At 38.7% G+C, this 288,358-nt stretch overlaps 1 pseudogene; it reads right to left on the reverse strand.

Annotated features, from left to right (window-relative positions):
* Window positions 1-64,468: 64,468 nt before the first annotated feature.
* Window positions 64,469-165,057, reverse strand: LOC137756308 (centromere protein V-like protein 3; annotated as a pseudogene).
* Window positions 165,058-288,358: the final 123,301 nt, after the last annotated feature.

Here is a 288,358-nt window from a genome sequence, read left to right on the forward strand (position 1 = left end):
TTCAGTGTCGAGTGTCATGTGTTTGGCCATCCCCATAACCAAAGCACAGGAATATCTCCCTCAGCAAAGTAGCGAATAGGAGGCAATCTTACTGCTAATTATCACAAAACCCCTGTGACATAGGTGTTTTTATTACAATTTTACTAATGTCAAGAAATTAAGATTCAAAAAAAGATATAACTTTCTCCCAGTCACACAGCTAGGAAGGTGCCACACTAGGGTTTAACTCAGTCCTTTCACACTTCAAAACCTGTGCTTGTTTTAGCTAACTTATCTCAAATGTCCAAAAAATTGAGAAAAAATCTGCTTATTTTAAATATCCAATGTACTAAACATTTTAAAGAGTTCATATTAAAACAAGGAAACAAATAAGCTAGGTACTAGGTGCATGCACTGTAAGGTAAGCTCTTGTCAAAATGAACCCATATTTGCATGTGACTATATTTCCCAAAATGCTTTGAAAGAGGTATTGTGTTTTCCTTGCAATGAACATTCATTCCCAGTCATTTCTATTTTTCTCCCCTGAATCTCAGTGGCTGGAGACCTGGAAAATATATATTTTTCCTAGACCTCGACCTCCTTGTCAGCAGGAATGTCAATGTTTTTATGTGTTCAGCTAAAAAGATGACCTCTTATGAGATTTGGAAGGTGCAGGGGAAGCAGAAGCCATTTTTTCCCCAGCTACAGTGGCTTATACATTGGTTTTGGTGAACATGGGTTTTGCAGGGGCTTCTGTTTTCCCTTATCAGTCATCTGCCTCAGAAATGCAGAGGATTCATGGAGTTTGCTACAGTTTTCTGATCTCTGGGTGATAGCAGAAACTTCTGTTTTTTCAATTCTGTGGCAAAGAACCTAAAAACTAGAGATGAACCCTGTATCAATTTCACTCACCTAATTCCACATATTAAATATCATCCACTGATAGCTTCATTCTTTTCCCTATATCCACTGCATCTTCAGGACTTTTCACTCATCTCTGTTAATAGATGACCAATTTATATCTCTGTCTAAGCCCCATATTGCATGATCACTTCCCAAACTAGGTCTTCGACAAGGGATCCTTCTCAGAATCTTTACTTCTTATAGGAGGCACCTGGAAACATAATTCTTTCTCACTCTCACAAAAGTTGAAAACAAATTTCCCTGACACAATATAACTAAAACACTGATATGGTTCAGGTTGAAAACTAGTTTGAATTAACCAGACAGTTGCTGGAGGTTCTGAGAAGTCTCTGGAATAAAGAGCTGGTAGAAACTCTTAAGAGGAAATTAGATTACAAACTTTGGGGAATTTCTTAGTGAGAAAAGAGAAGGGAATCAAGGCTAACTGTTGGGACGATAATCAAGATGGGGGCTGGCTATGCAAGTCTTGAGTACACAAGCAAAAAATGGGATTGAATACTACTTCTGAGCCTCGAGTTGATTATAATATTTACTTATTATCCCATAAACCCTGTAGAGTCTGTAGCAATAGCCCCTCTTTTATTCCTGATATTGGTATTTCGTGTGTTCTCTCTTTTGTTCTTGATCAGTCTGGCCAGAGGTTTATCAATTTTATTGACCTTATCAAAGAACCAGCTTTTAGTTTTATTGATTTTTTTAGTATTATGTTATCAATGATAATGATTTCTACTCTTTTTCCTTCCTTTTGCCTTCTTTGAGTTTCATGTTGTTCTTGCTTTAATACTTTTGAGGTATCGTTTACTTACCAGGAAATTCACTGATTTTAAGTGTCCAATCAGTGGTTTTTAATAAAACCAGGGCAGATATGTAACAGAATGAGCGTGAATACAGGCAATCTCCAGGTGTGTATGGATGATCTAAAAAATCTCTTTGGAGAAAGGGCTACCAATATACAGTTCGCCACAATGTTACAGCAGTAAAGTGGTTTTAGGTTCAGGCTGAAGAGCCTCTTGGCCTCATTTCCAATAAAGTGGTCAATCCTGGTAGTGCAGACAAAGGGGCGACCCGGTAAGTTCTTAGAACCTGAGCACACACCCCATACCCCCACCCCCCCACCCTGTACTGCAGGGTGACAACCTGGCCAGATTTGCTTTTATGGCTGAGGATGCCATAGGCAAGGTAAGGAAGAGAACTGCGGCTCAATCGCACAGCCAAGAGCAGCCAGGGATCCCTGATCCCCTTGCTCCCCGCCCCCCAACCCCACCCTCACCCTCACTGCCCCCACCAGCGCAGCCACTTTGGTCTTGGTGCCGGGCGCGTGCAGCCACCGGCTTGTCCAAGGTCAGGAGCCCGGCGGTGGCAAAGAACACTACTGAAAAAAGTCGGCAGGCTAGTGAAGCGGACTCCAAAAGATCCATAGCCACATGCGCCGCCCTGGCACTCGCCGTGTCCTCAAAGGAGATAAACCTGAGCGCGCAGCCAGGGCGCTGGGAGACCTTGGGGAAGCTGTGAGGTTTCGGCTGCATGCATACGGCCGAGTTTGCTCGACACTTCAAGTCCCCAGGCCTGGTGAACTACACTGGGGGCTGCCACTGCTGCACGGTTAAATTTGAGCCTCGCCCCTGCAAACCTGTGAGTTCTGGTTTGCAGCTGCAGGCTGTGCAGGAAGAAGCAGCACAGATACTCCCTCCTCCCAGTCTCACGCTTCATGCTCCTCCTGGGCGCTGAGAACATCATTATTTACCTATCCCGCACCCACCCGGCGCTGCACAGCTTCTGCAGCAGGTGCAGGGTGCAGAGTTTCCACGCGTCCATCTCTGACCCGGGGATTTACAGCGTCGCCTCACACTGCCTGGACGAGGGGAAACTTTCCTGAAGGTAAAGCTCACGGACACGTGGAGGCCCCCTTGCTCTCGTACTATTCCATGCTCAGCTTTAAGCAATTCAGCAAATTTACCATTTAAGTGTTGTATGTTTATGGCTCTAGAGACATCTCCAGGTAAGCAGATCTCCATCGTGACTCTGAATCTGTCTTTCGCGGTGGTGGTTTGCTCTGCAACCTCGGCTCACCAATGGTTTTTTTTTAAGTTGATTCAGTTTGTCCAGCTTCTTCTTCTTATAAGAAAGGGGGTGAGGATTTCCAACCTCTTTACACGAAGGAGCTAGAACCAGAAGTCCTCACTTGTGGTCATTTTTGCAATATGCTACAATCATTATAAGGCTATAATTTAGAAACATCATGGTAAATTTCAGAGAAACAGAAAAGATGAAAGTTGTCTCAGGGAGCCTGAGCAGCAGGAGTGGGGAGGGTATGTGTGTGTAAGAGAATTTAGAATCAAATGATTTCTGATTTCATTAAAGGCTAGTGTTACTATTTAACTTTTAAGAGCATGCATGTGCGCTATTTTCAGAAAATTAAAGAATAGGTGATGCATTTTATGTAGAAATAATCTGTATGTGGAAAATACATAGAAATAATAAGCATAGCTTCAAGAAGATTAATAAAATCTCAGAAATACATACACTTTCCTAAAACAGTTATTACCTCCTACTTGTTGATGTTAATTGTTACTTTGTAAATTACCACATGTTTTACTCTTGATCCCAGCAGGCTTGCACATTAATTGACTTGAGTAATAACGTGAAAATTGCCCTTTGCTAAATTTGGGGTAAACAATGCAAGAGAGGGGACTGTATTCCCATTTCCCAGATGAAGAAACTCAGGGTTGAAAGATTAAGATTAATTTGGGGAAAGTCATACACTAAGTGGTGGAACTAGGACAGTCACCCAAGTCCCTCTGTAATCAGCATCTATGTTACTTACGGTGTATCTCTCTCCCTTTCCTAGAATGCACTTTTGAATAGCCACACCTTTATCAGAAAATGGTGTTATTCTTCCACTAGGCTTGGGAACCAAAATTACTGTTGAACGCACAAGGAAAATTGAATACAATCATCCCATTCTTTTAAAGAATCACAAATTCCTAAAACAATAAAAAAAAAAAAAAAGTGATCTAGAAGCTAGAAGAAAAGATAGAAATCTTCCAAAATTATGAAGGGAGTCTAAACCCTGATTCTAAAACCTGGAAGAGATGGTATACCACCCACCATCTCACAGAGAAAAATATGGCTCTATCTCACTTACGAACATAAATTACAGTTTTTTATCAATAAAGCTTGAGTGAATAAAATTCGACAGTTTATAGAAATCTACCACAATCTGGTAGTTTCCTAGTCATAAAAGCGTGGTGTAGTATTAGGAAATATTTGAAAATTTTATTAATCAGTAAGTCAAAGGAGAAAGATCATATGTTCATCTGAAGCACTGAACAAAGAATTCAATAAAATCAATCAAATGATAAATTTTGCGGTTTTTCTTAGTTCTTGTTTACTCTGCTGACAGAATTATGTTAAAATCCTAAACTCTTGGGACCAGGGCTCCTTAGTTGTGGCTGTCAGGCTCCTTAGTTGTGGCAGGCGGGCTCCTTAGTTGTGTCATGCAAACTCTTAGTAGTGGCATGCATGTGGGATCTAGTTCCCTGACCAGGGATTGAACCCGGGCCCCCTGTATTCAGAGCGTGGAGTATTATCCACTGTGCCACCAGGGAAGTCCCAGTAGTTTGTATCTGTTAATTCCATACTCCTAATTTATCCCTTCCCCCATCCTTTTTTCCCTTTGGTAACCGTAATTTTCTATGTCTGTGAGTCTGCTTCTGTTTTGTATATAGATTCATTTGTATTATTTTTTTAGATTCCACATATGAGTCATATCATATATTATTTGTCATTCTCTGTTTGGCTTACTCCACTAAGTATAATATTCTCTAGGTCTATCTGTGTTGCTACAAATGGCAATATTTCATTTTTTATGGCTGGAGTAATAGTCCATTGTATGTATATATACATATATATATACACATATATATATATACATACATATATATATATATATATATATATATATATATATATATATATATATATATATATATATATATATATATACCACATCTTCCTAAGCCAGTAGTCTGTTGATGGATACTTGGGTTGTTTCTCTGTCTTGGCTATTGTAAATAGTGCTGCTGTGAACATTGAGGTGCACGTATCTTTTCAATTAGAGTTTTCTGGGTTTTTTTTTTTTTTTTCCAGATATTTACCCAGGAATGGGATTGCTGGATCACATGGTAGCTCTATTTTTAGCTTTTCAAGGAATCTCCATACTATTTTCCATAGTGACTGCAATAATTTACATTCCCACCAACAGTGTATAAGGGTTCCCTTTTCTCCACACCCTCTCCAGCATTTATTATTTGTAGACTTTTTGATGATAGCCATTCTGAATGGTGTGTAGGTGATACCTCATTGTGGTTTTGATTTGCATTTCTCTGATAATTAGTTATGTTGAGCATCTTTTCATGTACTTGTTAGCTATCCATATGTCTTCTTTGGAGAAATGTCTGTTTAGGTCTTCTGCTCATTTTTTGATTGATTGGGTTGCTTGCTTTTTCAGTATTGAGTTGTATGAGCTGTCCGTATATTTTGGATATTAACCTCTTGTTGGTCACATCACTTGCAAATATTTTCTCCCATTCCATAGGTTATCATTTTGTTCTGTTGATGGTTTCCATTGCTGTGCAAAAGCTTTGAAATTTGATTAGGTCTCATTTGTTTATTTTCTGCTCTTATTTCTTTTGCCTTGGGAGACTGACATAAGAAAATATTGCTATGATTTATGGCTGAGAATGTTTGGCCTGTGTTCTGTTCTAGGAGTTTTATGGTGTCATGTCTTATATTTAGGCTTTTAAACCATTTTGAGTTCATTTTTGTATATGGTATGAGTATTTCAATTTCATTGATTTATATGTAGCTGTCCAGCTTTTCCATCACCACTTGTTGAAGAGACTGTCTTTTCTCCATTGTATATTCTTGCCTCCTTTGTCATAGATTAATTTACTGTAGGGTGTGTGGGTTTATTTCTGGGTCCTCTATTCTGTTACATTGATCTATATGTCTGTTTTTGTGCCAATACCACGCTATTTTGATTACTCTAGCTTTATAATACAGTCTGAAGTCTGGAAGGGTTAAAAGCATTTCCATTTTAAAATTGCCTATAAGGGGTGTGATTCTGAAGTATATTTCCGTCAACTCTTCTTGCCTTTTATAAGGTTTTTTCTTATATGTTAGCTTTTTTTTTTTTTTCCATTGAAGTAGAACATACAAAGAGAACAGTTCATAAATCATAAGGGGCAACAACTTGATGACATTTTACAAAGCGAACACATGCATGTAAAACCACCAAGACTAAGATATAGAACATTACTGGTGCCCAGAAACCTATAGTATGTAGTCATTACACCTGAAAGTTAACCACTCTTCTGACCTATGTCACTATATATTCATTTTGCCTGTTTTTTAAACTTTATACAAACAGAATTATCAATCATGTACATTTTCATGCTGGTTTCCTTTGTTCAATACACTGATTTTTGGATCTGTCCATATTTGTTGCATGTAGGGATATTTGATTATTTCATGGCTGTGTAGTATTCCATTATATGGATACCACACTTGTATTTATTCACTCAACTGTTGATAAACATTCACACTGTTTCCAGTTTGTGACTGTTTCTAATAATGCTACTAAGAACATCTTGTTCATGCCTTTTGGAGAACATATTTATGCATTTCTGTTTGATATATACTTTGTGCAGTAGGCAGAATTCTATGATGATACCCAGTGATGCTTAACTTTGTATGATCTCCTCCCATTGAATGTGGATGGAACCTGTGGATATAATAATAGTCAATAAGATATCACTCCCATGATTGTGTTAAATTGTATGGCGGGGGGAGGATTTTGCAGGTGTAATTCAGGTCACAGATAGTCGATCTTAGGACAGGGAGATTATTTGGGGTGGGCCAGACCTAATTGAGTGAGCACTTACAAGGGCCTTGGTCCTTGCTGAAAGATCTGAAGCATGAGAGAATATTTGGAGGGGGCCACAGGGTGAGGAGGTACAGGCAGCCTCTAGGAGATGAGTGCTGCTCCAGGCTGACAGCCAGCAATGAAATGGGGGCCTCATTCCTCCAGCAGCTGGGAACTGAATTCAACTAACAAGATGGGAGAGTTTGGAAGGGACTCTTCCCCAGAGCCTCCAGAAAGGAACACAGCAAGTCCACCATCATCTCATCCTGTTAGACCCTAGCAGGGAAGCTGGTCACACTGGGCACAGACTTCTGACCTGCACAACTGTGAGCTAATAAATGAGGGCTGTTTTAAGTTGCTGAGTGTGGTCATTTGTTCCATATCAATAGGAAACTAATATAGGTTTTGATACCTGGATGCGCGGTGCCGCCATTGCAAACCCCTAAAAATGTGGGTGTGGCTTTGGAACTGAGTATTGGCTGAAGACTGGAAGAATTTTGATGTCAAAATACTAGAGAAAGACTAAGTTGTCTTCCTGAATTGCCTTGGACAGACTGTTAGTAGAAATCAGCTGAATTTCCAGACTGCTTTGGAATTCGGACTCCTTTCTGCCTTCTATGTCCCCCCATATTAAACCATAATGTTTATAGCTGTTATCCTATGCCAGTCCCACTATTGTGTGTAGGGGAAGATAGTTTGTCACTTTAGTATCACCAGTACACAGCTGGAGAGGGATTGTGTCCCAGGAGTTGTACTGCATGGATTATACCAAGGAACCTCATGCATGCTTGATTTAGATGATTGAGATGATAAGATTTTGGACTTTGAGCTGATGAGATTTAGATGAGCTTTTGGAATTGAGCTGATGCTATAATACCTTGAGAAATTTGGAAACTGTGAGATGAGGTGAATGACTATTCTATGTGGGACTGGATTGCCTGGGGCCAGAGGGAAGAATTCTAAGATGACTCCTAATGACCCTTGACCTAGTATAATCTCCTCTCCTTAAGTGTGAGAAGAGCCTGGTATTATGATGCCATATTGCTCCTGTGATTATGTTACATTATATGGGAAAAGATTTTGCAGATATATCGAGGTCCCAAATCAGGACTTTCAAATAAGGAGGTACCCTGAGTGAGTCAGACCCAACCAGGTGAGACTTTAAACTGGCCTGTGCGCTTTCTAAGAGATTCAAGTGAGAGAGAGTATATGGAGAGATTGATGCTACAAGAAACTGTTAGAAATCTCTAGGAGCTAAAAGTGGAACTAAATTCTGCCAATAACTTGAATGAGCTTGGAAGTGGATTCTTCTGAAGAGCACTCAGAAAGAAACAGAGCCTGGCTGTCTTAATTAGTTTGGGCTGCTGTAACAAATGACTATAGACTGAGTAGCTTAAACAACAAAAACTTATTTCTCACAGTTCTAGAGGCTGGGAAGTCCCATATCAAGGAGCCAAAGGTTTGGTGTCTGGTGAAGGCCTGCTTCCTGGTGTGCAGATGGCCACCTTACTGTATCTTCACACACAGAGAGAGCTCTGTTCTTTTCATCCCCTTATAAGGGCACCAGTCCCATCATGGGGCTCCACTGCCATGACCCATCCAAACCTAATTACCTTCCAAAGGCTCCACCTCCAAATTCTACCACATTGGGGATTAGGGTCTTAACATGTGGATTTTAGGAGAGACACAAACATTCAGTCCATAGCACTGGCGGACTGATTTCTCAGGCTGACTTCACCCTGTGTGACAACTGAGCAGACAACCCAGCCATGCCATGCATGGACTTCTGAACCTACAAAACTGGGAGCTAATAAATGGACATTGTTTTAAGCCATTAAGTTTGTGGTAATTTGCTATGCAGGAATAGAAAGCTAATACAGATGGAGTTGCTGGGTTATAGAAAAGGCATAAATTCAGCTTTGATACTGCCAAACGGTTTTCCAAGTGGTAGTACCAATTTATACTCCCGCCAGCACTTAGAGTTCCACTTCTTTGTTTTCTCCACCTCTTGATACTTTGGCTATTCTGGCTACATTTTGGCTATTCCGGTAGATATTTTCTGATATCTCATTGTAATTTAAATTTGCATATCCCTCATGACTGAGTTTGGGCAATCTTTTGTTTATTGGTCAGTTGGATGTCCCACATTGTGACGTGCCTATTGAAATATTGCACCAATGTTCAATTGCATTGGCTTTTTTTCTTCTTGATTTTATTCTGTACGTAAGATATTTTTTGGATGTGTGTGTGGATATATATTTTTTCAATGTTTTCCTTTATTGTCAGTGCTTTTTCTGTCCTGTTTCAGATATCATCATCTACTCCAAGGTCATGAAGATATGTTTATACATTATACATGTATACATTTCTTTCTTTCTTTTATTGAAGCACAGTTGATAAAATGCTTATACATTATTTTCCAGCTTTATTTTCTGGAATTAATTTTTGTGTATGATGTAAGTTAGGAGCCAAAGTTATTTTTTCCGTAAGGATGGATATACAATTAGTCTAGTTCTACTTATTTAAAGGACTGTCCTTCCTCCCAAGCACTGCATTGGTACCTTTGTTGTAAATCAGGTGAAAATATATGTGTGTGTGTGTGTGTGTGTGTGTGTGTGTGTGTGTAGCCATATTTGTGTGCATCTCTTTGTGGACTCTTTTCTTTGTTCCATTGGTCTATTCTTTTACACAAATCACACTATCTTTTGTTTTGTTTTGTTTTGTTTAACATCTTTATTGGAGTATAATTGCTTTACAATGGTGTGTTAGTTTCTGCTTTATAACAAAGTGAATCAGTTATACACATACATATATCCCCATATCTCTTCCCTCTTGCATCTCCCTCCCTCCCACCCTCCTTATCCCACCCCTCTAGGTGGTCACAAAGGGCCGAGCTGATCTCCCTGTGCTGTGCGGCTGCTTCCCACTAGCTATCTATTTTACATTTGGTAGTGTATATATGTCCATGCCACTCTCTTACTTTGTCCCAGCTTACCCTTCCCCCTCCCCGTGTCCTCAAGTCCATTCTCTAGTAGGTCTGCGTCTTTATTCCCATCGTGCCCCTAGGTTCTTCATGACCATTTTTTTTTTTTTTTAATCACACTATCTTAATGATTATGGCTTTATAGGTGCCCTTGCAATGTAGCTTTGAAAGTCCTTCAAATTTCTTCTTCTGGATGGCTTTGGCTGTTCTTGGATCTTTGATATTCACATATATTTTAGAATCAGTTGGCTAATTTCCATTTACAAAAAATCAGCTGGGATTTCAACTGAAGTTAGATTGAATCCATAAATCATTTTGATGAGAAATCTCTCTTTGATTTAATTTTCATAATGTTGTCTTCTAATCAATGAACATGATGTATCTCCAATTTATCTAGGTCTTCTTTAATATCTCTCAGAAATGTTATATAGATTTCTGGGCAGAGGTCTTGTGAATATCTTTTATTAGATTTGTTCCTAGGTATTTGATGTTTCTGATTTATAGTGAATGGCATTAAAATTTTTTTCTTTATAAATAAAGAATATAGAAATGCAACTCAATTTTGTAATATTGACCTTATATCCAGCAATCGTGCTAAACTCATTTATTAATTCTAATATTTGATATATACATTCTTTAAGTTATTTTATGTAAACAATCTGTTATGTCTCTTCTATTTTTTAAAAGCTGAGAAACCATTCCCCAAAGACCCCAAAGCTACTTACATTTATATCTCGTTAACCACAACTGGGAAATATACATTCACAAACCAGTCACTGGAGTAGTAATGAGGTTATTATGACCTGGTTAGTCAAACACACTGCCCTTTATATATCAAATACATTGCATTATGATTATGATGCCACAACTTTTCCTTATTTTAACCAAATATATAAATATTTACATATTAATACTTAGATTAGAAGGTTGAGAATCAGTAAATATATGATGATGGATTTTTTGTGGAATATTCCTCCATGTAAATGAGTTGAAATTATAATTCTTAAGTTATATAATTTCTTAAGCAATGACTAGTATGTTTCATATGTGAAAAACATTTGTAGCTTGTTGAAGAAGAATAAATTTTTAAAATGAAAAAAAAATTAGTTCATTTCAAAAAAATACCCTTTTGCTATTTATTAAAGCACAAAATTATCACAGAAAATTTAATACATACACATATCAAACTTGTAGCAATAGTGATCAGTCACTGGTAGGATTGATCATGATGTAAATTTTGTCTTAAACTTTTTTGAATAATTTAAATGCTCTACTGCAGGGTTTGTCAAACTGGACACTGTTGGCATTTTGGGTCAGATAATTCTATGTTGTCAGAGGCTCTCCTGTACATTGAAGGGACTGAGGGCATCCCTAGCCTCTGCATACTAAATGCCAGTAGCACCTCTCCCTCCCCAATTGTGATGGTCTCCAGACATTTCCAAATCCCCACACCTGGGGGGCAAAATGCCCCCCCTCCCTGTTGCATTATAGTGAATGAAATTCTAATATATGTAGAAAGCTAGGTAGATGTAAAAATAAATATACAGATGTAAACATAGATCAGTAGATAGAATACATCATGTGTTTTTTGTGTAAATATCATAGCCCACAGCATTAAAATTTTTTTTAAAAATCCTATAAATGCTGCATAGGTTTATTTTATGGACATCCAGTATCCTATTGGAAATAGGATTTCAGGTTATTTAAAATAAATGACACTATAATAATCACCTTTGAGCACATAACATTGTGAGTATATATGAGTATTTCTTTAGAGTTAATGCCTAGAAGAGAAATTGTAGTGTCAAATGGACATTTCATCGGCAAGATGCTATGAATTTATAACCCCATCCAGTAGTATATAAGATAGCCTGTTTTTTTTTTTGTTTTGTTTTTACAACAGCTTAAAATCTAAACAAACATTATAAATTGTTTTAAAAATGCAAATAGCTCTATTTTTTCTGAGTACAAGAGGAATGTATGCTCATTGAAAACATTCAGAAGATAAAGTATGAGAGAACAAAACTCACCCTTCCAGATTCTTTTTCTATGAGCACAAACATACATAAACACTATCTCTTAAACAGGCGCACTGGGAAAGAAAAAGGAGAGGGCACTGAAGACACACCAATAGAGTTAAACAGAGGGACTTCCTTAGCATAAAGTTTGAGATCTTAGAGAAGAGCAAATCAGTAAGTGGGGAAAAACTATATACATCTCTATATCTATATAGATAGCTCCTTTAAAGAAAGCAGGGATGGGGGCATTTTAGTTATTACTGAGTCAAGGATCATGACTAAGACCCAGAGATTCTAGAAAGGAGGAGGAGGAAAAGAAAGATCTCAGAGAGTAAACTGAAATGACTCTTAAGAGGAAAACTGGTGAAAGTTGACGTATAGAATTAAGAGAATGGCCATGAGATAAGTTGGGGTTCATAACCCTAAATCACTAGGACAACTACAGAGCGCATAGTGGCTAATATGGTCAGAACGGATCACTGATTCCCACTGTGACCCCAATATTCAAGCCTTCCCTATTCCAGGAAGTGACACCATCTACCCAGATACTCTGGCCAAATGATTGTTGTCCTTCCCTTATGACCTCACAGCCATTCCAGTTTTCACACCTGAGGCTCCAGACATTGTGGAGCAGAGATAAGCCATTCCTGCTCTAACCTATCTGAATTCTAGCTCTGCAAAATCCATGAGCATAATGAAATGGACATTATTCCACAACACTATATTATGGAATGGTAGATGACCAGAACACAGTCTATTCATTTATTCTTCATTTAAGTCCATCCTGCATTTCGTCAGTATTTGATTTTACATATTCCATTAGCATTCAATTCCTATTCCATCCTTCATAATCTTGGATTCTGTTTTTCATTCCCAATTTCATTCCATTCTTTTATGGTACATTTAAATCTATAGTGCATATTTCATGGTCCATTTATTTCAGGCCATTGCATATTGTATTCCATACTATGGTCGTTCCTATTTTGATTTCCTTCTGTTTTCTTTAATATTTTATTTCACACTATACTACACACTATACACCATTTCATTCCTTTTCTCATATAACATTTTTCTTTTATTCTGTAGGCCATTAGATATTGCCATTTTGCATTCCATTCCATTTTCCCATTATATTCCATTCAATTTTCCAGTCCATATCCTGTTCAAGTCCATATTCCTTTTCCATTTTGTTCTAATTTCCACTACAGTCAGTGTCAATTTCATCACATTCTGCATTCCATTTCAAATCCATTTTCTACTCTCTATTATTTAACACTCCAAACACCATTCTATTCTATTTTTGTGTTGTTTCAGTCCATTTGTTCATCCATTCCACTAAATATCCCATTCCATTCCACCAAAATCGCTGTAACAGCAACTTTCAGGAGAACCACTTTCCTAAATTCTTCTCAAAGAATTACAAATGTGTATGGTCCGTATTCAGAATGTCCTTTTCTGGGAATTTACCCACAACAAGTTCACATTCGAGGATATGAACAATTTTTTTTTTTTTTTTTTTTAATGAAAGCTTCTTTCTTTCTGGCTGCATTGGGTCTTCGTTTCTGTGTGAGGGCTTTCTCCAGTTGCGGCGAGCGGGGGCCACTCTTCATCGCGGTGTACGGGCCTCTCACCGTCGCGGCCTCTCTTGTTGCGGAGCACGGGCTCCAGACGCGCAGGCTCAGCAGTTGTGGCTCACGGGCCCAGCTGCTCCACGGCATGTGGGATCCTTCCAGACCAGGGCTCGAACCCGTGACCCCTGCATTGGCAGGCGGATTCTCAACCACTGCACCACCAGGGAAGCCCCTGAACAATTTTTAGTAAAAAGGATATGTCTTACACTGATGTGTTATAGAGAGTGAAAAGTTGGAAACAACATAAATGTTGATCAATATAGCAGTTTGAAAATGTAAGCTTCCTGGACTTCCCTGGTAGCGCAGCGGTTAAGAATCCGCCTGCCAACGCAGGGGACACGGGTTCGAGCCCTGGTCCAGGAAGATCCCACATGCCGCGGAGCAACTAAGTCCGTGCGCCACAACTACTGAGCCTGTGCTCTAGAGCCCGCGAGCCACAACTACTGAGCCCATGTGCCACAACTACTGAAGCCCGCACGCCTAGAGCCTGTGCTCCGCAATGAAGAGTAGCCACCACTCACGGCAACTAGAGAAAGCCCACGCACAGCAGCGAAGACCCAACTCAGCCAAAAATAAATAAATTTATTAAAAAAAAAGAAAATGTAAGCTTCCTCCATAAAAGGAATATTTTGTAGTTACACAATGGCCTTGTGGAAATGTATTTATTGACATGGAAAGTGTGTTTTCTGGACACAATAAGCAGGTTACAAAACAATATGTATGCATGAATAATTCCATTTTTATAAAACAAAAGGACTATGAATTATTTATGAATGGCCATTCTACCAAAAAAATAATTAAACATTCCCAGTACTTGCCTGCTGGTCTGTGGGAATCTAGGTTCTAGTTTTCCTACATTTACTTTTGTTTTGGGTACTGAACATGCAGTAATAATGACTTTTATAATAATGACTAAAAATGTGTCCAAATATTGCACTTCAAGCCTGTGCACCACACCATATTTATATGAACAGAAACTAGAGAGTAGGTCAAATAAATTAATGTACGTTCATCAGTGGATTACTATGCAGCCCATACAAATGATGATGCATCTTTAAGGACAGCATCACCCTTAATCCCAGGCAACCTGTCTGTGTTCAGGGAGCAGGGCAGGGGGAAGCATCTTGCTGAAGAATTAACTGCCCCCCCCGTCCCGCATATGTGGCAGCATACTGAACATCCTGAGCCAAGACCCCCGTGTAGGACCCATCCGTTTGCTCGCTTTCAGGCCGCTCTCCAAGCAAACCTTCCTGTGGGGTCATCCAGATGCCCGGAGCAGTTCCGGGACCGTCCCCTCCAGGGCCACAGTTACGGGTCCAGTGTCCTGACTATATTCCAGGAGGGACACCTGGCTAAGGGTTGAGCCACCAGAGTGGTGCTATAAGCTAAGCTGATTCAGCGTGACTCGAATCATTTATATAGACAGCCTTGTGGCCCTCAACCCCTCTTTCGAGACGCATACACTCCTAGGGTAAGGATGGGGAATTCCCAGCATTGACCCGGCGGCGTGCTGAGCAGGGCAGGGTGGAGCAAACTCCTGACGTGTGGAGCACACCCTCCTGTTTGGCGCTAGGTGGAGCCAAGTTGGCCCCCTCCCCGGGTGACGAAGGTCACGTGACATCCAGCCCACCAATCAGAAGCGAAGACTCCACAGGGCCCGCCCATCCTCCCTCTTGGCGCCCGGGGCTCCACTGAGGTAGCGTCGGCAGCCGCGTTCTCCTGTCTCTGAGGGAGAACCTGGCCTTGTGGCCGCGCAGTCGTGCTGTGGGAAGGAGCAGAAGCCACAGCAAGGTGAGATGCCTGCAGGGCCGAAGAACGAGGTCGCCTCTGCCCCTGGCGACACCCGTGGGACTGAAAACCCCAATCCCGGTGCCTTGGTCCCCACAGTCTCGAGCAACCCATCTCCGTCAGGTGGCGGCGCCCCACGCGGTGGCACAGCAGGTTCCTCATCCTGCAAGATGGCTGCTGCCGGCGCCATTTCGCTCACCGGGGAGGACCCGGGGCCTCCCTCCGTGGACGGTGTGCAGGAAGGGGGGCGCCCCGACCTCCATGGCGGCGGGAGTCCCCACGCAGAGCTGAGCTGTGTGGTGCCCAGGATGGGCCAAGGCGTCCAGACGGTGCCTGTGCTCAGTGGGGCCGCCGTCTGGCAAGCCGCCAGGGGCGCTGGCCAGCGTCCGACCCAGACCACGGGCCCAGGGAATGGACGTGGGAGGAAGCGGCCCAGCCGCGAGGAGGCTTCCCGGTCTCTGAAGCTTCCACGGCGCTGTCTGTTTTCCGGAGCTGCAGTGTCCCCGTGGTCAGCGTCTTCGCCGCCATCTTCTCCAAGGTCTGAGCCCAGCAGCTGCGGCCATTTTCAGGTTTCTCTGTGGAACCGCGCATCACAGCCGGGTCCTGTCCTCCAAAGCCAGGCTAAAGCACCAGGCCCTGCTCTCCGCAGTCAAGCAGTCAGAGCAGGCCCAGCCCTCTGCCGCCGCGCCACCCAGTCTGGCCCTGCTGTCCGCAGCCGTGTATCGGTGCAACGCCCTGCTCGCCGCGGGCGCACCACCCCGTCGGCTCCCGTTCTCCGCAGTCAGACAGCCAGGCTAGCTCTCCGTAGCCAGGCATCCGGGTCCAGCGCTGCTAATCGTAGCCGTGCAGCTGAGCAGAGCCCTGCTCGCCACCACCACCGTGCACCCGAACCAGGCGCAGCTCGTTGCCATCTATCCGGGCCGGGCGCTGCTCTCCAGCGCCAAGCATCAGCGCCAGGCCCTGTTCAACGCCGCTGCTGTACACCCGAGCCAGGCCCCGCTTTTCGCCGCCGCCGTGCTTCTGCTCCAGGTCCTGCTCATCGCCGCCGCCGTGCTTCCGCGCCTGGCGCTGCCATCACCAACCACTCCAGCCCGCCAGGCCGGGCTCATCGCCGCCGCTGTGCTTCCGCACCAGGCCCCGCTTCCCGCCGCCGTGCATCTGGGCCAGGCCCTGCCATCGACAGCCACTCCAGCCCGCCAGGTCCTGCTCATCGCCGCCGCCATGCTTCCGCGCCAGGCCCCGCTTCCCGCCGCCGTGCATCTGGGCCAGGCCCTGCCATCGACAGCCACTCCAGCCCGCCAGGCCCTGCTCTTCGCCGCCGCCGTCCTTCTGCTCCAGGCCCTGCTCATCGCCGCCGCCGTGCTTCCGCGCCAGGCCTCGCTTCCCGCCGCCGTGCATCTGAGCCAGGTGCTGCCGTCGACAACCACTCCAGCCCGCCAGGTCCTGCTCATCGCCGCCGCCATGCTTCCGCGCCAGGCCCCGCTTCCCGCCGCCGTGCATCTGGGCCAGGCCCTGCCATCGACAGCCACTCCAGCCCGCCAGGCCCTGCTCTTCGCCGCCGCCGTGCTTCTGCTCCAGGCCCTGCTCATCGCCGCCGCCGTGCTTCCGCGCCAGGCCTCGCTTCCCGCCGCCGTGCATCTGAGCCAGGTGCTGCCGTCGACAACCACTCCAGCCCGCCAGGCCCTGCTCATCGCCGCCGCCGTGCTTCCCGCCGCTGTGCATCTGGTCCAGGCCCTGCCGTTGACAATCACTCCAGCCCGCCAGGCCCTGTTCTCCGCGGTCGCGCATCCGGGCCAAGCCCTACCCTCGGAAGCCGTGCCGCCCGGCTAGGCCCTACCCTCCAAAGCAGCAGCACGACTCCAGGCTTTGTCCTCTGGAGCCCCGCCACCCAGGGAAGATCAGCCCCTAGCAGCCACCCTTCTCCACCTGGGCTTAATGGCCAGAGTCCTCCTTCATCCCCTGGGTTCACCTTAAGAAGGCTAGTCTTCCAGAGCAGCTCAAGCTCTTCTGATTCTGAGGTCCCAAATCTTGCTTCCCAGCAGGTTTGGCGTGCAGTTCGTATGTGTGCCTCCTCATCCTCACCTCCTGGGCCATATGGTGAGAGTTCCTCCTCCTCCTCCTCTGCCGCTGCTCTTTGGTTTCCGGACCAGAGCCCCTCCTCCTCCCCCACTGCTTTTTCTGGCAGGAGTTCTCCTAGGTTTTCTGGCCTGAGCTCCATCTCTATTCCTAGCCCTGCTAGCCTTAGGCACATGTTGCTGCCCGATTTTGAGGTCCTGAGCCTTCTCTCTTCAGGAGAGCCGGCTGAAATAGGGAGCATGCCTCCCTCTCCTACATCTCCTATGCTGTGATCCTCCATGAGCATAATCATAAGGCCTACAAAAGAAATCAACATCCACCCACTGTCCTGAATGGGCTGCCTACTCCGCTGGTTAACTGTGAGGTTTCCAAGTGCTCTAGCTATTAAGCAACATCATGAGCAGTTTTGAAGTTGTTGTTTGAAGAGGCAGTTTTGAAGCCTCCCCTCCCCATAATGGCACTACCTAGCACTTAATCTGCTGTTGGCACTTGATTCCAGCCCCCGCTTATCCCCCAAAAAGGCCTGCCTTGGCCTCTGAGATTTCCCTTTTCCAAGTTGCCTTTCCATAATGAAATTTTTGAGTTAACAAATTAAAATGTTGGTTTCACTTAAAAATTGTAGCTTTTTTTATTGTCCAAAAAACGGTTAATCCTGTGTCTTATTTCGAGGACTTAAGAAAGTTGTTGGCATACTAGCTTACTCATTGCAAGGGAGGGGGAATAAAATATTATCCTAGCAATCATTTATTTCCACTGTCTAACATGGAGTTCTGTCCAGGAAAATTCCATTTATATGTTATATATGCTCTTCGCATAGGTGTTTTGCAACTATGGACAAGAAAAGGGGGCAGGGTTTAACTCAGGGTGGCTAGAGAAAAGGAGGGGTGATGGAGATATCCAGGTTGAAGAAAGAGGCAGGGCATGAGCCTGTATGGATAGGGAGAATATTTCCTCCTCAGATGGGAGTAGGGGGTGCTAGAAGGAAGACTCAGGATCAGGAAGGGGGAGAACAGCAGGAGTTAGGAGCAGAAGGGGGAAGGTCTCAGTTTCTAGGGGAGAAAAAAATTTGTGTGTTGGGAACAGGGGCTCCTGAGGTCTGTGGGGAGAGGGGGAGGGGAAGGTATGGGAGAGTGATTCAAGGTTAATGAGTATGTAAAAATGGTCGTATATTTAGTGAAAATTGTGTTAATGGATAATCCCATTTAAAAAATTATTGTGACTAAGTGTGAGCAGATATGCGAGGGTGAGTGTGTATGTGTGTGTTTGTGTGTGCACATATAGACATATTTGGAGACAACTGGATGGACATACACCATGCTGTGATCAGGGCATATATCTCATCTTTGGAATAACTGGTGGTATGGTCTTCTACATTTTCCACCATGACCACATTGCTGGTTCTATGATGAAACTCAACTCAGCTGTTTTTTTAAGAAGTTTAGTTGTAGAAACATGGTAGGAGACCACATTAAAAGAATAGAGTGAAAAAAATTTAAACCAAACCAGTAAAAGGAAACTCCTCCCTACTTTCCCATATTTTTTTTCTCCTTGCTTTTCTGGTATGTGGCCAGTACTGGCATAGTACTGACCAAGAAGAACCCTATTCCTGGGCCCCACATTATAAAGGTTCCCACTCAGGCCCTCTTCGTGCTGTATCCAGACCACAAAGCTAGGGACATTGACCACAAGGACTATGGGATGTTCTCACCAGGTCCCAACACCCTGCAACATTTGTGTAAAACGTTTAGGTTTCCTTATTCCCCGAGGCTGCTTCCAGGTCCTGTAAGGCCTTACTTTCAGGGTCCTTCCTAAGGAAGGGAGGTCTGGGCCTATAGTATGCAAACTCAGGCCCAAAAGGTGGCCAAGTGGCCACTGTAGAAGCAAAGGGTAGACAAAGCTTGGAGATGTAGGCTGAAGTGTTCTCTGGGTTAGGTGTGAGCGATCTCTTGGTGTAGGACATAGCTGGCAATGGGAAGAGATCAAGGACATGGACCAAGGGCCTTCATTTGTACTTTTGTGCCAGACATACTGCAAATGTCAGCGACTGCCCTGTATGTGTAGTTAGCTCTGTAGCCCAGCCCCAGAGAATTAGAGACACTAAGGGATATATCAATATATTTAGGAAGCCACATCTTGTCCCTGGAAGTGGCTCTGACCATACAACGCCCCCTCAATATCTCAGATGTTGAGGGAAGCAATATTTCAGGTCCTAGGTTTGGTCCTTCCTGCAGTGAGCTAGCATTCAGTGGGCTGAATCAGAGATGCCAGCACTCTACTGCATGTTAATGTTTTAGTGCGTCTCCTGGGCATTTGATCTGTTTGGGAGTGGACCTCAATCCAATGTCCTTAACTCAAGCCCACCATACTAAAATTTACATAGCTGCTATTGACCATAAGCATTTCTTCCTTCTCTGGACCCTCCCTATGAAGGTATCAAATGTCATCACATAGCAGACCTTCATTCTGCAAAATCCAGTGGACACTTCCTAGATTTCATCTTTTTTTTTTTTTTTTTTTTTTTTTTTTTGGCTGTGCAATATGTGGGATCTTAGTTCCCCGACCAGGGATAGCACCTGGGCCCCTGGCAGTCCTAACCACTGGCCCACAAGGGAATTCCCAGTACACTTTAAATTTTTTTTCGTTAATTGTGGTAAGATACATATAACAAAATTTACCATTTGTAAGTGTACGGTTCTATGGCATTCACTGTTAGGCAACCATCACCACATTCCATCTCCAGAATTTTTTCATCTTCTCCAACTGAAACTCTGTCCCATCAAACCATAACTCCCCATTCCTCTCTTCCTGAAGTCCCTGGCAATCAACATTCCACTTTCTCTTTCTATGGGTTTGACTACTCTTTTTTTTTTTTTTTTTTTAATATTTATTTATTTATTTATTTATTTGGCTTTGTCGGGTCTTAGTTGCAGCGCACAGGCTTCTCTCCAGTTGTGGTGCTTCGGCTTAGTTGCCCTGTGGCCTGTGGGATCTTAGTTCCCCGACCAGGGATTGAACCCACTTCCCCTGCGTTGGGAGGCAGATTCTTAACCACTGGACCACTAAAGAAGTCCCTGTTTTGTTTTTTGATAGCAGCCATCCTAATAAATGTGGGGTGATATCTCACTGTGGTTTTGATTTGCATTTCCTTAATGATTAGTGGTGTTGAGCATCTTTTCGTATGCTTGTTGGCCATTTGTATATCTTCTTTGGAGAAATGTCTCTTCAAGTCCTTTGCCCATTTTTAAAATCAGTTTTCTTGTTATTGAGTTGTAGGGGTTCTTTATATGTTCTGGAAGTTAGCCTCTTTTCAGATATATGATTGGCAAATATTTTCTCCCATAGGTTGCCTTTTCACTCTATTTAAACTGTGTCCTTTGATGCAGAAAGTTTTCATTTTGATGTAATCCAATTTATCTATTTTCACTTTTGTTGCTTGTGTTTTTAGTGTCAAATCCTAGAAATCATTGCCAAACCCAACATCGTGAAGCTTTTTTTTTTTAATTTTATTTATTTATTTTTGGCTGTGTTGGGTCTTCGTTGCTGCACACGGGCTCCCTCCAGTTGCGGCGAGCAGGGGCTAGTCTTCGTTGCAGTGCGCGGGCTTCTCATTGCAGTGGCCTCTCTTGTTGCAGAGCACGGGCTCTAGGCGCGCGGGACTTCAGTAGTTGTGGCTCGCTGGCTCTAGAGTGCGGGCTCAGTAGTTGTGGCACACGGGCTTTGTTGCTCCTCGGCATGTGGGATCTTCCTGGACCAGGGCTCGAACCTGTGTCCCCTGCATTGGCAGGTGGATTCTTAACCACTGCGCCACCAGGGAAGCCCTAGATTTCATCTTAATTCACCTTTTGGCAGCATTTGACACAGTTAATCATTCCCTTTTCCTTTATATATGTTCTTCCTTAATCTTTGAAGACTGTTCTCTTTATGTCCACCCCACATTCTCCTAGACCTTTCTCATTTTCCACACCTCTAAGTGTTGGATTGCCCAAGGCCTCCGTTTTTTTTTTTGCCTTTTTTGCCCTTTTTCCCTATACACATTTACTTCCTAGGTGATTCCATCTAGTCTCACATCTTTGAGTATTGTTTTAGGCTGGTGAATCAAAATATTGTATATCCACTCCCATCTATTCCCTTGTACTCCGGTCACGTATATCCAGCTACCTAATTGACTTTTCCACTTGAGATGTCGAAAAGGCATCTCAAACTTCAGTAATATGGAGTTCTGTCCAGTAGAAATATAATGCTAGCCACACATGTAGTACCATTTTCTAGTAGTCACATTTAAAAGTGCCTAAAGAAACACATTTAATTATTTATTTAATTTCATCTATCCAAAATATTATTTCAACATGTAATCAATATAAAAATTATTGAGATATTTATTTTTTAGATAAAAAAATATTTTTAAGTGAAGTATAGTTGATATACAATGCTGTGTTAGCTTCTGGTGTACAGCAAAGCGATTCAGCCATGCATATATATACACACTCTTTTTCATAGTCTTTCCCATTATGGTTTATTACAGTATATTGAATATAGTTCCCTGTGCTGTACAGTAGGACCTTGTCTATGTATTTTATACATAGTAGTTTGAATCGGCTAATCCCAAACTCCCAGTTTATCACTTCTCTACCCCCTTTCCCCTTTGGTAACCATAAGTTTGTTTTCCATGTCTGTGAGTATGTTTCTGTTTCATAAATAAATTCATTTGTGTCATATTTTAGATTCCACGTATAAGTGATATCACATGGTATTTGTCTTTCTCTTTCTGACTTACTTCACTTAATAATTTATGAGATATTTAAAATTTTTCCTACTAAGTTTTCAAAAGCTGGTGTGTAATTTACACCTGCAGCATATCTCAGCCACATTTCAAGTACTCAGTGGCCACAAGTGTGGACGTGTGTATACAGCACAGTTTTAGACCTTCTCATTTCCTTAGTCTCTCTTATTCATTTCCTACTGAATCATGATTCCAGTTCCAGAGGTTTCTCATATGGTGGGCTCCTGTCCTAGAAGGGAGCCCTGAAGTGTCAGTTTTGAGAGTTCTCAGGGGCTATGATGCTTCCAGCCCCTTTAGTGCCTTTTCAGCTGGGCTCCCTGCACTTACCTGGTATTGAAAAGGGCAGAAACCCTGCCAGTTTCAGTTTCTCTTTCCAGTGAGCTGGCTAGTTTGTGGTTCTCCTATTATCAAGTTAGTAAAATGCTGTGATGTTACTTCTTTTTCTTCCTGCACAGACACGGGTACCATGTAAGTAATGCAACTTTTAGTGGTTTGTCCTCATCCACTTGAATTTTGGAGGCTGAGGGGATATCTTATAACCTAGATTTGTTGAAAATATTATTCATGCATTTTGCTTTTGCTCTCTCGTTGCTCTGTTTTTATGTGAGTGTTTGGAGAGATCAGAAACCTATATAGCTACTGACGCCACCATCTTCCCAGAATCTCTACCACCAAGTGTCCTTACTCCTTGAAAAATGTTCCACCCAGTCAACCCTTTGGTAGCTCTGAAGGAACACAGTGGGATCCATCATCTGTACTAAAATGGAAAAAAATTAAATTCAGGAATTGGAACAAAAACCTATGGGGCATACTACTAAAAATCTTTAGAACTAAAGGAATTATTTTTGAGAACACATTTTAAAAACTTTGTCATGTTACTCTGTTGGCTCACAAACTGGCCCCTGTACATGAAGGGCAAGGAGAGATGGAAGAAAGAGGCAGACCACTCCAGATAGGTAGGTGGCAGTTTAATAAGCAAAGAACTTAACATTATTTTCAGAAAATATTGGCCTTTAACATTTAAGTCTTTTTTTATTTATTTGGCCGCACCATGTGGCTTGTGGGATCTCAGTTCCCCAACCAGGGATTGAACCCAGACCCTTGGCAGTGAAAGCACAGAATTCTAATTACTGGACTGCCAGGGAATTCCCCACAAGGGACTTACTTACATTTCAGGCTTGTCTTGAGCAGCTGCAAGACAGTAGATCTCCATACCTGCTTGCCAGAATCTTGAAAGTTTACATAGAGGCCTTAATGGGGTTCGGTCACATATACCAACCAGATGGTCTCAACATCACATTACTGTCTCAAGGCTGTGTCCTTGAAAACGGCTCCAGCTTTGAGAATGGTGGACTGAAGGTACATTCCAAGGATTGGAGAGGGGATGAGGAGCCTCTGATTGCCCAGGTCCGGCTTGAGAGTCAGCAGTTGGTCACGTCCTCTTGATGACCTCCACCAACATACTAATTCTTTTTTCTTTTTTAACATCTTTATTGGAGTATAATTGCTTTACATGGTGTGTTAGTTTCTGCTTTATAACAAAGTGAAAGAGTTATACATATACATATGTCCCCATATCTCTTCCCTCTTGCGGCTCCCTCCCTCCCACCCTCCCTATCCCCCCACTAGGTGGTCACAAAGCACCGAGCTGATCTCCCTGTGCTATGCGGCTGCTTCCCACTAGCTATCTATTTTACGTTTAGTAGTGTATATATGTCCATGCCACTCTCTCACTTTGTCCCAGCTTACCCTTCCCCCTCCCCATATCCTCAAGTCCATTCTCTAGTAGGTCTGCGTCTTTATTCTCGTCTTGCCCCAAGGTTCTTCATGACCTTCTTTTTTAAGATTCCATATATATATGTGTTAGCGTACGGTATTTGTTTTTTCTTTCTGACTTACTTCACTCTATATGACAGACTCTAGGTCCATCCACCTCACTAAAAGTAACTCAATTTCGTTTCTTTTTATGGCTGAGTAATATTCCATAGTATATATGTGCCACAACTTCTTTACCCATTCATCTGCTGATGGACACTTAGGTTGCTTCTATGTCCTGGCTATTGTAAATAGAGCTACAATGAACATGTTGGTACATGACTCTTTTTGAATTATGGTTTTCTCAGGGTATATGCCCAGTAGTGGGATTGCTGTGTCGTATGGCAGTTCTATTTTTAGTTTTTGAAGGAACCTCCATACTGTTCTCCATAGTGGCTGTATCAATTTACATTCCCACCAACAGTGCAAGAGGGTTCCCTTTTCTCCACACCCTCTCCAGCATTTGTTGTTTGTAGATTTTTTGATGATAGCCATTCTGACCGGTGTGAGATGATATCTCATTGTAGTTTTGATTTGCATTTCTCTAATGATTAATGATGTCGAGCACTCTTTCTTGTGTTTGTTGGCAATCTGTGTATCTTCTTTGGAGAAATGTCTATTTAGGTCTTCTGCCCATTTTGGGATTGGGTTGTTCGTTTTTTTGATATTAAGCTGCATGAGCTGCTTGTAAATTTTGGAGATTAATCCTTTGGCAATTGCTTCATTTGCAAATATTTTCTCCCATTCTGAGGGTTGTCTTTGTGTCTTGTTTATGGTTTCCTTTGCTGTGCAAAAGCTTTTAAGTTTCATTAGGTCCCATTTGTTTATTTGTGTTCTTATTTCCATTTCCCTAGGGGGTGGGTCAAAAAGGATCTTGCTGTGATTTATATCATAGAGTGTTCTGCCTATGTTTTCCTCTAAGAGTTTTATAGTGTCTGGCCTTACATTTAGGTCTTTAATCCATTTGAGTTTATTTTTGTGTATGGTGTTAGGGAGTGTTCTAAATTCATTCTTTTACATGTAGCTGTCCAGTTTTCCCAGCACCACTTATTGAAGAGGCTGTCTTTTCTCCACTGTATATGCTTGCCACCTTTAGCAAAGATAAGGTGAACATAGGTGCGTGGGTTTATCTCTGGGCTTTCTATCCTGTTCCATTGATCTATCTTGCTGTTTTTGTGCTAGTACCATACTGTCTTGATTACTGTGGCTTTGTAGTATAGTCTGAAGTGCGGGAGCCTGATTCCTCCAGCTCCGTTTTTCTTTCTCAAGATTGCTTTGGCTATTCGGGGTCTTTTCTGTTTCCATACAAATTGTGAAATTTTTTGTTCTAGTTCTGTGAAAAATGTCAGTGTTAATTTGATAGGGATTGCATTGAATCTGTAGATTGCTTTGGGTAACAGAGTCATTTTCACAATGTTGGTTCTTCCAGTCCAAGAGCATTGTATATCTCTGCATCTATTTGTATCATCTTTCATTTCTTTCATCAGTGTCTTATAATTTTCTGCATACAGGTCTTTGTCTCCTTAGGTAGGTTTATTCCTAGATATTTTATGCTTTTTTGTTGCAATGGTAAATGAGAGTGTTTTCTTAATTTCACTTTCAGATATTTCATCATTAGTGTATAGGAATGCAAGAGATATCTGTGCATTAATTTTGTATCCTGCTACCTTACCAAATTCATTGATTAGCTCTAGTAGTTTTCTGGTAACATCTTTAGGATTCTCTATGAATAGTATCATGTCATCTGCAAACAGTGACAGCTTTACTTCTTCTTTTCCAATTAGGTTTCCTTTTATTTCTTTTTCTTCTCTGATTGCTGTGGCTAAAACTTCCAAAATTATGTTGAATAATAGTGGTGAGAGTGTGCAACCTTGTCTTGTTCCTGATCTTAGTGGAAATGGTTTCAGTTTTCACCATTGAGGATGATGTTGGCTGTGTGTTTGTCATATATGGCCTTTATTATGTTGAGGAAAGTTCCCTCTATGCCTACTTTTTGGAGGGTTTTTATCATAAATGGGTGTTGAAATTTGTCAGAAGCTTTCTCTGCATCTATTGAGACGATCATATGGTTTTTCTCCTTCAATTTGTTAATATGGTGTATCACATTGATTGATTTGCGTATATTGAAGAAGCCTTGTATTCCTGGGATAAACCCCACTTGATCATAGTGTATGATCCTTTTAATGTGCTGTTGGATTCTGTTTGCTAGTATTTTGTTGAGGATTTTTGCATCTATGTTCATCAGTGATATTGGCCTGTAGTTTTCTTTCTTTGTGACATCTTTGTCTGGTTTTGGTATCAGGTTGATGGTGGCCTCGTAGAATGAGTTTGGGAGCTTTTCTCCCTCTGCTATATTTTGGAAGAGTTTGAGAAGGATAGGTGTTAGCTCTTCTCTAAATGTTTGATAGAATTCGCCTGTGAAGCCATCTGGTCCTGGGCTTTTGTTTGTTGGAAGATTTTTAATCATGATCTCAATTTCAGTGCTTGTGATTGGTCTGTTTATATTTTCTATTTCTTCCTGGTTCAGTCTCGGAAGGTTGTGCTTTTCGAAGAATGTGTCCATTTCTTCCAGGTTTTCCGTTTTATTGGCATATAGTTGCTTGTAGTAATCTCTCATGATCCTTTATATTTCTGTAGTGTCAGTTGTTACTTCCCCTTTTTCATTTCTAATTCTATTGATTTGAGTGTTCTCCCTTTTTTTCTTGATGAGTCTGGCTAATGGTTTAGCATTTTGTTTATATTCTGAAAGAACCAGCTTTTGGTTTTATTGATCTTTGCTATTGTTTCCTTCATTTCTTTTTCATTTATTTCTGATCTGATCTTCATGATTTCTTTCCTGCTGCCAACTTTAGGGTTTTTTTTGTTCTTCTTTCTCTATTTGCTTTAGGTGCAAGGTTATATTGTTTATTCGAGATGTTTCCTGTTTCTTGAGGTAGGCTTGTATTGCTATAAACTTCCCTCTTAGCACTGCTTTTGCTGCGTCCCATAGGTTTTGGATCGTCGTGTCTCCATTGTCATTTGTTTCTAGGTATTTTTTGATTTCCCCTTTGATTTCTTCAGTGATCACTTCGTTATTAAGTAGTGTATTGTGTAGCCTCCATGTGTTTGTAATTTTTACAGATCTTTTCCTGTAATTGATATCTAGTCTCATAGCGTTGTGGTCGGAAAAGACACTTGATACGATTTCAATTTTCTTAAATTTACCAAGGCTTGATTTCTGACCCAAGATATGATCTATCCTGGAGAATGTTCCATGAGCACTTGAGAAAAATGTGTATTCTGTTGTTTTTGGGTGGAATGTCCTATAAATATCAATTAAGTCCATCTTGTTTAATGTATCATTTAAAGCTTGTGTTTCCTTATTTATTTTCATTTTGGATGATCTGTCCATTGGTGAAAGTGGGGTGTTAAAGTCCCCTACTATGATTCTGTTACTGTCGATTTCCTCTTGTATGGCTGTTAATATTTGCCTTATGTATTGAGGTGCTCCTATGTTGGGTGCATAAATATTTACAATTGTTATATCTTCTTCTTGCATCGATCCCTTGATCATTATATAGTGTCCTTCTTTGTCTCTTGTAATAGTCTTTATTTTAAAGTCTATTTTGTCTGATATGAGAATTGCTACTCCAGCTTTCTTTTGATTTCCATTTGCATGGAATATCTTTTTCCATCCCCTCACTTTCAGTCTGTATGTGTCCCTAGGTCTGAAGGGGGTTTCTTGTAGACAGCATATATATGGGCCTTGTTTTTGTATCCATTCAGCCAGTCTGTGTCTTTTGGTGGGAGCATTTAATCCATTTACATTGAAGGTAATTATCGATATGTATGTTCCTATTCCCATTTTCTTAAATGTTTTGGGTTTGTTATTGTAGGTGTTTTCCTTCTCTTGTGTTTCTTGCCTAGAGAAGTTCCTTTAGCATTTGTTGTAAAGCTGGTTTGGTGGTGCTGAACTCTCTCAGCTTTTGCTTGTCTGTAAAGGTTTTAATTTCTCCATCACATCTGAATGAGATCCTTGCTGGGTAGAGTAATCTTGGTTGTAGGTTTTTCTCCTTCATCACTTTAAATATGTTCTGCCATTCCCTTCTGGCTTGCAGAGTTTCTGCTGAAAGATCAGCTGTTAACCTTATGGGGATTCTCTTGTGTGTTATTTGTTGTTTTTCCCTTGCTGCTTTTAATATGTGTGTATTTGCACATTAAAAAATATAAAGGTCTGTAATTCGTAGGCAGTAAGTTGTTTTTGTTTTCAGTTTTTATAGTTATGATGAATGCTGCAATAAATTCATTCATTACAAAGGTTTTAATAAAACTCCTTTGCCAGCCAAACATCTAGTAGAGTTCAGTTTATGTGTCAGTTTATATGTGTGTATGTGTCGTATATACATCCTAGTTATTCTATTTGAACATATCTAGATACATCAGAGATGCTTACTGAATACTTATACATTTATTTATTTAAAAAATAAAATTTATTTCCAAATCCTTAAACGAATATATAAGACTTACGGAAAATAAGAAAAATTTCAAAAAAATTCTTAATTTTTTGCTACTTTAAGCAACGTTCAGTGTATAACGTAATTAAGGCTTAGGCCACAGAGTTACATTTCTGGAATTATGGCAGGGACCAAGTCCTACTGAAAACAAACACAAAATGCTATGGTAAATAACACTGTGATCTATCCTTTTGGGAGTATTTTATCTGAAATTATTAATTGTTCCTGTAAGAAAATATGAATTGATTTTTGTTTTGTTCTATCTCAACAGTCATCATTCAGACAGCCCCAAGTCATTCTAATATTTTGTGGAAAAGGGCACTTCCTTGGCTCAGGAAGGAGGAGATTAGCAGGTAGCATACCATTAATATCCATTTTAAAGAAAGTGGTTCTGACAGATACTTGGCAAATGAGTGCTTCAGGTGCTCCTCCTCTGTAATACAGTCTCTTCCTCATGGCTTTAGCATGCCATATCCACTAAATGCACAAAGTCTTTTCTCAGACTCTTTTTGATGATAGATTTTTCTAGAGAAAGTTGAAAAATCACTATTATTTATAGGATGTTAACTATATTCCAGGAACTGACTTAATTTACCCCCAAATCCAAGGGAATACAAACTATTAAATCCACAAAACAACATAGACAATACAGACAATTAATTACTGATTTTAGATATAAGGAAAGTGAAGCTCAGGATAAGCAACTTATCCAAGGTCAAATAGTTAGTAGCTGAAAAAAGTAGAGTTGGTGTTAGGGGAAACACTGACTGAAACTGCCTGCCCTGGCCAGGCAAAGACAGTAACAATTTGCATGAGTAATTTTATGACAGGAGATCCTGGTAAGGGACACGGAACTAACAAGCCACCACCAACCAGAAGAATACGGGAAAGGTGAAAAGGAGAGGAGACGCCAGTCAGTCTGTCCTACCGTCCTCCCAGAATCCTCCTCGCTGGAATCCATCTTGGCTGGGCGGTTGCGCTCACCACCAGGAAGGACCCTGAGTCAGAATGATTGGCCAGAGACAACCCGGAAACTAACCCCATTATCATGAAACCCAAGACTGTGTGCCACGTGGCAGAGAAGTTCTCCTGGGTTCCCTTACCCTGCTGCCCTCCGCCCGGGTGCCCCTTCCAATAAAGTCTCTTGCTTTGTCAGCACATGTGTCTCCTCATACAATTCATTTCCGAGTGTTAGACAAGAGGCCACTCTCAGGCCCTGGAAGGGGTACCCCTTCCTGCAACATTGGAGCTTAACGTGGTCAGTGGTATGCTGGTAAATGTTTAAAAACCATCAAGGGAAGAAGGAGAGGCCTGGGAGTACATATTTTGTAGAGTTTTCTGATTTCTGTGGTGGAAATAATCCACCATAACCAATTTCAAGGGAGGGATGCATACAATCAGTTCTCAAGAGCCAGTGTGAGGCAGCTCCGGCATACCACTACAATGGGGCAGGCAGTTAAACAGTCAGCATCATAATTTCCTCACCGTAAACTGAGAATGAGAATAACTGCACTGAAGGAATGCTCTGAAGGCTTACTGGGATAACAGTGGGAGAGTGCCTAACACTGGGCTTGGCCCACAGGTGCTATAATAGTGACAAAAATAACTGCTTTCTGTGTAACAATAAAACAAGATCATTACCACCTTCCTTAACTAACTCCTGAATTGAATTTACTCCTTATCAGCAATAACTAACATATTTACCAGAATATTCCTGTATGGGCCTTTCCCTAGAGACAAATTTAAAAATTAACATATGAACAATAATTTATAACATGTAGGTCAGAAAACTATAGGCTGACCGGGTTCTGTGTGGCACACCTTAACTCTTAGTTATCTGACCTTTCTGAGTTATAGCTCCTAATTAAACAGGCATCATATGAGTTACACTTCAAGTCTGGTAGGATAGTGACAGAATTTTGTGGCACATCTGGCACGGAGTCTGGTACATAGTGCAAGCACTTATATATGGTACCTTTAGACTCATATAGTCATTCACACCCTGACGCTTTCCCTGATATAGTAATTTTCACCCTGAAGTTAGGGAGGATGTTCTTCTTTCCCCCAGGGACACTGAGAAATGGAATATTTCCTGCCATATCAACAAACAAAGGATGTCACAGTCAACAACGATTGCAGCCCTCCAACGTGAGCCAATGAGCCAAGGAAATTCGGGCTGAAAAGAATACCTGCCATCTAGCAGCCATCAGACTGCAGCCATTCCCTGTGGTGAGCCCTGAGGAAACTCAAGATGTGTCCAGATACTGGCCCCAGATAGCTGAGGTGCATATCAAAGGAATGATTTCAGTGAGCCCAGACTCTTACATCTTCCCATACATAGAAAAGCGCTGAATTCCTTAATTTGAGGTGTCTGGTTTTCTTTAATTAACAATAATCTTTTGACATTCCCGACTACCTGTCCTTTGTTGCAAAACTCCTATACATCCTGGGTCCTCCCCTCGCCTCCTTGGAGCAGTTTCTCAGAGCTATTGGAAATGCTATCTCCTGGGATGCAGTCCTCATTTTGCCCCAAATAAAACTTAACTTGCAACTCTCACGTTGTGGATATAGTTTTTTAAGTCAACACACCAAACAAGACTAGGAGAAAAGATTGTTTCCTTACCAGTAGCATAGTGTGTGCTATCAGGCAGAGGCTCCGTGGGACCGGTCCCCACATAGGGTGCACATACTTCCCAGAGTCACCAAGCAGCTTCAGAAATCTCACAGGTTCCTGAGATTGAAAAAAAAAAAAAAAAAAACAAAAAAAAAAAAACTCACACAACTATCCTTTTGGTCTCAGAATGTACGGTCAGTAAGTAAAATGGCTTGCATTTCCTGTTCATTTGTAGAAGCTTTTAAGTGCCTTTCTGTACAATCAACCTATTCTGGAGTGATGCCTCATTAGCAGGCACCAATGGTAGAGAGGTTATGACCACAGGCTCTGATTCAGGCATTATTTTTTGGAATCTGTCTGGAAGGAAAACAACTTTTTCCTTTCATTTTATTTTATTTCAGGTTGTGTATTTCAGGACCATTTTTTCCAATAAGTAGCTGTATTTTAGTTTTCCCAAATTACGGTAATGTCCTGTAGGAGATGATATCAATTAGATGTTTGGTTTATGAGCTTCCCTTTTGCTTTAATCTGATAGCTTTCAATATCAACGTACATCTTAGAGGGAATCATCCTCAACTTAAAAAAAATTTGTCTGTTTTTGCAATTACCAAGATGCCTATTTAAAAATTCCAACCATATGACAGACACTTTATGGGTATGTGGTGTTAAGACCAAAAATTTAGGCTCAGTATTATGTATTGCCTTGACATGTGGTGAAATTAGGAGGGTGTTGAATGACCTAACCACGAGTTCCCCTCCCCAGTTGTACCATGGATAAGGTCCTTTAATCAAACAGCCTCCCTTATCAGGATGAGCAGGCACAGTTCCTGCTTATCCCTGAGTAGCAGGTTTCACTTCCCTGAATGCCTAAGGAATTATTCAAACAAGCCAATCAAATCCTCCCATGGGAAACAGGGGCACCTCAGCCTCTTAATACTACAAAACCTGCTTTACACGACACTAGTTGTCTACTCTGTTCCCAAGTGCGACCCCTGTGTGGCCCTGCATGGCATGAGGTGTCCTTCTCCCCCAGGTTGTGAATATAGGTGACTGATAAACTACTGTTGATTTCATCTGTTCAGTGTCGAGTGTCATGTGTTTGGCCATCCCCATAACCAAAGCACAGGAATATCTCCCTCAGCAAAGTAGCGAATAGGAGGCAATCTTACTGCTAATTATCACAAAACCCCTGTGACATAGGTGTTTTTATTACAATTTTACTAATGTCAAGAAATTAAGATTCAAAAAAAGATATAACTTTCTCCCAGTCACACAGCTAGGAAGGTGCCACACTAGGGTTTAACTCAGTCCTTTCACACTTCAAAACCTGTGCTTGTTTTAGCTAACTTATCTCAAATGTCCAAAAAATTGAGAAAAAATCTGCTTATTTTAAATATCCAATGTACTAAACATTTTAAAGAGTTCATATTAAAACAAGGAAACAAATAAGCTAGGTACTAGGTGCATGCACTGTAAGGTAAGCTCTTGTCAAAATGAACCCATATTTGCATGTGACTATATTTCCCAAAATGCTTTGAAAGAGGTATTGTGTTTTCCTTGCAATGAACATTCATTCCCAGTCATTTCTATTTTTCTCCCCTGAATCTCAGTGGCTGGAGACCTGGAAAATATATATTTTTCCTAGACCTCGACCTCCTTGTCAGCAGGAATGTCAATGTTTTTATGTGTTCAGCTAAAAAGATGACCTCTTATGAGATTTGGAAGGTGCAGGGGAAGCAGAAGCCATTTTTTCCCCAGCTACAGTGGCTTATACATTGGTTTTGGTGAACATGGGTTTTGCAGGGGCTTCTGTTTTCCCTTATCAGTCATCTGCCTCAGAAATGCAGAGGATTCATGGAGTTTGCTACAGTTTTCTGATCTCTGGGTGATAGCAGAAACTTCTGTTTTTTCAATTCTGTGGCAAAGAACCTAAAAACTAGAGATGAACCCTGTATCAATTTCACTCACCTAATTCCACATATTAAATATCATCCACTGATAGCTTCATTCTTTTCCCTATATCCACTGCATCTTCAGGACTTTTCACTCATCTCTGTTAATAGATGACCAATTTATATCTCTGTCTAAGCCCCATATTGCATGATCACTTCCCAAACTAGGTCTTCGACAAGGGATCCTTCTCAGAATCTTTACTTCTTATAGGAGGCACCTGGAAACATAATTCTTTCTCACTCTCACAAAAGTTGAAAACAAATTTCCCTGACACAATATAACTAAAACACTGATATGGTTCAGGTTGAAAACTAGTTTGAATTAACCAGACAGTTGCTGGAGGTTCTGAGAAGTCTCTGGAATAAAGAGCTGGTAGAAACTCTTAAGAGGAAATTAGATTACAAACTTTGGGGAATTTCTTAGTGAGAAAAGAGAAGGGAATCAAGGCTAACTGTTGGGACGATAATCAAGATGGGGGCTGGCTATGCAAGTCTTGAGTACACAAGCAAAAAATGGGATTGAATACTACTTCTGAGCCTCGAGTTGATTATAATATTTACTTATTATCCCATAAACCCTGTAGAGTCTGTAGCAATAGCCCCTCTTTTATTCCTGATATTGGTATTTCGTGTGTTCTCTCTTTTGTTCTTGATCAGTCTGGCCAGAGGTTTATCAATTTTATTGACCTTATCAAAGAACCAGCTTTTAGTTTTATTGATTTTTTTAGTATTATGTTATCAATGATAATGATTTCTACTCTTTTTCCTTCCTTTTGCCTTCTTTGAGTTTCATGTTGTTCTTGCTTTAATACTTTTGAGGTATCGTTTACTTACCAGGAAATTCACTGATTTTAAGTGTCCAATCAGTGGTTTTTAATAAATTTACAGTTATGCAACCATCACCAAAATAAAATTTTAGAACATTTCTTCACACACACCCCCCAAATCCCATGTGCCCATTTGCACTCAATCTCCATTCTCATCCCAGCCCCAGACAACCATTAATCTACTTTCAATCTCTGTAGTCTTGCCTTTTAGCCTTTTAAGGTCCTTTCTATAAATTGTATAATACAGTATGTATTCTTCTGTGTCTGTTTTTTTTTTTTTACTAGCATAATGTTTATGAGATTTATCTATGTTGTAACATTTAACAATCCTGAGATCTTTTTATTGCTGAACAGCATTTTGCGTGGATATAATTCAGTTTGCAAACATTCACAGATTGATAGGCATTTGGGCTGTTTTCAGCTTTTGGCTATTAAGAATAATGCTGTTGTAGACATTCGTCAAGTCTTTGTAAGGACGTATGTTTTCATTTATCTTGAGTAAATTCCTAGGGGTACAGTCATATGGTAAATTTATGTTTAGCCATTTAATAAACTGCTAAACTCTTTTCCAAAATGGCTGCTTCATTTTACATTTCCACCTACAATGTAAAAGAGTTTCAATTTCTCCACATCCTCATAAACACTTCTTGTTGTTTGTCATTTTGATTATAATCATATTCTAGTGGGTATTAAGTGGTGTAGATTTGTATTTCCTTAATGAGTAAAGATAAGTTTCTTTTTATGTGCTTATTGGATATTCATATATTGTCATCAGTGAAAAACTATTAAAATGTTTGATCAGTTTTGGTTGGCTTATTTGTCCTTTTGCTATTTAGTCATATAAATTCTTTTTATATTTAAGATACAAACCCTTATCAGATATATGATTTGCAAATATTTTACCAGTGTGTGGCTTGTTTCTTCTTACTCTTCTGAAGTGCAGCTCTACTGAGGTTGACAAAGTACAATTTATCATTTTTTTCTTTTTGTGGATTGGGTTTTTAGTGTTGTATCCAAGAGCTCATTGCCTAACCCTAGGATATGAAGATATGAATCTGTTTTTTTTTCAAAAAACATTATATATAGTTTTAGCTATTACATGTAGCGTTAAGATCTGTTATGAGTTAACTTTTTGTATAGTATGAAGTAAGGGTCTGAATTTGTCTTTTTGCATGTGGATTTCCAGTTGTCCCAGCACCATTTTTTCCAGCTCTATTGAGGTAGTATTGACATATAACGGTGTGTACGTTTAAGGTGTACAATGTGATGATTTGATACACTTACATATTGAAAATAATTACCACAGTAGGATTAGTGAACACATCCATCACCTTGCATAATTACCATTTCTTATTTATGGTGAGAACATTTAAGATCTACTCTCTTAGCAACTTTCTAGTATATAAGATAGTATCATGAACTATAGTCACCCTGCTGTAGTTAGCTCTCCAGAATTTATTCATCTTACAACTGGAACCTTATATTCTTTGACCAACATTTCCCTATTTCCCCCTGCCCCCAACCTCTGGCAAGCACCATTCTATTCTTTGTTTCTGAGTTCAGCTTTTTTAGATTTCACATATAAGTGATAGCATACAGTATTTGTCTTTCTCTGTCTGACTTATTTCATTTAGCATAATGCCCTCAAGGTTCATCCATGTTGTCACAAATGGCATGATTTCCTTCTTTCCCATGGTCTAATAATATTCCATTGTGTATGTATATATATACACACACACCACATCTTCTTTATCCATTCATCTATAGACAAGACACCTAGGTTGCTTCCATATCTTGGCTGTTGTGGATAATGCTACAATGAACATAGGAGTGCAGGTATCTCTTCAAGATCCTAATTTAGTTTTCTTTGGATGTAGACTCAGAAGTGGGTTGATGGATCATATGGTAGTTCTATTTTTACTTTTTTTGAGGAACCTCCTGCTGTTTTCCATGGTGCTGTACCAATTTATATTCCCACCAACAGTGCACAAGGGTTCCTTTTTCTCCAAATCCTTGCTAACACTTGTAATCTCTTGTCTTTTTGATAATAGCCATTGTGAGGTGTGAGGTGATATCTCATTGTGGTTTTGATTTGCATTTCCCTGACAATTGGCGATGTTGAGCATCTTTTCATGTACCTGTTGGCCATATGCATGTCTTCTGTGGAAAAAATGTCTACTCAGTTCCTCTGCTCATTTTAAAATCACATTATTTGTTTGTTTTTGTTTTTGTTTTGCCGTTGAGTTATATGAGTTCCTTATATATTTTGGATATTAATCCCAAATCAGATATAAGGTTTGCAAAGACATTCTCCCATTCCATAAGTTGCCTTTTCATTTGGTTGATTGTTTCTTTTGCTGTGCAGAAGCTTTTAAGCTTGGTGTAGTACCACTTAATTATTTTTGTTTTTGTTGCTTGTGCTTTTGGTATCGTATCCAAAAATTCTTTGCCAAGATCAGTATCAAGTAGCTTTATCCCTATGTTTTTTTCTAGCAGGTTTATGGTTTCAGGTCTTATGTTTAAGTGTTTAATCCATTTTGAGTTAATTTTTGTGAGTGGTATAAGATAAGGTTCCAACTTCATTCTTCTGCTTATGGTTATCCAGTTTTCCTAACACCATTTATTGAAGAAACTGCCCTTTTCCCATTGAGTATTCTTGGCTCCCTTGTCAAATATTTGTTGAACATATTTCTGGGCTCTCAGTTCTGTTCCATTGGTCTATTTGTCTGTTTTCATGCTAGTACTATACTGTTTTGATTAATATGACTTTGGTCAGGTTTGTTAATATTTTGTTGATAATTTTTACAAATATATTCATCCAGGAATATGGATGAAATATTAAATGTTTGGTGAAATTCACCATGAAATCATCTTGTTCTGAGCTTTTCTTTTTGGGAGGTTTTTGAATACCAATTCAATGTCCTTATTTGTAATTGGTCTGCTCATAGTTTATATTTCTTCATGATTCATTCGTGGTATGTTGTATGTTTCTGAGAATTTATCCATTTCTTCTAGGCTATCCAATTTGTTGGCATACAGTTATTCATAGTTTTCTATTACGATCCTTTGTATCTCTGTGGTATCAGTTGTAAGGTCTCCTCTTTCATTTCTCATTTTACTTATTTGCATCTTCTCTTTTTCTTAGTCTAGCTAAAATTTTGTAAATTTTGCTATCTTTTCAAAAAACCAACTCTTAGGTATGTTGATCTTTTCTGGTCTCTATTTCATTCGTTTCTTTCCTGATGTTTGTTATCTCTTTTCTTTTGCTAACTTTCGGTTTAGTTTGTTTTTCTTTTTCTAGTTCCTTGAGGTGAAAAGTTAGGATGTTTGTTTGACATCTTTCTTTCTTCTTAATGTATGTGTTTATTGCTATAAACTTCCTTCTTAGAAATGCTCTTGCTGCATTCCACAAGTTTTGGTATGCTGTGTTTTCATTTTCATTTTCTTCAAGATTTCAAGTTTCTCTTTTGTTTTCTTTGACCAATTGGTTGTTCAGGAGTGTGTTGTTTAATTTCCACTTATTTGTGAATTTTCCAGTTTTCCTTCTTGATTTCTAGTTTCATACCATTGTGGTTGGAAAAGATATTTGGTATGGTTTCAGTCTTCTCAAATTTGCTAATACTTGTTTTATGACCTATCATATGATCTATCCTCAAGTGTGTACTTGAGAAGAATATTTATTCTGCTGCTCTTGGATGGAATATTCTGTATATGTCTGTAAGGTTCATTTGGTCAAGTTCAATGTTTCCTTATTGATTTTCATCTGTATGATCTATCCATTGTTGAAAGTGGGGTATGGAAGTCCCCTACTATTATTGTATTTTTGTCTATTTCTCCTTTTAGATCTGTTAGCATTTGCTTAATATATTTAGGTGCTCCAATGTTGTGTGCATATATATTTATGCTTATTATATACCCTTGATGAATTGATCCCTTTATCATTATATAATGACCTTCTTCATGTCTTGTCACAGCTTTTGAGTTAAAGTATATTTCGCCTGGTATAAGTATTCTATTCCTGTGCTCTTTCGGTTTCCACTTGCATGGAATATCTTTTTGCATCCCTTCACTTTGAGCCTATGCGTGTCCTTAAAGCTAAACTGAGTCTCTTGTAGGTAGCATGTAGTTGGGTCTTGTTTTTTTGTCCAGCCAGTCACTCTCTGCCTTTTGATTGAAGAATTTAATCAATTTACATTTAATGCAATTATTGATAGGTAAGGACTTACTATTGCTGTCCTATTAATTGTTTTCTAGCTGTTTTGTAGTTCCCTTATTCCTTTTTTCCTCTCTTGCCACCTTCCTTTGTGAACTGATAATTTTATGTAGTGGTATGCTTTGATTCCTTCTCATTATCTTTTGTGAATCTGCTTTAGGTTTTTACTTTGTTGTTACCATGAGGCTTACATAAAACATCTTATAATAGTTATTTTACACTGATAAAAATTTAACTTTAATTGCATACAAAAACTCTATCGTTTTACTCCCCACCTTTTTTATGTTACTGCTTTCACAATTTACCTCTTTTTTATTATGTAGTCATTAACCAGTTATTGTAGCTATGGTTTATTTTAAATATTTTGTCCTTTAACCTTTATACTAGAGTTAAGTGGTTAACACACTGTCATATTAAAACATTAAAGTATCTGAATTTGAGCATATACTTACCTTTACCAGTGTGTTGTGTATTTGCTATGTTTTCATGTTACTGATTATTGTCCTTTAATTTCAGTTTGAAGAACTCCTTTCACCACTTTTTGTAAGGCAGGTCTAGTGGTGATGAATTCCCTCAGCTTTTGTTTGGGAAAATTTTTTTTTTTTTTTTTTAATTTTTATTTATTTATTTATTTATTTATTTATTTTTGGCTGTGTTGGGTCTCCGTTTCTGTGCGAGGGCCTTCTCTTGTTGCGGCAAGTGGGGGCCACTCTTCATCGCTGTGCGTGGGCCTCTCTCTATCGCAGCCTCTCTTGTTGCGGAGCACAGGCTCCAGACGCGCAGGCTCAGTGATTGTGGCTCATGGGCCTAGTTGCTTCGCGGCATGTGGGATCTTCCCAGACCAGGGCTCGAACCTGTGTCCCCCGCATTGGCAGGCAGACTCTCAACCACTGCGCCACCAGGGAAGCCCTGGGAAAATTTTTTAACTCTCCTTCATTTCGGAAGGACAACTTTGCCAGATAGAGTATTCGTGGTTGGCAGTTTTTGTTTTTTTTTTCCTTTGAGCACTTTGAGTATATCATTCCACTCTCTCCCGGCCTGTATGGTTCTACTGAGAAATCCTCTGATAGGCTTATGACGGTTTTCTTGTAAGTTACAAGCTTCTTTTCTCTTGCTGCTTTTAAGATTCTCTCTTTGTCTTTGAGTTTTGACTGTTTTATTACAATATGTCTTGGAGAAGATCTCTTTCAGTTGAGTTTATTTGGGGACAGTTGAACTTCATGAAGTTGGATGTTCAAATCTCTCCCCAGATTTGGGAAGTTTTCAGCTGTTATTTCTTTAAATAAGCTTTCTACTCCCTTCTCCCTCTTTTCTCCCATGACTCCAATAATATGCAGATTTTTAAAAATGATTTTGTATCAATCACATAGTGTTTCTTTACTCTTTCCATTGTTTTTTCTTTATTCTCTGACTGGATAATTTCAAAGGTCCTGTCTTCCAACTTACAGATTCTTTCTTCTTTGATCCATTCTGCTGTTGATTCTCTTTATTGCGTTTTTCATTTCATTCACTGTACTATTCAGCTCGAGAATTTCTGTTTGGTTCTTTTTTATTATTTCTGTCTCTGTTAAACTTCTCATTTTGTTCATTTTGTTTTCCTGATTTCATTGAATTGTCTCTCTGTGTTTTCTTGTAGCTCATAAAGCAGCTATTTTGAATTCTTTATCAAATAAATCACAAATCTCCATGTCTTTTATGTCAGTTACTGGAAGATAATTGTGATCCTTTGGTGGTGTCATGTTACCTTTATTTTTCATGCTCCTTGAAGTCTTGCATTTCTGTCTTCACATAGGAAGTAGCTGTCACCTCCTCCAGTCTTTCTGACTGTCTTTGGGAGAGAAATACCTTCCGTCTGCTCTGCTAGTGATTGTGAATTTTTCTCAGACCTTCTATGGATATGCCTGCTCCACACTTCTTGCTCCCTCTGTCACAGAATATTGAGCATATATGCTTTCTTTTAATTCCGCAACATACCAGGCTGAGTGCTGACATCCTCCCTTTGCTTTCTCAAGGGCGGTGCTAAATCTGAAGTTTGTGGTCTCTCCCTGGCTCACACATTTGGGCCATCTTTCTTTATGTGCTCACTAGCCATCTGCCAGGCTTGCTCTTGCCACATTCAGGCGTACACACAGGGAGCTGGCCACAGGGTGGGGGATTGTGTACATGAGGCGTGTGGAGTGCTGGAGGTGCCTGTGTTTCATTGGGGGAGATCAGCAAGTCAGGTTTCACCAGTGTTTCATAGTCAGACTTCTTAATGGAGTCTGCAATGTAGTTAGTAGAATCTGTTCCCGTTTAATGCCCTCTGAGAGTCCTATCTGCTGCTCTCCCAGCTTCCTCCTTCCCCCTCCCCTGCAGTCATCAAATTAACATCTCAGTGCTCTGGATGCAGCAAGAGAGAAATGGGCCTCTTTGGCAGCATCCGACACAGCTGGAGAAGCTGGACAGTTACTCACATGGTCTCACATTCCCCCATGGGAGAAATCACAAGCTGAGAAAGTCTCTCTTGGCACTAAATTGTGCTGCCTTAGGAGAGAGGGGACACAGGTAAAGTCAAACTGTTCCTCTTAACCTCTCCAGTGCATCCAAACTCATTTTTTTTTCTCTAACAGTGTGTTGGAACTTCTCTGCTGGACTCCTGCACTCATGGACTTCCATGAAGGCTCCCTTTCTATGCATGATTGTCTAACACAGTGTATTCCAAGAGCCTATAAACTATGGCTGAGAGGGACTGGTGCCAGTTCATGGGCCACTGTAGGGTCCGCAATCAGGACCAAGGTCTATATGCCTATTACCCAATGCACAAATGGGCAAATACACTCTCAGGTCCCTTGGTGTATGGTGTTGGATTCTACAGCTCCCACAGAAGCACTCTTGTCTGTGGGTGGATGCCAAATTGTTGTTGTTGAGGGGGGGATATGAGCAAGGGACATCTTATTTGGGCATTTTGCTGATGTCACTCTTCCCAGCACCATTTGTTGAGAAAACTATCCTTTCCCCATTGAATTGCTTTAGCATCTTTGTAAAAAATTAATCATAAATGTAAGAGATTATTTCTGAACTTTCAAAATTATTCCATTGAACTATATGTCTTTATGCCAATAAAAGTGTTTTATTACTGTAGATTTATAAAAACCTTTTAAACTGAGTAATATAAATCCTCCCACTTTTTTCTTTTTTTTCAATATCATTTTGCCAATTTTAGATCTCTTGTTTTCTGTATTTTGGATCAGATTGCCATTTTCTGTAAAAAAGACTACTTGAATTTTGGTGTCAGGGTAATGGTGCCCTAGTAGAATGAAGTTGGGAGTGTTCCCTCCTCTTCAATTTTTTGGAATAGTTTGAGAAGGATAGATATTAGTGCTTCTTTATAAGTTTGGTAAAATTCCCCTGTGAAGCCACCTGGTCCTGGACTTTTGTTTGCTGTGCATTTTAAAATTACAAATTCAATTTCAATTCTAGTAATTGGTATGTTCAAATTGTCTGTTTCTTCTTGATTCAGTCTTGTCAGATAGTATGTTTCTAGAAATTTGTTCATTTCTTCTAAGTTGTGAAGTTTGTTGGCATATAACTATTCATAGTATTCTCTTATGATTTTTTTGTATCTCTGTGGTATCGGTTGTTATTTCTCCTTTTTCATTTCTTATTTTGTTTATTTGGGTCTTCTCTCTTGATAAGCCTGACTAAAGGTTTATCAATTTTGTTTATCTTTTCAAAAAACCACTTCTTGGTTTTATTGATCTTTTCTATTGTTTTTTAGCTTTATTTTATTTATTTCCTTTCTGATCTTTATTATTTCCTTTCTTCTGCTGACTTTGGGCTTTGCTTGTTCTTCTTTTAGGTGATAGGGTAGGTTGTTTATTTGAGATTTTTCTTGTTTCTTGAGGAAGGCCTGTGTCACTCTAAACTTCACCCTTAGAACTGCTTTTGCTGCATCCCATAGATTTTGGAAAGTTGTATTTCCATTTTCATTTGTCTCAAGGTGTTTTCTGATTTCCCCTTTGATTTCATCATTGACCCATTGGTTTTTTAGTAACATGTTGTTTAGTCTCAATGTGTTTGCTCATTTCCCATTTTTCTTTATGTAGTTGATTTCTAGCTTCATATCTAGTCTTTCTTTTTTATCTTAGTCAATGTAAGTTTTTCAAAGTTGTTTATCTTTTCAAAGAACCGGTTTTGATTTCATTGATTCTCCTTTGTTTTCCTGTTTTCTCTTTTGTTTATGTCTAGTCAATCTTTATCATTTCCTAACTTCTGCTAGCTTTGGGTTTAGTTTTCTCTTCTTTTTCTAATTACTTAAGGTGGAAAGTTATGCTATTGACTTGAGATCTTTATTATTTTCTAGTATAGGTATTTACAGCAATAAGTTTCCTCTCCGAGCACTGCTTCCACTGCATCACTATAATTTTTGGTATGTTGTGTTTTCATTTTCATACATTTCAAAGTATTTTAAAATTTCACTTGTGATTTTTTCCTTTGACTCACTGGCTATTTAAAGTGTGTTGTTTCATTTTCAGATATTTGTATATTTTCCAGTTTTTCTTGTATTAGTTTCTCCTTTCATTCCATTATGGTCAGAGAGAGTACTTTGTATGATTTCAACCTTTTAAAATGAATTCAGACTTGTTTTGTGATCTAACGTATTGTATATTCTGGAGAATGTTTCATATGCACTTAGGTTTATCCTATTCTGGGTTCACTAAGCTTATTGAATCTCTATGTTTATATCTTTTGCCAAATTTGGGGAGTTTTCAGCCATTATTTCTTTGAATACTTTCCAGTCCCTCTCTCTCTCTCCTCTCCTTTTGGGACTCTGATGATACAAATGCTAGCTCTTGTTTTATTGTCTCACAGGCCACTGAAACTCTCCATTTTTTCAGCACAATGTCTCTCTGTTGTTCAGTTTGGGTAAATTCTATTGATCTGTTTTCAATTTCACTAATTCTATCTTCCGTCATCTCCACTCTAATTTTGAGCCCTGGAGAGACTCACTGAATGTGAGAGGTTTTTAAAAAATTTGTTTATTGTGTTTTTCATTTCTATAATTTCTATTTATTTCCTTTTCATAAATTCTATTTTTTTTTTTGCTGAGATTTTCTATTTTTTCATTTGTTTTAAGAGAATTTATTATTTTTTTGTTGAAGCATCTTTGTGATGGCTGATTTAAAATTCTTATTAGAAAATTACAATATCTGGTTCATCTCAGTCTTGTTGTCTATTGATTGTCTTTTCTTATTTGTGTTGTGATTTTTCTGGCTCTTGGTATGACATTTGATTTTCTATTGTATATGGGACATATTAGATATTATATTGTGAGGCACTAGATCTTATTTATTTAATCCTCCTCCTTTTAAACCTAGTGTAGCTTCTGTCGAGGTATAGCACAAGGGCCACGTGAGTGTGTATGTTCAGCAATTGCTGGTCCCTACCTATAGTATCCTGGCAAAAGTAAGTACTCACTAACACTGCCTCATTGCAAACTGCTGGAGTGGAAATTCAGCTTCCTCCTTTGATCCCACTAACTTCTTCATGATGGTAATAGGGTACCAACTTTCACTGTATCTGTTTCCTCTGAGTGCTGGTGTAAACCCAGATCCCAATTTGGCCTTTTTGACACAATGTCATGGGTAGCAGGAAAGTGAAGTGCCAACTACCTTCACCTCACAATATCATTCTGTCTCATTGATGCTGGGTGGGGAGGTGGAGGCTTCAGCTCCTCAGCCAGCCCTGCTGACACTGGCAGGAATGGCAGGTGAAGCATAGTGGTGACTAGCTCTACCTTGAACTCCCTTGTTAAGTCTCTTTGCTTCTGTATGTGGTTGGACATCCAGCTCACTACTGGACCCCACTGACAACATCCTGGCAGGAGAGTCTGCATTGCCTGCTTCCACCAAGTGAGAGGTGGGAGATCAGCTCCCCTTCACACCATCCAGAAGTACAAGCCCTGCATGGGAATCATTAGAACATCACAGCCTGCTCCCTTCAAATAGAAGTGGAGGATCATTTTACTTCTTGGCACACTGAAACTATTCAGTGGGGCAATAAGAGCACTACCTGCTTCTTCCAGGTGGGAAATTTAACATTAGCTCTCTGCTCAGCTTCACCAATACCACTGGGTTAGAGAATTACAGGACTGTCACTGTAGGGGGAGGAGGGTGTAGTTTTTTCTTTGATGTTTGGCTGGAGTAGTGCCGATATTGCTAAAAAGATTTTCTATTGTTAGGGCACACTTTTCTGGTCCTTTGGCTAAGAGGAACAGCTTTTTTCTTGAAGCTTTTTGTCTATGCCTGTTAGCAGTTCTGGGTTGGAGGCTTCTGCAGAGCTCTGTCTGTCTGGAATATAATGGAGGCAATAAGGAAACTCGGGAAATCACTACCCGTGTCGTTCCTTGAGTCTCAAGGTCCCTAGGCAGCCTGATTTATTTCCACCTTTCAGGTGTTTTCATATTTACAGTGTTATGTCTAGATATTTTTAGTTATAAGAAGGAGAACCTTAAAGCAGTGGGGCTGCTCCATCTTGCATATATCACAAATTTTGAAAACATTATATTTTCATTTTTATTCAGTTCCAAATATTTTTAAATTTGTCTTGAAACTTCCTCTTTGACTCATGGGTCATTTATAAATGTGTGCTTTTGTTTGAATATAGTTAGAAATTTTCCCAGATACCTTTCTGTTATTAATTTCTGGTTTAATTGTGCTATGGTTGAGGAATATATCTTATATTCTTTCTATTCTTTTAAATTTGTTAAGCTTTTCTCTTTTATGGCTCAGATGAAGGCCTGTCTTCTTTAGATGTTCAACGTGTACCTAAAAAGACTGTTTATTATACTGTTATTAGGTGGGGCATTCTACAAATATCAATTAGGCCAAGTTGGTCAGTGATATTGTTTGGGTCTTTTACAGCCTTGCTGATTTTCAAACCACTTGTTTTATTGATTGCTGAGAGAAGAGTGCCAATTCTGAAAGTTTAATTATGAATTTCTGTAGTTCTGCTTCATGTTCTATCAGATTTTGCTTCATGCACTTTGAAATTTTGTTCTTAGTGAACACATATTTAAGATTGTCATTCCTTCTTTGTGAATTAACCCTTTTATCATTAGCTACTGTTCCTCATTATGTCTGATACATTTTCTTGTTCTGAAATTTGCTTTGACTGATACTATTTTAACTATTCCAGCTCTCTTTTGATTAGACTTTGCATGGCATCCTTTTTCTATCTTTTACTTTTAGCCACCCGTGTCATTTTATTTAAGGAGTGTCTCTTATAAAAGGCATATAGTTTAATCCTTTTTCCTTTACCTAATCTGACATCTATTTATAATTAATTTGTTTTGAACATTTATATTTAATATAATTATTGTTATATTGGATTTAGCTCTACTATTTTATTGTATTTTTGTTGTTTTTGTTGTTGTTTTTCCCATGTGTTTTAAATTTTTCTGTTCATTTCCTCCCTTATTTTATGTTATTTGAATAGTTTTCATATGCCATTTTATTTATCTTTTGTTTTTTTTAACTGTCTCCTTATATTAAAATTTTTAGTGGTTGTTCTAGGGATTAAAATGTATATACCTTACTTTAAAAAATCTACTTCAGTTAATGTTTTACCATTTCAAGTAAAATCACCTCCCCTTTATAGTTGTTGTAGGTCTTACATCTACATACTGTGGTAACCCCACCAGTTAATGTTACAAGTTTTTGCTTTTTATAGCCATACATATTTTGAAAAATTTAAGAAGAGAAAAATAGTCTACTATATTCATCTAGAAATTTACCATTTCTATTTTTATTCATTCTGAAGTTCAAAGTTTTCTACTCCTACCATTTTCTTTCAGTCTAAAAACTTTCTTAGCATTTACTTTAGACTTGATTTTCTAGCAGCAAACTCTATTAGTGTTCTCTTTATCTGAGAAGGTCATTATTTAAATGTCGTTCCTTTAAGGGTATTTTTTGCTGAATGTAGAATTCCAGGTTGACAATTATTTTCTTACAGCATTTTCAAGGTATTGCTACACTGTATTCTGGCCCTGATGGTTTCCTAGGAGCAGTGCACTGTTATTTGAATCATTATCCCCTTATATGTGTTGCATTATTTTTTATTGGCCATTTTCAAGGTTTTTTTTTTTAATCTTTGGTTTTTAGAAGTTTGATTTTGATTTTTCTGGGCATGATTTTCTTTGAGTTTATAATCTTTGTGGTTCACTGAGCTTCCTGAATCTGTATATTTATGTCTTTCACTTATTTGGGGAATTTTCAGAAATTATTTCTTGAAATGTATGTTCTGCACTAGTATCTTTTCCCTCTCCTTTTTAGAGTCCAATGAATACCACAATTTATGAGTCTCTGCTCATTTTATTTCCATCTTTTTTTCCTCTTTGCTTATGTGATTGGATGTTACTCAGTCTGTCTTTATCATTTCTATTCTTCTATTGAGCCCATCTAGTGAACTTTTAAATATCTGATATTGTATTTTTGATTTATGAAATTTCCATTTGACTTTTAAAATAATTTATATTTCTCTGCTTAGAACATCTGTCTTTCCTTTCATTTCAACAGCATCTACCTTCACTCCACCTTCACCCATGGAGGATGGTTGTAATACCTTCTTTAAAATCTTTATCTGACAACTCCAATATCTGGGTCACCTTGAGGTTGGCACATGTTGAATTTTCCCTTACGCTTCTTTTCAAACTTTCCTTGTTCTTGATATGTAGTATATTTTTGGATTGTATTCTTGACTATATAGTTGTATTGTATTCTGAATATTATATTGTTTGACTTTGGGTCCTATTAATATCCTCTGGAGAATACTTTTTTGTTTGGTTGGTTGGCTTAGCTAGAAATCAACCTGGTTAGGTTTAAAGTAAAAATCCTGTCTCACCTTTGGATGATTATTCCATTTTAAGTTCAATTTGCAAAGAAATTGCTATGCTGTTTTGACTGTCTCACACATGCACCTCTCAGGATTTAGTCTGAGACTTGAGTGGTGGTTTATGGCATAGTTAAGTTCAAAGTATCTTACTATGCTGCTTTGGGTCTATGCTGTGCATGTGCAACTTAACAATAAGCCTGAAATGTATAGAAATTTCATTAACAGAATTAGGATATTCCCTTCTTGCACACTCTCCTCTCCAGGATTCCCCTCTCCATATTTTCTGGCTTCCAAAGGCCCCTGTAACTAATCTTCTGTCCAGAGAGATAGAGGTTCTCTTGGGTTTTTAATTACCCATACCACCACAGGGGAATTCTGTGGATGACAATTCTCTAGCTGTGAGTGGCACAGGGCTTTCAGGGAAGACATGACCTCTTCTTTCCCAGATAACAGCTGTTATTGAGAAGCTGCTCTCTTTGAAGAATGGACCCTATTTGAAGGGCAGAACAGAAGAAGCGGCTCTGTTTCCCAAGTCCTTTAAACTCTGTGAGGTACCCATCCATCTTGTACTGTCTTTTACTTTTGTTGTTTAGGTCACATGCTCCATCTTCACCAATGGAAATTTGGAAAGATAGAACCCAATCTTGTTGGTTTCAAAGAAGAGCCTTTTAGTTTTGGTCAAGAATACTTTATAGGGATGCTATGCCCTGTGAGGTGCCTATATTTTTCAGGAAAAATAGTATTGGAAATGGATGACTATCTTAGGAACAAAGACATTTGTATCTCAGCAATTCTAACATAACTGAATTGCTTTTATCATCCAAAACTGAATATTTATCTACATGCTGTGAAATAGAAAATGATCCATTGCACTCAAGTTCTTAACTGCATGACAAAAAATTGTATCTAGCAGTATAATAAAATCTGTTTCCATTTTCAAATAATTAAATATATATTTTTAATTTCCTCAATATTAAAAGCTAATTTGGAAAAATATCCCCTTACATGAGTCTACAGCAGTTATCTCCTCCTCATGCCTAAGTCCTTGAGCTAGAATTTAAACTCTGTAACCTCTCCCCCACCCCCACTCTCTACAATAGCCTCTCTGAGAATAATCCTGATGGTCACTACTTTTTGATATACTGCAATTTAAAATCTTTATCTTTTTCTCTCTTTCTGGAACACGCTATCTACAGTTAGTCATGAAAACTTTCTTTTTAAACAAAATAATTTCTTGTATCCAAGGGCAAGATGCAAATGGAAATCAGTGGCTAAGCATAAAGTATACTTTTAAAGAACAATATAGTTCTGTTTGCCAGTATCCATTTCACTTCACCAAACTTGGAATCCAAGGTTCCACTATTATTCCTAAATATTATACTGGAGCATAGAAATTTTACTGACAAAATGTGTAGCTCCAGGACAGACTTGGGCCGGAGGCACAGAAATAATTTTTAAAAATTTAACATTGTCTATTCATTCATTCCAGACAGCCTGGATGGACACACACACACACGCATGTGCATTACAGCAAAAGAATCTCATATAAATTCTACGTTGGGAATGTTTGTTTATGGAAGATGCTGTGTTAAGCAAACAGGGATGTTGGAAACATCTGACCACTGATTTTAAACCAATTACCTCTGAACTGATTTTCACAGAAATATTGATACTAATACTTATTGACTACTTAGGATATGCCAGCACTGCTTTAAGTACTTCATGTTCAGGGACTGACTTAATCCTTACTGCAATGTGGGCACTATTACTTTTTAAATATCACACATGGGTACCTGGGTAACCTTAGTTGATTTACACAGCTAGCAAATGGTGGTGCTGAGATATGAATCCAAGCATTAGTCTGGTCCCCATATCCACAATCTTAGCCCACTACAGTACACTATTTCTTTCTTATTTGTGAAAAGAAGAAACAGAAAGACATTTTAATACAGAAATACAGACATGGTAAGAACATAACACTTTCTCTTATTAAGCCATTCTCTTTCCCTCCCCTTTGCTGCCACAGTCCATCAAATCCATGCTATGTGATATTGCACACTTCTAAATTCAAGTGCTCCTTTGACATTCTTTGACTACAACCTCAAAATAAGTGGATACTCTGGGAGAGACACGGTTAATACCAGAGACAAAGAGCCCTTTTGGCATGTTAAAGGAGCTGTAGCCCTTGGAGGCTCTCCAGAAAGTGGAAGTGATTGACTATAGCAGTTTCTCCTGAAAACAAAATGTCTTGGTTGTCAGATTACCTGCAAGGGGTGTATTAGGGAAAATGGATCCTAAATTCATTCTTAAGTCAGGGGTGGATAAAGGAGCAGGGATGGAGGGTAGAGGGTGGGGGGCAGATATAAAGGGAAGGTGGGCATCTCTGTGTGATGGGTGTGAGGGCTTAATTGTTTCTACCCCACACAAAATACATCACTACTTCTTTGGATTCCAAAAATACTAGGTCCCTTGGCACTGGACAGTGTCTGCACAGTAGAGGGCTGCCACTCCTGGGGTGGTGATTTGTGATGACAGGTGATTCATGAAGAAAAAGTACAGGAGGTTACAGGGTACTGCACATGGAGTTACAGCAAAGGGACAGGTTGGAGAACCTGTTTTTTTTTTTTTAATTCTGTGGGTGGCAGGCAGGGACTTTGGGAGGCAGAGGAGGGTGGGAGGGTTGAAGGGGGTGGGCTTCTCTGTGTAACTGGCATTATAGGTTATTTCTATTTTACTATGCTCATGTGGGAATAAATGACTCTTCATTTGAATTTTTATGGATTTTTACAAATAGTTTATAATATTCACTTGGTAAAGAATTTAGTAATTTTCCAAGGGAATTAAGTGTATTGATCAATAGATTCTCCATCCATTTTTACCTAAGTGTAGCACATTGTACACACTGTTCTGTACCTTGCTCTTTGGAATTAGCACTGTAACCATAGACAACCAGAAAAAAACCCTAAATGTTTACCAATGTGGGCAGTGATTAAATGAATTATATTATAACCATGAAATTGGATATCATGGAAACATTAAAAATGATGATGCAGGCATATATTACTTGACGTAAAAGTATATTCACCTTCTAAAGCCAAATGAAAAAAGTGGCTTTTGAAATAGAGAAATGTGTTTGTGTGTGTGTGTGTGTCTGTGTCTGTGTCTGTGTGAGTGTGCATGCATGTGCATAGCCAGAAGTTTGGAAAGATACACAAACACAATCATGGCTGACTGTGGACATCTCTGAGTGAAGGCGTTATAGATGCTATATTTTGCCATTTTTATGTGCATTTTGTTATGTTTATGTTTGCTACCATGTGAACAAATTGCATATTTGATTGTTTTATTTCTGATTATAAGTCTTTCACAGAATTAAAAAATGAGCAAATAAGACCAAGATCTTATTCGGGCTCAGAAGAATTAAATTGAAAATAGAATTTGGGATTTCTGTGAAGGGTTTTCTTGCTCCTCAGAAAGGACACACAGGAGAGAGCAGCCTTCTTTTTCTGCTGAATGTAGTTGTGCCTAGACTTGATGCCTGGAACTCTTATGGCAGAGGAAAGTGTCATAACTGAAGTATCTTTTGATGTCAGAAGGCTCAGTTCTTTGACCCTCTGGAGACAGAAACCATCTATCTGCCAGCTTCAGGGAATCTTTCCAGACTTGCTGAAAAGGAGCCAGCCAAAACTTTGGCTTCACAAGGAACCTATCCAGGATTGTACAATTCCCCCCAATATCCACTGGAGGTCGCTACTCCATTGCTGCTATCATTTGCCATTTTCCAGTGAGAGTAAATGTGAATCATTTACAGCCTATTATTTATTATAAATCCTCATAGCACAGAGCACATAAATGTAAAATAAAATAGGTCCAGGATTTAGTTGTATGGTCAAAAAGATAAAATAGAAATTGTAATGTTCCTGCCACTGGCCTTATTTCCCCCATCACTGGCCTGAAGACTCCTGGGGTCCTGGCATGCTTCCCTCCACACTCATGCATGGCTGACAGAGGCACAGTGTGAATGCTCTTCCTGGAATGGCGTGTACTATTCAGCAACTCTACGTAAAGGATGCCATAATCCAGGACTGAGGGATTATCTCCAGCTGTGAAGTGCAAAATGGCTTATTCTAGACAAGATTATTAACTGTTTGCTCACCTATTCCACCACCTTCATGTGTAACTTTTCAATCCAGGCCTAACTGCAAATCCCTTTCTCTTTCCTGAAAGTAAGAGCTCTCAGAAGTGTGGAACACAGAAAACTGGTGACACCCAGAATAATTTTAGTGCTACTTGGACACTAAAAATTTAATAGTAGGGCTTCCCTGGTGGTCCAGTGGTTAAGACTCTATGCTTCCACTGCAGGGGGCACGTGTGTGGCATGGCCACAAAAAAAAAATTAATAGTAATATATGTGTTTTATTTGGCAGTAAACATATAGCTAATCACAGCCACTTCAAGGCCTTGGTGGGATGATGGGGAGTGCGTTGACATTACACACTCCATGGAATATCACCATAAATTTTCCTGTAAATATCGTTGCTCTTTCTCCCAGATTTCTTCCTTTATTGGCAATTGCCCAGTTTCTCTCTCCCCACCCTCACTCCCTCTCCCTGTCTTCCTCTCAATCCTCCATCCCTTATCATACTTCTTGATTCTCCAGGAATAGAAGCTGCCTCTCCTTCCTTCCCCTCTATCATCTGTTTTTCCAGAAGCCAACTCTAAGCTTCTCATTTGCATACTTTCTACCAGAAACCATTTCTGCAATAAAGGACTCTCCTCAGGATACAGTTTTTTGTATGACAGCAGGACAACTGTAAACAGCAATGAATTTTCCCTATTAGAAAGTATTCAAATAAATTACTCTGTCCCCAAAAGACAGAAAACATAACTACATTTCAGGAAGAAGAATGCCATACTTAATCTCATTGGGGTGTCGTGAACATCTTGCCACAGGATCTGGGGAGATGTCTCAGGGGTGATAAATTGGCTGATAGTATTGAGAGGAAATGGGATGTAAACTCCATAAAACTGTGTCAGAGAGAAAAGGAAAGGGACGATTGTTGGTAGATAATTAAGCTGAGGAACACCTGCACGGCCTGCTCAGCAGTCTTTGTGGGCCTTGGCATCGTATGACTGTGGGTTTCCATCCTAAGTCTGTGACATAGCACTTCTCTTACTTTGTGCGTGTCTCCAAACTTCTCAGATCTCAGTTTACTCATCTTGAAAAATGGAAATGGTATTATGCATTCTGGATTGTCTTATGAGAATTAGATGAGAGAATACGTATGAAATGTTAAGTAGTACGGACATCAATTCATTTCACTCTTTTTATTTCAGTTTAAAATTTAAAATGAAAATGTAAAAAAAAAACTTTTAAACATCTTATTGTATTTATTTTTATAGTTATCTTTCAATTACCATGATTTTTCATTTAAATCTTAAAAGTCATTCAATTTTCCTGAAAATATTAGAAAAAATCAGCACAGTGGCATCCGGATATGTCAGAGTCTTAAAAGTGGGGAATGAGTGACTGAGTTGTGAGAAATGCTAACCCAGCTTATGCCCTGTGGTGTGGACTGCTGGCTACAATGAAGGATGACACTGAAAATGGGTCAGAATTCCCCTCTCTATTGTACCTCATAGCGCAATAGAGAACTTTACTTGGCACCTAATACACAGCAGCCAAAAGCACTGGAGACAGAGTAAGGCTTCTAAACACCAGGCTGAGGGGTGGGCAAATGTGATCAGGCTGTAAAAAGGCTTAACTTGGTCAGGGACATAGTGGTGTAGTCAGTTCTCATCACTAGTGGTCCATGCAATTTACATTACCCCAAGCTCCCACCTATAACAGTGTCATCACTTTTAATTCAGGACTTAAATGTACACTGCCCCCTCGCTCTGCTGTCACTTCCATGGTGCCTTCTCTTTCCTGACTCACTATAGAGAAAAGTTGTTGGTTTCAGGCCTATTGGTTTCAGAGCAGCAATTTTGAGATCTAACTTAGCACTTTACAGGGATACTCTTCCCTGATGGGTTCCTAGATTTTGCACGTGTGAACCCTATCAGAAAACATAATGCATGTCTCATCAGGAAGGACAGGTATAACTCAGTAAGTATAATGTAAGTGAAATGTCATAGTGAGTGGATGAAGGTCTGGCTTTGGAAACAGACAAACCTGGATGTGGGTCCCAACTCCATCACTTACCACCCAAGTTACCTAACATCTTTCAGCCTGTTTCTTCATCTGTAGAAGGCAGGGGGTGGGTATTGAAAAATACCTCTCAGAGTAGTTGGGAAAGAAAAAAATCCACATATTAAGATGATCTGTTTATGTTTCTGTATTGTTAGACTGTAAGTTCTCAGTGGGTAGGGACCTTTTCTGAGTCATCTCTGTGACCTGAAAATTCCCAGAAATATGTCCAGCCCAGTACAGCCACTCTGTCTAATTTCTCGTGCCATTTTTCTGAACCAGGTTTCAGCTGCTTCTGCTCCGAAGTGACAATGCTTATCTTGAAGATTCCTTCTTGCATATCTTGGAGTTTCTTTCTTGTGTCCTAGAGGTCTATGGAAACTTTTCATGTGCCAACATTGATGGTCATCTCCACAGACGAAAGTATATTTTACTCCATTGTGACTTTTGCTGTCATTTGAGTTATTGAGCTACACTTGGATGGAGCTGAGCCAGAAACAATTTGTCACTCTCTCTGCCATGTTAAATTTTATACACAGATGATTCAAGAGGCAGGCTGGAGGCCTTTTAGAGGTGTATGACTTTATTACCAGAAAGGTTGGAAGGATGTGAACAGCAGCAGCTTCTTTTACTCCATCTGCCAGGGGCACTCTTATAATATCCCTGTCAGAGCCCTAATCCCATTGCACTGTAAACAGTGGTAACTTGTCTATCTCACCATTGTGACCTTCCAGAGGCAACAAAATGTATTTATTCCTCTTTTTATTCCCAGCACCCATGACAGGTTCCTGGTACATAGAGGACATTTGATAAATGCTTCTTGAATAAATGAATGAGAGCTTTTGTGAATTTTATACAACTATGCGGAAGAGGTAACAGGCTAAGAGTATTCCTAAAACAATCTTAATGTCACACAGCTTGCAAGTGAGAGAGGCAGAATTCCATCCCAGTTCTGCCTAAAGCAGGAAGCGTGCACTCTTTGTTGTGTTGGTTTTACTAGACTCTGGGACTCCCTACAGCTTAACTTGGCCACTTTCCATGCTACTCAGAATTCAGAATTCATCCTTGTTTAGGATGGACCTTGTATCCAAAGCTGGTTCATCGATCAGATTATTCCTGTAACAAGTGTTTATTATTCATTTAAAATGACTAGGCACCCCTGTAGGTGATGGTATTCAGCAGTGAAGAAAACTGACAATGCCCTTCCTCTATTGAAGCTTTATTCTAGTTCAAGGAGGCAGAAAATAAACACAAAATACATAGCAATGCTCACTTAACAGTGCTCCTTGAGGATTAATTACTATAACAAAGTAGGTGCTTAGCACATTGCAAAGGAATTAAATAAATAATAGTAAATAGCATAATATTCTATGTTATTTATTTTTATACCTGCAATTAAAGGCAAGTGATATTTTTGAATTAAAAGCAAGACTGTGCAAGTAAAATCGTATAAAGAGCCTTGATTTTTTGGAACAAATATCTGATTAAATAGCCAGTGCCTCAAGTCTCCTTTACCAACTCGCACAGCTTCTGAGAGCAGAAAAACTCTTTAGTGGAGAGTACTTTTGACTGACACATTCTTTCTCTAGCTGTGATATCATTATGGATTCAGTCTTGTCAAATTATGTCAAATTTTAAATACAAACTGAGTCACTAGTTTACTCAACAGGTATTTCATGTATACCTACGGTGGGCTTAACATCAAATTGGGTACCAGGGGCACAAAAGAAAGCTAAATCATGTTCTCTGCCTGTAATGATCCTATAGCCCAGCTGGGAAGACAGTGCATCTTGACCTCCTACCCTGGTAAACTGAAGGCAGTTTGGATTCAGGTGAAGGATATGGGATCCAGATTCATAATGTACCCTTGATTACCAGTTCTTGGTTTGGGGACTCTGGACATGACCCTGAACTTTTCTGAGCTTGTTTACTCATGTGTAAATTAGAGAAAATAAAACTTTAGAGAAAATAAAACTATCTCCCAAAGTTACCAGGAAGAACAGAAATTACTGCTGTATATTGTAGAATCAGGTATTATTGGTCTCGTACATTGTGAGCATCAGGGATTAGCACAGAGCTATCCATATATATTAGGCATTGTTACTGATCTGCATTTTTATGGTCAGAAAATGGGAGTGGGAAATAATTAAATGCTATGTGATCCATACACAGAGGACAAGCAGAAATCCTTAGAACAGATTAAATATTGATCTAACACTGTGATGGTCTTATTAGCCCCAGGAAACTCAAGGTCTAGCAACACAATAATTTGGTAAGGGGTTTGCCACTGGGGTCAGAACTAATCATAATAAGGATGAGAGGTATATTTTTGAGGACTAACTATGTTCCGACATCCATTTTAATCCTTAGAACAACATTATGTGGTAGGTACTGTTATTTTGCCCCATTTACAGGAAGAACAAAAACCCTAAAACTCAGAGGCTACTGAACTTGCCCAGAAATACACAGTCAGTGAAGGAATGGGTCAAGATTCAAACCCGGGCACTCTGATTTCAGCACTTAACACCTACTAGGGACTACTTTTCTAAGTGTTTCACATCTACTATCTGACCTAGTCCTCACAGTTACACAGTTCTTTATTAAAAAGTACAGAATGGCTATCATTATTTATTTTACAAATAATAAATGCTGGAGATGGTGTGGAGAAAAGGGAACCCTCCTACACTGTTGGTGGGAATGTAAATTGGTACAACCACTATGGAGAACAGTATGGAGGTTCTAAAAAACTAAAAATAGAACTACCATATGATCCAGCAATCCCACTCCTGGCCATATATCCAGAAAAGACTAAAACACTTAACTCAAAAAGATACATGCACCCCAATGTTCACAGCAGCACTATTTACAATAGCCAAGACATGGAAACAACCTAAATGTCCATCAACAGATGAATCGATAAAGAAGATGTGGTATATATATATATATATATATATATATATATATATATATATATACACAATGGAATATTACTCAGCCATCAAAAAGAATGAAATAATGCCATTTGCAGCAACATGGATGGACCTAGAGATTATCATACTAAGTGAAGTAAATCAGAGAAAGACAAATATCATATGATATTGCTTATATGCAGAATCTAAAAAATAATACAAATCAATCTATTTACAAAACAGAAACAGACTCACAGACATAGAAAACAATCTTATGGTTATCACAGGGGAAAGGGATTGGGGGAGGGATAAATTAGGATTATGGGATTAACAGATAAAAACTACTGTACATAAAATAGATAAGCAACAAAGATTTACTGTATAACATGCAGAAAAATATTCAGTATTTTCTAATAACCTATAATGGAAAATAACCTGAATATATATATTTATATTCGTATAAAACTGAATATATATATAAAACTGAATCACTTTGCTGTACACCTGAAACTAACACAGTATTGTAAATCAACTATACTTCAATTTAAAAAAAGTACAGTTCTCACTGAGAAAGATTTGCATACAGAAGTTTTTTCAAATCCAGAAACACTGACATTGCTGAAATAATAACAAACATCCAACCTACTTTTAGCTTCTCTCTCTCTCTATCTCTTTATCTCTATCTCTGTCTCTATCTCTATTTCTAACTCTATGTGTATCTGTATCTGTATCTGTATCTCCTCTTCCTCTCTCATATCATATGCAAATTCTCAGAATGTTACTGAGAGCTCCTTTGCCATTCTTTTGCCATGAGGTAAAGGACTGCCCCTGCAAAGACAAGGGTTAAAACCATAGAGAACAGAGCACCAAGCATAGTAGAGTCTTTGCATTGGTCCAATACACCCAAAGATGATGGTGACTGCCTGGAGTAAGGGGGTCAAGACCAGTGGTGTGCTGTAGGCAGCTCATACCAACTCAGAGCAGATGATTAAAAATAAATTATTTGAACTTAACAATAAATTAATTATATAAAAAGGTAAAAATACTCAAAACTTATTGCTTCCTAAGTATTTTATTACATTTTACTATTATCTATGTTCTTGAAGTTATTTATATCTTTTGTATCTGTATTGTGGAAGTGTTATATAATGGTATGCAACTGCATATCTCTACTTAGATATGTATCCAGTGCCTTTACATTGGTAGCTGGAAACAGGCCACGGTGAAGGTATTTACAGCACACCACAGAGATCAGGAAATCAGGGTTTGATCGATTGTTATGTTGATTGTCTAGAATTAAGAAAGTGATGTAAAATATGTTTTTGTTTTTGTGGGGGGGGGGTCTTTGTTTTCTTTGTCTGTGAGACTTGGGGGATGTTAGTTCCCCAACTAGGCATTGAACCCGGGCCCACAGCAGTGCAAGCGCCAAGTCCTAACCACTGGACCACCAGGGAATTCCTTAAAATATGTTAATGCAGATTAAATTTAAATGTGTTTTGTTTCTGTAGCCATTACATTGTGAATAGAATAGCACACAGAATTGAGAAACTAGTCTTTTAGTATTTGAAAAACTATTGTGCAATTCAGTAAGGAAGTCGTGGAAGTCATTAATGAATTAGTGAAGTTCTGATATAGGTCTTCACCTCTGTTTGAGTTTTGTCTTACTAGTTAACATAAACAAAAACCAAAATTCATGTCAGAACTACACTTGGAGCGACACATGTTAAGTATTTACCAGTATTTATTGGGTCAGTACCCTTAACTCCCCCCCTCCCCCCCCACACACAAAATAACCTGGCCTCCCAGCACTGACTAGTGTTTCCGGAGCAGTGTAGGTGACATCGGAAGAGATGATTAGAGAAAATGAGCCATAAGGTCTTGAAGCAACGGGTGGGGGTTGGGTACAAATGGAGGAGGAAGGAGAAAATAATGAAGAGGGGGAGGAGTTAGGCCGTTTCTATGAGTAAACCTGTGTGAGACTATATATCTAATGTTTACTTTAGATTTGTTCGTTTACAAACTTCAAAGCATATTCTATGCAGATCCAAGGATATACATGTACACAAATGTACACACACAGATTTCAAGCATATAAATATGATAGATGTACTGAATTTTATTTGTTCATTTTTAAATAAGTTAAAGCATAGACATGGCAGCTTTTACAGTAAATGTTCAAGAATTTTCAAAAACACTGGTTGGTTCTTTCCCCACTTTTTGTACTCAAATGGTAAATACATTTTTCAGAATTTCTTACCATTGGCAAGAAATAGCTATATTTTAATTTACATACTTTCTGAATAAGTTTGAATTTTATGAAAAGCCAGTAGTAGTTCTACTTCAATGTCTGGCATGTTGTGGGTGCTCTTAGTTTATATATACATAGATATTTATTGAATAGTGATGTATCAGATGCTGTACTGAGCACTTGGGCTTTAGAAAGAATTGGTTAGGATCCTTACCCTCAAAATGCTTGCAGAGAACAACAAACAAATACAATTTATGATCGGATATTGAGGCCAGAAGTCTGTTCCTCATGTGCATCATACTCTCTCCAACTTCTAAGACATCATATATATTATTCATTTCCCTGGAAAATTCTAGTTCCATTTTACACCTGACCAACTCCTGTTTACTTCTTATGTCTCACATGGCAAGTCTCTTTCTTTGAAAGTCTATAGCTTGCCCCCATCTTGATCTGTGTTATCAGGACATGTTGAATTCCCCCATCACTGTGAGCACCTACCAGAGTTTCTTGTAGTTTCTGTCTCCTCCAACAAGCTGCAAGCTTGGCAAGGACTGAGACCAGGTATAATCCCAGAGCCTATTTCAGGATGTCAATGAAAAAATGTCGCTTGCCATATCAGGAAACAAAAGATGTTGCAGCCATCAAGCCACTATATTACAACCACCCCGATGGTGAACCCTGAGGGAACTCAGGATAGAAACAGGATGCCCACCATCAAGCCATCAACCACTGCATCCACCCCCCAACAGTGCACCCTCAGGAGACTCAAGATGAGAAAGCACAGGATACTGGCCCCAGATAGCTGAGGTGCATATCAAAGGAATGATTTCATTGAGCCCAGGATTTTGAATCTTCCCATACATAGAAAAGCACTAAATTCATTAACTTGAGATGTCTGGTTTTCTTTGATTAACAGTAATCTTTTAAAGTTCCAACTACCTGGTCTTTGTTGCAAAAACTCCTATATGTCCTGGCTCCTCCCTTACGTCTTCAGAGCTGTCCCTCAGAGCTATCTGAGAGGCTGTGTCCCAGGGTTAAGTCCTCAGTTTTGTCTGCCAAATAAAACTTAATTCTCAACTTTTAGGTTGTGCATTTTTTTCAGTCGACAAGTACATACCACACTAGTATTAAAAAAAGGCACTATGACAGCTGGAAGTCTGAGTTTATAGGGTAAGGATAAAAAGCAGATAGAAATAATGCATCCACATCAATTTCTTATTCAAATGTCACAGGCAAAGCTGGATGAACAGACATGGCTAAGGACTGGAAATTTATTGATAGGGGTTCTTTTCTTAAGATACTAAATAGTGCAAGATCTTATTCAGCCAGAAAAAGAAAACTGAAAATAGAATCTGGGAGCAATGATTTTATTAAAGATTTCCTATTTCATGAGAAGAGACACACAGAAAGAGACAGGTCTTCTTTTTCTGCTTGACACTGTTTTTCCTGGTTTTAATTCCTGGAACAGTTATTGTAGAGGAAAGCATGCCACCCACTGGGGTTCTTTCCCAGAGACTCTGAGAAAGAAAGCTTCACCCATTCCCTTTGAATTTCTCAAGTGTTGCAACAAAATCATCCAGTAATGTGACATTACTTACAATGTCCACCGGAGGGCGATATGCTCCTACTGATACCACCTGTTGCATAATCTGCGAGGACTAACTTTAGTTACTTATAGTATTAAGAACACATAATAAATTAAATAAGTAAAATAAAAGACGCCCCTTCGATATATGTAAAGACATAGAGGAAAAGATGTAAATGGCACCAATCCTGCCCCCACTCCCATTTCCTTACCCATGGTCCCAGGGTAGACTAGATTCCCAGGGGTCCTGGAATGCTTCTGTTCCACACTGATGTGTGACACAGGGCACAGAGTTAATGGTTTCCCCTGGAGTATAGCTGGTCTTCTTAGGTTCCTTTGTATCTCATCCTGGAGAGAGGACAAGATTAGGAGATGAGTATTATTATTATTATTATTATTATTATTTTAAATTTTATTTATTTATGGCTGTGTTGGGTCCTCGTTTCTGTGCAAGGGCTTTCTCCAGTTGCGGCAAGCGGGGGCCACTCCTCATCGCGGTGCGCGGGCCTCTCACCATAGCGGCCTCTCCCGTTGCGGAGCACAGGCTCCAGACGCGCAGGCTCAGTAATTGTGGCTCACGGGCCCAGCTGCTCTGCGGCATGTGGGATCCTCCCAGCCCAGGGCTCGAACCCGTGTCCCCTGCATTGGCAGGCAGACTCTCAACCACTGCGCCACCAGGGAAGCCCCGAGTATTATTATTGTAACCATTTTAGAGATGAGGACCCTGAAACTGAAGCCCAGAGAAGTTTATTATCTGGTCCAAGAATAGGGGCCTCATCTCTGTGCTCCCACAGCACACTGTTCTTTCCCTAGCCACACTCTGTTGTAAGCTGACTGTTATTTGTCTTTCTCATCCACTAGATGGAAGTGATAGATGCCTAGGGACTGCATTTTTTTAAAATGCAAATTTTTTTTATATATATATAAATTTATTTATTTATTTTTGGCTGCACTGGGTCTTCGTTGCTGCGCGTGGGCTTTCTCTAGTTGCGGTGAGCAGGCTTCTCATTGCAGTGGCTTCTCTTGTTGTGGAGCATGGGCTCTGGGCACACGGGCTTCAGTAGTTGTGGCACACGGGCTCAGTAGTTGTGGCTCGCGGGCTCTAGAGCACAGGCTCAGTAGTTGTGGCGCACGGGCTTAGCTCTGCGGCATGTGGGATCTTCGCGGACCAGGGCTCAAACCCGTGTCCCCTGCATTGGCAGGCGGATTCTTAACCACTGCACCATCAGGAAGTCCCTGCATTTTAAAAAATTTATTAAAAATTTAAAAAGTTTATTTTATTGAAGTATGATTTGATTTACAATGTTGTGTTAATTTCTACTATACAGCAGAGTGATTCAGTTATACATATACATATACATTCTTTTTCATATTCTTTTCCATTATGGTTTATCACAGGATATTGAATGTAGTTCCCTGTGCTATACAGTAGGACCTTGTAGTTTATCCATCCTATATATAATAATTTGTATCTGATAATCCCAAACTCCCAATCCATCCCTCTCCCACTCCCCTCCTCCTTGGCAACCACAAGTCTTTTCTCTATATTCATGAGTCTGTTTCTGTTTTGTTTCATTTGTGTCATATTTTAGATTCCACATATAATTGATATCATATGGTGTTTGTCTTTCTCTGTCTGACTTACTTCACTTAGTACGATAATCTCTAGGTCCATCCATGTTGCTGCAAATGGCATTATTTCGTTCTTTTTGATGGCTGAGTAGTGTTCCATTGTATATATATACCACATCTTCTTTATCCATTCATCTGTCGATGGACATTTAGGTTGCTTCCATGTCTTGGCTATTGTAAATAGGGCCGCTATGAACATAGGACTGCACGTATCTTTTCGAATTATGCTTCTGTAGGGACTGCATTTTGTTCACTGCTCTATCCTAGCATGGAGAGCAGTGCTAGGCAGCTAGTAGGCATAAAATGGAGTAAAGCTGGAGAGATAATAAGGTATGAGGTGGGGTAGGATGAGGTTCTATCTGACATGATTCCTCTGTTAGTGCCTTGGATGAATGAAGACAGGAGTTTGTCTGAGAGGGCAGAGAAGAAATGATGTATGTTGTCTGATGAGTCCATTAAATGGGGAAGGAGCATCTAGCATCCTGCAGACTTGTAGCCTATTACTTCTTCTATCCCACCGCTAGACTGCTCTGACTCTCACTTTAAGTGGCCAAAAATGGCACCTGAGAGAATGTATGTTAAATTATCTGGATCCTAGAGCCAACTACAATCATGATCATTGATCCTTCTTATCAATGCCCTGATATAATAACAGCAACAACACTAGCAAATTCTTATTGCGTGCTTGCTAGGTGTCACTCACTGTGCCAAGAGATTATATGCATGACCTCATTTAAACCTCACAGTGAAGTTGAGTGTGGGTTTTTCCAGACTTTACAAAGCCAGACATCAGTAGGTAGAAGACTTGGGATTTCAGCCCAGGCCCAAATGCCAAGTCCTTGCTCTTTCCTTGAAGTAAGAGATGCCTAAAGCATGGCACATAGACCACTGTAAGTGTCCGCAATGACTTTAATGGTACATGGTTGAACATCTCATATACAATTTTAAAGTGTATTCTATTTTTTGTGCAATAGAAGAGAAGACAGCTAACACATGAAGAAATATTGAGGACTTCTTCGGAGGCAGGGGGAAAAACATTGAAATCACACAGCCTGTGCAAGACCCTTTAAAGACTCCCTTGAACACCTCTGTCCTTTCCCCACTGGGTCTAAGCTGCTTATCGCTTCTCTTTCCCTCCAATTCCCCATCCCCAAACACCTGGGAGATCATCCCCTTGCCCCAACAGCTTGTCCAGTGTCAGGTTCTAGCACTTTCTCTCATCCCTTTTCACCAGCACAACAGTTCTCGACTTGCATTCTCACACCAGCCCAGGACACATACATTGTATGCCAGCTTAACAATGCTGTCTGAAACTCCTGAACATGGGTTTTTAACCAAATAAACTCATGAATGATATGCACACGGCATAGAGAAGCAGAAAATAGTCAACATTCACTTTGAAAGAAAAGTCACTCTGAGGAAAAGAGAAAAATCATACATACACATTTCTTTGTACAAAAACACTAACATGATAGAAGCATGAAGTCTTGAACCATTTTTTTTTCTTTCTCTCTCTGGATCCCATCCATGCAATGGAATGTCATATAGGTGTAACTCTAAGTGCAATTTAGTATTTTCTGACCACCAAGATGATGGAATCTCCTGGGGCATATATGTAAGTTAATGTTCTCCCTCCCTTTCTACCTTTTCTAGCTCAACTCAACCTCTAGATGGTGAAGGGACAAGCTATTCCAAATAACAAAGGAGGAAGCTTGCGGAGTAGGGGGACATGTTAGAGAAACCAGGTCATAAATTCCCTCCCTCCAGTTTGGGGTGGGGGATGATGGAAAAATGAGGGGTAGGGATTGAAGGATGATAGCTTCTCTGTGTGATGGCACAGTCATGTTACTCACAATTATACATGGAAACATATTTACTTAGTTGGATTTTATTTGTTTATTTATTTAAAAAAATACATTTAAATGCTTTTATTATTATTATTATATTTTTTGGCTGCACCATGTGCAGCTTGTAGGATCTTAGCTGCCTGACCAGGGATCGAACCCGGGCCCTCGGCAGTGAAAGCAAGGAGTCCTAACCACTGGACCACCAGGGAATTCCCCTGAGTTGGGTTTTAATTTTGTTGATAAGTTAAGCAATTCAATGCATATTGTATGCCCATCTAATGAAACATATGTACAGAAGAGAAACAGCAAGAAAATGACAAATTGAAAGAACTCCAGACCCTTTTACCCAAGTGCTAGAACACTGAAGATATTTATTGGAACTTTACTCCTATGAAATATTATTACCTTAGTGAAAAGCTGGAAAAAAACTAAACATCCATCAGAAGTTGGTTAAATAAGTTATGGAAGAGCCATATTTTAAAATTCTATGAAGCCATTAAGTGATGATGTTTATACATATCATTTGGCATGAAAAGACGCAGACCACCTATTGTTTGATAAAAATCTCCAGTATCAAGAAATTACTTATAAATTAATGCTGATTTTGTCATAAACAACATAGTAATACATATTTTCTACTTATTAAGTATTTATTTCTGAATACTTAACACATGTACAAGACAAGAATTTCAGAACATCAAACAGGGATACAGTACACAGATACCTCTCTCACTCTTCTGTCTCCCTGTCCCCCTACCCAGAGACAGATTCCAAAACAAAACCAAGCAAAATGACAGCATCATTTGAAAAATAAGCACAATGAGGTATGTAATACTAATAAATCTTAAACATAGTATATAAAAATACATTAAATAAACAATGTAGCTGAAAATAACACCTATGTCTAAGTAGCGAAAATGTGAGTGTCGACCTAAAACACACACAGGGATAAGCAATAGAAAACGTCCTAAAAATGTTTAGGAAACCGTCTGGATGTAGTGGTCCTACGTACCAGATGCAACTGCTAAAAACAATCCTGTTCACAATAGCGCCATAACCGTACAGTACATATGAACAATCGGCAAATGATTTGTGAGAACTGGGTGATGTAAAAGATGACTTGAAAAAGTAGAGCCACTACTTGTTGATTGGACTGGAAAATTATCATTATCGTTGTACCCAGACAAATGTGTGCTCAGGTTTTTTGTTTTTACTGTCATTATGAGCAAGTCCATTGGAAAACACTGGCAGGGCAGGAGTAGAAACTTGGCGCGACATCACGGGTTCACCAGTCCAGAAACAGACCTCTTTCACACACTGTCTTTGACAAGCACTGAGGTGGTTCCCTCGTGTTTCAGGTGTGTTGCGGCCCAGTGCCTGCCCCTCTTCGGGAAGAGAGGCAGGGGCTCACTTGGTGGACTCACTCTGGACGGCTTTGTGCTCCTTCATGACCCCCTCCCCCACAATCGCCACTGTTGAGCTCCTCGACGACCACGCTGCGCACGGTGCTCGCGTCCAGGCAGTGCGTGCCCGCGTCCAGGAAGTGTGAGGCGACGCCGTAAACTCTGGGGTGAGAGACTAACGCGTGGAAACTCCGCACCCCGCACCTGCCGCAGAAGCTGTGCAGAGCTGGGTGGGTGCGGGATCGGTACGTCATGATGCTCCTGGCGCCCAGGAAGAGCATGAAGCACGAGACTGGGACGAGGAAGTGTGGGTGCTGCTTCTTCCTGCACAGCCTGCAGCTGCAAACCAGAACTCACAGGTTTGCAGGGGCGAGGCTCAAATTTAACCGTGCGGCAGTGGTTCACCCCCAGTGTAGTTCACCAGGCCTGGGGACTCGAAGGTGTCCAACAAACTTGGCCGTATGCATGCAGCTGAGGCCTCACAGCTTCCCCAATGTCTCCAGTGCTCTGGCTGCACGCCCAGGTGTATCTCGTTGAGGGGGACACGGAGGGCGCCGGCAGCTTCGGGGCTTGCGGCACACCTTTGGAGCCCGCCTCCCGGGCCCGCCGCCACCAGCGCTTCTGCTGAATCCTTACCACATCCCACCTGGCCGCCGCTGGCCTCCTCCCCGCCGCGTGGCTCCCCACCCGGATTTGTATAGGTGGGCACCGCGTGTCCCTGACCGGATGGCTGCGCAGGCGGCGGCAGGGTCCCCGGTTTCCTTTCGGACCCGCGGCTGAATGTTCGCGCTGCTCCTCACTCTGCCCAAAGTGCCTGCAGCCTTCAAGTGTGTGCCCACCGCCCCTGGTTTCCTAGTAAGTTACTGAGCAGCCTCATTGCATCAGCCTGATTGACCACTTGTGCTGTGAAGAGACCCTTCCCTTGACCCTATGAAACAGCCTTTACTGGCCTGAAATTCTAGCTGAGCCTATCAGCTGCTCCTTCTTCTAACTACTGTTTTCTATTGTCGATGTAAATCAGCAGCCTAACCTTAAAATATTGAAACACTGAAAATACTGAAGACCTTTTAGCTAGCAGGCAGCAGCAGGCAGAATAGTTCAAAATAAGCATTGTTCACCTAGTAGAGTCAAACTGAGGCATACAAAAAGACTTTCAGGGATGAGAGTGTAGTGTGTGAGTAGTTGTGCTAAAGTTGGGAGTAGTAAAGGTGATGACCCACAGTACTGTGTTACAACACACCAGTGGATCCTAGAGAAACTGGATGTTAACCTCAATATAGGACGAAAAGTCACTTATTTAAATTCGTTCTCTAAGAACAGGAAGTAAAAGAAGAAACAATACATTAATTTGTCCATCTGTACCAAGAACAAATTAACAGCTCTGGGAAGCATAGATAGGAAGCTGAACTGTTCTCTGGAGATTGATGTGATCATTGGGCACGGCCAGAGGAGAGACCCCACAAAATGAACACAGATCCTATTCCCTGAGGTGTAACAGTTAAGCAGTGAGGAGTCTTCAAAAAATTGCTTCCTGAATTAAGTAGTGACATCTACACATATTGGCTGCAAGCAGAGATGCACAAATCCACCCGCAATCTAAATTCAGTCATTCTTAACATTTTGTCATATACACATATCTATATGCATGCATATATATGTAGTTTTTCAAAAACATTTTTAAGTAAGATACACACATCAGTGCCATTTCGTCTCTCAATACTTCAGCACTCCTGTCCTAGGAATAAAGACATAATTTATAGCCACAATATCATTATCACACTTACAAGTCAATGATAATTTCCTAATTTCATCTAACTCCCAGTGTAATAGAGAAGAACTTTTGTATTCTATTACAAGTTAATCACTAAAGGGATGTTGCCTATAAAGCTTAAATTATACATAATGGCCCATCTCTGGGAACCCTGCCTCCCAGGTAATGAGTGTTAAGCTAAAATACTTTTGTTTAGCTCATAGGAAATGTCCTGACCAGGCCCACCTGTGAATGGCTGTACAAAGGAACAAATTAACACATCCCCTCTGGAGTCTGGCTGGAACCAGGGCTTTACCCCCTCCCCTTTTAGTATAAAAGAAGCCTGAATTTTAACTCAGGGAAGGTGTTTCTTTGGGACACTAGTCCACCATCTTCTTGGTCTGCTGGCTTTCTGAATAAAGCTGCTATTCTTTGCCCCACCCAACAACTCATCTCTCAATGTATTGGCCTGTCGTGCAGTGAGCAGCACAAGCTTGGACTCAGTAACACCAGTATATATTTTAAATTTCCAAATTGTTTCCTAAATGTGTTTTTAAAATTTCCCCCCTCAACACAGGATCTATTAAAAACCACACATTAAATTTGGTTATGAAAAAAAAAATTTGGTTATGTCTTTTTAGTCTGTTTAATCTAGAACAATCTCACCACCCATTTTTCTCTCCATGATACTGATTTTTTTTTAACAGACCAGGTCAGTTACCTGCTGATTTTACCTGATTGCTACCTTGTGATGTCATTTAGATTGTTCTTCTACCCAATATATTTCCTATACAGCTAAAACTCAGGGCTAAAGGTTTGATTAGATTCAAGTTACACATTTTGGCAAGTATGTTGTTTTGGCAGATGTTGTTGCATACATCATACTGCATCACATCAGAGGTTCATAATGTCAAGTTATCCCAGTAGTAATGACACTAAATGTTACTCTTCATTAAAATGATGATTGCCAGGTTTCTCTATTGTGAAGGTACAGTTTTTCCTTTGCAATAAACAAGTAATCTGAGAGGTGTTATTTTGACACTGTGTAACTATCTTGTTCCTTTCCAACCTTTTGCCTAATGGTTTAAGAATCCATTGATAACCTTTGATTGAACCAATTATTTTATTGTTAAATTACAAAATAGTGATTTTCTGATTCTAAATTTTCTTCTACTTTTATTAGCTTTCATTCATCCGTAAAGATGAGCTTTCTCTCATCAACTGCAGATGGACTATTTCTCCTTTAAAGGCAGGGTATGTACTTTATTCTTTACTCTGCAAACTGATAATTATAGGTAAAGAGTAGGAGTAATATTCTAATTCGAAAAGATACATGCACCCCAATGTCATAGCAGCACTATTAACAGTAGCCAAGACAAGGAAGCAACCTAAATGTCCATCGACAGATGAATGGGTAAACAAGATGTGGTGTATATATATACACAATAGAATTTTATTTGGCCATAAAAAAGAATGAAATAATGCCATTTGCAGCAACATGGATGGACCTAGAGATTATCATACTGAGTGAAGTAAGCTAGACAGAGAAAGACAAATATATGATATCACTTATATATAGAACCTAAAAAATAATACAAATAAACTTATTTACAAAACAGAAACAGACTCACAGACACAGAAAACAATCTTACGGTTACCAAAAGGGAAGGGGGAGGAGGGATAAATTAAGAGTTCGGGATTAACAGATACACACCACTATACATAAAATAAACAACAAGGATTTAGTGTATAGCACAGGGAACTATATTCAATATCTTGTAATAATCTATAATGGAAAAGAACCAGAAAATATGTATAAATGAATCACTTTGTTATACGCTGAAGCTAACACAATATTGTAAATCAACTATTCTTCAATAAAATAAAAATTTAAAAAGAGTAGCAGTAATAGTTATTTCCAATTACTGAAAATTATTCCCTCTCTCTATCTCTTTCTCTGTTTTCCTCTGGGTATTATTTTGGACTCATGGATTTTTATTTATTCAGTAATTTACAGTCAATTTTTTAAAGTTTAAATTGTCCCAACTTTGGCCCACGGGAACCCTTTCAAACAAGCTCCTTCCTGTATCCTTTTGCATTTACTCATTAATCTTTTTTTTTTTTAAACATCTTTATTGAAGTATAATTGCCTTACAATGGTGTGTTAGCTTCTGCTTTATAACAAAGTGAATCAGTTATACATATACAATATGTTCCCATATCTCTTCCCTCTTGCATCTCCCTCCCTCCCACCCTCCCCATCCCACCCCTCTAGGTGGTCACAAAGCACCGAGCTGATCTCCCTGTGCTATGCTGCTGCTTCCCACTAGCTATCTATTTTACATTTGGTAGTGTATATATGTCCATGACACTCTCTTACCCTGTCACATCTCACCCCACCCCCTCTCCATATCCTCAAGTCCATTCTCTAGTAGGTCTGTGTCTTATTCCCGTCTTGCCACTAGGTTCTTCATGACCTTCTTTTTTTTTTCTTAGATTCCATATATATGTGTTAGCATACTGTATTTGTTTTTCTCTTTCTGACTTACTTCACTCTGTATGACAGACTCTAGGTTCATCCACCTCACTACCAATAACTCAAATTCGTTTCTTTTTATGGCTGAGCAATATTCCATTGTATATATGTGCCACATCTTCTTTATCCATTCATCTGTCAATGGACAATTAGGTTGATTCCATGTCCTGGCTATTGTAAATAGAGCTGCAATCAACATTTTGGTACATGACTCTTTTTGACTTACGGTTTTCTCAGGGTATATGCCCAGTAGTGGGATTGCTGGGTCGTATGGTAGTTCTATTTGTAGTTTTTTAAGGAACCTCCATACTGTTCTCCATAGTGGCTGTATCAATTTACATTCCCACCAACAGTGCAAGAGTGTCCCCTTTTCTCCACACCCTCTCCAGCATTTATTGTTTCTAGATTTTTTGATGATGGCCATTCTGACCGGTGTGAGATGATATCTCATTGTAGTTTTGATTTGCATTTCTCTAATGATTAATGATGTTGAGCATTCTTTCATGTGTCTGTTGGCAATCTGTATATCTTCTTTGGAGAAATGTCTATTTAGGTCTTCTGCCCATTTTTGGATTGGGTTGTTGGTTTTTTTGTTATTGAGCTGCATGAGCTGCTTGTAAATCTTGGAGATTAATCCTTTGTCAGTTGCTTCATTTGCAAATATTTTCTCCCATTCTGAGGGTTGTCTTTTGGTCTTGTTTATGGTTTCCTTTGCTGTGCAAAAGCTTTTAAGTTTCATTAGGTCCCATTTGTTTATTTGTGTTCTTATTTCCATTTCTCTGGGAGCTGGGTCAAAAAGAATCTTGCTGTGATGTATGTCATAGAGTGTTCTGCCTATGTTTTCCTCTAAGAGTTTGATAGTGTCTGCCCTTACACTTAGGTCTTTAATCCATTTTGAGTTTATTTTTGTGCATGGTGTCAGGGAGTGTTCTAATTTCATACTTTTACATGTACCTGTCCAGTTTTCCCAGCACCACTTGTTGAAGAGGCTGTCTTTTCTCCACTGTATATGCTTGCCTCCTTTATCAAAGATAAGGTGACCATATGTGTGTGGGTTTATCTCTGGGCTTTCTATCCTGTTCCATTGATCTATATTTCTGTTTTTGTGCCAGTACCAAACTGTCTTGATTACTGAAGCTTTGTAATATAGTCTGAAGTCAGGGAGCCTGATTCCCCCAGCTCCATTTTTCATTCTCAAGATTGCTTTGGCTATTCGGGGTCTTTTGTGTTTCCATACAAATTGTGAAATTTTTTTGTGCTAGTTCTGTGAAAAATGCCAGTGGTAGTTTGATAGGGATTGCATTGAATCTGTAGATTGCTTTGGGTAGTAGAGTCATTTTCACAATGTTGATTCTTCCAATCCAGGAACATGGTATATCTCTCCATCTATTTGTATCATCTTTAATTCCTTTCATCAGTGTCTTACAATTTTCTGCATACAGGTCTTTTGTCTCCTTAGGTAGGTTTATTCCTAGGTATTTTATTCTTTTTGTTGCAATGGTAAACGGGAGTGTTTTCTTAATTTCACTTTCAGATTTTTCGTCATTAGTGTATAGAAATGCAAGAGATTTCTGTGCATTTATTTTGTATCCTGCTACTTTACCAAATTCATTGATTAGCTCTAGGAGTTTTCTGGTAGCATCTTTAGGATTCTCTATGTATACTATCATGTCATCTGCAAATAGTGACAGCTTTACTTCTTCTTTTCCAATTTGGATTCCTTTTATTTCTTTGTCTTCTCTGATTGCTGTGGCTAACACTTCCAAAACTATGTTGAATAATAGTGGTGAGAGTGGGCAACCTTGTCTTGTTCCTGATCTTAGTGGAAATGGTTTCAGTTTTTCACCATTGAGGACAATGTTGGCTGTGGGTTTGTCATATATGGCCTTTATTATGTTGAGGAAAGTTCCCTCTATGCCTACTTTCTGCAGGGCTTTTATCATAAATGGGTGTTGAATTTTGTCGAAAGCTTTCTCTGCATCTATTGAGATGATCATATGGTTTTTCTCCTTCAATTTGTTAATATGGTGTATCACATTGATTGATTTGCGTATATTGAAGAATCCTTGCATTCCTGGAATAAACCCCACTTGATCATGGTGTATGATCCTTTTAATGTGCTGTTGGATTCTGTTTGCTAGTATTTTGTTGAGGATTTTTGCATCTATGTTCATCAGTGATATTGGCCTGTAGTTTTCTTTCTTTGTGACATCTTTGTCTGGTTTTGGTATCAGGGTGATGGTGGCCTCGTAGAATGAGTTTGGGAGTGTTCCTCCCTGTGCAATATTTTGGAAGCGTTTGAGAAGGATAGGTGTTAGCTCGTCTCTAAATGTTTGATAGAATTCGCCTGTGAAGCCATCTGGTCCTGGGCTTTTGTTTGTTGGAAGGTTTTTAATCACAGTTTCAATTTCAGTGCTTGTGATTGGTCTGTTTATATTTTCTATTTCTTCCTGGTTCAGTCTTGGCAGTTTGTGCATTTCTAAGAATCTGTCCATTTCTTCCAGGTTGTTGTCCATTTGATTGACATAGAGTTGCTTGTAGTAATCTCTCATGATCTTTTGTATTTCTGCAGTGTCAGTGGTTACTTCTCCTTTTTCATTTCTAATTCTATTGATTTGAGTCTTCTCCCTTTTTCTCTTGATGAGTCTGGCTAATGGTTTATCAATTTTGTTTATCTTCTCAAAGAACTAGCTTTTAGTTTCATTGATTTTTGCTATTGTTTCCTTCATTTCTTTTTCATTTATTTCTAACCTGCTCTTTATGATTTCTTTCCTTCTGCTGGCTTTGGGGTTTTTTTGTTCTTCTTTCTCTAATTGCTTTAGGTGCAAGGTTAGGTTGTTTATTCGAGATGTTTCCTGTTTCTTGAGGTAGGCTTGTATTGCTATACACTTCCCTCTTAGCACTGCTTTTGCTGCGTCCCATAGGATTTGGGTCGTCGTATCACCATTGTCATTTGTTTCTAGCTATTTTTTGATTTCCCCTTTGATTTCTTCAGTGATCACTTCGTTATTAAGTAGTGTATTGTGTAGCCTCCATGTGTTTGTATTTTTTACAGATCTTTTCCTGTAATTGATATCTAGTCTCATAGCGTTGTGGTCGGAAAAGATACTTGATACGATTTCAATTTTCTTAAATTTACCAAGGCTTGATTTGTGACCCAAGGTATGATCTATCTGAGAAAAATGTGTATTCTGTTGTTTTTGGGTGGAATGTCCTATAAATATCAATTAAGTCCATATTGTTTAATGTATCATTTAAAGCTTGTGTTTCCTTATTTATTTTCATTTTGGATGATCTGTCCATTGGTGAAAGTGGGGTGTTAAAGTCCCCTACTATGATTGTGTTGCTGTCGATTTCCCCTTTTATGGCTGTTAGTATTTGCCTTATGTATTGAGGTGCTCCTATGTTGGGTGCATAAATATTTACAATTGTTATACCTTCCTCTTGGATCGATCCCTTGATCATTATATAGTGTCCTTCTTTGTCTCTTGTAATAGTCTTTATTTTAAAGTCTATTTTGTCTGATATGAGAATTGCTACTCCAGCTTTCTTTTGTTTTCCATTTGCATGGAATATCTTTTTCCATCCCCTCACTTTCAGTCTGTATGTGTCTCTAGGTCTGAAGTGGGTCTCTTGTAGACAGCATATATATGGGTCTTGTTTTTGTATCCATTCAGCCAGCCTGTGTCTTTTGGTGGGAGCATTTAATCCATTTACATTCAAGGTAATTATCGATATGTATGTTCCTATTCCCATTTTCTTAAATGTTTTGGGTTTGTTATTGTAGGTGTTTTCCTTCTCTTGTGTTTCTTGCCTAGAGAAGTTCCTCTAGCATTTGTTGTAAAGCTGGTTTGGTGGTGCTGAACTCTCTCAGCTTTTGCTTGTCTGTAAAGGTTTTAATTTCTCCATCGAATCTGAATGAGATCCTTGCTGGGTAGAGTAATCTTGGTTGTAGGTTTTTCTCCTTCATCACTTTAAGTATATCCTGCCACTCCCTTCTGGCTTGCAGAGTTTCTGCTGAAAGATCAGATGTTAACCTTATGGGGATTCCCTTGTGTGTTATTTGTTGTTTTTCGCTTGCTGCCTTTAATATGTTTTCCTTATTTTTAATTTTTGACAGTTTGATTAATATGTGTCTTGGTGTGTTTCTCCTTGGGTTTATCCTGTATGGGACTCTCTGTGCTTCCAGGACTTGATTAACTACTTCCTTTCCCATATTAGGGAAGTTTTCAACTATAATCTCTTCAAATATTTTCTCAGTCCCTTTCTTTTTCTCTTCTTCTTCTGGGACCCCTATAATTCGAATGTTGGTGCGTTTAATGATGTCCCAGAGGTCTCTGAGACTGTCCTCAGTTCTTTTCATTCTTTTTTCTTTATCCTGCTCTGTAGTAGTTATTTCCACCATTTTATCTTCCAGGTCACTTATCCTTTCTTCTGCCTCCGTTATTCTGCTATTGATCCCATCTAGAGTATTTTTAATTTCATTTATTGTGTTTTTCATCGTTGCTTGGTTCCTCTTTAGTTCTTCTATGTCCTTGTTAAATGTTTCTTGCATTTTGTCTATTCTATTTCCAAGATTTTGGATCATCCTTACTATCATTATTCTGAATTCTTTTTCAGGTAGACTACCTATTTCCTCTTCATTTGTTAAGTCTGGTGTGTTTTGACCCTGCTCCTTCATCTGCTGTGTGTTTTTCTGTCATCTCATTTTGCTTATCTTACTGTGTTTGCGGTCTCCTTTTCACAGACTGCAGGTTTGTAGTTCCCGTTGTTTTTGGTATCTGTCCCCAGTGGCTAAGGTTGGTTCAGTGGGTTGTGTAGGCTTCCTGGTGTAGGGAACTACTGCCTGAGCTCTGGTGGATGAGGCTGGATCTTGTCTTTCTGGTGGGCACGTCCACGTCTGGTGGTGTATTTTGGGGTGTCTGTGGCCTTATTATGATTTTAGGCAGCCTCTCTGCTAATGGATGGGGCTGTGTTCCTGTCTTGCTAGTTGTTTGGCATAGGGTGTTCAGCACTGTAGCTTGCTGGTCATTGAGTGATGCTGGGTCTTGATGTTGAGATGGAGATCTCTGAGAGATTTTTGCCGTTTGGTATTACGTGGAGCTGGGAGGTCTCTTGTTGACCAGTGTCCTGAAGTTGGCTCTCCCACCTCAGAGGCACGGCCCTGATGCCTGGCTGGAGCACCAAGAGCCTTTCGTCCACATGGCTCAGAGTAAAAGGGAGAAAAAATAGAAGGAAAGAAAGAAAGAGGCTATAATATAGTGAAGTAAAATAAAGCTATTGTAAAGCAAAGCTATACAGACAAAATGTCACCCAGAAGCATATACATATACACTCACAAAAAAAAGGAAAAGGGGAAAAATTAATATATCCTGCTCCCACAGTCCACCTCCTGAATTTGGGATGATTCATTGTCTATTCATGTATTCAACAGATGCAGGCACATGAAGTTGTTTGTGGAGTTTTAATCCGCTGCTTCTGAGGCTGCTGGGAGAGATTTCCCCTTCTCTTCTCTGTTCGCACATCTCCTGGGGTTCAGCTTTGGATTTGGACCCGCCTCTGCGTGTAGGTCGCCTGAGGGCGTCTGTTCCCCACCCAGACAGGACGGGGTTAAAGGAGCAGCTGCTTCGGGGGCTCTGGCTCACTCAGGCCGGGGGGAGGGAGCGGTACAGAGTAGGCGGGGCGAGCCTGCGGCTGCAGAGGCCGGCGTGACATTGCACCAGCCTGAGGCGCGCAGTGCGTTCTCCCGGGGAAGTTGTCCCCGGATCATGGGACCCTGGCAGTGGTGGGCTGCACAGGCTCCCAGGAGGGGTGGTGTGGAGAGTGACCTGTGCTCGCACACAGGCTTTTTGGAGGCGGCAGCAGCAGCCCCAGCGTCTCACGCCCGTCTCTGGGGTCCACGCTGATCGCCGCGGCTCGCGCCCGTCTCTGGAGTTCATTTTGGCGGCGCTCTGAATCCCCTCTCCTTGTGCGCAGTGAAACAAAGAGGCAAGAAAAAGTCTCTTGCCTCTTCGGCAGCTGCAGACCTTTTCCCGGTCTGCCTCCCAGCCAGCTGTGGTGCGCTAACCCCTTCAGGCTGTGTTCATGCCGCCAACCCCAGTCCTCTCCCTGGGTTCCAACCGAAGCTGAGCCTCAGCTCCCAGCCCCGCCCGCCCCAGCGGGTGAGCAGACAAGCCTCTCGGGCTGCTGAGTGCTGCTCGGTGCCGAGCCTCTGTGCGGGAATCTCTCCATTTTTTCCTCTGCGCCCCTGTTGCTCTGGGGTCCGCGCTGATAGTCGCGGCTCGCACCCGCCTCTGGAGCTCCTTTAAGCGGCACTCTGAATCCCCTCTCCTTGCGCACCAGGAAACAAAGAGGGAAGAAAAAGTCTCTTGCCTCCTCGGCAGCTGCCGACTTTTTCCCGGACTCCCTCCCGGCTAGCTGTGGTGCACTAACCCCTTCAGGCTGTGTTCACGCCACCAACCCCAGTCCTCTCCCTGCGATCCGACCGAAGCCCTAGCCTCAGCTCCCAGCCCCGCCCGCCCCAGCGGCTGAGCAGACAAGCCTCTCGGGCTGGTGAGTGCTGGTCGGCGCTGCTCCTCCGTGCGGGAATCTCTCCGCTTTGCCCTCCGCACCCCTGTGGCTGCGCTCTCCTCCGTGGCTCCGAAGCTTCCCCCCTCCGCCACCCGCAGTCTGCCCGCGAAGGGGCTCCTAGTGTGTGGAAATCTTTCCTCCTTCATGGCTCCCTCCCACTGGTGCAGGTCCCGTCCCTATTCTTTTGTCTCTGTTATTTCTTTTTTCTTTTGCCCTACCCAAGTACAGGGGGAGTTTCTTGCCTTTTGGGAGGTCTGACGTTTTCTGCCAGCGTTCAGTGGGTGTTCTGTAGGAGCAGTTCCACGTGTAGATGTATTTCTACTGTATCTGTGGGAAGGAAGGTGATCTCCGCGTCTTACTCTTCCACCATCTTCTCTCCTCCCCTCTACTCATTAATATTTGAGCACTTCCTTGTTTTCCAAATCAACTAGATGCCCCAGGCTCTCCTTGGACTTTTACTATCCTGGCCCTGGAATTACACATTTCTACAAAGAGCTCTGGTTTCTTTTAGTGGAGCATTGTATTCAGAACAATGCCTGGGTACATCATGACACACTTTTTATTACTGAACTTTTTATTGTGGTAATTGTGGATATGCATACAGTTGTAATATATAACATGGAAAGATTCCTTGTACCCTTTACCCAATTTCCCCCAATGATAGCATTTTGCAAAACTATAGTATAACAACTAGGATTTTTTTATTGAGAAATCCATCAGATTTCCCCAGTTTTATGTATACTCTCTTGTGTGTGTGTGTGTGTATTTATTGATAGTCCTGTAGTATAAGCCTGACAGTTGGCTTTTCTTTTTGTAATGCAAGTACCTGACTTAAGCTTTGATTGTCTAGGCATCCACTACAAAGGTGGCTATCTCAATAAACACAATTGCCACCTATGTGACTACATAAAGAACCTGGCTGAACCCCACAGTCACCCCAAACTCCTTTTAGAGATCTTGGATGATTTTTATAACTGACCGTTTGGGCCGCTTGTCTTTTTTTCTTCCTGACCTTTAAATTCCCACTCTTATGTTTTAAATTCACCAATATAAAGTGCAGACAAAAAAATGTTTCTTGCCATTTCAGTAAACAACAAATGTTGCCCACGACCAAGCCATCAGCCACTGCAACCAACCCCCCACCACCACCTCCGCAATGGTGCACACTGAGGGGAATTCAGGATGGAGAAAACCAGGATACTGACCCTAGATAGTTAAGATGCATATATATCTAAGGAAAAATTTCAGTGACCCCAGTTTCTTGCATCTTCCCCTACATAGAAAAACACTAAAATCAACTTGAGATGTCTGTTTTTGTGATTAGCAGTAATCTTCTGATGTTCAACTATATTTTTTTTTCAGCAAAAACTCCTATATATCCCGGCTCCTCGTTTACCTCTTCAGAACACTTCCTCAGAGTTGAGAGGCTGTCTCCCAGGCAATAGTCCTCAGTAAGTTCCCTGAGTAAAACATAACTCATGACTTTTAGGTTGTGTGTTTTTCTTCCGTCGACAAGAGGGATCCCATAAAACACAAGGCCCCCCACTCTAGACCTCTAAAAGCAGAACCCCAGATCTTGCCCTCTCTCTCTACCTGTGACCTTGCTGTGTGGCCCCAGGTGTGCTATGTCATTTCCAGGACCTGTAAGTAATAAACCTTTTTTTCAAAGTTTCTTGATGGTTATTGCTGCATGTGTCTTGTGATTATAATAAGAACCACAAGGGCCAGTCCAGCCACAACATTGATTATTGATAGGTTGAGACCAGCACAAAACAAGTTCTATGCAATTATATCACATATATAGGTAATTATCCCATCATCACAATTATTAACCACTGGTATGATAAATCTGTTTAATATTTCTAAATTTTGTCATTTCCAAAATTTGATATAAATGAAATCAAACAATATGTAGCTATTTGAGATTGGCTTTTATTCACTCAGCATAATACTCTGGGTAACGTCCAAGTTGTTGGGAGTATCAATAGTTCATTCTTTTTATTGCTGAGCAGTATTCCATGGTGTCTGTTTTATACAGTTTGTTTAAAAATTTACCTGTTGAAAGACATCTGGGATGTTTCCATTTTTTAGTTATCACAAATAAATCTTCTATGGACACTATGTACAAGTTTCTGTATGAACATAAGTTTTCTTTTCTTTAAGATAAAGAGTTCATTTGCTGGGGTGTATGGTAGTTGTATATTTAGTTTTATAAGAAACTGCCAAGCTACTTTCCAGAGTGGCTGTACAATTTTACAATTTTACCAGCAATGCATGTGATCCGATGATGTCTCCATATTCTCCCCAGTGTTTAGTGTTGTCATTAATTTTTATTTTAGCCATTCTGATAGGTGTGTAGTGATATCTCATTGTGGTTTTCACTTGCATCTTCCTCATGGTTAATGATATTGGACATCTTTTCATGTGCTTATATGCCATCTGTGTATCCTCATGTCTTTGTCCATTTTCTAATTGGGTTTGGTTGGGATATTTTTGTTGTGCATTTTTACTGTTGAGTTTTAAGAGTTATTTATATATTCTGGATAGTTTTTTGTTGGATATGTGGTTTACAAATATTTTCTTCTAGTCTGTTCTGATTTTTTCATCCTGTATACAATGTGCTTTGCAGAGCAAAAGTTTTGGATTTTCATGACATCCAATTTATCAATTTCTCTTTTATTGATCATGATTTGCTGTCAGGCCTCAGAACTCTTTGACCCTAAACCCCAAAGATTTTCTTAAGTTTTGTCCTCAAAGTTTTAAAGTTTTATATTTAAGTCTGTGATTTGCTTTAATTTTTATATGAAGTGTTAGGTTTAGGTTAAGGTTTCTTTTTTTTTTTTTGTCTATGGATGTCCAATGACTTCAGCACCATTTCTTTTTCTAAAACTATTTTATTTTATTTTATTAAAAATATTTTTTTATTTTTTAGCACCATTTCTTGAAAAGGTTATGGAAAAACTATCCTTCCTCTATTGAATTGTTCTTGCACCACTGTCAAAAACCAGATGAACATATTTGTGTGGGTCTATTTCTGGGTTCTCTATCCTGTTCTATTGATCTATGTGTCTATACCCACACTAATACCACACAGTATTAAGTATTGTAGCTATATAGTGTGGCTTCATATCAGATAGACTAATTCCTTGCACTTTATTCTTCTTTTTCAAGATGATTTATGCTATTCTAAGGCCTGTGCCTTTCCATACAATTTTTTTTTTTTTTTTTTGCCACACCACGCAGCATGCAGGATCTTACTTCCTCAACCAGGGGTCAAACCTGTGCCCCCTGCAGTAGGAGCACAGAGTCTTAACCGCTGGACCACCAGGCAACTCTTCCATACACATTTTTTTCTTCTCCAAAAAAAAGCCTGAGAATTAGGTGATTTATTTTCTTATTTTTATTTTTTTAGAACCTGGAGGGAGATGGCTTTTATTTTTTTTATACATCTTTATTGGAGTATAATTGCTTCACAATGCTGTGTTAGCTTCTGCTGTATAACAAAGTGGATCAGCCATATGCATACATATATCCCCATATCCCCTCCCTCTTGAACCTCCCTCCCACCCTCCCTGTCCCACCCCTCTAAGTCATTGCAAAGCATGGAGCTGATAAATAAGCTTCTCTATGTCTACAAAAACCTTGCTGGAATTTTGATACTGAATTGCATTAAACCTACAGATCAATTTGGGGAGAATTGATATCTTTACTATGTTGAGTCTTACAATTTCTGAACATGGTATGCCTCTCCATTTATTTAGTTATTCTTTGATTATTTTCATCAGTGTATTTTAATGTTCAGCATAAAAATACTGTACATGTTTTGTTAAATACATACCTAAGTATCTTAGTCTGTTTGGGCTGCCATGACAAATTACCATTGACTGGGTGGCTTAAACAACAGAAATTTATTTTCTCACAGTTCTGAATGCTGGAAGTCCAAGATCAGGATGTCAGCATGGTCAGGTTCTGGTTAGAGTTCTCTTCAAGTGCTTACATTGCATTTCCTCAGTGCATGCATGTGAAGGGGAAGGGGGAGATCTCTTCCTCTTCTTTTAAGGCCACGAATCTTACTGGATTAGGACTCTGACTTTTTGAACTCATTTAACCTTAATTACTTCCTAAAAGCCTTATCACCAAATACAGTCACATTGGGGCTTAGGGCTTCAACATATGAATTTGGGTGGGGACACAATTCAGGCCATAGAACTAAGTAATTCATTTTCTTTGGCGTAATTGTAAATGGTATTGTATTTTTAATTTGGTTTCCACAGGTTCATTGTCAGTATAAAGAAATGGGATAGATTTTAATGCATTGATCTTTTATACTGTGACATGGCTGACCTCACTTATAACTAAATAGTAGGACTTTTTGGTAGATTCCTTGGAATTTTACACATAGACCATCATGTCATCTGCAAATAGAGACAGTTTTATTTTTCCTTCTAATTTTTATAATTTTTTCTTTATCTTGCCTTATTGCACTACCTAGAATTCCAGTATTATGTTGAATAAAAGTGGCGAGGGCAAAAATCTTTGCCTCCTTTTCAATCTTAGAGGGAAAGCATTCAGTCTTTCTTCATTAACTATTTTGTTGGAAGTAGTTTTTTTGTAGATGATCTTTACCAAGTTCAGGTAATCATCCCCTCTATTCTTAACTTGCTTAGAGGTTTGGTTTTTCCCTCAGTTTTTTAAAAAGTTGAAATTTATTTGACATATAACTGTACATTTCAAGTGTACAACATGGTGATTTGATACATTTATATAATATAATATGACTGCCATTGTAGCAATAGTTAACACCTCTATACCATCACCTAATTATCATTTCTTTTTTGTGGTGGGAATAAATAAGATCTAGTCTCTTAGCAAGTTAGATGATTATAACACAATATTGTTGTCTATATTCACTACACTGTGTATTTAATCTCCAAAACTTATTTATCTACTAGTTGCAAGTTTGTACCCTTAAACAACATCTCTCTCATTCTCCCCACTACCCGACCCCTGATAACCAACATTTTACCCTATGTTTTTATGAGTTTGGCCTTTTTAGATTGCACATGTAAGTGACAGCATACAGCATTTGTCGTTGTCTGATTTATCTCACTTAGCATAATGTCCTCAAAGTCCATCCATGTTGTCACAAATGGCAGAATTTTCTTCTTTCTCATCACTGAATAATATTCCATTATGTATATAGCAGACACACATCTCACATCTTCTTTATCCATTCATCCATTGATGGATACCTAGGTTGTTTCCATATCTTGGCTATTGTGAATAATGCTACTACAAAGATGGGAGTACATATATCTCTTTGATATCCTGTTTTCATTTCCTTTGGGTATACAGCCAGAAATGGAATTGCTGGATCATATGGTAGTTCTATTTTTTAATTTTTTTGAGGATCCTCCAGTAGACAGAACTTAGAGCAGTGCATCTCGTTGTTCATTTGGCTTGAAGGAGAGATGGTCAGATATGTGATTATATCCCAATTCATGGGCTATGGCCAGAGGTTTGGCTGGATGGTCAGGGATTTAGAAAGAACATAGAAAATTGTTGACAAGGAAATTTGGGGAAGAGGTATGTGAATAGACCTCTCTGAATGGGCAAAAAATACAAAATTATTTGTGTCCCTTGTCAATGTCCTCTTAAGGGTGACCTCAGCAAAGGATGATTTTAATAATCCACTGACACATTCTCTAAATACCAGTCAGCCTCCTTCACCAGCCACACCACAATCCCTGTCATTGTTTATTGGGCTCATGAACAAAGTGACCATGGTGTGAGGGATGGACATTATGCATGGTCCCAGCCACATGCACATCCACTCACCAAGGTTGACCAGGCTGCAGCCACTGCTGAGTGCTCAATCTGCCAGAAGCAGAGACCAATGGTCCCCAATATGGCACCATTCCCTAGGGTGACCAGTCAGCCACCTGGTGGCAAGTTGATTAAATGGGACCCCTTCTATCATGGGAGGAGCAGTGTTTTGTTCTTACCAGAAGAGGTGCTTACTCTGGATATGGATTTACATTCCCTGCATGCTGTGCTTCTCCCAAAACTATCATATGTGGGCTTACAGAAGTACTTATCCACTGTCATGGTATTCTACATAACAATGCTTGTGCTTCTGATTAAGTTAGTAAGTTTATAGCAAATGAAGTGCAGCAATGGGCCCATGCTCGTGGAATTCACTGGTCTTACCATGTTTCACACCGTGCTGTTCTATTTTGATAGAACAGTGGAATGACTCAGTTACAACTCCAGCTAAGTGGCAATACGTTGCAGAGCTAAGGCAAGTTTCTCAAGAAGGCTGTATATGCTCTGAATAAGAGTCCAATATGTGGTGCTATTTATCCCATAGCCAGGATTCATGGGTTCAGGAATAAGGGGGTGGAAATGGGAGTGGCAACACACATTGTTACCCCTAGTGACCCACTAGTAAAATTTTTGCTTCCTGTTCCTGTGACCTTATGCTCAGCTGGCCTAAAGGCCTTAGTTCCAAAGGGAAGAATGCTTCCACCAGGAGACCCAACAATGATTCCTCTGACCTGTAAGTTAAGACTGCTGCCACCACTTTGATCTTTTTGTGCTTCTGAATCAATGTAAAGAAGGGAGTTACTGTGCTGGCTGGGCTGATCCTGACTACCAAGGGGACATTGGACCACTACTCTATAACGGAGGTAAGAAAGAGCATGTCTATTTTACATTTGGTAGTGTATATATGTCCATGCCACTCTCTCACTTCATCCCAGCTTACCCTTCCCCTTCCCCGTGTCCTCAAGTCCATTCTCTATATCTGCAACTTTAGTTAGTGGGAAGCAGCCGCATAGCACAGGGAGATCAGCTTGGTGCTTTGTGACCACCTAGAGGGGTGGGATAGGGAGGGTGGGAGGGAGACGCAAGAGGGAGGAGATATGGGGATATATGTTTATGTATAGCTGATTCACTTTGTTATACAGCAGAAACTAACACACCATTGTAAAGCAATTATACTCCAATAAAGATGTTAAAAAAAATAGCAAAAAAAAAGAAAAAGAAAAAGAAAAAGAAAGAGCATGTCTGCAACACAGGAGATCCTTTAGTATTTCCACACCCTGTGATTAAGGACAATGAAGAATTACAAAAACCCAATTCAGACAGGATTGCTAATGGCCCAGACCCTTCAGGAACAAAAGTTTGGGTCACCCCACCATGTAAATAACCATGACCAGCTGAGGTGTCTGCTGAAGGCATAGGGAATATGGAATGGGTAGTAGAAGAAGGAAGTTGCAAATACCAACTACAGCCATGTGACCAGTTACAGAAATGGGGACTGTAATTGTCATGAGTATTTTCTCCTTATTTTGTTATGAATATGTTTTTGTGTATATATACATAAAATAAGCATGTATCTTTTTTCTTTCCTTTCTTACCTGCTTATCATATGACACAAGATGTATTAACTTCATATGATAATATTTAAATGTTTTTAATTTTACATCATGGTATTTTTTTTTTTTGAGCAGAAACCAGTCTCATTTTATTTGGAAGACCAAGATCGTCATGGCCATAGTTCAGTGGAATGCTACCTAAACTCCATGGGTTTTGAGCAAAAAATCAGGACAGTTACACACTAAGTTTGAATTTGCCTACAGGGGAGAGCTTTTATATAAATGTATTCCAAACCGTCCTTCCCTCTACATGGGAGATCTGCTGGCTCTAGGGAATCTGGCTGGAATACCAAAAGCTGCTATAAAATGTATATTTTGTTGCCCCTTCTGATTATGTCTGGTTACTGCCATATGGTCTTATGAATTCACAGTTATTCTTAGAAAATATCCTTAGGGGTGTGGTAAAAATGCACAGGACAGAGAAATATAGGCAAATGAGAGTTTGGTTTTCAACCACAGATTCAACAATCTGGCCCTAAACAAGACTTCTGGCCTTACAACTAAATGCCTAGGAGTGGAGACAAGAAAACAACAGAAAAATGTAGCCAGATGTGTCATTATTACTCCTGGTAGCAAGCGTAACATGCCTATATTAGTTTCCTAGGGCTGCTATAACAAATTGTCACAAACTGGATGACTTGGAACAATAGAATTCCATTGTCCCACCATTCTGGAGGCTAGAAGTCTAAAATGAAGGTGTTAGGAGGGCCATGCTCCCTCTAAAACCTATAGGGGAGGCTTCGATTCTTCTTAGCTTTTCGTGATTTGCCAGAGGTCTTTGGCATCCCTTGGCTTGTAGATACATCACTAAAATTCTCTGTCTTCACATGGCCTTATCTCTGGGTGTCTTCTCATTTTCTTCCCTCTGTGTCTGTCTATGTGTCCAAATTTCTCCATATGACGATATCAGTCATATTAGATTAAGGCCCAGCCTGACCTTATTTTAACTTGATTACATTTGCAAAGACCTTATTTCCAAATAAGGTCACATTCTGAGATACTGGGGGTTAGGATTTTGACAGATCTTTTTTTGGGGGGTGGGGCATAATTCAACCCATAACCTCCTAATGCAGTCGTATTATACTTTTTTTTCCCCCATGGTTGAATAATATTTTATTTATTTATTTATTTATTTATTTATTTATTTATTTATTTATTTAGTGTGTGTGTGTGTGTGTGTGTGTGTGTGAATCTTTTTTTTTTTAACATCTTTATTGGAGTATAATTGCTTTACAAGACAACCCTCAGAATGCGAGAAAATATTTGCAAATGAAGCAACTGACAAAGGATTAATCTCCAAAATTTACAAGCAGCTCATGCAGCTCAATATCAAAAAAAAAAAACAACCCAATCCAAAAATGGGCAGAAGACCTAAATAGACATTTCTCCAAAGAAGATATACAGATTGCCAACACATGAAAGAATGCTCAACATCATTAATCATTAGAGAAATGCAAATCAAAACTACAATGAGATATCATCTCACACCGGCTGGAATGGCCATCATCAAAAAATCTAGAAACAATAAATGCTGGAGAGGGTGTGGAGAAAAGGGGACACTCTTGCACTGTTGGTGGGAATGTAAATTGATACAACCACTATGGAGAACAGTATGGAGGTTCCTTAAAAGAATAAAAATAGAATTACCATAGGACCCAGCAATCCCACTACTGGGCATATGCCCAGAGAAAACCATAATTCAAAAGGAGTCATGTACCAAAATGTTCATTGCAGCTCTATTTACAAAGGCCAGGACATGGAAGCAACCTAGGTGTCCATCAACAGATGAATGGATAAAGAAGATGTGGCACATATATACAATGGAATATTACTCAGCCATAAAAAGAAATGAAATGGAGGTATTTGTAGTGAGGTGGATGGAGAGTCTGTCATACAGAGTGAAGTAAGTCAAAAAGAGAAAAACAAATACAGTATGCTAACACATATATATGGAATCTAAAAAAAAAAAAGGTTCTAATGAACCTAGGGGTAGGACAGGAGTAAAGATGCAGATGTAGAGAGTGGACTTGAGGACACAGGGAGGGGGAAGGGTAAGCTGGTACAAAGTGTGAGAGTGGCATGGACATATATACACTACCAAACGTAAAATAGATAGCTAGTGGGAAGCAGCTGCATAGCACAGGGAGATCAGCTCGGTGGTTTGTGACCACCTAGAGAGGTGGGATAGGGAGGGTGGGAGGGAGGGAGACATAAGAGGGAAGAGATATGGGAACATATGTATATGTATAACTGATTCCCTTTGTTATAAAGCAGAAACTAATACATCATGGTATTTAAGTATGGGTGATCAAGGAGAAGAGTAACCATCACCCAAGAAGTTTGTATCTTTTTCTGAGGAAAAAGTTAGTGCATTTTCAGTTGTAGGCAGGATAGCTGTATCATGTTAGGTAGAAGGATGACCTTGTTATTGTCTTTATTTGGAGATTAAGTATGGTTTAAGGAGACACATACAGGTGCCAAGTTGACATGGGATGAACCTGTAATGCTTAATTTTATGTGTCAACCTGGAGGGTGTTTTTGGATGAGATTAACATTTAAATCAATGAACTCTGAGTAAGCAAATTGTCTTCCATAATGTGGGTAAGACTCACCTAATCAGCTGAAAACCTGAATAAAACAAAAAAACTGGCCTCCCAGAGCAAGAGGGAATTCTGCAGCAGATTGTCTTTGGACCTCTTAAGCACCATTGGCTTTCCTAGGTCTCCACCTGCTGGCCTTCAGACAGGAACTGCGCCATCAGCTCTCCTGTGTTTCCAGCCTGCCAGCCAACATTGCATTTTTTGAATTTGTCAGCCTCCTAATCGTGTGAGGCAATTATTTATAATAAGGCCACATACACACACACACACACACACACACACACCCTATTGGTTCTGTTTCTCTGGAGAACCCTGACTAATAGAAATACTTTTTCAGCCCCACATTCTTTCTCATCTCCTTCTGGGACATCAGTGATATGAATATTAGATTTTTTGTTAGACTTCAACAATTCCTTTATACTCTGCTCATTTCATTTTTTCAGGAATATACTTTCTGTTCATTAGATTCAGTAAAATTTATTGATCTCTCCACAAGCTCACTGATTCTATTTTCTGTCATCTCTACACTACTATTGAGCCCATCCAGTGAATTTTTTGTTCTGTTATTATGTTTTTTGGTTCTATAACTTCTATATGACTCTTTTATATACTTGTACTTCTTTTCTTAGGTTTTTTTCCTTTTTTCAAGCAAATTTTTGATTACTTTTTAAAAATTAACTTTTTATTGAGGTATAATTGACGTGCAACTTTCTGTTAGTTTCAGGTGTACAACAAAATGATATGATATTTGTATATATTGAGAAATGATCACCACAATAATTCTAGTTAACATCCATCACCTCATATAGTTACATAATTTTTTTTCTTGTATTGAGAACTTTTAAGATTTACTCTCCAGAGTGAAGTAAGTCAGAAAGAGAAAAACAAATACCGTATGCTAACACATATATATGGAATCTAAAAAAAAAAAGAAAAAAGGTCATGAAGAACCTAGGGGCAAGATGGGAATAAAGACACAGACCTACTAGAGAATGGACTTGAGGATACGGGGAGGGGGAAGGGTAAGCTGGGACAAAGCGAGAGAGTGGCATGGACATATATACACTACCAAACGTAAAATAGATAGCTAGTGGGAAGCAGCCGCATAGCACAGGGAGATCAGCTAGGTGCTTTGTGACCACCTAGAGGGGTGGGATAGGGAGGGTGGGAGGGAGGGAGATGCAAGAGGGAAGAGATATGGGGACATATGTATATGTATAACTGATTCACTTTGTTATAAAGCAGAAACTAACACACCATTGTAAAGCAATTATACTCCAATAAAGATCTTAAAAAAAAAAGATTTACTCTTAGCAACTTTCAAATATATAGAACATTATTATTAACTAATTTTATAACTGGAAATGTGTACCTTTTGATTCCCTTCACTCAATTCACTCACCTCCCCACTCTCTCCTCCCCCCACCTCTGGTGACCACCAATCTGTTTTCCTGTCCTCTACACTTATGAGCTTATTGTTTTGTTTTGTTTTTTTAGATTCCACATATAAGTGATATCATATGGTATTTGTCTTTCTCTGTCTGACTTACTTCACTTAATATGATAATCTCTAGGTCCATCCATGTTGCTGCAAATGGAATTATTTCATTCTTTTTTATGGCTGAGTAGTATTCCATTGTATATGTGTACCACATCTTTTTTTTTAGAGAATCATTCATTCATTCATTCATTCATTCATTTATTTATTTATAACCACTGTACACTTTAAGATTTATTTATTGATTGATTGCTATGTTGGGTCTTCGTTTCTGTGCGAGGGCTTTCTCTAGTTGCGGCAAGCGGGGGCCACTCTTCATCGCGGTGCGCGGGCCTCTCACTGTCGCGGCCTCTCCCGTTGCGGAGCACAGGCTCCAGACGCGCAGGCTCAGTAGTTGTGGCACACAGGCTTAGTTGCTCCGCGGCATGTGGGATCTTCCCAGACCAGGGCTCGAACCCGTGTCCCCTGCATTAGCAGGCAGACTCTCAACCACTGCGCCACCAGGGAAACCCAATACCACATCTTCTTTATCCATTCATCTGTTAATGTACATTTAGGTTGTTTTAACATTTTGGCTATTTTAAGTAATGCTGCAATGAACATGGGAGTGCAGGTATCTTTTCAAGTTCGTGGGGTTTTTTTTCTTCTTTGACTAAATACTCAGAAGTGAAATTGCTGGATCATACGGTAGCTCTATTTTTAACTTCTAAAGTATCTCCATAGTGTTTTCCACAGTAGTGGCACAAATTTACATTCCTACCAACAGTGCACTAATGTTCTCTTTTCACCACATCCTCACCAACACTTGTTATTTCTTGTGTTTTTGATAATAGCCATTCTACCAGGTGTGAGATGGTATTTCATTGTGGTTTTGATTTGCATTTCCCTTATGATTAGTGATGTTGAGCATGTTTTCATGTACCTGTTGGCCATCTGTATGTCTTCTTTGGAAAATTGTCTATTCAGATCTTCTGCCTGCTTTTTAATAAGATTGCTTGTTTCTTTGCTATTGAGTTGTGTGAGTTCTTTATATATTTTAGATATTAACCTCTTATTAGATATATGATTTGCAAATATTTTCTCCCATTCTGTAGGTTACCTGTCATTACTTTTTGAAGCAGTTTTATAGTGACTGCTTTAAAATCTTTATGAGATAGTTCCAACATCTAATTCATCTCAGTATTTGGTGTCATTTGATTGTCTTTTCTTATTCAAGTTTTTATCTATCTTCCTGATTCTTGGTATAATAAGTGATTTTCAATTGTTTTCTGAACATTTTAAACATTAGGTTAAGAGACTCTTTGCCCTTTTTATATCTTCTATTTTATCAGGCAACCACGCTGTTAGTTTTAGTGTATAGGTTCTGACCTACTATTGTGGACTGTAATTCCAATGACAATTTAGTTTCCTGAGGTTTTTCAATGCCATTTGATCTGCTTTATTCTTCTGACTCTGCTTGAGCTTCCGTTGTTACCACATGCAGGGAAAGAAGGTGCTTCCTCATCTCCCAGTGTAGTTAAAGTGAGTTGTGGGGAAATCCAGACCCATAGGACAGAAAACATTTCTCCTGACCTGTTTTCCAGCCACTCACTGCCAGGAGCTTCCCACTCTATCTCTGATAGTGCAGCCAGGGATGGGCTGCCTTTTGCCATTGTGTGGAAGGTCAGAGCCATGGGTCTGGGTGGTGGGTCAGGAGACCCTGGCCCTGTTCATTTTCTGCCACTGAGTATAGACCCAGGAGGCACCAGGCCTAGGATGCATTCAGCCATTGGATGGAAGGCCAGGACCCCTGGACCTAGGCGGCTGGCTGCCAGTGAGTATAAGATAAGGAAACATTGCCTTGGGCTGCCTTCTGCATTTCAGTAGAGGACTGGGAGACACTAAGGCAACTGGCATTACCAGTGCAGGTGGAAGGGCTCATCTGTTGCCTCCTGATGTGGAGCAGGGAGTGTGTCAGCTTTCCCTAGTTCTGCTGTTACTGCTTAGAGTAGATCAGATTCTGCTGCTGCTGCTGGCTAGTGTGAAGCATGGGAGATAGATTGTCCTCTCCCAACTCAGCTGGTGAAGCTACCACAGACAGATAAGCCAGCTGCTGCCACTGGGTATGGATCTCCCTGCTAAGCTTTCCCTTTCCCAGATCTTTGTTCAGAGAGAAAAAGCTTTTTTTCCGTTTCCTTTTTTTTTTTTTTTTTTGGAGATTTTTTTGGTCTGTACCTGTTGGCAGTTTGGGGGTTGCAGACCCAGTCTGGGTTATGGGAATGATATAAAGAAAACCCAGGGAACTCTCCGTGCTGTCATTCTTCAAGTTCTGAGTTCACTATTCAGTCCATCTTCTTCTGTCTTTTAGAGTCTCTTGAATTATTTTCAGGATCTTTAGTTGTATTTAGAGAGGAGGATCAGAGAAAAGTGAGCCCATGCCATTGTCCCAGAAACAGACTATAATGACTAATTTTGACATACTATGATCTAAATATCATTGTTTTCTACTCTCTTGGCTCCAGCCAAGAAAGGTTTTGCTTTTTAGACAAAATAAAACTCTCAGTCCCAAAGGGAAATTATTCCTGGATTGCATGTGGAAATCAGTGGTAAGTCATACAACAAGTATCTAAAAACATTTTGGTTTAATTCTCCAGGGTCTGCTCTACTCCAGCAATAAAGGAAAACCAAGATTCAACTAGTTCTCTAGGTATTATACTGGAGCTAGTTCATTTTTATTATAAACACTTGCAGCTCCAGGACACAGTAAGGCAGGAAACATGGAATGTAATAAAAATGGCTGTATCCCAGTTGCCATGAGAACATCTAGCACCCAGATCATTGTTTCTGAATGCTATTTCCTAATGAAAGGAATCACAACTCCTTGGACAAATCATTGATTCCTGCGAAGGCATATAGAAAGTCTAAGATTAGTGTAGGACAGAAAATAAAGGAGTGCTCAAAAAAATTATGTGAGGTTGTCAAAAGAACACAGGAGGCAGCTTGAATGGGGCTCACACTGCCTAAATCTGCACAATATGAGGATTAGAATAGATAATGATTTAGAACATTCCCTAGGATAAATCATATGTTGCACCACAAAGCAAGCCTTAACAAACTTAAGATTGAAATCATGTCTACTATCCAAAATGGTACAAAACTAGAAACAGGAAGAAAACTGAAAAATCCACATATACGTGGCAACTAAACAATACGCTGCTGAACAGCCAATGTGTCAAAGAAGAAATCAAAAGAGAAATTAGAAAGTATCTTGAGACAAATGAAAATGAAAATACAACATACCAAAACATAATGGATGCAGCAAAAGCAGTTCTAAGAGGGACATTTATAACAATAAATGCCTACATAAGAAAAAAAAAAGAGATATCAAATAAACAACCTAACTTTATACCTCAAGGAATTAGGAAAAGAAGAACACAGTAAGCCCAAAGTTAGCAGAAGGAAGGAAATAAAGAATAGAGCATAAATAAATGAAATAGAGACTAGAAAGACAATAGAAAAAAATCAATGAAACAAAGAGTTGTTTTTTTTTTGGAAAGAAACAAAATTAAGAAGCCTTTATCTACACTAACCAAGAAAAAAGAGAGGATTCAAATAAACAAAATTATAAATGAAAGAGGAGACATTACAACTGGCACTACAGAATTACAAAGGATCATAAGAGGCTACTATGAACAATTATATACCAAAAAATTGGATAACCTACAAGACATAATTCCTAGAAACACACAAATTACCAAGACTGAATCATGAAGATATAGAAAACTTGAACCAATAATGACTAAGGATACTGAAGCAATAATCAAAACCCTCCCCCAAAATGAAAGCCCTGAACCAGATGGTTTCACTGGTGAATTCTACCAAAATTTAAAGAAGAATTAATGCCAATCCTACTAAATTCTTCCAAAAAATTAAAAAGGAGAGAATATTCCCAAACTTATTTTGTGAGGCCAGCATTACCTTGATACCAAAGCCAGATAAGGACATTACAAGAAAAGAAAACAATGGGCCAATATCCCTGATGAATACAGATGCAAAATACAAGGATATATTGTACAACACAGGGATATTTTATAATAACTATAAATGGAGTATAACCATTAAAAACTGTGAATCACTATGTTGTACACCTATAACTTATATAATATTGTACATTGGCTATATGTCAATAAAAAATAAAGTCTTTTAAATGAAAAAAATTCTCAACAAATTCTAACAAACTAAATTCAACAGCACATTAAAAGGATCATACACCATGACCAAGTGGCATTTTTCCCTGGGATGGAAGGATGGTTCAACATATGCAAATGAATAAATGTGATACACCACATTAATAGAATGAAGGACAGATGCAGAAATAGCATTCGACAAAATTCAACATCCTTTAATGATAAAAGCTCTCAACAAATTTGATATAGAAGGAACATGCCTCAACATAATAAAGGCCATATATGACAAGCCCACAGCTAACATCATACTCAAGGGTGAAAAGCTGAAAACTTATCCTCTAAAATTAAGAACAAGACAAGTGTGCCCACTCTCACCATTTCTATTTAAAGTAGTACTGGAAGTCCTAGCCAGAGAAATTGGGCAAGAAAAACAAATAAAAGGTATTCAAATCAGAAGAGAAGAAAAATTATCTTTTTTTACAGATGGCATGATTTGTAACATCACCAACAACTGTTAGAATGAACAAATGAATTCAGTAGTGTTGCAGGATACAAAATCAACCTTACAAAAGTCAGTTGCATTTCCATACACTGACAATAATATATCTGAAAGAGAAATAAAGAAAACAATCCCATCTACAATAGCATCAAAACCAATAAAATACTTAGGAATAAATTTAACCAAGGAGGTAAAAGATCTCTACACTGAAAACTGTAAGGAATTGATGAAAGAGATTGAAGAAGGCACAAATAAATAGAAATATATCCCACATTAGTGAATCAGAAGAATTAATATTTTTAAAATGTACGTATTACCCAAAGCCATCTATAGATTCTCTATTAAAATTCCAGTGATATCTTTCACAGAAATACAAAAATCAATCCTAAATTTGCATAGGACCATAAATGATCCTGAGTAACCAAAGCAATCTTGAGAAAGAAGAGCAAAACTGGAGGCATCACACTTCCTAATTTCAAAATATACTAAAAAGCTCTAATAATCAAAACAGTATAGTACTGGCATAAAAACATACATATAGACCAATGGAATACAATTTAGACCCCAGAAATAAACACATGCATATATGTTCAACTAATATTTAACATGGAATATAGAAATATACAATGGGGAAAAGGCAGTCAATAAGTGGTGTAGGGAAATGGATATTCACATACAAAAGAATGAAATTGCACCCGTATCTTATACCACTCACAAAAATTAACTCAGAATGGATTAAAGACTTAAATGTAAGACCCAAAACCATAAATCTCCTGGAAGAAAACATAAGGAAAAGCTCTTTTACATTGGTCTTGTCAATAAGATTTTGGAAACGACACCAAAAGCACAAGCAACAAAAGCAAAAATTAAAATTTGGAACTACATCAAACTAAAAAGCATTTGCACAGCAAAAGAAAAAAATCAACAAAATGAAAAGTCAAACTACAGAATGGGAGGAAATTTTTGGAAACCATATATCAGATAAGGGGTTTATACCCAAAATATATAAGGAACTCATATAACTCAATAGCAAAACAAACAAACAAAACAAAACAACAACAAAAAACCCGGATTTGGTTCAAGATGGCATAGAAGGACATGCTCTCACTCTCTCTTTCGAGAACACCGGAATCACAACTAACTGCTGAACAATCATCGACAGGAAGACACTGGAACTCACCAAAAAAGATATCCCACATGCAAAGACAAAGGAGAAGCCGCAATGAGATGGTAGGAGGGGCACTATCACAATAAAATCAAATCCCATAACTGCTGGGTGGGTGACTCACAAACTGGAGAACACTTATACCACAGAAGTCCACCCACTGGAGTGAAGGTTCTGAGCACCCCGTCAGGCTTCCCAACCTGGGAGTCTGGCTACCAGAGGAGGAATTCCTAGAGAATCAGACTTTGAAGGCTAGTGGGATTTGATTGCAGGACTTCAGCAGGACTGGAAGAAACAGAGACTCCAGTCTTGGAGAGCACACACAAAGTAGTGTGCACATCGGGACCCAGGAGAAGGAGCAGTGACATCATAGGAGACTGAACCAGACCTACCTGCTAGTGCTGGAGGGTCTCCTACAGAGGCAGGGGGCAGCTGTGGCTAACCAAGGGCCAAGGACACTGGCAGCAGAAGTTCTGGGAAGTACTCCTTGGCATGAACCCTCCCAGAGTCCGTCATTAGCCCCAACAAAGACACCGGGTAGGCTCCAGTGTTGGGTTGCCTCAGGCCAAACAACCAACAAGGAGGGAACCCAGCCCCACCCATCAGCAGACAAGCAGATTAAAGTTTTACTGAACTCTGCCCACCAGAGCAACAGCCAGCTCGACCCACCACCAGTCCCTGCCATCAAGAAACTTCCACAAGCCTCTTAGATAGCCTCATCCACCAGAGGGCAGACAGCAGAAGCAAGAAGAACTACAGTCCTGCAGCCTGTGAAACAAAAAACACATTCACAGAAAGATAGACAAGATGAAAAGGCAGAGGGCTATGTACCAGATGAAGGAACAAGATAAAACCCCAGAAAAACAACTAAATGAAGTGGAGATAGGCAACCTTCCAGAAAAGAATTCAGAATAATGATAGTGAAGATGATCCAGGACCTCGGAAAAAGAATGGAGGCAAAGATCGAGATGATGCAAGAAATGTTTAACAAAGATCTAGAAGAATTAAAGAACAAACAGAGATGAACGATACAATAAATGAAATGAAAATACACTAGAAGGAATCAATAGCAGAATAACTGAGGCAGAAGAATGGATAAGTGACCTGGAAGACAGAATAGTGGAATTCACTGCTTTGGAACAGAATAAAGAAAAAAGAATGAAAAGAAATGAAGACAGCCTAAGAGACCTCTGGGACAACATTAAACACAACAACATTCACATTATAGGGGTCCCAGAAGGAGAAGAGAGAGAGAAAGGACCAGAGAAAATATTTGAAGAGATTATAGTCGAAAACTTCCCTAACATGGGAAAGGAAATAGCCACCCAAGTCCAGGAAGTGCAGGGAGTCCCATACAGGATAATCCCAAGGAGAAACACACCAAGACACATAGTAATCAAACTGGCAAAAATTAAAGACAAAGAAAAATTATTGAAAGCAGCAAGGGAAAAACGACAAATAACATAACATACAAGGGAACTCCCGCAAGGTTAACAGCTGATTTCTCAGTAGAAACTCTACAAGCCAGAAGGGAGTGGCATGATATACTTAAAGTGATGAAAGGGAAGAATCTACAACCAAGATTACTCTACCCAGCAAGGGTCTCATTCAGATTCGATGGAGAAATCAAAAGCTTTACAGAAAAGCAAAAGCTAAGAGAATTCAGCACCACCAAACCAGCTCTACAACAAATGCTAAAGGAAGTTCTCTAAGTGGGAAACACAAGAGAAGAAAAGGACCTACAAAAGCAAACCCAATTAAGAGAATGGTCATAGGAACATACATATCGATAATTACCTTAAACGTGAATGGATTAAATGCTCCAACCAAAAGACACAGGCTTGCTGAATGGATACAAAAAGAAGACCCAAATATATGCTGTCTACAATAGACCCACTTCAGACGTAGGGACACATACAGAATGAAAGTGAGGGGACAGAAAAAGATATTCCATGCAAATGGAAATCAAACGAAAGCTGGAGTAACAATACTCATATCAGACAAAATAGACTTTAAAATAAAGAATGTTACAAGAGACAAGGAAGGACACTATATAATGATCAGGGGATCAACCCAAGAAGAAGATAATAACAATTATAAATATATATGCACCCAACATAGGAGCACCTACTTAAGGCAACTGCTCACATCTCTAAAAGAGGAAATTAACAGACACAAAAATAGTGGGGGACTTTAACACCTCACTTACACCAATGGACAGATCATCCAAACAGAAAATTAATAAGGAAACAGAAGCTTTAAATGACACAATAGACCAGATAGATTTAATTGATATTTATAGGACATTCCATCCAAAAACAGCAGATTACACTTTCTTCTCAAGTGCGCACAGAACATTCTCCAGGATAGATCACAGCTTGGGTCACAAATCAAGCCTCAGTAAATTTAAGATTGAAATCATATCAAGCATCTTTTCTGCCCACAACACTATGAAATTAGAAATCAATTACAGGGAAAAAAAACGTTAAAAACACAAACACATTGAGGCTAAACAATACGTTACTAAATAACCAAGAGATCACTGAAGAAATCAAAGAGGAAATCAAAAAATACCTAGAGACAAATGACAATGAAAACACGATGATCCAAAACCTATGGGATGCAGCAAAAGCAGTTCTAGGAGGGAAATTTATAGCTATACAAGCCTATCTCAGGAAACAAGAAAAATCTCAAGTGAGCAATCTAACGTTACACCTAAAGGAACTAGAGAAAGAAGAACAAACAAAACCCAAAGTTAGCAGAAGGAAAGAAATCATAAAGATCAGAGCAGAAATAAATGAAATAGAAACAAAGTAAACAATAGATCAATAAAAGTAAAAGCTGGTTCCTTGAGAAGTTAAACAAAAAGATAAACAATTAGCCAGACTCATCAAGAAAAAGAGGGAGAGGACTCAAATCAATAAAATTAGAAATGAAAAGGGAGAAGTTACAACAGACACGGCAGATATACAAAGCATCCTAAGAGAATATTACAAGCAACTCTATGCCAATAAAAAGGACAACCTGTAAGAAATGGACAAATTCTTAGAAAGGTGTAACCTTCCAAGGCTAAACCAGGAAGAAATAGAAAATATGCACAGACAAATCACAAGTAATGAAATTGAAACTGTGATTAAAAATCTTCCAACAAACAAAAGTCCAGGACCAGATGGCTTCACAGGTGAATTCTATCAAACATTTAGAGAAGAGCTAAAACCCATCCTTCTTAAACTCTTCCAAAAAATTGCAGAGGAAGGAAAGCTCCCAAACTCATTCTATGCGGACATCTCACCCTGATACCAAAACTAGAAAAAGATGTCACAAAGAAAGAAAATAACACACTAATATCACTGATGAACATTGATGCAAAAATCCTCAACAAAATACTAGCAAACAGAATCCAACAACACAGTAAAAGGATCATACACCATGATCAAGTGGGATTTATCCCAGAGATGCAAGGATTCTTCAATATGCGCAATCAATCCATGTGATACACCATACTAACAAATTGAAGAAAAAAACCCATATGACCATCTCAATGGATGCAGCAAAAGCTTTTGACAGAATTCAACACCCATTTATGATAAAAACTCTCCAGAAAGTGGGCATAGAGGGAACCTACCTCAACATAATAAAGGCCATATATGACAAACTCACAGCCAACATCATTCTCAATGGCGAAAAACTGAAAGCATTTCCTCTAAGATCAGGAACAAGACAAGGATGTCCACTCTCACCACTATTATTCAATATAGTTTTGGAAGTCCTAGCCACAGCAATCATAGAAGAAAAAAAAAAGGAATCCAAATTGGAAAAGAAGAAGTAAAACAGCCACTATTTGCAGATGACATGCTACTATACATAGAGAATCCTAAAGATGCCACCAGAAAACTACTAGAGCTAATCAATGAATTGGTAAAGTTGCAGGATACAAAATTAATGCACAGAAATCTCTTGCATTCCTACTAATGATGAAAAATATGAAAGAGAAATTAAGGAAACACTCCCATTTACCATTGCAACAAAAAGAATAAAATACCTAGGAATAAACCTATCTAAGGAGACAAAAGACCTGTATGCAGAAAACTATAAGACACTGATGAAAGAAAATAAAGATGATACAAACAGATGGAGAGATATACCATGTTCTTGGATTGGAAGAATCAATATTGTGAAAAAATCAATATTGTGAAAAACTATACTACCCAAAGCAATCTACAGATTCAAAGCAATCCCTATCAAATTACCAATGGCATTTTTTTACAGAACTAGAACAAAAAATCTTAAAACTTGTATGGAGACACAAAAGACCCCGAATAGCCAAAGTGGTCTTGAGGGAAAAAAACGGAACTGGAGGAGTCAGACTCCCTGACTTCAGCCTATACTACAAAGCTACAGTAATCAAGACAATATGGTACTGGCACAAAAACAGAAATATAGATCAATGGAGCAGGATAGAAAACCCAGAGATAAACCCACGCACCTATGGTCAACTAATCTATGACAAAGGATGCAAGGATATACAGTGGAGAAAAGACAGTCTCTTCAATAAGTGGTGCTGGGAAAACTGGACAGCTACATATAAAAGAATGAAATTAGAACACTCCCTAACAGCTACAAGAAAATAAACTCAAAATGGATTAGAGACCTAAATATAAGTCCAGGCACTATAAAACTCTTAGAGGAAAACATAGGAAGAACACTCTTTGACATAAATCACAGCAAGATATTTTTATATCCACCTCCTAGATTAATGGAAATAAAAACAAAAATAAACAAATGGGACCTAGTGAAACTTAAGAGCTTTTGCACAGCAAAGGAAACCATAAACAAGACAAAAAGACAACCCTCAGAATGGGAGAAAATATTTGCAAATGAATCATCAGACAAAGGATTAATCTCCAAAATATATAAACAGCTCATGCAGCTCAATATTAAAAAAACAAACAACCCAATCCAAAAAAGGGCAGAAAACCTAAATAGACATTTCTCCAAAGAAGACATACAGATGGCCAAGAAGCACATGAAAAGCTGCTCAACATCACTAATTATTAGAGAAATGCAAATCAAAACTACAATGAGGTATCACCTCACACCAGTTAGAATGGGCATCATCAGAAAATCTACAAACAACAAATGCTGGAGAGGGTGTGGAGAAAAGGGAACCCTCTTGTACTGTTGGTGGGAATGTAAATTGATACAGCCACTATGGAGAACAGTATGGAAGTTCCTTAAAGAACTAAAAGTAGAATTACCATATGACCCAGCGATCTCACTCCTGGGCATATACCCAGAGAAAACCACATTTCAAAAAGACACATGCACCCCAATGTTCATTGCAGCACTTTTTACAATAGCCAGGTTATGGAAGCAACCTAAATGCCCATTGACAGATGAATGGATAAAGAAGTTGTGGTACATATATACAATGGAATATTACTCAGCCATAAAAAGGACTGAAATTGGGTCATTTTTAGAGATGTGGATGCATCTAGAGACTGTCATACAGAGTGAAGTAAGTCAGAGAGAAAAATAAATATCGTATATTAACGCATATATGTGGAACCTAGAAAATGGTACAGATGAACTGGTTTGCAGAGGAGAAATTGAGACATAGAAGTAGAGAAAAAACGTATGGCCACCAAGGGGGGAAAGTGGCAGTGGGTGGGGGTCGTGGTGTGATGAATTGGGAGATTGGGATTGACAAGTATACACTGATGTGTATAAAATGGATGACTAATAATAAATAAATAAATAAGTAAACATTAAAAAAAAGAAAAAAAAAACAACAAAAAACCCAACAAGTAATCAAATTTATAATGGGTAGAGGAACTGAGTAGGCAATTTTTCAAAGACAAACAAATGGCAAACAGGTACATAAAAAGCTGCTTGATATCACTAATCATACAGGAAATGCAAATCAAAACCACAATGAGATATCACTTCACATCTGTTAGAATGGCTATTATAAAAAAAGGCAATAGATAAGAAACATTGTCAAGGGTGTGGGGAAAAGGGAACACAAGTGCACTGTTGTTGGGAATGTAAATTTGTACAACCACTATGCAAAACAGAATGGAGGTTCCTCAAGAAATTAAAAAGAGAGCTACCATATGATCCAGCAATCCCACTTCTGGGTATATATTAAAAGAAATGAAATCAAGGTCTCCAAGAGATCTGCCCCCACCTGTTCATTTCAGCATTAGGCACAATAGCCAAGATTTGGAAACAACCTAAGTGTCCATCCTCAGATGAATGGATAAAGAAAATGTGTCACATGCCCACACACACAATGGAATATTACTCAGCCATAAAAAATAAGGAATTCCTGTCATCTGCATCAACATAGAAAGACTTTGAGGACATTACGCTAAGTGAAATAAGCCATACAGAGAAAGCCAAATACTTATGATCTCATTCATATGTGGAATCCTACAAAAAGCCAAACTCAGAAACGAAGTATATAATGGAGGTTGCCAGGGGTTAGGGGATGGGGGAAATGGGTAGATGTTGGTCAAAGGTTACAAACTTCCAATTATAAGATGAATAAGTCTGTGGATCTAATATTCATGATGGTGACTATAGTTAACAATATTGTACTAAATATTTGAAAGTTGCTAAGAGACTAGATCTGAAATGTTCTCACCACACACACAAAATGTAATTGTGTGAGGTGATAGATGTGTTAATTAACCTTATCTTGTAATCATTTTAAAATATACATGTGTGGGAGAGACCTTCAAGATGGTGGAGGAGTAAGACGTAGAGATCACCTTCCTCCCCACCAATACATCAGAAATACATCTACATGTGGAACAACTCCTACAGAGCACCTACTGAACGCTGGCAGAAGACCTCAGACTTCCCAAAAGGCAAGAAACTCCCCACATACCTGGGTAAGGCAAAAGGAAAAAGAAAAAAAAAGACAAAAAATTAGGGACGGGACCTGCACCACTGGGAGGGAGCTGTGAAGGAGGAAAAGTTCCCACACACTAAGAAGCCCCTTCACTGGCTGAGATGGGGGATGGCAGGGGGGAAGCTTCAGATCCAAGGAGGAGATCACAGCAATAGGGGTGCAGAGAGCAAAGCGGAGAGATTCCTGCACAGAGGATCACTGCCAACCAACACTCACCAGCCTGAGAGGCTTATCTGCTCACCTGCCAGAGCAGGTGGGGGCTGGGAGCTGAGGCTCTGGCTTTGGAGGTCAGATCCCAGGGAGAGAACTGGGGTTGGCTGTGTGAACACAGCCTGAAGGGGGCTAGTGTGCCACAGCTAGCCAGGAGGGAGTCCGGGAAAAAGTCTGGACCTGTCTAAGAGGCAAGAGACCATTGTTTTGGGGTGAGTGAGGAGAGGGGATTCAGAGCACTGCCTAAACAAGCTCCAGAGAAGGGCACAAGCCGCGGCTATCAGCCCGGACCCCAGAGACGGGCATGAGACGCTAAGGCTGCTGCAGCCACCAAGAAGCCTGTGTGCAAGCACAGTCACTATCCACACCTCCCCTCCCGGGAGCCTGTGCAGCCCGCCACTGCCAGGGTCCCATGATCCAGGGACAACTTCCCCGGGAGAACGCACGGCTCGCCTCAGGCTGGTGCAATGTCACGCCGGCCTCTGCCGCTGCAGGCTCACCCCGCAATCCTTACCCCTCCCTCCGCCTGACCTGAGTGAGCCAGAGCCCCCTAATCAGCTGCTACTTTAACCCCGACTTGTCTGAGCGAAGAACAGACGCTCTCAGGTGACCTACACGCAGAGGCTGGGCCAAATCCAAAGCTGAACCCTGGGAGCTGTGGGAACAAAGAAGAGAAAGGGAAATCACTACCAGCAGCCTCAGGAGCAGCAGATTAAATCTCCACAATCAACTTGATGTACCCTGCATCTCTGGAATACCTGAATAGACAATGAATCATCCCAAAATTGAGGTGGTGGACATTGGGAGCAACTGCATAATTGGGGTTTGCTTTCTGCATATAATTTGTTTCTGGTTTTATGTTTATCTTACTTTAGTATTTAGAGTTTATTATCATTGGTAGATTTGTTTATTGATTTGGTTACTCTCTCCCTTTTTAAAAAATATATAGATATATATATATATTTCTCCTTTTTCTCTTTTTGTGAGTATGTACGTGTATGCTTCTGTGTGTGATTTTGTCTGTATAGCTTTGTTTTACCATTTCTCCTAGGGTTCTGTCTGTCTTTTTTTGTATAGTTTTTAGCGCTTGTTATCATTGGTGGATTTGTTTTTTGGTTTGGTTGCTCTCTTCTTTCTTTCTTTTGTTTTTTTCTTTTTATATTAATTTTTAATTTTTTAGTTTTTAATAATTTTTATTTCGTATTTTAATAACTTTATTTTATTTTATTTTTTTCTTTCTTTCTTTTTTTCTCCCTTTTCTTCTGAGCCATGTGGCTGACAGGGTCTTGGTGCTGGGGCCTGGTGTCAGACCTGTGCCACTGAGGTGGGAGAGCTGAGTTCAGGACATTGATCCACCACAGACCTCCCGGCTCCTCATAATACGAATCAGCAAAACTTCTCCCAGAGATCTCCATCTCAATGCTAAGACCCAGCTCCACTCAACGACCAGCAGGTTACAGTGCTGGACACCCTTTGCCAAACAACTATGAAGACAGGAACACAACCCGACCCATCAGCAGGGAGGCTGCCTAAAATCATAAGAAGGTCACAGACATCCCAAAACACAACACCAAATGCAATCCTGCCTACGAGAAAGACAACATCCAGCCTCATCCACCAGAACACAGGCACTAGTCCCCTCCACCAGGAAGCCTACACAACCCACTGAACCAATCTTACACACTGGGGGCAGACAACAAAAACAACGGGAACTACGAACATGCAACCTGCAAAAAGGAGACACCAAACACAATAACTAAAGCAAAATGGGAAGACAGAGAAATATGCAGCAGATGAAGGAGCAAGGCAAAAACCCACCACACCAAACAAATGAAGAGGAAATAGGCAGTCTACCTGAATAAGAATTCAGAGTATTGATAGTAAAGATGATCCAAAATCCTGGAAATAAAATGGAGAAAATACAAGAAACGTTTAACAAAGAACTAGAAGAACTAAAGAGCAAGCAAATAATGATGAACCACACAATAAATGAAATTAAAAATTCTCTAGAAGGAATCAATAGCAGAATAACTGAGGCAGAAGAACGGATAAATGACCTGTATGATAAAATAGTGGAAATAACTACTGCAGAGCAGAATAAAGAAAATAGAATGAAAAGAATTGAAGACAGTCTCAGAGACCTCTGGGACAATAACTAAAGGCACAAAGATTCGAATTATAGGGGTCCCAGAAGAAGAAGAGAAAAAGAAGGGACTGAGAAAATATTTGAAGAGATGATAGTTGAAAACTTCCCTAATATGGGAAAGGAAATAGTCAATGAAGTCCAGGAAGCACAGAGAGTCCCATATGGGATAAATCCAAGGAGAAACACACCAAGACACATATTAATCAAACTATCAAAAATTAAATACAAAGAAAAAATATTAAAAGCAGAAAGGGAAAAACAACAAATAACATACGAGGGAATCCCCATAAGGTTAACAGCTGAACTTTCAGCAGAAACTCTGCAAGCCAGAAGGGAGTGGCAGGACATACTTAAAGTGGTGAAAGAGGAAAACCTACAAACAAGATGACTCTACCCAGCAAGGATCTCATTCAAATTCGACAGAGAAATTAAAACCTTTATAGACAAGCAAAAGCTAAGAGAATTCAGCACCACCAAACCAGCTTTACAACAAATGCTAAAGGAACTTCTCTAGGTAGGAAACACAAGAGGAGGAAAAGACCTACAATAACAAACCCAAAACGATTAAGAAAATGGTAACAGGAACATACATATCGATAACTACCTGAAATGTAAACGGATTAAATGCTCCAACCAAAAGACACAGAATGGCTGAATGGATACAAAAACAAGGCCCATATATATGTTGTCTACAAGAGACCCACTTCAGACCCAGGGACACATACAGACTGAAAGTGAGGGGATGGAAAAAGATATCCCATGCAAATGGAAATCAAAAGAAAGCTGGTGTAGCAAGTCTCATATCAGACAAAATAGACTTTTAAATAAAGACTATTACAAGAGACAAAGAAGGACACTACATAATGATCAAGGGGCCAATCCAAGAAGAAGATATAACAATTGTAAGTATTTATGCACCCAACATACGAGCACCTCAATACATAAGGCAAATGCTAACAGCAAGAACAGGGGAAATCGACAGTAATACAATCCTAGTACCCACTTTCACCAATGAACAGATTATCCAAAGTGAAACTAAATAAGGAAACACAAGCTTTAAATGATACATCAAACAAGATGGACTTATTTGATATTTATAGGACATTCCATCCAAAAAAAAAACAGAATACACTTTCTTCTCAAGCGCTCATGGCACATTCTCCAGGATAGATCACATCTTGGGTCACAAATCGAGCCTTGGTAAATTTAAGAAAATTGAAATCGTATCAAGTGTCTTTTCCGACCACAATGCTATCAATTACAGGGAAAAATGTGTAAAAAATACAAACACATGGAAGCTAAACAATACGGTACTAAATAACCAAGAGGTCACTGAAGAAATCAAAGAGGAAATCAAAAAATACCTAAAAACAAATGACAATGAAAACACGATGACACAAAACCTATGGGATGCAGCAAAAGGACTTCTAAGAGGGAAGTTTATAGCAATACAATACAACCTCAAGAAACAAGAAACATCTCAAATACATAACGTAACCTTACACCTGACACAATTAGAGAGAGAAGAACCAAAAAACCCCAAAGTTAGCAGAAGGAAAGAAATCATAAGATCAGATCAGAAAAAAATGAAAAAGAAATGAAGGAAACAATAGCAAAAATCAATAAAACTAAAAGCTGGTTCTTTGAGAAGATAAACAAAATTGATAAACCATTAGCCAGACTCATCAAGAAAAAAGGGAGAAGACTCAAGTCAATAGAATTAGAAATGAAAAAGGACAAGTAACAACTGACACTGGAGAAATACAAAGGATCATGAGAGATTACTCCAAGCAACTATATGCCAATAAAATGGACAACCTGGAAGAAATGGACAAATTCTTAGAAAAGCACAACCTTCCGAGACTGAACCAGGAAGAAATAAAAAATATAGACAGATCATTCACAAGCACTGAAATTGAGACTGTGATTAAAAATCTAGCAAAGAAAAGCCAAGGACTAGATGGCTTCACAGGCGAATTCTATCAAACATTTTGAGAAGAGCTAACACCTATCCTCAAACTCTTCCAAAATATAGCAGAGGGAGGAACACTCCCAAACTCATTCTACGAGGGCACCATCACCCTGATACGAAAGCCAGAAAAAGATGTCACAAAGAAAGAAAACTACAGGCTAATATCAATGACGAACATAGATGCAAAAATCCTCAACAAAATACTAGCAAACAGAATCCAACAGCACATTAAAAGGATCGTACACGATGATCAAGTGGGGTTTATCTCAGGAATGAAGAATTCTTCAATATAGGCAAATCAAACAATGTGATACACCATATTAACAAATTGAAGGAGAAAAACCATATGATCATCTCAATAGATGCAGAAAAACTTTTGACAAAATTCAAGACCCATTTATGATAAAAACTCTCCAGAAAGTAGGCGTAGAGGGAACTTACCTCAACATAATAAAGGCCATATATGACAAACCCACAGCCAACATAGTCCTCAATGGTGAAAAACTGAAACCATTTCCACTAAGATCAGTAACAAGACAAGGTTGCCCACTCTCACCACTATTACTCAACATAGTTTTGGAAGTTTTAACCACAGCCACCATCAGAGAAGAAAAAGAAATAAAAGGAATCCAAATCGGAAAAGAAGAAGTAAAGCTGTCACTGTTTGCAGATGACTTGATACTATACATAGAGAATCCTAAAGACTCTACCAGAATGAATGAATGAATGAATTTGGTAAAGTAGCAGGATACAAAATTAATGCACAGAAATCTCTCACATTCCTATACACTAATGATGAAAAATCTGAAAGAGAAATTAAGGAAACACTCCCATTTACCATTGCAACAAAAAGAATAAAATATCTAGGAATAAACCTACCTAAGGAGACAAAAGACCTGTATGCAGAAAACCGTAAGACACTGATGAAAGAAATTAAAGATGATACAAACAGATGGAGAGATATACCATGTTCTTGGATTGGAAGAATCAACATTGTGAAAATGACTATACTACCCAAAGGAATCTACAAATTCAATGCAATCCCTATCAAACTACCAATGTCTTTTTTCACAAAACTAGCACAAAAAATTTCACAATTTGTATGGAAACACAAAAGACCCCGAATAGCCAAAGCAATCTTGAGAAAGAAAAATGGAACTGGAGGAATCAGGATCCTGGACTTCAGACTATACTACAAAGCTACAGTAATCAAGACAGTATTGTACTGGCACAAAAACAGAAATATAGATCAATGGAACAGGGTAGAAATCCCAGAGATAAAGCCACATGCATATGGTCACCTTATCTTTGATAAAGGAGGCAAGAATATACAATGGAGAAAAGACAGCCTCTTCAATAAGTGGTGCTGGGAAAACTGGACAGATACATGTAAAGGAATGAAATTAGAACACTCCCTAACACCATACACAAAAATAAACTCAAAATTGTTTAATGTCCTAAATGTAAGGCCAGACACGATAAAAGAAGACATAGGCGGAACACTCTATGACATAATCACAGCAAGATCTTTTTTGACCCACCTCCTAGAGAAATAGAAATGAAAACAAATAAACAAATGGGACCTAATGAAACTTGTAAGCTTTTGCACAGCAAAGGAAACCATAAACAAGACCAAAAGACAACCCTCAGAATGGGGGAAAATATTTGCAAATGAAGCAACTGACAAAGGATTATTCTCCAAAATTTACCAGCAGCACATGAAGCTCAATATCAAAAAACCAAAAAACCCAATCCAAAAATGGGCAGAAGACCTAAATAGACATTTCTCCAAAGAAGATATACCGATTGCCAACAAACACATGAAAGGATGCTCAATCACTAATCAGTAGAGAAATGCAAACCAAAACTACATTGAGGTATCACCTCATACGAGTCAGAATGGCCATCATGAAGAAATCTAGAAACAATAAATGCTGGAGAGGATGTGGAGAAAAGGGAACCCTCTTGCACTGTTTGTGGGAATGTAAATTGATACAGCCACTCTAGGGAACAGTATGGAAGTTCCTTAAAAAATTAAAAATAGAACTACAGTACGACCCAGCAATCCCATTACTGGGCATATACCCTGAGAAAACCATAATGCAAAAAGAGTCATGTACCCCAATGTTCATTGCAGCTGTATTTACAATAGCCAGGACATGGATGCAACCTAAGTGTCCACTGACAGATGAATACATAAAGAAGATGTGGCACATATATACAATGGAATATTGCTCAGCCATAAAAAGAAATGAAATTGAGTTATTTGTAGTGAGGTGGATGGACCTAGAGTCTGTCATACAGAGTGAAGTAAGTCAGAAAGAGAAAAACAAATACCGTATGCTAACACATATATATGGAATCTTAAAAAAAAAAAAAGGATTCTGAAGAACCTAGGGGTAGGACAGGAATAAAGATGCAGACGTAGAGAATGGACTTGAGGACACGGGGAGGGGGAAGGGTAAGCTGGGACGAAGTGAGAGAGTGGCATGGACATATATACACTACCAAATGTAAAATAGATAGCTAGTGGGAATCAGCCACATAGCACAGGGAGATCAGCTTGGAGCTTTGTGACCACCTAGATGGGTGGGATAGGGAGCGTGGGAGGGAAACGCTAGAGGGAGGAGATATGGGGATATATGTATATGTATAGCTGATTCACTTTGTTATAAAGCAGAAACTAACACACCATTGTAAAGCAATTATACTCCAATAAAGATGTTAAATAAATATATACATATGTGGCAAATTATCACATTGTACACCTTAAAGTTATACAGTGTTGTATGTCAATTATATCTGAATTAAACTGGAAAAAATAAAATAAAATAAGGAGGAAATAAAAAACCAAAATGAGAATAAATAATAATAATGATGTTTTATATCTAATTGAATATAATAAGAATCTGTGAATCTGTAGTATAAATAAATAAATACATAAATAAAAGAAAAGCTCTTCCTTACAGAAGAGTGCTATCTAATAAATATAGAAGAAATGTTGGAGTTTGAAAAGCACCATTTTTTTTTTTTTTAAAACATCTTTATTGAAGTATAATTGCCTTACAATGGTGTGTTAGCTTCTGCTTTATAACAAAGTGAATCAGTTATACATATACAATATGTTCCCATTTCTCTTCCCTCTTGCATCTCCCTCCCTCCCACCCTCCCCATCCCACCCCTCTAGGTGGTCAAAAAGCACCGAGCTGATCTCCCTGTGCTATGCGGCTGCTTCCCACTAGTTATCTATTTTACATTTGGTAGTGTATATATGTCCATGACACTCTCTTACCCTGTCACATCTCACCCCACCCCCTCCCCATATCCTCAAGTCCATTCTCTAGTAGGTCTGTGTCTTTATTCCCGTCTTGCCACTAGGTTCTTCATGGCCTTTTTTTTTTTTTTTTCCTTAGATTCCGTATATATGTGTTAGCATACTGTATTTGTTTTTCTCTTTCTGACTTACTTCACTCTGTATGACAGACTCTAACTCCATCCACCTCATTACAAATACCTCCATTTCATTTCTTTTTATGGCTGAGTAATATTCCATTGTATATATGTGCCACATCTTCTTTATCCATTCATCTGTCGATGGACATTTAGGTTGCTTCCATGTCCTGGCTATTGTAAATAGAGCTGCAATGAACATTTTGGTACATGACTCTTTTTGACCTATGGTTTTCTCAGGGTATATGCCCAGTATTGGGATTGCTGGGTCGTATGGTAGTTCTATTTGTAGTTTTTTCAGGAACCTCCATACTGTTCTCCATAGTGGCTGTATCAATTTACATTCCCACCAACAGTGCAAGAGTGTTCCCTTTCCTCCACACCCTCTCCAGCATTTATTGTTTCTAGATTTTTTGATGATGGCCATTCTGACCAGTGTGAGATGATATCTCATTGTAGTTTTGATTTGCATTTCTCTAATGATTAATGATGTTGAGCATTCTTTCATGTGTCTGTAGGCCATCTGTATATCTTCTTTGGAGAAATGTCTATTTAGGTCTTCTGCCCATTTTTGGATTGGGTTGTTGGTTTTTTTGTTATTGAGCTGCATGAGCTGCTTGTAAATCTTGGAGATTAATCCTTTGTCAGTTGCTTCATTTGCAAATATTTTCTCCCATTCTGATGGTTGTCTTTTGGTCTTGTTTATGGTTTCCTTTGCTGTGCAAAAGCTTTTAAGTTTCATTAGGTCCCATTTGTTTATTTGTGTTCTTATTTCCATTTCTCTGGGAGCTGGGTCAAAAAGAATCTTGCTGTGATGTATGTCATAGAGTGTTCTGCTTATGTTTTCCTCTAAGAGTTTGATAGTGTCTGCCCTTACACTTAGGTCTTTAATCCATTTTGAGTTTATTTTTGTGCATGGTGTCAGGGAGTGTTCTAATTTCATACTTTTACATGTACCTGTCCAATTTTCCCAGCACCACTTATTGAAGAGGCTGTCTTTTCTCCACTGTGTATTCTTGCCACCTTTATCAAAGATAAGGTGACCATATGTGTGTGGGTTTATCTCTGGGCTTTCTATCCTGTTCCATTGATCTATATTTCTGTTTTTGTGCCAGTACCAAACTGTCTTGATTACTGAAGCTTTGTAATATAGTCTGAAGTCAGGGAGCCTGATTCCCCCAGCTCCATTTTTCGTTCTCAAGATTGCTTTGGCTATTCGGGGTCTTTTGTGTTTCCATACAAATTGTGAAATTTTTTGTTCTAGTTCTGTGAAAAATGCCAGTGGTAGTTTGATAGGGACTGCATTGAATCTGTAGATTGGAAAAGCACCATTTTGTACCTATTATGTAATAATTGTCAAAGACAAGAATCATCATTGAACACTAAAATTGCTACATGGAAGTTTTATGATCAAAGGAATATGTACATATTCTCAAATTAGCTCCCCAAAGAAAACTTAACAGCTACAAAGGAAAGTAGTAAATTTACATTTGAGTAACCTATTGGACACCACTTTAACAAAGTGATCAGAATCAATATTGGGACAAACCTGCCTTTATGATATAATGAGAAAGACATGCTATCATTTTTGTGATGTTCCTGTCAAATTTGCCTAACCTTAGTTGAATCATGAGAAAGCAATCAGATAATCCCCAAATGATGGACACTGTACAAAATAATTAGCCCAAAGTTTTGAAAATTGTCAAGGTGTGGAAGACGAAGAAAGCCTGAGAAACTGTTCCAGAGTGAAGGAGTCTAAAGTGACATGTCAATTAAATACAATGCATGACCGTGAAATGGATCATTGATCAGGAAAAAATTCTATAAAAGGTATTAATGGGAAAATTGGTGTAGTTTGTATAAAATCTGTAGACTAAGTACAATAATGAAATATTTTATTTCATTATTTCATTATTTATTAATATTATTTTCATTTATGCACATTTCCTTATTTTGATAATTATACTTGTCCTTAGGAACCATGATAAATATATAGGCATAAAAGGGCATGAAGTCTGCAACTTATTCTCAAATGATTCAGAAAAAAATATAGTTACGTATGTGTGTAACTATTGACAGAGAGAGAGAGAGGGAGAAAGAGAGAATGATAAACCAAAGGTGGTAAAATATTAACAACTGGGGAATTCCTTGTACTATTCTTGCAACATATGTATAAGTTTGAAATTAACTAACATAAAAACGTTCCAAAAATCAGATGTACTCCTAATCCTACATCACAGGCTGCCTAAATGGGAGCATATGTTTACACCCACCCCCATACACACACACTCTAGAAAAAGAGTTTTACATACTGTTAATGTTGGAACTATCTGTTCCACCTTGGACGTGTATGTCAAATAAACAATGATGTCTGAAGCTTTTGAATATAGCTTTCAAATCAATTAGCTCCCAACCTAGTTACACATAAATATTAATAATAACACCACTATTTTGAGTCCTTACAGTGTACTAGGCACTGTTTTAAGTGCTTAAATTGACTAATTTAATCCTCACAGCAGCATTATGAATTATTCTCTGACATGAGCTAGGTGATACAGTTTTCCTAATTCCACAGTAGAGGAAGAAGAAGCACTTGCTGAGACATCTCAGGTTATATGCTGAAGGTTACACTGCTAGTAAGGGGTGGGGAGGGGATTTGAACCCAGGTGGTCTGGCCCTGTGCTCACGCTCTTTAACTTATTCACATTAATTCGACGGGATCTTCATAGTTTTTAAGAGCCCGGTAAACCAATATTTTCTACTATCTGCTACTGGGGTCAGGGATGAAGTCTGTTCCTTGAATACGCCATGCTATTTCTGGCCCCTGGGACCGCATACATGCTGTTCCTTTGCTTTGACAACTCTACCCACTTCTCCTTGGACTAACTCCTACTCATCCTTTATATCTGAATTTACTGGTCACTCAGGGAGATGACACATCCTAAACAAGGTTTATAGTCCCCTGCCATATGCTGCCAGTGCCATTCTCCTTCCAGAGGGAAGAATTCTGCCCATTACACGGTACACTCATCACAGTTGAAGATTATTTATTTATTTATTTATTGTCTGCCTTCCCAGCTGACTGTGAATTCCCTAAAAGTAAGGTCCATGTCTGCCTTTCTCAACCATGAAGTCCCAAATATCCACTGCACAGAAGTGCGAGGTCCAGAGATCCAAGAGGTGAGATCAGGTAGTTATGATGGGAGTACTAGGGCAATATAGGAGAAATTCGCCAACATCCTTTTCCTATTCACCTAGGTCTAGTTCAAACATGGATGTAAAGGTATAGTGAAAGGATTTCCTGGTATGGAAAATGATGGAGGATAAGATTTATTATCCTGAGTGAATCAAGATCACAATCAGAATTAGGGAAAGGTAAGCAGAATCTGAATTTGGGGGCAAATGATATAGAACACATTTTCTTATTCTTCAAGAACTATACCCAAGGGGAAAAAGATCCTCTTTTTTTCTGTTGGACTCTGCTTTGCCTGGATGTGATGCCTGAAACTGTTACTATAGATGAAACTAATATAACTGAAGTATTAACCAGATGCCAAGGACCTTCTTCCTGTACCATATGAAAACAAGAATCAGCTGCCTGCTGACTTCTGATGATGCTCCCAGAATTCTCTTCTGTGCATTTTGATGTCTACCAAAGATCCGTAACTGCACAGAGCTATGTCTGTTCCTACAAAATCCACCAGAGGGCGCAAAGTCACCGCTGTTACTAGGTACTACAAAAAGAACTGTTAGGGCTAACTTGAATAATTTATAGCTTATTTTTATAAGCTTTCCTAGCAGAGACCACCTAAGAAAGAAAGCATATTTGTGCCTTGGATGAGAGGACAAAAAGAAAATGATAAAAATGGCAATCTTGCTTCCTCTCCCAAGGGGTTTTGACTTGCTACTTCTCCATATTGGTGATGGCTTATACAAAGGACAGCATTAAAGGTTCTGCTGAACTGCAGCAGGTCTGTTTGGATCTCCACGTATTCTTTCCTAGGGAAAGCATGAAGAGTAGGCTTGGTTATAGAGCCTCATTCGTACAGAGCACCAGTCTGATTATCATACTGAGTGAAGTAAGCCAGACAAAGACAAATATCATTTATATGTGGAATCTAAAAAAAATGATACAAATGAACTTATCTACAAACCAGAAATAGACTCACAGATATAGAAAACAAACTTATGGTTACCAAAGGGGAAAGGGGCAGTGAGGGATAAATTAGGAGTTACGGATTAACAGATACACACTACTATATATATAAAATAGGTAAACAACAAAGACCTACTGTATGGCACAGGGAACTGTAGTCAATATTTGGTAATAACATATAATGGAAAAGAATATGAAAAAGAAAAAAATATATATATGAATCACTTTGCTGTAAACCTGAAACACAACATTGTAAATCAACTATACTTCAATTTAAAAATTACCAAAAAAAGAATCCAGAGGGCAAAGTCCCCTCCTGGGGCACAGAGCAGGGTGCAAAAGCATGGGGAATAAAGACATAACAGCAGAGCATGTTTAGGTAGTTGGCAGAAGTTTACCTAGTTTTGTCCAGGTAGGGATTGGGCTATATGACCCTGTGATTCTAGCTTTTTAACCACCTTCAAAAGTGATCAATAATCTGCTTCTGTGAAACTTTGACAACATTTAAAACAAGAGTCTCAGAGCAAGGCTTAAATACAAACAGTTAAGTTAAGGAGAAAGGAAGTAGGAAGGGGAAAAAAACATTCCATTTATTATAGTGAAACAATATAAAATATTCAGACATCAATTTAACAAGAAAATCAGAATGAGAGGAAGAAAACTATAAAATCTGATTGAAAGACAGAAAACAAAATCTGAGGTATTAAAAAGATAAACCATGTCCTTTGATGAGAAGATTTAATTAATATCACAAAGAATCAAGTCCCCCAAAATTAAAATGTAACATTCGATAGTAACTATAATACACGAGATTTACTATGTTGGAATTTTATAAAATAATCAGAAGTTTATTTGTAAAAATAAATTAACAAGAATAGGCAGGGACATTATGAAAAAGAATAGTGAGAGGACTTGCCTTAGTGGATATCATTATATTAAAATGCTAATATCATTATATATATGTAATAACATAAAATAAAGGTGGTACTTGAATTCATGGTATAACTATTAATAAAATTGAATTGTAATCTTACAACATGTACAATACCATACATCACAGGATCGAGATGAACTAAAGTTTAAATATAGAAAAGTTTTAAATCAACAAAAGTTTTAAATAAACAAAATGAATGTTGCAAGAAGATCTAGGAAGCTTTATATGAATAATATAGGAGCCAGAGAAATCTACACTGGAAACTCTGAAAGTTAAAAAAAATGAATAAAAACTGACACATTTGACTCTATGCAATTTTAAACCTTTGAATGACAAATAATATCATTAATATACAAACAAAAAAAATTAGGGGGACTTCCCTGGTGGCACAGTGGATAAGACTCCATGCTCCCAATGCAGGGGGCCCAGGTTCGATCCCTGGTCGGGGAACTGGATCCCACATGCATGCCACAACTAACAGTTCATGTGCCACAACTAAGGAGCCCACGTGCTGCAACTAAGGAGCCCAGGAACCAGTGAGCCACAACTAAGGAGCCCTGGAGCCACAACTAAGGAGCTACCTGCCACAAAAAAGACCTGACGCAACCAAATAAATAAATAAATATTTTTTTTAAAAAATCAGGAAATATAATTTAATACAGATGACAAAGGGTTAATATCCAAACTATACAGAAAGTACTCTTACAAATTGACTGAAAAAGGGCAAGCAACCTAATTTTTTTTAAATGGGAGGAGGTTAAGAATCAGGAATTCACAAAGTCGCAGATCTAAATGACCAATAAATCAATAAATATTGGGAGGGGGGAAGCCAAAATTCTATAGTAGTCAGATAAATGCAAATTAAAAAATAATGAGACTACTACTTTACATACATGAGATTGGCAAACACTAAGAGTTATAATTTCAATTATTGGCAAGGATATGAGGAAGACTTTATTCATATATATTAGTGGTAATATTATGAAGTGTTAAGACTTTTGGATTTAAGAAGGCAAAACTGGTGAAATCATGTATTAAAACTACACACAGGTTTAGAATCAAGATGGCGGTGTAGGAAGATGTGGAGTTAGTGTCTCCCCACAACTAGGGTGCATGCCGGCCACTGGTGGGTAACTCTGACCCCAAAGGAGACAAGAGGAACCCCAGAGTGAACCACCCAGGGTCTGGCAGAAGCTCCTGCAGTGGAAGCTCCAAGTCTGAAACACTGGACTAACAGAGAACCTCAGACCCCAGGGAATATTCATTGGAGCGAGGTCTCACAGAGTCCCTCATCTCAGCATCAAGACCCAGCTCTACCCAATAGCCTACAAGCTCCAGTGTTGGAAGCCTCAGGCCAAACAACCAGTAAAACAGGAACAGAATCCAACTAAAAAAAGAGAGATGGCAAAAAAATATGTCACAGATGAAGAGCAAGGTAAAAACCTATAAGACAAAATAAAGGAAGAGGAAATAGGCAATCTACCTGAAAAGAATTCAGAGTAATGATAGTAAAGATGATCCAGAATCTCGGAAATAGAATGGAAGCACGGATTGAGAAAATACAAAAAATGTTTAACAAAGATCTAGAAGAACTAAAGAACAAACAAACAGAGATGAACAACACAATAACTAAAACGAAAAACACACTAGAAGGAATCAATAACAGAATAACGGAGGCAGAAGAACGAATAAATGAGCTGTAAGACAAAATGTTGGAAATAACTGCCGAGGAGCATAATAAAGAGAAAAGAATGTAAAGAATTGAAGACAATCTCAGAGACCTCTGGGACAACACTAAATGCACCAACATTCGAATTATAGGCGTCCCAGAAGAAGAAGAGAAAAAGAAAGGGTCTGAGAAAATATTTGAAGAGATTATAGTGGAAAACTTTCCTAACATGGGAAAGGAAATAGTCACCCAAGTCCAGGAAGAACAGAGAGTCCCATACAGAATAAACCCTAGGAAAAACATACCAAGACACATATTAATCAAACTAACAAAAATTAAATTCAAAGAAAAAATATTAAAAGCAGCAAGGGAAAAACAAAACATAACATACAAAGGAATCCCCATAAGGTTATCAGCTTATTTTTCGGTGGAAACACTGCAGGCCAGAAGGGAGTGGCAGGATATACTATGGAACACAGCAAAAACATTCTAAGAGGGAAGTTTATAGCAATTCAATCTCACCTCAAGAAACAAGAAAAATCTCAAATAAACAATCTAACCCTACACATAAAACAACTAGAGAAAGAAGAACAAAGAAAACCCAAAGTCAGTAGAAGGAAAGAAATAATAAAGATCAGATCAGAAACAAATGAAATAGAAATGAAGAAAACAATAGGTAGCAAAGATCAATAAAACTAAAAGCTGGTTCTCTGAGAAGATAAACAAAATTGATAAACCCTTAGCCAGACTCATCAAGAAAAAAAGGGAGAGGAAACAAATCAATAAAATTCGAAATGAAAAAGGAGAAATAACAACTGACACTGCAGAAATACAAAGGATTATAAGTGCCTACAACAAACAACTATATGCCAATAAAATGGACAACCACGAAGAAATAGACAAATTCGTGGAAAGGTACAATTTTCCAAGACTGAACCAGGAAGAATTAGAAAATATAAACAGACCTATCACAAGTAATGAAATTGAAACCATAATTAAAAATTGTCCAACAAACAAAAGTCCAGGACCAGATGGCTTCACAGGTGAATTGTATCAAATATTTAGAGAAGCGCTAACACCGATCCTTCTCAAACTCTTTCAAAAAATTGCAGAGGGAGAAACACTCCTAAATTCATTCTACGAAGCCACCATCACCCTGATACCAAAACCAGAAAAAGATATCACACACAAAAAAGAAAATTATAGACTAATAACACTGACGAACATAGATGCAAAATCCTGAACAAAATACTAGCAAACAGGATCCAAGAGCACATTAAAAGTATCATACACCATGATCAAGTGGGATTTATCCTAGGGACACAAGGATTCTTCAATATATGCAAATCAATCAATGTGATACACCATATTAACAAATTAAGGAATAAAACCATATGATCATCTCAATAGATGCTGAAAAAGCTTTTGACAAAATTCAGCACCGATTTATGATAAAAACTCTCCAGAATATGGGCATAGAGGGAACCTACCTCCACATAATAAAGGCCATATATGACAAATCCACAGCGAGCATCATACTCAGTGGTGAAAAACTGAAAGCATTTCCACTAGGATCAGGACAAGACAAGGATGTCGAATCCCGCCACTATTATTCAACATAGTTTTGGAAGTCCTAGCCATGGCAGTCAGAGAAGAAAAAGAAATAAAAGGATTACAAATTGGAAAAGAAGAAGTAAAGCTGTCACTATTTGCCAATGACATGATACCATACATAGGAATCCTAAAGATGCTACCAGAAAACTACTAGAACTAATCAATGAATTTGGTAAGGTTGCAGGATACAAAATTAATGCACAGAAATCTCTGGCATTCCTATACACCAACAATGAAAAATCAGAAAGAGAAATTAAGGAAACACTCCCATTTACCATTGCAGCAAAAAGAATAAAATAGCTAGGAATAACCCTGCTTAAGGAGGCGAAAGACTTGTGCTCAGAAAACTATAAAACACTGAAGAAAGAAATCAAAGATGACATAGACAGGTGCAGAAATATACCATGTTCTTGGAATGGAAGAATCAGTATGTGAAAATGACTATACTTCCCAAAGCAATCTACAGATTCAATGCAATCCCTATGAAATTACTAATAGCATTCTTCACAGAATTAGAACAAAAAACCTTACAATTCATATGGAAACACAAAAGACCCCGAATAGCCAAAACAATCTTGAGAAAGAAAAACGGAGTTGGAGGAATCAGGCTCCCTGACTTCAAACTATACCACAAAGCTACAGCAAACAAGACAGTATGGTACTGGCACAAAAACAGAAATATAGGTCAATGGAACAGGATAGAATGCTCAGAGATATACCCACGTACATATGGGCACCTAATTTATGACAAAGGAGGCAAGAACATACAACGGAGAAAAGGCAGCCTCTTCAATAAGTGATACTGGGAAAACTGGACAGCTACATATAAAAGAATGAAATTAGAACACTACCTAACACCATACACAAAAATAAACTCAAAATGAATTAAAGATGTAAATGTAAGAACAGACACTATAAAACTTTTAGAGGTAAACATAGGAGAAACACTCTGACATAAACCACAGCAAGATCTTTTTTGACCCACCTCCTAGAGTAACAGAAATAATAACAAAAATAAAAAAATGGGACTTAGTATAACTTACAAGCTTTTGCACAGCAAAGGAAACCATAAACAAGACAAAAAGACAACCCTCAGAATGGGAGAAAATATTTTCAAATGAAACACAGACAAAGGATTAATCTCCAAAATATACAAACAGCTCAAGGAGCTCAATATCAAAAAAACAAACAATCCAGTTAAAAAATGGTCGGGGGCTTCCCTGGTGGCGCAGTGGTTGAGAATCTGCCTGCTAATGCAGGGGACACGGGTTCGAGCCCTGGTCTGGGAAGATCCCACATGCCGCGGAGCAGCTGGGCCCGTGAGCCACAACTACTGAGCCTGCACGTCTGGAGCCTGTGCTCCGCAACAAGAGAGGCCGCGATAGTGAGAGGCCCGCGCACCGCGATGAAGAGTGGCCCCCGCTTGCCACAACTAGAGAAAGCCCTCGCACAGAAACGAAGGCCCAACCCAGCCATAAATAAATAAATATTTAAAAAAAAATGGTCGGAAGACCTAAATAGACATTTCATCAAGGAAGACATACATATGGACAAGAGGCACATGAAAAGATGCTCAACATCACTAATTATTAGAGAAATGCAAATCAAAACTACAATGAGGTATCACCTCACACTGGTCAGAATGGCCATTATCAAAAAAGCTAGAAACAATAAATACTGGAAAGGGTGTGATCAAAAGGGAACTCTCCTACACTGTTGGTGGGAATGTAAATTGATACAACCACTATGGAAAACAGTATGAAGCTTCCTTAAAAAACTAAAAAAAAAAACTACCATATGACCCAGCAATCCCACTACTGGGCATATACCCTGAGAAAACCATAATTCCAAAAGAGTCATGTACTCCAATGTTCATTGCAGCTCTATTTACAATAGCCAGGACATGGAAGCAACCTAAGTGTCCATCCACAGATGAATGGATAAAGAAGATGTGGCACATATATACCATGGAATATTACTCAGCCATAAAAACAAATGAAACTGAGTTATTTGTAGTGAGGTGGATGGACCTAGAGTCTGTCATACAGAGTGAAGTAAGTCAGAAAGAGAAAAACAAATACCATATGTTAACACATATATATGGAATCTTAAAAAAAATGGTGCTGATGAACATAGTTGCAGGGCAGGAATAAAAATGTAGACATACAGAATGGACTTGAGGACATGGGGTGGGCGAGCGAAGCTGGGGCGAAGTGAGAGTAACGTTGACGTATATACACTGCCTAATGTAAAATAGCTGGCTGGTGGTAGCAGCAGCATAGCACAGGGAGATTGGCTCGGTGCTTTGCGATGACCTAGAGGGGTGGGATAGGGAGGACTGAAGGGAGGCTCAAGAGGGAGGGGATATGGGGACATTTGTATGCGTATGGCTGATTCGCTTTGTTGTGCAACAGAAACTAACATGGTCTTGTGAAGCAATTATACTCCAATAAAGATGTACTAAAAAAACCCCCAAAACTATACATGGGGACTTCCCTGGTAGTGCAGCAGTTAAGACTCCATGCTCCCAATGCAGGGGGTCCAGGTTCGATCCCTGTTCAGGGAACTAGATCCCACATGCTGCAACTAAGACCCAGAGCAGCCAATAAGTAAATAAATAAATAAATAAATAAGTAAATAAATAAATAAATAAAACCCAAAACACACACACACTCCTTGACTCAGTAATCTAACTCATGGATATCTGTTCCATAGAAATAGAAGCATAAGTATAAAAGTCATATATGATACCAAAACCAGCCAAAGATATCACATCAAAAGAAAACTACAGGCCAATATCACTGATGAACATAGATGCAAAAATCCTCCACAAAATACTAGCAAACCGACTCCAACAATACATTAAAAGGATCATACACCATGATCAAGTGGGATTTATAGCAGGGATGCAAGGATTCTTCAGTACCCACAAATCAACCTGTGTGATACACCACATCAACAAACTGAAGAATGAAAACCATATGATCATCTCGATTGATGCAGAAAAAGCTTTTGACAAAATTCAACACCCATTTATGATAAAAACTCTCCCAAAAGTGGGCATAGAGGGAACATACTTCAACATAATACATGCCATATATGACAAACTCGCAGCTAACATCATATTCAAAGGTGAAAAATAAGATCAAATTTGGAAGCCTCACACTTCCTGGTTTCAAAACTTACTACAAAGCCTCCTTAGGGAGGTTTATTCCTAGGTATTTTATTCTTTTTGATGTAATGGTAAATGGGATTGTTTCTTTAATTTCTGTTTCTGATCTTTCATTTGTAATGTATAGAAATGCAACAGATTTCTGTATATTAATTTTGTATCCTGCAACTTTACCGAATTCATTGATGAGCTCTAGTAGTTTTCTGGTAGCATCTTTAGGATTCTCTATGTATAGTATCATCTTATCTGCAAACGGTGACAGTTTTGCTTCTTCTTTTCCAATTTCTATTCCTTTTATTTCTTTTTCTTGTCTGATTGCCATGGCTAGGACTTCCAAAACTATGTTGAATAATAGTGGTGAGAGTGGACATCCTTGTCTTGTTCCTCATCTTAGAGGAAATGCTTTCAGCTTTTCCCTGTTGAGTATGATGTTACCTGTGGGTTTGTGATATATGGCCTTTATTATGTTGACGTATGTTCCCTCTATGCCCACTTTCTGGAGAGTTTTTATCATAAATGGATGTTGAATTTTGTCAAAAGCTTTTTCTGCATGTAACGAGATGATCATATGGTTTTTATTCTTCAGTTTGTTGATGTGGTGTATCACACAGATTGATTTATGGATATTGAAGAATCCTTGCATCCCTGGGATAAATCTCACTTGATCATGGTTTATGATCCTTTTAATGTGTTGTTGGATTCGGATTGCTAGTATTTTGTGGAGGATTTTTGCATCTGTGTTCGTCAGTGATATTGGCCTTTAATTTTCCTTTTTGTGTGGTATCTTTGTCTGGTTTTGATATCAGGGTGATAGCTTCATAGAATGAGCTTGGGAGTGTTCTTTCCTCTGAAATTTTTTGGAACAGTTTCAGAAGGATAGATGTTAACTCTTCTCTAAATGTGTGATTGAATTCACCTGTGAATCCATCTTGTCCTGGACTTTTGTTTGTTGGGAGTTTTTAAATCACAGTTTCAATTTCAGTACTTGTGATTGGTCTGTTCATACTCTCTATTTCTTCCTTGTTCAGTCTTGGGAGCTTGTACCTTTCTAAGAATTTGTCCATTTCCTCTAGGTTGTCCATTTTATTGGCATATAGTTGCTTGTAGTAGTCTCTTATGATCCTTTGTAGTTCTGTGGTGTCCGTTTTAACTTCTCCTTTTCATTTCTAATTTTACTGATTTGAGCTCTCTCCCATTTTTTTAAGTTAAAATAACTAATTTTAATGTAATTCTAATATGTATAAAAGGTGTGAAATCCATCTTCTTCTACAGCATTTTCTGTAATGCATCCATTAGTAATTTAAAATATAATGTATTTTTGTGTAAACATGTCACCAGTATAAATCTTTTCTCTCCAACAAATGGAAATTGCATTTGTTTTTATTTTTATTTTTATTTTTTTAACATCTTTCCTGGAGTATAGTTGCCTTACAATGTTGTGTTAATTTCTGCTGTATAACAAAGTGAATCAGCTATGTGTATACATATATCCTCATATCCCCTCCCTCTTTCATCTCCCTCCCACCCTCCCGATCCCACCCTTCTAAGTGGTCACAAAGCACCGAGCTGACCACCCTGTGCTATGTAGCTGCTTCCCACTAGTTATCTATTTTACATTTGGTAGTGTATATATGTCAGTGCTACTCTCTCACTTCATCCCAGCTTACCTTTCCCCCTCCCTGTGTCCTCAAGTCCACTCTCTACATCTGCATCTTTACTCCTGTCCTACCCCTAGGTTCATCAGAACCTTTTTTTTTTTTAGATTCCATATATATGTGTTAGCATACGGTATTTGTTTTTCTTTTTCTGACTTACTTCACTCTGTATGACAGACTCTAGGTCCATCCACCTCACTACATATAACTCAGTTTCGTTTCTTTTTATGGCTGAGTAATAGTCCATTATATATATGTGCCACATCTTCTTTATCCACTCATCTGTCGATGGACACTTAGGTTGCTTCGATGTCCTGGCTATTGTAAATAGAGCTGCAATGAACATTGTGGTACATGACTCTTTTTGAATTATGGTTTTCTCAGGGTATATGCCCAGTAGTGGGATTGCTGGGTCATATGGTAGTTCTATTTTTCGTTTTTTAAGGAACCTCCATACTGTTCTCCATTGTGGCTGTATCAATTTACATTCCCACCAACAGTGCAAGAATGTTCCCTTTTCTTCACACCCTCCCCAGCATTTATTGTTTGTAGATTTTTTGATGATGGCCGTTCTGACTGGTGTGAGGTGATACCTCATTGTGGTTTTGATTTGCCTTCCTATAATGATTAGTGATGTTGAGCATCCTTTCATGTGTTTGTTGGCAATCTGTATATCTTCTTTGGAGAAATGTCTATTTAGGTCTTCTGCCCATTTTTGGATTGGGTTGTTGTTTTTTTGATATTGAGCTGCATGAGCTGCTTGTATATTTTTGGGATTAATCCTTTTTCAGTTGCTGGAAATTGCATTTGATTCACAGAGAGTTTTCAACTTCTCAACCATTACATTTAATTATTATTCACCTGAATTTGTAAGTTTTCTTTTTAAAGATAATGTCTTTTTGTGATCAAGTAAACAAAATACAGACCCCCCATGAACAATGTAAGTTAAACAGTAAGTTTCTGATATAAAATTTATACCATAGCAATTCAAATTCATCTTGCCTGACAAATGAAATCGTAAAGGAAGCTCAGTTAATAAAATATCCTGTAATGAAATGTGTCATTTATTTTTAAAAATGATCTAACTTTATGGAACATAATCATGTATTTATAAATACTTGGAAAATGAAGTTATTTGCTCAGCACTTCATATAGAAAATGCATTAGAGTGAATATGAATATTATTTATAATATGAACAAAGCATGAAATGTTAATCTAAAATGCCAGTAAAATTATGCTTCATAATTCTCCTATTTTTCTTTTTCTCAGGTCCTTGAGTGATGAGTCACAGCCTCCAAGTTACAAATATCTAGAAGTAGAAAGAATACAATGTATCTCTGAAAGTTAGTCCACATTTTTATCAACTATAAATCCCTTCTCATTTGCTTGCATATGTTTCTATTTCATTTTTAATATTTTTTGCCAGGTTGGATTTTGGACTTTCCTTTCCCCATTTTTACACAATGTCACACTTAGTAATAAGCTAAAAGAATCCACACACTAGATACAATAACAGATCTGAGTTAATTACCCTGTAATGCTCTTGACCTGGCTGCCGTGATCTGAGGAAATGTTTTCACTTGCTGCATACTTTTGCTCCAGTGGCTCAGGCGGTAACTAGCACCACTGAACATGTAAGATGAGAGACCTCACTTTCTCTTCAAATGGCAAAGAACTTGTAAGTGGATAGAAAGGGCATCTTGCCTTTCCCCTGTTATGATGACAGATAAAGTTAATCATCAGATGCATCTCAAAAGGTACTCTTCTCCAAGAAAACAATCCAAACGATGTTTATATGTATATATTGAGAACAGAAAAAAGAGAGGCAATAAACACTAAATCACCCTGTGAAGTCTATTACATCTTTCAATCTGATCTCACTAGCCAGACCCCAAGAGCCTCGACAAACAGGCCGTGAACATGCTCCTCTAATGACCCAATTCAACACTGTCAGCAAAGGTGACATTGAAATCCAGTCAGCAGCCCTACAATCTAGCACCAACAGTTAAAAGAAAAAAAAATCCCCTTGTCTTCTGCAGTGATCTATTTGAATCTGTAATACAGCTTCTTTAGCATCAGGCTGTAAACCTTTTCACTCTCCTAACATGTATATTGCTCATGGAGCTCACCTAGTTTCTCTCACCTCTATGGTTACTCAATCCTCTTAATATTCTTTTTAAAAAAATTTTTATTGGAGTATAGTTGATTTTCAATGTTGTGTTAGTTACAGGTGTAGAGCAAAGTGAATCAGTTATACATATACATATATCCACTCTTTTTTAGATTCTTTTCCCAAAAGGTCATTACAGAGAATTGATTAGAGTTCCCTGTGCTATACAGCAGGTCCTTATTAGTTATCTATTTTATATATAGTACTGTGTATATGTCAATCCCAGTCTTTCAACTTATCCCTCCCCCTGCCATTACCCCCTAATAACCATAAGTTTGTTTTCTACATCCATAACTCTATTTATGTTTTGTAGATAAGTTCATTTGTACCCTTTTTTTAGATGCCATATGTAGGTGATATGATATGATACTTGTCTTTCTCTCTATGACTTACTTCACTCAGAATGACAATCTCTAGGTCCAGCTATATTGCTGCAAATGGCATTATTTCGTTACTTTTTATGGCTGAGTAATACTCCATTGTATATATGTACCACTTCTTCTTTATTTATTTATTTATTTAACATCTTTATTGGAGTATAATTGCTTTACAATGGTGTGTTAGTTTCTGCTTTATAACAAAGTGAATCAGTTATACATATACATATGTTCCCATATCTCTTCCCTCTTGCATCTCCCTCCCTCCCACCCTCCCTATCCCACCCCTCTAGGTGGTCACAAAGCACCGAGCTGATCTCCATGTGCTATGCGGCTGCTTCCCACTAGCTATCTATTTTACATTTGGTAGTGTATATATGTCCATGCCACTCTCTCACCCTGTCACATCTTACCCCTCCCCTTCCCCATATCCTCAAGTCCATGCTCTAGTAGGACTGTGTCTTTATTCCTGTCTTGCCACTAGGTTCTTCATGGCCTTTTTTTTTTTTTCCCTTAGATTCCGTATATATGTGTTAGCATACTGTATTTGTTTTTCTCGTTTTGACTTACTTCACTCTGTATGACAGACTCTAACTCCATCCACCTCACTACAAATACCTCCATTTCGTTTCTTTTTATGGCTGAGTAATATTCCATTGTATATATTTGCCACATCTTCTTTATCCATTCATCCGATGATGGACACTTAGGTTGCTTCCATGTCCTGGCTATTGTAAATAGAGCTGCAATCAACATTTTGGTACATGACTCTTTTTGACTTATGGTTTTCTCAGGGTATATGCCCAGTAGTGGGATTGCTGGGTCGTATGGTAGTTCTATTTGTAGTTTTTTAAGGAACCTCCATACTGTTCTCCATAGTGGCTGTATCAATTTACATTCCCACCAACAGTGCAAGAGGGTTCCCTTTTCTCCACACCCTCTCCAGCATTTATTGTTTCTAGATTTTTTGATGATGGCCATTCTGACCAGTGTGAGATGATATCTCATTGTAGTTTTGATTTGCATTTCTCTAATGATTAATGATGTTGAGCATTCTTTCATGTGTCTGTTGGCAATCTGTATATCTTCTTTGGAGAAATGTCTATTTAGGTCTTCTGCCCATTTTTAGATTGGGTTGTTGGTTTTTTTGTTATTGAGCTGCATGAGCTGCTTGTAAATCTTGGAGATTAATCCTTTGTCAGTTGCTTCATTTGCAAATATTTTCTCCCATTCTGAGTGTTGTCTTTTCGTCTTGTTTATGGTTTCCTTTGCTGTACAAAAGCTTTTAAGTTTCATTAGGTCCCATTTGTTTATTTGTGTTTTTACTTCCATTTCTCTAGGAGCTGGGTCAAAAAGGATCCTGCTGTGATTTATGTCATAGAGTGTTCTGCCTATATTTTCCTCTAAGAGTTTGATAGTGTCTGGCGTTAAATTTAGGTCTTTAATCCATTTTGAGTTTATTTTTGTGCATGGTGTTATGGAGTGTTCTAATTTCATACTTTTACATGTACCTGTCCAGTTTTCCCAGCACCACTTATTAAAGAGGCTGTCTTTTCTCCACTGTATATGCTTGCCTCCTTTATCAAAGATAAGGTGACCATATGTGCATGGGTTTATCTCTGGGCTTTCTATCCTGTTCCGTTGAACTATGTTTCTGTTTTTGTGCCAGTACCAAACTCTCTTGATTACTGTAGCTATGTAATATAGTCTGAAGTGCGGGAGCCTGATTCCTCCAGCTCCATTTTTCGTTCTTAAGATTGCTTTGGCTATTCGGGGTCTTTTGTGTTTCCATACAAATTGTGAAATTTTTTGTTCTAGTTCTGTGAAAAATGCCAGTGGTACTTTGATAGGGATTGCATTGAATCTGTAGATTGCTTTGGGTAGTAGAGTCATTTTCACAATGTTGATTCTTCCAATCCAGGAACATGGTATATCTCTCCATCTATTTGTATCATCTTTAATTTCTTTCATCAGTGTCTTATAATTTTCTGCATACAGGTCTTTTGTCTCCTTAGGTAGGTTTATTCCTAGATATTTTATTCTTTTTGTTGCAATGGTAAACGGGAGTGTTTTCTTAATTTCACTTTCAGATTTTTCATTATTAGTGTATAGGAATGCAAGAAATTTCTGTGCATTTATTTTGTATCCTGCTACTTTACCAAATTCATTCATTAGTTCTAGTAGTTTTCTGGTACCATCTTTAGGATTCTCTATGTATAGTATCATGTCATCTGCAAACACTGATAGATTTACTTCTTCTTTTCCGATTTGGATTCCTTTTATTTCTTTTTCTTCTCTGATTGCTGTGGCTAACACTTCCAAAAGTATGTTGAAAAATAGTGGTGAGAGTAGGCAACCTTGTCTTCTTCCTGATCTTAGTGGAAATGGTTTCAGTTTTTCACCATTGAGGACGATGTTGGCTGTGGGTTTGTCATATATGGCCTTTATTATGTTGAGGAAAGTTCCCTCTATGCCTACTTTCTGCAGGGCTTTTATCATAAATGGGTGTTGAATTTTGTCAAAATATTTCTCTGCATCTGTTGAGATGATCATATGGTTTTTCTCCTTCAATTTGTTAATATGGTGTATCACGTTGATTAATTTGTGTATATTGAAGAATCCTTGCATTCCTGGAATAAACCCCACTTGATCATGGTGTATGATCCTTTTAATGGGTTGTTCGATTATGTTTGCTAGTATTTTGCTGAGGATTTTTGCATCTATGTTCATCACTGATATTGGCCTGCAGTTTTCTTTCTTTGTGACATCTTTGTCTGGTTTTGGTATCAGGATGATTGTGACCTCGTAGAATGAGTTTGGGAGTGTTCCTCCCTCTGCAATATTTTGGAAGAGTTTGAGAAGGATAGGTGTTAGCTGTTCTCTAAATGTTTGATAGAATTCGCCTGTGAAGCCATCTGGTCCTGGGCTTTTGTTTGTTGGAAGATTTTTAATCACAGTTTCAATTTCAGTGCTTGTGATTGGTCTATTCATATTTTCTATTTCTACCTGCTTCAGTCTCAGCAGGTTGGGCATTTCTAAGAATTTGTCCACTTCTTCCAGGTTGTCCATTTTATTGGCATAGAGTTGCTTGTAGTAATCTCTCAGGATCGTTTGTATTTCTGCAGTGTCTGTGGTTACTTCTCCTTCTTCATTTCTAATTTTATTGATTTGAGTCTTCTCCCTTTTTCTCTTGATGAGTCTGGCTAATGGTTTATCAATTTTATCTTCTCAAACAACCAGCTGTTAGTTTTATTGATCTTTGCCATTGTCTCCTTCATTTCTTTTTCATTTATTTCTGATCTGATCTTTATGATTTCTTTCCTTCTGCTAGCTTTGGGGTTTTTTGGTCTTCTTTCTCTAATTGCTTTAGGTGCAAGGTTAGGTTGTTTATTCGAGATGTTTCCTATTTCTTGATATAGGCTTGTATTGCTGTAAACTTCCCTCTTAGAACTGCTTTTGCTGCATCCCATAGGTTTTGGGTCGTCATGTCTCCATTGTCATTTGTTTCTAGGTATTTTTTGATTTCCCCTTTGATTTCATCAGTGATTACTTCGTTATTAAGTAGTGTATTGTGTAGCCTCCATGTGTTTGTATTTTTTACAGATCTTTTCCTGTAATTGGTATCTAGTCTCATAGCGTTGTGGTCGGAAAAGATACTTGATACGATTTCAATTTTCTTAAATTTGCCAAGGCTTGAATTGTGACCCAAGGTATGATCTATCCTGGAGAATGTTCCATGAGCACTTGAGAAAAATGTGTATTCTGTTGTTTTGGGGTTGAATGTCCTATAAATATCAATTAAGTCCATCTTGTTTAATGTATCATTTAAAGTTTGTGTTTCCTTATTTATTTTCATTTTGGGTGATCTGTCCATTGGTGAAAGTGGGGTGTTAAAGTCCCCTACTATTATTGTGTTACTGTCGATTTCCCCTTTTATGGCTGTTAGTGTTTGCCTTATGTATTGAGGTGCTCCTATGTTGGGTGCATAAATATTTACAATTGTTATAGCTTCCTCTTGGATCGATCCCTTGATCATTATATAGTGTCCTTCTTTGTCTCTTGTAATAGTCTTTATTTTAAAGTCTATTTTGTCTGATATGAGAATTGCTACTCCAGCTTTCTTTTGATTTCCATTTGCATGGAATATCTTTTTCCATCCCCTCACTTTCAGTCTGTATGTGTCCCTAGGTCTGAAGTGGGTCTCTTGTAGACAGCATATATACAGGTCTTGTTTTTGTATCCATTCAACCAGTCTGTGTCTTTTGGTTGGAGCATTTAATCCATTTACATTTAAGGTAATTATCAATATGTATGTTCCTATTCCCATTTTCTTAAATGTTTTGGGTTCGTTATTGTAGGTGTTTTCCTTCTCTTGTGTTTCTTGCCTAGAGAAGTTCCTTTAGCATTTGTTGTAAAGCTGGTTTGGTGGTGCTGAACTCTCTCAGCTTTTGCTTGTCTGTAAAGGTTTTAATTTCTCCATCAAATCTGAATGAGATCCTTGCTGGGTAGAGTAATCTTGGTTGTAGGTTTTTCTCCTTCATCACTTTAAGTATATCCTGCCACTCCCTTCTGGCTTGCAGAGTTTCTGCTGAAAGATCAGCTCTTAACCTTATGGGGATTCCCTTGTGTGTTATTTGTTGTTTTTCCCTTGCTGCTTTTAATATGTTTTTTTATATTTAATTTTTGACAGTTTGATTAATATGTGTCTTGGCGTGTTTCTCCTTGGATTTATCCTGTATGGGACTCTCTGTGCTTCCAGGACTTGATTAACTATTTCCTTTCCCATATTAGGGAAGTTTTCAACTATAATCTCTTCAAATATTTTCTCAGTCCCTTTCTTTTTCTCTTCTTCTTCTGGGACCCCTATAATTCGAATGTTGGTGCATTTAATGTTGTCCCAGAGGTCTCTGAGACTGTCCTCAGTTCTTTTCATTCTATTTTCTTTATTCTGCTCTGCAGTAGTTATTTCCACTATTTTATCTTCCATGTCACTTACCCGTTCTTCTGCCTCAGTTATTCTGCTCTTGATCTCTTCTAGAGTATTTTTAATTTCATTTATTGTGCTTTTCATCATTGCTTGGTTCCTCTTTAGTTCTTCTATGTCCTTGTTAAATGTTTCTTGCATTTTGTCTATTCTATTTCCAAGATTTTGGATCATCTTTACTATCATTATTCTGAATTTTTTTACAGGTAGACTGCCTATTTCCTCTTCATTTGTTAGGTCTGGTGTGTTTTGACCCTGCTCCTTCATCTGATGTGTGTTTTTGTCTTCTCATTTTGCTTATCTTACTGTGTTTGCAGTCTCCTTTTTGCAGGCTGCATGTTCATAGTTTCTCTTGTTCTTGGTATCTGTCCCCAGTGGCTAAGGTTGGTTCAGTGGGTTGTGTAGTCTTCCTGGTGGAGGGAACTAGTGCCTGAGTTCTGGTGGATGAGGCTGGATCTTGTCTTTTTGGTGGGCACATCCACGTCTGGTGGTGTGTTTGGGGTGTCTGTGGCCTTATTATGATTTTAGGCAGCCTCTCTGCTAATGGATGGGGCTGTGCTCCTGTCTTGCTAGTTGTTTGGCATAGGGTGTCCAACACTGTAACTTGCTTGTCATTGAGTGGAGCTGTGTCTCTCCAGAGATGGAGATCTGTGCGAGATTTTTGCTGCTTGGTATTAGATGGAGCTGGGAGGTGTCTTGTGGATCAGTGTCCTGAAGTTGGCTCTCCCACCTCAGAGGCACAGCCCTGATGCCTGGCTGGAGCAACAAGAGCCTGTCATCCACACGGCTCAGAATAAAAGGGAGAAAAAATAGAAAGAGAGAAAGAAAGAGGGTAAAATAAAATAAAACAAAGTAAAGCTATTATAATAAAAAGTAAGAAAAAAATTATTAAGAAAAAATTTATTAAGGTAAAAATTTTTTAAGTAAAAAAAAATACGGACGGACTGAACCCTAGGACAAATAGTGAAAGCGAAGCTATACAGACAAAATCTCACCCAGAAGCATACACATATACACTCACAAAAAACGGAAAAGGGGAAAAATTAATATATCCTGCTCCCAAAGTCCACCTCCTGAATTTGGGATGATTCGTTGTCTATTCAGGTATTCAACAGACGCAGGCACATCCAGTTGTTTGTGGAGCTTTAATCCGCTGCTTCTGAGGCTGCTGGGAGAAATTTCCCTTTCTCTTCTTTGTTCGTACAGCTCCCGGGTTTCAGCTTTGGATTTGGACCCGCCTCTGCGTGTAGGTCGCCTGAGGGCGTCTGTTCTTCGCTGACACAGGACGGGGTTAAAGGAGCAGCTGCTTTGGGGCTCTGGCTCACTCAGGCCGCGGGGAGGGAGGGGTATGGATGTGGGGCGAGCCTGCGGCGGCAGAGGCCGGCATGACGTTGCAGCAGCCTAAGGCGCGCCATGCGTTCTCCCGGGGCAGTTGTCCCTGGATCACAGGAGCCTGGCAGTGGCAGGCTGCACAGGCTACCAGGAGGGGCGGTGTGGATAGTGACCTGTGCTCACACACAGGCTTCTTGGTGGCAATAGCAGCAGCCTTAGAGTCTCATGCCCGTCTCTGGGGTCCGCGCTGATAGCCGCAGCTCGCACCTGTCTCTGGAGCTCATTTAGGTGGTGCTCTGAATCCCCTCTCCTTGCGCACCGTGAAACAAATAGGCAAGAAAAAGTCTCTTGCCTCTTCGGCAGCTGCAGACTTTTTCCCGGACTCCCTCCCGGCTAGCTGTGGTGCGCTAACCCCTTCAGGCTGTGTTCACGCAGCCAACCCCTGTCCTCTCACTGAGATCCGACCGAAACCCGAGCCTCAGCTCTCAGCCCCCGCCCGCCCTGGCGGGTGAGCAGACAAGCCTCTCGGGCTGGTGAGTGCTGCTCGGAACTAATCCTCTGTATGGGAATCTCTCTGCTTTGCCCTCCGCACCCCCCACATCTTCTTTATCTATTTGTCTGTCAATGGACATTTAGGTTGCTTCCATGACCTGCTATTGTAAATAGTGCTGCAATGAACATTGGGGTGCATGTGTCTTTTTGAATTATGGTTTTCTCTGGGCATATGCCCAGGAGTGGGATTGCTGGGTCATATGGTAATTCTATTTTTAGTTTTTTTAGGAACCTCCATACTGTTCTCCATAGTGGCTGTATCAATTTACATTCCCACCAACAGTGCAAGAGGGTTCCCTTTTCTCCACACCCTCTCCAGCATTTGTTGTTTGTAGATTTGTTGATGATGCCCATTCTAAGTGACCTAAGGTGACACCTCATTGTAGTTTTGATTTTTATTTCTCTAATAATTAGTGATGTTGAGTATCTATTCATGTGGCTCATGGCCATCTGTATGTTTTCTTTGGAGAAATGTCTATTTAGGTCTTCTGCCCATTTTTTGATTGGGTTTTTTTTTTTTTGATACTGAGCTGCATGAGCTGTTTATATATTTTGGAGATTAATCCTTTGTGCTTTGATTCATTTGCAAGTACTTTCTCCCATTCTGAGTGTTGTATTTTCATCTTGCTTATGGTTTCCTTTGCTGTGCAAAAGCTTTTAAGTTTCATTAGGTCCCACTTGTTTATTTTTGCTTTTATTTCCATTTCTCTAGGAAGTGGGTCAAAAAGGATCTTGCTCTGATTTAGGTCATAGAGTGTTCTGCCTATGTTTTACTCTAAGAGTTTTATAGTGTTTGGCTTTACATTTAGGTCTTTAATCCATTTTGAGTTTATTTTTGTGTATGGTGTTAGGGAGTGTTCTAATTTCACTCTTTAACATGTAGCTGTCCAGTTTTCCCAGAACCACTATGAAGAGGCTGCCTTTTCTCCACTGTATACTCTTGCCTCCTTTATCAAAGATAAGGTGACCATATATGCGTGGGTTTACCTCTGGACTTTCTGTCCTGTTCCACTGATCTATATTTCGATTTTTGTGCCAGTACGATACTCTTCTGATTACTGTAGCTTTGTAGTATAGTCTGAAGTCAGGGAGTCTGATTCTTTCAGCTCCATTTTTCTTTCTCAAGATTGCATTAGCTTTTTGGGGTCTTTTGTGTTTCCACACAAATTTTAAAATTTTTTCTTCTAATTCCGTGAAAAATGCCATTGGTAATTTGATAGTGATTACATTGAATCTGTAAATTGCTTTGAGTAGTACTGTCATTTTCACAATATTGATTCTTCCAAACCAAGGACGTGGTATGTCTCTCCAGCTGTTTGTGTCATCTTTGATTTCTTTCACCAGTATCTTAAAGTTTTCTGAGTACAGGTCTTTTGCCTCCTTAGGTAGGTGTATTCCTAGGTATTTTATTCTTTTTGATGTGATGGTAAATGGGATTTTTTCCTTAATTTCTCTTTCTGATCTTTTGTTGTTTGTTATAGGAATGCAAGAGATTTCTGTGTATTAATTTTGTATCCTGCAACTTTACCAAATTCATTGATGAGCCCTAAGAGTCTTCTGGTAGCATCTTTAGGGTTTTCTATATGTAGTATCATGTTATTTGCAATCAGTGACAGTTTTACATATTCTTTGGCAATTTGGATAATTTTTATTTCTTTTTCTTCTCTGATAGCCATGGCTAGGACTTCCAAAAGTATGTTGAATGGTAGTGGCAAGAATGGACATCCTTGTTTGTTCCTGATCTTAGAGGAAATGCTTTCAGTTTTTCACCATTGAGAATGATGTTTGCTGTGGGTTTGTCATGTATGGCGTTTATTATGTTGAAGTATGTTCCCTCTATGTCCACTTTCTGGAGAGTTTTTATCATAAATGGATGTTGAATTTTGTCAAAAAGCTTTTTCTGCATCTATTGAGAAGATCATATGGTTTTTATTCTTCAATTTGTTGATGAAGTGTATCACACTGTTTGATTTGCAGATATTGAAAAATACTTGTTGTCCCTGGAATAAATCCCATTGATTCTGATGTATGATCCTTTTAATGTGTTGTTGGATTCAGACTGCTAACATTTTATTGAGGATTTTTGCATCTATGTTCATCAGTGATATTGGCCTATAATTTTCTTTTTTGTGATATCTTTTTCTGTTTTTGGTATCATGTGATGGTGGCCTCATAGGATGAGCTTGGGAGTGTTCCTTCCTCTGCAATTTTTTGGAAGAATTTCAGAAGGGTAGCTGTTAACTCTTCTCTAAATGTTTGATCAAATTTGCCTGTGAAGCCATCTGGTCCTTTGTTTGTTGAGAGTTTTTAATCACAGTTTGAATTTCAGTACCTGTGATTGGCTTGCTCATATTTTGTGTTTCTTCCTGGTTCAGTCTTGGGAGCTTCTAGCTTTCTAAGAATTTGTCCATTTCTACTAGGTTGTCCATTTTATTGGCATATAGTTTCTTGTAGTAGTCTCTTATGATCCTTTGTATTTCTGCAGTGTCTGTTGTAACTTCTCCTTTTTCATTTCTAATTTTATTGATTTGAATCCTCTCCCTTTTTTTTTGGTGAGTCTGGTTAAATGGTTATCAATTTTGTTTATCTTCTCAAAGAACCAGCTTTTAGTTTCATTGATTTTTTTGTATTGTTTTCTTCATCTCTATTTCATTTATTTCTGCTCTGATTTTTTTATTTCTTTCCTTCTACTAACTTTGGGTTTTGTTTGTTCTTCTTTCTCTAGTTGCTTTAGGTATCAGGTTAGGTTGTTTATTTGAGATTTTTCTTGTTTCCTGAGTTAAGTTTTTTTTGCTATAAACTTCCCACTTAGAAGTGCTTGTGCTGCCTCCCATAGGTTTTGGCTCAGCCTGCTTTCATTTTTATTTGTCTCTAGATGTCTTTTGATTTCCTCTTTGATTTTTTCAGTGATCCATTGGTTTTTTAGTAGCATATTTTTTTAGCCTCAATGTGTTTGTGTTTTTTACACTTTTTTCTTGTAGTTTATTTCTAATCTCATAGCGTTGTGTCAGAAAAGATGCTTGATCTGATTTCAGTTTTCTTACATTTACTGAGGCTCCCCTTGTGGCCCAAGATGTGATAAATCCTGGAGAATGTTCCATGTGCAGTTGAGAAGAATGTGTATTCTATTGCTTTTTGATGGAATGCTCTATAAATATCAATTAAGTCCATCTGGTCTAATGTGTCATATAATGTCTGTATTTCCTTATTGATTTTCTGTCTGGATGATCTGTCCATTGATGAAACTGGGGTGTTAAATTCCCCCACTATTAATTTGTCATTGTTGATTTCTCCCTTTATGGCTGTTAGTATTTGCCTTATATATTGAGGTGCTCCTATGTTGGGTGCATATATATTTACAATTGTTATATATTCTTCTTGGAATGATCCCTTGATCATTATGTAGTGTCCTTCTTTGTCTCCTGTAACAGTCTTTATTTTAAAGTTTTTTTTCTGATATGAGTGTTACTACTCCAGCTTTCTTTTGATTTTCATTTGCATGGAATACCTTTTTCCATCCCCTCAATTTCAGTCTGTATGTGTCCCTAGATCTGAAGTTGGTCTCTTGTAGACAGCATGTATATGGGTCTTGTTGTTGTATCCATTCAGCCAATCTATGTCTTTTGGTTGGAAGATTTAATCCATTTATGTTTAAGGTAATTATCAATATGTATGTTCTTATTGCCATTTTTGTTAATTGTTTTGGTTTTGTTTTTGCAGGTCTTTTTTCTTCTCTTCCTCTTTTTTTCTCTTCTCTTGTGAATTGGTAACTAACTTTAGTGTTGTGTTTGGATTCCTTTTTCTTTTTGCGTATGTGTATCTATTGCATATTTTTGGTTTGTGGTTACCATGAGGTTTTGATAAAGTGGACTATATATACAGAAGATTGTTTTAAGTTGCTCGTCTTTTAATTTCAAATGCATTTCCAATATCCTGCATTTCCTGCATTTGTGCACTCCTCTTTTCACAATTGCTTGTTTTGATATCATATTTTTGTGTGGATTATGTCCAACATTTACATTTGTTTCCCTTTATTAGAGAGCTTTTCCATTCGTAATTTTCTTTTTACTAGTTGTGGCATTTTCTTTTCCACCTAGAGAAGTTCCTTTAGCATTTGTTACAAAGCTTATCTGGTGGTGCTAAATTTTCTTAGCTTTTGCTTGTCTGTAAAGCTTTTGATTTCTCAATCAAATCTTAATGAGGGCCTTGCTGGGTAGAGTATTCTTGGTTGTAGATTCTTCTCTTTCATCACTTTAACTATATCATGCAACTCCCTTCTGGCCTGCAGAGTTTCTGCTGAGAAATCAGCTGATAATCTTATGGGAGTTCCTTTGTATGTTGTCATTTTTCCTTTGTTGCTTTTAATATTTTTTCTTTGTCTTTAATTTTTGTCAATTTGTTTACTAAATAAGTGTTTTGGCATGTTCTTCTTTGGGTTTATCCTGCCTGGGAGTCTCTGTGCTTTCTGGACTTTGGTGACTGTTTCCTTTCCCATGTTAGGTAAGCTTTCAGCTATTATCTCTTCAGATATTTTATCAGGACCTTCCTTTCTCTCTTCTCCTTCTGGGACCCCTATAATGGGAATGTTGTTGCATTTAATGTTGTCCCAGAAGTCTCTTAGACTGTCCTCATTTCTTTTCATTCTTTTCTCTTTATTCTGTTCTGTGGCAGTGATTTCTACCATTCTTTCAGTTCACTTATGTGTTCTTCTGCCTCAGTTATTCTGCTATTGATTCCTTCTAGTGTATTTTTCACTTCAGTTATTGTATTGTTCATCTCGGTTTGTTTGTTCTTTAGTTCTTTGAGGTCTTTGTTAAACATTTTTTGTATCTGCTTGATCTGTGCCCCCATTGTTTTTCCGAAATCTTGGATCATCTTTACTATCATTACTATGAATTCTTTTTCAGGTAGATTGCTTATCTCCACTTCACTTAGTTGTTCTTCTAGGGCTTTTATTTTGTTCCTTCATCTGGGACATATTCCTCTGATGTCTCATTTTGTCTAACTTTCTGTGATTGCAGTTTCTATTCCACAGGCTGCAGGGTTGTAGTTTTTCTTGCTTCCACTCTCTGCTCCCCTGGTGGATGAGGCTGTCTAAGAAGCATGTGCAAGCTTCCTGGTGGGAAGGACTGGACCTACCCACTGGTGGATGGAGCTGGGTGTTGTCCTTCTGGGAGGCAGGGCTGTGCCAAAGGGCATGCCTAGAGGACTGTAGGCTCAGGAAGACTTTAAGCAGCCTGTCTGCTTATGGGTGGGGCTGTGTTCCCACCCTGTTGGTTGTTTGGCCAGAGGCATCCCAGCACTGGGGCCTGCAGGCTGTTAGGTGAGGCCAGGTCTTGTTAAGAAAATGGTGGCCTCCAGGAAGGCTCATGCCAATGAATACTCTCCAGAACTGCTGTTGCCAGTCTTTATCACTACAATGAGCCACAGCCAACCCCTGCCTCCACAGGAGACGCCCCAATACTAGCAAGTAGGTCTGGCCCATTCTCTTATGAGGTCACTGTTTTTTTCCCTGGGTTCTGGTGTGCATGAGAACCTGTGTGCCCCCCAAGGGTGGAGTTTCTTTCCCCCCCAGTCCTGTGGAATTCCTGCAATCAAACCCTGCTGGCCTTCAAAGCCAGATTCTCTGGGGGCTCCTCCTCCTGTTGCCAGACCCCCGGGCTGGGGAGCCTGACGTGGGGCTCAGAACTTTCATTCCTGTGGGAGAACTTCTGTGGTATAATTATTTTCCAGTTTGTGGGTCACCCAACTGGTGGGTCTGGGATTTGATTTTATTGCAATTGCACCCCTGCTACCATGTCATTGTGGCTTCTTCTTTGTCTTTGGAAGTAGGTTCTCTTTTTTGGTAGCTTCCAGCATTTTTTTGTGGATCATTGTTCAGCAGTTAGTTGTGATTTTGGTGTTTTCGTAAGAATCGGTGAGCTCACGTCCTACTCCACCATCTTGTCTCCAATTAGGATAATCCTTACAACTAAATCACTGCAGAAACATTCTGGAAATTAAGCATGTTAATCTCCTAAGCCCATTTAGAAATACCTTGGAGAAGAATCATTGAGTCCCTCCAATCTGGTTTTCCTTTCTCCTTCTGTCTTCTTTATGGTTCTCCAGCCAGTTTGCCCATCTACCTTCCACTAGACCACTGCCTCTTAGCACATTTCCTTTGGTTTTCTGCTTGGTGGAGAAGCATTCACGTCTTCTGGGTCTTTTCTCAAACAACTGACATCTGCTAGATCAAGGTTTCTTAAAGCCTTAGGTACAGGTTGTTTGGTTTTTGTTGCTACTGTTATTGTAGGAGGTCTGGGAGTTCTTTATATATTCTGGATATTACCCTTATCAGATACATGATTTAGAAATATTTTATTCCATTCCATAGGTAGGCTTCTCACCTTGTTGATTGTGTCCTATGATGCACAGAGGTTTACAGTTTTGATGTAGCCCAATTTATCTATTTTTATTTTTGTTGCCTGTGCTTTTGGTGTCATATTCAAGAAATCATTGCTGACGAGCAGCCAAAGATGGTGTACTAGAAGGACTTGGAATTCACGTCTCCTCACAATTAGGGCACCTACCAGGCACCGGAGGGGGACCACGGACACCTAAGGGGATGGGAGGAACCCCCAGCGACTGGATAGGACGTGGGGCATGGGGGGAGTGAAGGGGGAGGAGAAGTGGAGGTGGGACGGGACTGGCGCCCCTGAGGGGCAGCTGGGGGAGGGGAATGGGTCCCACGCCCAAAGGGGGGAAATTGGGGGACCACTGGTAGGGCAGAGGATCAAAAAGGAGCATGGCCAGGTTTCCCCTGCCCACTTGGGCCTCCAGGAACCTGGTGAGATCCTGGGCCTGACCCTGTGCCCACCTATGCCCCCTGCAGCCACGTGGGTCCTGAGGGAGTGGGAGGGAGGAAAGGGGGAGCAAAAGTAAAGACTGGACCTCTGGTACTGGCACCCCTGAGGGGTTGCTGCAGGAGGGGAGGAGTTCCTACACCCAGTGGGATCCACCCAGGGTTAAGGGTCCAGTGGCGATGGGAGAGAGCCTAGGGGAGACAGTGGGGGAGGGGCGTGAAGGAATGGAAGGGAACAGGGCCAGTGCTTTCCCTGTCCACTTAGGCACCAGGAAGCCTGTTTCACTCCCGGGCCTAATCCTTTGCCCACAGGACCTCCCTCCTGCCATGCAGAACCACCCCCACCCCTACACCCTCACCCAGGGCCCTCCCTCTACACTTGGAGACCCCCTCGAATGAGTTAGGCCTAAACCCCATCCACACACCCTCACTCAGGGCCCTACCTCCAAACTCTGGAACTCCATACTCTGGAGGCCCACCTTTCAATGTGCTGCCTCTCCCCTTCCACGCAGGTCCTAAGCAGAGACCCACCCCATGCTTGAACATCATCCCGCCTAGGCCCCGCCCCACACTCAAACATCACCCCCCCACCCACCTAGGTCTCACCCCACCCTAAACCCCGCCCCTGCCTAAGTTCCACCTGCACCTAAATTAAGCCGCCACAGCCAAGGCTATTTTATTTTATTTTCTTTTTTCCTAGTTTAGATTGGGGTTCTGTTTTACCTTGTTGACTAATTGTTGTTGATTTTTTTATATTTTTATTTTTCTAATTTTATTTTATTCTTTATACTTTGTTATTGTTCTCTCCTTTTGGTTTGTCCCCCTACCCCCCTTTTTTTCTTTTTTCTGTTGTGGTTTTCTTTTACCTTGTTGCAGTTGTTTCAATTATAGTTTTATTTTTCCTAAAATAATTTTTATCTTTCTAATTCTAGTTTGTTCTTTATTCTTTGATATTGTAGTGCTCCTTTTTCCTTTCTTTCTTACTTTTTTTTTTTTTACCGTGCCACGAAGCTTGTGGGATCTTGGTTCCCAAGCTGGAAGTCAGGCCAAGCTCCCGTGGTGGGAGCACTGAGTTCAAACTGCTGGACTAACAGAGAAACTCAGACCCCAGGGAATATCAATCGGAGTGAGGCCTCATGGAGGTCCTCATCTCAGCACCAAGACCCAGCTTTGTCCAACTGCCTGCAAATTCCAGTACTGGACGACTCAAGCCAAACAACCAGTAAGACAGGAATACAGCACCACCCAACAATAAAAAAGTGAAATGAAAAAAAAAATGTTACAGACGAAGAAGCAAGGTAAAAACCTGCAAAACCAAATAAATGAAGACAAAATAAGCAACCTACCTGAAAAAGAATTCAGAGTAATGATAGTAAAGATGATCCAAAATCTCAGAAATAGAATGGAGAAAATACAAGAAACATTTAACAAGGATCTAGAAGAACTAAACAGCAAACAAACAATGATGAACAACACAATTACTGAAATTAAAAATACTCTAGAAGGAATCAATAACAGAATAACTGAGGCAGAAGAACAAATAGGTGAGCTAGAAGATAAAATGGTGGAAATAACTGCCAGGGGGCAGAGTAAAGAAAAAAGAATGAAAAGAATTGAGGACAGTCTCAGAGACCTCTGGGACAACATTAAACACAACAACATTTGAATTATAGGGGTCCCAGAAGAAGCAGAGAAAAAGAAAGGGGCTGAGAAAATATTTGAAGAGATTATACTCCAAAACATCCCTAACATGGGAAAGGAATTAGTCAATCAAGTCCAGGAAGCACAGAGAGTACCATACAGGATAAACCCAAAGAGAAACATGCCAAGACACATATTAATCAAACTATAAAAAATTAAATACAAAGAAAACATATTAAAAGCAGCAAGGGAAAAACAACAAATAACATACAAGGTAATCCCCATAAGGTTAACAGCTGAACTTTCAGCAGAAACTCTGCAAACCAGAAGGGAGTGGCAGGACATATTTAAAGTGAGGAAAGGGAAAAACCTACAACCAAGATTACTCTACCCAGCAAGGATCTCATTCAAATTCGATGGAGAAATTAAAACCTTTACAGAGAAGAAAAAGCAAAGGGAATTCAACACCACCAAACCAGCTTTACAAGAAATGCTAAAGGAACTTCTCTAGGCAGGAAACAGAAGAGAAGGAAAAGACCTACAATAATAAACCCAAAACAATTAAGAAAATGGTAATAGGAACATACATATCAATAATTACCTTAAATGTAAATGTATTAAATACGCCAACCAAAAGACATAGATTGGCTGAATGGATACAAAAACAAGACCCGTATATATGCTGTCTACAAGAGACCCACTTCAGACCTAGGGACACATACAGACTGAAAGTGAGGGGATGGAAAAAGATATTCCATGCAAATGGAAATCAAAAGAAAGCTGGAGTAGCAATTCTCATATCAGACAAAATAGGCTTTAAAATAAAGACTAGTACAAGAGACAAAAAGGACACTACATAATGATCAAAGGGTCAATCCAAGAAGAAGATATAACAATTGTAAATATTTATGCACCCAACATAGGAACACCTGAATACATAAACCAAATACTAACAGCCATAAAGGGGAAATCAACAGTAACACAATAATAGTAGGGGACTTTAACACCCCACTTCCACTAATGGACAGATCATCCAAAATGAAAATAAATAAGGAAACACAAGCTTAAAATGACACATTAAACAACATGGACTTAACGGATATTTATAGGACATTCCATCCAAAAACAACAGAACACACTTTTTTCTCAAGTGCTCATGGAACATTCTCCAGGAAAAACCATATCTTGGGTCACAAATCAAGCCTCAGTAAATTTAAGAAAATTGAAATTGTATCAAATATCTTTTCCAACCACAATGCTATGAGACTAGATATCAATTACAGGAAAAAAAGTGTAAAAAACCCAAACATATGGAGGCTAATCTATATGCTACTAAATAACCAAGAGATGACTGAAGAAATCAAAGAGGAAATCAAAAAATACCTAAAAACAAATGGCAATGGAAACACGATGACCTAAAACCTATGGGATGCAGCAAAAGCAGTTCTAAGAGGGAAGTTTATAGCAATACAATCCTATGTCAAGAAACAAGAAAAATCTCAAATAAACAACCTAACCTTACACCTGAAGCAATTAGAGAAAGAAGAACAAAAAAAACCTGAAAGTTAGCAGAAGGAAAGAAATCATAAAGATCAGATCAGAAATAAATGTAAAAGAAATGAAGGAAACAATAACAAATATCAATAAAAGTAAAAGCTGGATTTTTGAAAAGATAAAGAAAATTGATAAACCATTAGCCAGACTGAACAAGAAAAAAAGGGAGAGCACGCAGATCAACAGAATTAGATACTGAAAAGGAGAAGTAACAACTGACACTGCAGAAGTACAGAGGATCATGAAAGATTACTACAAGCAACTATATGCCAATAAAATTGGCAACCTGGAAGAAATGGACAAAATCCTAAAAAGCACAACCTTCCGAGACTGAACCAGGAAGAAAGAGAAAACATAAACAGCCCAAACAGAACCACTGAAATTGAAACTGTGATTAAAAATCTTCCAACAAACAAAACCTTAAGACCAGATGGCTTCACAAGAGAACTCTCTCAAATATTTAGAGAAGTGCTAATACCTATCCTTCTCAAACTCTTCCAAATATAGGTGAGGGAGAAACACTCCCCAACTCATTCTACGAGACCACCATCACCCTGATACAAAAACCAGAAAAATATGTCAAAAAAAAAAGAAAACTACAGGCCAATATCTCTGATGAACATAGATGCAAAAATCCTCAACAAAATACTAGCAAACAAAATCCAACAATACATTAAAAGGATCGTACACCAAGATCAACTGGCATGTATCCCAGGAATGCAAGGATTCTTCAATACATGCAAATCAAACAATGTGATACACCATATTAACAAATTGAAGGATAAAAACCATATGATCATATCAATATATGCAGAAAAAGCTTTTGACAAAATTCAACACCCATTTATGATAAAAACTCCAGAAAGGAGGCATAGAGGGAACCTACCTCAATATAATAAAGGTCATATATGACACCGCACAGCCAACATCATTCTCCATGTTGAAAAACTGAAACCATTTCCCCTAAAATCAGGAACAAGACAAGGATGCCACTCTCACCACTATTATTCAACAGAGTTTTGGAAGTTTTAGCTACAGCCATCAGAGAAGAAAAGGAAATGAAAGGAATCCAAATCTGAAAAGAAGAAATAAAACTCTCACTGTTTGCAGATGACATGATACTATACCTAGAGAATCCAAAAGATGCTACCAGAAAACTACGAGAGCTAATCAATGAATTTGTTAGACTAGCAAGACAGAAAACTAATGCCCAGAAATCTCTTGCATTCTTATACATTAATGATGAAAAATCTGAAAGAGAATTTAAGGAAACACTCCCATTTACCATTGCAACAAAAAGAATAAAATATCTAGGAATAAACCTACCTAAGGACACAAAACCTATATGCAGAAAACTGTAAGACACTGATGAAAGAAATTAAAGATGATACAAACACATGGAGAGATATACTATGTTCTTGGATTGGAAGAATCAACATTGTGAAAATGACTATAGTACCCAAAGCAATCTACAGATTCAATGCAATCCCTATCAAACTACCAATGGCATTTTTCAAAGAACTAGAACAAAAAATTTCACAATTTGTGTGGAAACACAAAAGACCCCAAATAGCCAAAGCATTCTTCTGAAAGAAAAACGGAGCTGGAGGAATCAGGCTCCCTGTCTTCAGACTATACTACAAAGCTACAGTAATCAAAACTGTATGGTACTGGCACAAAACAGAAATATAGATCAATGGAACAGGATACAAAGCCCAGAGATAATCCCACGCACATATGGTCACTTATCTTTGATAAAGGAGGTAAGCATATACAGTGGAGGAAAGGCAGCCTCCTCAATAAGTGGTGCTGGGAAAACTAGACAGCTACACGTAAAAGAATGAAATTAGAACACTCCTAACACCATACAAAAAAATAAACTCAAAATGGATTAAAGACCTAAATGTAAGGCCAGACACTATCACACTCTTAGCAGAAAACATAGGCAGAACGCTCTATGACATAAATCACAGCAAGATTCTTTTTGACCCACCTCCTAGAGAAAAGGAAATAAAAAGAATAAACACATGGGACTTAATGAAACTTAAAAGCTTTTGCACAGCAAAGGAAACCATAAACAAGATGAAGAGAAAGCCCTCAGAATGGGAGAAAATATTTGCAAATGAAGCAACTGACAAAGGATTAATCTCCAAAATATACAAGCAGCTCATGCAGCTCAATATCACAAAAACAAACAACCCAGCCCAAAAAAGGGCAGAAGATCTAAATAGACATTTCTCCAAAAAAGATATGCAGATTGCCAACAAACACATGAAAAGATGCTCAACATCACTAATCATTAAAGAAATTCAAGGGAGGAGAGAAGATGGCGGAAGAGTAAGACGCGGAGATCACCTTCCTTCCCACAGATACAGTAGAAATACATCTACACGTGGAACTGCTCCTACAGAACACCCACTGAACGCTGGCAGAAAACGTCCGACCTCCAAAAAGGCAAGAAACTCCCCCCGTACTTGGGTAGGGCAAAAGAGAAAAAAGAAATAACAGAGACAAAAGAATAGGGACGGCACCTGCGCCAGTGGGAGGGAGCTGTGAAGGAGGAAAGATTTCCACGCACTAGGAAGCCCCTTCGCGGGCAGAGACTGCGGGTGGCAGAAGGGGGAAGCTTCGGAGCCACGGAGGAGAGCGCAGCCACAGGGGTGCGGAGGGCAAAGCAGAGAGATTCCCGCACAGAGGATCAGTGCCGACCAGCACTCACCAGCCCGAGAGGCTTGTCTGCTCCCCCGCCGGGGCGGGCGGGGGCTGGGAGCTGAGGCTCGGGCTTCAGTCGGATCGCAGGGAGAGGACTGGGATTGGCGGCGTGAACACAGCCTGAAGGGGTTAGCGCACCACAGCTAGCCGGGAGGGAGTCCGAGAAAAAGTCTGCAGCTGCCGAAGAGGCAAGAGACTTTTTCTTCCCTCTTTGTTTCCTGGTGCGCGAGGAGAGGGGATTCAGAGCGCCGCCTAAACGAACTTCAGAGACGGGCGCGAGCCGCAGCTAACAGCGCGGATCCCACAGAAACAGGGGCGCAGAGGAAAAAGCGGAGAGACTCCCGCACAGAGGCTCGGCGCCGAGCAGCGCTCACCAGCCCGAGAGGCTTGTCTGCTCCCCCGCCGGGGCGGGCGGGGGCTGGGAGCTGAGGCTCGGGCTTCGGTCGGATCGCAGGGAGAAGACTGGGGTTGGCGGCGTGAACACAGCCTGAAGGGTTTAGCGCACCACAGCTGGCTGGGAGGGAGCCCGGGAAAAAGTCTGCAGCTGCCGAAGAGGCAAGAGGCTTTTTCTTGCCTCTTTGTTTCGCTGCGCGCAAGGAGAGGGGATTCAGAGCGCCGCCTAAACGAACTCCAGAGAAAGGCGCGAGCCGCGGCGATCAGCGCGGACCCCAGAGACAGGCGTGAGACGCTGGGGCTGCTGCTGCCGCCTCCAAAAAGCCTGTGTGTGAGCACAGGTCACTCTCCACACCGCCCCTCCCGGGAGCCGGTGCAGCCCGCCACTGCCAGGGTCCCGTGATCCCCGGACAAATTCCCCGGGAGAACGCACTGCGCTCCTCAGGCTGGTGCAACGTCACGCCGGCCTCTGACGCTGCAGGCTCGCCCCGCCTCCTCCGTACCCCTCCCTCCCCGCGGCCTGAGTGAGCCAGCGCCCCCGAAGCAGCTGCTCCTTTAACCCCGTTCTGTCTGGGCGGGGAATAGACGCCCTCAGGTGACCTACACGCAGAGGCGGGTCCAAATCCAAAGCTGAACCCCAGGAGCTGTGCGAACAGGGAAGAGAAGGGGAAATCTCTCCCAGCAGCCTCAGAAGTAGCGGATTAAAACTCCACAAACAACTTGATGTGCCTGCATCTGCTGAATACCTGAATAGACAACGAATCATCCCAAATTCAGGAGGTGGACTTTGGGAGCAGGATATATTAATTTTTCCCCTGTTCCTTTTTTTTTGTGTGTGAGTGTATATGTATATGCTTCTGGGTGAGATTTTGTCTGTATAGCTTTGCTTTACAATAGCTTTATTTTGCTTCACTATATTATAGCCTCTTTCTTTCTTTCTTTCTTTCTTTCTTTCTTTCTTTCTTTCTTTCTTTCTTTCTTTCTTTCCTCCCTCCCTCCCTCCCTCGCTCCCTCCCTCCCTCCCTCCTTTCTTTCTTTCTTTCTTTCTTTCTTTCTTTCTTTCTTTCTTTCCTTCCTTCTTTCTTTCTTTCTTTCTTTCTTTCTTTCTTTCTTTCTTTCTTCCTTTCTTACTTTCTTTCTTTCTTTATTTCTATTTTTTCTCCCTTTTACTCTGAGCCGTGTGGACGAAAGGATCTTGGTGCTCCAGCCAGGCATCAGGGCCGTGCCTCTGAGGTGGGAGAGCCAACTTCAGGACACTGGTCCACAAGAGACCTCCCAGCTCCACGTAATACCAAACGGTAAAAATCTCTCAGAGATCTCCATCTCAACATCAAGACCCAGCATCACTCAATGACCAGCAAGCTACAGTGCTGAACACCCTATGCCAAACAACTAGCAAGACAGGAACACAGCCCCATCCATTAGCAGAGAGGCTGCCTAAAATCATAATAAGGCCACAGACACCCCCAAAATACACCACCAGACGTGGATGTGCCCACCAGAAAGACAAGATCCAGCCTCATCCACCAGAGCTCAGGCACTAGTTCCCTACACCAGGAAGCCTACACAACCCACTGAACCAAACTTAGCCACTGGGGACAGATACCAAAAACAACGGGAACTACAAACCTGCAGTCTGTGAAAAGGAGACCCCAAACACAGTAAGATAAGCAAAATGAGACGACAAAAAAACACACAGCAGATGAAGGAGCAGGGTCAAAGCACACTAGACTTAACAAATGAAGAGGAAATAGGTAGTCTACCTGAAAAAGAATTCAGAATAATGATAGTAAGGATGATCCAAAATCTTGGCAATAGAATAGACAAAATGCAAGAAACATTTAACAAGGACGTAGAAGAACTAAAGAGGAACCAAGCAATGATGAAAAACACAATAAATGAAATTAAAAATACTCTAGATGGGATCAATAGCAGAATAACTGAGGCAGAAGAAAGGATAAGTGACCTGGAAGATAAAATGGTGGAAATAACTACTACAGAGCAGGATAAAGAAAAAAGAATGAAAAGAACTGAGGACAGTCTCAGAGACCTCTGGGACAACATTAAACGCACCAACATTCGAATTATAGGGGTCCCAGAAGAAGAAGAGAAAAAGAAAGGGACTGAGAAAATATTTGAAGAGATTATAGTTGAAAACTTCCCTAATATGGGAAAGGAAATAGTTAATCAAGTCCTGGAAGCACAGAGAGTCCCATACAGGATAAACCCAAGGAGAAACACGCCAAGACACATATTAATCAAACTGTCAAAAATTAAATATAAGGAAAACATATTAAAGGCAGCAAGGGAAAAAAAACAAATAACACACAAGGGAATCCCCATAAGGTTAACATCTGATCTTTCAGCAGAAACTCTGCAAGCCAGAAGGGAGTGGCAGGATATACTTAAAGTGATGAAGGAGAAAAACCTACAACCAAGATTACTCTACCCAGCAAGGATCTCATTCAGATTCGATGGAGAAATTAAAACCTTTACAGACAAGCAAAAGCTGAGAGAGTTCAGCACCACCAAACCAGCTTTACAACAAATGCTAAAGGAACTTCTCTAGGCAAGAAACACAAGAGAAGGAAAACACCTACAATAACAAACCAAAAACATTTAAGAAAATGGGAATAGGAACATACATATCGATAATTACCTTGAATGTAAATGGATTAAATGCTCCCACCAAAAGACACAGGCTGGCTGAATGGATACAAAAACAAGACCCATATATATGCTGTCTACAAGAGACCCACTTCAGACCTAGAGACACATACAGACTGAAAGTGAGGGGATGGAAAAAGATATTCCATGCAAATGGAAATCAAAAGAAAGCTGGAGTAGCAATTCTCATATCAGACAAAATAGACTTTAAAATAAAGACTATTACAAGAGACAAAGAAGGACACTATATAATGATCAAGGGATTGATCCAAGAGGAAGCTATAACAATTGTAAAAATTTATGCACCCAACATAGGAGCACCTCAATACATAAGGCAAATACTAACAGCCATAAAAGGGGAAATCGACAGCAACACAATCATAGTAGGGGACTTTAACACCCCACTTTCACCAATGGACAGATCATCCAAAATGAAAATAAATAAGGAAACACAAGCTTTAAATGATACATTAAACAAGATGGACTTAATTGATATTTATAGGACATTCTACCCAAAAACAACAGAATACACATTTTTCTCAAGTGCTCATGGAACATTCTCCAGGATAGATCATATCTTGGGTCACAAATCAAGCCTTGGTAAATTTAAGAAAATTGAAATTGTATCAAGTATCTTTTCCGACCACAACGCTATGAGACTAGATATCAATTACAGGAAAAGATCTGTAAAAAATACAAACACATGGAGGCTACACAATACACTACTTAATAACGAAGTGATTACTGAAGTAATCAAAGGGGAAATCAAAAAATACCTAGAAACAAATGACAATGGAGATACGACGACCCAAAACCTATGGGACGCAGCAAAAGCAGTGCTAAGAGGGAAGTTTATAGCAATACAAGCCTACCTCAAGAAACAGGAAACATCTCGAATAAACAACCTAACCTTGCACCTGAAGCAATTAGAGAAAGAAGAACAAAAAAACCCCAAAGCCAGCAGAAGGAAAGAAATTATAAAGATCAGGTCAGAAATAAATGAAAAAGAAATGAAGGAAACAATAGCAAAAATCAATGAAACTAAAAGCTGGTTCTTTGAGAAGATAAACAAAATTGATAAACCATTAGCCAGACTCATCAAGAGAAAAAGGGAGAAGACTCAAATCAATAGAATTAGAAATGAAAAAGGAGAAGTAACCACTGACACTGCAGAAATACAAAAGATCATGAGAGATTACTACAAGCAACTCTATGCCAATAAAATGGACAACCTGGAAGAAATGGACAGATTCTTAGAAATGCACAAACTGCCGAGACTGAACCAGGAAGAAATAGAAAATATGAACAGACCAATCACAAGCACTGAAATTGAAACTGTGATTAAAAACCTTCCAACAAACAAAAGCCCAGGACCAGATGGCTTCACAGGTGAATTCTATCAAACATTTAGAGACGAGCTAACACCTATCCTTCTCAAACTCTTCCAAAATATTGCAGAGGGAGGAACACTCCCAAACTCATTCTACGAGGCCACCATCACCCTGATACCAAAACCAGACAAAGATGTCACAAAGAAAGAAAACTACAGGCCAATATCACTGATGAACATAGATGCAAAAATCCTCAACAAAATACTAGCAAACAGAATCCAACAGCACATTAAAAGGATCATACACCATGATCAAGTGGGGTTTATCCCAGGAATGCAAGGATTATTCAATATACGCAAATCAATCAATGTGATACACCATATTAACAAATTGAAGGAGAAAAACCATATGATCATCTCAATAGATGCAGAGAAAGCTTTCGACAAAATTCAACATCCATTTATGATAAAAGCCCTGCAGAAAGTAGGCATAGAGGGAACTTTCCTCAACATAATAAAGGCCATATATGACAAACCCACAGCCAACATTGTCCTCAATGGTGAAAAACTGAAACCATTTCCACTAAGATCAGGAACAAGACAAGGTTGCCCACTCTCACCACTATTATTCAACATAGTTTTGGAAGTGCTAGCCACAGCAATCAGAGAAGACAAAGAAATAAAAGGAATCCAAATCGGAAAAGAAGAAGTAAAGCTGTCACTATTTGCAGATGACATGATACTATACATAGAGAATCCTAAAGATGCTACCAGAAAACTCCTAGAGCTAATCAATGAATTTGGTAAAGTAGCAGGATACAAAATTAATGCACAGAAATCTCTTGCATTTCTATACACTAATGACGAAAAATCTGAAAGTGAAATTAAGAAAACACTCCCATTTACCATTGCAACAAAAAGAATAAAATATCTAGGAATAAACCTACCTAAGGAGACAAAAGCCCTGTATGCAGAAAATTATAAGACACTGATGAAAGAAATTAAAGATGATACAAATAGATGGAGAGATATACCATGTTCCTGGATTGGAAGAATCAACATTGTGAAAATGACTCTACTACCCAAAGCAATCTACAGATTCAATGCAGTCCCTATCAAACTACCACTGGCATTTTTCACAGAACTAGAACAAAAAATTTCACAATTTGTATGGAAACACAAAAGACCCCGAATAGCCAAAGCAATCTTGAGAACGAAAAATGGAGCTGGGGGAATCAGGCTCCCTGACTTCAGACTATATTACAAAGCTTCAGTAATCAAGACAGTTTGGTACTGGCACAAAAACAGAAATATAGATCAATGGAACAGGATAGAAAGCCCAGAGATAAACCCACACACATATGGTCACCTTATCTTTGATAAAGGTGGCAAGAATATACAGTGGAGAAAAGACAGCCTCTTCAATAAGTGGTGCTGGGAAAATTGGACAGGTACATGTAAAAGTATGAAATTAGAACACTCCCTGACACCATGCACAAAAATAAACTCAAAATGGATTAAAGACCTAAGTGTAAGGGCAGACACTATCAAACTCTTAGAGGAAAACATAGGCAGAACACTCTATGACATACATCACAGCAAGATTCTTTTTGACCCAGCTCCCAGAGAAATGGAAATAAGAACAAAAATAAACAAATGGGACCTAATGAAACTTAAAAGCTTTTGCACAGCAAAGGAAACCATAAACAAGACCAAAAGACAACCATCAGAATGGGAGAAAATATTTGCAAATGAAGCAACTGACAAAGGATTAATCTCCAAGATTTACAAGCAGCTCATGCAGCTCAATAAAAAAAAAACCAACAACCCAATCCAAAAATGGGCAGAAGACCTAAATAGACATTTCTCCAAAGAAGATATACAGATGGCCTACAGACACATGAAAGAATGCTCAACATCATTAATCATTAGAGAAATGCAAATCAAAACTACAATGAGATATCATCTCACACCGGTCAGAATGGCCATCATCAAAAAATCTAGAAAGAATAAATGCTGGAGAGGGTGTGGAGGAAAGGGAACACTCTTGCACTGTTGGTGGGAATGTAAATTGATACAGCCACTATGGAGAACAGTATGGAGGTTCCTGAAAAAACTACAAATAGAACTACTATACGACCCAGCAATCCCAATACTGGGCATATACCCTGAGAAAACCATAGGTCAAAAAGAGTCATGTACCAAAATGTTCATTGCAGCTCTATTTACAATAGCCAGGACATGGAAGCAACCTAAATGTCCATCGACAGATGAATGGATAAAGAAGATGTGGCACATATATACAATGGAATATTACTCAGCCATAAAAAGAAATGAAATGGAGGTATTTGTAATGAGGTGGATGGAGTTAGAGTCTGTCATACAGAGTGAAGTAAGTCAGAAAGAGAAAAACAAATACAGTATGCTAACACATATATACGGAATCTAAGGAAAAAAAAAAAAAAAAAAAAAAAGGCCATGAAGAACCTAGTGGCAAGACGGGAATAAAGACACAGACCTACTAGAGAATGGACTTGAGGATATGGGGAGGGGGTGGGGTGAGATGTGACAGGGTAAGAGAGTGTCATGGACATATATACACTACCAAATGTAAAATAGATAACTAGTGGGAAGCAGCCGCATAGCACAGGGAGATCAGCTCAGTGCTTTTTGACCACCTAGAGGGGTGGGATGGGGAGGGTGGGAGGGAGGGAGATGCAAGAGGGAAGAGAAATGGGAACATATTGTATATGTATAACTGATTCACTTTGTTATAAAGCAGAAGCTAACACACCATTGTAAGGCAATTATACTTCAATAAAGATGTTTAAAAAAAAAAAAAAAAGAAATTCAAATCCACGCTACAATGAGATATCATCTCACACCGGTCAGAATGGCCATCATCAAAACATCTACAAACAATAAATGCTGGAGAGGGTGTGGAGAGAAGGGAACCCTCTTGCACTGTTGGTGGGAATGTAAATTGATACAGCCACTATGGAGAACAGTATGGAGGTTCCTTAAAAAACTAAAAATAGAACTGCCATACGACCCAGCAATCCCACTACTGGGCATATACCCTGAGAAAACCATAATTCAAAAAGAGTCATGTACCAAAATGTTCATTGCAGCTCTATTTACAATAGCCAGGACATGGAAGCAACCTAAATGTCCATCAACAGATGAATGGATAAAGAAGATGTGGCACATATATACAATAGAATATTACTCAGCCATAAAAAGAAACGAAGTTGAGTTATTTGTAATGAGGTGGATGGACATGGAGTCTGTCATAGAGAGTGAAGTAAGTCAGAAAGAGAAAAACTAATATTTTATGCTAACACATATATATGGAATAAAAAAAAAGGTTCTGATGAACCTAAGGACAGGACTGGAATAAAGACACAGATGTAGAGAATGGACCTGAGGACACGGTGAGGAGGAAGAATAAGCTGGGACGAATGAGAGAGTAGCATTGACATATATACACTACCAAATGTAAAATAGATAGCTAGTGGGAAGCAGTTGCATGGCACAGGGAGATCAACTTGGTGGTTTGTGACCACCTAGATGGGTGGGATAAGGAGGGTGTGAGGGAGACGGAAGAGGGAGGGGATAAGGGGATATACATATGCATATAGCTGATTTACTTTGTTATACAACAGAATCTAACCCAACAATGTAAAGCAATTATACTCCAATAAAGATGTTAAAAAAAATAATTTCCAAATCTAGTGTTATGAAGATTTTCCCCTATGTTTTCATATTAGAGTTTTATAGTTTTATTTTTTATGCTTAGGTCATTGATCCATTTTGAGTTAATTTTTATGTAAGGTAAGAGACCCTCTTCATTCTTTTGCATGGGAGTATTGAATTTTCCAAGAACCATTTGTTTAAAAGACTCCCCTTTCCCTATTGAATGGTCTTGGCACACTTGTTGAAAGTGGTTTGACCAAATAGACTCAGGTTTATTTCTGGAGTCTCCATTCTATTCCATTGGTCAATATGTCTGTCTTTATGCCAATATCACACTGATTTGACTATTGTAGCTTTGTAGTAAATTTTGAAATCAGGAATTGTGAGTCATCAAAATTTGGTCTCTTTTAAACATTGTTTTGGCTATTAGGAGTCCCCTGAGATTCCCCATGAATTTTATCATAGATTTTTCTATTTCTGCAAAAAATTGCCATTAGGAGTTTGATAGCAATTGTGTTAAATCTTTAGATCACATTAGGTAGTATTGATAGCTTAATAATATTGTCCTCCAATTCATGAATATGGAAGTCTTTCCATTTTTTGTGTGTGCTTCTTTAATTTCTTTCAGCAATGCTTTGTGTTTTCAGTGTACAAGTTTTTCAGCTCCTTGGTAATTTTTTTTCTTAATATTTTGTTATTTTTGATGCTATATTGTAAATGGGATTGTTTTCTTGATTTCCTTTTTAGATTTTTTTAATTGTTAGTGTATTAGAAACATAACAGTTTTTTGAGGGTTATTTTGTATCCTGCAATTTTGATAAATTCATTGGTTAGTTCTAATAATTTTTTGTGGAATCTTGAGTTTTGTACATATAAGATCATGTTATCAACAAACAGAGATAATTTTACTTCTTCCTTTCTAATTTGGATCCCTTTTTTTTTCTTACAAAGTTGCTCTTGCTAGGAGTTCCAGTACTATATTAAATATAAGTGATGAAAGCAGTCCTCTTGATCTTGTTCCTGATCTTAGGGGGCCAAGCATTCAGTCTTTCATCACTGAGTATGATGGTAGCTGTGGGCTTTTCATATATGACCTTTAAAATGTTGAGGTAGTTTCCTTCTGTTCCTGGTTTGTTGAGTGCATTAATTATGAAGTATTGGTTTACTCAAATGATTTTTCTGTATAATTGATATTATTATGTGGTAATTTTTTCTTCATTCTCTCAATGTGGTGAATTACTTTGATTTATTTTCCTGTATTGAAACATCCTTGCATTCCAGGAATCAATCCTACTTGGTCATGGTGTATAATCATTTTAATGTGCTGTTGAACTCTATTTGCTTGTATATTATTCTGGATTTTTACATTAATATTCATGAGAGATATTGATCTGTCATTTTCTTTTCTTTTAATGTCTTTAGCTGTGGTGTCAGGATATTGCGGGCTTCATATAATGAAGCTGGAAATGTTCCCTTCTCTTCCATTTTTTTGGGCAAGTGTTTGAGGAGGATTCATGTTAATTCTTTAAATGTTTGGTAGAATTCACCAATGAAGCCATTGTTCCTGGGCTTTTCTGTGTTGGGAGATTTTCTATCACTGATTCAATCTCATTGCCAGTTATTGATCTGTTCAGATTTTCTATTTCTTCATGATTCAGTCTTCATAGGTTGTGTATTTTAAATAATTTATCTGTTGCATCGAGATTATCCAGTTTGTTGGTGTACAATTCTTTATAGTATTCTTTTTTTTTAATAAATTTATTTATTTATTTTTGGCTGTGTTGGGTCTTCGTTTCTGTGCGAGGGCTTTCTCTAATTGCGGCGAGCGGGGGCCACTCTTCATCGCGGTGTGCGGGCCTCTCCCTGTCGCGGCCTCTCTTGTTGCAGAGCACAGGCTCCAGACGTGCAGGCTCAGTAGTTGTGGCTCACGGGCCTAGTTGCTCCACGGCATGTGGGATCTTCCCAGACCATGGCTTGAACCCGTGTCCCCTGCATTGGCAGGCAGATTCTCAACCACTGCGCCACCAGGGAAGCCCTATAGTATTCTTTTATAGTACTTTTTATTTCTGCAAAATAGGTTGAAATGTGCCCTCTTTCTTTTCTGATTTTAATTATTTGAGTGCTCTTTTTTTCATAGTCAATCTAGTTAAAAATTTGTCAACTTTGTTGATCTTTCCAGAGAACCAACACTTGGTTCTGTTGATTATCTAGCCATTTCTCTCTTCTCTAATCTTTGTTATTTCCTTCATTCTGCTAGTTTTGGATGTAGTTTGTCCTTATTTTTCTAGTTCCATAAAGTGTAAAGTCAGGCTGTTGATTTGAGATCTTTCCTCTTTTTTAATGGATGCATTTATAGCTATAAATTTCCCTCTTAGCACTACTTTACCTCAACCTGTGTTTTTCTATGCTGTATTTTTGTTTTCATTTGTTTCAAGGTATTTGCTAATTTTCCTTGTGTTCTTCTTTGACCCATTTGTTGTTTAAGTGTGTAGTATTTAATTTCCACATATTTGTGAATTTTTATGTTTTCCTTCTGCTATTGACTTATAGTTTCATTCCATTGTGATTGGAAAAGATAATTTGTATGAGTTTAATCTTTTAAAATTTACTAAGACTTGTTTTGGGGACTAACATATAGTCTATCCTGGAGAACTGTTCCATGTAAACTTCATAAAAATGTGTTTTCTGATGTTGGTGGTGGAATGTTCTGTATATGACTATTAGGTCCAATTGGTCTATAGTTTTATTCAAGGTCTCTGTTTCCTCATTGATTTTTTGCCTGTTTGTACTATCCATTATTGAAAGATGGGTACTTAAATATCCTACTATTATTAAAAAGCTGCCTATTTATCCCTTCAATTCTGTCATTATTTGCCTCATATATTAATAGATCTGGTCTTTGATATATGTATATTTAAAATTGTTATACCTTCTTGGTGAACTGACCCTTTTATCATTACATAATGTACCTCTTTGTCTTTTGTGACAGTTTTTGACATAAAGTATATTTTATCTGATATTAATATAGCCACCCATGCTCTCTTTGCTTTACTACTTGCATGGGATATCTTCTTCAATCATTTTACTTTCAACCTGTGGATATTCTTAGAGCTAAAGTGAATCTCTTGTAGACAGCATATAGTTGAATCTTCTTTTAAAATCCATTCTTCCAATATGTCTTTTGATTGACAAGTTTAATCCATTAACATTTTAAGAATTACTGATAAGGAAGGACTTAGAATTGCCATTTTGTTAATTGTTTTCTGTGCATCTTATAGCTTTTAATGTCTCTGATTTCTGCCTGTATTGCCTTCCTTTATATTTAGTTTATTTTTTTTTTGTAGTGACATACTTTCATTTCCTTCTCATTTCCTTTTGTGTGTATTCTATAGATATTTTTCTTTGTGGTCATTATGGACTTTCTAAGTTTGTCTAACCCAACACTCATTTAATATTTACCCTAAGCATTGGTACTTGAGCATCTTTATCTATCTCCACTTTTTTCCGATAGCCTTGAGTCCTTCTAACATTCTATTTAGTACATGATAAACACTCGGTAAATATTTTTGGAGTGAATGAACACTTAGAAAGGACAGAGTAAGTGTCATTCAGTGACATCATGTCAAGGTAGTCCAATAGGTCCAAGTAGTAATAGGTTAAACTTTTCCAGTGAGATGAGGAATATTTATAATCCTCTGGACAAGACTTTTTCTACCCTGGACTGTTCTTATATGGGCATTTCCAAGGTTTCCTTTAGGCCTAACCAACCAGCCTCCTTCTGGCTGTCATATTCTCTCTGTAACTCCAGTAATACATGTAGCCTGGTCTTGATCTTGCTCTGAGATTAGAGTCAGAATCACCCTTTTTTATATTGTTAATTAAATCATACACTAATTGTACCTAAACTCTATGTGAACCGTTAAATAATTATACAGAAAACAGCTGAATAAAGCATAAAGAGCTACCTAAAAACCCACTGTGAATGACTGGATTTTCCAAAGATGGCCACAATGATATCTTCCACCTCTCATGCTCTTATAAAAGTTACCATCTCTCTGCCTTAAGAGATGAAGTCTAATTCCTCTACTTGAATCTGAAAGGGCTTGTGACTCACTTGTAATTCATAGAGTATGACAGAAGTGATATGACATGACTTTTGAGTCTTGATCATACAAAGTGATGCCACATCTACCTCATTTACTGGAACGGTCTTGTTTGGAGCCTGAATTATGAAATATGAAGCCTGACTACTGTGAAGCCTGTCATGCTGTGAGGGAGCCAAATTACACTGAGACGTAATATGAAGGCACTCTATTTGTCAGTCCTAGTCTTCCAGTGTTCTCAATACAGGTGCCAGCCATGCAAATGAATGAGCCTTCAGATGGTTCCAGCCCCCAGCCATTTGGTTTTTTCCCACTGAGGCTACAGACATCATATGAAACAAGTCATATCCACTATGCTTTTTCTGAATTACTTACTCTGAAACTCCAAGCAAATAATAAAATGTTTTTGTTTTTTTTTTTGTGGACTAAGTTTGGGGTAGTTTGCTATATAGCAAGAGTAACAGAAACATATGACATGTTCCCCACTCAAGTCATAAAACCATCCCTCCTCCATAGACTTAAGCCCTAATCAGATCCTTGTTTAAATTATTTTCTTGCAGTTCATTAGAGTTGTCCAACCATATATACATCTAAACAATACAGTTTAGTATTGCTTGTTTTCAAAAATCTTTTTATACATGCAATCACACTGTGAATATGTCTAATTCCTTAAAGAAAATTTGAATATCTTTGCTCTGATTTTTGTGTTTCACATGTAGAGAAAAATCTTATTTCCTTTCAGTTTTTCTGAGAGTACCTCCTTGTTGCCCTCTAAATGATCTTTATGGAAACAATTGCCTCCTCCTGATTTCTGTCTGGGTTTAGGATTTTAAAATATTGCCATATTAATTACTTTCACCTAGTATCATTGTGCCTTCTGCTCTAAATATTAACCCAGCATGAGATGGTGTAAATATTATGGCTAAATCTCAGCTATCATGGAGATGCTCCTACATTGTGGGATGACTTGATAGGAGGAGGTTTTGAGATTTTAAATCAGTGGAAAAAAGAAAACAAGCAATCATTAACAACTTAGTAAGTACAAAGTACTATGCTACCCTGAAGACAAAACTGTTAGTTGTTAACATTATTTACAGAAGATAAAGTTGAGGAGTACAGAGTTTAAGCAACTTGACATGTCATTTAAGTAGTAGGTAGCAGCGCCTGGATTCAAACACAGGTAGCCTGCCCCAGAGTTTGAATCTGTAAACATTCTGCTATTTCTCCTTTTCAAGAATTTAGAGGATCTGGACACCACCATTTTCTCAAATAATCTGAGACCAAATACATTGAACAGCCAACCATTCCCATAGACAAGCCCTGTTGTATATAAATCAAAATACCTAATCTCATTTTAAAAGTATTTACTAATTTCTGAATACTTAGCACATGTACAAGGTAGGAATTTCAGAACATCAAACATGGCGTACAGTACACAGACATCTCTCTCACCCTTCCGTCTCCTTGTCCCCCTACCCAGAGACAGATTCCAAAACAAAACCAAGCAAAATAACAACATCATTTGAAAAATAAGTACAATGAGGTATGTGACACTAATGAATCTTAAACATACTATATAAAATGCATTAAATAAACAATATAGCTGAAAATAAAGCCTATGTCTAAGTAGCAAAAATGTGAGTGCCTACCTAGAACAAACACAGGGATAAGCAATAGAAAACGTCCTAAAAATGTTTAGGAAACCATTTGGATGTAGTAGTCCTATGTACCAGATGCAACTGCTAAAGAGAATTCTGTTCACAATAGCGCCATAACTGTACAATACATATGAACAATCTGCAAGTGATTTGTGAGAACTGGGTGATGTAAAAGACTACTTGAAAAAGTAGAGCCACTACTTGCTGATTGGACTGGAAAATTATTATCGTTGTATCCAGACAAATTCATGCTCAGGTTTTTTGTTATTATTATTATTATTATGAGCAAGTCCCTTGAAAAATACTGGCAGGGAAGGGGTAGAAGCTTGGAGCAACATCATGGGTTCACCAGTCCAGAAACAGACCTCTTTCACACACTGTCTTTGACAAGCACTGAGGTAGTTCCCTTCTGATTCAGGTGTGTTGTGGGCCCAGTGCCTGCCCCTCCTCAGGAAGAGAGGCAGGGGCTCACTTGGTGGACCCACTTTGGACGGCTTTGTGCTCCTTCATGGCCTCCTCCCCCACATCGCTAATGGTGACCTCTTTGACGACCATGCTGCACACGGTGTCTGTGTCCAGGCAGTGCAGGGTGATGCCGTAAACTCTGGGGGTTAGAGACTGATGTGTGGAAACTCTGCACCCTGCACCTGTTGCAGAAGCTGTGCAGCACTCTGTGTGTGAGGGATCCGTGCCTGGTGATGCTCTCAGAACCCAGGAGGAAGATGAAGCATGATGCTGGGATGAGGAAGTGTCTGGTGCTGATTCCTCCTGCACAGGAATATTACTCAGCCATAAAAAAGAATGAAATATTGCCATTTTCATCAACTTGAATGGACCTAGAGATTATCATACTGAGTAAAGTAAGTCAGAGAGAGAAAGACAAATATTATATGATATCACTTATATGTGGAATCAAAAAAATAATGCAAATGAATTTATTTACAAAGCAGAAATAGACACACAGACTTAGAAAACAAACTTAGGGTCACCAAAGGGGAAAGGAAGGGAAGAATAAATTAGGAGTATAGGATTTACAGATACACACCACTATACATAAAATAGATTAAAAAAACACAAGTATTTATTTTATAGCATGGGGAACTACAATCAATATCTTGTAATAAGTTATAATGGAAAAGAATCTGAAAAAATATGTATATATATGTATAAATGAATCACTTTGCTCTACATCTGAAGCTAACATAATATTGTAAATCAACTATACTTCAATTAAAAAAAAAGAGAAACAACCTTTACTGCTTGAATTTCAGTGGTAATGATTCCGCTGGTGAGATGGCTGGAAGAAGGACCCCAATCATTGTCTTCTTTGAAGAAAGAATTCAGCAAAGAGACCAAGATTGTGAAATAGAGACAACAGTTATTAGAAGCAAAGTACTTATGGAAGAGCACACAGGTGAATTTGGAGTGAGTTGTGTGTAATAGGGGCAGCTTAGGTTGCTCATATGGGGGTAGTTTTCTGGGTTGTCTTTGGCCAGTCATCTCATTTGTGCCTATTTTTGGTCTCAGGGCAGCAGGAAACCAGTTGCAGCTGCTCAGCCTGGGGCCTATCTATCTTCTACCTCAGTAAGGCAATAATTTACTGAGCACCTGCTGGGCACCAGGTACCATGTTGGAGTCTGATGATGTGGAGATGGATAAGGCTTTCCAAAGCACTTACAATCTATTAGGGTCAGTTATAAAAATATATAATTACCAAAATAGCGTGATGTTTGCTCTGACAGGAGTAAGGTCAGGTGGGTCTGAAACACAGAGAAAGACCCACACACACTAATAGGAGCAGTGGATAGGATCAGGAAAGACTTTTTGGAGGATTGATTCTTTTATTATTATATAATGTTTTGTTTTGATCTCTACTAATTTTCTTTGCAATGAAGTCTACATTATGTAATTAATATAGACACTCCTGCTTTTTGTTTTGTTTTGTCTTTATGGCCCAAATAGAAATTTAAGCAACCAGACAAAGGACATGAGGACACGGGGAGGGGGAAGGGTAAACTGGGACAAAGTGAGAGAGTGGCATGTACATATACACACTACCAAATGTAAAATAGATAGTTAGTGGGAAGCAGCCGCATAGCACAGAGAGATCATTTCGGTGCTTTGTGACCACCTAGAGGGGTGGGAGAAAGAGGGTGGGAGGGAGATGCAAGAGGGAGGGGATATGGGGATATATGTATATGTATAGCTGAGTCACTTTGTTATAAAGCAGAAACTAACATACCATTTTAAAGCAATTATACTCCAATAAAGATGTTTAAAAAAATAGTGTTGGATTATTGTAATTCATAGTATAAAAAATCCATGAGTCCATACTGATAGAAGTAATGCCTGAATAAATTAATAAATGGAGAGAGACAAATCTCTTGTGCATTAGAATTCCAAATATTTTATGTAAATACTATGCCCTCAAGGTGGTAGAGCATAAGTCTTCACTCCTTAAGTGTGGACTGCCCATAGTCATTCTTCCCAAAGGGTACAGTATGGAAAGGGGGGGAAGGTAACATTACAGTGGGCAGACCTGACAAACACACTTGTTTTATAATGAATGTTTACATGATATGACATTTTCTATCCTTTTTATGTTTAATTTACCTATACCATTGAAATTGAAATGATTTTCATATAAACATTGTAATGTTAGGTTGCGTGTCTTACTGATACTGCCAATATCTACCTTTTAATTTATTCATTTAGTCAATTTACCTTATTGTAACTATTGGTATGCTAGTGTTTATGTCTGGCAATTTATTTTGTTTTATTTTATTTTTTGTTTCCCTTGTATCTCATTCAACTGTTCCACGTTTCTTGCCTTTCTGCACCTTACTTTGAAAACTATTCCATCTTGACCTTTTTTTAATGCCTTTATATTTATTTTGAAATTGATTTCAGGATTATTGTTGTCCTCTAAGCCCAGAATGTTAACTATTGCAGAAGGTAGGCTAATTCTATTACATCTTTTATAAACTCAATAATACGTGATAAACACTCGTATACTGAACCAGGGATGATGCTGTCATTTTTTTCCTCCCACCCAACACTTTTTATGGCCACATACTAGGTTTCTCCCTCTCCCATATTATGCAACAAGAGATGTCATTTTAAGTGTCAGGTACATAAAAGCAATGTTATATCCTTGAGGTAAAGTAAAAATTGAAAGGATACAGAAAAAAACCCTATACTTTTGAGATATCATACAGTCCTTTCAGAACTTTTGAGACATGCATATAAAAATAAGCAACAATAACATTTGGATAATATGATTTTAAAAGTGGAATTTTATACCTCAATAGAAAATGTACTTGTATCAAACACAAATTAAAAAAATGACCATGTAGAGATCATAAAATAATTCTCAACAATTTTACAGAACTTATATATAAAAGCTATGTTATTGGATCAGACTGCAATGAAATTTGAAATCAATGATAATACATAGCTTAAAAATCCCATGTGTTCTGGGAAATAAAAGAGCACTTCTTTTTCATCTGCCAGTAAATTTGAAAATATACATAAAATGGATAATATTCTTGATTAAAAAATGAACATTCAAAATTGACATAAGTGGAAAACATGAGTAGATCATGAAAAATCAAAACAGTGATAAATGTTCTTTTGCAAAAGTCACCTCACTGAAGTAAGTAGTCCTATAGAGTTTTATCAAATATTCAAAATCCACATAATGACACAATATCTCTCCTGATCATTTTTTTTCTTTTGAATTTATGAATTTTATTTTATTTATTTTTTTACACAGCAGGTTCTGATAAGTTATCCATTTTATACATATTAGTGTATATATGTCAATCCAATCTCCCAATTCATCACTCCACCCCCACCACCACAACTTTCCCCCCTTGGTGGCCATACGTATGCTCTCTACATCTGTGTCTCAATTTCTGCTCTGCAAACCAGTTCATCTGTACATTTTTCTAGGTTCCACGTATATGCGTTAATATACGATATTTGTTTTTCTCTTTCTGACTTACTTCACTCTGTATGACAGTCTCTAGATCATTCCACGTCTCTACAAATGACCCAATTTCGTTCCTTTTTATGCTGAGGAATATTCCATTGTGTATATATACCACATCTTCTTTATCCATTCGTCTGTAGATGGGCATTTAGCTTGCTTCCATGTGCTGGCTATTGTAAATAGTGCTGCAATGAACATTGGGGTGCATGTGTCTTTTTGAATTACGGTTTTCTCTGGGTACATGCCCAGTAGTGGGATTACTGGGTCATATGGTAATTCTATTTTTAGTTCTTTAAGGAACCTCCATATTGTTCTCCATAGTGGCTGTATCAATTTACATTCCCACCAATGGTGCAAGAGGGTCCCTTTTTCTCCAGACCCTCTCCAGCATTTGTTGTTTGTAGATTTTCTGATGATGCCCATTCTAACTGGTGTGAGGTGATATCTCACTGTAGTTTTGATTTGCATTTCTCTGCTAATTAGTGATGTTGAGTAGCTTTTCATGTGCTTCTTGGCAATCTGTATGTCTTCTTTGGAGAAATGTCTATTTAGGTCTTCTGCCCATTTTTGGATTGGGTTGTTTGTTTTTTTAATATTGAGCTGTATGAGCTGTTTATATATTTTGGAGATTAATACTTTGTCCATTGATTCGTTTGCACATATTTTCTCCCATTCTGAGGGTTGTCTTTTCGTCTTGTTTGTACTTTCCTTTGTTGTGCAAAAGCTTTTAAGTTTCATTAGATCCCATTTGTTTATTTTTGTTTTTATTTCCAATACTCTATGAGGTGGATCCAAAAAGTCCTTGCTGTGATTTATGTCAAAGAGTGTTCTTCCTATGTTTTCCTCTAAGAGTTTTATAGTGTCCAGTCTTACATTTAGGTCTCTAATCCATTTTGAGTTTATTTTTGTGTATGGTGTTAGGGAGAGTCCTAATTTCATTCTTTTTCATGTAGCTGTCCAGTTTTCCCAGCACCACTTATTGAAGAGACTATCTTTTCTCCAGTGTATATCCTTGCCTCCTTTGTCATGGATTAGTTGACCATAGGTGCGTAGGTTTATCTCTGGGCTTTCTATCCTGTTCCATTGATCTATATTTCAGTCTTTGTGCCAGTATCATATTGTCTTGGTTACTGTAGCTTCTTAGTATAGTCTGAAGTCAGGGAGTCTGATTCCTCCAGCTCCGTTTTCTTCCCTCAAGACCACTTTGGCTATTCGGGGTCTTTTGTGTTTCCATACAAATTTTAAGATTTTTTGTTCTAGTTCTGTAAAAAATGCCGTTGGTAATTTGATAGGGATTCCATTGAATCTGTAGATTACTTTGGGTAGTAGAGTCATTTTCACAATATTGATTCTTCCAATCCAAGAATATGGTATATCTCTCCATCTGTTTGTATCATCTATAATTTCTTTCATTAGTGTCTTATAGTTTTCTGCATACAGATCTTTTGTCTCCCTAGGTAGGTTTATTCCTAGGTTTTTTATTCTTTTTGTTGCAATGGTAAATGAGAGTGTTTCCTTAATTTCTCTTTCAGATTTTTCATCATTAGTAGGAATGCAAGAGATTTCTGTGCATTAATTTTGTATCCTGCAACTTTACCAAATTCATTGATTAGCTCTAGTAGTTTTCTGGTGGCAGTTTTAGGATTCTCTATGTATAGTAGCATGTCATCTGCAAACAGTGACAGTTTTACTTCTTCTTTTCCAATTTGGATTCCTTTTTCTTCTCTGAAGGCCGTATCTAGGACTTCCAAAACTATGTTGAATAACAGTGGTGAGAGTAGACATCCTTGTCTTGTTCCTGATCTTAGAGTAAAAGCTTTCAGTTTTTCACCATTGAAAATGATGTTTGCATTGGGTTTGTCGTATATGGCCTTTATTATGTTGAGGTAGGTTCCCTCTATGCCCACTTTCTGGAGAGTTTTTATCATAAATGGGTGTGAATTTTGTCAAAAGCTTTTTCTGCGTTTATTGAGATGATTTATGGTTTTTCTTCTTCAATTTGTTAACATGGTGTGTCCCATTGATTGATTTGCATATATTGAAGAATCCTGGCATCCCTGGGATAAATCCCACTTGATCATGCTGTATGATCCTTGTAATATGTTGTTGGATTCTGTTTGCAAGTATTTCGTAGATGATTTTTGCATCTATATTCATCAGTGATATAGGTCTGTAAGTTTTTCTTTTGTAGTATCTTTGTCTGGTTTTGGTATCAGGGTGATGGTGACCTTGTAAAATTAGTTTGGGAGTGTTCCTTCCTCTGCGATTTTTTGGAAGAGTTTGAGAAGGGTGGGTGTTAGCCCTTCTCTAAATGTTTGATGGAATTCACCTGTGAAGCCATCTAGTCCTGGACTTCTGTTTTTTGGAATATTTTTAATCACTGTTTCAATTTTATTACTTGTGTTTGGTCTGTTCATATTTTCGATTTCTTTCTGGTTCAGTCTTGGAAGCCTATACCTTTCTAAGAATTTGTCCATTTCTTCCAGGTTGTCCATTTTATTGGCATAGGGTTTCTTGTAGTAGTCTCTTAGGATGCTTTGTATTTCTGCTGTGTCTGTTGGAACTTCTCCTTTTTCATTTCTAATTTTATTGATTTGAGTCCTCTCCCTCTTTTTCTTGATGAGTCTGGCTAATGGTTTATCAATTTTATTTATCTTCTCAAAGAACCAACTTTTAGTTTTACTGATCTTTGCTATTGTTTTCTTTGTTTCTATTTCATTTATTTCTGCTCTGATCTTTATGATTTCTTTCCTTCTACTAACTTTGGGTTTTGTTTGTTCTTCTTTCTCTAGTTTCTTTAGGTGTAAGGTTAGATTGTTTATTTGAGACTTTTCTTGTTTCTTGACGTAGGATTGTATTGCTATAAACTTCCCTCTTAGAACTGCTTTTGCTGCATCCCATAGGTTTTGGATCGTCGTGTTTTCATTTTCATTCATCTCTAGGTATTTTTTGATTTCCTCTTTGATATCTTCAGTGATCTCTTGTTTATTTAATAACGTATTGTTTAGCTTCCAAAGGTGCTTGATATGATTTCAATTTTCTTAAATTTACTGAGGCTTGATTTGTGACCCATGATGTGATCTATCCTGGAGAATGTTCCGTGCACACTTGAGAAGAAAGTGTAATCTGCTGTTTTTGGATGGAACGTCCTATAAATATCAATTAAACCTACCTGGTCTATTGTGTCATTTAAAGCTTGTGTTTCCTTATTAATTTTCTGTTTGGATGATCTGTCCATTGGTGTAAGTGAGGTGTTAAAGTCCCCCACTATTATTGTGTTACTGTTGATTTCCTCTTTTATAGCTGTTAGCAGTTGCCTTATGTATTGAGGTGCTCCTATGTTGGGTGCATATATATTTATAATTGTTATATCTTCTTCTTGGGTTGATCCCTTGATCATTATGTAGTGTCCTTCCTTGTCTCTTGTAACATTCTTTATTTTAAAGTCTATTTTATCTGATATGAGTATTGCTACTCCAGCTTTCTTTTGATCTGCATTTGCATGGAATATCTTTTTCCATCCACTCACTTTCAGTCTGTATGTGTCCCTAGGTCTGAAGTGGGTCTCTTGTAGACAGCATATATATGGGTCTTGTTTTTGTATCCATTCAGCCAGTCTATTTTTGTTGGTTGGAGCATTTTATCCATTTACATTTAAGGTAGTTATTAATATGTGTGTTCCTATTACCATTTTCTTAATTGTTTTGGGTTTGTTTTTGTAGGTCCTTTTCTTCTCTTGTGTTTCCCACTTAGAGAAGTTCTTTTAGCGTTTGTTGTAGAGCTGGTTTGGTGGTGCTGAATTCTCTTAGCTTTTGCTTATCTGTAAAGCTTTTGATTTCTCCATCAAATCTGAATGACAGAGACTCTGCCCTCTTCTCGCCTGGCTGACGAGAACGCCACCCAGCCGCGCTGTTCAGAATCCATTGGGAAGAGTATGAACTTTAGAACGTGAGGTCGGACCTCTTCAGAATTGAACTCAATTTTGTTTTATTGACATGGGTGACACCAGGAGGACACTTTTGGGGGCCTGACAATTTCGGCTCACCCTGGCTTCAGCGAAAGGATGGCGGAGGCTTTGGGAGATTGGTAAAGGAACTGGGCAGCCCATGAGCCAGGAGGCGAGACCCGGAAAGATCCAGGTAGTGAGGACCGCCAACAAAATGGATAACGATGCATCTCTGAGTTTCTGAAGTGGGCTAGGGGCCCTGTGAGCCACTCGCGAGACCATGAGCTGCTGGTGAGAACCGGAAACACCCACCGCCCCACCTCTCCTCCCCCTCTGCTTGTGAGGCAAACCTTAGGTGATTCTTCATCAGCCAAGATTCCACGGGCTCTCCTCTGGGATCAGCACAGGATACCAGCTGCCCCAGCAATCTGGGTACATTTGAGCATAAACAAAATTGCTTTAAGAATGGCCATCATGCTGACGTGTAAACATGTCGACTGAAAAAAAAAAAAGCACTGCCTAAAAGTTGAGAGTTATGTTTCATTTGGCAGACAAAACTGAGGACTTAAGCCCAGGACACAGCATCTCACAGAGCTCTGAGAGACTGCTCTGAAGAGGTCAGGGAGGAGCCAGGGTACAAGGAGTTTTTGCAACAAAGCCAAGCCGTGTGGATGAAAGGCTCTTGGTGCTCCAGCCAGGCATCAGGGCTGTGCCTCTGAGGTGGGAGAGCCAACTTCAGGACACTGGTCCACAAGAGACCTCCCAGCTCCATGTAATACCAAACGGCGAAAATCTCTCAGAGATCTCCATCTCAACATCAAGACCCAGCTTCACTCAACGACCAGCAAGCTACAGTGCCGGACACCCTATGCCAAACAACTAGCAAGACAGGAACACAGCCCCATCCATTAGCAGAGAGGCTGCCTAAAATCATAATAAGGCCACGGACACCCCAAAATACACCACCAGACATGGACGTGCCCACCAGAAAGACAAGATCCAGCCTCATCCACCAGAACACAGGCACTAGTTCCCTCCACCAGGAAGCCTACACAACCCACTGAACCAACCATAGCCACTGGGGACAGATACCAAAAACAATGGGAACTACGAACCTGCAGCCAGTGAAAAGGAGACCCCAAACACAGTAAGATAAGCAAAATGAGATGACAGAAAAACACACAGCAGATGAAGGAGCAGGGTCAAAACACACCAGACTTAACAAATGAAGAGGAAATAGGTAGTCTACCTGAAAAAGAATTCAGAATAATGATAGTAAGGATGATCCAAAATCTTGGAAATAGAATAGACAAAATGCAAGAAACATTTAACAAGGACACAGAAGAACTAAAGAGGAACCAAGCAATGATGAAAAACACAATAAAAGAAATTAAAAATACTCTAGATGGGATCAATAGCAGAATAACTGAGGTAGAAGAACGGATAAGTGACCTGGAAGATAAAATGGTGGAAATAACTACTGCAGAGCAGGATAAAGAAAAAAGAATGAAAAGAACTGAGGACAGTCTCAGAGACCTCTGGGACAACATTAAATGCACCAACATTCGAATTATAGGGGTCCCAGAAGAAGAAGAGAAAAAGAAAGGGACTGAGAAAATATTTGAAGAGATTATAGTGGAAAACTTCCCTAATATGGGAAAGGAAATAGTTAATCAAGTCCTGGAAGCACAGAGAGTCCCATACAGGAAAAATCCAAGGAGAAACACGCCAAGACACATATTAATCAAACTGTCAAAAATTAAATATAAAAAAAACATATTAAAAGCAGCAAGGGAAAAACAACAAATAACACACAGGGGAATCCCCATAAGGTTAACAGCTGATCTGTCAGCAGAAATTCTGCAAGCCAGAAGGGAGTGACAGGATATACTTAAAGTGATAAAGGAGAAAAACCTACAACCAAGATTAATCTACCCAGCAAGGATCTCATTCAGATTTGAAGGAGAAATTAAAACCTTCACAGACAAGCAAAAGCTGAGAGAGTTCAGCACCACCAAACCAGCTTTACAACAAATGCTAAAGGAACTTCTCTAGGCAAGAAACACAAGAGAAGGAAAACACCTACAATAACAAACCCAAAACATTTAAGAAAATGGGAATAGGAACATACATATCGATAATTACCTTAAATGTAAATGGATTAAATGCTCCCACCTAAAGACACAGGCTGGCTGAATGGATAAAAAAACACGACCCATATATATGCTGTCTACAAGAGACGCAGTTCAGACCTAGAGACACATACAGACTGAAAGTGAGGGGATGGAAAAAGATATTCCATGCAAATGGAAATCAAAAGAAAGCTGGAGTAGCAATTCTCATATCAGACAAAATAGACTTTAAAATAAAGACTATTACAAGAGACAAAGAAGGACAATATATAATGATCAAGGGATCGATCCAAGAGGAAGCTATAACAATTGAAAATATTTATGCACCCAACATAGGAACACCTCAATACATAAGGTGAATACGAACAGCCATAAAAGGGGAAATAGACAGTAACACAATCATAGTAGGGGACTTTAACACCCCACTTTCACCAATGGACAGATCATCCAAAATGAAAATAAGTAAGGAAACACAAGCTTTAAATGATACATTAAACAAGATGGACTTAATTGATATCTATACGACATTCCACCCAAAATCAACAGGATACACATTTTTCTCAAGTGCTCATGGAACATTCTCCAGGATAGATCATATCTTGGGGCACAAATCAAGCCTTGGTAAATTTAAGAAAATTGAAGCCGTATCAAGTATCTTTTTTGACCACAACGCTATGAGATTAGATATCAATTGCAGGAAAAGATCTGTAAAAAATACAAACACATGGAGGCTACACAATACACTACTTAATAACGAAGTGATCACTGAAGAAATCAAAGGGGAAATCAAAAACTACCTAGAAACAAATGACAATGGAGACACGACCACCCAAAACCTATGGGATGCAGCAAAAGCAGTTCTAAGAGGGAAGTTTATAGCAATACAAGCCTACCTCAAGGAACAGGAAACATCTCAAATAAACAACCTAACCTTGCACCTGAAGCAATTAGAGAAAGAAGAACAAAAAACCCCCCAAAGCTAGGAGAAGTAAAGAAATCATAAAGATCAGGTCAGAAATAAATGAAAAAGAAATGAAGGAAACAATAGCAAAAATCAATGAAACCCAAAGCTGGTTCTTCGAGAAGATAAACAAAATTGATAAACCATTAGCCAGACTCATCAAGAGAAAAAGGGAGAAGACTCAAATCAATAGAATTAGAAATGAAAAAGGAGAAGTAACCACTGACACTACAGAAATACAAACGATTCTGAGAGATTACTACAAGCAACTCTATGCCAATAAAATAGACAACCTGGAAGAAATGGACAGATTCTTAGAAATGCACAACGTGCCGAGACTGAAGCAGGAAGAAATAGAAAATATGAATAGACCAATCACAAGCACTGAAATTGAAACTGTAATTAAAAATCTTCCAACAAACAAAAGCCCAGGACCAGATGGCTTCACAGGCAACTTCTATCAAACATTTAGAGAAGAGCTAACACCTATCCTTCTCAAACTCTTCCAAAATATTGCAGAGGGAAGAACACGCCCCAACTTATTCTACGAGGTCACCATCACCCTGATACCAAAACCAGACAAAGATGTCACAAAGAAAGAAAACTACAGGCCAATATCACTGATGAACATAGATGCAAAAATCCTCAACAAAATACTAGCAAACAGAATCCAACAGCACATTAGAAGGATCATACACCATGATCAAGTGGGGTTTATTCCAGGAATGCAAGGATTCTTCAATATACACAAATCAATCAACGTGATACACCATATTAACAAATTGAAGGAGAAAAACCATATGATCATCTCAATAGATGCAGAGAAATATTTTGACAAAATTCAACACCCATTTATGATAAAAGCCCTGCAGAAAGTAGGCATAGAGGGAACTTTCCTCGACATAATAAAGGCCATATATGACAAACCCACAGCCAACATCATCCTCAATGGTGAAAAACTGAAACCATTTCCACTAAGATCAGGAACAAGACAAGGTTGCCCACTCTCACCAGTATTATTCAATATAGTTTTGGAAGTTTTAGCCACAGCAATCAGAGAAGAAATAGAAATAAAAGGAATCCAAATTGGAAAAGAAGAAGTAAAGCTGTCACTGTTTGCAGATGACATGATACTATACATAGAGAATCCTAAAGATGCTACCAGAAAACTACGAGAGCTAATCAATGAATCTGGTAAAGTAGCAGGATACAAAATTAATGCACAGAAATCTCTTGCATTTCTATACACTAATGACGAAAAATCTGAAAGTGAAATTAAGAAAACAGTCCCATTTACCATTGCAACAAAAAGAATAAAATATCTAGGAATAAACCTACCTAAGGAGACAAAAGACCTGTATGCAGAAAATTATAAGACACTGGTGAAAGAAATTAAAGATGATACAAATAGATGGAGAGATATACCATGTTCTTGGATTGGAAGAATCAACATTGTGAAAATGACTCTACTACCTAAAGCAATCTACAGATTCAATGCAATCCCTATCAAACTACCACTGGCATTTTTTACAGAACTAGAACAAAAAATTTCACAATGTGTATGGAAACACAAAAGACCCCGAATAGCCAAAGCAATCTTGAGAACAAAAAATGGAGCTGGAGGAATCAGGCTCCCTGACTTCAGACTTTACTACAAAGCTACAGTAATCAAGACAGTTTGGTACTGGCACAAAATCAGAAATATAGATCAATGGAACGGGATAGAAAGCCCAGAGATAAACCCACGCACATATGGTCACCTTATCTTTGATAAAGGAGGCAAGCGTATACAGTGGAGAAAAGACAGCCTCTTCAATAAGTGGTGCTTGGAAAATTGCACAGATACATGTAAAAGTATGAAATTAAAACACTCCCTGACACCATACACAAAAATAAACTCAAAATGGATTAAAGACCTAAGTGTAAGGACAGACACTATCAAACTCTTAGAGGAAAACATAGGCAGAACACTGTATGACATAAATCACAGCAAGATTCTTTTTGACACAGCTCCTAGAGAAATGGAAATAAAAACATAAATAAACAAATGGGACCTAATGAAACTTAGAAGCTTTTGCACAGCAAAGGCAACCATAAACAAGACCAAAAGACAACCCTCAGAATGGGAGAAAATATTTGCAAATGAAGCAACTGACAAAGGATTAATCTCCAAGATTTACAAGCAGCTCATGCAGCTCAATAACAAAAAAACGAACAACCCAATCCAAAAATGGGCAGAAGACCTAAATAGACATTTCTCCAAAGAAGATATACAGATTGCCAACAGACACATGAAAGAATGCTCAACATCATTAATCATTAGAGAAATGCAAATCAAAACTACAGTGAGATATCATCTCACACCGGTCAGATTGGCCATCATCAAAAAATCTAGAAACAATAAATGCTGGAGAGGGTGTGGAGGAAAGGGAACACTCTTGCACTGTTGGTGGGAATGTAAATTGATACAGCCACTATGGAGAACTGTATGGAGGTTCCTTAAAAAACTACAAATAGAACTACCATACGACCCAGCAATTCCACTACTGGGCATATACCCTGAGAAAACCATAGTTCAAAAAGAGTCATGGGGCTTCCCTGGTGGCGTAGTGGTTGGGAGTCCGCCTGTCAATGCGGGGGACACGGGTTCGAGCCCTGGTCTGGGAGGATCCCACATGCCGTGGAGCGACTAGGCCCGTGAGCCACAATTACTGAGCCTGCGCGTCTGGAGCCTATGCTCTGCAACAAGAGAGGCCACGATAGTGAGAGGCCCGCGCACCGCGATGAGGAGTGGCTCCCACTTGCCGCAACTAGAGAAGGGCCTCGCACAGAAACGAAGACCCAACACAGCCATGAATAGATCAATAAATAAATTAAAAAAAAAAAGAGTCATGTACCAAAATGTTCATTGCAGCTCTATTTACAATAGCCAGGACATGGAAGCAACCTAAGTGTCCATCATCGGATGAATGGATAAAGAAGATGTGGCACATATATACAATGGAATATTACTCAGCCATAAAAATAAATGAAATGGAGGTATTTGTAATGAGGTGGATGGAGTTAGAGTGTGTCATACAGAGTGAAGTAAGTCAGAAAGAGAAAAACAAATACAGTATGCTAACACATATATATGGAATCTAAGGAAAAAAAAAAAGGCCATGAAGGACCTAGTGGCAAGACGGGAATAAAGACACAGACCTACTAGAGAATGGACTTGAGGATATGGGGAGGGGGAGGGGTGAGATGTGACAGGGTGAGAGAGTGTCATGGACATATATACACTACCAAATATAAAATAGATAGCTCGTGGGAAGCAGCCGCATAGCACAGGGAGATCAGCTCGGTGCTTTGTGACCACCTAGAGGGGTGCGATAGGGAGGGTGGGAGGGAGGGAGATGCAAGAGGGAAGAGATATGGGAACATATGTATATGTATAACTGATTCACTTTGTTATAAAGCAGAAACTAACCATTGTAAAGCAATTATACTTCAATAAAGATGTTTAAAAAAAAATATCTGAATGACATCCTTGCCAGGTAGAGTAATCTTGGTTGTATGTTCTTCCCTTTCATCACTTTAAGTATATCATGCCACTCCCTTCTGGCTTGTACAGTTTCTGCTGAGAAATCAGCTGTTAACCTTATGGGAGTTTCCTTGTATATTATTTGTCATTTTTCCCTTGCTGTTTTCAATAATTTCTCTTTGTCTTTAATTTTTGCCAACTTGATTACTATGTGTCTTGGCATGTTTCTCCTTGGGTTTATCCTGTATGGGACTCTGTGCACTTCCTGTACTTGGGTGGCTATTTCCTTTCCCATGTTAGGGAAGTTTTCGACTATAATCTCTTCAAATATTTTCTCGGGTCCTTTCTCTCTCTCTTCTCCTTCTGGGACTCCTATAATGTGAATGTTGGTACGTTTAACATTGCCCCAGAGGTCTCTTAGGCTCTCTTCATTTCTTTTCATTCTTTCTTCTTTATTCTGTTCTGCAGCAGTGAATTCCACCATTCTGTCTTCCAGGTCACTTACCCGTTCTTCTGCCTCAGTTATTCTGCTATTGATTCCTTCTTGTGTATTTTTCATTTCAGTTATTGTATTATTCATCTCTGTTTGTTTGTTCTTTAATTCTTCTAGGTCTTTGTTAAATATTTCCTGCATCTTCTCAATCTTTGCCTCCATTCTTTTTCCTAGGTCCTGGATCATCTTCACTATCATTATTCTGAATTCTTTTTCACTAAAGTTGCCTATCTCCACTTCATTTAGTTGTTTATCTGGGGCTATATCTTGTTCTTTCATCTGGTACATAGCCCTCTGCCTTTTCATCTTGTCTATCTTTCTGTGAATGTGGTTTTTGTTCCACAGGCTGCAGGATTCTAGTTCTCGCTTCTGCTGTCTGCCCTCTCTTTATAGTGTTTTTGAGTGTTTCGATTTGTAAAATTTTCTCATTGATTTCTCTGGGATTTACAGTATACATATCTGACTTACCAGAATTCACTGGTATCAAGTTTCATCACTTTGAATAATGAAACCTCACTCCCATTTAGGTCCCTTTTCCTCTCCCATTTTTATTTATTTATTTTTTTAAATTTATTTATTTTATTTTATATATTTTTGGCTGTGTTAGGTCTTTGTTGCTGCACATGGGCTTTCTCTAGTTGTTGCGAGCCGGGACTACTCTTCATTGTGGTGTGCAGGCTTCTCATTGCAGTGGCTTCTCTTTTTGTGGAGCTTGGGCTCTAGGCACGTGGGCTTCAGTAGTTGTGGCACACGGGCTCAGTAGCTGTGGTGCATGGGCTTAGTTGCTCTGTGGCATGTGGGATCTTCCCAGATGAGTGCTCAAACCTGTGTCCCCTGCATTGGCAAGTGGATTCTTAACCACTGTGCCACCAGAGAAGCCCTCTTTTCCCACTTTTAAACAAAATCATCTAGATTATCTGATGTTTTTATGATTTTTGTTTTAATCATATAATATGATTTCTACAACTCATGAGGAAAAGGATAGACTATTTTATGTCCCATATATATGCTCTTTCTACACACTTTATTCCTTTCTCATTCTCTGCAAGTCCTCCCTTTGTCATTTTCTTTTGTTTTAAGCACCTACTTTAACTATTCTTTCAGCATAGATCTGCTAGTGATAAAATCTCTTTAGTTTTCTTTGCCTGAGAATGTCTTTATTTCTCCTAAATTCAAGTGTAGTGTTACTGGATACAAAATTAATAGTTGACAGTACTTTTTTTGAACACATAAAAAATGTCATGACACTTCCTACTTGCCCCTATTAATCAGATGAGAAATTTGCTGTCACTAAAATTGGTGTTCCCTTGTAATCAATGTCCCATATTGGTATCACAGCTTGCATTTTTTTTTGCCTTCAGTTATAAAAGATTGACTATGATGTAGATTTAGTCTAGACTGGTGTAGATTTATTTAGCTTTGTCATATATATGGTTCACTCATTTTCTAGACTCTCATGGTTTATATTTTTTCACTAAATTTTTGACATTTTGAGCCATCTTTTCTTATTACACTTTTTCATCTCCACTGTCTATTTTTCTGGGACTCTGACTATATGGAATTTTGGAACTTTGTTATTGTCCTAAAATTCCCTGAGGGAGGATCTGTTCATTTATTTTCCAGTTTATTACCTCCCTCTTGCTCAGATTGGGTAAATTCTATTGATCAGTCCTCAAGTACAGTAATGCTAACTTCTATAATCTGCACTGTACTTTTAAGCCCAGCCAGCAATATTTCAAAATTTGTTGCTGTTCTTTTTTTCAGTTCCATAATTTCTTTTTGGTTTTTATAACCTCTGTTTACCTCTGAGATTTCTATTTTTCAGCTGTTTCAAGATAATTTGTAATTGTTTATTAAAGCATTTTTATTATGGGTGCTCTAAAATATTTGTCAGGTAATTGCAACATCTGACTTATCTCTTTGTTGGTGCTACTTGATTATCTTTTCTTATTCAAGTTGTGATTTTCCTGGTTCTTGCTATCATGGGTTGTTTTCTGTTGTAACCCAGATACTTTGGCCATTATGATAGGAGTCTTTGGAGCCTACTTAAATATTTTATTTTAGGAGACGGTCACCTTGTTTAGGTTTAACATGTAGATCCTGGCCTCCTTTGTGAGGCTCTGGTTCCTAAGAAATATATACTTTTCAGAGACTTTGAGGTGCTAATTGCCTGCTTGTTTTATCTGGTGCTGCTGTGGCCCCAACTGCTCCATGCTGGTGGTACCTGAGAGGCAGAAAAAGCTAAAGTCTACACTTTATTTAGATTTTTAAAATCTTTATCTAATGTCTCTCTTCTGTTCCAGCATCCCATCCAGCCTACCATATTGCATTTAGTTGTCAGGTCACTTTAGGCTCCTCTTGGTTGTGATGGTTTCTCAGACTTCCCTTGTTTTGCATGACCTTGCCAGTTTAGAGGGTTACAGGTAATATCTTTTGTAGAATATCATTCATCTGGGATTTGTCTGATGTTTTTCTCATGATTAAACTGACCTTATGAGTTACGGGACAAAACCCACAGAGGTAAAATGCCATTTTCATCGAATCATATCAAATACATAATAAAATAATTTTTGTGTGTTGAAGCTGATCCTAATCACCTGGCTGAAATAGTGTTTTTCAGGTTTCTCCAATGTAAAGTGACTCTTATTACCCTTTTTCACACTTTATTCTTTGAAAGGAAGTCATTAAGAACAAATGGCACTTAACTGGTGGAGAGTTATGCATATTTCCATCAAGGCAGAGCATATATATAAATTATTTGGAATTCTTCTGCATGAAATACCTACCTATATTTCCTTATTTATTAACAAATTAACTAATTAATATCATAGTGGATTTTTTAAAAGATTTGGCCTATAAGCCAATATTTTGTCATGTCTTTTTCTTTTTCTGTTTGGTTTTTGTTTTTTCCTTAAATCATTACAGTTTTGGCCATTGGGAGCACTTCCAGTTGGCTCCTAGGCCCCTTTGGTATATTTGGGTTTCCTCTTTTTTAATTTTTTAAATTTTTAAATTTTTTTGGTCTTTTTTAAACATCTTTATTACAGTATAATTGCTTTACAATGATGTGTCAGTTTCTGCTTTATAACAAAGTGAATCAGTTATACATATACATATGTCCCCATATCTCTTCCCTCTTGCATTGGGTTTCTTTTTGAACATTGACTTACTTTCTGACTCATCTTGCACATTTTCATCTTGCATATGTTCCAGTCTCATCTTCCAAATTTTCAGGCTCCTAGAATCAGCCAGTTCTCCAAGGAACACTGTTTCCTTTCATTAGGAAATGATATTAGAAACCAATATCTATGCAACAGGTGTTGGCGCTGCTAGTAGGATGAACTGGCTTCTAGTCCCTCTCAGCTGACAAAGCAAGGAAATATAGGTGTGTATATTAGCTCCTGTATATCTACATTTCTATAAATATGTCTATATGTAAGCATCAATCTCTATATTAATCTGAATTCATACTGATGTCACCAACTCTAATCTATTATTTCATGGATCATTCTTGCCTCTGCCCCTTTATTATCTGTAATCTCCCACTCCAGCAGTAAGATATCTGCCCCTCACCATCCACAATCCATTTACTGATTGTCCAATTTCACTACACATGCATAATGGTATCAGTTTTTTGAACCTATACAACCATAGGCAGAAAAGTTGTCCACTCGAGTCTATTGCATATGTAAATTTTCTTTTCTCTTTAGATTTTCAAACTTCTTTCATTTCCACAGGTACTTACATCAGCGCTGTTTCCCTCCCCATTTAGTGCAATTTTTCTATACATTTGAATTATGGTTAGGTTACTTTTTTACATTCTGCATTCCATCCTGATATCCCCTGTTATCGTTAATAATATGTTTAAATTTTGCATACATTAAATCTCAATTTTTGTGCTGTAAATTACTATGGAATTTGACAAAAGCATAGTCTCATGTAACCACCATTACCTTATCACTTGTAATAGTATCATTGCCCTAAAATATAAAATTAGGAATATTGCAAATTAGAAAATACTGTGAGGGGGACATAATCAAGATGGTGGGATAGAAGGCTCCCATATTTCCCTCTTTCTATGGACAAACCGAATATACCTACATGTAGATCAATTCCCTCTGTGAGAAGTCCAGAAACTAGTTAAGTGACTCCTACACATTTGGTGACTAAAAAAATACCCACATAGAAATAGGTAAGAAAGGCTGAGATACATTTTCACCATAAGGCATCCCCCCAGCACAGCACCTTACAGTTCGTAAGGAATTCCTAACTCCCAGTTTCTCCTTGAGGAGCAGAGGGGTTGGACCACACATACAGCACCCCAACAAAGGCTGTTATCTGAGAGATGGGCATGCAGATCACCTTGTCCGAGACACGACAGAGCTTAACATACATGAGTCTCACAGGACCATAGTAAACAAAGAGACAGTTTTTAAATGTGTGCATGAGCATGTCCCAGGGCTCTCCCCGCAGCCCCAACTATATTGGGGCTCAGTGCAGAGGGAGCAGGCAAAAATGCCCATTTCCTACTTTCTTCCTGGAAGGGATTTGATTTCATCCTTTCCCAACTAGTGACTGAGAACCTGGCTTCTAATCAGCCTGCAACTGAGAGCTGACTAGGATCCTCCTTAAAGAGCTGGTGGGCACCTCCTTCCTCTGGCTCACTCACAGTAAAACCAAGTCTCCAGTTTCTCCCAAGAAGGAACTTGTCCATACATCTAGAACCCCACCTGTTATGGATGCCACCTGAGTGACTGGCTCGCAAATCACCTAGCTTGGGGAGCCAACAGGGATTGGCATTCAGGAATCTACCAGGATCACTCAAAACAAAGAGGCATTTCTACATGGCTCACAGGCACCCCCAGCAACTCTTCCCTCCGGCTCAGCAGAGAAGGCACAAACATCCAGCTCTCAGGTTTTCCCTGATAGGGGCTAGACTGCATATTTAAAGTCCTGACTTTCCCAGCAGCATCCTGAAGGTCAGCCTTTTAATTAGCCTGCATTAGGCATCTGAACGGGTAAACTAGAACCAGTAAACAAATTCAGTAAAGTTGTAGGATACAAAGCCAATATACAAAAACCAGTTGTGTTTCTATACACTAGCAATGAACTATCAGAGAAATTAAGAAAACAATCCCATTTCCAATATCATCAAAAACAATTAAATACTTAGGAATAAATGTAATCAAGGAGGTGAAAAATCTGTATACTGAAAAGTATAAAACATTGATGAGAGAAATTGAAGAAGACACAAATAAATGGAAAAATGTCCCATGTTCATAGGTCAGAAGAATTAATATTGTTGAAATATCCATACTACCCAAAATGACCTTGAGAATCACTGAAATCCCTATCAAATTTAAAATGTCATTTTAAACAGAAACACCAGAGACAATTATAAAATTAAACACACACACACACACAATAGGCATCAAATAGCTAAAACAATCTTGAGAAAAAAGAGGAAAGCTGGAGGCATAACACCTCCTGATTTCAAAGTATATTACAGAGGTATAGTAATTAAAACAGTATTGCATTGGCATAAAAACAGATACATAGATCAATAAAACAAAATAGAGAGTCACCCAATAAATGCCTATATGTTCAATTAATTTTTGACAAAGTCATCAAGACTACACAAGGGCGAAAGGATAGGCTCTTCAGTAAATGGTGTTTGGAAAATCAGATATCTCCATGCAAAAGAATGAAAATGGACCCGTATTTTATACCATACACAAAAATCAGTGGAATATGGATTAAAGATTTAAAAATAAGACCTAAAACTATAAAACTCCTAGAACAAAACATAGGGGATGAACTCCTTGACAATGGTCTTGTCAGTGATTTTTTGGATTTGACACCAAAAGCAAAGGCAACACAAGCAAAAATAAGCAGGTTGGACTACATCACATTGAAATGCTTCTGCACTGGGAAGGAAACCATCAACAAATGAAAGGCAACTTGTGGAATGGGAGAAAATCTTTCCATACCAAGTATCTTATAAGGACTTACTATGGAGAACAGTATGGAGGTTCCTTAAAAAACTAAAATAGAACTGCCATATGACCCAGCAATCCCACTCCTGGGCATATACCCAGAGAAAACCATAACTCAAAAAGATACACACACCCCAGTGTTCATTGCAGCACTATTTACAATAGCCAGGACATGGAAACAACCTAAATGTCCATCAACAGAGGAATGGATAAAGAATATGTGGTACATATATACAATAGAATATTACTCAGCCATAGAAAGGAATGAAATTGTGTCATTTGCACCAACATGGATGAAACTAGAGATTGTCATACTGAGTGAAGTAAGTCAGAAACAGAAAGACAAATATTGTATAATATCGCTTATATGTGGAATCTAGAAAAATGATACAGATAAACTTACTTGCAAAGCAGAAATAGAGACACAGACATAGAGAATGGACATATGGCTACTGGGGGGAAGGTGGGGGTGGGATGAACTGGGAGGTTGGGATTGGCATATATACACTACTATGTATAAAATAGATAACTAATGAGAACCTACTGTATAACACAGGGAACTCTACTCAATGCTCTGTTGTGACCTAAATGGGAAGGAAGTCCAAAAAAGAGGGGATATATGTAAAGGTATAGCTGATTCACTTTGCAGTACAGCTGAAACTAACACAACATTGTGAAGCAACTATAATCCAACAAAAATTAATTTAAACAACACCCCCCCCACACACACACTAATACACACACTCACACTGATACAAATGCTCTCACCCGCATAGAAATAGGTATGGGGGTTGGGGACTGCCAACTGCTGGAGTTTCTTTATTTAGAAATAAAGAGTCTGTGTTATGTCTGGTTAAAAAAAAAACAAATATCTTTTTGTTTTAATAGATGTTTATTGGAGTATAATTGCTTCATAATACTGTGTTAGTTTTTGTTGCACAACAAAGAGAAACAGCAATATGTATACATGTCCCCATATCCCCTCCCTCTTGAGCCTCCCTCCCATCCTCCCTATCCCACCCCTCTAGGTCATCGCAAAGCACCGAGACGATCTCCCTGTGCTATGCTGCTGCTTCCCACCAGCCAATTATTTTACATTCGGTAGTGTATATATGTCGATGCTACACTCACTTCGCTCCAGCTTTGCCCTCCCACCTCATGTCCTCAAGCCCATTTTCTATGTCTACCTCTTTATTCCTGCCCTGCAACTAGGTTTTTCAGAACCATTTTTTTCTAGATTCCATATATATATATGTGTGTGTGTGTGTGTGTGTGTGTGTGTGTGTTTGTGTGTGTCTGTTAGCATATGGTATTTGTTTTTCTCTTTCTGACTTACTTCACTCTGTATGACAGACTCTAGGTCCATCCACCTCACTACAAATAATTTCGTTTCTTTTTATGGCTGAGTAATATTCCATTGTATATATGTGCCACATCTTCTTTATCCATTCATCTGTCGATGGACACTTAGATCGCTTCCATGTCCTGGCTATTGCAAATAGTGTTGCAATGAACATTGTGGTACATGACTCTTTTTGAATTATGGTTTTCTCAGGGTATATGCCCAGTAGTGGGATTTCTGGGTCGTGTGGTTGTTCTATTTTTAGTTTTTTAAGGAACCTCCATACTGTTCTCCATAGTGACTGTATCAGTTTACATTCCCACCAACAGTGCAAGAGGGTTCCCTTTTCTCTGGTGTGGATCCTTTTTTATGAAGCCTGGTGCCTACCTGGTGGGCTCCTTTTATATAAAGGCTGAAGTATTTCTTCAGTTCTGGAAATACTGCTTATATCATAAATGTTTCATCTCCATTTTTTCTCTTCTATTCTTCTGAACCACCTTAAAACTTCTTGCTTTCTATATTTCTCATTGTAATTGCTTTCTCAGTTGCATGTGGTGAGAATCCTAAATGCAACATCCAAGTCTTCAGTTATTTTGACTGGTATCCATTTCATCTATTGAGGTTTCTGTTTCCTCCCTGGGGGAAAAAAGGAGGATGGATGATTGAATGGGAGGAGAGAGAGATAAACATAAGTTATGTGTGGAACACGGACTGATGTGTCAAATGCTATCAGCAAGGCTTGGAATGTCAAGGAAGGGCAGAGGAATGTGGCAGGTGCTGTGTCAATAAATAATTTGAAGCCTTAGGGAATATGGTATTTTAACTTGGTCTTAGGAGGTTAAGATTTCAGCAAGTGGAGATGGGAGAGGAAGGGCATTCCACGTCACAGCAACAGCGTGAGCTGTTGCCCTGTGACAAGACAGTGAGGCATGGGGGTGTGAGGTGTCTGGGCCGGGGGGATATCTGAAAAGTTAACTAGTTCTACAGCTGGGAAAGCTCCTCCAGGCCAAGTCATATGCCGGGCTAAGTAGGAATTTGGGGACTGATACTTCAAAGTTGCTGCCAAACTGGAGGAATTTCTGGGAACTTATTAGTTGCAATTTTCCAATCATCCTCCATTTTCTGTCTTATTCAAAGCCCTTTTGTGTTTGGACTTACTTCCCTGTGGGGCATGAGATGCAAGCATACTCTGGGATGGAAGTGAGTGTCATGTCAGCGTGACAGACAACTCAGTACTTTTTTAAATCAACACGTTATTTTTTTTAAAAAAACATGTTATTAAGATGTTATTTTTTAGAATACTTTCAGATTGACAGAAATACTGAGCAGATAACACAGAGAGTTCTCATAGCGCCTCCCCCAGTTTCCCTTATTATTAACATCTTGCCTTAATGTGATACATTCATTACAAGTAATACACCAATATTAACACATTACTATTAACTAAAGTCCACAGTTTGCATTGATGTTTGATCTTTGCGTTGTACAGTTTGATGGGCTTGAAAATGCATAAAGTCATGCATCCATCATGACGGCATCAAACAGAATAGTCTCATTATCCTAAAAATCTCCTGCGCTTTACCTATTCATCCCTCAGCCACCACCCACCACTGTGCTGAGAAGCTGTTATCCACTGATAGTTTTGCCTTTTCAGAATATCACATAGTTGAAATCATGCAGTTGTAGCCTTTTTAGGCTAGCTTCTTTCACATACCAAAATGCACTAATGGTCCCTTCATGTCTTTTCATGGCTTGATAGCTCATTTCTTTTTATCACTGAATAATGATTCATTGTATGGATGTACCCCTGTTTGTTTATCCCTTCACCTATTGAAAGGCATCTTGATTGCTTACCAGTTTGGGCAGCTATAAATAAAGCTGCACAGTTGTATGCAGGGTTTTTACCTAAAAGTATAAAAGTGTGATTTCTAGATCATATGGTAAAACTGTGTTTAACTTGGTAGGGAACTGTCAAAATGTCCTCCAAAGTGGCTGTACCGTTTTGCACTCCCTCCAGCAATGAATGAGAGCTCCTGTTGCTCTACATCTCTACCTATGATACCCCTACACGTCTATTACAGTGGCTAAAATTCAAAAAGAAAATTAAAAAATAAAAACACAAATTCTGGTAGGGATGTGGAGCAACAGGAGCTCTCATTCACCACAATAAATCTTGTTACCTTCTGTCACCATACATAGTTGCAAAAATGTTTTTTCTTGTGATGAGAACTTTTAAGATTTATTCTCTTAGCAACTTTCAAATATAGAATACAGTATTATTAACTAAAGTCACCATGGTGTACATTATATGCCCATGACTTATTTATTTTATAACTGGAAGTTTGTACCTTTTGACCCCCTTCACCCATTTTGCCCACCCCAACGCCCCTCCCCTCTGGCAACCACCAATCTGTTGTCTGTATCTGTGGGTTTGGTTCTGTTTTGTTTTGATTTGTTTTTTTTTTTGCTTGTTTTGTTTTCTTAGTTTACACAGATAAGTGAAACCATATGTATTTGCCTTTCTCTGTTTGACTTGTTGCACTTAGCAAATGCCCTCAAGGTCCATCCATGTTGCCACACATGGCAAGATTCCATTCTTTTCTATGGCTGAGTAGTATTCCAATATATATCTCACATCTTCTTTTTTTCATTCATCCACTAACAGACACTCACGTTGTTTCCATATTTTGCTATTGTAAATAATGCTTCAGTGAACATGGGGGTGCATATATCTTTTCAAATTAGCATTTTCGTTTTCTTCAGATAAACACCCCAAGTAGTCAAAGCAATCTTGAGAAAGGAGAACAAAGCTGGAGGTATCACATGCCCTGGTTTCAAACTATATTACAAAACTATAGTAATCAAAATAGTGTGGTACTGGCATAAAAGCAGACACATTGATCAATGGAACAGAATAGAGAGCCCAGAAGTAAACCCACGAATGTATCGACCAATTAATTTATGACAAACGAGGGAAGAATATACAGTGGGGAAAGGATAGTCTCTTCAAGAAATGGTGTCAGAAAAACTGGACAGACACATGCAAAAGAATGAAAGTAGAACACTACCTTACACCATACCCAAAATTTAACTCAAAAAAGGATTAAATACTTGAATGTCAGACCTGGAAACATAAAACTCCTAGAGGAAAACACCATGGTAAGATCCTTGACATTGGTCTTGGTGATGATTTTTTGGATCTGACTCCATAAGCAAAGGCAATAAAAGCAAAAGAAAACAAGTGGGACTACGTTAAACTTTAAAGCTTTGCACAGCAAAAGAAAACATCAACAAAATGAAAAGGCAACCTACTGAATGGGAGAAAATATTTGCAAATCATACATCTGATAAGGGGTCAATATTCAAAAAATATAAAGAATTCATATGACTCAATAGCAAATAAACAAACAATCTTATTAAAAAGTGGGCAGAGGACCTCAATCATTTTTCCAAAGGAGACATACAGATGGCCAACAGGCACATGAAAAGATGCTCAACATCACTAATCATCAGGGAAACGGAAATCAAAACCCCAGTGAGATATCATCTCACACCTGTTAGAATGGCTATTATTAAAAAGAGGAGAAATAACAAGTGCTGGTAAGGATGTAGAGAAAAGGGAACCCCTGTGCACTGTTGGTGGGAATGTAAATTGGTGCAGCCGGTATGGAAAACAGTATGGAGATTCCTCAAACATTTAAAAATAGAACTACCATATGATCAGCAATTCCACTACTGGGCATTTATCATACTTTTAATTTTCAAGGTTGCTGAACACTTCATTTTGAAATCATCCTATCATCATCTGTTTTAATTTTTTTAATTATTTATAATTTAAACACGCATAACAACATAAATTTCGTTATATATACATGCCCCCCGTTTTAGTTCAGTCTTCTATTATTCCCTTACCTTTTTGCTTGAATTTCTCACCTCCTTCCTCTCTAAAAACAGCTGTCTCAATAACCCATTTTAACAATCTACCATGTATTGTTTCATGTTTTTCAAAATTCTTATAGTCCTTTACAGATGGATATATACATGCATGTGTATATAAACATATACACAGTTTTCTGTCATTGCTAACAAAATGGTGTCATATTAATCACACTTTGCTGGATCTTGTATGTTACATGTAATGATAACCTTGTGTGAATGTCTCCATGTCAACTTGTATAGTTCTAACTCATTTCTTAATGGTTATATAATATTTGTGGTGTAGACATACTATACTTTATTCAGCCCTTCTTGTTTTGATTAGCTTTAATTTCGTTTCCAGTACTAAATAATATATTTGCACATATGACTTTGTATACCTATGCTTCTATTTCTATGGAATAGATACCCAGGAGTTAGATTACTGATTCAAGGGATGTGTGTGTGTGTGTGTGTGTGTGTGTGTGTGTGTGTAGTTTTAATACATAATTTCACATACTTTGCCTTCTTAAGTCCCAAAAGTCTTAACGCTTCATGGTTTTACCACTAATGTAAATGAATAAAGGTTTCCTCACATCCTTGCCAATAACTGAAATTATAACTCTTAGTGCTTGCCAATCTCATGTATATAAACTAGTAATCTCATCATTTCTTTAATTTGCATTTATCTGACTACTACAAGAATTTTAGCTCCTTCCCCCCAATATTTATTGATTTATTTGTCATTTAGATTTGTGACTCTGTGAATTCCTGATTCTTATTCTTTTCCCAATTAAAAAACATTTAGGTTTCTTGCCCTTTTTCTAGTCAAACTGTAAGAGTACTTTCTATATAGTTTGGATATTCAACCTTTGTGATCTTTATTAAATTATATTTCCTGATTTGTTTTTATATTAATGACATTGTTTGTCATTCAAAAGTTTAAAATTGCATGTGTCAGTTTTATTTATTTATTTATTTTTACCTTCAGAGTTTCCAGTGCAGATTTCTCTGGCTCCTATATTGTGCATATAGCTTCCTGGTTCTTCTTGCAACATTTATTTTGTTCATTTTCTGTATTTAATACTTTAGCTCATCTGGATTCTGTGATGTACTGTATGGGACATGCTATAAGATGGCAATTCAGTTTTATTACTAGTTATACCATGAATTCAAGTACCACCTTTATTTTAAATTATTTTATATATATATATATATATATATATATATATATATATATATATATATATATATATATGTAATTATATTAGCATTATAATATAATGATATCCACTAAGACAAGTCCTCTCACTATTCTTCTTGTTCATAGTGTCCCTGCTTATTCTTGGTCATTTAATTTTACAGATAAACTTTTGATTATTTTGTAAAATTCCCACATAATAAATCCCGTGTATTCTAGTTACTATTGAACATTATATTTTAATTTTGGGAGACTTGATTCTTTGTGATATTAATTAAATCTTCTCATCAAAGAACGTGGTTTACATCAAAGAACGTGGTTTATCTTTTTAATACCTCAGAGTTTGTCTTCTGTCTTTCAATCAGATTTTATAGTTTTCTTCCTCTCGTTCTGCTTTTCTTGTTAAATTGATGTCTGAATATTTTATATTGTTTCATTGTAATAAATGGAATGATTTTTCCCCTTCCTACGTCCTTTCTCCTTAACTTAACTGTTTGTATTTAAGTCTTGCTCTGAGATTCTTGTTTCAAATGTTGTCAAAGTTTCACAGAAGCAGATTATTGATCGCTTTTGGAGGTGGTTAAAAAGCTTGAATCACGGGGTCATATAGTTCAATCCCTACCCAGACAAAACTAGGTAAATTTATCCAAACGACCTAAACATCCTCTGCTGTATGTCTTTCATTAGCCGCTCCAGATCCATTCCCTACACTTTTGCACCCTGCTCTGTGCCCCAGGAGGGGACTTTGCCCTTTGGCTTGTGATGGAGCTCTTTCAGTGGGCAACCCTGGCAGGAGATCAAAGGGTTGGAGAGTGGTGTGATATTTACACCTCTCTGCAGGCCCATCACTGGCTGGCTACATCCCTCACATGAAGGTCTCAGCTTCTGTACATACAGCCCTCTACACACAGCCCTCTTGATCTTGGGAGATACAGTAAAGCTCTTTTGCCCCATCCCTTCAGGAGCAGAATTACCAAATGATCCTTCAGTTACTAGCCAGGGGATGTGATTGTCCTTCTGTTTTCCCTATACCCCTGGCCCACCTTTGTCATGAGTTCCTCTATTAAACTCTCCTCAAATTACTCAATTTGGGTGTCATCTGTTTCCTGGTGTGACCCTGACTAGTACATGCTCATAACGCTAATTATGATTTCCTCCTTCCTCCTAGTTCAGTCTAACTCTGGAGACTCAGTAACTTAGATGCACAAGATGGAAAATGCTTTTGGGCTACTTTAAATTAACATAGTTTGGGATATCTAAGAGGGAACACAAGGTGCACAGGGTGAGACTTTGGCCTAAACCTTCCTTCTAAAACAAGACTGTAAGGCTATAAGTCTACCCAGGATAATTCTATTGTCTAAACTGTACAGGACACTCTGCCCAGGATCCATCACTTCCTTCACCCACAGTCCCAACTCCATCTTCTCTAACAGACTGGAATGCACTCGCAAGGCTGAGTAGGATCCAGCTTTGCTTCCTTATGCTTGCTACATTGCAAAAAGCAAATACTCCTTGCTTTATTGCCCCTCTCTCTCTCTTTAAAATTCCCCACAAGTTTCAAATTTCTATTGTAATTTTCCAAGTTTTATAGGTATAGGAGGAAATTTTCTTTTTCAAATTTGAATGCAAATTTAGTCTGTTGTGAAAAAAAAAATAACAGTTATCAGATATGGAGTCTACTCCAAGAATTGTCACTGCTAGTCATTGTGAGTATATAACATTTACCCTCTTTTAGTCTCTGTTTCCTGATTTATGAAACGGAATCTTTCTTCCATGCACACTTTACAACATATGATAGTATATGGGAAATTTTAAAGCAACATACAATGTGTGTGTGTGTGTGTGTGTGTGTGTGTGTGTGTGTGTAGGGTGGTGGCAGGGGCAGAATCCTGTTTTTTAGCTTGCTTATCCAGTCCTTTAACATGATGGCAAATGGGCATTTCTTTAAATTAGACAAACCCTTTCCCATGATTTCAGACCAGCTGTTGATCTGTTCTCAGTACAGGAAACAGTTGATATTTTGAATTTTATTTTTATCATTTCAGTTGACAACCCTCCAATGGACACTATAGAATCTCTTTTTAACCAAAAAGTACTTGAACAGATTAAAGCAAACTGGATTTTGCTGAAAGGAATCCCACGAGCCCTTCTTCAGCACCCAGCCTTGATGAAAGCAGTTCAGAGATATCCCTGGGAAACTCAGCATGGGAAAGACTAAGACACATGCCTTGTAGAGATTGTAGAGATTGCCTATGGACTAAGTCCCACAAAGGAGCTCTGATGTGAGGGCAAACTGGTATCATCAGAGGAAGATCCTATGTGTGATCAAGTCCCAGATTATGATTCACATCATCCAAGTTTGAGCCCAATTCGGAGTATCTAAGATGCATAAGAGGCCTGAATATACAGAAACCTTAAGAATGCAGTGAATGTGGTCAAACTTTCAGCAGACGTTCACATCTTACTAGGCATCACAGCATTCATACTAGGGAAACACCTCATAAGTGTAATGACTGTGGGAAAGCTTTCAGTCAGAGGGCATCTCTTATTGGGCACCAGAAAAATCTGTAGTCAGGGAAAGCCTTATAAGTGCAATGGAGGTGGAAAAGCATTTATTAGGAGCTCGCATCTTATTCAGCATCAGAAAAGTGGAGAAATAACACCTGACTGTAATAAATGTGGAAAAGCTTTTGGTTGGAGTTCATCCTTTTCTGGACATCAGAGAATTCATAGTGGTGAGAAAACGTATTTGTGTAACCCATGCGGAAAAAAATTTCAGGTGGAGTTCTGCTCTTAATGACCATTAGCATATGCATAATGGGAAAAGACCCTACGAGTGCAACACGTGTGGTAAAGGCTTTGTGAGGAGATCTCCTCTTCTTTGCCATCATCAAATTCACAGTGGAGGAAACCCCTGTGAATGCAGAGTGTGAAAAGGTCTTCAGCTGGAAATCTCATCTTGTTTGACATCAGAAAATCCATAATGGAAAAAACTCTTTGACTATGACATGGAATAGGTTCCAATCAGAACCCAGGTTTTGTGGGTTAAGCAATTCTTCCCTACACCTGAAATGATCTTCACTGCTCTCACTTCTATTTCTCTTTCCAGACAGTTCAGATGCCATCTGCTCAGGAAGCCTTCTCGAGCGTCCTGATGGGCTGGCAGGGTTACATGCTCCACAGCAGTGCTTTCCATGTTCTGTTGGAATAATCGATTTATTCAACCATCTCTTCCATTTTTCTGAGTTCCTGGAGGGGAACACATCTTGAAGGTTATGAAATTCACAGTGCCTAGAACATACTAGGTACTGAACAAATGCTTAGTCAGCATTTATTGTCAATACAAGTGAGACTGTTTTGTGAAGTGCAACCCTTTTAAAGAAACTTTTATCCTAAGAACACATAATGTGAGCTCTATCTTCTTAACCAATTGTAAGTGTACTTTACTGTTGGCTCAGGTAGAATGTTGTATAGCAGATCTCTACAAAACTGAAATTTTATCCTTGTTGATTGATAACTTCCTATTTCCCCCTTCCCCAGCCCCTGGTAACCATCATTCCAATTCGACTCTATGAATGTGACTATTTTAGATACCTCATAAAAGTGGAATCATGCAGTGCTTGTCCTTTTTGCTCTGGCTTATTTCATCCAGCATAATGCCCTCAAGGTTCAGGCATGTCACATATTGTGGAATCGCCTTCTTTTTTAAGGCCAAATAGTAATCCAGTGTATGCATACACCACATGGCCTACCTTCATTCCTTTGCATGTGGATTTCCAGTTTCAACAAAAGCATTTGTTGAAGGGACTGTCCTTTCCCCGTTGAATATCCTTGGCACCCTTGTTCAAAAAAAATCAATTGACTATATACATAAGGGCTTTTTTCTGAATCCTTTTTCTATTCCATTAGTCTATATTTCTGTCTTTAGGCCAGAACCACACTGTTCTGATGACTGTACCTTTGTAGTAAATTTTGAAATCAGGAAGTGTGAATCCTCCAAATTTGTTCGTCTTTTTCAGGGCTCTTCTGGGTATTTGGGAGTCCTTGAAAGTCCATACGATTCTTACAATGTTTTTGACTATATCTGAAAAAAAAAAATGTCACTGGGGTTTTGACAGGTATTTGTGAAATTTATAGAATGCTTTGGGCACTATTGACATCTTAACATGATTAAGTCTTCAAATCCATGAATATGGTATCTCTTTCCATTTATTTATGTCTTTTTAAATTCCTTTCAGCATTTTCTTTTGTAGGTTTCAATGTATAAAACTTTCACCTCCTGGGTTAAGTTTATTTTTAAATATTTTATTCCTTTCCATGTTATTTTTATTGTTGAGTTTAGAGAGTTTTTTGTATATTCCACTACTAATCCTTTGTAAGATATGTGGTTTGAAAATATTTTCTCTAAGGATGTAGCTTGTCATTTTATCATTTTAACGTGGTGTTTCTTTCATTTCCAAGGTTACTTGTTCAACACTGTTTCCCTCACAACCTTCAGTGAATTTTTTCATACATTCGAAATATGGTTAGTTTCTTTTGTCACGTTCTGCATTCCATCCTGATATTCCCGACCTTGATGATGATCTCAAATTTTGGATACTTAAGTTTTACTCTGTAAGCTGTAAGTCTCCATGGATTTTGACAAATGCATAGAGTCATGTAACCACCATTAAAATGTCACACAGTCTTAGTCTGCTCAGGCAGCTATACTATAACAAAATACCATAGACTGGATGGCTTAAACAACAGACATTTATTCCTAACCATTCTGGAGGCTGGGAAGGCAAACATCAGGGTGCCACTGTGGTGGAGTTCTTGATGAATACCCTCTTTCTGGCGTGAAGGCAGCATCCTCCTAGCTATAATGTTCACTTGACAGAGTGAGAGACAGGTCTGGACTCCTGTTCTTATATGGACGCGAATCCCATCATGAGGGCCACATATTCATCTGAAACTAATTGACTCCCAAGGGCCCCACCTCCAAATACCATCACACTGGAGGGTTAGAATTCAACATATGAATGGTGGGAGGACACAAACATTCAGTCCTTAAGGCACACATAATAGTTTCGAAGGCTTAAAATATTACCTGTGTTTTTCAAGTCCTATTCAAGTCCCCATTCCCAAACTCCTGGAAGGCACTCATTTCTGTTTTTTTTTCCTTTTGCACAGCTTCTGATAATTGGATCACACAGTATACAGCCATTTTCGTCTGGCTACTTTCACTTTGCAATATGAATGTAAGATTTATCCATTTCTGTCTGTGGCTTGAAAAGCCATCCCTTTCTTTGCCAAATAATGTTCCACCGTATGGATGTACCAAGATCGTTTATTCATTCAGCTATTGATGCACATCTTGGTTGCTCCCCATTTTCGCAATTGTGAATAAATGTGCTATAAGCATTGGTGTGCAGGATTTTGTGTGGACTGACAATGTTGGACTTTACCCAAGCACTGTGATTCTGGAAAACAGTGAAAGTTAAGACATCTGCCCAAACTTTGTGTTTCAGGAAACTGCTTACTGCAAGGAGCCTTCCTGCCTCACATGACTCAGATAACATTCACTGCCCCCAGCCCCCGTTTTGTACCTGTGATAGCACCAGACAGGGTCTCTGCAAGTTTCCATTCCTCAACTCACAAATAATTAGCTGTACTTTTTATGTCCAAGGGACAACAGGAGCAAAATACTTGTTAATCAGACTGTGCTTAAGGTTCCGTCCTTCCTCTAGGCTTCTGCACTTTGACCCACCCTCAGCCTGAGCCAGCACACAACCCCTCCTGAGGGATGAAACGCTCTTTGATTCATTATCGGTTCACACCACCCCTTCATTCCATTCCCCCACACTGGTTCTTTGTATCCTCCATGTAAAAGAAAGTGCCTTTTTTGCCTAACTCTTGAGATGCTTGCTGATCCTGTCGTCTCAGTGTTCTCCCTGTTACATAGTCCCTTCTCCCCACCCTTTACCTTAAAGTAGTCTTTGGAATAAAGTTTCTCCTTACCAATTCTGAATTCGTATTTTATTTGACAGGGTATAAGTTTTTTAATCCGTTAGGCAAATACTTAATATCAAAATTACTGTACCATATTACTGTAAAACTCTGTGTAAAGTTGGTAAGAACCTGTCAGACTGTCTTCCGAAGTCTGTGTGCGATTTAGAATTCCAGCCTTAAATGAACGGCTGTTGGTGTTGCTCTGCATGCTCTCCAGCAGTTGGTTTTGTCAGCTTTTCAGATATTAGCCATTCTAATAATGTGTAGTGTTATCTCATTATGACTTTAATTTGCAATTCCCAAATGCCAAATTATATTGAGCATCCCGTCGTATGCTCATTTGCCATTAGTATATCTTAATTGGTGAGGTGTCTGTTCAGACCTTTTTTTTTTTTTTTTTTTTTACACATCTTTATTGAACTATAATTGCCTTACAATGGTGTGTTAGCTTCTGCTTTATAACAAAGTGAATCAGTTATACATATACAATATGTTCCCATATCTCTTCCCTCTTGCATCTCCCTCCCTCCCACCCTCCCCATCCCACCCCTCTAGGTGGTCACAAAGCACCGAACTGATCTCCCTGTGCTATGCGGCTGCTTCCCACTAGTTATCTATTTTACATTTGGTAGTGTATATATGTCCATGACACTCTCTTACCCTGTCACATCTCACCCCACCCCCTCCCCATATCCTCAAGTCCATTCTCTAGTAGGTCTGTGTCTTTATTCCCGTCTTGCCACTAGGTTCTTCATGGCCTTTTTTTTTTTTTTTTCCTTTAGATTCCGTATATATGTGTTAGCATACTGTATTTGTTTTTCTCTTTCTGACTTACTTCACTCTGTATGACAGACTCTAACTCCATCCACCTCATTACAAATACCTCCATTTCATTTCTTTTTATGGCTGAGTAATATTCCATTGTATATATGTGCCACATCTTCTTTATCCATTCATCTGTCGATGGACATTTAGGTTGCTTCCATGTCCTGGCTATTGTAAATAGAGCTGCAATGAACATTTTGGTACATGACTCTTTTTGACCTATGGTTTTCTCAGGGTATATGCCCAGTAGTGGGATTGCTGGGTCGTATGGTAGTTCTATTTGTAGTTTTTTCAGGAACCTCCATACTGTTCTCCATAGTGGCTGTATCAATTTACATTCCCACCAACAGTGCAAGAGTGTTCCCTTTCCTCCACACCCTCTCCAGCATTTATTGTTTCTAAATTTTTTGATGATGGCCATTCTGACCGGTGTGAGATGATATCTCATTGTAGTTTTTATTTACATTTCTCTAATGATTAATGATGTTGAGCATTCTTTCATGTGTCTGTAGGCCATCTGTATATCTTCTTTGGAGAAATGTCTATTTAGGTCTTCTGCCCATTTTTGGATTGGGTTGTTGGTTTTTTTGTTATTGAGCTGCATGAGCTGCTTGTAAATCTTGGAGATTAATCCTTTGTCAGTTGCTTCATTTGCAAATATTTTCTCCCATTCTGATGGTTGTCTTTTGGTCTTGTTTATGGTTTCCTTTGCTGTGCAAAAGCTTTTAAGTTTCATTAGGTCCCATTTGTTTATTTGTGTTCTTATTTCCATTTCTCTGGGAGCTGGGTCAAAAAGAATCTTGCTGTGATGTATGTCATAGAGTGTTCTGCCTATGTTTTCCTCTAAGAGTTTGATAGTGTCTGCCCTTACACTTAGGTCTTTAATCCATTTTGAGTTTATTTTTGTGCATGGTGTCAGGGAGTGTTCTAATTTCCTTCTTTAACATGTAGCTGTCCAGTTTTCCCAGCACCACTTATTGAAGAGGCTGTCTTTTCTCCACTGTATATGCTTGCCTCCTTTATCAAAGATAAGGTGACCATATGTGCGTGGGTTTATCTCTGGGCTTTCTATCCTGTTCCATTGATCTATCTTGCTGTTTTTGTGCCAGTACCATATTGTCTTGATTACTGTGGCTTTGTAGTATAGTCTGAAGTGCGGGAGCCTGATTCCCCCAGCTCCAATTTTCGTTCTCAAGATTGCTTTGTCTATTCGGGGTCTTCTGTGTCTCCATACAAATTGTAAAATTTTTTGTTCTAGTTCTGTGAAAAATGCCATTGGTAGTTTGATAGATATTGCACTGGATCTGTAGATTGCTTTGGGTGGTAGAGCCATTTTCACAATGTTGGTTCTTCCAATCTAAAAACATGGTACATCTCTCCATCTGTTTGTGTCATCTTTAATTTCTTTCATCAGTGTCTTGTAGTTTTCTGCATACAGGTCTTTTGTCTCCTCAGGTAGATTTATTCCTAGGTATTTTATTCTTTGTGTTGCAATGCTAAATGGATGTGTTTATTTAATTTCTCTTTCAGATTTTTCAGAATGATAGGTGTTAGCTCCTCTCTAAATGTTTGATAAAATTCAAATAGTTATGTTTGAATGTTTGATAAAATATCTGATAAAAATCTTTCAACAAACAAAACACCAGTAGTAGACGGCTTCATAGGCGAATTCTGTCAAACATTTAGAGAACCGCTAACACTTATCCTTCTCAAATTCTTCCAAAACATAGCAGAGTGAGGAACACTCTTAAACTCATTTGATGAGGCCACCTTCAGTCCCATTTACCATTGCAACACAAAGAATAAAATACCTAGGAATAAACCTACCTGAGGAGACAAAAGACCTGTATGCAGAAAACTACAAGACACTGATGAAAGAAATTAAAGATGACACAAACAGATGGAGAGATGTACCATGTTTTTAGATTGGAAGAACCAACATTGTGAAAATGGCTCTACCACCCAAAGCAATCTACAGATCCAGTGCAATATCTATCAAACTACCAATGGCATTTTTCACAGAACTAGAACAAAAAATTTTACAATTTGTATGGAAACACAGAAGACCCCGAATAGACAAAGCAATCTTGAGAAAGAAAATTGGAGCTGGAGGAATCAGGCTCCCGCACTTCAGACTATACTACAAAGCCACAGTAATCAAGACAATATGGTACTGGCACAAAAACAGCAATATAGATCAATGGAACAGGATAGAAAGCCCAGAGATAAACCCACGCACATATGGTCACCTTAGTTTTGATAACAGAGGCAAGAATATACAATGGAGAAAAGACAGCCTCTTCAATAAGTGGTGCTGGGAAAACTGGACAGCTACATGTTAAAGAAGGAAATTAGAACACTCCCTGACACCATGCACAAAAATAAACTCAAAATGGATTAAAGACCTAAGTGTAAGGGCAGACACTATCAAACTCTTAGAGGAAAACATAGGCAGAACACTGTATGACATAAATCACAGCAAGATCCTTTTTGACCCACCTCCTAGAGAAATGGAAATAAGAACAAAAGTAAACAAATGGGACCTAACGAAACTTAAAAGGTTTTGCACAGCAAAGGAATCCATAAACAAAACGAACACACAACCCTCAGAATGGGAGAAAATATTTGCAACAAGCAGCTCATGCAGCTCAGTGTCAAAAAAACCAACAACCCAATCCAAAAATGGGCAGAAGACCTAAATAGACATTTCTCCAAAGAAGATATACAGATTGCCAACAAACACATGAAAGAATGCTCAACATCATTAATCATTAGAGAAATGCAAATCAAAACTACAATGAGATATCATCTCACACCGGTTGGAATGGCCATCATCAAAAAATCTAGAAACAATAAATGCTGGAGAGGGTGTGGAGAAAAGGGGACACTCTTGCACTGTTGGTGGGAATGTAAATTGATACAGACACTATGGAGAACAGTATGGAGGTTCCTTAAAAAAATAAAAATAGAATTACCATAGGACCCAGCAATCCCACTACTGGGCATATGCCCAGAGAAAACCATAATTCAAAAAGAGTCATGTACCAAAATGTTCATTGCAGCTCTATTTACAAAGGCCAGGACATGGAAGCAACCTAGGCGTCCATCAACAGATGAATGGATAAAGAAGATGTGGCACATATATACAATGGAATATTACTCAGCCATAAAAAGAAACGAACTTGAGTTATTTGTAGTGAGGTGGATGGACCTAGAGTCTGTCATACAGAGTGAAGTAAGTCAGAAAGAGAAAAACAAATACCGTATGCTAACACATATATATGGAATCTAAGAAGAAAAAAAAAAGGTCATGAAGAACCTAGGGGTAAGACGGGAATAGAGACACAGAACTACTCTAGAATGGACTTGAGGATCTGGGGAGGGGGAAGGGTAAGCTGTGACAAAGTGAGAGAGTGGCATGGGCATATATACACTACCAAATGTAAAATAGATAGCTAGTGGGAAGCAGCTGCATAGCACAGGGAGATCAGCTCGGTGGTTTGTGACCACATAGAGGGGTGGGATAGGGAGGGTGTGAGGGAGGGAGATGCAAGAGGGAAGAGATATGGGAACATATGTATATGTATAACTGATTCACTTTGTTATAAAGCAGAAACTAACACACCATTGTAAAGCAATGATACTCCAAGAAAGATGTTAAAAAAATAATACAATACAATAAAATAAAATTATCCCGCAAAAAAAAAAAAAAAAAAAAGAACTAAGAAAGACTACAGCGAGTTTATCAGAGATGGACAGAATTTCTTGAGGTCTTTCTTTCTCATCATTTCTGGTTTTTCCGGTATTTCTCCTTTGACTTATTATTAAAACACTAAAATATGTCTCATTATTATACCATCCTCTTGTGACTAGAAAAGCTCCCAGGATGTGGGATTTTCTATATTGAACTTTAAACTCAATCTTTATGGATAAAAAATTAAATCTATGCATCTAAGTAAGCTAAATCCATATTTCTGTGTGTATGTGCACACGACTGAGTATATGAGCACGTGTTTGTGTGTGTACCTGTATTTCTGGGCTTGTGTGAATGTACTACCTTTTCCAGGTTTTGGAATGAGTGTTTTATAAATGAAAAGTCAATTAACAATCAAGTTAAGAAGAAAAGGGGAATTTTGTTTGAGGCAAATTCAGGATTATAACCCGGGTGACAGACTTTCATAAAGCTCTGGGAACTTTTCCGTCCGTTAGAAGTCAAAGGCACAGTCATATACATTTTTGAGACAAAGGATCACACATCAAAATGACATACTGATATTTCACAGAACATTCACCAAAGATACATAGTCCAGGTAAGCATGTACAAAGTGAGCAGCAAGTCACCTTGACCCCCTACAAGTTGGGAAAGAAAGAAATTCTTTAATGTTACATTGCTAACATTAGAAGAAAGGGGAAAATACTGATCACTATGGTCGAGCAGGCATTCCCATCTTTGAGGAGGTCTGGGTAATGTGTAATGCAGATGCACACCGCACATTAGGGAAGAAGGGAGAATGACCAAAAGGACATAGAGAGAATTTTATGCTTACATTTTCTTGTCCTGCCTTACAATATAAATTTTGTTTCATCGATTTCCCAGTTTGGAGCATTAATCTTTTGATAGAAAGCATTAGATGATCAAATATTTGGTTTCCCATGCTAGGGCGGTTGCTTACCTGCCCTTGGATCTATCATGTCCTTCAATGCCAGGTCTTAATAGTCAAGTTCTTTCCTTCCTTTTTAGGGGGTTAAGCTAGTAGAATGCTTGCCAAGGACTGATAGTCAATTCTAGGTTGTCCAATAGGACTTATGACAGTTTTACCCTATATGTGCCTTGTGCATGCCCATTATCTTATGTAGAACTACAGATATGATCAATAGTTTCAAGTCATTTAGACATTATTTTAGTTGTATTTCTGAATATACATTGAGAGACACAAGAGATTGTTACTCTATAAATGATACAGAGGCCAAGAACAATAACACAGTCATAAGCAGACATTTACGCCATGAATCCCCAGAGCTGAACCATTTACCCAAGATTTTACCTAGATTAGGAAGGGGATCCTTCAATGCAGAAATTTGATCTTATATGTGAGTCATTAGATGAGTTATATTAGAGGACTCGTCTGGTATGAAAGCAGAGCATTCAGTCCGGATTATACCACCAGTTTCCCCTTGCAAAGTGGATTTAAAAATCAAGAGCCATTCAGTTTTGCAACACCTCTTTCCCATCCTATAAACTTTGGAATTGAGTAAATTAATCAAATGCAGTAAACAAACATGGAGGTATATGCTGATGGGGAAACATTTTATAGATTATGCATCCTCTAAGGCAGCACTGTTATTGAATACTACTTGGGCTAATAAATTTAAGGGTGTCTGTTGTGCTGCAATGTTTTTTGCACTCTCTTTGGCTATTTGACCAGTGATGGCTGATAGTTTTCTGAGCATATCCTGTTTATACATACTCTTGCATTAGGAATCAAGACCCCCCCCCCAAAGACTTTGCCACCAGGTATCTTGGTATCATGCTAACATGGATCTCTTGACTCTGAAATGGAGAGAGAAAGGAGCTTCATCTGTCTCTTTGTATAGACAATGAGGTAACATAATGTCCCAACAAACATAAACCTTCTACCTGCCAGCTCTTAAGATATTTACGTGTCGATCCTTGCATAGGCGGGTCAATTCCAACACCATCGATGAAGAAAAAACCTGGGGGAGTGCAAGTGCTGCCTCCCAGAGTGATCTCACTGATAGCCTCATCATTTGGAAGTTTTGTTAACAATGTATTAAACCCTGGATCTTTCCTCTTGCAGGCTTTCCAAAAACCAGCTCTATGGTACTTGACATAGGGGAGTTACTGGCACAAGTTACTCGTGTTTTTTTCTGCAAGACATTTGTTGATTAAGGAAGGGTTGGAGCAGATGGGGAGTCCTAGGGTAAATTGTGTCTGGGCTCTAAGGACCGAGGATAGTGCCAGACAAGGAATCGACACATTAATATGTTGAAGAATTTGAATCTGAAACCTTAAGCCAGAGGCAGGTCGATCTGAGTACAGGAATTATGAGGGGCCTTATCGGTTTTGTATTGGTGGAGGAATTTGATGACAGGTCCAACAACAGGTTAAATTGAGGCTAGTAGCTATACTTTGGGAACATTTTGCTAAAGAATTTTCCTTCCAGCTCAAACACTAAGGCAAAAGTACAGCTAGAAGTAAAACAATGACTTTCAATTTTGATAGCGAGACAGACATTTGGTAAACAGTACAATTGAACTTGTAGGATGGGTCTTACAGGCCTGGTCTGGACTTTTGGGTTAGCTATCTGCTACTGTTGCTGTCTTCTTCTTGACCCATCTTGATGATGCTTGTTTTAGTTAGTTGAAGCCAGGTGTGAAAAGCAGGGATCGAAGTCCATTCAGGTGGAGGGGCCTTTTTAAAATGAGAGATGTTGGAAAAAATAAAATAAAATAAAATGAGAGATGTGAATCCATGAATTTATGTCTTTCAGTTTGGCTGTGCATGGATTTGTTAATAATGCCTGATAAGGTCCTTTGCATCATGGTTGCAAAGAACCTTTTATTTGATGTCCTATCCAATACAGAAAATTTCTAGATTGTAATCCATGAGCCTTAGGGTTTGCATCTCCTGAGAGCTCGATATAAAAGGAATTAACTGCCAATTTTTAAGAAGTGCCTCAATAAGACCCTGATAATAATGTAATACAATTTCCCTTGAACCATCATGGGTGAAAGTTTCCAAAAATATCATTCTCCCCGTAAGACCATCTCCTCAAGTTCCCAATGAGTTAAAGAATATACATGTTGGAGCAACCACAATTATGCTCCAACAGACACTGTAGGATTTTTTTCTTTAAATCACATCCAAACCATATTTGTGTGGTGGGGTTAAAATTCTCCCTTTTTGTTGCCATATCAGTTTCTCTTCTTTACTGGCAATTTCTTGAGACTGTAGAAGGACATCTTTCACTGGGTTAGCAGGGTTTATGGAGAGCAGTGGACATCCTCGAGGCTGGACAGGGTGAGTATTTAGAGCTGCCTGTTTGGTTGCAGCATCAGCCAGCTGATTTCCTTTAGCTTCCATAGTGTCAGATTTGGAATGCCTTGGTGTTTTAATAATTGCTGAATGTTTTGGCAGCTGTATAACAATGAATAACTCTTCAACCTGTTTTCCATTTTTTAAAATAGGTTGTCCTGAAGAGGTTAAAAACCTCATGTTTTTCCCCAGAGCATTCCAAAGTTGTGTGCCACTCCAAAAGCATAGCGATTGTCAGTAAAAATATGTGTTACCTCTGCTTTAGCTAGTTGATAAGCTCAGGTTAAGGCAATTAATTGGGCTTGTTGTGCTGAGGTTGTTTCTGGTAAATAAGAGCTTTCAATTATGTCCACTGTGGGCATTATTGCATATCCACCTCGGTAATGTCCCTGCTCATTCTTTACTTAGGGCCCATCTGTAATTTAAATTAGATCAACATTATCCATAGGAGCTTCTTGGAAATCATTCCTGGGTGCAAGAAGATAATCAGTTAACAAAGTGCAGTCCCGGTTGTTTTCTTCCTGTGGTGCTGGAAGCAAAGTTGCAGGGTTAAGGTTATTATATCAAACCAACTTACTAATTAGGTGCAGAAAGCAAAAATACTTCAGAAGAAGTTAGTTGGCTTACAGAATAGTGCCGAGTGTGGTGAGAGTTTAGAAGAGACTCAGCTGAGTGTGGGACATAATTAGTTAAAGTAGGGACTTCCCTGGTGGTCCAGCGGTTAAGACTCCTTGTTCCCAATGCAGGGGGCCCAGGTTCGAACCCTGGTCAGGAAACTAGATCCCGCGTGCTACAACTAAAAAGATCCTGCACGTGGCAACGAAGACCCCATGTGCCGCAACTAAGACCCGGTGCAGCCCAAAAAGAAAAAATATATTTTTTTTTAAAAAAGGAGACCCTCTTCAGTAGCGTTACATAAGAGAGCTGTTGCTGAAATAGACCTCATACAAGGTGGAAGTCCATTTGCTACCGAGTCTAATTTAGTTTTGGCGCACAAAGGCAAGTCATCTACAAGCATTTCTGCAAAAGCGTCAGAGTAAGACAATAACTGTCTATAAATAACGAAAGACTTAAAATCATGGTTAAAGACCTGATTACAATGCAACTGTCAAGGAAATTTGACTATTTCTGTGACATACAACATCTTAAAATAACGACTAGAATTATGACTGACAACACACCAGGACATTTCAAATTCTAAGAACTTCATGTACTTTCTCAAACATTTATATTAAGAATACTTACCCATGCAATATAACCTAAGAATGCTTATCATTACTCATTTGACAATGTTTCCCATGTTCAGAATTTAACATACCAAATTAGCCTAATTAATTTAATATCTGCCTTTGACGTGTTCAGGGGACCTCTGAAGCATCACAAAGTTAGCTAGAGGTCAAAAGAACTTCATTTGGCATTTGATTTGAGCAACTTTGTCAAAGATAGCAGAAGGTTTTAAACATCTGGCCAAGTAGGATCATAAGTTACCATGAAACAATACTTATTCATTTAACCAAAGTGACAACAAAAGATTTCCAAGGCAATTAGAGAAAGTTACAACAGCTTACTTAAGAGATAAAGAACCTTTACAAGCTGTTGTCAAAAACAGATCAATGTTTCAAGAAAACTTTGTCCCCTCAACAGAGAAAAAGCCAAATTCTAGTTTTGCAACATTTGACCTTTCATATATATATATTTTAACATCTTTATTGGAGTATAATTGCTTTACAATGGTGTGTTAGTTTCTGCTTTATAACGAAGTGAATCAGTTATACATATACATATGTTCCCATATCTCTTCCCTCTTGCATCTCCCTTCCTCCCACCCTCCCTATCCCACCTCTCTAGGTGGTCACAAAGCACTGAGCTGATCTCCCTGTGCTATGCGGGTGCTTCCCACTAGCTATCTATTTTACGTTTGGTAGTGTATATATGTCCATGCCACTCTCTCACTTCGTCACAGCTTACCCTTCCCCCTCCCCATATCCTCAAGTCCATTCTCTAGTAGGTCTGTGTCTTTATTCCCGTCTTACCACTAGGTTCTTCATGACCTTTTTTTTTTTCCTTAGATTCCATATATATGTGTTAGCATACTGTATTTATTTTTCTCTTTCTGACTTACTTCACTCTGTATGACAGACTCTAACTCCATCCACCTCACTACAAATAACTCCATTTCGTTTCTTTTTATGGCTGAGTAATATTCCATTGTATATATGTGCCACATCTTCTTTATCCATTCATCCGATGATGGACACTATTAGAATTCATTCATTTAATTAAGTTAAATCTAATCTTAGTCAGTCTTGGCCATTCATAGAGCTCTTTACTCAGGGTTCCTTTTTAAACACTAATTTCTAAAAATATACACCACTTCATAGTTCAATCTTCCAATAAGCACCAAGTGTATTTATTAATAGTCTCAAATGTATTTAGTCTCTCTGTAATAAGCGGTCAAAACAGGTAAACATAGACTTCTTTAGCAATTAACGTTTCAGAATTTATCTTATTAAGAATGACATAGACATTCAATGAATTTCCATCATTTAACTTAATGTAGCAGAACTCTGAAGCTTCAAGTTACCAAAAAACTGGAGAAACTGTTTTTAGGTAGACATACCATAAAACTAATTATTCTTAAAGAGTTCACCCCAAAACTTTTATCCCATTTATCTCTTTTTCATTACTTATGAAAATATCATCAGACCAAGTTAATTTTCTTTTTTTTTTTGATAATTCATTTTTATTGGAGTATAGTTGCTTTACAATGTTGTGTTAGTGTCTGCTGTACAGCAAAATGAATCAGCTATACGTTTACACATATCCCCTCTTTTCTGGATTTCCTTCCCATTTAGGTCACCACAGAGCACTGAGTAGAGTTCCCTGAGCTATACAGTAGGTTCTCATTAGTCATCTATTTTGTACATAGTATCAATACTGTATATATGTCAATCCCAATCTCCCAATTCATCCCACCACCCCCTTTCCCCCCTTGGTGTCCATATGGCTGTTCTCTACGTCTGTGTCTCTATTTCTGTTTTGCAAATAAGATCATCTATACCATTTTTCTAGATTCCACATGTATGCGTTAATATACGATATTTGTTTTTCTCTTTCTGGCTTAACTTCACTCTGTATGACAGTCTCTAGGTCCATCCACGACTCTACAAATAACCCAATTTCGTTCCTTTTTATGGCTGAGGAATATTCCATTGCATATATGTACCACATCTTCTTTATACATTCTTCCATTCGTGGACATTTAGGTTGCTTCCATGTCCTGGCTATTGTAAATAGTGCTACAGTGAACACATGGGTGTATGTGTCTTTTTGAATTATGGTTTTCTCTGGGTATATGCCCAGGAGTGGGACTGCTGGGTCATATGGTAGTTCTATTTTTAGTTTTTTAAGGAACCTCCATACTGTTCTCCATAGTGGCTGTATCAATTTACATTCCCACCAACAGTGCCAAGTTAATTTTCTTTTTGACACATTTTATAACAGAGAGAACATAACTTTCTTGACTTGCAGTAAACCTAGGTACAACAAAAGTATCATACTTAATGCTGATGATTCTAAAGACATGTTTGTATTAATCAAACCATCAACTTGAACTTGTTTCATTTGTTAAAAATTAATCCTAGATCATGTGATCTTTTAAAATTGAGGCTACTTTAAGTTCCATCTAGAAATATTTGATTTGTAAGTGCTTACTTCTAAGTCAAATAAATAGAGCTCTTTTACAAATTAATTTTGATAATATCATCCGGAATTAGAGACATCATATTTATAACATACACAACAGACATACATAGATCTAGGTAGGCAAAGACAGAGATCTCATAGTTTTCCTGCTTGAGTTTAAAAAGGCCTTTTCCCTCTCTTTTTTTCTTTTTCAGTTTTAGGTTCTACTAATTAAGCCAAGGCTGTAGTGTCGGGCAATGTGAGTTGTGCTTTATAGCTTCAAAGTTTCCCTAGAAATACTTTTGGTTCTCTCAGTGGCAGAATTTTGAAAGGATGTTTTCTCAAGTCGGCTTTCTCTACAGTTTGGGAGTGTCAAAAGAGCTCCATCCTGGCCATTTAAGAGTTAAGATAAGTACTTGCAAGTATTGGCTTCATTCCAATTGTACACAAAGCCAGCCAAGTTCCAGTGGGTGGCTGTCCATCAGGGAGCTGTTTGGCCTTTGAGTCACGATTTCCCATTACTAATTTGGTAGCCTAATTCAGATATGATCTGCACAATTGTCTGAGGGCACTGTTATGGATCAAATGTGTGCTGCCTCTGAGTCTAGCTCCCTAAGGAGTTACCTGCCCTTGGGTTGGTTTGACTCTCTTATGTGTCTAGGTTTCTCCACCTAATAGTTTAAAACAACCCTGGGTGCTGAGGCTCTAGGTGATCAGACCATTGTGCACCCCTGGCCAGAAGAATTTACTTAATGGTTGTAGTGGGATCCCCTGTGGGACTGCGGCACTTCACAAGGATTGATCCTCAGACACTTCTGCTAGGTTCTCAGTCACCTGAGAATACCATGTGGCCAGAAGGAGCAAATGCCCCTTTTCTTCAGAGCTGAGCAGGCTAAGTCTCCCATTTCACTAGCAAACAGTTTGTTCAGACCATAAACACATAACCTTTCTAGTTTAAGACAATTTTTTTAAAAAAGCCAGCTAACCCAAGTCACTCCATAGTTCCCCTTAGCTCCCTGCCTAGGACCTTCCCCCTAGATGCTTGCCTAGGAAATGTACTGGTACCCCCTCAGGACTCCAAGTCCCATGAAAAACAGCTTGAGTATACTTCAGGATGTCATTTTAAAAGCAATGATGTTCAGATTTCAGGAGAACTCACCAAAACACCTGAGGAATCCTGAGAAACTGGTGGGGCTCAAAGGGCCCAAGCTGGTACCAAGTGCCAGTTCAGGGTCGACTACAGGTGTCCTCTGCTGGGTGTCTCTCATATCCTGCCGAATATGCCAAGAAAATGTGAATGAAAATTCAATTAGCAATCAAGTTAAGAAGAAAAGGGGATGTTTCTCTGAGCCAAACTGAGGAACATAACATGGCAGACAGATGCTCCAAAAACTCTGAGAACTGTTCTGCCCATTAGAAGTCGAAGGCACAGTCATATACATTTTCGAGACAAAGGATCGTACATGAAAATGACATACTGATACAGAAAGACTTTTACAGAAAGTTCACCAAAGATTCACAGTCCCATAGACACGGATGAAGGGAGCAGCAAGTCACAATGACTCCCTACAGAGTTGGGAAGGAACTCTATTCTTTTAAGAAGTTACATCAGAGTGCACACTGCACATTAGGGAGAGAGGGAGGAGGCCCAAAGGGACATAGAGAACTTTATGTTTAAACTTTTGTCCTTCCTTAAAATATGAATTTTATTTCATCAATTTAGCCTATCTTCATTAAATAAATTTGGAAGATTTCTGTCTTTGTTTCTAGCGTCTAAAGCAACTCAACAAGGCTTAGGAATTTGTGATTTCTGAAAAGAATTGGATGATTGTGTTCATCTCTCCTTGTACTTTCCTCAGTAAATTTGGTTCACAAACCTAGTTGGGGAAAAAACCCACCATTTTCTGATGAAGATGTGACTCTTCAAGAATGTGCATGCTGGGGAGTGCAGGCAGAGAAGTATACAGGCAAGAACGTGGATGCTGACAATCAGACAGACTTGAGAGATTGTCCCAGAGCCACCATTAATTAGTGTACGACTTTCAGCAAGTTACTTAATCTCTTTTAGCGTGTTTCTTCGTTCACAAAATGAGAACATAGCCCCTCTTTTTCATTGTTTCCCCAACACTTAGCAGAGGGCAAGAGGGCAAATTTCACATTGTTACCTCAGCTAATTAGTGTGCAAACCTGCTGTGATCGTGAGTGATGCATACATGTTAATTAACAAATAGTGACAATTGATATCAACAAGCAAGAGATAATATATGCTTTAAGAATTGTACGTATTTGAGAGCATTTATTCAATCTTCTCGAAATCATGCTTACAACTTCCACGTATTTTTCTATGTAAAATTTCGGTAGACTATCATCAAATGCATCACCTATTATTTTTCTGACATCATATATCATATATATATATATATATATATATAAATCGCTTGATTCTAAATCCATCCACCCCCCACCCCCACCTTACACCCTACCACATATACACACACACACACCCCTCCTACTGGCTCCCTGAGACAACTACGTTCAACTTTCATCTGCTTCTCTTGGCATTTACCATGCTATTTGAAAATCATAGGCTTACACTTATTGTGGCATATTTAAAGAATGGCCACAAATGAGACGTCTGGTTTCAGCTCCAACATGTAAAGAGGGGGGAAAGACCAATCCTTTCTTAAAACAAGAAAATGCTGGAAAAACGCCATCAACCTATTTTCTAGACTCATCAGAGGACTGAGGTGGCAGGGCAAACCACCATGTAATATCCTGAGAGACAGTTGAATCCAGACTCACAAAACTGAGATCTACTTTCCTGAATCAGACTCCTCTGCAGTCATAAACTGGTAAGAACATTTAAATGGTAAATAAGATGAACTGCGTGAGGTTGAGTGTGGACTAGCAGGAAAGTGAGACTTTGCTTCCCCTACTCACCTCCACTTGCTGCAGTCTTAGGGAGCATCCATATGTTCATGGTCTTTTGCTCCAGGAAACAGGTTTTCATGGTGAGGATCTGAGAAAGATGCCCTGGTTTCTGTGGCTGGGTGAGAGAAAGAGTAATCACTGTCAAAATACCCCCCAGAGCCTTTTCCTTGACAAGGCCTACTTTCCATGGAAAAGATTTTGCTAGAGACTGATCCTAAGTGGAGGAAGGGTATTCCTTCCACTCTAGTACCCTCTAGCATTCTTGTCTCACCTAAGGGAAATAGAGCAGTCAATAGAGGTCAAGGCTTCCAGGAAATTATTTGGGAATACTGCATGCAGCTAGGAAAAGGATAGAAGCCATGGGGAGAAGGTAATGCCACTGGAGAAACACCTGTGAAGGTTGCAGCCCAAAGACACAGTCCCTCTAAAAGACTGACATTTAATGATGAAGCTATAGAATTGCCTCCCTCCTCCACCCCTTGCCACCACACTGTTGGGGCTGCAGAGAAATAACTGTGGATTTTAGATGAAACCACTGCAAAAACACTGATTCTCTCTGAGCAGGACTGTTTTGGGAAGCCCAAATTCAAGAGGGGGACCGAAATAAGGACACTACAGGAACTGGAAGCCTCCGGCACTTATATTAGAGCAAGCATAAAACACAATCCAGCCCCGAGCCAGAATAACAGAAATGTTCACTCCAAATGCCTATTTACATCAGGTCCTTTTACCCAAAAGAAACTGTCTGGCTTTCAACCAAAAAATTACAAAGCATGCCAAAAATCAAGAGAATTAAGAGACAAAGGACACAGTAGAACCAAACTCTGATATGACACACATGTTGGAATTGTCAAACAGGGGATTTAAAATAAGTATGATTAATATATTAAGGGCTCTGATGGAAAAATAGACAACATGCAAAAGCAGATGGGTAATGTAAGCAGAGAGATGGAAACTCTAAGATCGAAATAAGAGGAAATACTAGAAAGTAAAAACATACTAACAGTAATGAGGGGCTCATCAGTAGACTCAGCACAACCAAGGAAAGAATCCATGAGCTTGAAAATGGGTCATATGTCAATAAAACTTTCCAAATGGAATTGCAAAGAGGAGAAAAAAGAAAAAAGGTAACTGAACATACTGCCATGTGAAACTAGAAAAAGTTTGACACATTAATTCGAATACCAGAAAGAGAAAGAAGATAGAGATAACAGAGAAGAAGGAATATTGGAAGCAGTAAGGGCCAAGAAATGCCAAAATAAATGACAGACACCAAACCACAGATTGAAGACTCTCAGTGAACACCGAGCAGTAGGTATACTAAAGACACACACACACACACACACACACACACACACACACACACACACTCCTAGACATGTTACATTCAAACTGTATCAACCTAAAGACTAAGCAAAAAATTGAAAGAATAAGCTAAAGGATAACAACACCATACCCATGGAGGGATCTGGATGAGAACAACAGCCAGCTTCGCATCAGAACCCATGCAAAGAAGAGCAGAGTGAATTATTTCAAGTGTTGATTGAAAAGGAAAACCACCTACCCAGAATTCTATTTCCAGCAAAGTTATCATTCAAAAGTGAACAAGAAATAAAGACTTTCTCAGACAAAACAAACAAACAAACAAAAAAACGTTGAGCAAATTAATCTCCAGGAAACCTGCCTTGCAAAAATGTTGAGAGATGTTCTTCAGGCAGAAGGGAAATAATATAGGTCAGAAACTTGGATCTACCTAAAGAAAGGAAGAGATTCAGTGAAGTAAAATGGAGGTATTAAAATAAGACCTTTTATGTTTCTTATTCTTGTGTCATCTAAAAGATCACTGTTTTCTAAAACATGATTGTAACAATGTATTGGGGGATTATAGCATATGGGTAAGTGAAATGATGGACAGAATGATGGACAGAATGTTTGGGAGGAATTGGGAATACTCTGTTACAAGGTACCTGAAATACACATACACATGAAGCCCTACGGTGTTATTTGAAGGTGGGCTTAGATCAGTAAAAGTGCATACTGGAACACTAGGGCAAGCATAAAAACAGCTTAAGAAGCAGTATAAGCAATATGCTAAGAAAGGGGATAATAGAATCATGCAAAAAGCACAATTAAATCCAGAGAAAGCAGAAAAAGAGGGGCCAAAAGGAGACAAAGAACAAATGGAGTGAACAGAAAATAAAAGTTGCAAATATGGTTGATATTAATCCAATTATATTAATAATCACTTTAAAGAAACTGATCTAAGCATACCCATGAAAGACACCAATTTTCAGTGTGGACAAAAGGAAAATCCAACTATATGCTATGCACAAGAACCTCACATTCAACATAAAGACTCAGCTTAGAAGTAAAGACTTGGAGAAAGGTTTACCATGCTAACACCAACCCAAAGAAAGATGCAGTAGGTGGATAAATTTTAGACAAAGCACACATCAGAAACTTTCCAGGGGTAAAGAGGGGCTCTACATAATAATTAAGGGGTCAATTCTCCAAGAGGACGTAACGATCCTAAATATGTCAGCTCCTAACAGCACAGCATCAAAATATATCAGGCAAACCCTGCTAGAAGTTCAAGAAGAAATACATAAATCCCCGATTGTAGTGGGAGATTTCAACACCCTTCTCTCAGTAATTGGTAAATCAAGCAGGCAGGCAATCAGAAAAAATACTGGATAACTTGAACAGCGTTCTCCATTAATTCAATCTACATGACTTGCTTTTGCAATTAAAAAAATTTTTTATTCCTGTTTCAAAGTTAAATCCAAGACACATTGACTTCATAGGAAATCCACTGAGAAACGTTTTTCAAGGCTGAACACCTGTTTTGCCTTAGTCTCACCCAACAGAACGTGTACATGTTAATTACTTTCATTTTACAATCACTGCTTTCCCACCACTACGAGTTATATCAAGATCACCTAAACTGTGGTGTTCTGAATGTCATACCCTAATTTCACTAACTGCCAGAGATTTTCTGGGATAAACTGTCACTTGAATTCTTGGGCTACTTTTGAAGATGAAGTCCAAAGAACTCTTAAATGATTCTCCTTTGGGGAGATTAATTTATAGGCGTTAGCAACGAGCACCTGGGGCTGTGCTAATCCCATCTGGCATCACTGGGAGATAACCTGTAAAACCAAAGAATAATCATTTGATGCAACAGCCAACTAAGTGACTCAAAACTGAAGGTTAAATTTAAAGAAAAAACTAATTTAGAGGGAACGAAAGGCAATCCTAAAGGCACTCATTCAATCATTAGGCCTGTGTGTGTGAAAGGCACAATCATCGATCTACTTGACTTTTTTTATTTTTTTATAGGATACTCCATCCAACAACAGCAGAATCCATAGCCTCTCAAACTCACAGGGGACATTCACAAACATAGACCATATTTGTGGACAGAAAACACACCTTTACCAATATAAAGGAAAAAGAGTCATGCAAAGTATGTTCTCACACCACAATGGCATTAAGCTGGAAATGCACAACAGAAAAATAGATGGATAATCCATGTATGTTTGGAAATTAAACAAAGCACTTCTAATTAACACATGGATGAAATCAGAAGGCGCCAGAGAAACTTAGAGACATTTTGAACTAAATTAAAATGAAAACAAAACTTATCAAAAAATTTTTGATGCAGCAATAGCATTGTTAGAGGAAAATGAAACATAGAGCATAAATTCATGTATTGGAGAAGAAACAACTAAAATCAATAACTTGAGCGTTCACCATAGGAAAGCAGGAAAGGAGACCAATTTAGACCTAAAGTAAACAGGAGAAAATAAATAATAAAAATTAGAGCAAAAATCAAGGAAAGTGTAATCTGGAAAACCATAGCAAAAAGTAATGACACCAAAAGTTGGTTCTTTGAAAAGATCAATTAAGAAAGGTAAACCTCTATCTAGCAAAGAGAAAAAAAAAGGGAGAAGACACAACTAACCAATATCTGAATTGAAAGAAGGGATATCACTACTGATCTCATGGGCACTAAAAATATAATAAAGGAATACCACTAACAACTCTATGCCTGCAAATTTGATACATTAGATGAAATGGCCAGATTCCTTGGAAGACACAAACTACCAAAACTCACAGGGAAAAATAGATAACCTGAATAGTTATATATTTATGCACTGGGCCCAGAATTTTTTCCCTGGCAAATTCTAAACAAACATTTAAAGAAGAAATATTACCAATTTGCCACCTTCTCTTCAAGAAAATAGAAGTAGAAGAATGCTTCCTAACTCATTCTTTGAGGTCTGCATTCCTCTACTAGCAAGACAGACAAAGACATTGCAAGGAAGGAAAACTACAGACCAGTATCTCTCATGAACATTGACACAAAATTCCTCAGCAACATATTAGCAAATTGAATCTGACAATGTATAAAAAGAATTATCAAAAACCATAAAATGTGAAATCTTTCAGGCATACAAGACCCCTTCAACATTAGAAAATTAATCAGTGTAGTTTGCCACGTCAGCAGGCTAAAGGAGAAAAATCATATGATCATATCAACTGATGCAAAGAGCAATTTGATATCATTCAACAGCATTCAGGTTAAAAACTCTCAGTAAACTAGCAAGAGAGGGGAACTTCTTCAACCTGATAAAGAAGATCTATGAAAAACCTACAGGTAACATAATACTTAAGGGTGAGAGACTGGACGCTTTCCCCCTACAATATGTCTGCTGTCATCACTCCTATTCAACACGTAATGGAATCTCACTTTGATTAATAAGAAAAAAAAAAAAGAAATTAAAGAAGTAGAGATTGGAAATATTGCAATAAAAAGATCTTTGTTTGCCAAGGACATGATTAGTTGTGTAGAAAACTCCAAAAATTCTACAAAATTACTGTTGAATTAACAAGGGAGTTTAGCAGGCCCACAGGATCCAAGGTCAACATACACACAAAGATTGCTTACCTATATATGAGCAGTGAACAACTAGAATTTGATATTTTTTCAAATTACCTTTTAAAAGAGCAATCTACTTACGAAGCACTTAAGTATAAATATAACAAACGTGTCCAGGAATTGTTTGTGGAAAACCACAAAGAGTGATGAAAGAAATCAAAGAAGATCTTACTAAAAAGAGAGATATTTCTTTTTTGTATACATGGACTGGAAGGTTCGTAGTTGTTAAGATTTCAATTCTTCCCAGACTTATCTATAGAAACAACAGAATACCAATCAAAATTGTATCAAGCTCTTTGTAGATACAGACATACTGACTCTCAAATTTATATTGAAGACCAAAGGCTTTAGAATAGACAAAGCAATTCCGAGAAAGAAAAGCAAAGTTACAGGACTCGTATTATCCGATTTCAAGACTTACTATAAAGATATAGTAATCAAGACAGGGTGGTGTTGGCAAAGAAGAGACCCAGAGTTCCGTGCAACAGAATAACAGCCTTAGTCATAGATTGCACAGATATTACTCAATTGGACTTGAGAAAGGCACAAGCACAATTTGATGGAGAAAGAACATTCTTTTCAATGAATGGTGCTGGAACAATTCAAAGCCCAAGGTCAAAAAAATTTAACCTAAAAAAAAGAAAAGGTTAACCTATATGTATATATACATATGTATATGTATAACCGAATCACTTGGCTGTACACCTGGAACTAACACAATCTTGTAAATCAACCATAGTTCAATTTAAAAAAATTAACCTACACAAAGACCTTACACGTTTACAAAAAATTAACTCAAAACGGACCAAAGTCCTATATGTAAAATTCAAAATATAAAACGTCTGGAAGAAAACATAGGAGAAAATCAACATGTCTTTGTGTTTTTTGATGAGCTTTTAGACAGAACACCAAAAGAGGAATCCATATCAGAAAAAAAGGATTAGTTGGACTTTATTAAAAATAAAATGTGTGTTCTACAAAAGAGAATGTTAAGAACTGAAAGACAAACCAGAGACTGGAAGAAAATTTTTGCAAAACCCATGTCTGATAATAGGATTGTATCTAAATATACGAAGAACTGATACAACTCAACAATTAATAGATAACTCAATTATAAATGGGCAAAAGGTCTGAACAGAGAGGAGAGAAGATGGCGGAAGAGTAAGACGCGGAGATCACCTTCCTTCCCACAGATACAGTAGAAATACATCTACACGTGGCACTGCTCCTACAGAACACCCCTGAACGCTGGCAGAAAACGTCCGACCTCCAAAAAGGCAAGAAACTCCCCCCGTACTTGGGTAGGGCAAAAGAAAAAAGAAATAACAGAGACAAAAGAATAGGGACGGCACCTGCACCAGTGGGAGGGAGCTGTGAAGGAGGAAAGATTTCCACGCACTAGGAAGCCCCTTCGTGGGCAGAGACTGCGGGTGGCAGAGGGGGAAGCTTCGGAGCCACGGAGGAGAGCGCAGCCACAGGGGTGCGGAGAGCAAAGCGGAGAGGTTCCCGCACGGAGGAGCGGTGCCGACCAGCACTCTCCAGCCCGAGAGGCTTGTCTGCTCCCCCGCCGGGGCGGGCGGGGCTGGGAGCTGAGGCTCGGGCTTCGGAGGTGCAGGGAGAGGACTGGGGTTGGCGGCGTGAACACAGCCTGAAGGGGTTAGTGCACCACAGCTAGCCGGGAGGGAGCCCGGGAAAAAGTCTGCAGCTGCCGAAGAGGCAAGAGACTTTTTCTTCCCTCTTTGTTTCCTGGTGCGCGAGAAGAGGGGATTCAGAGCGCCGCCTAAACGAACTTCAGAGACGGGCGCGAGCCGCAGCTATCAGCGGGGACACCACAGCAACAGGGGCGCAGAGGGAAAAACGGAGAGATTCCCGCACAGAGACTCGGCGCCGGGCAGTGCTCAGCAGCCCAAGAGGCTTGTCTGCTCACCCGCCGGGGCGGGCGGGGCTGGGAGCTGAGGCTTGGGCTTCGGTCAGATCGCAGGGAGAGGACTGGGGCTGGCGGCGTGAACACAGCCTGAAGGGGTTAGTGCACCACAGCTGGCTGGGAGGGAGACCGGGAAAAGGTCTGCAGCTGCCGAAGAGGCAAGAGACTTTTTCTTGCCTCTTTGTTTCGCTGCGCGCAAGGAGAGGGGATTCAGAGCGCCGCCTAAACGAACTCCAGAGAAGGGCGCAAGCCGTGGCGATCAGCGCGGACCCCAGAGACGGGCGTGAGACGCTGGGGCTGCTGCTGCCACCTCCAAAAAGCCTGTGTGTGAGCACAGGTCACTCTCCACACCACCCCTCCCGGTAGACTGTGCAGCCCGCCACTGCCAGGGTCCCGTGATCCGGGGACAACTTCCCCGGGAGAATGCACTGCGCGCCTCAGGCTGGTGCAACGTCACGCCGGCCTCTGCCGCCGCAGGCTCGCCCCGCCTCCTCCGTACCCCTCCCTCCCCGCGGCCTGAGTGAGCCAGCGCCCCCGAAGCAGCTGCTCCTTTAACCCCGTTCTGTCTGGGCGGGGAATACACGCCCTCAGGCGACCAAAACGCAGAGGCGGGTCCAAATCCAAAGCTGAACACCAGGAGCTGTGCGAACAGGGAAGAGAAGGGGAAATCTCTCCCAGCAGCCTCAGAAGCAGCGGATTAAAATTCCACAAACAACTTGATGTGCCTGCATCTGTTGAATACCTGAATAGACAACGAATCATCCCAAATTCAGGAGGTGGACTTTGGGAGTAGGATATGTTAATTTTTCCCCTTTTCCTTTTTTTTGTGAGTGTATATATATATGATTCTGGGTGAGATTTTGTCTGTATAGCTTTGCTTTACAATAGCTTTATTTTACTTCACTATATTATAGCCTCTTTCTTTCTTTCTTTCCTTCTATTTTTTCTCCCTTTTACTCTGAGCCATGTGGACGAAAGGCTCTTGGTGCTCCAGCCAGGCATCAGGGCCGTGCCTCTGAGGTGGGAGAGCCAACTTCAGGACACTGGTCCACAAGAGACCTCCCAGCTCCACGTAATACCAAACGGCAAAAATCTCTCAGAGATCTCCATCTCAACATCAAGACCCAGCATCACTCAATGACCAGCAAGCTACAGTGCTGAATACCCTATGCCAAACAACTAGCAAGACAGGAACACAGCCCCATCCATTAGCAGAGAGGCTGCCTAAAATCATAATAAGGCCACAGACACCCAAAAATACACCACCAGACGTGGACGTGCCCACCAGAAAGACAAGATCCAGCCTCATCCACCAGAGCTCAGGCACTAGTTCCCTACACCAGGAAGCCTACACAACACACTGAACCAAACTTAGCCACTGGGGACAGATACCAAAAACAACGGGAACTACAAACCTGCAGTCTGTGAAAAGGAGACCGCAAACACAGTAAGATAAGCAAAATGAGATGACAGAAAAACACACAGAAGATGAAGGAGCAGGGTCAAAACACACCAGACTTAACAAATGAAGAGGAAATAGGTAGTCTACCTGAAAAAGAATTCAGAATAATGATAGTAAGGATGATCCAAAATCTTGGAAATAGAATAGACAAAATGCAAGAAACATTTAACAAGGACGTAGAAGAACTAAAGAGGAACCAAGCAACAATGAAAAACACAATAAATGACATTAAAAATACTCTAGATGGGATCAATAGCAGAATAACTGAGGCAGAAGAAAGGATAAGTGACCTGGAAGATAAAATGGTGGAAATAACTACTACAGAGCAGGATAAAGAAAAAAGAATGAAAAGAACTGAGGACAGTCTCAGAGACCTCTGGGACAACATTAAACGCACCAACATTCAAATTATAGGGGTCCCAGAAGAAGAAGAGAAAAAGAAAGGGACTGAGAAAATATTTGAAGAGATTATAGTGGAAAACTTCCCTAATATGGGAAAGGAAATAGTTAATCAAGTCCTGGAAGCACAGAGAGTCCCATACAGGATAAACCCAAGGAGAAACACGCAAAGACACATATTAATCAAACTGTCAAAAATTAAATATAAGGAAAACATATTAAAGGCAGCAAGCGAAAAACAACAAATAACACACAAGGGAATCCCCATAAGGTTAACATCTGATCTTTCAGCAGAAACTCTGCAAGCCAGAAGGGAGTGGCAGGATATACTTAAAGTGATGAAGGAGAAAAACCTACAAGGAAGATTACTCTACCCAACAAGAATCTCATTCAGATTCGATGGAGAAATTAAAACCTTCACAGACAAGCGAAAGCTGAGAGAGTTCAGCACCACGAAACCAGCTTTACAACAAATGCTAAAGGAACTTTTCTAGGCAAGAAACACAAGAGAAGGAAAACACCTACAATAACAAACCCAAAACATTTAAGAAAATGGGAATAGGAACATACATATCGATAATTACCTTGAATGTAAATGGATTAAATGCTCCCACCAAAAGACACAGGCTGGCTGAATGGATACAAAAACAAGACCCATATATATGCTGTCTACAAGAGACCCACCAGACCTAGAGACACATACAGACTGAAAGTGAGGGGATGGAAAAAGATATTCCATGCAAATGGAAATCAAAAGAAAGCTGGAGTAGTAATTCTCATATCAGACAAAATAGACTTTAAAATAAAGACTATTACAAGAGACAAAGAAGGACACTATATAATGATCAAGGGATCGATCCAAGAGGAAGCTATAACAGTTGTAAATATTTATGCACCCAACATAGGAGCACCTCAATACATAAGGCAAATACTAACAGCCATAAAAGGGGAAATCGACAGCAACACAATCATAGTAGGAGACTTTAACACCCCACTTTCACCAATGGACAGATCATCCAAAATGAAAATAAATAAGGAAACACAAGCTTTAAATGATACATTAAACAAGACGGACTTAATTGATATTTATAGGACATTCCACCCAAAAACAACAGAATACACATTTTTCTCAAGTGCTCATGGAACATTCTCCAGGATAGATCATATCTTGGGTCACAAATCAAGCCTTGGTAAATTTAAGAAAATTGAAATCGTATCAAGTATCTTTTCCGACCACAACGCTATGAGACTAGATATCAATTACAGGAAAAGATCTGTAAAAAATACAAACACATGGAGGCTACACAATACATTACTTAATAACGAAGTGATTACTGGAGAAATCAAAGGGGAAATCAAAAAATAGCTAGAAACAAATGACAATGGAGATACGACGACCCAAAACCTATGGGACGCAGCAAAAGCAGTGCTAAGAGGGAAGTGTATAGCAATACAAGCCTACCTCAAGAAACAGGAAACATCTCGAATAAACAACCTAACCTTGCACCTGAAGCAATTAGAGAAAGAAGAACAAAAAAACCCCAAAGCCAGCAGAAGGAAAGAAATTATAAAGATCAGATCAGAAATAAATGAAAAAGAAATGAAGGAAACAATAGCAAAAATCAATGAAACTAAAAGCTGGTTCTTTGAGAAGATAAACAAAATTGATAAACCATTAGCCAGACTCATCAAGAGAAAAAGGGAGAAGACTCAGATCAATAGAATTAGAAATGAAAAAGGAGAAGTAACCACTGACACTGCAGAAATACAAAAGATCATGAGAGATTACTACAAGCAACTCTATGCCAATAAAATGGACAACCTGGAAGAAATGGACACATTCTTAGAAACGCACAAACTGCCGAGACTGAACCAGGAAGAAATAGAAAATATGAACAGACCAATCACAAGCACTGAAATTGAAAGTGTGATTAAAAACCTTCCAACAAACAAATGCCCAGGACCAGATGGCTTCACTGTGAATTCTATCAAACATTTAGAGAAGAGCTAACACCTATCCTTCTCAAACTCTTCCAAAATATAGCACAGGGAGGAACACTCCCAAACTCATTCTACGAGGCCACCATCACCCTGACACCAAAACCAGACAAAGATGTCACAAAGAAAGAAAACTACAGGCCAATATCACTGATGAACATAGATGCAAAAATCCTCAACAAAATACGAGCAAACAGAATCCAACAGCACATTAAAAGGATCATACACCATGATCAAGTGGGGTTTATTCCAGGAATGCAAGGATTCTTCAATATACGCAAATCAATCAATGTGATACACCATATTAACAAATTGAAGGACAAAAACCATATGATCATCTCAATAGATGCAGAGAAAGCTTTCGACAAAATTCAACACCCATTTATGATAAAAGCCGTGCAGAAAGTAGGCATAGAGCGAACTTTCCTCAACATAATAAAGGCCATATATGACAAACCCACAGCCAACATTGTCCTCAATGGTGAAAAACTGAAACCATTTCCACTAAGATCAGGAACAAGACAAGGTTGCCCACTCTCACCACTATTATTCAACATAGTTTTGGAAGTGTTAGCCACAGCAATCAGAGAAGACAAAGAAATAAAAGGAATCCAAATCGGAAAAGAAGAAGTAAAGCTGTCACTGTTTGCAGATGACATGATACTATACATAGAGAATCCTAAAGATGCTACCAGAAAACTCCTAGAGCTAATCAATGAATTTGGTAAAGTAGCAGGATACAAAATTAATGCACAGAAATCTCTTGCATTTCTATACACTAATGACGAAAAATCTGAAAGTGAAATTAAGAAAACACTCCCATTTACCATTGCAACAAAAAGAATAAAATATCTAGGAATAAACCTACCTAAGGAGACAAAAGACCTGTATGCAGAAAATTATAAGACACTGATGAAAGAAATTAAAGATGATACAAATAGATGGAGAGATATACCATGTTCCTGGATTGGAAGAATCAACATTGTGAAAATGACTCTACTACCCAAAGCAATCTACAGATTCAATGCAATCGCTATCAAACTACCACTGGCATTTTTCACAGAACTAGAACAAAAAATTTCACAATTTGTATGGAGACACAAAAGACCTCGAATAGCCAAAGCAATCTTGAGAACGAAAAATGGAGCTGGGGGAATCAGGCTCCCTGACATCAGACTATATTACAAAGCTTCAGTAATCAAGACAGTTTGATACTGGCACAAAAACAGAAATATAGATCAATGGAACAGGATAGAAAGCCCAGAGATAAACCCACACACATATGGTCACCTTATTTTGATAAAGGAGGCAAGCATATACAATGGAGAAAAGACAGCCTCTTCAATAAGTGGTGCTGGGAAAATTGGACAGGTACATGTAAAAGTATGAAATTAGAACACTCCCTGACACCATGCACAAAAATAAACTCAAAATGGATTAAAGACCTAAGTGTAAGGGCAGACACTATCAAACTCTTAGAGGAAAACATAGGCAGAACACTCTATGACATACATCACAGCAAGATTCTTTTTGACCGAGCTCCCAGAGAAATGGAAATAAGAACACAAATAAACAAATGGGACCTAATGAAACTTAAAAGCTTTTGCACAGCAAAGGATACCATAAACAAGACCAAAAGACAACCATCAGAATGGGAGAAAATATTTGCAAATGAAGCAACTGACAAAGGATTAATCTCCAAGATTTACAAGCAGCTCATGCAGCTCAATAACAAAAAAACCAACAACCCAATCCAAAAATGGGCAGAAGACCTAAATAGACATTTCTCCAAAGAAGATATACAGATGGCCTACAGACACATGAAAGAATGCTCAACATCATTAATCATTAGAGAAATGTAAATAAAAACTACAATGAGATATCATCTCACACCGGTCAGAATGGCCATCATCAAAAAATCTAGAAACAATAAATGCTGGAGAGGGTGTGGAGGAAAGGGAACAATCTTGCACTGTTGGTGGGAATGTAAATTGATACAGCCACTATGGAGAACATTATGGAGGTTCCTTAAAAAACTACAAATAGAACTACCATACGACCCAACAATCCCACTACTGGGCATATACCCTGAGAAAACCGTAAGTCAAAAAGAGTCATGTACCAAAATGTTGATTGCAGCTCTATTTACAATAGCCAGGACATGGAAGCAACCTAAGTGTCCATCATCAGATGAATGGATAAAGAAGATGTGGCACATATATACAATGGAATATTGCTCAGCCATAAAAAGAAACGAATTCGAGTTATTTCTGACTTACTTCACTCTGTATGACAGACTCTAGGTCCATCCACCTCACTACAAATAACTCAAGTTCGTTTCTTTTTATGGCTGAGTAATATTCCATTGTATATATGTGCCACATCTTCTTTATCCATTCATCTGTTGATGGACGCCTAGGTTGCTTCCATGTCCTGGCCTTTGTAAATAGAGCTGCAATGAACATTTTGGTACATGACTCTTTTTGAATTATGGTTTTCTCTGGGCATATGCCCAGTAGTGGGATTGCTGGGTCCTATGGTAATTCTATTTTTATTTTTTTAAGGAACCTCCATACTGTTCTCCATAGTGTCTGTATCAATTTACATTCCCACCAACAGTGCAAGAGTGTCCCCTTTTCTCCACACCCTCTCCAGCATTTATTGTTTCTAGATTTTTTGATGATGGCCATTCCAACCGGTGTGAGATGATATCTCATTGTAGTTTTGATTTGCATTTCTCTAATGATTAATGATGTTGAGCATTCTTTCATGTGTTTGTTGGCAATCTGTATATCTTCTTTGGAGAAATGTCTATTTAGGTCTTCTGCCCATTTTTGGATTGGGTTGTTGGTTTTTTTGACACTGAGCTGCATGAGCTGCTTGTTGCAAATATTTTCTCCCATTCTGAGGGTTGTGTGTTCGTTTTGTTTATGGATTCCTTTGCTGTGCAAAACCTTTTAAGTTTCGTTAGGTCCCATTTGTTTACTTTTGTTCTTATTTCCATTTCTCTAGGAGGTGGGTCAAAAAGGATCTTGCTGTGATTTATGTCATACAGTGTTCTGCCTATGTTTTCCTCTAAGAGTTTGATAGTGTCTGCCCTTACACTTAGGTCTTTAATCCATTTTGAGTTTATTTTTGTGCATGGTGTCAGGGAGTGTTCTAATTTCCTTCTTTAACATGTAGCTGTCCAGTTTTCCCAGCACCACTTATTGAAGAGGCTGTCTTTTCTCCATTGTATATTCTTGCCTCTGTTATCAAAACTAAGGTGACCATATGTGCGTGGGTTTATCTCTGGGCTTTCTATCCTGTTCCATTGATCTATATTGCTGTTTTTGTGCCAGTACCATATTGTCTTGATTACTGTGGCTTTGTAGTATAGTCTGAAGTGCGGGAGCCTGATTCCTCCAGCTCCAATTTTCTTTCTCAAGATTGCTTTGTCTATTCGGGGTCTTCTGTGTTTCCATACAAATTGTAAAATTTTTTGTTCTAGTTCTGTGAAAAATGCCATTGGTAGTTTGATAGATATTGCACTGGATCTGTAGATTGCTTTGGGTGGTAGAGCCATTTTCACAATGTTGGTTCTTCCAATCTAAAAACATGGTACATCTCTCCATCTGTTTGTGTCATCTTTAATTTCTTTCATCAGTGTCTTGTAGTTTTCTGCATACAGGTCTTTTGTCTCCTCAGGTAGGTTTATTCCTAGGTATTTTATTCTTTGTGTTGCAATGGTAAATGGGACTGAAGGTGGCCTCATCAAATGAGTTTAAGAGTGTTCCTCACTCTGCTATGTTTTGGAAGAATTTGAGAAGGATAAGTGTTAGCGGTTCTCTAAATGTTTGACAGAATTCGCCTATGAAGCCGTCTACTACTGGTGTTTTGTTTGTTGAAAGATTTTTATCAGATATTTTATCAAACATTCAAACATAACTATTTGAATTTTATCAAACATTTAGAGAGGAGCTAACACCTATCATTCTGAAAAATCTGAAAGAGAAATTAAATAAACACATCCATTTAGCATTGCAACACAAAGAATAAAATACCTAGGAATAAATCTACCTGAGGAGACAAAAGACCTGTATGCAGAAAACTACAAGACACTGATGAAAGAAATTAAAGATGACACAAACAGATGGAGAGATGTACCATGTTTTTAGATTGGAAGAACCAACATTGTGAAAATGGCTCTACCACCCAAAGCAATCTACAGATCCAGTGCAATATCTATCAAACTACCAATGGCATTTTTCACAGAACTAGAACAAAAAATTTTACAATTTGTATGGAGACACAGAAGACCCCGAATAGACAAAGCAATCTTGAGAACGAAAATTGGAGCTGGGGGAATCAGGCTCCCGCACTTCAGACTATACTACAAAGCCACAGTAATCAAGACAATATGGTACTGGCACAAAAACAGCAAGATAGATCAATGGAACAGGATAGAAAGCCCAGAGATAAACCCACGCACATATGGTCACCTTATCTTTGATAAAGGAGGCAAGCATATACAGTGGAGAAAAGACAGCCTCTTCAATAAGTGGTGCTGGGAAAACTGGACAGCTACATGTTAAAGAAGGAAATTAGAACACTCCCTGACACCATGCACAAAAATAAACTCAAAATGGATTAAAGACCTAAGTGTAAGGGCAGACACTATCAAACTCTTAGAGGAAAACATAGGCAGAACACTCTATGACATACATCACAGCAAGATTCTTTTTGACCCAGCTCCCAGAGAAATGGAAATAAGAACACAAATAAACAAATGGGACCTAATGAAACTTAAAAGCTTTTGCACAGCAAAGGAAACCATAAACAAGACCAAAAGACAACCATCAGAATGGGAGAAAATATTTGCAAATGAAGCAACTGACAAAGGATTAATCTCCAAGATTTACAAGCAGCTCATGCAGCTCAATAACAAAAAAACCAACAACCCAATCCAAAAATGGGCAGAAGACCTAAATAGACATTTCTCCAAAGAAGATATACAGATGGCCTACAGACACATGAAAGAATGCTCAACATCATTAATCATTAGAGAAATGTAAATAAAAACTACAATGAGATATCATCTCACACCGGTCAGAATGGCCATCATCAAAAAATTTAGAAACAATAAATGCTGGAGAGGGTGTGGAGGAAAGGGAACACTCTTGCACTGTTGGTGGGAATGTAAATTGATACAGCCACTATGGAGAACAGTATGGAGGTTCCTGAAAAAACTACAAATAGAACTACCATACGACCCAGCAATCCCACTACTGGGCATATACCCTGAGAAAACCATAGGTCAAAAAGAGTCATGTACCAAAATGTTCATTGCAGCTCTATTTACAATAGCCAGGACATGGAAGCAACCTAAATGTCCATCGACAGATGAATGGATAAAGAAGATGTGGCACATATATACAATGGAATATTACTCAGCCATAAAAAGAAATGAAATGGAGGTATTTGTAATGAGGTGGATGGAGTTAGAGTCTGTCATACAGAGTGAAGTAAGTCAGAAAGAGAAAAACAAATACAGTATGCTAACACATATATACGGAATCTAAAGGAAAAAAAAAAAAAAAAGGCCATGAAGAACCTAGTGGCAAGACGGGAATAAAGACACAGACCTACTAGAGAATGGACTTGAGGATATGGGGAGGGGGTGGGGTGAGATGTGACAGGGTAAGAGAGTGTCATGGACATATATACACTACCAAATGTAAAATAGATAACTAGTGGGAAGCAGCCGCATAGCACAGGGAGATCAGTTCGGTGCTTTGTGACCACCTAGAGGGGTGGGATGGGGAGGGTGGGAGGGAGGGAGATGCAAGAGGGAAGAGATATGGGAACATATTGTATATGTATAACTGATTCACTTTGTTATAAAGCAGAAGCTAACACACCATTGTAAGGCAATTATAGTTCAATAAAGATGTGTAAAAAAAAAAAAAAAAAAAAAGGTCTGAACAGACACCTCACCAATTAAGATATACTAATGGCAAATGAGCATACGACGGGATGCTCAATATAATTTGGCATTTGGGAATTGCAAATTAAAGTCATAATGAGATAACACTACACATTATTAGAATGGCTAATATCTGAAAAGCTGACAAAACCAACTGCTGGAGAGCATGCAGAGCAACACCAACAGCCGTTCATTTAAGGCTGGAATTCTAAATCGCACACAGACTTCGGAAGACAGTCTGACAGGTTCTTACCAACTTTACACAGAGTTTTACAGTAATATGGTACAGTAATTTTGATATTAAGTATTTGCCTAACGGATTAAAAAACTTATACCCTGTCAAATAAAATACGAATTCAGAATTGGTAAGGAGAAACTTTATTCCAAAGACTACTTTAAGGTAAAGGGTGGGGAGAAGGGACTATGTAACAGGGAGAACACTGAGACGACAGGATCAGCAAGCATCTCAAGAGTTAGGCAAAAAAGGCACTTTCTTTTACATGGAGGATACAAAGAACCAGTGTGGGGGAATGGAATGAAGGGGTGGTGTGAACCGATAATGAATCAAAGAGCGTTTCATCCCTCAGGAGGGGTTGTGTGCTGGCTCAGGCTGAGGGTGGGTCAAAGTGCAGAAGCCTAGAGGAAGGACGGAACCTTAAGCACAGTCTGATTAACAAGTATTTTGCTCCTGTTGTCCCTTGGACATAAAAAGTACAGCTAATTATTTGTGAGTTGAGGAATGGAAACTTGCAGAGACCCTGTCTGGTGCTATCACAGGTACAAAACGGGGGCTGGGGGCAGTGAATGTTATCTGAGTCATGTGAGGCAGGAAGGCTCCTTGCAGTAAGCAGTTTCCTGAAACACAAAGTTTGGGCAGATGTCTTAACTTTCACTGTTTTCCAGAATCACAGTGCTTGGGTAAAGTCCAACATTGTCAGTCCACACAAAATCCTGCACACCAATGCTTATAGCACATTTATTCACAATTGCGAAAATGGGGAGCAACCAAGATGTGCATCAATAGCTGAATGAATAAACGATCTTGGTACATCCATACGGTGGAACATTATTTGGCAAAGAAAGGGATGGCTTTTCAAGCCACAGACAGAAATGGATAAATCTTACATTCATATTGCAAAGTGAAAGTAGCCAGACGAAAATGGCTGTATACTGTGTGATCCAATTATCAGAAGCTGTGCAAAAGGAAAAAAAAACAGAAATGAGTGCCTTCCAGGAGTTTGGGAATGGGGACTTGAATAGGACTTGAAAAACACAGGTAATATTTTAAGCCTTCGAAACTATTATGTGTGCCTTAAGGACTGAATGTTTGTGTCCTCCCACCATTCATATGTTGAATTCTAACCCTCCAGTGTGATGGTATTTGGAGGTGGGGCCCTTGGGAGTCAATTAGTTTCAGATGAATATGTGGCCCTCATGATGGGATTCGCGTCCATATAAGAACAGGAGTCCAGACCTGTCTCTCACTCTGTCAAGTGAACATTATAGCTAGGAGGATGCTGCCTTCACGCCAGAAAGAGGGTATTCATCAAGAACTCCACCACAGTGGCACCCTGATGTTTGCCTTCCCAGCCTCCAGAATGGTTAGGAATAAATGTCTGTTGTTTAAGCCATCCAGTCTATGGTATTTTGTTATAGTATAGCTGCCTGAGCAGACTAAGACTGTGTGACATTTTAATGGTGGTTACATGACTCTATGCATTTGTCAAAATCCATGGAGACTTACAGCTTACAGAGTAAAACTTAAGTATCCAAAATTTGAGATCATCATCAAGGTCGGGAATATCAGGATGGAATGCAGAACGTGACAAAAGAAACTAACCATATTTCGAATGTATGAAAAAATTCACTGAAGGTTGTGAGGGAAACAGTGTTGAACAAGTAACCTTGGAAATGAAAGAAACACCACGTTAAAATGATAAAATGACAAGCTACATCCTTAGAGAAAATATTTTCAAACCACATATCTTACAAAGGATTAGTAGTGGAATATACAAAAAACTCTCTAAACTCAACAATAAAAATAACATGGAAAGGAATAAAATATTTAAAAATAAACTTAACCCAGGAGGTGAAAGTTTTATACATTGAAACCTACAAAAGAAAATGCTGAAAGGAATTTAAAAAGACATAAATAAATGGAAAGAGATACCATATTCATGGATTTGAAGACTTAATCATGTTAAGATGTCAATAGTGCCCAAAGCATTCTATAAATTTCACAAATACCTGTCAAAACCCCAGTGACATTTTTTTTTTTCAGATATAGTCAAAAACATTGTAAGAATCGTATGGACTTTCAAGGACTCCCAAATACCCAGAAGAGCCCTGAAAAAGACGAACAAATTTGGAGGATTCACACTTCCTGATTTCAAAATTTACTACAAAGGTACAGTCATCAGAACAGTGTGGTTCTGGCCTAAAGACAGAAATATAGACTAATGGAATAGAAAAAGGATTCAGAAAAAAGCCCTTATGTATATAGTCAATTGATTTTTTTTGAACAAGGGTGCCAAGGATATTCAACGGGGAAAGGACAGTCCCTTCAACAAATGCTTTTGTTGAAACTGGAAATCCACATGCAAAGGAATGAAGGTAGGCCATGTGGTGTATGCATACACTGGATTACTATTTGGCCTTAAAAAAGAAGGCGATTCCACAATATGTGACATGCCTGAACCTTGAGGGCATTATGCTGGATGAAATAAGCCAGAGCAAAAAGGACAAGCACTGCATGATTCCACTTTTATGAGGTATCTAAAATAGTCACATTCATAGAGTCGAATTGGAATGATGGTTACCAGGGGCTGGGGAAGGGGGAAATAGGAAGTTATCAATCAACAAGGATAAAATTTCAGTTTTGTAGAGATCTGCTATACAACATTCTACCTGAGCCAACAGTAAAGTACACTTACAATTGGTTAAGAAGATAGAGCTCACATTATGTGTTCTTAGGATAAAAGTTTCTTTAAAAGGGTTGCACTTCACAAAACAGTCTCACTTGTATTGACAATAAATGCTGACTAAGCATTTGTTCAGTACCTAGTATGTTCTAGGCACTGTGAATTTCATAACCTTCAAGATGTGTTCCCCTCCAGGAACTCAGAAAAATGGAAGAGATGGTTGAATAAATCGATTATTCCAACAGAACATGGAAAGCACTGCTGTGGAGCATGTAACCCTGCCAGCCCATCAGGACGCTCGAGAAGGCTTCCTGAGCAGATGGCATCTGAACTGTCTGGAAAGAGAAATAGAAGTGAGAGCAGTGAAGATCATTTCAGGTGTAGGGAAGAATTGCTTAACCCACAAAACCTGGGTTCTGATTGGAACCTATTCCATGTCATAGTCAAAGAGTTTTTTCCATTATGGATTTTCTGATGTCAAACAAGATGAGATTTCCAGCTGAAGACCTTTTCACACTCTGCATTCACAGGGGTTTCCTCCACTGTGAATTTGATGATGGCAAAGAAGAGGAGATCTCCTCACAAAGCCTTTACCACACGTGTTGCACTCGTAGGGTCTTTTCCCATTATGCATATGCTAATGGTCATTAAGAGCAGAACTCCACCTGAAATTTTTTTCCGCATGGGTTACACAAATACGTTTTCTCACCACTATGAATTCTCTGATGTCCAGAAAAGGATGAACTCCAACCAAAAGCTTTTCCACATTTATTACAGTCAGGTGTTATTTCTCCACTTTTCTGATGCTGAATAAGATGCGAGCTCCTAATAAATGCTTTTCCACCTCCATTGCACTTATAAGGCTTTCCCTGACTACAGATTTTTCTGGTGCCCAATAAGAGATGCCCTCTGACTGAAAGCTTTCCCACAGTCATTACACTTATGAGGTGTTTCCCTAGTATGAATGCTGTGATGCCTAGTAAGATGTGAACGTCTGCTGAAAGTTTGACCACATTCACTGCATTCTTAAGGTTTCTGTATATTCAGGCCTCTTATGCATCTTAGATACTCCGAATTGGGCTCAAACTTGGATGATGTGAATCATAATCTGGGACTTGATCACACATAGGATCTTCCTCTGATGATACCAGTTTGCCCTCACATCAGAGCTCCTTTGTGGGACTTAGTCCATAGGCAATCTCTACAATCTCTACAAGGCATGTGTCTTAGTCTTTCCCATGCTGAGTTTCCCAGGGATATCTCTGAACTGCTTTCATCAAGGCTGGGTGCTGAAGAAGGGCTCGTGGGATTCCTTTCAGCAAAATCCAGTTTGCTTTAATCTGTTCAAGTACTTTTTGGTTAAAAAGAGATTCTATAGTGTCCATTGGAGGGTTGTCAACTGAAATGATAAAAATAAAATTCAAAATATCAACTGTTTCCTGTACTGAGAACAGATCAACAGCTGGTCTGAAATCATGGGAAAGGGTTTGTCTAATTTAAAGAAATGCCCATTTGCCATCATGTTAAAGGACTGGATAAGCAAGCTAAAAAACAGGATTCTGCCCCTGCCACCACCCTACACACACACACACACACACACACACACACACACACACATTGTATGTTGCTTTAAAATTTCCCATATACTATCATATGTTGTAAAGTGTGCATGGAAGAAAGATTCCGTTTCATAAATCAGGAAACAGAGACTAAAAGAGGGTAAATGTTATATACTCACAATGACTAGCAGTGACAATTCTTGGAGTAGACTCCATATCTGATAACTGTTATTTTTTTTTTCACAACAGACTAAATTTGCATTCAAATTTGAAAAAGAAAATTTCCTCCTATACCTATAAAACTTGGAAAATTACAATAGAAATTTGAAACTTGTGGGGAATTTTAAAGAGAGAGAGAGGGGCAATAAAGCAAGGAGTATTTGCTTTTTGCAATGTAGCAAGCATAAGGAAGCAAAGCTGGATCCTACTCAGCCTTGCGAGTGCATTCCAGTCTGTTAGAGAAGATGGAGTTGGGACTGTGGGTGAAGGAAGTGATGGATCCTGGGCAGAGTGTCCTGTACAGTTTAGACAATAGAATTATCCTGGGTAGACTTATAGCCTTACAGTCTTGTTTTAGAAGGAAGGTTTAGGCCAAAGTCTCACCCTGTGCACCTTGTGTTCCCTCTTAGATATCCCAAACTATGTTAATTTAAAGTAGCCCAAAAGCATTTTCCATCTTGTGCATCTAAGTTACTGAGTCTCCAGAGTTAGACTGAACTAGGAGGAAGGAGGAAATCATAATTAGCGTTATGAGCATGTACTAGTCAGGGTCACACCAGGAAACAGATGACACCCAAATTGAGTAATTTGAGGAGAGTTTAATAGAGGAACTCATGACAAAGGTGGGCCAGGGGTATAGGGAAAACAGAAGGACAATCACATCCCCTGGCTAGTAACTGAAGGATCATTTGGTAATTCTGCTCCTGAAGGGATGGGGCAAAAGAGCTTTACTGTATCTCCCAAGATCAAGAGGGCTGTGTGTAGAGGGCTGTATGTACAGAAGCTGAGACCTTCATGTGAGGGATGTAGCCAGCCAGTGATGGGCCTGCAGAGAGGTGTAAATATCACACCACTCTCCAACCCTTTGATCTCCTGCCAGGGTTGCCCACTGAAAGAGCTCCATCACAAGCCAAAGGGCAAAGTCCCCTCCTGGGGCACAGAGCAGGGTGCAAAAGTGTAGGGAATGGATCTGGAGCGGCTAATGAAAGACATACAGCAGAGGATGTTTAGGTCGTTTGGATAAATTTACCTAGTTTTGTCTGGGTAGGGATTGAACTATATGACCCCGTGATTCAAGCTTTTTAACCACCTCCAAAAGCGATCAATAATCTGCTTCTGTGAAACTTTGACAACATTTGAAACAAGAATCTCAGAGCAAGACTTAAATACAAACAGTTAAGTTAAGGAGAAAGGACGTAGGAAGGGGAAAAATCATTCCATTTATTACAATGAAACAATATAAAATATTCAGACATCAATTTAACAAGAAAAGCAGAACGAGAGGAAGAAAACTATAAAATCTGATTGAAAGACAGAAGACAAACTCTGAGGTATTAAAAAGATAAACCACGTTCTTTGATGTAAACCACGTTCTTTGATGAGAAGATTTAATTAATATCACAAAGAATCAAGTCTCCCAAAATTAAAATATAATGTTCAATAGTAACTAGAATACACGGGATTTATTATGTGGGAATTTTACAAAATAATCAAAAGTTTATCTGTAAAATTAAATGACCAAGAATAAGCAGGGACACTATGAACAAGAAGAATAGTGAGAGGACTTGTCTTAGTGGATATCATTATATTATAATGCTAATATAATTACATATATATATATATATATATATATATATATATATATATATATATATATATATATATAAAATAATTTAAAATAAAGGTGGTACTTGAATTCATGGTATAACTAGTAATAAAACTGAATTGCCATCTTATAGCATGTCCCATACAGTACATCACAGAATCCAGATGAGCTAAAGTATTAAATACAGAAAATGAACAAAATAAATGTTGCAAGAAGAACCAGGAAGCTATATGCACAATATAGGAGCCAGAGAAATCTGCACTGGAAACTCTGAAGGTAAAAATAAATAAATAAATAAAACTGACACATGCAATTTTAAACTTTTGAATGACAAACAATGTCATTAATATAAAAACAAATCAGGAAATATAATTTAATAAAGATCACAAAGGTTGAATATCCAAACTATATAGAAAGTACTCTTACAGTTTGACTAGAAAAAGGGCAAGAAACCTAAATGTTTTTTAATTGGGAAAAGAATAAGAATCAGGAATTCACAGAGTCACAAATCTAAATGACAAATAAATCAATAAATATTGGGGGGAAGGAGCTAAAATTCTTGTAGTAGTCAGATAAATGCAAATTAAAGAAATGATGAGATTACTAGTTTATATACATGAGATTGGCAAGCACTAAGAGTTATAATTTCAGTTATTGGCAAGGATGTGAGGAAACCTTTATTCATTTACATTAGTGGTAAAACCATGAAGCGTTAAGACTTTTGGGACTTAAGAAGGCAAAGTATGTGAAATTATGTATTAAAACTACACACACACACACACACACACACACACACACACACACATCCCTTGAATCAGTAATCTAACTCCTGGGTATCTATTCCATAGAAATAGAAGCATAGGTATACAAAGTCATATGTGCAAATATATTATTTAGTACTGGAAACGAAATTAAAGCTAATCAAAACAAGAAGGGCTGAATAAAGTATAGTATGTCTACACCACAAATATTATATAACCATTAAGAAATGAGTTAGAACTATACAAGTTGACATGGAGACATTCACACAAGGTTATCATTACATGTAACATACAAGATCCAGCAAAGTGTGATTAATATGACACCATTTTGTTAGCAATGACAGAAAACTGTGTATATGTTTATATACACATGCATGTATATATCCATCTGTAAAGGACTATAAGAATTTTGAAAAACATGAAACAATACATGGTAGATTGTTAAAATGGGTTATTGAGACAGCTGTTTTTAGAGAGGAAGGAGGTGAGAAATTCAAGCAAAAAGGTAAGGGAATAATAGAAGACTGAACTAAAACGGGGGGCATGTATATATAACGAAATTTATGTTGTTATGCGTGTTTAAATTATAAATAATTAAAAAAATTAAAACAGATGATGATAGGATGATTTCAAAATGAAGTGTTCAGCAACCTTGAAAATTAAAAGTATGATAAATGCCCAGTAGTGGAATTGCTGATCATATGGTAGTTCTATTTTTAAATGTTTGAGGAATCTCCATACTGTTTTCCATACCGGCTGCACCAATTTACATTCCCACCAACAGTGCACAGGGGTTCCCTTTTCTCTACATCCTTACCAGCACTTGTTATTTCTCCTCTTTTTAATAATAGCCATTCTAACAGGTGTGAGATGATATCTCACTGGGGTTTTGATTTCCGTTTCCCTGATGATTAGTGATGTTGAGCATCTTTTCATGTGCCTGTTGGCCATCTGTATGTCTCCTTTGGAAAAATGATTGAGGTCCTCTGCCCACTTTTTAATAAGATTGTTTGTTTATTTGCTATTGAGTCATATGAATTCTTTATATTTTTTGAATATTGACCCCTTATCAGATGTATGATTTGCAAATATTTTCTCCCATTCAGTAGGTTGCCTTTTCATTTTGTTGATGTTTTCTTTTGCTGTGCAAAGCTTTAAAGTTTAACGTAGTCCCACTTGTTTTCTTTTGCTTTTATTGCCTTTGCTTATGGAGTCAGATCCAAAAAATCATCACCAAGACCAATGTCAAGGATCTTACCATGGTGTTTTCCTCTAGGAGTTTTATGTTTCCAGGTCTGACATTCAAGTATTTAATCCTTTTTTGAGTTAAATTTTGGGTATGGTGTAAGGTAGTGTTCTACTTTCATTCTTTTGCATGTGTCTGTCCAGTTTTTCTGACACCATTTCTTGAAGAGACTATCCTTTCCCCACTGTATATTCTTCCCTCGTTTGTCATAAATTAATTGGTCGATACATTCGTGGGTTTACTTCTGGGCTCTCTATTCTGTTCCATTGATCAATGTGTCTGCTTTTATGCCAGTACCACACTATTTTGATTACTATAGTTTTGTAATATAGTTTGAAACCAGGGCATGTGATACCTCCAGCTTTGTTCTCCTTTCTCAAGATTGCTTTGACTACTTGGGGTGTTTATCTGAAGAAAACGAAAATGCTAATTTGAAAAGATATATGCACCCCCATGTTCACTGAAGCATTATTTACAATAGCAAAATATGGAAACAACGTGAGTGTCTGTTAGTGGATGAATGAAAAAAAGAAGATGTGAGATATATATTGGAATACTACTCAGCCATAGAAAAGAATGGAATCTTGCCATGTGTGGCAACATGGATGGACCTTGAGGGCATTTGCTAAGTGCAACAAGTCAAACAGAGAAAGGCAAATACATATGGTTTCACTTATCTGTGTAAACTAAGAAAACAAAACAAGCAAAAAAAAAACAAATCAAAACAAAACAGAACCAAACCCACAGATACAGACAACAGATTGGTGGTTGCCAGAGGGGAGGGGCGTTGGGGTGGGCAAAATGGGTGAAGGGGGTCAAAAGGTACAAACTTCCAGTTATAAAATAAATAAGTCATGGGCATATAATGTACACCATGGTGACTTTAGTTAATAATACTGTATTCTATATTTGAAAGTTGCTAAGAGAATAAATCTTAAAAGTTCTCATCACAAGAAAAAACATTTTTGCAACTATGTATGGTGACAGAAGGTAACAAGATTTATTGTGGTGAATGAGAGCTCCTGTTGCTCCACATCCCTACCAGAATTTGTGTTTTTATTTTTTAATTTTCTTTTTGAATTTTAGCCACTGTAATAGACGTGTAGGGGTATCATAGGTAGAGATGTAGAGCAACAGGAGCTCTCATTCATTGCTGGAGGGAGTGCAAAACGGTACAGCCACTTTGGAGGACATTTTGACAGTTCCCTACCAAGTTAAACACAGTTTTACCATATGATCTAGAAATCACACTTTTATACTTTTAGGTAAAAACCCTGCATACAACTGTGCAGCTTTATTTATAGCTGCCCAAACTGGTAAGCAATCAAGATGCCTTTCAATAGGTGAAGGGATAAACAAACAGGGGTACATCCATACAATGAATCATTATTCAGTGATAAAAAGAAATGAGCTATCAAGCCATGAAAAGACATGAAGGGACCATTAGTGCATTTTGGTATGTGAAAGAAGCTAGCCTAAAAAGGCTACAACTGCATGATTTCAACTATGTGATATTCTGAAAAGGCAAAACTATCAGTGGATAACAGCTTCTCAGCACAGTGGTGGGTGGTGGCTGAGGGATGAATAGGTAAAGCGCAGGAGATTTTTAGGATAATGAGACTATTCTGTTTGATGCCGTCATGATGGATGCATGACTTTATGCATTTTCAAGCCCATCAAACTGTACAACGCAAAGATCAAACATCAATGCAAACTGTGGACTTTAGTTAATAGTAATGTGTTAATATTGGTGTATTACTTGTAATGAATGTATCACATTAAGGCAAGATGTTAATAATAAGGGAAACTGGGGGAGGCGCTATGAGAACTCTCTGTGTTATCTGCTCAGTATTTCTGTCAATCTGAAAGTATTCTAAAAAATAACATCTTAATAACATGTTTTTTTAAAAAAAATAACGTGTTGATTTAAAAAAGTACTGAGTTGTCTGTCACGCTGACATGACACTCACTTCCATCCCAGAGTATGCTTGCATCTCATGCCCCACAGGGAAGTAAGTCCAAACACAAAAGGGCTTTGAATAAGACAGAAAATGGAGGATGATTGGAAAATTGCAACTAATAAGTTCCCAGAAATTCCTCCAGTTTGGCAGCAACTTTGAAGTATCAGTCCCCAAATTCCTACTTAGCCCGGCATATGACTTGGCCTGGAGGAGCTTTCCCAGCTGTAGAACTAGTTAACTTTTCAGATATCCCCCCGGCCCAGACACCTCACACCCCCATGCCTCACTGTCTTGTCACAGGGCAACAGCTCACGCTGTTGCTGTGACGTGGAATGCCCTTCCTCTCCCATCTCCACTTGCTGAAATCTTAACCTCCTAAGACCAAGTTAAAATACCATATTCCCTAAGGCTTCAAATTATTTATTGACACAGCACCTGCCACATTCCTCTGCCCTTCCTTGACATTCCAAGCCTTGCTGATAGCATTTGACACATCAGTCCGTGTTCCACACATAACTTATGTTTATCTCTCTCTCCTCCCATTCAATCATCCATCCTCCTTTTTTCCCCCAGGGAGGAAACAGAAACCTCAATAGATGAAATGGATACCAGTCAAAATAACTGAAGACTTGGATGTTGCATTTAGGATTCTCACCACATGCAACTGAGAAAGCAATTACAATGAGAAATATAGAAAGCAAGAAGTTTTAAGGTGGTTCAGAAGAATAGAAGAGAAAAAATGGAGATGAAACATTTATGATATAAGCAGTATTTCCAGAACTGAAGAAATACTTCAGCCTTTATATAAAAGGAGCCCACCAGGTAGGCACCAGGCTTCATAAAAAAGGATCCACACCAGAGAAAAGGGAACCCTCTTGCACTGTTGGTGGGAATGTAAACTGATACAGTCACTATGGAGAACAGTATGGAGGTTCCTTAAAAAACTAAAAATAGAACAACCACACGACCCAGAAATCCCACTACTGGGCATATACCCTGAGAAAACCATAATTCAAAAAGAGTCATGTACCACAATGTTCATTGCAACACTATTTGCAATAGCCAGGACATGGAAGCGATCTAAGTGTCCATCGACAGATGAATGGATAAAGAAGATGTGGCACATATATACAATGGAATATTACTCAGCCATAAAAAGAAACGAAATTATTTGTAGTGAGGTGGATGGACCTAGAGTCTGTCATACAGAGTGAAGTAAGTCAGAAAGAGAAAAACAAATACATTATGCATATATATGGAATCTTAAAAAAAATTGGTTATGAAGAACCTAGGATCCAGACAGGAATTAAGACTCAGATGTAGAGAATGGACTTGAGGACATGCGGAGTGGGAAGGTTAAGCTGGGACAAAGTGAGAGAGTGGCATGGACTTACATATACTACCAAATGTAAAATAGATAGCTAGTGGGAAGCAGCTGCATAGGACAGGGAGATCAGCTCGTTTCTTTGTGACCACCTAGAGGGGTGGGATAGGGAGGGTGGGAGGGAGATGGAAGAGGGAGAGGATATGGGATTATATGTATATGTAGAGCTGATTCACTTTGTTATACAGCAGAAACTAACATATCATTGTAAAGCTATTATACTCCAATAAAGATGTTTAAAAAAACAAAACAAAACAAAACAAAAAAGGATCCACACCAAAACCTACCTTAAAGAATGTAGTATTTATAGCTTCTTCACTCCCTTGGCCAAGCGCTTTGGTCTTATTCATCCTGAATTTCCCTTAAATATGGAACCCATGCCATCTCTCCTTATTCTTACAGGCAGAATAGCTTAGGTTTAGAAATGGGAAGTCCTGATCAAGGAGAAGGAAAATATGTGGTTGGTTAGGCTGGGAACAAAGCACTGCCAGAGATCAGTCCTGGCAAATGGGTGAGCAGAAGCAACATGGGAAGAAGAGGAAATATTCAAAGAGAAAGACCAAAGGAAAGACCAAGATACCATGTGAGAATGTTTAGGTGCCTACTGTATCCCCAGGCAAGGAGCTTATTATAATCATAGTGGAACTACAAAACAGTAAACAAGAATAATGAGGCTTATAAGTGCTACAATAAGAGCCAGAGGCAAGATACAAAGCGACAAAAAGGAGAACAAAGTCGTTCTTGAGCACTAGCCCTTGGATTGGCTGCATTTAGGAACCATGTGGAGCTTCTAAATACACTTTTCTGGGCCCATCAGTAGAAATTCTATTTCATAGCCCAGAGTGGGGACTGGGAGTCTTTATTTTTGGATGTTTGCTGGTAAATATGGGGCACAGCCAATTTGGGATCCAGTAGCAGTCATGAGGCAAGTGATCTGGGGGCAATAGAAGGAAAGGAAGTACTGGTTGTAAAAAGGCTTCAGAGAGAAGAGGACCCTCCAGTTGTTTACTGAAAGATGAGCAGATGCTTGCACACAGGATAAAGTGGAGAGAAGAATGTGACCAAAGGCTTGGAGACCATGACAGGTGGAAGTCCTAACAGGGCTTTGAAAGTTAAGCTAAAGACGGTGGACTTTGCCTGGTTAAAAAAAATAAGTGATCGATGAAGGATTGTAAGTGGAAGATTAATATGGAGAGATTTGCCCTTTGGAAAAAGAAAACATGGGTAGCAGTATAAAGGACAGAATGGACAGGTCCAGACTAGAGGCAGGGAGATCAGTCAGGACAGGGGTAAACAAAAATCATACGCAAGAAACAGTTCAGGAAAGAGAAAATTGAATGTTGAATATGTTAGAGAGTTAAATAGAACTATACCTTTTTAACATCAGAAAATCCTGTTTCTACAATTGTGATTAAGCAATTAAAAAATCAATTCCCTGTTATTAATGGGTTTCATTTGGTCGGGGCAGTGGCACTTCTGTATCAATCTGATGAATGAACATAAGATTTTTTTCCCGTAAGAAAGATCTATTTTATTTCTTTAAAGAATATTTTGTAGATTTCAGTGTACATTCTTATACTTTTGTTAACTTTATTCCTAAGTAGTTTATTATTTTGATGCTATTATAAATGAGGTTGTATTCTTCATTTCATTTTCAACAGTTCATTGCTAGTGTACAGAAAAACAATTTTTTTTGCATATTGATCTTGTATGCTGCCATGATGCTGAACACATTTTAATTAATTCTGATATGTTTTATTGGATTGCTTCCATTTTTCATATATATCATATCATGTGCAAATATACTTTTACGTTTTCCTTTCCAACGTGTACACTTTCATTTCTTTTACTTATTCCTTATATTTTTCAACATCTTTATTGGAGTATAAGTGCTTTACAATGGTATCTTAGCTTCTGCTTTATAACAAAATAAATCAGTTATACATATACATATGTTCCCATATCTCTTCCCTCTTGCGTCTCCCTCCCTCCCACCCTCTGTATCCCACCCCGCTAGGTGGTCACAAAGAACCGAGCTGATCTCCCTGTGCTATGCGGCTGCTTCCCACTAGCTATCTGTTTTACGTTTGGTAGTGTATATATGTCCATGCCACTCTCTCACTTTATCACAGCTTACCCTTCCCCCTCCCCATATCCTCAAGTCCATTCTCTAGTAGGTCTGTGTCTTTACTCCCCTCTTGCCCTAGGTTTTTCATGACCTTTTTTTTTTATATTCCATGTATATGTGTTAGCATACGGTATTTGTTTTTCTCTTTCTCATTTACTTCACTTTGTATAACAGACTCTAGGCCTATCCACCTCACTACAAATAACTCAATTTCGTTTCTTTTTATGGCTGAGTAATATTCTATTGTATATATGTGCCACATCTTCTTTATCCATTCATCTGTTGATGGACACTTAGGTTGCTTCCATGTCCTGGCTATTGTAAATAGAGCTGCAATGAACATTGTGGTACATGATTATTTTTGAATTATGGTTCTCTCAGGGAATATGCCCAGTAGTGGGATTGCTAGGTCGTATGGTAGTTCTATTTTTAGTTTTTTAAGGAACTCCATATTGTTCTCCATAGTGGCTGTATCAATTTACATTCCCACCAACAGTGCAAGAGGGCTCCCTTTTCTCCACACCCTCTCCAGCATTTATTGTTTGTAGACTTTTTGATGATGGCCACTCTGACCGGTGTGAGATGATATCTCATTGTAGATTTGATTTGCATTTCTCTAATGATTAATGATGTTGAGCATTCTTTCATGTGTTTCTTGGAAATCTGTATATCTTCTTTGGAGAAATGTCTATTTAGGTCTTCTGTCCATTTTTGGATTGGGCTGTTTGTTTTTTTGATATTGAGCTCCATGAGCTTCTTGTAAATTTTGGAGATTAATCCTTTGTCAGTTGCTTCATTTGCAAATATTTTCTCCCATTCTGAGGGTTGTCTTTTCATCTTGTTTATGGTTTCCTTTGCTGTGCAAAAGCTTTTAAGATTCATTAGGTACCATTGGTTTATTTTTGTTTTTATTTCCATTTCTCTAGGAGGTGGGTCAGAAAGGATCTTGCTGTGATTTATGTCATAGAGTATTCTGCCTATGTTTTCCTCTAAGAGTTTGATAGTGTCTGGCATTACATTTAGGTCTTTAATCCATTTTGAGTTTATTTTTGTGTATGGTATTAGGGAGTGTTCTAATTTTATACTTTTACATGTGCCTGTCCAGTTTTCCCAGCACCATTTATTGAAGAGGCTGTCTTTTCTCCACTGTATATTCTTGCCTACCTTATCAAAGATAAGGGGACCATATGTGCGTGGGTTTATCTCTGGGCTTTCTATCCTGTTCCATTGATCTATATTTCTGTTTTTGTGCCAGTACCAAACTGTCTTGATTACTGTACCTTTGTAGTATACTCTGAAGTCAGGGAGCCTGATTCCTCCAGCTCCGTTTTTCGTTCTCAAGATTGTTTTGGCTATTCGGGGTCTTTTGTGTTTCCATACAAATTGTGAAATTTTTTGTTCTAGTTCTGTGAAAAATGCCAGTGGGAATTTGATAGGGGTTGCATTGGATCTGTAGATTGTTTTGGGTAGAAGAGTCATTTTCAAAATGTTGATTCTTCCAATCCAAGAACATGGTATATCTCTCCATCTATTTGTATCATCTTTAATTTCTTTCATCAGTGTCTTATAATTTTCTGCATACAGGTCTTTTGTCTCCTTAGGTAGGTTTATTCCTAGATATTTTATTCTTATTGTTGCAATGGTAAATGGGAGTGTTGTCTTAATTTCACTTCCAGATTTTTCATTATTAGTGTATAGGAAGGCAAGAGAGTTCTGTGCATTAATTTTGCATCCTGCTACGTTACCAAATTCATTGATTAGCTCTAGTAGTTTTCTGGTAGCATCTTTAGGATACTCTATGTATAGTATCATGTCATCTGCAAACAGTGACAGCTTTACTTCTTCTTTTCTGATTTGGATTCTTTTTATTTCTTCTTCTTCTCTGACTGCTGTGGCTAACACTTCCAAAACTATGTTGAATAATAGTGGTGAGAGTGGGCAACCTTGTCTTCTTCCTGATCTTTGTGGAAATGGTTTCAGTTTTTCACCATTGAGGACGATGTTGGCTATGGGTTTGTCATATATGGCCTTTATTATGTTGAAGAAAGTTCCCTCTATGCCTACTTTCTGGAGCGTTTTTATCATAAATGGGTGTTGACTTTTGTCGAAAGCTTTCTCTGCATCTATTGAGATGATCATATGGTTTTCTCCTTCAATCTGTTAATATGGTGTATCACATTGATTGATTTGTGTATATTGAAGAATCCTTGCATTCCTGTGATAAACCCCACTTGTTCATGGTGTATGATCCTTTTGATGTGCTGTTCGATTCTGTTTGCTAGTATTTTGTTGACGATTTTTGCATCCATGTTCATCAGTGATATTGGCCTGTAGTTTTCTTGCTTTGTGACATCTTTGTCTGGTTTTGGTATCAGGGTGATGGTGGCCTCGTAGAATGAGTTGGGGAGTGTTCCTCCCTGTGCTATATTTTGGAAGAGTTTGAGAAGGATAAGTGTTAACTCTTCTCTAAATGTTTGATGGAATTCGCCTGTGAAGCCATCTGACCCTGGGCTTTTGTTTGTTGGAAGATTTTTAATCAGAGTTTCAATTTCAGTGCTTGTGATTGGTCTGTTCATATTTTCTATTTCTTCCTGGTTCAGTTTCAGAATGTTGTGCATTTCTAAGAATTTTTCCATTTCTTCCAGGTTGTCCATTTTATTGGCATAGAATTGCTTGTAGTAATCTCTCATGATCCTTTGTATATTCTACAGTGTCAGTTGTTACTTCTCCTTTTTCATTTCTAATTCTATTGATTTGAGTCTTCTCCCTTTTTTTCTTGATGAGTCTGGCTAATGGTTTATCAATTTTGTTTATCTTCCCAAAGAACCAGCTTTTAGTGTTATTGATCTTTGTTATCGTTTCCTTCATCTTTTTTTTCATTTATTTCTCATCTGATCTTTATGATTTCTTTCCTTCTGCTAGCATTGGGGTTTTTTTGTTCTTCTTTCTCTAATTGTTTTAGGTGTAAGGTTAGGTTGTTTATTTCAGATGTTTCTTGTTTCTTAAGGTAGGATTGTATTGCTATACACTTCCCTCTCAGAACTGCTTTTGCTGCATCCCATAGGATTTGGGTCATTGTGGTTTCATTGTCATTAGTTTCTAGGTACTTTTTGATTTCCTCTTTGATTTCATCAGTGATCTCTTGTTTATTAAGTACTGAATTGTTTATCCTCCATGTGTTTGTATTTTTTCATATTTTTCCCTGTAATTGATATCTAGTCTCATAGCGTTGTGGTCAGAAAAGATACTTGATATGATTTCAATTCTCTTAAATTTACCAAGGCTTGATTTCTGACCCAAGATATGATATTTCCGGGAGAATGTTCCATGAGCACTTGAGAAAAATGTGTATTCTGTTGTTTTTGGGTGGAATGTCCTATAAATATCAATTAAGTCCATCTTGTTTAATGTATCATTTAAAGCTTGTGTTTCCTTATTTATTTTCATTTTGGATGGTCTGTCCATTGGTGAAAGTGGGGTGTTAAAGTCCCCTACTATGAATGTGTTACTGTCTATTTCCCCTTTTATGGCTGTTAGTATTCGCATTATGTATTGAGGTGTTCCTATATTGGGTGCATGAATATTTTCAATTGTTATATCTTATTCTTGGATCAATCCCATGAGCATTATGTAGCATTATGTAGTGTCCTTCTTTGTCTCTTTAGTAGTCTTTATTTTAACGTCCATTTTGCCTGATATGAGAACTTCAGCTTTCTTTTGATTTCCATTTCCATGGAATATCTTTTTCCATCCCCTCACTTTCATTCTGTATGTGTCCCTACGTCTGAGGTGGATCTATTGTAGACAGCATATATACTGGTCTAGTTTTTGTATCCATTCAGCTAGTCTACGTCTTTTGGTTGGAGCATTTAATCCATTTACATTTAAGGTAATTATCGATATGTATGTTCCTATTACCATTTTCTTAATTGTTTTCGGTTTGTTATTGTAGGTCTTTTCCTTCTCTTGTGTTTCTTGCCTAGAGAAGTTCCTTTAGCATTTGTTGTAAAGCTGGTTTGGTGGTGCTGAATTCTGTTACCTTTTGCTTGTCTGTAAAGGTTTTAATGTCTCCATCAAATCTGAATGAGATCCTTGCTGGGTAGAGAAATCTTGGTTGTAGGATTTTCTCCTTCATCACTTTAAATATGTCCTTCCACTCCCTTCTGGCTTGCAGAGTTTCTGCTGAAACTTATGCTATTAACCTTATGGGGATTCCCTTGGTGTTATTTGTTGTTTTTCCCTTGATGCTTTTAATATGTTTTCTTTGTATTTAATTTTTGATAGTTTGATTAATATGTGTCTTGTCATGTTTCTCCTTGGATTCATCCTGTATGGGATTCTCTGTGATTCCTGGATTTGATTAACTATTTCCTTTCCCATATTAGGGAAGTTTTCAACTATAATCTCTTCAAATATTTTCTCAGTCCCTTTCTTTTTCTCTTCTTCTTCTGGGACCCCTATAATTCGAATGTTGGTACGTTTAATGTTGTCCCAGAAGGTTCTGAGACTGTCCTCATTTCTTTTCATTCCTTTTTCTTTATTCTGCTCTGCAGTAGTTATTTCCACTCTTTCATCTTCCAGGTCACTTATCCATTCTTCTGCCTCAGTTATTCTGCTATTGATCCCTTCTAGAGAATTTTAAATTTCATTTATTGTGTTGTTCATCTCTGTTTGTTTGCTCTTTAGTTCTTCTAGTTCCTTGTTAAATGTTTCTTGCATTTTGTCTATTCTATTTCCAAGATTTTGGATCATCTCTACTATCATTATTCTGAATTCTTTTTCAGGTAGACTGCCTATTTCCTCTTCATTTGTTAGTTCTGGTGTGTTTTTACCTTGCTCCTTCATCTGCTGTGTGTTTTTCTGTCTTCTTATTTTGCTTATCTTACTGTGTTTGGGGTCTCCTTTTTGCAGGCTGCAGGTTCGTATTTCCCATTGTCTTTGGTGTCTGTCGCCAGTGGCTAAGGTTATTTCAGTGGGTTGTGTAGGCTTCCTGGTGGAGGGGACTAGTGCCTGTGTTCTGGTGGATGAGGCTGGATATTGTCTTTCTGGTGGGCAGGTCCACGTTTGATGGTGTGTTTGTGGCCTTATTATGATTTTAGGCAGCCTCTGTGCTAATGGATGTGGTTGTGTTCCTGTCTTGTTAGTTGTTTGGCGTAGGGTGTCCAGCACTGTAGCTTGCTCATCATTGAGTGAAGCTGGGTCTTGGCATTGAGGTGGAGATCTCTGGGAGATTTTCGCCATTTGATATTACGTGGAGCTGGGAGGTCTCTTGTGGACCAGTGTCCTGAAGTTGGCTCTCCCACCTCAGAGGCACAGCCCTGATGCCTGGCTGGTGCACCAAGAACCTTTCATCCACACAGCTCAGAATAAAAGGGAGAAAATATAGAAAGAAAGAAAGAAAGAAAGAAAGAAAGAAAGAAAGAAAGAAAGAAAGAAAGAAGGAAAGAAGGAAAGAAAAGATAATATAAAATAAAATAAAGTTATTAAAATAAAATTAAAAAATAATTATTAAGAAAAAAAATTTTAAAAGAAAAAAAAAACCGAATAGACAGAACCCTAGGACAAATGGTAAAAGCAAAACTATACGGACAAAATCACACACAGAAGCATACACATACACTCTCACAAAAAGAGAAAAAGGGAAAAATATGTATATATCTTTGCTCCCAAAGTCCACCTCCTCAATTTGGGATGATTCCTTGTCTATTCAGGTATTCCACAGATGCAGCGTACATCAAGTTGATTGTGGAGATTTAATCCTGTGCTCCTGAGGCTGCTGGGAGAAATTTCCCTTTCTTTGCCTTTTTCGCACAGCTCCCGGGGTTCAGCTTTGAATTTGGACCTGCCTCTGCATGTAGGTCGCCTGAGGGCATCTGTTCTTCGCTCACACAGGAAAGGGTAAAAAGAGCAGCTGATCCGGGGGCTCTGGTACACTCAGCCCGTTGGGGAGGGAGGGGTATGGCGCGTAGGGCGAGCCTGCGGCGGCAGAGGCCATCGTGATGTTGCACCAGCCTGAGGCATGTGGTGCGTTGTCCCGAGGAAGTTGTCCCTGGATCACGGAACCCTGGCAGTGGCGGGCTGCACAGGCTCCCGGGAGGGGTGGTGTGGATAGTGAGCTGTGCTTGCACACAGTCTTCTTGCTGGTGGCAGCAGCAGCCTTAGCGTCCCATGCCCATCTCTGGGGTCCGTGCTGATAGCCGCAGCTCGCGCCCGTCTCTGGAGCTCCTTTAAGCAGTTCTCTTAATCCCCTCTCCTCACGCACCAGGAAACAAAGAGGCCAGAAAAAGTCTCTTGCCTCTTAGGCAGGTCCAGACTTTTTCCCGTGCTCCCTCCTGGCTAGCTGTGGTGCACTAGCCCCCTTCAGGCTGTGTTCATGCAGCCAACCCCAGTCCTCTCCCTGGGATCCGACCAAAGCCCGTGCCTCAGCTCCCAGCCCCCACCTGCTCCATGGGGTGAGCAGACAAGCCTTTTAGGCTGATGAATCCTGGTCAGCACCGATCGTCTGTGCAGGAATCTTTCCACTTTGCCCTCTGCACCCCTCTTGCTGTGGTGTCCTCTGTGGTTCCGAAGCTTCCCCCCTCCACCACCCACACTCTCAGCCTGTGAAGGGGCTTCCTAGTGTGTGGAAACCTTTCCTCCTTCACAGCTCCCTCCCACTGGTGTAGGTGCCATTCCTATTCTTTTGTCTCTGTTTTTTCTTTTTTCTTTTGCCCTACCCAGGTACGTGGGGAGTTTTTTGCCTTTTGGGAAGTCTGAGGTCTTCTGCCAGCGTTCAGTAGGTCTTCTGTAGGAGCTGTTCCACATGCAGATGTATTTCTGATGTATTTGTGGAGAGGAAGGTGATCTCCGCATCTTACTCTTCCGCCATATTGAAGCTACTCCTTTATTCCTTGTTTTTTGAGTGTTTTTATCATGAAAGTGTTGGATAATGCCAAATGCTTTTTTGTGTGTCTAGTGAGATGATCATGTGGTTTTTGTCCTCCATTGTATTTATATGGTATATTACATTAGTAGATTTTCAGATGTTAAACCAACCACATATTCTTGAGAAAAATTGGTCATTGTGCATATTAGTGTTTATGTGCTGCTGAATTCAGTTTGCTAATATTTTGCTGAATATTTGCATTGAAATTCATGAGACATGTTGTCCTGTAGTTTTCTTGTGATCACTTTTTCTGGTTTTAATATCAGGGTAAAAATGGTCTCATAGAATGAGAAGAAAGTGTTCCCTAATCTTCTAACTTTCAGAAAAGTCTTTGAAGAATTAGTATTAATTCTTCTCTAATGGCTCAGCATTTTGGATTTCTTCTTGTGTCCACTTCAGTAGCTTGTGCCTTTCTAGAAATTTGTTAATTTTACAGAGGCTAAATAATTTGTTGGCATCCATTTTTTCATAGGCATCTTATAATCCATTTTACTTCTGTAAGGTTAGTAGAGGTATCCTCTCTTTCATTCTTGAAGTTGGTAAGTTGAGGTTTTCTCTCGTTTACTCTTATTCAGTGCAGCTAAAGGGTTGTCAATATTGTTGCTATTTTCATAGAAATCAACATTGGCTGGAAGTGATTTTCTTTAATTTTTTTATTCTCTATTTCACCCATTTTTAATCAAATATTTATTTCCTTGCTTCCACTTGATTTAGGGTGAGTTAACTCTTGTTTTGCAGTTTCTTAATATGAATGGTTAAGTTACTGATTTAATATATTTTTCTACCTTTTTTAGTATAGGAGACTATTGCTGTAAACTTCCCTCTCAGCACTACTTTAGCTGCATCTCAAAGTTTACAGTATTGGAGGAGCTTCAAGATGGTGGAAGAGTAAGACATGGAGATCAACTTCCTTCCCACAAATACATCAGAAATACATCTACAAAAAAAAAAAAAAAGAAATACATCTACATGTGGAACAGCTCCAACAGAACACCTACTGTATGCTGGCAGAAGACCTCAGACCTCCCAAAAGGCAAGAAACACCCCACATACCTGGCCGTGTGGAGGACAGGCTCTAGGTGCTCCAGCCAGGCGTCAAGGCTGTGCCACTGAGGTGGGAGAGCCATGTTCAGGACACTGGTCCACAAGAGACCTCCCAGCTCCACGTAATATCAAACGGCGAAAATCTCCCAGAGATCTCCATCTCAACACCAAGACCCAGCTCCACCCAACGACCAGCAAGCTACAGTGAAGGACATCCTATGCCAAACAACTAGCAAGACAGGAACACAACACCATCCATTAGCACAGAGGCTGCCTAAAATCATAATAAGCCACAGCCACCCCAAAACACACCACCAGATGTGGACCTGCCCACCAGAAAGACAAGATCCAGCCTCCTCCACCAGAACACAGGCATTAGTCCCCTCCACCAGGAAGCCTACACAACCCACTGAACCAACTTTAGCCACTGGGAACAGACACCAAAACAAAAGAAACTACGAACCTGCAGCCTGCAAAAAGGAGACCACAAACAAAGTAAGTTAAGCAAAATGAGAAGACAGAGAAGCACACAGCAGATGAAGAAGCAAGGCAAAAACCCACCAGACCACACAAATGAAGAGGAAATAGGCAGTCTACGTGAAAAAGAATTCAGAATAAAGATAGTAAAGATGATCCAAAATCTTGGAAATAGAATGGAGAAAATACAAGAAACGTTTAACAAGGACATAAAAGAACTAAAGAGCAAACAAACAGAGGTGAACAATACAATAAGTGAAACTAAAAATGCTCTAGAAGGGATGAATAGCAGAATGACTGAGGCAGAAGAACGGGTAAGTGACCTGGAAGATAAAATAGTGGAAATAACTACTGCAGAGCAGAATAAAGAAAAAAGAATGAAAAGAGTAGAGGACAGTCTCAGAGCCCTCTGGAACAACATTAAACACACCAACATTCGAATTATAGGGGCCCCAGAAGAAGAAGAGAAAAAGAAAGGGGCTGAGAAAATATTTGAAGGATTATAGTCGAAAACTTCCCTAATATGGGAAAGGAAATAATTAATCAAGTCCAGGAAGCACATAGAGTCCCATACAGGATAAATCCAAGGAGAACCACGCCAAGACACATATTAATGAAACTATCAAAAATTAAATACAAAGAACAAATATTAAAAGCAGCAAGGGAAAAACAACAAGTGACACATAAGGAAATCCCCATAAGGTTAACAGCTGATCTTTCAGCAGAAACTCTGCAGGCCAGAAGGGAGTGGCAGGACATATTTGAAGTGATGAAAGAGAAAATCCTACAACCAAGATTACTCTACCCAGCAAGGCTCTCATTCAGATTTGATGGAGACATTAAAACCTTTACAGACAAACAAAAGCTAACAGAATTCAGCACCACCAAACCAGCTTTACAACAAATGCTAAAGGGACTTCTCTAGGCAGGAAACACAAGAGAAGGAAAAGACCTACAATAATAAACTCCAAAAAATTAAGAAAATGGTAATAGGAACTTACATAACGATAATTACCTGAAATGTAAATGGATTAAATGCTCCAACCGAAAGACATAGACTGGCTGAATGGATACAAAAACAAGAACTCTATGTATGCTGTCTACAAGAGACCCACTTCAGACCTAGGGACACATACTGACTGAAAGTGAGGGGATGGAAAAAGATATTCCATGCAAATGGAAATCAAAAGAACGCTGGAGCTGCAACTCTCATATCAGACAAAATAGACTTTAAAACAAAGACTATTACAAGAGACAAAGATGGACACTAAATAATGATCAAGGGATCGATGCAAGAAGAAGATATAACAATTGTAAATATTTATGCACCCAACATAGGAACACCTCAATACATAAGGCAAATACTAACAGCCATGAAAGGGGAAATAGACAGTAACACAATCATAGTAGGGGAATTTAACACCCCACTTTCACCAATGGACAGATGATCCAAAATGAAAATAAATAAGGAAACACAAGATTTAAATGAAACATTAAACAAGATGGACTTAATTGATATTTATAGGACATTCTGTCCAAAAACAACAGAATATACATTCTTCTCAAGTGCTCATGGAACACTCTACAGGATAGACCATATCTTGGGTCACAAATCAAGCCTTGGTAAATTTAAGAAAATTGAAATCATATCAAGTATCTTTTCTGACCACAATGCGATGAGACTAGGTATCAATTATAGGAAAAAATCTGTGAGAAATAAAAACACATGGAGGCTAAACAACACACTACTTAATAACGAAGAGATCACTGAAGAAATCAAAGTGGAAATTAAAAAGTACCTAGAAACAAATGACAATGAAAACATGATGACCCAAAACCTATGGGATGCAGTAAAAGCAGTTTTTTTTTAACATATTGATTGGAGTATAATTGCTTTACAATGGTGTGTTAGTTTCTGCTTTATAACTAAGTGAATCAGTTATACATATACATATGTTCCCATATCTCTTCCCTCTTGCGTCTCCCTCCCTCCCACCCTCCCTATCCCACCCATCTAGGTGATCACAAAGCACCAAGCTGATCTCCCTCTGCTATGCGGCTGCTTCCCAGTAGCTATCTATTTTACGTTTGGAATTGTATATAGGTCCATGACACTCCCTTTTCTTTTTTTTCCCTTAGATGCCATATATATGTGTTAGCATACTGTATTTGTTTTTCTCTTTCTGACTTACTTCACTTGGTATGACAGACTCTAACTCCATACACCTCACTACAAATAACTCCATTTCGTTTGTTTTTATGGCTGAGTAATATTCTATTGTATATATGTGCCACATCTTCTTTATCCATTCATCCGATGATGGACACTTAGGTTGCTTCCATGTCTTGGCTATTGTAAATAGACCTGCAATAAACATTTTGGTACATGACTCTTTTTGAATTATGGTTTTCTCAGGGTATATGCCCAGTAGTGGGATTGCTGGGTCGTATGGTAGTTCTATTTGTAGTTTTTTAAGGAACCTCCATACTGTTCTCCATAGTGGCTGTATCAATTTACATTCCCACCAACAGTGCAAGAGGGTTCCCTTTTCTCCACACCCTCTCCAGCATTTATTGTTTGTAGACTTTTTGATGATGGCCACTCTGACCGGTGTGAGATGATATCTCATTGTAGATTTGATTTGCATTTCTCTAATGATTAATGATGTTGAGCATTCCTTCATGTGTTTGTTGGAAATCTGTATATATTCTTTGGAGAAATGTCTATTTAGGTCTTCTGTCCATTTTTGGATTGGGCTGTTTGTTTTTTTGATATTGAGCTCCATGAGCTTCTTGTAAATTTTGGAGATTAATCCTTTGTCAGTTGCTTCATTTGCAAATATTTTCTCCCATTCAGAGGGTTGTCTTTTCATCTTGTTTATGGTTTCCTTTGCTGTGCAAAAGCTTTTAAGTTTCATTAGGTCCCATTTGTTTATTTTTGTTTTTATTTTCATTTCTCTAGGAGCCCGGTCAAAAAGGATCTTGCTATGATTTATGTCATGGAGTGTTCTGCCTATGTTTTCCTCTAAGAGTTTGATAGTGTCTGGCCTTACATTTAGGTCTTTAATCCATTTTGAGTTTATTTTTGTGTATGATGTTAGGGAGTGTTCTAATTTCATACTTTTACATGTACCTGTCCAGTTTTCCCAGCACCACTTATTGAAGAGGTTGTCTTTTCTCCACTGTATATGCTTGCCTCCTTTATCAAAGATAAGGTGACCATATGTGCATGGGTTTATCTGTGGGCTTTCTATCCTGTTCCATTGATCTATATTTCTGTTTTTGTGCCAGTACCATACTCTCTTGATTACTGTAGCTCTGTAGTATAGTCTGAAGTCTGGGAGCCTGATTCCTCCAGCTCCATTTTTCGTTCTCAATATTGCTTTGGCTATTCGGTGTCTTTTGTGTTTCCATACATATTGTGAAATTTTTGGTTCTAGTTCTGTGAAAAATGCCAGTGGTAGTTTGATAGGGATTGCACTGAATCTGTAGATTGCTTTGGGTGGTAGAGTTGTTTTCACAATATTGATTCTTCCAATCCAAGAACATGTTATATCTCTCCATCTACTTGTTTCATCTTTAATTTCTTTCATCAGTGTCAAAAGAACTTTTAAGAGGGATGTGTATAACAATACAATCCTACCTTAAGAAACAAGAAACATGTCAAATAAACAATCTAACCTTACACCTAAAGCAATTAGAGAAAAAAGAACAAAAATCCCCAAAGTTAGCAGAAGGAAAGAAATCATAAAGATCAAATCAGAAATAAATGAAAAAGAAATGAAGGAAACGGTAGCAAAGATCAATAAAACTAAAAGCTAGTGATTTGGGAAGATAAACAAAATTGATAAACCATTAGCAAGACTCATCAACAAAAAAAGAGAGAAGACTCAACTCAATAGAATTAGAAATGAAAAAGGAGAAGTAACGACTGACACTGCAGAAATAGAAACGATCATGAGAGATTACTACAAGCAACTCTATGCCAATAAAATGGACAACCTGGAAGAAATGGAAAAATTCTTAGAAATGTACAACCTGTCGAGACTGAACCAGGAAGAAATACAAAATAAGAACAGACCAATCACAAGCACTGAAATTGAAACTGTGATTAAAAATCTTGCAACAAACAAAAGCCCAGGACCAGGCGGCCTCACATGCGAATTCTATCACACATTTAGAAAAGAACTGACACCTATCCTTCTCAAACTCTTCCAAAATATTGCAGAGGGAGGAACACTCTCCAACTCATTATACGAGGCCACCATCACCCTCATACCAAAACCAGACAAAGATGTCACAAAGCAAGAAAACTACAGGCCAATATCACTGATGAACATAGACGCAAAAATCCTCAACAAAATACTAGCAAACAGAATCCAACAGCACATTAAAAGGATCATACACCATGATCAAGTGGGGATTATTCCAGGAATGCCAGGATTGTTCAATATACCCAAATCAATCAATGTGATACACCATATTAAAAAATTGAAGGAGAAAAACCATATGATCATCTCAATAGATGCAGAGAAAGCTTTTGACAAAATTCAACACCGATTTATGATAAAAGCACTGCAGAAAGTAGGCATAGAGGGAACTTTCCTCAACATAATAAAGGCTATATATTACAAACAGCCAACACCTTCCTCAGTGGTGAAAAACTGAAACCATTTCCACTAAGATCCAGAACAAGACAAGGTTGCCCACTCTCAGCACTATTATTCAGCATAGTTTTGGAAGTTTTAGTCACAGCAATCAGAGAAAAAAAAGAAATAAATGGAATCCAAATCAGAAAAGAAGAAGTAAAGCTGTCACTGTTTGCACATGACATGATACTATACACAGAGCATCCTAAACATGCTACCTGAAAACTTCTAGAGCTAATGAATGAATTTGGTAAAGTAGCAGGATGCAAAGGTAATGTACAGAAATCTCTTGCATTCCTATACACTAATGATGAAAAATCTGAAAATGAAATTAAGAAAACACTCCCATTTACCATTGCAACAAAAAGAATAATATATCGAGGAATAAACCTACCTAAGGTGACAAAAGACCTGTATGCAGAAAATTATAAGACACTGATGAAAGAAATTAAAGATGATACAAATAGATGGAGAGATATACCATATTCTTGGATTGGAAGAATCAACATTGTGAAAATGACTCTACTACCCAAAGCAATCTACAGATTCAATGCAATCCGTATCAGACTACCACTGGCAATTTTCACAGAACTACAACAAAAAATTTCACAATTTGTACGGAAACACAAAAGACCCTGAGTAGCCAAAGCAATCTTGAGAAAGAAAAACGGAGCTGGAGGAATCAGGCTCCCAGACTTCAGAGTATACTACAAAGCTACAGTAATCAAGACAGTATGGTACTGGCACAAAAACAGAAATGTAGATCAATGGAAGAGGATAGAAAGCCCAGAGATAAACCCACGCACATATGGTCACCTTATCTTTGATAAGGGAGGCAAGAATATACAGCAGAGAAAAGACAGCCTCTTCAATAAGTGGTGTTGGGAAAACTGGACAGCTACATGTAAAAGAATGAAATGAGAACACTCCCTAATACCATACACGAGAATAAACTCAAAATGGATTAAAGACCTAAATGTAAGGCCAAACAACATCAAACTCTTAGAGGAAAACATAGGGCGAACACTCTGTAACATAAATCACAGGAAGATTCTTTTTGACCCACCTCTTAGAGAAATGAAAATGAAAACAAAAATAAACAAATGGGATCTAATGAAACTTAAAAGCTTTTGCAAAGCAAAGGAAACCATAAACAAGACGAGAAGACAACCCTCAGAATGGGAGAAAATATTTGCTAATGAAGCAAGTGACAAAGGATTAATCTCCAAAACATGAAAGCAGCTCATGCAGCTCAATATAAACAAACAAACAACCCAATCTAAAAATGGGCAGAAGACCTAAATAGACTTTTTCCCAAAGAATATATACAGATTGCCAACAAACACATGAAAGAATGCTCAACATCATTAATCATTAGAGATATGCAAATCAAAACTACAATGAGATATCATCTCACACTGGTCAGAATGGCCGTCATCAAAAAATCTCCAAACAATAAATGCTGGAGAGGGTTGGAGAAAAGGGAAACCTCTTGCACTGTTGGTGGGAATGTAAAATGATACAGCCACTATGGAGAACAGTATGGAGGTTCCTTAAAAAACTAAAAATAGAATTGCCATCTTACCCAGGAATCCCACTACTGGGCATATACCGTGAGAAAACCATAATTCAGAAAGAGTCATGTACCAAAACTTTCAATGCATCTCTATTTACAATAGCCAGGACATGCAAGCAACCTAGTGTGCATCAACTGATGAATGGATAAAGAAGATGTGGCACATATATAGAATGGTATATTACTCAGCCATATAAAGGAATGAAACTGAGTTATTTGTAGTGAGGTGGATGGACCTAGAGACTGTCATACAGAGTGAAGTAATTCAGACAGAGAAAAACAAGTACCGTATGCTAACACATATTTATGGAATCTAAAAAAAAAGAAAAAGAAAAAGAAAGAAAAAAGAAAATTGTCAGAAGAACCTAGGGCCAAGAGGGGAATAAAGATGCAGACCTACTAGAGAATGGACTTGAGGATATGGGGAGGGGGAAGGGTAAGCTGAGACAAAGGAGAGAGTGGCATGGACATATATACACTTCCAAACGTAAAATAGATAGCTAGTGGTAAGCAGCCGCATAACACAGGGAGATCAGCTCAGTGTTTTGTGATCACCTAGAGGGCTGGGTTATGGAGGGTGGGAGGGAGGGAGATGCAAGAGGGAAGAGATATGCGTACATATGTATATTTATAACCGATTCACTTTGTTATAAAGCAGAAACTGGCACACCATTGTAAAGCAATTATACTCCAATAAAGATGTTAAAAAAAAAGTTTATAGTATGTATTGTTTCCATTTTCACAGTATTTTCTTCTCTGTCTCTCTTTCTCTCCCTCCTTCCCTCTCCCCCTTTCAGTGACAACATTTAAGATCTACTCTCAGAAATTTCAAATATACAATACAGTATTATCAAGTGTAGTCATTATGCTATACATTAGACCCTCAGAACTTATTCATTTTATAACTGAAAGTGTATACTCTTTTATCAGTCTCTCCCCTTTTTCCATACATTCCTTGCCCTGGCACCCACCATTCTACTCTATTACTATAAGTACCACTTTATTTTTTACATTCCGTCTATAAGTAAATCCAGGCAATATTTGTCTTTCTCTGTCTGGCTTGTTTCACTTAGCATAATGTCCTCCAGTTTCATTCATGTTGCTGCTAATGGCAGAATTTCCTTCTTTTTAAGGATAAATTTTATCTATATCTACTTATCATACCTATCAATTATCTATCTATCTATCTATCTGTCTATCGCATTTTCTTTATCCATTCATCCCCTGACAGACACTAACATTGGTTCCATATCTTGGCTATTACGAATAATGCTGCAATGAACATGAGAGTACAGATATCACTTCAAAATGGTGATTTTGTTTCCTTTGGATGTATAACGAGAGGTAGGATTACTGGATAATATGGTAGTTCCATTTCTAATTTCTTGAAGATCTTCCATAGTGTATTCCATAATGTCTGTACCACTTTACAGCAACAATGCAGAAGGGTTCCTTTTGCTCCACATCTTCACCAGCATTCTTTCTCTCTCCTCTTTTTGATAACAGATATCCCAGCAGCTGTGAGGTGATCTCAGTGTGGTTTTAACTTGCATTTCCCTGATGATTAGTGATGTTGCACATCTTTTAATGTATTTTTTGGCCATTTGTATATCTCCTTTGACAAAATGCCTTTGTCCAATTTTAAATTGAGTTACTTCCTTTTTTTTGGTTTGTTTTTGTTTGTATGTTTGTTTTGCTGTTGAGTTGTATGATTTCATTATATATCTTGGATATTAATCCCTTATAAGATATTTGATATGCAAATATTTTCTCCTGTTCCACAAGTTACCTTTCATTTGTTGATGGTTTCCTTCTCATTGCAGAAGTGTTTCAATCTGATGTAGTTCAACCCGTTTATTTTTACTTGTGTTGTCTTTGCTTTTGGTGTCAAATCTGAAAATGTATTGTCAAGACCAATATCAAGGAGCTTATCCCCTATGTTTTCTTCTAGAAGTTTCATGGTTTTAGGTTTTATGCTCAAGTCTTTAATGCATATTGTGTTGATTTTTGTGTATGGTATAAGATAAGGTTCCATTTTCATTCTTTTGCATGTAGCTGTCCAGTTTTCCAAGCACCATTTATTGAAGAGCCTATCCTTTACCTGTTGTGTATTCTTGATGCCTTTGTTAAAAATTTATTGACGATATACCTGTGGGTTTATTTGGGGGCTCTCTGTTCTGTTTTATTGATCTATGTATCTGTTTTTAATGCCAATGCCATACTGTTTTAATTACAATACCCGTGTAATATATTTTGAAATCAGGAGGTGTTATGCCTTCAGCTTTCTTCTTTTTGCTCAAGATTACTTTAGCTATTTGAGGCTTATTGTGTTTTTTTTTAAATTTTAGGAGGGTTTTTTTTTGTATTTCTGTTAAAAATGCTGCTGAAGTTTTGATAAGGGTTTCAGTGACTCTCTAGATCATTTTGGGTAGTGTGGACATTTTAACAATTTTAATTCTTCTGATCCACAAACACAGGATATTTTTCCATTTATTTGTATTTATATAACACGGGATATTTATTATTTATTTTTATCTTCCTCAATTTCTTTCATCAATTTTTTATACTTTTCACTGAAGGAATCATGTTCTCTGACTTCAGACTCTACTACAAAGCTACAGTCATCAAAACAGTATGGTACTGGGATAAAACAGACACACAGATCAATGGAACAGGATAGAAAGCCCAGAAATAAACCCACACACTTATAGTCAATTAGTCTATGACAAAGGATACAAGAATATACAATGGAGAAAAGACAGTCTCTTCAGTGGTGCTGGGAATACTGGACAGCTACATGTAAAAGTTTTAAATTAGAATAATCTCTAACACCATATACAAAAAGAAACTCCAAACGGATTAAAGACCTAAATGTAAGACTAGATACTACAAAACTCCTAGAGGAAAACATAGGCAGAACACTCTTTGACATAAATTACAGCAATATTTTTTTGGGATCCATCTCCTAGAGTAGTGGAAACAAAAGAAACATAAAGCAATGAAAAAAATAAACACTTATGGTTACCAAGAGGGAAAGGGAAGGGAGGGATAAATTAGGAATCTGGGATTAACAGATACAAACTACTATATATAAAATAGATAAAAAAACAAGGACTTACTGTATAGCACAGGGAACTATATTCAATATCTTGTAATAACCTACAATGGAAAAGAATCTGGATGTGTGTGTGTGTAAAACTTAATCACTTTGCTGTACACCTGAAATATTGTAAATCAACTATACTTCAATTTAAAAAATAATAAATGTTTTATACATTTTAGTATACAGATTTTTTCATCTCCTGGTTACATTTATTCCTAAGTATTTTGTTGTTTTTGATGATATTGTAAATGGGATTGTTTTCTTAATTTCTCAGTTCATCATTACTGTATAGAAACACAAGTGATTTTTATATGTTAATTTTGTGTCTTACAACTTTATTGAATTTGGTTACTATTTTTAACAGTTTTTCCCCTTCAGATGCTTAATGCAAGCTAATTAAAACGCTGATCTTCAGGGTACAGCTGGGAAAGTCAGGACATTAGATATGCAGTCTTGCCCCTATCAGGGAAAAACTGAGAGCTGGATGTTTGTGCCTTCTCTGCTGAGCCAGAGGGAAGAGTCGCTGGGGGTGCCTATGTGCCCATGTAGAACTGCCTCTTTGTTTTGCATGGTCCTGGTAAACTCCTGAATGCCAATCCTTGTCGGCTCCCCCAGTTAAGCGATTTGGGAGTCAGTCCCTCAGGTGGCATCCATAGCAGGTGGGGTGCTAGATGTATGGACAAGTTCCTTCCTGAGAGATACCAGAGACTTGGTTTTACTGTGAATGAGCCAGAGGGAGGAGGTGGGGGACCTGCCCACCAGCTCTTTTAGGAGGATCCTAGTCAGCTCTCAGCTGCAGGCTGATTAGAAGCCAGGTCCTCAGGCACTAGTTGGGAAAGGATGCAATCAAATCCCTTCCAGGGAGAAAGTGGGAAATGGGCGTTTTTGCCTGCTCCCTCTGCAGAGTCCTGATGTAGTTGGGACTGCGGGGATAGCCCTGGGAAATGCTCATGCATCCATTTAAAAACTGTCTCTTTGTTTACTATGGTCTTGTGGGACTCATGAATGCCAAGCTCTGTTGTGTCTCAGAGCAAGGTGATTTGCCCATCCCTTAGATTACAGCCTTTGTTGAGGTGCTGTATGTGTGGTCCAACCCCTCTGCTTCTCAGGGAGAAACTGGGAGTTGGAGATTCTCTTCCAATTGTAAGGTGCTGTGTTGTGGTGCGGTTTATGGTGAGAGTGTGTCTCAGCCTTTCCTACCTATTTCAATGTGAGTATTTTCTCAGTCATCCAATGTGTGGGAGTCACTCAACTAGTTTCTGGATTTCTCTTGGAGGAAATTGATCCATGTGTAGTTATATTTATTGTGTCCATGGGAAAAGGAAAATATAGGAGCTTCCTATCCCACCATCTTGGTGATGTCGCCCTCAAAGTATTTTATAATTTCCATTTTAGTTTCTTCTTTGAATCATTGGTTATTTCATGGTGTGTTACAGAATTTCCACATATTTGTGAATTTCTCAAATTCCCTTCTGCTGTTGATTTCCAATTTCATCCTGTTTTGGGCTAAGAACATGATTTCTGTGATTTCAAACATACTAAATTTATTGAGGCTTGTTTCATGACCTATCGTATTGTTTATCCTGTCTATTTCATGTGTGCTTGAATAAAAAAGATGAGTTCAGCTGTTGTTGAGTGGACTTCTTTATAGTTGTCTACTAGGTGTACTTGGTTTATAGTGTCACTGACGTCTTCTACATCCTTGTTTATCTTCTGCCTGATTATTCTAGCCATTATTGAAAATGGGCTGAGGAACTCTCCAACTATTATTGTTAAATTGTCTAGGTTTCCTTTCAATTCTCCCAGTTTTTGCTTCATGTATTTTGGGGTTTTATTATTTTGTGAGTATACATATTTATAATTGTTATAAACTCTTGATAGATTGACTTTTTATCCATATAAAATATTCCTTATATCTAGTAAAATATTTTGGTCTTAAAGCCAAAGTCATCTGACATTTGTATCACCACTCTAATCTCTATGGTTGGTATTTTCATGGTACATTTTTTTCTTAGCCTTTTACTTTCAATCTGTTTGTATCTTTGAATTTAAAGTATTTCTGCCATAGACATAATTTAATTGGATCTTGTTTATTAATCAGTGTGTCAATCTTTGCCTTTTGTTTGAATTATGTAATCCATCCATATTTAATGTTATTATTGACATAGTTGAATTTATGTCTGCCATTTTACTTCTTGTTTTCTATATGATTCATGTCTTTCTTGTCCATGTCTCCTTTTCTGCTTTCTTTTACATTAAGTGAATATTTTCTAATATAACATTCTTATTTATTTAATCATATGTCACTATACTAGATTTTGTAGTTAATTTCTTAGTGGTTACTATTGGGCTTACAATGTACATCTTAACCTAGTATATCTATCATGTTTACATTAACTGAATTCCAGTGAGACGTAAAAGTATTACTCTTATATAATTCTATTTCTGCTTCCCCTTCTTGTGCTATTGTTATATGTATTTAGTCTGTATATTTTACAAACCCAGTAAAATATTTTACAGTACATTATTAGAATCATTATTTATATAAATTTGTATCTTTTAAAAAAGCTGAGCGATTATATCACAAGATAGAGGTGTTAGCTAACACTACAATAGCAATCATATTGCTTTATATAAATGTATCAAATTAACATGTTCTGCACCTTAAATTTGCACAATGTTATAAGTCAAATATATTTCAATTATATACATTTTAAGCTAAGAGAAAGAGAGTCAGTCTATATTTATTATAGAGTTTGTTTTATTTTCTATTTCTGGTTCTCCTCACTTGCTCCTGTGGATTCAAGTTAACATCTGGTGTTATTTTCTTACTCCCATATAGCTTTTCTCCTACCCATATCGTTTGTGTTTTACTGTCAATTACATTATATACCTGTATGTTATTGGCCCATAAATAAAACTGTATATGTATTCTTTTATGCAAATGTTTCTAGAAGTCTTTTAAGAGAAGGAAGTAGAAGAAATATGTAATTTACACCGGTTTTTATTACTGTCTACATAATTACTTTTAGTGGCATCCTTTTTTTTTTCATGCAGATTCAAGTTACTCTCTAGTGTCACTTACTTCCCAGATAAAGAACTTCCTTTAGTATTTCTTATAAGGTGGATCTGCTAGCAACTAATTCTCTCAATTTTTATTTATCTGGAATATATTTAACCTGAAAGCTTTTCTGTATATATGCTTCTTTGTTGAAACTGATTTTTCCTTTCAGCACTTTGAATATGTTTCACAATGCCTTCTGGCTGCAACTATTTCTGATGAGAAATATTTGCTAATCTTATTGGAATTCCTTTGTATAAGTTATTTTTTGTCATGCTGCCTTCAAGAGTTTCTCTTTCTGTTCGTTTTCAACAATTTTACTCTGATGTGTCTGGGTATGAACCCCTTTGGACTTTTCCTACTTAGATACATTTAAGCTTCTTAGATACTCATATTATTTTTCATCAAATTTGGGAAATTTTCAGCCATTGGTTCTTTGTATATTTTTTATGCTCCTTTCTTTGCCTACTCTCTTCTGGTAAATCCCATTGCATGTATAATATGTTCACGTGTTTAATAGTGTCCCACATTTCTCTAAAGCTCTATTAATTTTTCCTCATACTTTTTTTCTCTCTGATTTTAGGATTGTGTAATCTCTACCAATGTCTCTTCAAGTCTAATTTCTTACTTCTGCTAACACAAGTTTACATTTGAAGCCCTCTTGCAAATTTTTCATTTCAGTTATTGTAATTTTCAAATCCAGAAGTTCCATTTGGCTTCTTTTTATAATTTATCCTTATAGATAATCTCTATTTTAAGACACTGTCATCATACCTTCCTTTATTTCTTTAAGCATGCTTCCCTTTAGTTCTTTGAACATGTTTATAATAGGTGCTTTGATGTCTTTTTCTGCTATATCCAATTCTGGGCTCTCTCACAGGCAATTTTGTTGCCTGATTTTTTTCCCTGTATATTGGTCACACTTTCCTATTTCTTTCCATGTCTTATAATTTGTTTGTTGAAAGCTGAGGTATTTAGTTAATATATTGTGGCAACTCTGGTATTGATCCCCCTGGGCTTGTTGTTTGCATATTTGTTTAATGTTGTGACTGGACTAGTTCAGTGAAGTCTATTTCTCTGCAGTGTGCAGCTTCTGATGTTGTCACTAAAAGGGCACAACCTTGGACATGCACACAGTCTCCCTGACTCCCCTTCTCCCCCATGGGTAACTGAACTTTTAGCCAGGATGCCCTTTACTGTTCCTTCCTGATATCTCCATTAAGCTTTGGATAGACTGCCTCTATTGGTTTCTTACCTATCTGTGAGCTTCCACTAATTCTCAGCTGATTGCTTTATTTATTTATTTATTTGATAACACCCTGGGGAATAAATGGCTCCACAGTCAGATCCTATTAACTTTGGGCCCCTTTACAGTGGTAGTCTTTCAGGTCAATGCTTTCAGGTCAGTCTTTCAGGTCAATACTTGCTCCAATTCTAGGAAGACACTTCTCAGCCATTTCTTTCTCTGCTTCTCTCTGTTAAATGGTCTTCCAATAGTAGACCATTTGGAAGTTTAACAGAGAGAAGCTGCCAGCCCCCTTTTAAATGCTCACTTCTAAGATCTCCATTCTTTTTAGTAATATCCTTAGGCATGAACTTTCCCATGCTCTGTTTCAAATAATTTCAGTCCCCTTAAGGAGAGTCTCTCTTAGAGAGAGCTACAGAGTTCTCTGTGTTTATAACCTGCCTCTCCCCTTGGGTAGCACTCCTATACCACTGCTCCAGAACTAGTAGTGGGGACAGTGGCCCTCTTCCCTCAGAGTGATACCCCTGCTCTATTAGCAGTGTGCTAGGCAAGGCTTGTAGCTCTTGATTTTCTCAGATTTACTCTCCTGGTGTGGAAATCATATCTTATAAGTGGGCTGGGGCAAGGGTGTTTGGGGCCCAGTGTTTTCAGCCTGTCACACCTGGGGCAGATCTTTGTCCTATGAATAGGGCCCAAGTAGGGTAAGGAATCACCAGATCTCTCACTTACACTTGCCTTGAATAGGGCTTCTCGAATATGGTCCTGGGAATGATGAGAAATTCTGGTATCCTGCCCCTCCCATAGGAAAATAGGAGTGGAAGGGCAGGAGACGGAGCCTCATCTTCTTGGCTACCAGAGTAGAGCTACCAGAGTGGAGCTTCCATCATACTGAGCTGGGGCAGGTGAGGGAGTGTAGAGTGGATTGTGGCTCAAATGCCACTGTTCTTCCTGAGATTTAGTAGATTTTCATTAATGAATGTTTTTCCCTTTGCTGTATACCGTTTGAACAGTCTCCAGAGACTTTAAGTGATTGTTTTATGTATATAATCTTCACCAGTTTGATTTTTTTCTCTGGGAAATGATCCATGGTGCTCCTCACATCACCATTCAGGAAATGCTTCTCTTTTCCATTACATTATTATTATTATTATTATTATTATTATTATTATTACCATGCATTTTTTCAAGAAGATAAATAATAGAGTGATTTTATATAAAAGAAAGCAAAGGTCCTCCCCCAGCCCTGCTTATCAGAGGTAGCAATCTGCTAATATAAGTATATGTGTATCATATTATATGTAATATAAATTTTTAGAAGTGGAATCATATCAGAAATTAAATTTATTTAGAATATTACCTCTCTTCCACCAACACTGAATATTTTTCTCCCATTTCCCAAAGCCAATAAATACGTCCAACTGATTCTAGATAAAACCAATCAATTGATATGCATCTGCATATCAAATTTAATCATCTGAGAGCTGAATTCAATCCACTATCTTAGTGGAACCTTCAATACATGTCTCTCAGAAAATGACAGATCAGGAAGAAAAAAATTTTAATATAGAAAATTCAAAAAGGAAAGTAATAAGCATGTTATTCAAATAGACAAGGAACAATAAAGAAATGAATATGTATTAGATCATAAAAGAAACATTAATGAATGTCAAAAAGCAGACATACATATATCACAATACAATAAAAAATTAACAATGAAAAGATAGTCCTTCTCCCAATTAAATCTACCTACATGAATATATTTAAGTGCTTTTCCAAGATTTTTAGCTTAAGACAAGTTCAAAGCAGCAACTAAAAATAGACCACAGTAAAACACTACCAACAAATCCTGTGCATTAATACTGAGTACTCAGAGTAAACTTTACAGCCTTAAACACATTTACTACAAAAAAGAAGAAAGACTGACTATACATGAAAAAAATTACTCAACTTAGGAAGCTAGAAAGACACCAACAACATAACTACAAAGAGGAGACTATTAACAAACATAAAAGCAGAAATTAATGAAATAATCAACAAAAATAAAATAACAATCCATTCAACAAATATCTGGTTCTTTGCAAAATCAATCAAATAGAAGCACATTTGGTAAGTGTGATTTAAAAAATAACAGAGATGTAATTGGATAATATTAGGAATTAGGAGAATTTGAGGATATTTTTAAAAGTTTTTAAGTGCTCATACAAATTTATACCAATAAATTGTAATAATCTAAATTACTACAACTTAAGAAAAAAAAACATGAATACAGTAATAATCAATAAAAAGACTGAGAATTAGTAAAGAAAAAAAGACTCCTATAAAGAAACTATAATAATAGATAATAACACAGATAATTAGAATACAGATGATTATAATACAGATAATTATCACATTATATAAATTGTTTCATTCTATTAAAAAATGTGAAAGCTACCCAAATTATTTTTCTAGTTTAGCATAACCCTGATACCAAAACCTGGCAAGAATTAACCTCAGTTTAGAAAATTCATGCCATAGTTATTGGAACAGTGTGATATTGATGCAGAAATAGACAAATAAGTCAATGTAACAGAATCTTCCACATATATATGAGAATTTAATTTATGATAAAGCTGCCATTTCAAGTCAATGGAAAGGGGGTGCAACTGAGACAATTGTGGCTATCCCTTTGGAAAAATATAAAGATTCTTATCACAAAGCATTCACACACATACAAAAACATCTCAGTTGATTAAATGTGCTTACCATAAAAAAAGAAAACCTTAAGAGCATTAGAAGAAAATTTCAGATTATTTTAATAATATTGGGGAGCAAAGAGCTTCTTTAAAGAATACAAAATGTGTGACATACAAAAATATTCAGGCTAGACTATCTGTATGATGAAAGAAGCCATGATCAAACGTAAAAGATGACTAACAGTTACACCTCTGCAATGACAGCTTAACGATCTCCACAGACATACTCCCCAGAGAAACAAGCAAACTGGTGAAAACTATTTTTTTAAAAACTATTAAATGTCTCTGGAAATTGTCCTAAGGGAAAATAGCAAATGAAGAAACATTTACTCAAAAAAATCTACTGTACTCAGTAAGAACAGTGAGAGTCTGTGGCATTTGAAACATGACCTGCTCCCTCTCTCCTACCTGTCCAGCTCAGCTTGATATTAACTCCACTCCAGGTAAGTGTGACCAAGAAGATGGGGCTCCCTCCCCATTCAGCTCCCAATTATTGGTTACCTATATCTCACCAATAATGGCAGGCCACTAGTATTTCTCACCCTCCAATTCTGAACTGAAGAGGTGAGTAAGTTCCTGGTGAGTGAAGCCAAGAGCTCAGGGGCTCCTTTCCTCCAACCAGTCATCACTCATGGGTCTGAGGGCTTAACCCTAGCCACAGCAGGCTGAGAATACTGCAGTCCTGATCACCCTTGTTCCAGCTTGATCATCTGACAGAGGTTCCAAATAGAAACAGTAAGCCTAGAAGACCAGAGGCTACTGCCCACCCAGTGGCCAGAACTGCGGCTCAGAAATTTTTTCCAAAGTAGGAGAGACATTCCATAAGAAAAGAGAGCTCCTAACCTCTCCACAAAAGGAACAAACTATTTAAAACAGAATATGAGAAAGTTCACGCCTAAGAGAGCTCTTGAAAATAATAGTTCTTCTAAATTAAGAGCAACAAGCAAAACCACAGGCCAGCTATTTCACCAGAGAGAACCAGAGAGAGAGACAGCTAGGAAAAGCCTCTTGGGGTTTGACTAAACCTCAAAGATGTTTCTAAAAATTATTCCCACCTGAATTCAATCAGATCAGATTGTGGTGCAATTAATGCACCAGGGCATTGTTGAAAACAATTGAAAAATAAATTGGCAATTAATAAAGCCTAACTGGTGAGTGAAATAACCAGTGAGGTAGACAGCTTAGCAGAGACAGCAGAGGAGACAAAGAGAACTATGTTAAAACTCCTGTCATCCCAGAGTGGTAATGTGTATACCCAAATCTGCACTGACTGAGGAGTGACAACTAAGGGTTCATACTTCGAGGGAAATAGACTTGACTAAAATAGTCTACCCAAGTCACTAAACAAATAAAAAAGAAAATAACAACAAAAACAATCCCCAGGGATGGGAAAGTTGGACCTGAATCCATAGTGCTATAATATATTACCTAAATGCCCCAACTTAAAAAAAATAGAGTATGCAAAGAAGAAGGAAAGTGTGACCCACTCACAGAAACAAAAACAAGCAACAGAAACTGCCTCTGAAAGAACCAATATGTTGGATTTAACAGAAAAAAATCTTCAAATAAGCCAATATGAATATGCTCAAAGAACTAAAGGAAAACACGCTTTAAAGCTATGATGACAATTTCTCATTAAACAGACTATCCATAAAGAGATGCAAATTATAAAAAGTACCAAATGGATAATTTGGAGTTAAAAATTACAATAACCAGAATGAAAAGTTCACTAGAGGGGCTCAATAATAGATTGGAGTTGCCAGAAAAAAGTACATAAATTTGAAAATACAGATTATGCAATCATAAGAACAGAGAGGAAAGAGAATGAAGTAAAATGAACACAGTGTCAGAAAAGCATGAGACATCTTTAAGTGCTCCAACCTACATGTAATGGCATTACCAGAAGGAAAGGCCAGAAAAGTAGTAGAAAAAAATATTCGAAGAAACAATGACTAAAATTTTTTGGAAAATGTTAATCTACACACCCAGGAAGGTCAAAAATCTCCAAGAAGTTTAAAAACAAAGATATTCACACTCAGACACCTCATAGTAAAAATACTGAAAGCCAAAGAGAAAATCTTGAAAACAGCAAGAGAAATGAAACTCATCACTTACAAGGCAAACCCATTAAGATTAACAGGGGATGTCTTATTAGGAAAAAAAGAAAAATGGAGGCCAAAAACAGTGGGACAAAATATTCAAAGTGCTGAAGGGAAAAAAACTGTCAAATAAAAATCTTCTATCCTGCAAAACTGTCTTTCAAAAATGAAACCAAAATAAGTAAGTCAGAAAGAGAAAAACAAATACCATATGTTAACACATATATATGGACCCAAAAAAAAAAATGGTTTTGAAGATCCGAGGAGCAGGACAGGAATAAATACGCAGACATAGAGAATGGACTTGAGGACATGGGGGAGGGGGAAGGGTAAGATGGGACGAAGTGAGAGAGTAGCATGGACATATATACACTACCAAATGTAAAATAGCTAGTGGGAAGCAGCCGCATAGCACAGGGAGATGAGCTTGGTGTTTTGTGTCCACCTAGAGAGGTGGGATAGGGAGGGAGACACAAGAGGGAGGAGATATGGGGATGTATGTATATGATAGCTGATTCACTTTGTTACACAGCAGAAACTAACGCACCATTGTAAAGCAATTATACTCCAGTAAAGATGCTGAAAAAAAAAAAAAGAAACCAAACTAAAAACTCCAAGGCAAACAAAAACTGAGAGATATCAATTGCTGACAGACCTATCATGCAAGAATTTGTAAAGGAATTTATTCAGATTCAAAGCAAGCAAACCTAGATGTAAATTCAAATACACATGAAAAAACAAAAAACTCTGGTAAATGTAATTATATAATTATAAAACACAGTATAAATGCATAACCTTTACTCTCTAGTATTCTCTGTTTTAAAAAGCAATTATATGTCAATATATTTACAATTGTTTAGTTGGGTCTCTAACATTAGAAATGTAATATATTTGACAATAATAGCACAAAGGAAGTGGGTGGGAGCAGAGTTGTATTTGAGTAAGGAAATGACACAAGATGGTATAAATTCAAACCCATAGGAAAAAAATGCGTAGAACTATATATGGTTTTTTAACAAAAGTAAATATAACAAATTATAAATATGTACTTGCTCTCTTTTCTTTTCTCAACTTCTTTAGTAGACATAAAGTCAGACATTAAATATATAGATTAATTATTATAACAATATGGTAGGGTGTGTAACAGGTATGTATTTAATATGTATAACAATAATATCACAAAAACGTAAAAAGGGAATAGAGTGCCATACAAGTAACATTTCAACAGCTCACTGGAATTAATATAAATCTGGAGTAGATTCTGATAAGTTAAGATGCTATGGCAAGGGGACGTTCAAGATGGTGGAGGAGTAAGACACGGAGATCACCTTCCTCCCCAGGAATGCATCAGAAATACATCTACATGTGGAACAACTCTTACAGAACACCTACTGAACGCTGGCAGAAGACCTCAGACTTCCCAAAAGGCAAGAAACTCCCCACGTACCTGGGTAGGGCAAAAGAAAAAACAAAAGAAACAACAGAGACAAAAGAATAGGGACGGGACCTTCACCAGTGGGAGGGAGCTGTGAAGGAGTAAAAGTTTCCACACACTAGGAAGCCCCTTCACTGGCGGAGATGGGGGCAGTGGTGGGGTGGGGCGGGGTGGAAGCTTCAGAGCCACCGAGGAGAATGCAGCAATAGGGAGGCAGAGGGCAAAGTGGAGAGATTCCCGCACAGAGGATCAGTGCCAACCAGCACTCACCAGCCTGAGAGGCTTGTCTGCTCACCCACTGGGGCAGATGGGGGCTGGGAGCTGAGGCTCGGGCTTGGGAGGTCAGATCCCAGGGAGAGGACTGGGGTTGGCTTTGTGAACACAGCCTGAAGGGGGCTAGTGTGCCACAGCTAACCAGGAGGGAGTCTGGGAAAAAGTCTGGACCTGCCTAAGAGGCAAGAGACTATTGTTTTATGGTGCGTGAGGAGAAGGGATTCAGAACACCACCTGAACCAGCTCCATAGATGGGCATGAGCCATGGCTATCAGCTCAAACAGCAGAGACGGTCATGAAATGCTAACACTGCTGCTGCAGCCACTAAGAATCCTGTGTGAAACCACAGGTCACTATCCACACGCCCCACCCCTCCACCCTGGGAGCATGTGCAGCCTGCCACTGCTAGGATCCCATGATCCAGGGACAACTGCCCTGGGAGAACACATGGCTTGCCTCAGGCTGTTGCAACATCATGCTGGTCTTTGCTGCTGCAAGCTCAACCCACATCCCAATTATAACTGCCGTACCCCACCCTCCTCTCCCCCCCCCCCCCGGCATAAGTGAGACAGAGCCCCCTAATCAGCTGCTGCTTTAACCCCGTCCTGTCTGGGCGGGAACAGATGCCTGAGGGCAACCTACATGCAGAGGTGGGGCCAAAACCAAAGCTGAACCCCAGGAGCTGTGCAAAGAAAGAAGAGAAAGGGAAATTTCTCCATGCAGCCACAGGAGCAGAGGATTAAATCCCCACAGTCAACTTGAGGTACTTTGAATCTGTTGAATACCTGAATAGACAACAAATCAACCAAATATTGAGGTGGTGGACTTTGGGAGAAACTGTAGACTTGGGGTTTGCGGTCTGCGACTGACTTGTTTCTGATTTTTATGTTTATCTTAGTATAGTTTTTAGTGCTTGTTTTCATTGGTGGATTTGTTTATTGGTTTGGTTGCTCTCTTCTTTCTATTTTTTTAATTTAATAATTCTTAAAAATTTTTTATTTTATTTATTTTTTTGTTTATTATTTTTCTTCTTTCTTTTTTTCTCCCTTTTCTTCCGAGCCGTGTGGATGACAGGGTCTTGGTGCTCCAGTCTGGTGTCAGGCCTGAGACTCTGAGGTGGGAGAGCCGAGTTCAGGACATTGGACCACCAGAGACCTCCCAGTCCCACGTAATATCAATCGCCAAGAGTGCTCCCAGAGATCTCTGTCTCAATGCGAAGACCCGGCTCCACCCAATGGCCAGCAAGCTCAGGTGCTGGACGTGCCATACCAAACAATAGTAAGACAGAAACACAACCCCACCCATTAGCAGAGAGGCGGCCAAAAATCATACTAAGTTCACAGACACCAAAAAACCACAAAACACACCACCAGATGCAGCCCTGCCCACCAGAAACACAAGATCTAGCCACACCACCAGAACACAGGCACCAGTCCCCCCCACCAGGAAGCTACACCAGCCACTTAACCAACATCACCTATTTGGGGCAAACACCAAAAACAATGGGAACTACGAACATACAGCCTGCAAAAAGGAGACCAAAATACAGTAAGTTGAACAAAATGAGAAGACAGAGAACTATGCAGCAGATGAAGGATGAAGGTAAAAACCCACAAGACCAAATAACTGATGAGGAAATAGGCAGTCTACCTGAAAAAGAATTCAGAGTAGTGATAGTAAAGATGATCCAAAATCTTGGAAACAGAATGCAGAAAATACAAGAAATGTTTAACAAGGGCCTAGAAGAACTAAAGAGCAAACAAACAATGATGAAAATCAAATTAAATGAAACTAAAAATTCTCATAAAAGGAATCTATAGCACAATAACTGAGGCAGAAAAACGGATAAGTGACCTGGAAGATAAAACAGTGAAAATAGCTACCACAGAGCAGAATAAAGAAGAATTAAAAGAATTGAGGGCAGTCTCAGAGACCTCTGGGACAACATTAAGTGCACAAACATTCAAATTATAGGGGTCCCAGAAAGAGAAGAGAAAAAGAAAGGGTCTGAGAAAATATTTGAAGAGATTATGGTTGAAAACGTCCTTAACATGGGAAAGGATATAGTCAATCAAGTCCAGGAAGTGCAGAGTCCCATACAGGATAAATCCAAGGAGAAAGATGCAAAGACAGATATTAGGCAAACTAGCAAAAATTAAATGGAAAGAAAAAATATTAAAAGCAGCAAGGGCAAAGCAACAAATAACATTCAAGGGAATCCCCATAAGGTTAAAGACTGATCTTTCAGCAGAAACTCTGTAAGCCAGAAGGGAGTGGCAGGACATATTTAAAGTAATGAAAGGAAAAAACCTACAACCAAGATTACTTTACCCAGCAAGGATCTCATTAAGATTTGATGGAGAAATTAAAACTTTTACAGACAAGCAAAAGTTAAGAGATTTCAGCACCACCAAACCAGTTTTACAACAAATACTAAAGGAACTTCTCTAGGCAAGAAACACAGAACAAGGAAAAGACGTACCAAAGAAGACCCAAAACAATTAAGAAAATGGTAATAGGAACATACATATCGATAGTTACCTTAAATGTAAATGGATTAAATGCTCCAACAAAAAGACCGACACTGGCTGAATGGATACAAAAACAAGACCTATATATATGCTGTCTACAAGAGACCCACTTCAGACCTAGGGACACATACAGACTGAAAGTGAGGAGATGGAAAAAGATATTCCATACAAATGGAAATCAAAAGGAAGCTGGAGTAGTAATTCTCATAACAGAAAAAATAGACTTTAAAATAAAGACTATTACAAGAGACAAAGAAGGACACTACGTAATGACCAAAGGATCAATCCAAGAAGAAGATATAACAATTCTAAATATTTATGCACCAAACATAGGAGCACCTCAATACATAAGCCAAATGCTAACAGCCATAAAAGGGGAAATCGACAGTAACACAAACATTGTAGGGGACATTAACAGCCCACATTCACCAAAGGACAGATCATCCAAAATAAAAATAAATAAGGAAATACAAGATTTAAATGACACATTGAACAAGATGGACTTAATTGATATTTCTAGGGCATTCCATCCAAAAACAACACAATACACTTTCTTCTCAAGTGCTCATGGAACATTCTCCAGGATAGATCATATATTGGGCCACATTAAGCCTTGGTAAATTTAAGAAAATTGATTTCATATCAAGTATCATTTCTGACCACAACGCTATGAGACTACATATCAATTAGAGGAAAAAACTGTAAAAAACACAAACACATGCAGACTAAACAGTACACTACTAAACAACCAAGTGATGACTGAAGAAGTCTCAGAGGAAATCAAAAATACTTAGCAACAAATGACTATGAAAATACGATGACCCAAAACCTATGGAATGCATCAAAAGCAGTTCTAACAGGGAAGATTTTAGCAATACAATCCTATCTCATGAAACAAGAAAAATCTCAAATAAACAACCTAACCTTACACTTAAAGCAATTAGACAAAGAAGATCAAAAAAACCCCAAAGCAGGCAAAAGGAAAGAAATCATAGAGATCACATCAGAAAAAAATGAATAATAAATGAAGGAAACAATAGCAAAGATCAGTAAAACTAAAAGCTGGTTCTTTGAAAAGATAAACGAAATTGATAAACCAATAGCCAGACTCATCAAGAAAAAAAGGGAGAAGACTCAAATCAACATAATTAGAAATGAAAAAGGAGAAGTAACAAGTCACACTGCAGAAATACAAAGGATCAGGACAGATTTCTACAAGCAACTATATGCTAATGAGATGGACAACTTGGAAGAAACGGACAAAATCTTAGAAAGCACAATCTTCCGAGACTGAACCAGGAAGAAATAAAAAATATAAACAGATCAATCACAAGCACTGAAATTGAGACTGTGATTAAAAATCTTCCAAAAATTAAAGCCCGGGACCAGATGGCTTCACAGGCGAATTCTACCAAATATTTAGAGAAGAGTTAAACCTATACTTCTCAAGCTCTTCCAAAATATAGCAGAGGGAGGAACACTTGCAAACTCATTCTACAAAGCCACCATCACCCTGGTACCAAAACCAGACAAAGATGTTACAAAAAAATAAAACTACAGGCCAATATCACTGCTGAACATAGATACAAAAATCCTCAACAAAATACTAGCAAACAGAATCCAACAGCACATTGAAAGGATCATACACCAAGATCAAGGATGTTTTAGGCCAGGAATGCAAGGATTCTGCAATATACACAAATAAATCAATGTGATATACCATATTAACAAATTGAAGGAGAAAAACCATATGATTATCTCAATAGATGCAGAGAAAGCTTCCAACAAAATTCAACACCCGATTATGATAAAAACCCTCCAGAAAGTAGGCATAGAGGGAACTTACCTCAGCATAATAAAGGCCATATATGACAAACCCACAGGAACATCATGCTCAAAGGTGAAAAATTGAAACCATTTCCCTTAAGATCAGGAAGAAGACAAGGTTGTCCACTCTCACCACTATTATTCAACATAGTTTTGGAAGTTTTAGCAACAGCAATACGAGAAGAAAAAGAAATAAAAGGAATCCAAATCAGAAAAGAAGAAGTAAACCTGTCACTGTTTGCAGATGACATGATACTATACATAAAGAATCCTAAGGATGCTACCAGAAAACTGATAGAGCTAATCAATTAATTTGGTAAAGTTGCAGGATACAAAATTAATGCACAGAAATCTCTTGCATTCCTATACATCAATGATGAAAAATCTGAAAGAGAAATTAAGGAAACACTACCATTTACCATTGCAACAAAAAGAATACCTAGCTATAAACCTACCTAAGGAGACAAAATAACTATGCAGAAAACTATAAGTCACTGATGAAAGAAATTAAAGATGATACAAACAGATGGAGAGATATACCATGTTCTTGGATTGGAAGAATCAACATTGTGAAAATGACTCTACTACCCAAAGCAATCTACAGATTCAATGCAATCCCGATGAAACTAACAATGGCAATTTTCACAGAAACAGAACAAAAAATTTCACAGTTTGTATGGAAACAGAAACGACCCTGAAGAGCCAAATCAATGTTGAGCAGGAAAAATGGAGCTGGAGGAAACAGGCTCCCTGACTTCAGACTATACTACAAAGCTACAGTCATCAAGACAGTATGGTACTGGCACAAGAACAGAAATATAGATCAATGCAACAGGATAGAAGCCCAGAGATAGACCCACGTGCATATGGTCACCTTATCTTTGATAAAGGAGGCAAGAATATACAATGGAGAAAAGACAACCTCCTCAATAAGTGGTGCTGGGAAAACTGGACAGCTACATGTAAAAGAATGAAATTAGAACACTCCCTAACACCATACACAAAAATAAACTCAAAATGGATTAAACACCTAAATGTAAGGTCAGACACTATAAAACACTTAGAAGAAAACCTAGGCAGAACACTCTATGATAGAAATCACAGCAATATCATTTTTGACCCATCTCCTCAAGAAAAGGACATGAAAACAAAAATAAACAAATGAAACTTAAAAGCTTTTGCACAGCAAAGGAAATCATAGAAAAGACAACCCTCAGAATGGGAGAAAATATTTGCACACGAAGCAACTGACAAAATATTAATCTCCAAAATATACAAGCATCTCATGCAGCTCAATATCAGAAAAACAAACAACCCAATGCAAAAATGGGCAGAAGACCTAAATAGACATTTCTCCAAAGAAGATATACAGATTGCCAACAAAGAGATGGAAGGATGCTCAACATCACTAATCATTAGAGAAATGCAAATCGAAACTACAATGAGGTATCACCTCACACCAGGCAGAATGGCCATCATCAAAACATCTATAAACAATAAATGCTGGAGACGGTGTGGAGAAAAGGGAACCCTCTTGCACTGTTGGTGGGATGTAAATTGATACAGCCACTATGGAGAACAGTATGGAGGTTCCTTAAAAAACTAAAAATAGAACTACCATACGACCCAGCAATCCCACTACTGGGCATATACCCTGAGAAAACCATAATTCAAAAAGAGTCATGTACCAAAATATTCATTGCAGCTCTATTTACAATAGCCAGGACATGGAAGCAACCTAAGTGTCCATCATCGGATGAATGGATAAAGAAGATGTGGCACATATATACAATGGAATATTACTCAGCCATAAAAAGAAATGAAATGTAGGTATTTGTAGTGAGGTGGATGGAGTTAGAGTCTGTCATACAGAGTGAAGTAAGTCAGAAAGAGAAAAACAAATACCGTATGGTAACACATATATATGGAATCTAAGGAAAAAAAAAAAGATCATGAAGAACCTAGTGGCAAGAGGGCAATAAAGACACAGACCTACTAGAGAATGGACTTGGGGATATGGGGAGGGAGAAGTGTAAGATGTGACAGGGTGAGAGAGTGGCATGGACATATATACACTACTAAATGTAAAATAGATAGCTAGTGGGAAGCAGTCGCATAGCACAGGGAGATCAGCTCGGTGCTTTGTGACCACCTAGAGGGGTGGGATAGGGAGGGTGTGAGGGAGGGAGATGCAAGAGGGAAGAGATATGGGAACATATGTATATGTATAACTGATTCACTTTGTTATAAAGCAGAAAGTAACACACCATTGTAAAGCAATTATACTCCAATAAAGATGTTAAAAAAAAAAAAACTCCAATGAGGTATCACCTCACACCAAGCAGAATGGCCATCATCAAAACATCTATAAACAATAAATGCTGGAGAGGGTGTGGAGAAAAGGGAACCCTCTTGCACTGTTGGTGGGAATGTAAATTGATACAGCCACTATGGAGAACAGTATGGAGGTTCCTTAAAAAATTAAAAATGGAACTACCATATGACCCAGCAATCCCACTACTGGGCATATACCCTGAGAAAACCATAGTTCAAAAAGAGTCATGTACCACAATGTTCATTGCAGCACTATTTACAATAGCCAGGACATGGAAGCAACCTAAGTGTCCATCGACAAGTGAATGGATAAGGAAGATGTGGCCCATATATACAATGGAATATTACTCAGCCATAAAAAGAAACAAAACTGAGTTATTTGTAGTGAGGTGGATGGACTTAGAGTCTGTCATACAGAGTGAAGTAAGTCAGAGAGAGAAAAACAAATACCATGTGCATATATATGGAATCTTAAAAAAAAATGGTTATGAAGAACCTAGGGGGCAGGACCGGTATAAAGATGCAGACATAGAGAATGGACTTGAAAACATGGGGAGGTGGAAGGGTAAGCTGAGACAATGTGAGAGAGTGGCATTGACATATATACACTACCAAATGTAAATTAGAAAGCTAATGGGAAGCAGCCGCATAGCACAGGGAGATCAGCTCTGTGGTTTGTGACCATCTAGAGGGGTGGGAGAGGGAGGGAGGGAGGGAGACACAAGAGGGAAGAGATATGGGTATATATGTATATGTATAGCTGATTCACTTTGTTTTAAAGCAGAAACTAACACACCATTGTAAACCAAATGTAAATTAGAAAGCTAAAGGGAAGCAGCCGCATAGCACAGGGAGATCAGCTCTGTGCTTTGTGACCACCTAGAGGGGTGGGATAGGGAGGGAGGGAGGGAGACACAAGAGGGAAGAGATATGGGGATATATGTATATGTATAGCTGATTCACTTTGTTATAAAGCAGAAACTAACACACGATTGTAAAGCAATTATACTGCAATAAAGATGTCAAAAAAAGAAATAACTTTTAAAAATATGTAAAATAACACTGGAAAATACTCATTTCATTTAGAACTTATCTATAAACCAGTAGTAGAGTTACAGATGTAGAAAACATAGTATGGTCACTGTAAACCCATCTAACATTGCTCAAAATGGAGTAATGCCTGTCAAGGGCCACTATCAAGTCTCTTTCAGACACCCAAGGACTGGAAAATTACTGAAGACAAAAAGTTACAGATTCTCAGAAAAAACACATCCTATAGAAGCACAGGCAGCTTGGAAACAACTGTAGACCAAAATAGATATAAACCCACCCCCTCTTTCTTTCACCTTGCCCTTTGAAGCCCAGTAAAATACTCAAACCCCCACCCTTCGGGGCCAATGCCACTCTATGCGTCTGGCCCTTTTCCTCCCTTGGAAAGTGAATAAAAACTTTCTTTTCTTCCCTTGTTAATATTTCTGTGAATTCTTCCACAACCCGCGTTTGCTCACCTGACATTTCTGGTGGCCTGTACTGGGAGTCTTCACTAACCGAACTCCTTTCACTTCAATCTCCAGCTGAAAATCTTCCTCATCGCCCACCACGTTGTCCATCAATCTGTAAGTTATTATCTTCGATGGGGCTTTCTCGGGAAAATAATGGCAGAATCTAGGCCGCAGAAAGCACGACGTTGGGTCTGTCACTATCTAGGTCTAGGTTGGAATTTGGCCTCCGGGGACGCCCCCTGGCCATCTTCTTCTTGTCGCTGATTCATCTCTGAGACTCGGGGATGCCTGATTCCAAAATGAATCCTTCTAGGTCGTTCAGAGGGGGGATGCTCCTTCTGAGCTCTGGGACTCCCAGAATGGCCCCTGTCCTCAAAACTTTCTCTTTAGTCTTCTTCCTAGTTGTCATTACGGGCAACTGTCAATCTGCCCTGGCAAAAGATTCCCCCTTGGGATGTCTCCTCAAACATTGGAAAGATCACAAATTAGACGACTTAAAACCCAAATGAGTGGTGTTTTTCTGCACCACGGCTTGGCCTCAATATAAATTGGGCGACCAGGAAGTCTGGCCCCAGCATGGCTTTCGCAACTATAATAATATTCTCCAACTCGATTTTCACCGTCATCGCTTTGGCAAATGGTCTAAAATTCCTTATGTCCAGGCCTTCTCTCAACTCGTTCAAGACCCCCAACACTCCCTCCTTCCCTACTGCCAACCTTTCCTCCACCGTCCTCCAGTCCTCCTCCTTCTCCCCATCACACACGGTCTAGACATCCCCTTCAGCCTCTCTTGAGCCAGCCCCCCAATTTCCTTTACATGAAGTGGCTGGTTCTGAGGAAATCATTCACGTTCATGTTCTTTTTTCTATGTCTGACCTCTCTCAAATTGAACTCAAGCTAGGCAATTTCTCGGAAGACCCCTCCCTTTTCCTGTCTCACCTTTCAGAGACTCTACGCCTTTTCACCAATTTAGATTTAACCTCTGAAAAAGGCAAAACAATCTTGGTGTTGCATTTCATCTCCCAGTCAGCCCCTGATATCCCTCGCAAACTCCAAACATTGGAAAAGGGCCCTCAGTCTCCCCAGTCTGAACTCACTGACCTGGACTTTAAGGTCTTCAATAACCGAGATAAACGAGAGGAAAAGAGGGAACTAGACCGACAATGATATCAAGAGTAGAAACAATCTTCCCAAATGATTGCATCTGTGATCAGAGACACCTTTCAGGATAAGACTTATCCGAGGCCCCCCAACCAATGTCAAGGAAAACAGTCATTGGGCCCAACGCTGGCTCCTGCTTCAACTGCAAAGAAGCGGGGCACTGGAGTAGAGAACGCCCCAGGAAAAGGTTACCCCCAGGACCGTGCCCACTTTGTAAACTAACAGGGCACAGGAAGTGGGATTGCCCTCTCCTCAATAAGAGGGGACAAATTCCCCATCTGGAACTGGGGAACCCTCCTGCGAGGATCTCCTCCAACCCCAGAAATCTTCTAGGACTTCTACAATCTTTGGACTGACAGGCCCCAACACTGGACCTGGCTCCATGACATAAGATCGACTTGGCCAAGCCTTGGGTACCTCTATCCATAGCAGGTAAGAAAATTAATTTCTTAATTGATACCAGAGCCACTTACTCTGTTCTTTCCCAAGTTTTCTGGTCCCTTAATTCCCTCACCTATCACCATCATTGGAGTAAAAGACAAACTTCAACCTATGCTCCAAATCTTTGACTTACCATGCTCACTGGGAGATCAGATCTTTTCGCATTCCTTCCTCATCCTTCCCAATTATCCCACCCCCCTCCTAGGCAGGGACCTTATGACAAAACTAGTGACTCATCTAATTCTCCAGCCACAAGCTTCCTTCCTTGGAATCTTAAAAGACTCTGCCTCTGATACTCAGCCCTCCCCTCTGCCACCAGAAATACTTAAACAGGTTCCCTCACTTGTATGGGACATTAATACCCTCAGGAGGGCCTCTCACCTAGCTCCTGTCACTATCACTGTGAGGGACCCCTCTCACTTTCCCCACCACTCTCAATATCCTATAAAGCTGGAAGATCTTAGGGGACTCAAACCCCTCATTGACAAATTCCTAAACACTGGACTCCTTAGACCCACCAACTCCCTTATAACACCCCTGTTCTGCCCATTAAAAAGGCAGATGGCACCTATTGTCTAGTACAGGACCTACACATAATTAACAAGGCAGTGGTCCCTCTCTACCCTGTAGTCCCCAATCCCTATACCATCCTCAGTTCAATTCCTCCTAATACTCAGGTCTTTACAGTCCTCGATCTAAAAGATGCTTTCTTCACTATCCCTCTCTCCCAAGATTCTCAAGACATATTTGCTTTTACATGGACAGACCCTGACACTCACCACTCTCAACAAACTAACTTATGGACAGACACTTCATGTCCTTACACCTCACCAGGTGATGGACATTCTAGACAACAAGGCCCACCACTTTCTCACCAACAGTAGACTTACTCAATATCAAACTCTTTTACTTGACAGTCTATTACTCACTCTCTCTACTTGTTCAGTTCTCAACCCTGCCACATTACTGCCAGACTTTTCTCAACCCCAAACCCTGGAACACTCTTGTTTAGAAATCCTAGAACAGTCCACTGCTGTCCTGGTTTTCTTGGCTAACTCCATTCCTGGGCCCTATAGTGGCCATACTCTGTCTCCTCCTTTTCGACCCCTGTCTTATCTGGTTTCTCCTCTCCTTTCTCAAAAACTGTTTTACTGCCCTTACCAAACCTCCCCCCACCCCCTGTCATGGGTCTTGCCTTTCAGTTCCAAGACAACCCACATGCCCCACCCCCCAGGTAGGGACTGCTCTATGCCTCAGCTCAGCAGGAAGAAGTTACAGCAAAAGAGACCTCTGCCACAATTCCCAACAAATGGGCCAACTGGGTTCCATGTAACACTTAAGAATAAATGAATATTCAAGGAAATGTAAACCCATCTAACATTGTTCAAAATAGAGTAATGCCTGTCAAGGGCCACTATCAAGTCTCTTTCAGACACCCAAGGACTGGAAAATTACTGAAGACAAAAAGTTACAGATTCTCAGAAAAAACACATCCTATAGAAGCACAGCCAACTCAAATACAACTGTGGACCAAAATAGATATGAACCCACCCCTTCTTTCCTGCACCTTGCCCTTTGAAGCCCAGTAAAAGACTCAAACCCCCACGCTTTGGGTCCAATGCCACTCTATGCATCTGGCCCCTTTCCTCCCTTGGAAAGTGAATAAAAACTTTCTTTTCTTCCCTTGTTAATATTTCTGAGAATATTTTCACAACCCGCCTCAGCTCACCTAACAGTTACCAGGGGGTAAGGGAGGGAGGGACAAACTGGGAGATAGGGATTGACATATACACACTACTATATATAAAATAGATAACTAATAAAGACCTACTGTATAGCACAAGTAACTCTACTCAATACTCTGTAATGGCCAATATGGGAAAATAATCTATAAAAGAGTGGATGTATATATATGTATAACTGATTCACTTTGCTGTACACCTGAAACTAACACAACATTGTAAATCAACTATACTCCAATAAAAATTAAAATAAATAAATAAATAAATATTTAAAACCAAAAGATTCATTTAATTTAAAAGAAAGCATTAAAGCAGGAATACAGAAACAAAAAGGATTTGTGGCATATAGAAAACAAAAGGTAAAATGCAGACATTAATCTAACTATATCAATAATAACATCAAATATAAGTGGATTAAACAACCCAATCAAGAGTCAGAGATTGTCAGACTGGATTAAAAAAGAGATCCAACCATAGACTATCTACAAGAGACACATTTTAGATTCAAAGATACAAAGAGGCTAAAAGAAAAAAGGATGGAAAAACGTGTATCATGTAAACAGCAATCATAAAAAGCTGTGGTGGCTATCCCAATATCAGAAAAATAGACTTTAAAGCAAAAAATAATACTACAAATAAAGAAGAGTGTTTTATAATAAAAACGGTCAATCATAAGAAAGTTATAACAATTATAAACATGCATGTACCTAAAAATGGAGCCCCAGAATACATGAAGCAAAGGCTGACAGGATTGAGGGAAGAAATAGAAATTTCGAAAATAAAAATTGGAGACTTCGGACCTCGCTGGTAGTGCAGTGCTTAAGAATCCACCTGCCAATGCAGGGGACACATGTTCAAGCCCTGGTCGGGGAAGATCCCACATGTTGCGGAGCAACTAAGCCTGTGCACCACAACTACTGAGCCTGCACTCTAGAGCCCATGAGCCACAACTACTGAGCCTGCATGCCACAATTACTGAAGCCTGTGTGCCTAGAGCCCATGCTCCACAACAAGAGAAGCCACCACAATGAGAAATCCACGCACCACAACGAAGAGTAGCCCCCACTTGCCACAACTAGAGAAAGCCTGCATGTACCAATGAAGACCCAATGCAGCCAAAAATAAATAAATAAATAAATATTTTTAAAAATTGGAGACTTCAATACTACACTTGAAATAATGAATCCAACAACAATGCTGATCAATTAGGAAATAGAAGATTTGCACAAAACTATACACAAATTAGATCTAACAGATACCTATCAAACACTCCATCCAAAAATAACCAAATACAGGGAACTTCCTGGCAGTCTAGGAGTTAGGACTCAGTGCTTTCACTGCTGTGGCCTGGGTTCAATCCCTGGTCAGGCAACTAAGATCCTGCAAGCCACGAGGTGCGGCAAAAAAACCCAACAAAACAAAACACATTCTTTTCAAACACATATGGAACATTTCCAGGATAGGCTCTAAGTTAGGACATAGAAAGAGCTTAAGTAAATTTTAAAAAGACTGAAATCATGCAAAATATGTTATCTGATCACAATGGAGGAAAATGGAAATTAATAACAGAAGGAAATTTTGGGAAATTTACAGATATGCAGAAATTAATAACACACTAAAAAGTAGCTTATGGGGGCTTCCCTGGTGGCGCAGTGGTTGAGAGTCTGCCTGCCAATGCAGGGGACACGGGTTCGAGCCCTGGTCTGGGAGGATCCCACATGCCGCGGAGCGGCTGGGCCCGTGAGCCACAATTACTGAGCCTGCGCGTCTGGAGCCTGTGCTCCGCAACAAGAGAGGCTGTGAGAGTGAGAGGCCCGTGCATCGTGATGAGGAGTGGCCCCCGCTTGCTGCAGCTGGAGGAAGCCCTTGCACAGAAGCAAAGACCCAGCACAGCCATAAATAAATAAATAAAGTGTTTTTAAAAAAAAATAGCTTATGAGTCAAAGAAAAAATCAGAAGAGAAATTAGAAAATACTCTGAGATGAGTGAAAATGAAGACACAATGCACCAAAGCTCATGAGATGCAGCTAAAGAAGTGCTTAGTGGGAAATTTATAGCTATAAAAGCCTACATTAAAAAGAAATTTCAAATTAAAAAAAACCTAACTTTCCACCTTAAGATAATGAAAAAAAGAAGAGCAAACTAAACCTAAAGCAAGCAGAGATAGGAAATAATAAGGATTATGGAAGAACTTAATGAACAGAGAACAGAAAAACAAAAAAAACTGAAATAAGCTTAATTGCAAAGATCAACAAGATAGAAAAACTTAAGATTGACCAAGAAAAAGAGAAAGATGATACAAATTACTGAAATCAGAAGGAAAGAGGAGATATTGTTCCCTACCTTAGAGAAATAAACAGAATTATAAGAAAATACTATGCCAACAAACTACATACCTTAAACAAAATGAAAAACTTCCTAGAAAGACACAGTACCAAAACTGACTCAAGAAGAAATAGAAAATCTGAATAAACTTATAATAAGAAATATATTAGTTCAGTAATAAAAAATTCTCCACAAAGAGAAGTTCAGGCCCAGATGGCTTCACTGGACACTTACATCAAACACATAAAGAAAATTTAATATCAGTTATTCACAAACTCTTTCATGATGCAAAAGAGAGGGAAACACATCTCAACTCATTATATGGGGCCAGTATTGCCCTGATAGTAAAACCAGACAATGGTGTCACAATTAAAAAAGAATACTACAGATCATTATGAATATAGATGCAAAAATCCTCAGGAAAATACCAGCAAATTGAATCAAAGGGAAATATATCTAAAGGATTATACACCATGATAAAGTGGTATTAATCCCAAGAATGCAAAGTTGGTTAAACATCCAAAAATCAGTGTAATATACTACATCAATAGGATACAAGATAAAAACCACATAATCACCTCAATAGATGCAGAGAAAGTATATGACAAAATTCAACACCCCTTTATGATAAAAACAGTCAGTCAACAAACTAGGAATGGAAAAAACTTCTTAAACTGAAAAAGGGTATCTAAGAAAGACCCAGAGCTAATATACTTAATGGAGAAAGATTGAATGATTTCTACCTAAGGTCAGGAATAAGACAAAGATATGTCTCGTCAACAATTCTATTCAACATTGTACTGGAGATTCTAGTCAAGGAAATTAGGCAAAACTAAAAATACAAATAAAATAAATAAAAGGCATCCAGATAAGTAAGGAAGAAGTAAAACTATCTCTTTTTGTAGATGACAAGATATTGTATAAAAAACAAATTCTAAGGAATCCAGTATAAACACTTATTAGAAATAATAATTGAGTTCATTAACGTTACAAGACACAAAATCAGTATAATCAATTGTGTTTCTATACACTAACATAAGCAAACAAAAAATGAAATTAAGAAGACAACTCCATTTAAAATAGTATACAAAACAATTTCAAAAAACGGGAATAAATTACAGCAAAAAGTATGAAATTTATACTCTGAAAACTACATTGTTGAAAGAAATTAAAGAAGACCTCAATAAAAGGAAAGACATCTCATATTCACAGATAGGAACACAATATTATTAAGATTGCAATACTTCCTAAATTGATCTATAGATCCAATGCAGTATCTATCAGATGATTCTATGCAGAAATTGATATGATCTTAAAACTCATACGGAAATTCAATGGACCCAGAAAAGCTAATAAAATCTTGAAAAAGAACAAAGTTGAGGAACACATTCCCCAATTTCAAAATTTGCTACAAAGCAACAGTAATCAGGACAACATGATACTGACAACAGTATAGATGTGTAGGTTAGTGGAATAGAATTGAGAGCCCAGAAATAAACCCTCATATTTATAGTCCACTGACTTTTTAAAAAATTTTTATTTATTTATTTATTTATTTATTTATTTATTTATTTATTTATTTATTTATTTATTTATGGCTGTGTTGGGTCTTCGTTTCTGTGCGAGGGCTTTCTCCAGTTGTGGCAAGCAGGGGCCACTCTTCATCGTGGTGCATGGGACTCTCACTATCGCGGCCTCTCTTGTTACGGAGCACAGGCTCCAGACGCGTAGGCTCAGCAATTGTGGCTCACGGGCCCAGCCGCTCCATGGCATGTGGGATCCTCCCAGACTAGGGCTCGAACCCGTGTCCCCTGCATTGGCAGGCAGATTCTCAACCGCTGCGCCACCAGGGAAGCCCAGTCCACTGACTTTTGATAAGGGTGCCAAGACAATTGGAGAAAGAAGAGTCTTGTCAACAAAGTGTTGAAATACTGGACTTTCACATGGAAAAGAATGTGTTGGACTCCCATCTCACACCACATACAAAAATCTGACCCCAAAAAAGAGCAAAGATCTAAATGTAAGAGCTAAAATTATAAAACTCTTAAGAGGGAATTCCCTGCCTGGCAGTCCAGTGGGTGGTTAAGACTCTGCACTTCGACTGCAAGGAGCAGGGTCCAGTCCCTGGTTGGGGAACTAAGATCCTGCAAGCTGCACAGCACAGCCAAAAAAAAAAAAAAAAAGGTCATGAAATGTTAATGTTTTAAAAAAACTCTTAAAACAGTGGTACAAATTTTCTTAATCTTAGATTAGATGATGGTTTCTTAGTCATGACACTAAAAGGACAAGCAACTAAAGAAAAAAATAGACAAATTGGATGTCTTTAAAATTAACAACTTTTGTGTTTCAAAGGACACCATCCTTTGATGCATAAAAACCCCAAAGAATGGGAGAACATACTTGAAAATCATATTTCTGATAAGGGACTTCTATCAGGAATATATAAAGAACTATTAAATGGGCTTCTCTGGTGGCGCAGTGGGTGGGAATCCGCCTGCCAATGCAGGGGACACGGGTTCGTGCCCCGGTCCAGGAAGATCCCACATGCCACAGAGCGGCTGGGCCCATGAGCCACAACTACTGAGCCTGCGTGTCTGGAGCCTGTGCTCCACAACGGAAGAGGCCACAAGAGTGAGAGGCCCGCGCACCATGATGAAGAGTGGACCCCGCTTGCCGCAACTGGAGAAAGCCCTTGCACAGAAGCGGAGACCCAACACAGCCATAAATAAATAAATAAATAAATAAATAAATAAATAAATAAATAAATAAATAAATAAATAAAAAATGGCCAATAAGCACATGAAAAGGTGCTCATCATCAGCCACTAGGGAACTGAAAATCAAAATCACAATGAGATGTCACTTCCTGTCCGCTGGGATGCTTATAATTAAAAAGACAGGCAGTAACAATTGTTGACAAGGATGTGGAGAAATTACAACCCTCAGATTGCCAGCAGGAACATACAATAGTGCAGCCTCCATTGAAACAGTTTGGCAGTTCCTCAAAACTTGAAACATAGAGTTTCCATTTGACCCAGGCCCACTCTTAGGTATCTACCAAAGAGAAACAAAAACATATATCCAAACAAAAACTTGTACACATATATTCATAGTATCAATATTCATAGTAGCCAAGGTGGTAAGTGGCCCAAGTGTTCATCACTTGATGAATGGATGGATGGAATATGGCACATCCATTCCATGGAGTATTGCTCAGGAATAAAAAGGAATAAAGTACTGATACATACCATAATATGGGTGAATTTTAAAAACACACTAGGGGAGACCTTCAAGATGGAGGAGGAGTAAGACGTGGAGATCACCTTACTCCCCACAAATACATCAAAAATATTTCGACAAGTGGAAAAACTACTACAGAACACGTACTGAATACTGGCGGAAGACCTCAGACTTCCCAAAAGGCAAGAAACTCCCCATGTACCTGGGTAGGCCAAAAGAAAAAAGAAAAAACAGAGACGAAAGAATAGGGACAGGACATGCACCTCTGGGAGGGAGCTGTGAAGGAGGAAAAGTTTCCACACACTAGGAAGCCCCTTCACAGGCGGAGACGGGAGGTGGGTGGGGGTGAAGCTTTGGAGCCACGGAGGAGAGCACAGCAACAGGGGTGCAGAGGGCAAAGTGGAGAGATTTCCACACAGAGGAGCGGTGCCGACCAGCACTCACCAGCCCGAGAGGCTTGTCTGCTCACCCGCCGGGGTGGGTGGAGGCTGGGAGCTGAGGCTCGTGCTTCAGAGGTCAGATCCCCAGGAGAGGACTGTGTTTGGCTTCGAGAACAGAGCCTGAAGGGGGCTAGTGCACCAAAGCTAACCAGAAGGGAATTCGGGAAAATGTCTGGACCTGCCTAAGAGTCAAGAGACCATTGTTTCGGGGTGCACGAGAACAGGGGATTCCTTCCCTGTCTGCCCACAGAAGGCAGAGCAATGCCTAAAAGAGCTCCAGAGACAGGTTATCAGCTCAGACACCAGAGACGGGCATGAAATGCTAATGTTGCTGCTGTAGCCACCAAGAATCCGGTGTGCAAGCACAGGTCACTATCCACACGCCCACTCCCTCACCCTGGGAGCCTGTGAGCCTGCCACTGCCAGGGTCCCATGATCCAGGGACAACTTCCCCGGGAGAACACATGGTGTGCCTCAGGTTGTTGCAACATCACATGGGCTTCTGCCACTGCAGGCTCACCCTGCCTTCCAATTATAACTACCGTACCCCACCCTCCCCCCAGCATAAGTGAGCCAGAGCCCCCTAATCAGCTGCTGCTTCAACCGCATCCTGTCTGGGCAGAAACAGATACCTGAGGGCAACCTACATACAGACATTTTCTTGCCTCTTTGTTTCCTGGTGCTCAAGGAGAGGGGATTAAGAGCGCAGCTTAAAGGAGCTCCAGAGATGGGCGCGAGCCACGGCTATCAGCATGGACCCAAGAGACGGGCATGAGACGCTAAGGCTGCTGCTGCAGCCACCAAGAAGCCTGTGTGCAAGCACAGGTCACTATCCATACCTCCCCTCCCGGGAGCCTGTGTAGCCCGCCACTGCCAGGGTCCCATGATCCAGGGACAACTTACCCGGGAGAACGCACAGTGCACCTCAGGCTGGTGCAAAGTCATGCTGGCCTCTGCTGCCGCAGGCTCGCCCCGCATCCATACCCCTCCCTCCACCCGGCCTGAGTGAGCCAGAGCCCCTGAATCAGCTGCTCCTTGAACCCCGTCCTGTCTGAGCGAAGAACAGACGGCCTCAGGCGACCTACATGCAGAGGCGGGGCCAAATCCGAAGCTGAACACCAGGAGTTGTTCAAACAAAGAAGAGAAAGGGAAATTACTCCGTGCAGCCTCAGGAGCAGGGGATTAAATGCCCACAGTCAACTTGAGGTACCCAGCATCTGTGGAATACCTGAATAGACAATGAATCAACCAAAAATTGAGGCAGTGGACTTTGGGAGTAACTGTAGACTTGGGGTTTCATGTCTGTGACTGACTTGTTTCTGATTTTTATATTTATCTTAGTATACTTTTTAGAGCTTGTTTTCATTGGAGGATTTGTTTATTGGTTTGATCACTCTCTTCTTTTTTTTATTACACTTTTAATTTTTTTATTTTATTAATTTCTCAATTTTTAAAAAAATTATTTTATTTTATTTATTTAAATTTATTTATTTTTCTTTCTTTTTTTGTCCCTCTTCTTCTGAGCCGTGTGGCTGACAGGGTCTTGGTGCTCCAGCCTTGTGTCAGGCCTGAGCCTCTGAGGTGAGACAGCCAAGTTCAGGACATTGGACCTCCAGAGACCTCCCAGCCCGAAGTAATATCAATTGGTGAGAGCTCTCCCAGAGATCTCTGTCTCAACGTTAAGACACAGCTCCACCCAAAGGCCAGCAACTTCCAGTGCTGGATGCCCCATGCCGAACAACTAACAAGACAGGAACACAACTCCACCCATTAGCAGAGAGGCTGCCTAAAATCATACTAAGTTCACAGACACCCCAAAACACCACCTGATGCGGCCCTGCCCACCAGAAAGACAAGACCCAGGCCCACCCACCAGAACACAGGCACCAGTCCCATCCACCAGGAAGCCTACACAAGCCACTGAACCAAACTCTCCCACTGCAGGCAGACACAGAAAACAATGACAACTACGAACATGCAGCCTGCAAAAAGGAGACACCAAACACAGTAAGTTGAACAAAATGAGAAGACAGAGAAATATGCAGCAGATGAAGGAGCAAGGTAAAAACCAACCTGACCAAAAAAATGAAGAGGAAAAAAGCAGTCTACCTGAAAAAGAATTCAGAGTAATGATAGTAAAGATGATACAAAATCTTGGAAATAGAATGGAAAAAAATGCAGGAAACGTTTAACAAGGACCTAGAAGAACTAAAGCGCAAACAAACAATGAAGAACAACACAATAATTGAAACAAAAAATTCTCTAAAAAGATCAATAGCAAAACAACTGAGGCAGAGAAACGGATAACTGACCTGGAAGATAAAATAGTGGAAGTAACTACCACAGAACACAATAAAGAAAAAAGAATGAAAAGAATTCAGGACAGTCTCAGAGACCTCTGGGACAACATTAAACACACCAACATTCGAATTATAGGGGTCCCAGAAGAAGAAGAGAAAGAGGGTCTGAGAAAATATTTGACGAGATTATAGTTGAAAACTTCCCTAACATGGGAAAGGAAATAATCAGGTCCAGGAAGCACAGAGAGATCCATAGAGGATAAATCCAAGGAGAAAGACACAAAGACACACATAAATCAAACTATCAAAACTTAAATACAAAGAAAAAATATTACAAGCATCAAGGGAAAAGCAACAAATAACATCTGAGGGAATCCCCATAAGGTTAAAGGCTGATATTTTAGCAGAAACTCTGCAAGCCAGAAGGGAGTGGCACAACATATTTAAAGGGATGAAAGGGAAAAACCTAAAACCAAGATTACAATACCCAGCAGGATCTCATTCAGATTCAATGGAGAAGTTAAAACCTTTACAGATAAGCAAAAGTTAGGAGAATTCAGCACCGCCAAACCAGCTTTAAAACAAATGCTAAGGGAACTTCTCTAGGCAGGAAACACAAGAGAAGTAAAAGACCTACAATAAAAAACCCAAAACAATTAAGAAAACGGTAATAGGCACACACATATGGATAACTACCTTAAATGCAAATGGATAAATGCTCCAAGCAAAAGACATAGACTGGCTGAATGGATACAAAAACAAGACCCATATATACACTGTCTACAAGAGACCCACGTCAGACCTAGGGACACATACAGACTGAAAGTGAGTGGATGGAAAAAGATATTCCATGCAAAAGGAAATCAAAAGAAAGCTGCAGTAGCAATTCTTATATCAGACAAAATAGACTTTTAAATAAAGACTATTACAAGAAAAAAAGAAGGACACTACATAATGATCAAGGGATCAATCCAAGAAGAAGATATAACAATTGTAAATATTTATGCACCCAAAATAGGAGCACCTCAATACATAAGGCAAATGCTAACAGCCATAAAAGGGGAAATCGACAGTAACACAATCATTGTAGGGGACCTTAACACCCCACTTTCACTAATGGACAGATCATCCAAAATGAAAATAAATAAGGGCACACAAGCTTTAAATGACACATTAAACAAGATGGACTTAATTGATATTTATAGGACATTCCATCCAAAAAAAAAAAACAGAATACGCTTTCTTCTCAAGCACTCATGGAACATTCTCCAGGAAACATCATATCTTGGGTCACAAATCAAGCCTTGGTAAATTTAGGAAAATTGAGATCATATCAAGTGTCTTTTTTTTTAAACATCTTTATTGGAGTATAATTGCTTTACAATGGTGTGTTAGTTTCTGCTTTATAACAAAGTGAATCAGTTATACATGTACATATGTTCCCATATCTCTTCCCTCTTGCATCTCCCTCCCTCACACCCTCCCTATTCCACCCCTCTAGGTGGTCACAAAGCACCGACCTGATCTCCCTGTGCTATGCAGCTGCTTCCCACCAACTATCTATTTTACGTTTGGTAGTGTATATACGTCCATGTCACTCTCTCACCCTGTCACATCTTACCCTTCCCCCTCCCCATATCCTCAAGTCCATTCTCTAGTAGGTCTGTGTCTTTATTCCCGTCTTACCCCTAGGTTCTTCATGAACATTTTTTTTCTTTAGATTCCATATAAATGTGTTAGCATACGGTATTTGTTTTTCTCTTTCTGACTTACTTCATTCTGTATGACATACTCTAACTCCATCCACCTCACTACAAATATCTTAATTTCGTTTCTTTTTATGGCTGAGTAATATTCCATTGTATATATGTGCCACATCTTCTTTATCCATTCATCCGATGATGGACACTTAGGTTGCTTCCATGTCCTGGCTATTGTAAATAGAGCTGCAATGAACATTTTGGTACATGACTCTTTTTGAATTATGGTTCTCTCAACGTATATGCCCAGTAGTGGGATTGCTGGGTCGTATGGTAGTTCTATTTTTAGTTTTTTAAGGAACCTCCATACTGTTCTCCATAGTGGCTGTATCAATTTACATTCCCACCAACAGTGCAAGAGGGTTCCCTTTTCTCCACACCCTCTCCAGCATTTATTGTTTCTACATTTTTTGATTATGGCCATTCAGACTGGTGTGAGATGATATCTCATTGTAGTTTTGATTTGCATTTCTCTAATGATTAATGATGTTGAGCATTCTTTCATGTGTTTGTTGGCAATCTGTATATCTTCTTTGGAGAAATGTCTATTTAGGTCTTCTGCCCATTTTTGGATTGGGTTGTTTGTTTTTTTTTGTTATTGAGCTGCATGAGCTGCTTGTAAATCTTGGAGATTAATCCTTTGTCAGTTGCTTCATTTGCAAATATTTTCTCCCATTCTGAGGGTTGTCTTTTGGCCTTGTTTATGGTTTCCTTTGCTGTGCAAAAGCTTTTAAGTTTCATTAGGTAACATTTGTTTATTTTTCTTTATTTATTTTTTATTTATTTATTTTAATCAGTCATCAGTTTTATACACATCAGTGTATACATGTCAATCCCAATAGCCCAATTCAGCACACCACCATCCCCACCCCACCACGGTTTTCCCCCCTTGGTGTCAATACGTTTGTTCTCTACATCTGTGTCTCAACTTCTGCCCTGCAAACCGCTTCATCTGTACCATTTTTCTAGGTTCCACATACATGCGTTAATATACGATATTTGTTTTTCTCTTTCTGGCTTACTTTACTCTGTATGAGAGTCTCTAGATCCATCCACGTCTCAACAAATGACTCAATTTCCTTTCTTTTTATGGCTGAGTAATATTCCATTGTATATATGTACCACAACTTCTTTATCCATTCGTCTGTTGATGGGCATTTAGGTTGCTTCCATGACCTGGCTTTTGTTAATAGTGCTGCAATGAACATTGTGGTGCATGTGTCTTTTTAATTTTTTTTTAATATCTTTATTGAAGTATAATTGCTTTACAATGGTGTGTTAGTTTCTGCTTTATAACAAAGTGAATCAGTTATACATATACATATGTCCCCATATATCTTCCCTCTTGCATCTCCCTCCCTCCCACCTTCCCTATCCCACCCCTCTAGGCGGTCACAAAGCACCGAGCTGATATCCCTGTGCTATGCGTTTGCTTCCCACTAGCTATCTATTTTACCTTTCGTAGTGTATATATGTCCATGACACTCTCTCACCCTGTCACATCTCACCCCTCCCCCTCCCCATATCCTCAAGTCCATTCTCTAGTAGGTCTGTGTCTTTATTCCCGTCTTGCCACTAGGTTCTTCATGACCTTTTTTTTTTTCCCTTAGATTCCATATATATGTGTTAGCATACTGTATTTGTTTTTCTCTTTCTGACTTACTTCACTCTGTATGACAGACTCTAGGTCCATCCACCTCACTACAAATAACTCTATTTCGTTTCTTTTTATGGCTGAGTAATATTCCATTGTATATATGTGCCACATCTTCTTTATCCATTCATCTGTTGATGGACACCTAGGTTGCTTCCATGTCCTGGCCTTTGTAAATAGAGCGGCAATGAACATTTTGGTACATGACTCTTTTTGAATTATGGTTCTCTCAACGTATATGTCCAGTAGTGGGATTGCTGGGTCATATGGTAGTTCTATTTTTAGTTTTTTAAGGAACCTCCATACTGTTCTCCATAGTGGCTGTATCAAATTACATTCCCACCAACAGTGCAAGAGGGTTCCCTTTTCTCCACACCAACTCCAGCATTTGTTCTTTGTAGATTTTCTGATGATGCCCATTCTAACTGGTGTGAGGTGATACCTCATTGTAGATTTGATTTGCATTTCTTTAATAATTAGTGATGTTGAGCATCTTTTCATGTGCTTCTTGGCCATCTGTATCTCTTCTTTGGAGAAATGTCTATTTAGGTCTTCTGCTCAATTTTGGATTGGGTTGTTTGTTTTTTTTGTTATTGAGCTGCATGAGCTGCTTGTAAATCTTGGAGATTAATCCTTTGTCAGCTGCTTCATTTGCAAATATTTTCTCCCATTCTGATGGTTGTCTTTTGGTCTTGTTTATGGTTTCCTTTGCTGTGCAAAAGCTTTGAAGTTTCATTAGGTCCCATTTGTTTATTTTTGTTTTTATTTCCATTACTCTAGGAGGTGGATCAAAAAAGATCTTGCTGTGATTTATGTCAAAGAGTGTTCTTCCTATGTTTTCCTCTAAGAGTTTTATAGTGTCCAGTCTTACATTTAGGTCTCGAACCCATTTTGAGTTTATTTTTGTGTATGGTGTTAGGGAGTATTCTAATTTCATTCTTTTCCATGTAGCTGTCCAGTTTTCCCAGCACCACTTATTGAAGAGACTGTCTTTTCTCCATTGTATATATTTGCCTCCTTTGTCATAGATTAGTTGACCACAGGTGCATGGGTTTACCTCTGGGCTTTCTATCTTGTTCCATTGATCTATGTTTCTGTTTTTGTGCCAGTACCATATTTTCTTGATTACTGTAGCTTTGTAGTATAGTCTGAAGTCAGGGAGTCTGATTCCTCCA

Source organism: Eschrichtius robustus, chromosome X, assembly GCF_028021215.1.
Source record: "Eschrichtius robustus isolate mEscRob2 chromosome X, mEscRob2.pri, whole genome shotgun sequence".
NCBI classification, from domain to species: Eukaryota; Metazoa; Chordata; class Mammalia; order Artiodactyla; family Eschrichtiidae; genus Eschrichtius; species Eschrichtius robustus.